Source organism: Scyliorhinus canicula, chromosome 14 (genome assembly GCF_902713615.1).
Source record: "Scyliorhinus canicula chromosome 14, sScyCan1.1, whole genome shotgun sequence".
NCBI classification, from domain to species: Eukaryota; Metazoa; Chordata; class Chondrichthyes; order Carcharhiniformes; family Scyliorhinidae; genus Scyliorhinus; species Scyliorhinus canicula.
Genome location: NC_052159.1, coordinates 94,569,940 through 94,858,297, shown reverse-complemented (window position 1 = coordinate 94,858,297; position 288,358 = coordinate 94,569,940). Strand labels below are relative to the sequence as shown.

General features: G+C 49.1%; 1 protein-coding gene across 2 annotated transcripts; it reads left to right on the top strand.

Moving 5' to 3' along the window:
- Positions 1-108,418: 108,418 nt before the first annotated feature.
- LOC119977843 (sestrin-3-like) lies at positions 108,419-238,084 on the top strand. Of its 2 annotated transcripts, XM_038819082.1 has the most exons (10): positions 108,420-108,746; positions 198,583-198,648; positions 204,385-204,585; positions 207,395-207,577; positions 209,372-209,593; positions 215,096-215,243; positions 224,480-224,598; positions 226,538-226,728; positions 227,354-227,498; positions 237,452-238,084. In XM_038819082.1, the coding sequence occupies exons 1-10, from the start codon at positions 108,642-108,644 to the stop codon at positions 237,536-237,538; spliced, it is 1,467 nt and encodes a 488-aa protein (XP_038675010.1). In that variant the 5' UTR covers positions 108,420-108,641; the 3' UTR covers positions 237,539-238,084. The 2 variants fall into 2 exon arrangements, with proteins under 2 accessions (XP_038675011.1, XP_038675010.1); XM_038819083.1 differs by lacking the exon at positions 198,583-198,648 and having other exon boundaries at positions 108,419-108,746.
- The last annotated feature ends 50,274 nt before the right edge of the window (positions 238,085-288,358 follow it).

Here is a 288,358-nt window from a genome sequence, read left to right as displayed (position 1 = left end):
CCTGTTGCCTAAGATGCCCTTGGTGGGTGTCCTCTAGAGTACTAGGACCGAGGCCTACTCTCGGGTGGTGATGTGTTATGTCCTCTGAGATAGCTCAGGCTGCAACTAGATGCAGCTTTAACCAAAAGATACTCCGGACCTTGAAGTTAGTTCAATCTGATTTATTGAACCAGTAGCACAGTTAGCACCGTTCTCTATGAGTTTGACTCTTTGCTAACCTAAGTTTGGTTACTCTGTCTGACTGAACCAAACTAGCTCTTAGCCACGTGCTGGAGGTGTGATACTGTACATGCACCCTGACTCACTCTGTAGATGTTCATCAATGGAAAGAGGCAGAGTGTGCGTGCCTCGTGCCTTTTATAGTGAGATACCACCCCTGAGTGTCCTGTCTGCTCATTGGTCATGTCCTGTTCTCTGTGTTCAATAGCTGCCTATCTGTATATCATTATCTGCATGTCTGCATATCATGACATCATCCTTTTTTAATGATTTGTTGGCATATGGGAACGTACTTATATATGGTGGCATATATTAACATATTTACAAGCGTTGCCATACGTGAACATATTTACATGTGAAGACAGCTGTCTAATGTGAGAAAACAGAACATATCAAACAAAACAAATATTCATAAGTCTAGTCTCTGAGGCTTGCGTCTGATCCTTGTCGACCGCCGGAGAGGTGGTGGTGGGGGCGACGGCGCCTTGACAGGCGGGATGGAAGCCTGACTGGTGGCCTCGTAGTTCGAGGTATCAGGAGGTGGCGAAACAACAGATGGAAACGGAGAAGAAGGCGGTTGAGGGCAGGCAACTTTGCGCAGTGCCCGTCTGTTTCGTCGTACACCAGAACTATCAGCCATACGTACAACATACGAGCGGGGTGCAGCCTGTCAAACAACGACAGCTGGAGCAGACCAGCCACCATCCGGTATCTTGATCCTGACAGTATCTGCCGGGGATAACACGGGCAAATCAGTGGCAAGAGCATCATAGCCCTGCTTTTGCTGGTTTTGAGCTGCTGCACCTTCTGCAGCACCAACCGGTGCTGCAGGTTGGGCAAGTGTATGGCTAGAAGGGTCGTCCGTAGGTCCCTGTTCATCAGGAGTTGAGCCGGCGACATGCCAGTGGACAGTGGGGTCGCCCTGTACGTAAGCAGCATGAGGTAGATGTCAGAAGCAGAATCCGCGGTCTTGCAGATGAGCTGTTTCACAATGTGCACCCCTTTTTCAACCTTCCTATTGGACTGTGGATAGTGTGGGCTGGAAGTGACATGTTTGAAAGGCGGAGTGTGAGTGCCTCGTGCCTTTTATAGTGAGATACCACCACTGAGTGTCCTGCCTGTTCATTGGTCAAGTCCTGTTCTCTGTGTGCATTAGCTGCCTGTCTGTATATCATTATCTGCATCTCTGCGTATCATTATCTGCATGTCTGCATATCATGACAGGTGGCACTGGTGTTGCCGCCTCACCCCCTTCTGCCCAATGCACCTGAATTGCATCAGTACAAGAAGGGGGATTCTGATGTGCTGGTCACTCTCAGGCTCTCCTCGGTGGAAGGCCCTGGAATGTGCTTCAGTCATTCCCCCTCCCTTGAGGGCAGCACGGTAGCATAGTGTGGTGAATCCCATTCCGCGTAATTCACACTGTTGTTATATGATGTGCTGTATCCATGTTAGCTCGGTATATGAGCAGTTGCGCGGCTCTGCCCATAGGGGGAGATGAGGAGTTTGTACTGGGCTCCACCCTTCGCTCCGCCCATGGCTCCGCCCATGGCTCCTCCCACTAACCAGAAGTATAAAGCTTTGCAGTCGTGAGCCTGCCTGCCAGTTCATCACGTCGCAGGCAGGCTCTGTCGTAAGACTATTAAAACCACTGTTCACTTCCAACCACGTGTCTTGTGAATTGATGGTCACATCAATTTAATAGTCTTAGGAAACTAGAAGAAAATGACTAAGGAAACGACTATGGAATCAGCCCTCAAACCTGACCGACTCGAACTCGACTCGGAGGCTGCAGAGGCAAGAGAAATCTTTCAACACTGGCTCAGATGTTTTAAGGTCTACCTGGCTGAATCAAGTACTCGAGTCACTACAGAGGAGCAGAAACTCAGTCTACTGCACGCAAGGGTGAGCCACCGTATATCTACTCAACTCAATAGTACTAACTCGTATATGGGGGCCCTAGCCATGCTAGATCGAATGTACGTGAGGCCCATCAATGAGGTCTACGTGCGCCATATTTTTACGACCCACCGCCAGGGCCCCGCGGAGTCGTTGGAAGAATTCCTGCGGGACTTAAAGACTTTAGCTCGGGACTGTAATTACCAGGCTGTATCAGCCGAACAGCACATGGAGCTCGCCGTCAGGGATGTGTACGTGGCAGGCCACAGATCAAACTATGTACGCCAGCGGTTGCTTGAAAAAGGGGCCCAGAATCTAGAGGACACGGTAGAATTGGCTACTACCATGGAGGTCTCGTTCCGCAGCCTCACCTCGTTCCCCGCGGACCAAGCGACCCCATCCTGGGCCCCCGACCAGCGACTTCCCCAGGCCTGCGCCGCGCGGCCACCCAGCCACCACGCAGCTCCAGGGTGCCATTTTTGCGGGCAGCCCCAGCACCCACGGCAGTATTGCCCGGCTCATAATGCGACCTGCAGCAGCTGCGGTCGCAAGGGACACTATGCCCGGGTCTGCCTGGCAAAGCAGGCCCCATCTGCTAACTCTCGCGCAGCCTCCCAGAGCACTCATTTTCAAACTCCACAGGCCCGCAGGCCCCGAAATGCTGCGGCCTGTACTCCGACTCTGCCCCCAAATGGCACGTGCGACTCATGGAGACCGCCATCTTGGGCGCCATCTTCCTCGCCGCCCGCCATGTGCGATCCACGGGGCGGCCATCTTGGGATCCTTCCTCTCCTCACTCAGAAAATCGCCCCGAAGGCTACGAATTCAGAGGGCAGTCATCACGGGGCCACTCCAGCACAGCTGATCAAGCCGTAGACTACCCGCAACTCAGCGCGGTGACGTTGGACCAGTCGCTTCCGAAACATCTCCGCAACTCCATGATGACCATTGAAATCAACGGGTACAGGACACCGTGCCTCTTCGACTCCGGGAGCACCGAGAGCTTCGTACACCCAGATCTGGTAAGACGCTGTTCGCTCCCTATTTTCCCTGCATGGCAAACCATCTCCCTCGCTTTGGGCTCTCACTCTGTTCACCTCCAAGGGCGCACCGTCGCGACCCTAATGATCCAGGGCACCAGCTACTCAAACTTCCAGCCGTACGTGCTCCCTGAACTCTGCGCCCCACTCCTACTGGGACTCGACTTCCAGTGTAACCTGAAAAGCCTCACACTCAGCTTCGGCGGGCTCTTGCCCCCACTCACTATTTGCAGCCTCGCTACGCTAGAAATTGACCCCCCTCCACTCTTTGCCAATCTCACGCTGGACTGCAAACCCGTAGCCACTCGCAGCAGGCGGTACAGCCTGCAGGACAGGGTGTTTATCAGAACCAAGGTCCATAGGCTCCTACGTGAGGGGATCATAGAGGCCCCTGGAGAGCTTATGTGGTGGTCGTCAAGACCGGGGAAAAATTCCGAATGGTAGTGGACTATAGCCAAACCATTAATCGGTTCATGCTCCTCGATGCGTACCCCCTCCCCAGGATTGCAGACATGGTGAATCAGATCGCCCACTATCGCGTCTTCTCCATGGTGGATCTGAAGTCTGCAAACCACCAGCTCCCAATTGCCTGGAGGATCGCCACTTCACGGCATTTGAGGCCGATGGCCGCCTCTTCCACTTCCTCTGGGTTCCCTTTGGCATCACGAATGGGGTCTCGGTGTTCCAACGAGCAATGGACCGAATGGTGGACCAGTACAGGCTGTGGGCCACGTTTCCGTACTTGGACAACGTCACCATCTGCGGCCATGATCAGCAGGACCACGGCGCTAACCTCCATCGATTTCTCCAAACTGCCCAGAAACTTAATCTTACTTACAACATGGAGAAATGCGTTTTCCGCACGACCAGGCTAGCCATCCTCGGCTATGTCATGGCAAACGGAGTCCTGGGCCCCGACCCGGACCGTATGCGCCCCCTTTTACAACTCCCTCTCCCTCATTGTCCCAGGGCCCTCAAAAGGTGCCTGGGATTTTTCTCCTATTATGCCCAGTGGGTCCCTCAGTATGCGGACTAACCCCGCCCACTATTTAAGGCCACACTCTTTCCTCTGTCGGATGAGGCTTAGAACATAGAACATAGAACATAGAACAGTACAGCACAGAACAGGCCCTTCAGCCCTCGATGTTGTGCCGAGCAATGATCACCCCACTTAAACCCACGTAACCCGTATACCCGTAACCCAACAATCCCCCCATTAACCTTACACTACGGGCAATTTAGCATGGCCAATCCACCTAACCTGCACATCTTTGGACTGTGGGAGGAAACCGGAGCACCCGGAGGAAACCCACGCACACACGGGGAGGACGTGCAGACTCCACACAGACAGTGACCCAGCTGGGAATCGAACCTGGGACCCTGGAGCTGTGAAGCATTGATGCTAACCACCATGCTACCGTGAGGCCCCTTGCTTGTCAGGCCTTCACTCGTATCAAGGAGGACATCGCCAAAGCGGCCATGCGGGCGGTGGATGAATCCATCCCTTTCCAGGTAGAGAGCGATGCCTCAGAGGTCGCTCTCGTAGCTACACTAAATCAGGCAGGGAGACCAGTCGCCTTTTTCTCCCGAACCCTCTCCGCTTCGGAACTTCGACACGCCTCGGTCGAAAAGGAAGCACAAGCCATCGTGGAAGCTTTACGTCACTGGAGGCACTACCTCGCAGGTAGGAGGTTCATCCTCATCACCAACCAAAGATCGGTTGCCTTTATGTTTGACAACTCACAAAGGGGCAAAATTAAAAATGATAAGATCTTACGGTGGAGGATCGAACTCTCCACCTACAAGTACGATATCATGTACCGACCGGGGAAGCTCAACGAGCCCCCAGATGCCCTGTCCCGCGGCACATGTGCCAGCGCGCAAGACGACCGCCTCAAAGCTATCCACAATGACCTCTGCCACCCGGGGTCACCCGGCTCGCCCACTACATCAAAGCCCGAAACCTGCCTTTCTCCACCGAGGAGGTAAAAGCCATCACCAGGGATTGCCCGATCTGTGCGGAGTGCAAACCGCACTTCTATAGACCAGACAGGGCCCACCTGGTCAAAGCCTCCCGGCCCTTTGAACGTCTGAGCATCGATTTCAAAGGGCCACTCCCCTCGACCAATAGGAATGTGTACTTCCTGAACGTAATAGACGAATTCTCCCACTTCCCCTTTGCTATCCCGTGCCCCGATATGACCTCCCATACAGTCATTAGGGCCCTGCACAGCACCTTCACCCTGTTTGGTTTCCCCAGCTATGTACACAGCGACGGGCGTTCGTCCTTTATGAGTGACGAGCTGCGTCAGTACCTGCTCGAAAAGGGCATCGCCTTGAGCAGGGCTACCAGCTATAACCCCAGGGGAAACGGGCAGGTGGAAAGGGAGAACGCGACGGTCTGGAAGACCGTCCTATTGACCCTCCGGTCCAGGAATCTCCCGACCTCCCATGTGCTGGCACATCCAGATGGAAATGCAGAGCCGGGAATACCAGAAAACCACTGTTCACTTCCAACCACGTGTCTTGTGAATTGATGGTCACATCACATAGTGGTTAGCACTATGGCTTCAAAGCGCCAGGGTCCCAGGTTTGATTCCCTGCTGGGTCACTGTCTGTGCGAAGTCTGCACATTCTCCCCGTGTCTGAACGGGTTTCCTCCAGGTGCTCCGGTTTCCTCCCAAAGACATGCATGATAGATGGATTGGCCATGATAAATTGCCCTTAGTGTCCAAAAAAAGGTTAGAAGGGGTTATTGGGTTAGGGGGATAGGGTGGAAGTGAGAGCTTAAGTGGGTCGGTGCAAACTCGATGGGCCGAATGGCCTCCTTCTGCACTGTATATTCTATGTTCCCTCCAGGTGCTCGTGGCCCCCTGGGTTACTCTATGGGACCGTGTTTGGGGGGTTGGGGAGGGGGAGCAGCTGGGAGCAGCTGGACTGAGCTCCAGAAGCCTCAGCATCATCTGGTGCTGCCAGTCCTGCAGGCCCGCTATTGTCAGAACCATGGTGTTGAACCTCTCAGCAATAAGCCTGAGGGACTGAGCCATGTTTCGGAGCTCTCCAGTCTTTGATCTGACTTCTTGCCTCAGGCTTTCTGGTATTCCCGGCTCTGCATTTCCATCTGGATGTGCCAGCACTGGAAAGGCTGCAGAGCAGATTTACAGGATGTTGCCTGGGCTGGAGAGTGTTAGTTATAAAGAGAGATTGGAGAGATATGGATTGTTTTCCTTGGAGTAGAGAAGACTGAGGGGGGTATGATTGAGATGTATAAAATTATGAGAGAAACAGATAGGAGTAGACAGGAAGAAACTTTTCCCCTTGATGGAGGAGTTAATGATCAGGAGCATAGATTTAAGGCAAGGGACAGGAGGTTTACAGGGGATGTGAGGAAAAACCTTTTTATCCAGTGGGTGGTGGGAGTTTGGAATTCCCTGCCTGAAAAAGTAGTGGAGACGGAGACCTTCATAATATTTAAGACGTATTTAGATGTGCACTTAAGATCCCAGGGCATACAAGGCCAAATGCTGGAAAATGGGATTAGAATGGTTAGATGTTTTTTTTTTGACACGATGGGCTGAAGGACCTTTTCTGTGCTGTATGATTCTATGACTCTTTGACTCTATCTCAAGCAGCTGAGGGACAAACATGTACAGAGGCACAGCAAACGGCTGGGACAGAGCTGGGTCCTGGGACCGAGCAAACCTCTGAATGTCCGATCCCTGGGACGCTACTGCCTCCACCTGGTGTGCACTGAGTTGCATGTCTCTGCAATGGTGGATGGTGTGGATGAATGCTGTGGCGCTTCATCTGGTTCCTGCACCGAGATCTTCTCCGAGTGTTGTGGAGGGTGGGCAGTAGAACACGTCTGTTAGATGGACCAGGTTCTTCGGCTAATATTCCTGCAAGACAAGTGACAAGGTTTTAGTACATGGCCTCCTCAAGGGTTTGGATAACAAAGCACTCACTTGAGACATGCTGTCAGATGAAGATGCAGTAGCTCCTCACTTTTCTCTTGCAGGCCACCTCACACTCAGCACATGCCTACTCCTGCTCCTCCCCTGCGAGCTCCATGGCTCTCTCTTCGTATGAGTCAAGATCCTCAGCTAGGGCCATCCTACCCATTTTCTCTCTTTTGCCGGTGGATGGCGATCTTTTCCTGCAGGAACACAAATGGAGATTATGTGAGCTGGTCACCTGGTGGATCAGTGGTCGATGATAACGGGCATATGTGGGCACTGCAGGGAGGGGTTATGAAAAGGAATGCCGGGTGGGGAAGGGGGTTTGAGGATCCTGGTAGGGGGTTAGGGTCTGGGGACCTGCAAGGTGGTGATATGGGTTTCCGGTGACATTCCGGAAGGCGATGGAAGAGTGAGGTGCCAAGAGGAGACCAGGAGCACCTACCCTTGCTGATCGTAGTAGGTCATTCATCTTTTTCCTACGTTACACACCCGTCCTCTTGGTCAGGTCGGGATTTGTGACCTTCCTGGAGGGCCTCCTGCCAGCCCGAGGGTATATTGTGGCCCGCCTCTCCTCCATGGTGTTTTTCACATAGAGAAATTTATTTTCAAGATGCCTGAGGATTGCAATCTAGATCACGTCACTGGGGGCGGTCGGAATCGCATCGATTTCCTCACCGAAAATTACGCGTTATCATTTTTTAACAAAATTCCAACCAATGACTTAATTTACATTTCAGTCCTATTGTCGGACATTGAGTACTGACTTGTTCAGAATGACTGTCAGGATTAGTACTGTAATTCAAATATTGACATAGATTGATGTGCCAAAATGACATCTTATGACAGGTGTTTGTTTTTAGGTCCCAACCTCCTGCATTCTGTACTCCTGGCATTTCCAAAATGAAATGAAAATTGTACTGTGTAATCTTCTCATAAGAAGTGAAAAGTAAAACTGAAGTAACCAAATTAATGCTTTCTGTGTTAATTGATAATTGCTGGCTAACTGTTTTGTGAACAGATGTAGCAGCATTAATGTTTCCATAACAACCAAAGTGTATTTGCTAACTACTGAGAACAGTAACAGAACTGGAAAGGGTTAATGTAGAAATTTTCCAGCACCACATTACCATAGTAAATATTGATTTGCAGCAGTGATGCTGAGCTCTTCTTGGAGAAGTAAAGTAAGGAGGTTTTAATGTGTCCTTGTCAGGGCTTGGCAGCATTTGCTGCCTAACATCATATTTGGCTTGCTTCCCCGTGACATGGTGCCAAAAGGAGTTTTATAAACATTAATGTGTTTATGCACTGCAATAAGTGTATCAATTCCATTTGGTCAGAATTTAGAAAATACACTAAATAGGATTTGGTTGTCTTCTGGAACAGAATCTTCCTCTCCAATTTCAGTGGTGCTATTATTACATATGACATGAGTCGGCTAAGATTCAACAATGTGTAAATATAGAATTTTTCATTGCTAATTATAGACAATCATCTCAAAGATTCCCCTGTATCTTTAGAGTTGAGAAGTGTCAGCTTGTATTTGACACGGGAGGTTTAGAGAAAGTCACAGTAATGTTGGCCTGGGATGACCGGCCTGTGCAGTTTGATAGGAGAATTTAGCTTTAACTTTGGGACAGAAGATATGGGCGGCATGCTGGCACAATGGTTAGCACTGCTGCCTCACAGTGCCAGAGACCCGGGTTCAATTCCCACCTTGGGTGACTGTCTGTGTGGAGTTCTCACATCCTCCGGATTCCTCCCACAGTCCAAAGAAGTGCAGGTTAGGTGGATTGGCCATGCTAAATTGCCCCTTAGTGTCCACAGATGTGTAGGTTAGGTGGGGTTTGGGCTTACAGGGATAGGGCAGGGGAGTAGGCCTAGGTAGGGTGCTCTTTCAGACGGTCAGTGCAGATTTGATGGGCCGAATGGCCTCCTTCTGCACGGCAGGAATTCTAACGTTCTATAAGCCTTAATTCAGGTAAGGCTGAAGTGATTACATTTCAGGTTCCTCAGTCTTTTAGCTGCTTAGGCCCTATGTGGCGTACTTTAAACAAGTTCAACTCAGTCCCTTGAGGATGTAGATGCATAATTTTAAACTGATATTCAGTAATAATTTAGCATTAAAATGTAATATGAGGCAGGGTGTTCTTGTCACTAACATAGAGGACAGATTTTTTCCAGGCTGTCTGAGGCGGATGGGTGGATTCGGGGCTAAACAGGATAGGAAAGTCTCAGAACTTGACAACCTTTATTTTACTTTATTTTCTCTACGTTTATGTGTTAAACTATACTAAAACTGACACCAAGCTGAAAGCTCTGGCACAATCAGCTTAACAGACATTTAACCAGCAGAATTCATGGGCTGAGGATCAATTGGGCTGTGATGTGACTAATTTCTGTCTGAAATGGAAGGTTCATGCAGAAGCCATAAATCCTGACTCATTAATGACAATCTGAAGCTCTTAGTAGAAGGCGTGCAGTCATTGAAATGTACTTACCATGGTAAGAAGGAGCAACCCATCAATACTCATCGGTGAGAGCAAACACAGAAGGCCTTTGCTCTGATGGTCAATGTGTGATTCTGTTTTTGGAAAATCTGGAGCGATAGCTGCAAAAAGGTAGTACATTCAACCTACTAAGAACAAGAATTAGGAGCAAGCGTAGGCAATCTGACCTCTCAACTCTGCTCCACCATTCAATAAAACCATGGCTAATTTTCTGCTTCAATTCTACTTTTTCACACCATCTCCATATCCAAAAGTCCAGCAATCTCTGCCTGAAAGTTATTCAGCAATGGAGCATCCACAACCTTCTGGGGTAGAGAATTCCAAAGATTCACAACCTTCTGATTGACCAAATTTCTTCTCGTATCTGTGTTAAACGAGCTATTTCCTACCCTGAGGCTGTTTCCCCTGAGTACAACATTCCCCAGCAGTTCCCCATCTACCAAAAATACCGGCAGAGACCCGAATCCTAAAATTCCTGCCCCAAAACCCACCCTCTCTCAGTTTTGTGGGGGCACGGTGATGATGAATGGGGGTGGTTTATAAATTACACATCTGGGGTTCCCACAAGCATTAGTCCATATAAATCAACAGCTGTCTCGATTCATGTGCCACTTCAGTGAGGTAGTTGTCAGAAAAAAGAGTGCAGATTAGACCTGGTAGGAGCAGTTCCGGACCTTATGGATTTGTTTGCATACCCTTTTAGAAAGGCAAGATAACTCTTTGGATATCATCTCGGAACACCTTTTGGTGAGGTAAGGCACACTTTGGGGTATATCAAGTGCCCATTGAGATTATTAAAACTGGACATCATTGTGCATAAAAGTGCATAAACGCATTGTAACTGTCAAGCTATCAAAGAGCTGTCAAATTGTCAAACTGTCAAAGCTCATTGTCACTCTCAAGCTGCCACAGTACTGTCAAACAGTCAAAGAACTGCCAAAACTGTCAAGGGACTTAACCTGACAGGATTTTTAAAAAAAAATTAGTGTCTGTTATTTTACTCTTTCTGTTGACATAAGCTTGAGGGTTATCATTATTGGATTTATGTTGCATGACTAATTTTACAGTGTAATACTATCACAGTGGAGTTCTTGTTAGCAGTTTCAGTGACAGCTACAAGTGGTCATAGAATAGAAATGTTTTTTTCATAAGGTATTAGTTGAAAGAATTTCAATATATTAAGTGTTTTTTTAATCAGAGTATATTTTTAAATAGTGATGTAATTTATAGATGCCTAACTTTATTTTATCTCAGCATGGCTTCTGAGGTTTGCCCATGGTGGATATTAGATGAATGCACATGGAGGGGGTAAGGGCAAACAGTGGTGGTTGAGGGGCATGCCCCACCATAGGAGTTACAAAGGGTCATAGGAATGGGTGGGGAGCATAAGTTGACATAGGTGGTATGAGGGACTATGGGGGGTGGGTAGAAGGAAAAAGGGTGCAATAAGGGGTATAAGAGGGCCAAGAGGGCTGGGTGGAGGGGCATAGGATAGTGTAGGGTGTATGAAGGGCCATATCGGGTGCTGGAGCAGCATGGTCAGTATACAAATATGTGAATAAGGAACAGGAGTAGGCCACTCAGCCCTTCAAGCCTGCTCCACCATTCAATATGATAATGGTGGATCTGATCGTAAACTCAATTCCACACTCCCACCTACCTCCAATAACATTTCACCCCCTTGTTTATCAAGGATCTGTCTACCTCTGCCTTAAAAATACTTTGCTTCCACTGCCTTTTGAGGAAGAGTTACAAAGATTCATGACACTCAGAGAAAAAAACCTCCTCTTCTCTGTCTTAAATGGGTGACCCCTTATTTTAAAACTGTGACCCCTCGTTCTTAATTCTCCCACAAGAGAAAATGTCCTTGCCACATCCACCTTCTCTTAAATAAGTACACAATACTCCAGATGTGGGCATAGTAGCACAGTGGATAGCACTGTTGCTTCACAGCTCCAGGGTCCCAGGTCCGATTCCTGACTTGGGTCACTGTCTGTGCAAAGTCTGCACGTTCTCACTGTGCCGGCGTGGATTTCCTCCAGGTGCTCCGGTTTCCTCCCACAAGTTCCGAAAGATGTGCTGTTAGGTGAATTGGACATTCTGAATTCTTCCTCAGTGTACCTGAACAGGCGCCAGAATGTGGCGGCTAGGGGCTTTTCACAATAACTTTATTGCAGTGTTAATGTAAGCCTACTTGTGACAATAAAGATTATTATTATTACCGATGCTCTGTATAAATGAAGCATAACCTCCCTACGTTTGTATTCATTCCTATTGCAATAAACAATAACAAGTCCAAATTACTTGCTGTATCTGCTTACTAACCTTTTGTGATTCATGCACTTGGACACCCAGATCCCTCTACATCTCAGAGATCTGCAATCTCTCATCATTTAGATAATATGCTTCTTTTTTATTCTCTGTCAATTTGGACAAATTAACATTTTTCCACAATGTACTCCATTTTCCAGATCTTTGCCAACTCACTTAACCTATCCCTCTCTCTTATGACCTCTTCACAATTTACTTTCCTACCCATCTTTGTAGCATCAGCAAATTTAGCAACCATACCTTTAGTCTCTTTATCCAAGTCATTTATATAAGTTGTAAAAAGTTACGCCCCCAGTACTGATTCCCGTGAAACACCACTTGTTACATCTTTTTACAAATTAGCCGTTTTTGCCTATTCTCTGTTTCCTGTTAGTGAGTCAATCTTCTGTGCCCATGCCAATACGTTACTGAAAAAATGTGTACTATCAATCAACAGCTTTTGAAAAAAGGAAATAGAGTAGGAATGTTACCCCCTTCACCATACGTTTTTATTTTCTGCATTAACTTTAGATGTAGCACCATATAAAATACGTTCTGGCAATCTCAGTACAGTACATCTACCAATTCCCCTTTATCCACAACACATGTTACTTCTTCAAAGATCCCGAATAGATTGGATAAATATAAATTCCCTTTCACAAAACTATGTTGACTCTACCTGATTACCGTCAATTTTTCTAATTGCCGTGCTATGATGTCTTTGGTAATAGATGCTAATATTTCCCTTATGACAGATGTTAAGCTAACTGGCCTGCAGTTTCTTGCTTTCTCTGTCCCTTCTTTTTTGAATAAAGGAGCTACATTCACTATTTTCCAATCTAACAGAACCTTATGAAGTATGAGGGGCCTTGGGAATGGGTAGAGGGGCATAGGGGTTTCAGGGATCATGGGCTGTGTACAGGCATAGGGTGCCATTGAGTGTATAGGGGTCATAGGATTAGGGCGGTAAGCATGATATGGCATAGGTCGGCATGGTTGGGTCTCTGAAGGGTGAGGGTAAGGGTTGGAGGATTTTTGTTTTGTTTAAATAATATTTTAAATAACTTCAGCACAGAGCATAGAGGCTGGACCTCTGTCCAGACGGCCTCTGCAACCAGCAGCTTCTGTGAGTGGTGGGCCCAATTATTAAGCTCGACTCCCTCAGAACGAAAATCTGACCTTCAGAGCCTCTTTTATCCAGATCGAGTCTGCAGAGCCAGGAAATAACCCATCTTTGTGCTCCCAATTCTGGAACAAAAGCCTCAGTGTCTACAAAAGTAAAATGTAGCAGGTGCTTGAAATCTGAAATAAAAGCAGAATATGCTAGAAGTACTCGTCAGGTCATACAGCATCTATAGGAGAAACAGAGTTAATGTTTCAGACCGTGATGATATTTCACAGAACTGAGGAAAGTAGAAATGTATTATATTTTGAGCGAGACAATCCTCACAAATCCTCAGAAGACTTATTTTTTTAATTTTTTTTATTTTAGAGTACCCAATTCATTTTTTCCAATTAAGGGGCAATTCCTGGGATGCTGTGGGACCGACCGTGGAGCGAACAACCTGGTGACCCGGGGAAAGTTGATTGCCGAGCCGTTATTGGACCTTAAAAAAGCCGTGGAGATCTCCCTTTCATGGGAAAGCGCAGGGGAGGGAGTCCAGGAACTCCAGGGGACATTGAGAATGGAGGTAAACAGCACGTAAAACACACCATCCCGGTGTACGGAGCCCCCCGGGACTACAGCCTGGCCCAAGCACTGCCGAGGCCAGGTCTGCAGCTCTAGGGCCATGAAAGCCAGGAAGTATTCCTCTCTGAATCGGTAGAGGGTGACCCCAGATGGTGTGGCACTTGTGCCAGAGCAGACACAAGGAAAGAAAACCACAGGGCTGCCAGTCGCCACACCGCCCTACCCAAGGCAGATGCCAGCCCAGTGCCCAGGCTTTCCACATGGACCAACCCGAGGATGAAGATTGTATGCAATTGAACTTCATCAAGGCGCCAAGAGTTGTGCCCATTCAAATCATTATTCAGGTGAACGGGCACCCCCTAGAGATGGAGTTGGACACAGGAGCTGCAGTCAAACATTTGAAAAAATTAGGACCAGGTTGCAAAGGTTGTGTGTGCAGAAGTGAGACCTGCGACCAATACAGCGGAACCCCTTGTAGCAGGGACAACGATTACCCCAGTGACCCATGGGCAGTAATCCATTTGACTTCCGTTGATTATAATGAAGGACCCTGGACCGAGTCTACTTGGTCTGGATTGGCTGTAACGCCTCTGTTTGGATTGGCAACGGATCTTTTGGATGGGCATCGGAGGACTATACAAAGTGTTGGGAAAGTACCCTGAGGTTTTTCAAGCAGGCTTAGATAGGATCAAGGGAGCCATGGCCAAAATATAAGTGGACCGTGAAGCAGAGCCAAAGTATTTCCGGGCCCACCCGGTCCCTATGCAGGGGAACTCAGCCGACTAGAAGGCCTTGCAATCATCCGGCTGATACGGTTCGCCGATTGTGCAGCGCCGGTAGTCCCCATACTTAAGCCAGAATAAAACAGTTCGACTGTGCGGTGACCATAAGTTAACCGTGAATAAGGCCTCTGGTTTGGAACAATACCATATGCCACAAATTGAAGATTTGTACGTGAATTGGCTGGGGGTCATTCATCTACCAAGATCCACATGAGCCACGCATATCTCCAGCTGGAGCTGTACCCAGAGCCCAGGCGCTGTGTGACTATTAATACACTCAGGGGGCTTTACGACTATACAAAGCTGCCATTTGGAGTGTTGTCAGCTTGTACCAATTTTCAACGTGTCATGAAACATCCTGCGAGGGCTGCTGTGTGTGGCGGTTTATTTAGATGGCACCTTGGTGATCAGAGCCATGGAGCGAGAACATCTGAGCAACTCAGAGGAGGTCCACCGGTCATTTTCTGAAATGGGTGCCCGCCTCAAGAGGGAGAAGTATGGGGCAGCACTGCTGCCTCCCGGGGCCGAGATCCCAGGTTTGATCCCAGCTCTGGGTCACTGTCTGTGCGGAGTTTGCACATTCGCCCCGTGTTTGCGTGGGTTTCACCCCAACAACCCAAAGATGTGCAGGGTATGTAGATCGGCCACCACGCTGTTCTGACAGACCACAAGTGGTTCCTCTTTAAGGAAAACAAGGCTATTCCATTGATAGCGTCCACCGAGGGCCCTATTATTAGCGGTGTACGAATGTACATTCGAGCGTCGGCCAGAGACGCAGATTGCGAAAGCAGATGCATTGAACAGGCTCCATCTGCTGATGCATCATACAGCGCCGCCCCCCCCCCCCATATATAAGTATGAAAGTTTAGCTCTGACTGTACATGAGTGAGATCATGTACTGCATACAGTTTTAGTCTCCTTATTTAAGGAAGGGGTACTTGCATTGGAGGCAGGTCATAGAAGGTTCACTAGGCTGATTCCTGCGATGATTGTGTTATGAGCCTCTTTGTCCTCCTCACAGCTTACATTCTTAGCTAACTATGTATTGTTGAAACCTTTGATACTTTACACTTGCTCCCTTCTGAGACATTCATATAGATTCATATAGGTGTGAAATAGCTGAGGCCACGGTACTACTTCCCACCTTCCATCACATGGTCCCATTGAATCCCTGATGTGGCAGTGGTGGGGATGGTCGGGGGGAGGGTTAGAAGTCAAGCCCATCCACCCATTACCTACCACACTCCACGACCCACACCCCCTCTCTGGCCAGTCCATAACTGCCCAGCCATCACACCAATCTGACAGAGCACCGAGGCCGGTTGTAACAGTATGAACAGGTGTTTAATGTGAACAAGTAACTACATATACGTGCCTTGCCCCTATCACTAAACTATGCTCTGTACCCATGCCAACTTAACTGGTGTCTAACCTTCTGGCCTTACGGGTGCTAACACTACGTCTTGGTGGATCCCCAGATGGTACAGAAGGAGTGGAGGCAGCCTGGTGTGATTCCTGCCCTGTGACCTGGGTCCCCGTTGGTGGCTGTCTTCTGGGGCAACCAGGCCTGTATGGACCCATCTGCTGCTCGGGTCTCCTAGGTGCTGCCCTGTTCTGCCTGCTGCCCACCAGATGTGCCAAGGACAGGGGGGAGTTTGAGGTGCTGCGGTGCTCCGGCACCTCCCCTGCCAGAGTCGGCGGCATGGGTCCCATCACCTCCTCCTCCCTCGGAGTGCCCAGTGGCCACCGGGCTACTCCATGGCACAGGGTTGCGAGCAGAGCTATCACTTGAGGTTCTCCCGCCACCTGACGCTGCCAGTCCTGGAAACCCGCTCTGGTCTCAACCAGGGTTTGCATGCTCACGGCCATGGAGCACAGGGAGTGGACCACCTCCGTCTGGGACAGTGCCACATGATGCTGTGACTGTGCCACCACCTTCTGGGTCTGTGCCACATCAGCCAGTGACTGCGCCATCTCCCTCTGGGACTGGGCCATCTCCCTCTGCGTCTGTGCCACGTTTGCGAGCGCTTGGGCAATGCCGCTGATGTTCCCAGTCATGGCCTGGATTATGAGCGGTAAAATTACTTCTCAAGTCCAACCAGGTTTATCTGCTGCCCTCCATAATATTGAAATACTCCATTCTGTACACATTTTCGCCATTTCCTCGCCTTTTCTTTAAAAGGATTTTTTATTCCAAGCGTAAACAATAACAACAACCCCACATTCCAACACAACATAGGAAACAGTTTGTACATTTTTCCCCTTTTAATCCCCCCCCCCCATGAAAAACAGCTCCTCAAATATTGTCATGAACGGCCTCCACTGTACCTCAAAGTGCTCTGCTGACCCCTTCAAGGCAAACTTAATCTTTTCCAACTAGAGAAACCCGTACAGATCCCCCAGCCAAGCCGGAACCTCCATATCTGACCTCCAATTCAAAAGAATTAGTCGCCGGGCAATCAGAGAGGCGAAGGCAGCTGCATCGACCCCCTTCCCCTCCAGCAACTCCAGCACCTCCGAAACCCCAACGATCGCCACTATGGAGGTCGGGCTTCACCGCAACTCCCACTATCCTCGATTAGGTCCCAAACAATGCCGACCAGAAGCTCGTTAACTTCTTGCAAACCCAAAACACGCGAACATGATTCGTCAGCCCCCGAACGCATTTCTCACATCAATCCGTTAGCCCCTGGAAGGGCCCACTCATACCAGCCACAACGCTGTTGTGCCGACCATTTATCCTAATCTAAAATCAACCTAACCTATACCCCTTCAATTTACTGCTGTCCATGTGCCTGTCTAAGAGTCGCTTAAATGTCCCTAATGACTCTGACTCCACACTCCACCACCTCTGCTGGCAGTGCATTCCACACACCCACCACTCTCTGTGTAAAGAACCTACCTCTGACATCTCCCCTATATCTTCCTCTAATCACCTTAAAATTATATCCCCTCGTGACAGCCATTTCCACCCTGGGGAAAAGTCTCTGGTGATCCACTCTATCCATGCCTCTCACAACCTTGTATACCTCTATCAAATCACCTCTCTGCCTTCTTCATTCCAGTGAGAAAAGCCCTAGCTCCCTCAACCTTTCTTCATAAGACATGCCCTCCAGTCCAGGCAGTATCCTGGTAAATCTCCTCTGTAGCCTCTCCATAGCATCCACATCCTTCCTATAATGAGGCAACCAGAACTGGACATAATATTCCAAGTGTGGTATAACTAGAGTTTTATAAAGCTGCAACAAAACCTTGCGGCTCTTAAACTCAATCCCCATTTAATGAAAGCCAACACATCATACTCCTTCTTAACAACCCTGTCAACCTGGATGGCAATTTTGAGGGATCTATGTACGTGGATCCCAAAATCCCTCTGTTCCTCCACACTTCCAAGAATCCTGCCTTTAACCCTATATTCATCATTCAAATTCGACTTTCCAAAATGAATCACTTCACATTTATCTAGGTTAAACTCCATCTGCCACTTCTCGGCCCAGCTCTGCATCCTGTCAATGTCCTGTTGTAATCTGCAACAACACTATCTACAACTCCCCCAACCTTTGTGTCATCGGCAAACTTACTAACCCACCCTTCCACTTCCTCATCCAAGTCATTTATAAAAACCACAAAGAGCAAAGGTCCCAGAACAGATCCTTGCGGGACACCACTGGTCACCAACCTCCAGGCGGAATACTTTCCATCCACTACTACTTGTTGTCTTCTTTCGGCCAGCCAATTCTGTATCCAGACAGCCACATTTCCCTGTATCCCATACCCTCTAACTTTCTGAATGAGCCTACCAAGGGGAACCTTATCAAATGCCTTACTGAAATCCATATACACCACATCTACTGCCCGACCTTCATCAATGTGTCCCGTTACATCCTCAAAGAATTCAATGAGGCTTGTGAGGCATGACCTGCCTCTCACAAAGCCATGCTACTATCTTTAATCAAACTATGTTTTTCTAAATAATCATAATCTCTCAGAATTCTTTCCAATATTTTGCTCACCACAGACATAATACTGATCGGTCTGTAATTCCCAGGGATTTCCCTATTCCCTTTCTTGAACAGGGGAACAACATTCACCTCCCTCTAAACATCCGGTACTACTCCAGTGGAGAGTGAGGATGCAAAGATGATCGCCAACGGTGCAGCAATCTCCTCCTTCGCTTCCCATATTAACCTTGGGTATATCCCGTCAGGACCAGGGGCCTTATCTATCCTGATGCTTTTCAAAATTTCCAGCGCATCCTCCTTCTTAATATCAACCTGTCTATTAACCTGGTTCACACTGTTCTCATGGGCAACAAGGTCCTCTTCTGAATACTGAAGCAAAGTATTCACTTAGGGCCTTCCCATCTCCTCAGACTCTAGGCACAAGTTCACTCCACTATCCCTGATCGGCCCTACTCTCACTCTGATCGTCCTCTTATTTCTCACATAAGTGTAGATCGTCTTGGTGTTTTCCCTAATCCTTCCCACCAGGGCTTTTTCATGCCCCCTTCTAGCTCTCCTAAATCCATTTTGAGTTCCTTCCTGGCTACCTTGTAACCCTCTAGAGCCGAGTCAGATCCTTGCTTTCTCAACCTTACGTAAGCTTCCTTCCTCTTGACTAGAAGCTCCACTTCACTTGTCATCCAAGGCTCCTTCACCTTACCATTCCTTCCTCGTCTCAGTGGGACAGAACTATTCAGCACTCGCAGCATGTGCTCCTTAAACATTACTGTTACTTAAACATCCCCCACATTACTGTTGTGCATTTCCCCCAAGAACAATTGTTCCCACTTTATGCTCCTCAGCTCCTGTCTAAAAGCAGTATAATTTTTCCTGGCCCAATTAAATACCTTCCCATACTGTATGTTCCTATCCCTCTCCATGACTATGGTAAAGGTCAAGGAGTTGTGGTCACTGTCACCGAAATGCTTTCCCACCGAGACATGTGTATCCTATGCACCACTTTAAACTGAATCAAACTCATTCTTGCACAGGAGGAAGGTGAGTTCACACAACGCCTCACAACAGAGTCCCCATCCTATCTCCCTCCCAAACACCCCCTCCCGCTTAATCCTTTCCACCAGCACCTTACCCTGCTCTCCCAACCATCTGTATATGTGCCCGATCCTGCCCTCCACCACCTCATCTGGACGCAGCAACATCTCCAGCTCCAGTTGGGTAACATCGGCAGCTCCTTTCGCTCATAGTCTCGCAAGTGCCAGTACCTAAACTCACTCCACCTCGGTAACTCAAATCTGTCCCGCAGCTCATCCAACCCTGCGAATTTCCCCTCCGCGAATATGTCCCTGGCCTGCTCCAGCCTCACCTGCCTCCACTGCCTATACATCCCATCCATCCCCCCTGGCTTAAAGCTGTGGTTTACATACAGTGGTGTCAGCACCAACAATTGGCCCAATTTAAAGTGCCTCCTCAACTGATTTAAGGTCTTAATGGTTGACTCCACCACCGGACTCCCTGTATGTTTCCCCGGAGCCAGAATTTAGTGTACCCAATTAATGTTTTCCAATTAAGGGGCAATTTTGCGTGGCCAATCCACTTACCTTGCACATCTTTGGGTTGTGGGGGCGAAACCCATGCAAACACGGGGAGAATGTGCAAACTCCACACGGACAGTGACCCAGAGCTGGGATCGAACCTGGGACCTGGGCGCCGTGAGGCAGCAATGCTAACCACTGAGCCACCGTGCTGCCCCCACCTGTTATTCCTATCACACAAATGAGTAATGTGAAATATATTGTTTCATTCCCCATGACAATGCGTTGACCCATCAGAGTTGGCCTGCTTGGTTTGAATTTAAACAAAAAGTTGGTAGTTAACTGTTCCTTGGTGCATTCTCCATCGCAAAACCTCTGGCAATCAGAATCTACTTGCCAGCCAACTATTACTCCTCTCATGCAGTATAAATTGTTTTGTGACCTCTTCATGCTTGTTCCCCTCGGGGCAGGTAGCAAGTACATTTCAAGTTGCCTCCTCATTTCCATGATTTCTTTGCATTCAGCAAGACCCATGCTGTTAGATTGGTGAATTCGCAATAGGGGCCTCCAACTCTTAAAGAGAATGTGCACTGGATCACTGGAGGCAGCTGTTCCATACCATTGCTCAAAGTCTACACAAGGGACATAAAATTCAAGGACAGGGGTCAGGCTTCCCGATTTACCAATGTGCTACTGGAAACCACAATCATAAAGGTGGACAGAAGGAGAAAACACAATGGACTGGATTCTCCGCTGTCGGGATTCTCTATTGAGCCGGCAGCCCGGGGATAGCCTGACGACGTGGGGCTGCCCACAATGGGCCCTCAGCTGGTGAGATGGAGGATCCCAGGGGCACGCTGCACCAGAACTCTGGTGCGTCGGGACGGAGAATCCTACCCAATGTTTCTGCAGGGGACCAGGAGGTCCTTAAGACAAACTCTTGACACAGAATAGGAGCAGATGCTCAGGGAGATCAATGGCCAGAACCTGACCCCGAGGACCTGGCAACAGATGAGACTTGGGTGGTCAAGGTCAGTGAATGCAACTTGACAAGATATTTCCTACCCACCAACCAACAGCCACTTATACTGCTCAATGTACTACAGCCTGTCACTCACCCATCAGCTATCCCTAACACACAGGACCCATCTCAAGCATTCACGTCGTCTACCTCACCTTTATACATTTTCCAATGAAACCGGCCTCAACCCTTTAGTATACAACCAGCTATTCAGCTATGAAACATTTTAGGATCTGCTTTTAGTTTAATACAACTAATTTTCAGCAAAACTGATCCCACCAAAATAATACCACACACAGGAAGCATTATTTAAGACATAGATGCATTTGTTTAATTTTCCATTGTTTTGTGGGGGTTGGTTCGCTCAGTTGGTTAGATGTCTCAAGTGTAGAGCAGAATAATGTTTGCAGTACAGATTCAATTCCGGTTCTGGCTGTGGTAATTCATGGAGGCTTGCCTCCTCACCTATTCCCATACTTGATGTGGTGTGGTGTTTCTCAAGATATATAACCAATTATCTCTCTCTAATGGGGAGAGATCTCTATTTTCCTTAATGGACTACTAATAATTATCATTATTTTCCTTCTGTATTTGCTGCCTCTTTCAGAAACACTTATTTCTGAAACGTGTCACCCTGCAGAAATTTGATTGGTCTACACTCCCACGGATATGTGGCCAAAAGAACTAAAAAGAATTTTTCCTGCTGTGGGAGAGTTCATTCTAACATCTGGATCATCCAGTTTCCCTTCAAAACCCCTAACAACTGGCACCACTTTAGTCTTCTGAGTTTCATATGAGAGACTTCATTAATACAAATCACTTAGGTGACAATACCTTTATCGAGTGCCTCAGAATAAATTCCACACCATCTCCAACTATCCAATTCCCTTTTCTTTGCCTCTCTTATTTGTTCATCCTCAAGTTTACTGTCAGCCACCTAAATTGATGCTCATGAGGACGTCTGCTTCTCGTTTTGTTCTGAGAATATTTTGTGGTCTTTATCGCATTATGTAACATTTTCAAGCTGCTGCCTCTATTTGTATTTTCATGCCTGTTGGGACAACTATTTTGACATTTCCCTCTTGCACAATCGGTGGGTCTTTCTTCAACACATGATCATTTTTTGATGCACGAGTCATTTCCAGACCCATTATTATTACTTCATAGAATTCCTATAGTGCAGTGGGAGACCATTAGGCCCATCAAGTCTGCGCTGATCCTCTGAAAGAGCACCCTCCCTCGATCTAGTACCCAGACTATCCCTGTAACCCCACCTAACCTACACTTTCTTGGACACTGAGGGACAATTTAGCATGGCCAATCCACTTAGCCTGCACATCTTTGAATATTTGGATTCCATGAAAATTCTAGAATTAACCACCTTAGTATCAAATATAGCTTTACAATTATCAGTTACACAGTTCTTAAACACAAGGAAAAACTTAAACTTTCTATCTATACCCTGCTACTAACTCAAATTAAGTGACCCAATACAGTTCAAATACCACTTATAAATAAAGTTAGCACAAAAGGCTTATTGTTTAGCTTTTCTGCCCTTTGGAGAGAGTTCCTTTCCAGAGCAGATTCAGTACATTTCTGCTCAACCTAACATAATTTGGCAAAACAGCAGTTCAACTTAAAATCCTTCTCGCTTGTTAGACTCAAATTCAATGGCAAACTGCAAAATACAGACTGAATTGGTCGAATCTTCTTCCACCGAAAATGTGTTCAAAGCTTCTCTTTACAGCTGAGTGTAATTCATTTCTGTGCTAATAGGAGTGCATGAAGGAAATGTCATCGGTCATTCCTCTCCTGAAGGCATAATGTGTGAGGTGACTGCACCAACCCCATAGAGTGAGGCATCACAAGTTCACTGCAAATTAACTTTTGGATAATGGACCAACCGCTCTGACTTCTGTAAACCTTCTTTCACTTCATTGTATGCATTTTCACATTGTTCTCAGCAGTGCCATGCCTGTTTGACACATAGCAACGTATGTAAAGGCTTCAATCGTGTCGCTAAATTCGGCATGTATTTCCTTTATAATTGATTAATTGTAAAAACAACCTTAATTGTGTCACATTTTGAGGACATGGTGCTTCTAAGATTACTGACATTTTCTTTGGTTATTTATGTAAACCATCTTTGTCGATGATATGACCCAGGTAATTTATGGGTACCTTGAAAAAGTCACATTTTTTCTTCTTAATTTAGTTGTGACTCTATAACCACTTCAGGGTAGCTTCCAAATTCATAAACTGTTCCTGTTTAGCTGACTCGGTGATGAGTATTTTATTCAAATAACATTCCATTCCATTCAACACATTAAGAGGCGGTGCAGATGTTATTCCAAAGGGAGGTCTCCTGTAACAAGTCAGGCCTTTTACCCACCAGTGTTTTTCATGTCTCCTCTTTGCTCTCCTGATTGTTGTGAGTTCTCCCCTGCACTTTCTACAATTCACGAGGGCCTCGATAGATTTGCTCCCTTTGCACCTTTTAAAATCCTCACTTTTCCTTCCTATCCAATCTGAATATTCTTAGCTATCCAGGATTTTCTGGCCTTGTTGCTCCTACATTTTACCCTGGAGGGAATATATTGGACCTATACTCTTGCCAATTCCGTTTTGAAAGCCCCCCCGCCCCCACCTCCGCACTGTTCTGCTGTAGATTTACCCAGAAGTAGCTTTTCTCAGTATACATTGGTCAGATCCTGCCTTATTTTATCAAAATTAGCCTTCCCTCAATCCAAACCCCTTTTTTGCAGACTATCTTTTTACTTTTTCATGAACAATTTAAAATGTACAGTGTTGTGGTCAAAGTATAAAGAAATACAGTCTCTCAGCAAGGTAGCAGCTTGGTTGCAGAGGTAGAAGGTCATGTTGGTCAAAGTATTTGGATGGAACACAGTATGGGGCTGGAATAGGAACAGAGATCTGTGGGATAGTTTGGTTGTGTTAAGCAGATTAAGAAGAACAGTGACAGTGATGCCTGCAGCAGTGGATGCTCTCAAAATTATTTGCGAGCATGTGCAAATCAGAAGTATTCAGGGCAAATGTGGTGTAGAATAGTTATGCAGCTAACATTAGCTTATTTTTAGTGGGATGGGAAAGCCAACCAAAGCTGGAGAACTGGGAGGCTCTCATGGGAGTGTAAGGGAGCAGAGGAGAGGGAGATGGAGCAGTTGGAGTGATCTGGAAGAATACCAAACAGACGCTAAATCTGAATACAGGAGTAAACAGACATAGAAGTTGATCAAAGTCAGTCGGGGTGAATTAAATGCTGAATAATAGAATCACAGAATTGTTACAGCGCAGAAGGAGACCATTTGGCCCATTCTGTTTACACCAGCTCTCCAAACGAGCATCATGGTTTAATGCCATTCCCCTGCCTTTGCCTGCAGTTCTGCACATCTGGGAATTATCCCGCTCGCTGAAAGCTGGTTGAATTTTGTTCTATAGTGGTCTGATTGGCTCATAGTACTATAACATTGACATGGGCCAATGTTGGAATGTTAGAAACTGCTTTAATAATTCATTCATACAATATTGAGAGATAAAGTTTAAATTCTGTCGAAGTTTGGAACACTCCCTTGTAGTTGAGATGATGGATTTTCTAGCGTTAGGGACTTGCCACCTGAAGTGTATATCAGAAATTTGGGTGAGTGCTTCATTTGATTTTCCAAAAATTTAAATAGTGTTTTTCCTTCCCAATAGCATGATGTCAGAAATTATCTTTTATTAACTCCATGAGGTAGTTCCTGTCTTTATTACAGCCATATCTAACATTTTGGGCAGCACGGTAGCATGGTGGCTAGCATAAATGCTTCACAGCTCCAGGGTCCCAGGTTCGATTCCCGGCTGTGTGGAGTCTGCACGTCCTCCCCGTGTGTGCGTGGGTTTCCTCCGGGTGCTCCGGTTTCCTCCCACAGTCCAAAGATGTGCGGGTTAGGTGGATTGGCCATGTTAAATTGCCCATAGTGTCCTAAAAAGTAAGGTTTGAGGGGGTGGGGGGGGGGGGGGGGGTGGGTTGTTGGGTTACGGGTATAGGGTGGATAAGTGGGTTTGAGTAGGGTGATCATTGCTCGGCACAACATCGAGGGCCGAAGGGCCTGTTCTGTGCTGTACTGTTCTAAGTTCTATGTTCTATTATTTCATTTTAAAAGTGTTATCTCCTCATAAAGCAACACAGTTAATGTTACGTTTAGGTAAAGTTTCATTTACAGTTAATTTCAAACACCTTTAAAGTGCATTTTACATTAACTGTCATAAAATGGAAGCAACTTTGCTGGGTTGCAATGGTTTATCGTGCAGGCTGATAACATTTTTCCTGCTCATGCTGAAGCCTATCTGTTTATGAATTTGTTAGGATTTAATGACAACTAAATGTTGCTCTGTGATTGGTGAAAAGAGAGGCGTAGCTGTTTTAAAGTTTGCTTGAGTTGCGAGAGTAAAGGTCACAGTTATAAGCTCTCACATTATTAGCCAAAGTGAACAGCTGACTGATTTCAACAGAGCAACTTAGACATTCATTAACATTGTCCCAAAATGTGAAGACAATTAACTGTGAAATCTGTTTGCAGCTTCCTGATCTCTGTTATGGCTTCGGAAGTGACGGAAATCAAATGATTTTGCTTTGGTCTATCTGTGCGAATGGAATACACTGTAGAGTATAACTGTATTATAAAGTAACTTAATACAGTAACTAAATACATTTAAGTGTTTAACAATTTGGTGCTTAAAGATCAATGTAGGAAGAATATTTAGCATTATATATCAACTGGTGGGTTATAACTTTCTCTGTTAATGTTAATGAAAAATAATTGATGTGAGTATCAAGCACGTTCACTTCTTCATTCCCATACCAACACTTTTTTGCTGGGATTTGTCGTGATATGCATCACTGTATACACACAAGGGGTTAATGTAAACACATTACAACTAAGTAACCACTAGAGGGAGCACCAGTGATGTATATATACATAGACAAACAGGAAGGAAATCAGGAGACTCTTCACAGGAATGGCAGGACACAGACAGGCAGCTCAGATGTAACATAGTATAAGTGCTGGAGAGAGAACAAACTCATAGAAATAAAGCATCTACTTTAACTGTAAGACTACGAGCTTTATTCAGACACAAGGAATAATATATGGTACCAGGCGTCATCAGAACGCTTACTAGAAAAGTTACACAAGATGCAAACAAAAAACAAAGAAAAGTACAGCACAGGAACAGGCCCTTTGGCCCTCCAAGCCTGTGCCGACCATGTTGCCCGTCTAAACTAAAATCTTCCACACTTCATGGGCCCATATCCCTCTATTCCCATCCTATTCATGTATTTGTCAAGATGCCCCTTAAATGTCACTATCGTTCCTGCTTCCACCACCTCCTCCGGCAGCAAGTTCCAGGCACCCACTACCCTCTTCATAAAAAACTTGCCTTGTACATCTCCTCTAAACCTTGCCCCTCGCACCTTAAAGCTATGCCCCCGAGTAATTCACCCCTCTATCCTGGGAAAAAGCCTCTGACTATCCATTCTGTCTATGCCCCTCATAATTTTGTAGACCTCTATCAGGTCGCCCCTCAACCTCCGTCGTTCCAGTGAGAACAAACCGAGTTTATTCAACCGCTCCTCATAGCTAATGCCCTCCTTACCAGGCAACATCCTGGTAAATCTCTTCTGCACCCTCTCTAAAGCCTCCACATCCTTCTGGTAGTGTGGCGACTAGAATTGAACACTATACTCCAAGTGTGGCCTAACTAAGGTTCTGTACAGCTGCAATATGACTTTCCAATTCTTATACTCAATGCCCCGGCCAATGAAGGAAACCATGACATGCCTTCTTGACTACCTTCTCCACCTGTTTCTCCCCTTTCAGTGACCTGTGGACTTGTACACCTAGATGTCTCTGACTGTCAATACTCTTGAGGGTTCTACCATTCACTGTATATTCCCTACCTGCGTTAGACCTTCCAAAATGCATTACCTCACATTTGTCCAGATTAAAATCCATCTGCCATCTCTCCGCCCAAGTCTCCAAACGATCTAAATCCTGCTGTATCCTCTGACAGTCCTCATCGCTATCCACAATTCCACCAACCTTTGTGTCGTCTGCAAACGTACTAATCAGACCAGTTACATTTTCCTCCAAATCATTTATATATACTACGAACAGCAAAGGCCCCAGCACCGATCCCTGCGGAACACCACTAGTTACAGCCCTCCAATTAGAAAAGCACCCTTCCATTGCTACTCTCTGCCTTCTATGACTTAGCCAGTTCTGTATCCACCTTGCCAACTCACCCCTGATCCTGTGTGACTTCACCTTTTGTACCAGTCTGCCTTGAGGGACCTTGTCAAAGGCTTTACTGTAGTCCATAAAGACAACATCCACTGCCCTACCTGCATCAATTATCTTTGTGACCTCTTCGAAAAACTCTATCAAGTTAGTTAGACACGACCTCCGTTTCACAAAACCGTGCTGCCTCTCACTAATACGCCCATTTGCTTCCAAATGGGAGTAGATCCTGTCTCGAAGAAGTCTCTCCAGTAGTTTCCCTACCACTGACGTAAGACTCACCGGCCTGTAGTTCCCTAGATTATCCTTGCTACCCTGCTTAAACAAAGGAACAACATTGGCTATTCTCCAGTACTCCAGGACATCACCTGAAGACAGTAGGATCCAAAGATTTTTGTCAAGGCCTCAGCAATTTTCTCTCTCACCTCCTTCAGTATTCTGCGGTAGATCCTGTTGGGCCCTGGGGACTTATCTACCTTAATATTTTTCAAGACGCCCAACACCTCGTCTTTTTGGATCTCAATGTGACCCAGGCTATCTACACACCCTTCTCCAGACTCAACATCCACCAATTCCTTCTCTTTGGTGAATACTGATGCAAAGTATTCATTTAGTACCTCACCCATTTCCTCTGGCTCACACATAGATTCCCTTGCCTATCCTTCAGTGCACCAACCCTTTCCCTGGCTACCCTCTTGCTTTTTATGTTTGTGTAAACAAAGCAAGATCGAAAACAAAAGAAAACCCATACGTGGGGAGACTTCGCTGAGTCGATGAAACTCGTTGGAACTCCACCGCAGCTGAAAACAACTGGTAATTTAAGTCATAGATGGAAAATCTTTAAGCAAATGTTTGAACTATATATTGTAGCTAATGAGCTGAGCATGGCCTCAGAAGATATGAAAATAGCACTTCTACTAGCTGGACATCAAGCTAGATAAATCCATAACTGCTCTAATTACTTGAAAGGTGAAGACTACACCAAATTAGAAGTAATACTTTAAAAATGTGAAGATCACTGTAAAACCAGTAACAATGCTGCTTAAGACATATAATGCTCAGAGACCAAATTGCACAGGGATCGAGTGTTGTGGATCTCAAACAACCATCAGAACAGAAAGGTTAATGCTGGAAATCGTGATTGGCAAGTGCAGATTGCAAGAAAAAAAAAACTACGTTTTTGACCAGAAAAAAGGGCAAAAAAGTTCTTTTCCATGGGCCTGAAGAATTAAAATGGCGTCTGAGCACATTTTAAACTGCCCGGAGAACAAAAGGTGCTTTTCTGGGTCTGCAGATGCGCAGGCAACCGCAACCGCGCATGCGCAATTGAAAAAAGACATTTTGGGCGCAGACCGTTCTTCACATGCGTGGCTCAACCACTAATGAGTCTAGTGAAACCACATCAATTAAAACCTCAACTACTCTTGACAACCTACAAGAAAATGAAATCTTGACGACGTTGACTCCAGAAAAGGAGCACCAAGAGATCAAAGATGAAGCAGATCAACCACAAATGACTCCAGAAGAGGAGCATCAAGGAAACAAAAAAGAGGAATCAAATCCACCACAGATGACCGATGTCGCCAAGATCAATGCAACATAAGATCATTCTCACAATCCTCAAGAAGAAACGCTCAATGAAACAATAGATACCATAAAGGACACTGAAACCAATAAATTTGAAAATGACTCAAATTATCCACACAGAACAATCATTGAGCGCAACAAGAACAACAAAAACAACAAGAAGCAACAACAACATCAAAAACTATAAGAACAACAACAAAAACTACAAGAACAACAACAATAACAAGCATAAGGAAGACAACAACAGCAACAACAATGAAAACACCAAAAGCAGAAACAACAAGCATGACAAAAACAACAACAAGTACAACGAAAAAAAACAAATCAGAAATGACAGGATCAGCAACAATGAAACAACGACTTGTACAACATGGTACAACTCTGCACATGAAGTACAATGCAACAGCACACTCCAAAACAATGACAAGACTACAAACACACCATGGCATGACAACGAACCTGACAAATTCATATTTGCTCCGGAACAAACAAGCACACCAGCTTTCAAGGCAGATGACACATTAAATCGATACCACAAGCACAGAAAAAAGTCCACGTCAGTCAACATCAGTGGTTCGATCATTCGAACACCTTGTGATGATTTGTTGCTAACTTAAAAACAAAAACACGGATGACATTCACAAAGAAGTTACAATATCAATATCACCACATCAACAACAGAAAAAAAAACTCAACCGAACAAATTCATCAAGTTTGGACTGATAATATTTTTAAATTAAGATTGGACTCATAAATATTAATTGGCTTTGTATAATCAACAATATCATCACAAGTTGTACATATCATCATTTATCTACCTGTTTTGTACAATTTTCTTTAACAAAATACAGAAAATATATAAAAAGAGAAAGGGGGATGTAGTGATATGCATCACTGTATATACACAAGGGGTTAATGTAAATACACTACAATGAAGCAACCACTAGAGGGAGCACAAGTGATGTATATATACATAGACAAACAGGAAGTCAGGAGACTTTCACAGGAAAGGCAGCTAGTGAGCAGGACACAGACAGGCAGCTCAGATGTAACATAGTATAAGCGCTGGAGAGAGAACAAACTCATAGAAATAAAGCATCTACTTCAACTTTAAGACTATGAGCTTTATTCAGACACAAGGAATAATACAGGATTGTCAAAAGAGGAAAGTAGAGGTCTGTATCTTAGAATATCTTACCGCTGGGACTTCCGGTGTGCACCATGGAGTGAGTGCTCACACACACGGCAGCTCCTGCTAAGATCACAGAAAATAGCTCTTTTTTAAGCAACATGGAGTGGAATTTTAATGAAAAAGTATAGGTGAATGTTGGAGGAGTATTTTCCCCCAGGAATGATATGTTTCTTGGTTTCCAGTCCCGCAGAAACAGTGTAGGATTTGGCTGGGGCTGCAGCAGAGAGACAAAAGCCTATTCAGCATGCAGGCAGGGGAAGGGCTGTGTTAGAGGCTTCAAGCTGACCTGAGGGCCCTTATGAAAGCTGGATTCTAGCAGCAGAGAGAACAACTGGAAAATATTTCACCAAGAGCTCTTTTAAGGGCCCGAAACGGCGCTGATTTGATTTTTCCCCAGGTGGGAACGCAGCCTCGGCGCTTGGTGGCCGGTGGATGGGCTGGACTAGAAGTGGAGCGACCACAAAATCAACTTTGCAGCAGAAGAAGGTGCGAGGCAAAAGGGACAAGATGGTGATGGGCAGGGAACCGGCAGCGTGGCAGCAGTGGGCGAGGGAGCAGCAGGAGATGCTGCTGCGCTCCTTCCAGGAACTAAAAGCTGAGATCCTGGAGCCGTTGAGGGCATCGCTGGGCAGGCTCGGGGCGACTCAGACGGCTCAGGCTGCGCAGATTCGGGAGCTGCAGCAAAAGGCTTCGGAGAACGAGGACGAACTCCTCGACCTGGCGGTGAAGGTGTAGTCGCACGAGGCGCTTCACAAGAAATGGTTGGCAAGGATGGAGGAGTTGGAGAACCGCTCCCGCCAGAAGAATCTGGGGATTTTGGGCCTCCCAGAGGGACTGGAAGGTTTGGATTTGGGGGCCTACGTGGTCCTGATGCTGAACTCGCTGATGGGTGCGGGGTCGTTCCGGGGACCCCTGGAGCTGGAGAGTGCCCATCGGGTGCTGCTGCAGAAGCCCGGGCCGAACGAGCCACCTAGGGCGGTGCTGGTCCGATTTCAACGCTTGGTCGACCATGAGTGTGTGCTTCGTTGGGCGAAGAGGGAGAGGAGTAGTAAGTGGGAGAATACAGAGATCAGGATTTACCAGGACTGGAGTGCGGAGGTGGCGAAGAGAAGGGCTGGGTTTAACCGGGCGAAGGCAGTGCTCCACAAGAAGGGGGTCAAGTTTGGCCTGTTACAGCCGGCATGCCTGTGGGTCACTTATAAAGACCGCCAACTTTATTTTGACTCCCCGGAGGAGGCCTGGACTTTTGTCCAGGCAGAGAAGCTGGACTTGAACTGAGGACTGGGGGCTGGGGAACGTTGTACGCAGCACGGAGGCTTTGTCCTCCTTGATATCCTTTCGCTCTTTTTGGTTCTATTGGACAACGTTTTTTTTTTTGCTGGCTTGCCTTTTCTACTTTTCGGGACTGTTATCTGTTTACTTGGGTGTTTTATCATATCATGTTGGGCGAGGGAGCAGCAGGAGATGCTGGTTACGGGTTTGAGTGTGGTTCGCGGCCCTGTTGGGCCATGTGCCTGTCTTCCCGCGTTTTGGGTCGGGGTGCGGGGCTTGCGATGGGGGCGCGGGCCTCTCTCCCGCGCTGGAGAAGCAGGGGGCGGGGTCGGCATTGGGGGAATGGTTGGGGGACACTGGGGAGGGTAATTGGGGTGGCGGGAGCAGCCGGGGTCAGCAGGAGTCGGCTGACTTACGGAAGTACAATGACCGGAGTTACGCAGCTAGGGGGGCCCTAGCTTGGGGGAGTGGGGGGATACCGGGTTGCTGCTGGAAGGGCCAAGAAGGAGCTGGAGCGTGCAGAGGGGACCAGGATGGCGGTCTGTCGCTGTGGGGAACGGGCTGAGCGGGGGGCGCGGGCACGTGGCGGACTACAGAAGGGTGATGACTAGTCGACGGGGGAGGGGGGCAGGTGGCCCTCCAATCCGGCTGATCACCTGGAATGTGAGGGGACTGAATGGGCCGGTCAAACAGTCCCGCGTGTTCGCGCACCTGAGGGGGCTGAAGGCGGACGTGGCTATGCTTCAGGAGACGCATCTGAAGGTGGCGGATCAGGTCAGGTTGAGGAAGGGGTGGGTGGGCCAAGTGTTTCATTTGGGGCTGGATGCAAAAAACCTGGGGGTGGCGATCCTGGTGGAGAAGAGGGTGCCGTTTGAGGCGTCGAGTGTGGTGGCAGACAGCGGCAGGAGGTACGTGATGGTGAGCGGCAAGCTGCAAGGGGAGCGGGTGGTGCTGGTCAATGTATATGCCCCGAATTGGGATGATGCGGGTTTCATGCGGCGCATGTTGGGCTGGATTCCAGATTTGGAGGTGGGGGGCCTGATAATGGGGGGGATTTCAACACGGTGCTGGATCCGCCACTGGATCGATCCAGTTCCAGGGCGGGTAGGAGGCCTGCGGCGGCTAAGGTGCTGAGGGGGTTTATGGACCAGATGGGAGGGGTGGATCCTTGGAGGTTCGCGAGGCCGAGGGCCAGGGAATTTTCATACTTCTCCCATGTACATAAGGCCTACTCCTGGATCGACTTCTTTGTTTTGAGTAGGGTGCTGATTGCGGGGGTAGTAGACGCTGAGTACTCGGCAATAGCCATTTCTGACCATGCCCCGCATTGGGTGGACTTCGAGCTGGGGGAGGAGAGGGACCAGCGCCTGTTATGGCGCTTGGAGGTGGGGATGCTGGCAGACGAGGATGTGAGGGGGCGGGTTCAAGGATGCATCGAGAGGTACCTGGAGGCCAACGATAATGGGGAGGTCCGAGTGGGGACGGTCTGGGAGGCGCTGAAGGTGATGGTTCAGGGGGAGTTGATCTCCATTCGAGCCCACAGGGAGAGAGGGGAGCTGAGGGAAATGGAGAGATTGGTGGGGGAGATGGTGAGCGTGGACAGGAGGTACGCGGAGGTCCCGGAGGAGGGATTTCTGAGGGAGCGGCGCAGCCTTCGTGCTGAGTTCGACTTGTTGACCACCAGAAAGGCGGAGGCTCAATGGAGAAAGGCTCAGGGTGCGGTGTACGAGTATGGGGAGAAGGCGAGTAGGATGCTGGCACGCCAGCTCCGTAAGCGGGATGCGGCTAGGGAGATTGGTGGAGTTAAGGACCAGGGAGGAAATGTGGTGCGGAGCGGGGTAGATATTAATGGGGTCTTCAGGGACTTTTATGAGAGACTATATCGGTCCGAACCTCCGGCGGAGAAGGGGGGGATGGGGTGCTTTTTGGACCCGCTGAGATTCCCGAGGGTGGAGGTGGGACGGGTGGAGGGTCTGGGGGCGTCAGTTGAGCTTGAGGAGCTGGTTAAAGGGATAGGGAACATGCAGTCGGGGAAGGCGCCGGGGCCAGATGGGTTCCCGGTTGAATTTCACAAGGCGTATGCAGACCTGCTGGACTCCCTGTTGGTTAGGACCTTCAACGAGGCGAGGGAGGGGGGTCTTTGCCCCTGACGATGTCTCGGGCGTGATCTCCTTGATCCTTAAGCGAGACAGGGATCCCTGCAGTGTGGGTCATACAGGCCGATCTCACTCCTGAATGTGGATGCCAAGTTGTTGGCAAAGATCTTAGCCACGAGGATAGAAGATTGTGTGCCGCAGGTTATCCACGAGGATCAAATGGGGTTTGTGAAGGGGAGGCAGCTGAACGTTATTATGATGCCGGCGGTGGAAGGGGAGGTGGAGATAGTGGTGACGCTAGATGCGGAGAAGGCCTTTGATAAGGTCGAGTGGGGATACGTGTGGGAGGTGCTGGAAAGGTTTGGGTTTGGAGAGGGGTTTGTCAGTTGGGTGAGGCTGTTGTATGAGGCCCCGATGGCGAGTGTGGCCACGAATAAGAGGAGGTCGGAGTATTTTCGACTATACCGAGGGACGAGGCAGGGGTGTCCCCTGACCCCCCTACTTTTTGCGCTGGCAATTGAACCCCTGGCTATGGCGCTGAGGGAGTCGGGGGATTGGAGGGGGCTGGTCCGGGCTGGGGAGGAGCACCGAGTGTCGCTCTATGTGGATGACCTATTGTTGTATGTGGCGGACCCGGTGGGGGGAATGCTGGTGGTGATGGGGATTCTCCGGAAATTTGGGGATTTCTCAGGATATAAGCTTAACTTTGGGAAAAGCGAGCTGTTTGTGGTACACCCGGGGGACCAGGAGGGGGGGATTGGGAGGCTCCCACTGAAATTGGCGGAGAGGAGCTTCAGGTACTTGGGGGTTCAGGTGGCCAGGAGCTGGGGGCCTTGCATAAGCTTAACCTCACAAGGCTGGTGGAGCAAATGGAGGAGGAGTTTAAGAGGTGGGACATGCTGCCACTGTCTTTGGCGGGTAGGGTGCAGTCAGTCAAGGTGACGGTGCTCCCGAGGTTTCTGTTCCTGTTCCAGTACCTCCCCATCCTTATCCCGAAGGCCTTTTTTAGGTGGGTTAACAGGAGCATTACGCGGTTTGTGTGGGCACACGGGACTCCAAGGGTGAGACGGGTGTTCTTGGAGGGGGCAGGGATGGGGTGGGGGGGGGGGGTTGGCGTTGCCCAACCTCTGTGGGTATTATTGGGCTGCCAACGCAGCTATGGTGCGTAAGTGGCTAATGGACGGGGAGGGGGCGGCATGGAAGAGGCTGGAGATGGCATCCTGTGTGGGTACGAGCCTGGAAGCGCTTGCAACGGCGCCGCTGCCACTCCCTCCGATGAGGTATACCACGAGCCCGGTGCTGGCAGCTACCCTCAAGATTTGGGGGCAATGGAGGCAGCACAGGGAGGAGGTAGGGGCCTCGATGGGGTCCCCGATACGGGGGAACCACCGGTTTGTTCCGGGGAGAATTGATGGCGGGTGACCAGAACAGTTTGTGGTATTTTGCTGTGGCCTAGCTGGTGCATTATACAGATCTACCATAACCTCCTGTCTCATGTATTAAATCCTCAGCCAATAAATGCAAATATAATTTCTGCATTTGTGACCTAGCCAGCTACTGTCAGGAATCTCTCTCCCCCTGGATACGTTTCAATGTCCCTCTGTATCTCTACGCTTTTCAGAACTCTGACAGTTATTGTCTATTCCTTTGCCTTGTTTGTCATCCTCTGATGCATTGCCTCAAACCTCTTCAGACTGAATTCCATTTATCACTTTTCAACTCACTTGACTAGTCTATTGGTACCTTCCTGCAGTCTACAGCTTTCTTCCTTACTATCATTGGTGGTGATCTTCCAGGGATCACTGGAGACAGGGAGGGTGCCAGAGGATTGGAAAATGGCTAATGTAACATCTTTGTTCAAGAAGGAAGGGAGGCAGAAGACAGGAAATTATAAGCTGGTTAGCCTGACTTTAGCTGTTTGTACAATTTTAGGCCAGGATTCTCTAAAAAAAGCAGCTAAGTGTTGACGCCGCCTCTTGGCCCAGCAATTCTGTTGCCCACAGGAGGCCAGCATGGTGCCAGAGTGCTCTGCGCTGCTCCAGCTGCCGTACGCGGCCCTGCACTGCTCGCCACGGGTCCGTGCATGCGCGTTGCGACCGCTTCTGTGCCGGCGCCGCGCAACATGGCGGAGCCACACAGCAGGCCTGGCACGGAAGAAGGTAGGTCCCCCACCCCAGATCGCGCGTGCCCGCTGATCGGTGGTCCCCGATCGCGGGCCAGACCGTTCTGGAGGGCCCCCCGGAGACTGATCCTCCCACGAGGACGGCCACCGCAGCCACGATGCCGAGCTCCCGCCAGGTGGAACCATACGTAAACCACGCCGACGGGCACTCGGCCAGTCGGCCGTGGAGAATTGCCACGGGGGGCCTCTTTCAACAGTTCCCGACATGGGCCACGTCGACTGTGCGTGCGCGACTGCCGCCAATTCTCCGGTCGCCGGAGAATTGTGTCCCGCCATGGTACACAATCGCAGATCTGAGGCACCATTCTCGCCCCCGCGCCAGCGCCATTTCGCGTGGAGGCTCGGAGAATCCCGACCTTAGAGTCTATTATTAAGGATGAGATTGTGGAGTTCTTAGAAGTGCATGGTAAAATAGGACTGAGTCAGCACAGATTCGTCACTGGCAAGTCATGCCTGACAAATCTGTTAGAATTCTTTGTGCTGGTAACAAGGAAGTTAGAAAATGGAGAACCAGTGGACCTGATCTATTTGGATTTCCAGAAGGCCTTTGACAAGGTACTGTACTGGAAACTACTAAATAAGATAAGAGCCCATGGTCGTAGGGGCAAGGTACTGCCATGGATAGAGATTGGCTGACTGGCAGAAGGCAAAGAGTGGGGATAATGGGGTCCTTTTCAGGATGGCAGCTGGTGACTAGTGGTGTTCCACGGGATTCAGTGTTGGGACCACAGCTATCCACGATATACAAAAGGCTTCATAAATCAGAAAAGCAAAGAGACTTAGGAGTCCTGGTTCAGGATTCTTTTACGGTTAACATGCAGGTTTAGTTGGCATCTAGGAAGGCAAATGCAATGTTAGCATTCATGCCGAGAAGGCTAGAATAGAAGACCAGGAATATACTTCTGAGGCTGTATAGGGCTCTGGTCAGACCCCATTTGGAGTATTGTGAGCAGTTTTGGGCCCCCTATCTAAGGAAGGATGTTCTGGCCTCCAGAGGAGGTTCACAAGAATGACCTCCAGAATGAAGAGCTTGTCATATGAAGAAGGGTGAGGACTCTGGGTCTGTACTCAATGGAGTTTAGAAGGATGAGGGAGGATCTTATTGAAACTTACAGAATACTGAGAGGTCTAGATAGGGTGGATGTGGAGAAGATGTTTCCACTAGTAGGAGAAATTAAAACATGAGGGCACATCAACAGACTGTAGGGGCAATCCTTTAAAACAGAGATGAGGAATTTCTTCAGCCAGAGGGTGGTGAATCTGTGGGAATCTTGGCCGCCGAAGGCCGTGGAGGTCAAGTCTTGGAGTGTCTTTTAGACAGAGATGGATAGGTTCTTAATTAATAAAGGGATCCGGGGTTATGCGGAGAAGGCAGGAGAATAGGGATGAGAAACATATCAACCATGATTGAATGGCGGAGCAGACTCGATGGATCGAGTGGTCTAATTCTACTCCTAACGCTTATGGTCTTATTAACTATACAAACAGTTTTCATATCATCTGCAAGCCTTTTAATAACCTCTATGTTTAAATCTAAATCACTGATATATACCATGAACAATAAGGCACCCTGTACTGAACCCTACTGAACCCCACCAGAAACAGCACTCCAGTCACAAAGACACTTGTCAACCATAACCTTTCGTTTCTTGCCACTGGGATAATTTTGGATCAAACTTGCCTTTTTCTTTGGATTCCATGGGCTAGATTTTTCTGGCATTGATGAGATTCCGTGGCTTATCCCAAATGGCACTGGGAACCCAGATCCGTTTCAGACCAATCTTATTTTGGCTAGTATGGAAACAGGGATGGAATGTAACTCGTGAATGGGGGAACCCGAACTCAGCAAAGCCATTTGAACTGATTGCTGAGTTGAAATTGACTCCATTTTCGCTGAAGAGGGCCTTAGCTCAGTGTGTGAATAACAATTTTTTAGAGTAGACATTTAAGCTCGTAAAGGGTGGATAAGGCCTCTGGAACCGACAAGCTGTCAAGTTTATTAATGGCCTGGCCTTTCAATTTTGAGAAAAGGCATCTGTCTGTGGCTGTGAATATAAACAAAATCTGTACTTGCAGTTTCAATAAACGATAATTGACATAACCCAAAGTGCTATCATTATGAACCTGTCATTATCACACTGGGGGACTGTAATTTCACAATTTGACTGATAGCTCCAAGACGTCATTAAAGGGTTGGCTGACTTTGATGTGGGATTAAGAGTACAAACATTTGTTTGTATAAGGAATTAATGGGCTTTTATGAATGAGAATGTTTTAGTATAATGAAGTCTTGAACATATATAGGTACTTCAAATTTTATTTTATCTCAACATGATTCCTGTGGTCTTCTCATGGTAGATACTGGGCGAGTTTGCATTGAGGGTGGTGGGGGGGGCATGTGTTGGCATGAGTTCACACCAAGTGGGCATTGGGATTTAAGGGCCCATGGAAATGCCTGTGGGGAGGGGGGGGGGCATTGAGTTGGCATGGAAAGCATGTTTGGACATTGGGCATGGAGAATGGGTGAGGGGGTGATATTGGGTGGGACTAGAGGGCTTAATATTAACAACATAGCTGGGATGAAATCCCAGAGACCAGTCCACCTTGGTGCTTGGCGGCCCACTGACTGCCACTGATCTGCGCCCGGAAGGGTTGGCACACCCAACTTACCCGCACCCTCACTGGAATAACGATCCTGTCGTTCAGGGCACTTCAAGGTTGGTTCAGTGAACGGGAGAATTTCCTAAGTAAACCTGCCTGTGACTTTGTGATTTCCTGACCAATCTACCCCATGGAATCTTGTCAAAAGCTTGCTAAAATCCTTGTAGACTACAACAAACGCACTACCCTCATTAACCTTCCTTGTTACCTCCTCAAAAAATTAAACCAAGTCAGTCAGACACGAACTTCCCGTAACAATTCCACATGATTAATCCATGCCCCTGTAAATGAAAATTTGTACTGTCTCAGATTTTTTTTCAGCAATTGGCCCACCACAGCAGCAGCTGGGCTCAATGCCTCTAATTACCCAGAACTTATTTGTCTCTTTTTAAATAATGATAACCAGAGAGAATTGGAAAATGATAGTCTGGGCCTTTGCTTGTTTCTCCCTTGCTTTGCTTAGCAACCTGAGATACTTCATATGGAACTGGTCACTTATCCACTTTCAGGGATGCTAAACCCCTAATATTTCCTCCCTCACTATGTTTATCCCATTTGCTATTTCAGCCACCTCCTCCTTAACTACAATGTCTGTTTTGTCCTTCTCTTTTGTTATTGTCTGGTAATGATTATATAAATGATCATGTGCAGAATGAAAACCAAGCTTTTGTCAACACGCTTGTTTGCTTTACCAAAGTTGGCAGGCTTTTGAAATTTGAGTAATAATTAAAGATCAATCAGTGTGGGCCATTCGTTTCCAGTGTTTTGTTTCATTGTCAGAGTTTGGATCAAAGTTGCTTGGGTGTCGGTTTCCAGCAAATTCCTGCTTTAATGGTGATCCATTACAGAGCTTCAAAAGGTAGATGTACAAGAGATTTTGCATTCATAGTTTTTGTGTCCCAAATTGAGTAGAGGTCAATTCAGAAATGGCCAGGACTGAATAGGAAGTATAACTTGACCAGTGGGATATGTCCTCCCAAACAGTTGGCTATTAAAGTGGTCCAGAAGAGTGCTACAGACATGGATGTGAGTGTTGGAACCTCATCACTATAGTCCAAGGATTTTGGCTCTGAGACACCCATTGAATTAATTAGCTGTAAACTGCCCTCCCAGAGATCTCTTGGGATTGCTGGAGAGCTTGAAAGCTATGACCCTGCAACCACAAAAAGATAGGCATGCAGGAATTCTCAGGATACCTGGGGAAAGGGTATGATAAATTTTCCCTCTAGAAGTACAAACACCAAAATATCATAAAGGGTGGTTGTTAAGAGATAAGGAATACCCATTTCAAACTTGACTGGTGACACTCATCAAAAACCTGACCAATGCAGTCCAACAATGGGTGCCATATGGCCACCAGATATATGATTAACAGGCCATTGGCTTGCTGAGCAGGTGCTTCAGGTGCCTGCACAAATCTGGAGGTATCCTTCGTTATGTACAAACCAGGGTATCCAGACTGGTCATGGTGTGCAGTACTTTGCATATCATTGAGCAGCAGCAAAGTTTGGAACTGCAGTAGGAACATTTTGCAGAGCTGAGTTCCTTGTTGCAGCCTGGCCCCCATTGTACAAGCACTTACAAAGTGTGGTGTGGTTGCAGAGTGGAACCATCCACCACGTGTAGTGGGTATAGCCCTTGTCTCTGTGCAGTCACCTCTCTGATTTGATGTAGCAGATTGCTGGAACTGTGGACTGGCGTAGGATGAAAGCTGCTGCCAGAATAGTGGCCTTTAACTGGCATGATATTCTGGATGTGACTGCAAACCAATTGACTGTGTAGTAGGTGGCATCCTCCATGGTTTCACTACGTTTTCCCATTGAGATGTGGCACCTGCAAGGCCACATGTGAGCTGCTGATGGCTCCCTACAACCCACAGGGAATCTTGCAAATGCCTGCTTATCCTGCTTCTCTCTTTGTTGAAAGAAAACATTGAAGTTCCCTTTCCTGGTGCACAGAACATACGAGACCTTCCGGATACAACAATGGATCATGAACTATTTCAACCTGGAAGGACCTGCTGGCTTAAAAATGGTGGGACGCTGTCACTATAATGGCCATTGGAAGTGCCATCCTCGCACTGAGTTGAGACTGAAAGTCTGTTTACAAGAGGAAGCACGTTTCAGTGACCACAGGAAAGTTTCTGGAAGCGGGAAGAGGAGAAGGGTTCACACGAGGAGGCCATATCTTCCTAAGGTGTTCGGGAAGCACTCTACCTGCCTGAACTTCAGGGTAGAGCAGTATGTTTGATGTAGACACTTTAAGGAGGTGATCACCAAAATCTGCCACCTGCTGCAGCCAGAGCAGGTGAGGCCAAGATTGCTGTTGGCAGTTAAGATGACTGTGGTCATGAATCTTGGTGTGACTGGCTCCTTCCAGGCTGGAGCAGGTGATATTTTCTACATCTCTCAGTTTGCTGTTCACTGTTGCATTAGGGAGAGAACTGAGATTCTGTCTTCCAAGGGAGGTGAATACATTTATTCTTTCTTAACAGAGAGCGAAGCAGATGGAGTGAACATATGGCTTTGTGAGGTTTGGAGGATTCCCCACGGTGCCAGTTATCAGTGACTGCATGTATGTTGTTTTGCAGGTGCCTCTGTCGCCTGTAAGGTGCACTGCAACCAGAAAGGATACCACACCCTCAACCTTGGGCTGGTGAGTGACCCTTTGTGACATATGAAGCAAACCAATGCCCTGTAACCTTGCATCTTAAACTAATTTTGTAAGTCAAACCATGCCACATTATACACAAAAGTTAATTCACATTTCAATGTGCATTCTCTGGATTCATCCTCTTGGCCAAAACCCTGAAATAAGAGCCACCACCATTAAGATGAGCAACATAAAGACCATGATTGAAAGGCTGAATGGCCTTATTCTGCTCCTTTATCTTTAGGTCTTATGGCCTAAACCTTTCCAAACAATTTTTCCAACAACACTTCCAATGAAACATAATCAATCTAATCATCCTCGTGCATTGCCTTAGTGCCTGTCCTACATGAAAAAAATGAAATGAAATAAAAATCGCTTATTGTTACAAGTAGGCTTCAAATTAACTTACTGTGAAAAGCCCTGAGTCAAAACATTCCGCGCCTGTTCGGGGAGGCTGATACGGGAATTGAACCATGCTGCTGGCCTGCCTTGGTCTTAAAAGCCAGCTCTTTAGCCCTGTGCTAAACCAGCTCCTACATACACCTTTACCTGCTAGTGCTCCTCTGCAGTTCTGTCCCAGTGGCTGTGCAGTATGACTAGTGGAAGACTTTCACTGGGGGGAGATTTTAGCTGACCTTACAGAATCATTACTGCACAGAAAGAGACCATTCAGCCCATTGTGTCTGCACCAGCTCTCCAGATGAGCAATTCACTTGGTTCCACGCTCCTGCCTTTTCCCCTGAAACCTGCACATTCTTCCTGTTCAGATAATTATGAAATTTCCCTTTGAATACTTGAGTTGAATCTGCCTCCAACATATTCTCTGTCAGTGCATTCCAGACCTTAACCACTTGCTGCGCGAGAAGGTTTTTCCTCATGTCACTTTTATAAAAACATTCAGTAGGCATGGTTCTAGAAGGTTCAGTATTGGACTCCAGAAGTGAGAACAAATCCGGGCTGGATGGCTGACAGGCATCAGCAAGGGCACTGCCAGCTTGGCAAAAGTGGCAAGAAGTATGCTGTACCCTCAGAGAAAACAACAGGTTCATGCTCCAAAGACTCCACAGAACCACTGCCATTCCTCCAGGGCAGTGTCTTAGCAATCCTAGTAATCTGTTGGGTGGATTGCTGTGAGCGTCTACTTGTCTTTTCAAATACTGGTATCGACAGTCGTGTTGTCAGCGATGTGAGACTACATGGTGCCAAGCTAGGTTTGCATGGCAACAAGTAAACATTACATGATCACAGTCTGAGCTTCCTCTGCAAGCATTGGGATGTTGGATGACTTTTATCTGTGCCTGCAATGAAAGCTGAGATATTAATCATCAGATGCTGCATCATGGTTGGATCTGTTAGTGTTGTTTGGCCATCACTTCTGAAGTGGAAAGGATTAGTTCCAAGCCCTAGGCCACGTTAGAGCCCAATGCCCCCCATGCTCTTTGACAGGGAGAGCAGGCTGTCTGCTCAATCTGCCAATGCACCAAGTGTTTTGGGTTGCTGCCTCATCAGAATCCTCAGCTGAATCTTCTACCGCAGAACTTGCCTCAAATCTTCCTTTCCAGTGGGCTGGCACATAATGATGTGACCATCAATTCACTCGGAATACGATTGGAAGTAAACTGTGGTTTTAATAGTCTTACAACTGAGCCTGCCTGCGACCAGAGGAACTGAGAGCAGGCTTAAGGTTGCAGCACTTTATACTTCCGGTAGTGGGAGGCGCCATGGGCGGAGCCAAGAGTGGAGCCCTGTACAAGCTCCTCATCTCCCCCTATGGGCAGAGCCGCGCAACGACTCACATACAGAGCCCACAGGGACATAATACAATGCAATGCAATACAGTGTGAATTACAATACAGTATGAATTCACCACACATATGTTATCCTTCCCACCAGCCGGGCTGCAGCCCACTTGTGTTCAGTGTGTCATCACTTGTAAATTCTGCCTCCAGAATACGTTCCAAGAATTCTGCAGCCCCCATAACTGAGTTGTGTCAGATCAAGTGGTGGTATTACTTCCTCAGAGGACTGCTCTTCCTCTGGGCCTTTAGCTTCAGGTACTATTGGCTAATTAGGTAGTAGTTCTTTGGTATCAGAAAGCATTAATTCACAAGGGGAAAGTAGAACTAAGTGAAGTGGGCTGTGGGGGTGGGGGGGGGAGTGGGTGATAAGAGGTGAATTCTCACACCAATTGAAACGGTAAACCATACCAGATTGTGTGAAAATATATATGTTGCGCAACGTGCCATCCTAGGTGACTTCAGTGATGTTGCTGACCACAGCCTTAGTTACAAACCCTCCAATTATTCCCACCATGAGTCATGGTTGATATACATTGTGGTTAGGTGAGTGAAAGGATGATTGGAGTACTGTGTGAGGCTAGTGTATCATTTGGTAGAAATTGTCATGTAAGGTTTTGACCACTCATGTGAGCTCATTAAACTTCATGCAGCACTGCATCCATGTTCTCAGTCATGCCGACTGTTGGCATTATCTGTGATGTTCACTTGCTTCCAGTCCTTCTAAGCAATTGGTTGCAGAACATTCTGGTCCCCAGGGGGGAAGTGAACCTCTCTCCTCAGGTTCACGTCTTCGACCAGTGACTCCAGCATGGATTCCGGGGCCACCTCCCCATGTCTGTGGTGCCATTTTGTGTCCTTTCTCAAGCTCTTCCAACATTGTCCAGTCACTTGCAGCATCTACTACAGTCTGGATAACTCTCAACTTCAAAAGGGACAAGCTGGCCTTAATTAGTACTAGCCTTGCACAAACTTGGCCTCCTGTTGAAGTGTGCAGCCAATCATCAGGGTGCTTAGCATGCCACAATCATGGCAATGAGCAGGCAGCTCTGACATGGGAAAACCGCACATCATGATCCCCTGTCCGATTTTGGGGGCTATCCGATTTAACACGCAGGCTTCATCACAGCAAGCCAGCCTATAAGAGAAGGGAATATGAAAAGGCAATAGGTTGCTCTAGAGCATGGTTTGTACAACAAAGCTATAGCTCAGGAAAAGCAATGATATGAACTAACGGTATTGTAGGAAAATAAATGAAGAGACACACCTCTATCGAGCAAACAATGCAAAGGGCTAAAGGTCAATAATCTCATGTGCGGCATCCAGAAGTGGACTGTTGCAAAAAATGGTATTAAAAGAGATGCACTGTTTTAGTTTGCTTTGCAAAGATTGGGGACGAGATTCTCTGTCGGCCGATGCCAAAGTCTGGAAAGGCGATTGGGCGGAGAATCGGTTGTAAGGCCAACGTTGTGGCCACACTGGATGCCTGCCAGGATGCCATGCTCCAGTGCCTCGACAGAGGCGTCAGTACTTTCTACTCTGTACATACAGTAAACGGCGTTGGAGTATAATTAGGTATTCCCCGGGGCCTCCGCGATACTCCGCCTTGGACAGGAGGAATTACCGACGGCGCGGTTCACTTGTGGCTTCATAAATCGGGAAACAGGCACTGTGCCTGCTGAGGGAAAGAAAGGGGATATAGAAAGTGTCCAACACCGCCATTGTGTGCTGACAGTTGTGCTACTGGTCGGGGTTGGGGGGGGGTGGGGGGGGGGGGACTTCTGCCAGGGCTTGGGGAGGCCAGGAGGTGCGCTGTGAATGGGCACAAAACACCATTGCCACAGCCTGCAAGGCAGCCATGTGGCTTCACATGCCGCTGACTTCCCACTGTGAACTTAGTGCCAAGGGTCGTATGGGTGACCCCTCAGGTATTCAGGCCCCAGTTGGCCCATCAACGGAATGGGCACGCTCCAGCGCAACCAGTGCCATCTTTTTTGCTGGGATGAGTGTGTGTGGGGAGTGAAGTGCAGCTTGTCAGCCCCTCAAGTACCAATCCCGAGCCCAGTGACTCTAACACTGATTTTCATTGGAATCAATTGTGCTCCATGTTGCCCTGGTGCGAGCACATTAACGGTTAATTAATTGCTCTGGGAACGGCACCACTTTTGCTGTAGTAGAACACCACTGATTCAGTCCCGGCGTCAACACTTAGTTTCTGAAATGGAGAGATCCACCGCCGATAACTTCATTGCAGTGTTAATGTAGGCCTACTGTCGACAATAAAGATTATTATTACTAAGATGCGTGAATAGGTTTGGATAAGCTATTCTCACAAGTAACGTCTGGACGTTCCTGCATAGATGATTCCAGATGCGATGCTAAATGTATTATTTTAAATACAAGGTTTAAGATGAATAGTTTGAAGCAAGAATAAATTATGCGAATTCTCAAAGATAATACTGTAACTAGCTTTACAAATCTGTTAAAAATATGAGTGATGAATAATCCAACAATTGCATCTCAGGCTGTTGGGTGAACTTTGGTTGAAGAGCATCAGACCACAGATTTGAGACCACACTTTGAGTTGAAGGATGCCTGTGATGTATTGAATCCATACATAAATACTATGAAATTTCTTGCCAGTTATGCTTCACTGTCTGCTGGAGCAGTCCGTCTCCAGCATATGAAAAATCATTGGAGAGAATTTGCTGTTCTTCCCAGCAAAGGGTGTAAACTCCTGGAGCACCTACAGAGGGCGCCCCATGAATGAAGCCTCTCAAACAATGTCTGTTTTCCGCAAGGTGTCCTGAACTTCTACAATGAGTGCATTGGGCACCCACATTGAAGACCTTAGACACGGGTGTTTTCAGCTCAGATTGAGATCATTTGTTTCATCTTCCCACCATTCACTGGTCCATCAGAGAATATTCTCAACAAAAAGTGGCGTGTCTAACTGACCTTCATAGGTTTTGTGAGGGCCACGAAGAATCCAGCACGATTTTTCAGGATACAAAGAAATAACATTTATTTACAATAACATATATATACACAGCAGCAGTAACTTCCTTTGCTGCTCACTCCTCTCTCTCTGCTGGTTCCAAACTGGCCAGCTTTATTTATGCAGGGAGTCTGCTAATGATTTCTCCGCCCCCTCATTGGGGAAGCTCATACTCCCAAAGGATTGTGGGATTGTCATTAGTCCCCAGCCAATGGTAAGCAGGCAGGTTATAACATCCCTCCCCCCCCCAAATTCAAAGAATCCATTGAAGATCCTGGCGAAGGAGGGCGTCAGACTCGTTTTGCCGCAGGCCGGACACCATTTGCATGAGGCGCTGGATCGGGAGGCGTGTAATGAGATGGAGACTGGCGCTTCCGTGATGAACGGCGTAACGGTTGTACATCCACGGCCCGTGGGCCCGAGGATTCCCCCTCTGAGGTGTCTTGTGTCTCCATCTCGGAGTCAGAGTCTGCTGCCTCCGTCATCTCGGCGTCTTTATCTCCACGTAGTTTTGTCACGACCAGCGCAGGTTTTGAGTGAGGCACCAGAGGAAGATTGTGAGGAATACTTTCCATTGTGTCTGGTCTCTGTGGCTGTAGAAATGAGCTCCTGGGGCGGGGAATCTTTGGAAGGAATAGTCTTCTGGACCGAACGTGGTCTACATGCTTGCGCTGGAGACAACCCTGGGCTTGCACCTGGTAAGAGATAGGGCCCATTGGGCGAAAGATTATGGCAGGGACCCACTCGGCACCACCAGCAAAATTCCGAACGAACACTGGGTCACCGGGCGTAAACTGCCGAATCGGCCGATGCCGAGAAAAACCATGTCCCTGCCGTTCTTGTGTGCGGCGTACTTTTGCGCCAATGTCTGGGAAAACCATGCTAAGGTGGGTGCGAAGTCTCCGGCCCATTAGTAGTTCTGAGGGAGCTACCCCAGTCGCTGCATGGGGGGTGGGGGGGGGGGGGGGGGGGGGGGGGGTGGTCCTATATGAAAACAAAAAATGAGCCAGTCTCGTGTCCATCGACCCGGAAGACTGCTTCTTTAGGCCTCGTTTGAATGTCTGCACTGCGCGCTCCGCCAACCCATTTGAAGCCGGGTAGTAAGGGGCAGTGCGGATATGGTGTATGCTGTTCATCTTCATGAACCTCGCAAACTCCTCACTTGTGAACGGACTGCCGTTGTCTGTGACCAGCACCTTGGGGAGGCCATGCGTACCGAAAGACAAATGCATCTTCTTGATTGTTGCGCAGGGTGTTGTGCCTACCGTCTTATGCACCTCTAGCCATTTAGACTGGGCGTCGATTAATAGAAGGAACATGGATCCTTGAAAAGGGCCGGCAAAATCCGCATGCAAGCGCGCCCAAGGCCGCCCTGGCCATTCCCAGTGATGGAGGGGCCCGGCCGGCGGAAGCCTCTGATGCTCCTGGCAAATGGAGCAGTTTTGGGCCACCTTCTCAATGTCGGTGTCGAGGCCTGGCCACCAGACATAACTCTGGGCCAACATTTTCATTTTGGTCACACCCGGATGCCCATTGTGCAAGTCTCTCAGTATCAGCTCCTGTCCTTTTTCCGGGACAATCACACGCGTCCTCCACAAAAGGATGCCGTCTTCCACGCTATATTCTGGCAGCTTGGAGGAAAATGCCCGCAACTCGCCTGGGAGCTGTCTATGCTGCCCACCATACAGGATTATGTGCCGAACCTTTGACAGGACTGGCTCCGTCTGGGTCCACTCACGGATCTGTGATGCCTGACAGGCAAGGAGTCCATTAAATTTAGGGTTGTAACCACCTCACCGGTCATGGGGGTCGACATGGGGCCGGTCGATAAAGGCAATCGGCTCAGTGCGTCGGCATTCCCTATCTGGGTTCCTGGTTTGTGTTCCAGAGAATACTCGTAGGCAGCGAGCAACAAAGCCCAGCGATGGATCCGTGCGGAAGCGATGGGCAGTATTGGGTTATGCTCTCGGAAAAGTCCCAGCAGAGGCTTATGATCAGTCACGATAGTGAAGTGGTGGCCATACACGTACTAGTGGAAGCGTTTCACCGCAATGACCATCGCCAGGCCCTCCTTCTGGATCTGCGCATACTTCTTTTCTGCTGCAATCAATGTGCAGGAGGCGAAAGCTATCGGCCGCTCGGCCCCGTTCTCCATCTTGTGAGACAGGACGGCCCCAATACCATACGGGGATGGATCACACATGATGAGGAAAGGCTTTCCAGGATCATAGTGGGTTAGTAACCCAGACAACGACAATTGTTGTTTTACCCGCTGGAAAGCGATTTCTTGCGGCTGACCCCAAACCCAGATGTGATTCTTCTTTTGCAGAAGGTGCAACGGGGCCAGCGTAGTTGCCAAATTGGGGAGGAACGTCCCGTAATAGTTTTCGAGGCTGAGAAAAGAACAAAGATGCGAAGTGTCAGTCGGGGCGGGGGCCTGTTGAATTGCACGCACCTTCTCTGCGATGGGGTGCAAACCTTCACGGTCCACCCGATAACCCAGGCAGACTACTTCCTTCGCCTGAAAAACGCACTTTGTGCGACGGAAACGGACTCCAGCCTCCGAAAAGCGTCTAAGGACAGCTTCCAAATTTTCCAAATGTTCCTACGTCCCTATAATCAAACCGTTGTCTAAGCAGACAGCGACACACGGTAAACCTCTCAAGATGCCCTCCATGACGCGTTGAAAAATAGTGCAGGCAGAGGATACCCCAAAGGGCAACCGTGTATATTCATACAGGCCCCGGTGTGTATTAATTGTTACATATGGCCGGGAGGCAGGGTCCAGCTCCAACTGTAGGTGGCTTGACTCAGATCTAATTTTGTGAACGAGAGTCTGCCTGCAAGCTTCGCGTCAAGATCTTCTATGCGAGGCATTGGGTATCGGTCGAGCCGGGAAGCCGTATTCACTGTAAGTTTATAGTCGCTACACAAGCGAACGGTGGCATCTGGCTTCATTACAGGTACAATTGGTGCTGCCCAGTCAGCGAAACAGACGGGCCTGATAATACCCAAGGACTCCAAACGAGTGAGCTTCCCTTCTACCTTCTCGAGCAAGGTGTAAGGCACCGGGCATGGCCAGAAATATTGCGGCGTGGCTCCTGGTTCGACTTGGATACGGGCTACGACCCTTTTTATATTCCCCAAACCAGGCTAGAATACATCTGGGTACCGTCCCAGTACCTCCATCAAACCTCCAGAACCTCCAGAAACTGTTTGGAGGATGTGCTGCCACTGCAGCCGCAAATGGCGCAACCAGTCCCGACCCAACAGACTGGGCCCGTGGCCACGCACCACGATAAGTGGGAAATGCCCCTCCTGGAGTCCATAAACAACAGGAGTCATCGTAGTTCCTGCAATGTCCAATGGTTCCCCCATGTAGGTGGCCATGCACCTCCATTCCCTGTAGCTCCTGCACTCCCCGTTCTGCGCTCTCTCGGGACAATACTATTTGAATGTCCAGTTGAAAAGTCAACGTTGGCTCGGCTAACAACTTTCTTTGTGTGGCCGCATTGTTAATACCACAAACCAAATGGTCGCGTAACATTCCTGAAAAGGTCTCACCATAGTCACAGTACTCCGCAATCCTGCGTAGCCTGGATAGAAACTCGGCAAGGGATTCTCCTGGGGTCCTCTCAGCGGTATTAAACCAGTAACGCTGGACTATCGTCGACGGAGTTGGGTTAAAATGTTGCCCCACTAAAGTCACAAGTTCATCAAACGTTTTGCTGTCCGGCGCAGCTGGGTACGTAAGGCTCCTAATCACCCCAAACGTATGCGGGCCGCAGGCGGTGAGCAAAATGACCACCTGGTGCTCGTTTTCGGTGATGCTGTTTGCCCGGAAATAGTAACACATCCGTTGTGCGTACTGGTTCCAACTTTCCAGCGCAGCATCAAAAACATCCAAATGTCCATACAGAGGCATGGTGTAATAGAAAAAAAACCTCCAACCTGTCTCCAACAAAATTCCAGAGAGGTGGCTGTGGTGAATTATAAATACTAATAATCCACACTGTATTGTACAACATGTGTTGAGCCTGTACCTCATATTAGATAACGTGTAGTTGTGTGGCTCTACCCATAGGGGGAGATGAGGAGCTTGTACTGGGCTCCACCCTTGGCTCCGCCCATGGCTCCACCCATGGCTCCTTCCCTTAACCGGAAGTATAAAGGTTGATGTTGTGAGCCTGCCTGCTAGTTCATCTGGAGTTCATCTAGTCACAGGCAGCCTCTGTTGTAAGACGATTAAAACCACTGTTCACTTCTAACCACGTGTCACGTGAATTTTTTAAAAAATAAATTTAGATTACCCAATTATTTTTTCCAATTAAGGAGCAATTTAACGTGGCCAATCCACCTACTCTGCACATTTTTGGGTTGTGGGGGCGAAACCCACGCAGACACGGGGAGAATGTGCAAACTCCACACGGACAGTGACCCAGAGCCGGGATCGAACCTGGGACCTCAGCGCCATGAGGCGGTTGTGCTAACCACTAGGCCACCGTGCTGCCCACGTGTCGCGTGAATTGATGGTCTCATCAATTTAATCGTCTTAAGAAACAGTAAGGAACGGCTATGGAATCAGCCCTCAAACCTGATCGACTGGAACTCGACCCACAGGGTACAGAGGTGAAAGAAATCTTTTCACACTGGCTCCGATGTTTTAAGGCCTACCTGGCTGAAGCAAGCACCACGGAAACTACGGAGGAGCAGAAACTCAGCCTACTGCACGCAAGGGTGAGCCATCGTATATCTACTCAGCTTAATTGTACCGGCTCATATACAGAGGCCCTGGCCCTACTCAACAGAATGTACGTGAGGCCCGTCAATGAGGTCTATGCGCGCCATGTTTTTACTACTCGCCGCCAGCGCCCCACAGAATCGCTAGGAGAATTTCTATGAGACTTACAAGCTTCATCCCGGGACTGTAATTACCAAGCTGTAAATGCTGCAGAACATAGGGAACTTGTTGTCCGCGATGTCTTTGTTGCAGGCCTCAGATCTAATTACGTGCGCCAGAGATTGCTTGAGAAGGGGGCCCAAAATTTAGAAGACACTATTGAACTCGTTACTACTATGGAGGTCTCGTCGATGACGTTCAGGAAGTACACATTCTGGTTAGTCGAGGGGAGTGGCCCTTTGAAATCGATAGCAAGGCGTTCAAAGGGCCCTTTGAATGCCTCGCTATCGATATCAAAGGGCCGGGAAGCTTTACCAGGTGGGCCCTGTCTGGTCTATAGAAGTGCGGTTTGCACTCCGCGCAGATCGGGCAATCCCTGGTGATTGCTTTTACCTCCTCAGTGGAGAAAGGTAGATTTTGGGCTTTAACGTAGTGGGCGAGCCGGGTGACCCCTGGGTGGCAGAGGTCATTGTGGATGGCTTTCAGGCGGTCGCTCTGCGTGCTGGCACACGTGCCGTGGGACAGGGCATCTCGGGGCTCGTTGAGCTTTACCGGTCGATAAATAACGTTGTATTTGTAGGTGGAGAGCTCGATCATCCACCTCAGGATTTTATCATTTTTAATTTTGCCCCTTTGCGAGTTGTCAAACATGAAGGCAACCGATCTTTAGTCGGTGATGAGGGTGAACCTTCTACCTGCGAGGTAGTGCCTCCAGTGACGTATAGCCTCCACAATGGCTTGTGCTTCCTTTTCGACCGAGGTGTGTCGAAGTTCCGAAGCGGAGAGGATTCGGGAGAAAAATGCGACTGGTCTCCCTGCCTGATTTAATGTGGCTGCAAGAGCTACCTCTGAGGCATCGCTCTCAACCTGAAGGGGAATGGTCTCATCCGTGGCTTCAGCAGCATAGACAGCTATCCACTTTAACCCTCGTCGCCAGTTTTGTGAGGGCCATGAAGAATCCAGCACGAGTTGAAATATAGAAAGAAATATCATTTATTTACAATAACATGTATATACAACAGAAGCAGTAACTCACTTGCTGCTCAGTCTCCTCTAGCCGGTTCCAAACTGGCCAGCTCTAATTATGCAGGGAACCCGCTAATGATTTCTCCGCCCCCCGCAATTGAGGCATCTCATACTCCCAAAGGACTGTGGGATTGCCATTAATCCCCAGCAGCGGGGAGAGAGGAGCAGCAGTGGGGGGAGAGGAGCAGCAGCGGGGAGAGAGGAGCAGCAGCAGGGAGAGAGGAGCAGCAGCGGGGGGAGAGGAGCAGCAGCGGGGGGAGAGGAGCAGCAGCGGGGGGAGAGGAGCAGCAGCGGGGAGAGAGGAGCAGCAGCGGGGAGAGAGGAGCAGCAGCGGGGAGCGAGGAACAGCAGCGGGGAGTACTTAAGTACTGTTTCCCAGGGGGCGTAGCCAGAGGCGGAGTCCCCCAGGGTTCCAAGCCTCTTAAAGGGGCAATGTATTCCGATCATCACAAGCCTCTTAAAGGGGCAAGGTATTCCGATCATCACAAGCGGGGAGAGGGGAGGAGCAGCGGAGAGAGGAGCAGCAGCGGTGAGAGAGGAGCAGCAGCGGGGGGAGAGGAGCAGCAGCGAGGAGGAGAGGAGAAGCAGCGGGGAGAGGAGCAGCAGCGGGGGGAGAGGAGCAGCAGCGCGGGGGAGAGGAGCAGCAGCGGGGGGAGAGGAGCAGCAGCGGGGGGGAGGGACGCAGCAGCGGGCAGAAGAGCAGCATCGGGGGGAGAGGAGCAGCAGTGGGCGGAGAGGAGCAGCAGCGGGGGAGAGGAGCAGCAGCGGGGGGAGAAGAGCAGCAGCGGGGGGAGGGACGCAGCAGCGGGGATAAGAGCAGCAGCGGGGTGAGAGGAGCAGCACTGGGGGGAGAGGAGCAGCAGCGTGGAGAGAGGAGCAGCAGCGGGGAGAGAGGAGCAGCAGCGGGGAGAGGAGCAGCAGCCGGCGGAGAGAGGAGCAGCAGCAGGGGGAGAGGAGCAGCAGCGGGGGGAGAGGAGCAGCAGCGGGGAGAGGAGCAGCAGCGAGGGGAGAGGAGCAGCAGTGGGCGGAGAGGAGCAGCAGCGGGGGGAGAGGAGCAGCAGCGGGGAGAGGAGCAGCAGCGGAGGGAGAGGAGCAGCAGCGGGGAGAGAGGTGCAGCAGCGGGGGGAGAGGAGCAGCAGTGGGGGAGAGGAGCAGCAGCGGAGGGAGAGGAGCAGCAGCGGGGGGAGAGGAGCAGCAGCGGGGGGAGAGGAGCAGCAGCGGGGAGAGAGGAGCAGCAGCGGGGGGAGAGGAGCAGCAGCGGGGGGAGAGGAGCAGCAGCGGGAAGAGAGGAGCAGCAGCGGGGAAAGAGGAGCAGCAGCGGGGAGAGAGGAGCAGCAGCGGGGAGAGAGGAGCCGCAGCAGGGGGGAAGGGAGCAGCAGCGGGGAGAGGAGCAGCAGCAGGGGGAGAGGAGCAGCAGCGGGGAGAGAGGAGCAGCAGAGGAGGGAGAGGAGCAGCAGCGGGGGGAGAGGAGCAGCAGCGGGGGCAGAGGAGCAGCAGCGGGGGGAGAGGAGCAGCAGCGGGGGGAGAGGAGCAGCAGTGGGGGGAGAGGAGCAGCAGCGGGGAGAGAGGAGAAGCAGCGGAGAGAGGGGTGCAGGAGCGGGGAGAGAGGAGAAGCAGCGGGGAGAGAGGAGCAGCAGCGGGGAGAGAGGAGCAGCAGCGGGGGGAGAGGAGCAGCAACGGGGAGAGAGGAGCAGTAGCGGGGAGAGAGGAGCAGCAGCGGGGAGAGAGGAGAAGCAGCGGGGAGAGAGGAGCAGCAGCGGGGAGAGAGGAGCAGCAGCGGAGGGAGAGGAGCAGCAGCGGGGAGAGAGGTGCAGCAGCGGGGGGGGAGGAGCAGCAGCGGAGGGAGAGGAGCAGCAGCGGGGAGAGAGGAGCAGCTGCGGGGGGAGAGGAGCAGCAGCGGGGGAGAGGAGCAGCAGCGGGGGGGAGAGGAGCAGCAGCGGGGGGAGAGGAGCAGCAGCGGGGGGAGGGACGCAGCAGCGGGCAGAAGAGCAGCATCGAGGGGAGAGGAGCAGCAGTGGGGGGAGAGGAGCAGCAGCGGGGGAGAGGAGCAGCAGCGGGGGGAGAAGAGCAGCAGCGGGGGGAAGAGGAGCAGCAGCGGGGGGAGAGGAGCAGCAGCGGGGGGGAGAGGAGCAGCAGCGGGGGGAGAGGAGCAGCAGCGGGAGGAGGGACGCAGCAGCGGGCAGAAGAGCAGCATCGAGGGGAGAGGAGCAGCAGTGGGGGGAGAGGAGCAGCAGCGGGGGAGAGGAGCAGCAGCGGGGGGAGAAGAGCAGCAGCGGGGGGAGGGACGCAGCAGCGGGGATAAGAGCAGCAGCGGGGTGAGAGGAGCAGCACTGGGGGGAGAGGAGCAGCAGCGTGTGTGATGATATGATCTGCATACTCGTCTGCCATTGGGCCAGAACGTCGACTTACCATTGGCCCTGGTCGGTCATGTGCCTCTCGACCGATTGGCCGAGAGGCTGAGTTAACCACGCCTCTATCAACGAGGTATAAATGCTCAGAAGCCTGACGATCGTCCATTTCCACTGTAGACGATCGCCAGGCTGTGTTCTAGTTAATTAAAGCCTGACATTGGTAAATCACTCGCCTCGCGTGCAATCGATGGTGCATCAATTTAATTAACTACAACTTTGAAGATGGAGTTCCGCATCAAGCCCGAATGCCTCCGCATCAGCCCGCAAACTCCGAACTCTACAGAACTTTTCAAACTCTGGCTGACTTGCCTCGAAGGGTTCCTGGCATCTACAACCACCCCCCCCCCACCGGGGCACAGAAGCTGCACGTCCTCCACTCCAGCGTGGGTATTGCCGCTTACTCAATAATCGAAGACGAAACAGATTATGATGACGCTATAAGGAAGCTAAAAGGACAATTCCTCAAACCGATCAACAGGGTATTCGCTCGACATCTGCTGGCCACCAGAAAGCAGGTCCCCGGTGAGTCTCTAGACCAATACGCCCGGGCCCTCTGTGCCCTGGGGAGAGGTTGCGCCTGTGAAGCGGTGTCCGCTACAGAGCACATGGAGCTACTCGTCAGAGACGCTTACGTGGCTGGGATGCTGTCTCCCGTGATCCGCCAGCGGATGCTGGAAAGAGACGAACTCAGTTTAACGGAGACACTGACTCTCTCCGCCTCCCTGGAGGTCGCAGATCAAAGCGCGCGCACCTATGACCCTGGCCAGGCCGCCTCCTGGCACGCTTCCCACCAGCTACCCACCGCTCCCGGCCTCCCTCAGGCTTGTGCCGCAGGGCGCCCCGATAAATCCGCGGGGCCCCGCTGCTACTTTTGTGGGTACGCTAAGCACCCTCGCTCGCGCTGCCCAGCCCGCTCCGCCCTCTGTAAGAGCTGCGGGAAGAAGGGCCACTACTCCACGGGCTGCCAGGCCAAATCGCTGGCTGCAGCGCTTCTGGAAGCTGCACAGCACTCTCCCCCCCTCCCCCAGGCCTCTGCAAATGGCCTGTGTGCCTCCCTCTCTCCCCCAGGGCCCCTCCAGCCGCTCCCGACTCGCGCCCCGCCGGCCGACATGCGCACCTCCCCGGCCCCTCCAGGCCTCTGCCTGCCCGCCGCGCACGTTTCTCCCCCCCGCCCCCGGGCCCCGGCGCCCGACCGGCTCGCCTCTCCGGGCCCCCCCGGTCCCTGCCTGCCCGCAGCGCGACTCGGCTCCCCCGGCCCCCCGCAGCTGATGCACCTAGCCGGCGTCCTGGAGCCGGCTTCCGCATCCCCACAGCTGATGCACCTAGCCGGCGTCCTGGAGCCGGCTTGTGCATCCCCGCAGCTGATGCCGGTCACTCACCTCCTGGAGCCGGCCTGCGCGCCTCTCCGCTCACAGCGCCGGCAACGCTAGCTCCGCCTCCAGCGGCCACGAGGGCTTCCTGGGCGCCGCCATCTTGGGGTGCCGACCCCACGTGCGGGTCCTGGGCGCCGCCATCTTGGGGAACAGACCTCACCTGGGGATCCTGGCCACCGGCTTCCACATCTGCCACGCAAGGTCCCTCCAGCATGGAATCGGACAGCGACGACGGATTTTCTCCACGGCTCGCGGCCGTTCACCCCACATATGGATCCTGGCCACCGACTTCCACATCTGCCACGCAAGGTCCCTCCAGCATGGAATCGGACAGCGACGACGGATTTTCTCCACGGCTCGCGGCCGTTCAACTCGACCAGTCTCATCCACGCACGCTCGCCAAAACGACTACGCTGATCCACCTCAACGGCCACAAGACGGACTGCCTGCTGGACTCCGGGAGCACGGAAAGCTTCGTTCACCCTGACACGGTAAGACGCTGCGCGCTCCCTGTCCATCCCGTAACACGCAAAATCGGTTTAGCCTCAGGTTCGCACTCCGTCCACATCACCGGGTGCTGCATCGCGGACCTCACGGTCCAAGGGAAGGTTTTTAAAAATGATAAATTCCTTGTCCTCCCTGACCTTTGCGCACCGGCACTCCTAGGACTGGACTTCCAGTGCAACCTGCAGAGCTTGACTTTTCAATTCGGCGGCCCTATACCCCCCCTCACTGTCTGCAGCCTCGCGTCCCTCAAAGTAGACCCTCCCTCCCTGTTTGCTAACCTCACCCCCGATTGCAAACCCGTCGCCACACGGAGCAGACGGTACAGCGCCCAGGACCGATCCTTCATCAGGTCCGAGGTCCAGAGGTTGCTGACGGAAGGGGTCATCGAGGCCAGCAACAGTCCCTGGCGAGCCCAAGTGCTGGTGGTCCGGACGGGGGAGAAAAACCGGATGGTCATCGATTATAGCCAAACCATCAATCGGTTTACGCAACTGGACGCGTATCCTCTCCCCCGTATCTCTACCATGGTAAACGAGATCGCAAGATACAAGGTCTTCTCAACTGTGGACCTTAAGTTCGCTTACCACCAGCTCACCATCCGCGCGAGTGACCGACTGTACACCGCGTTCGAGGCTGACGGGCGCCTCTACCACTTCCTTAGGGTTCCGTTTGGCGTCACGAATGGGGTCTCGGTCTTCCAAAGGGAGATGGACCGAATGGTCGACAAGTACGGATTACAGGCTACCTTCCCGTACCTTGATAATGTCACCATCTGCGGCCACGACCAGCAGGACCATGACGCCAACCTCCAGAAATTCCTCCAAACCGCAAAACTTCTTAACCTCACGTACAATAAGGATAAATGCGTGTTCAGCACCGACCGCCTAGCCATCCTCGGCTACGTAGTGCGTAACGGAGTGATAGGCCCCGATCCCGAACGCATGCGCCCCCTGATGGAACTCCCTCTCCCCAATACCCCCAAATCTCTCAAACGCTGCCTGGGGTTTTTCGCATACTACGCCCAATGGGTTCCCAACTATGCGGACAAGGCCCGTCCCCTCATGCAAACCACGACCTTCCCGCCGTCGACGGAGGCCTGTCAGGCCTTTAGCCGCATCAAAGCGGACATCGCAAAGGCCACGATGCGCGCCATCGACGAGGCCCTACCCTTCCAAGTCGAGAGCGACGCATCTGAAGTAGCTCTGGCGGCCACCCTGAACCAAGCGGGCAGACCCGTGGCCTTCTTCTCTAGAACCCTCCAGGCTTCCGAACTCCGCCACCCCGCTGTGGAAAAGGAAGCCCAGGCCATAGTCGAAGCCGTGCGACATTGGAGGCACTATTTGGCCGGCAGGAGGTTTACCCTCCTCACAGACCAACGGTCAGTAGCCTTCATGTTTGATAATGCACAAAGGGGCAAGATCAAAAATGACAAGATTTTACGGTGGCGGATCGAGTTGTCCACGTACAACTATGATATCTTGTATCGTCCTGGGAAGCTCAATGAGCCTCCTGATGCCCTGTCCCGCGGTACCTGCGCCAGCGCGCAGATAGACCGCCTCCGCTCCCTCCACGCGGACCTCTGCCATCCAGGGGTGACCCGCCTATACCACTTCATTAAGGCCCGCAACCTGCCCTACTCTATCGAGGAAGTCAGGACAGTAACCCGTGACTGCCACATCTGCGCCGAGTGCAACCCGCACTTCTACCGCCCCGAGCGCGCACACCTGATCAAAGCATCCCGCCCCTTTGAACGTCTCAGCATTGACTTCAAGGGGCCCCTTCCCTCTAACAACCGCAACATTTACTTCCTGGCGGTTGTCGACGAACACTCCCGCTTCCCCTTTGCCATTCCCTGTCCCGACATGACCACATCGACCGTCACTAAGGCCCTACTCTCCATCTTCTCGCTGTTTGGCTACCCCGAGTACATTCACAGCGACCGGGGGTCCTCATTTATGAGCGACGAGCTGCGTCAATTCCTGCTCGACAGGGGCATCGCCTCTAGCAAGACGACCAGCTATAACCCTCGGGGTAACGGACAGGTCGAGCGGGAGAATGGTACCATCTGGAAGACCATACTACTGGCCCTCCGGTCTAGAAATCTCCCTATTTACCGATGGCAAGAGGTGCTCCCCGATGCGCTGCACTCTATCCGCTCACTGCTCTGTACTGCTACTAATCAGACACCTCATGAACGACTTCTTGTCTTCCCCAGGAAGTCGTCCTCCGGATCCCCTCTCCCGACGTGGCTGGTCACCCCCGGACCCATCTTGCTCCGGAAGCATGTGCGGGTGCACAAGTCCGACCCGTTGGTGGAGCATGTCCAGTTACTCCACGCTAACCCGCAGTACGCGTATGTGGAGTACCCCGACGGTCGGCAGGACACGGTCTCCCTCCGGGACCTGGCACCCGCCGGCGTGCAGCCCCCCCCCACCACAGACCCCCCCTCCCCTTTTTCACCCCAGCACCCCACTCAGCTTCCCCATCCCTCATCCATGGCGTCTCCGCGGCCAGCTCAGGTGACGGAGACTACTCGAGGTCTATCGCTCCCGGACTCCAGGACATCAGCAGGACCATCAGCCGATCCGACGACACCTCCTCCACTACGGCGCTCGGCCAGGACGTCAAGGACCACCAAACGACTGATCGAATCCTTCTAGAGTTCTACGGTCCCATGGACTTCCTTTTGTAAATATTGTTATGTCTGGGCCAGTGGCAAGCCCCCAAATTCGACAAGGGTACGGAGAGAAAATTATTCTCCCGACGGCTACTCATATCATCAGTTCTTCCCCCCCCCCCCCCCCACCCCGGGTCTCGTTCACACCCCCCCCCCCCCTTCCTTCTCCGTAAGGGGTGAATGTGATGATATGATCTGCATACTCGTCTGCCATTGGGCCAGAACGTCGGCTTACCATTGGCCCTGGTCGGTCATGTGCCTCTCGACCGATTGGCCGAGAGGCTGAGTTAACCACGCCTCTATCAACGAGGTATAAATGCTCAGAAGCCTGACGATCGTCCCTTTCCACTGTAGACGATCGCCAGGCTGTGTTCTAGTTAATTAAAGCCTGACATTGGTAAATCACTCGCCTCGCGTGCAATCGATGGTGCAGCAGTGTGGAGAGAGGAGCAGCAGCGGGGAGAGAGGAGCAGCAGCGGGGGGAGAGGAGCAGCAGCCGGCGGAGAGAGGAGCAGCAGCAGGGGGAGAGGAGCAGCAGCGGGGGGAGAGGAGCAGCAGCGGGGAGAGGAGCAGCAGCGAGGGGAGAGGAACAGCAGCGGGCGGAGAGGAGCAGCAGCGGGGGGAGAGGAGCAGCAGCGGAGGGAGAGGAGCAGCAGCGGGGAGAGAGGTGCAGCAGCGGGGGGAGAGGAGCAGCAGTGGGGGAGAGGAGCAGCAGCGGAGGGAGAGGAGCAGCAGCGGGGTGGGAGGAGCAGCAGCGGGGGGAGAGGAGCAGCAGCGGGGAGAGAGGAGCAGCAGCGGGGGGAGAGGAGCAGCAGCGGGGGGAGAGGAGCAGCAGCGGGAAGAGAGGAGCAGCAGCGGGGGTAGAGGAGCAGCAGCGGGGAGAGAGGAGCAGCAGCGGGGAGAGAGGAGCCGCAGCGGGGGGGGAGGGGAGCAGCAGCGGGGAGAGGAGCAGCAGCAGGGGGAGAGGAGCAGCAGCGGGGAGAGAGGAGCAGCAGAAGAGGGAGAGGAGCAGCAGCGGGGGAGAGGAGCAGCAGCGGGGAGAGAGGAGCAGCAGCGGGGAGAGAGGAGCCGCAGCGGGGGGGGAGGGGAGCAGCAGCGGGGAGAGGAGCAGCAGCAGGGGGAGAGGAGCAGCAGCGGGGAGAGAGGAGCAGCAGAAGAGGGAGAGGAGCAGCAGCGGGGGGAGAGGAGCAGCAGCGGGGGGAGAGGAGCAGCAGCGGGGGGAGAGGAGCAGCAGCGGGGGGAGAGGAGCAGCAGTGGGGGGAGAAGAGCAGCAGCGGGGAGAGAGGAGAAGCAGCGGAGAGAGGGGAGCAGCAGCGGGGAGAGAGGAGAAGCAGCGGGGAGAGAGGAGCAGCAGCGGGGAGAGAGGAGCAGCAGCGGGGGGAGAGGAGCAGCAACGGGGAGAGAGGAGCAGCAGCGGGGAGAGAGGAGCAGCAGCGGGGAGAGAGGAGAAGCAGCGGGGAGAGAGGAGAAGCAGCGGGGAGAGAGGAGCAGCAGCGGGGAGAGAGGAGCAGCAGCGGAGGGAGAGGAGCAGCAGCGGGGAGAGAGGTGCAGCAGCGGGGGGAGAGGAGCAGCAGCGGAGGGAGAGGAGCAGCAGCGGGGAGAGAGGAGCAGCAGCGGGGGGAGAAGAGCAGCAGCGGGGAGAGAGGAGAAGCAGCGGGGAGAGGAGCAGCAGCGGGGGGAGAGGAGCAGCAGCGGGGGAGAGGAGCAGCAGCGAGGGGAGAGGAGCAGCAGCGGGGGGGGAGAGGAGCAGCAGCGGGGGGAAGAGGAGCAGCAGCGGGGGGAGAGGAGCAGCAGCAGGGAGAGAGGAGCAGCAGTGGGGGGAGAGGAGCAGCAGCCAGCGGAGAGAGGAGCAGCAGCGGGGGGGAGGGGAGCAGCAGCGGGGGGAGAGGAGCAGCAGCGCGGGGCGAGAGGAGCAGCAGCGGGGGGAGAGGAGCAGCAGCCGGGGGAGAGGAGCAGCAGCGGGGGGAGAGGAGCAGCAGCGGAGGGAGAGGAGCAGCAGTGGGGTGGGAGGAGCAGCAGCGGGGGGAGAGGAGCAGCAGCGGGGAGAGAGGAACAGCAGCGGGGAGACAGGAGCAGCAGCGGGGGGAGAAGAGCAGCAGCGGGGAGAGAGGAGAAGCAGCGGGGGAGAGGAGCAGCAGCGGGGGTAGAGGAGCAGCAGCGAGGGGAGAGGAGCAGCAGCGGGGGGAAGAGGAGCAGCAGCGGGGGGAGAGGAGCAGCAGCAGGGAGAGAGGAGCAGCAGCAGGGAGAGAGGAGCAGCAGTGGGGGGAGAGGAGCAGCAGCCAGCGGAGAGAGGAGCAGCAGCGGGGGGAAGAGGAGCAGCAGCGGGGGGAGAGGAGCAGCAACCAGCGGAGAGAGGAGCAGCAGCGGGGGGGAGGGGAGCAGCAGCGGGGGGAGAGGAGCAGCAGCGCGGGGCGAGAGGAGCAGCAGCGGGGGGAGAGGAGCAGCAGCCGGGGGAGAGGAGCAGCAGCGGGGGGAGAGGAGCAGCAGCGGAGGGAGAGGAGCAGCAGTGGGGTGGGAGGAGCAGCAGCGGGGGGAGAGGAGCAGCAGCGGGGAGAGAGGAACAGCAGCGGGGGGGAGAGGAGCAGCAGCGGGGAGAGAGGAGCAGCAGCGGGGAGACAGGAGCAGCAGCGGGGGGGGAGGGGAGCAGCAGCGGGGGGAGAAGAGCAGCAGTGGGGTGAGAGGAGCAGCAGCGGGGAGAGGAGCAGCAGCCGGGGAAGAGGAGCAGCAGCCGGGGGAGAGGAGCAGCAGCGGGGGGAGAGGAGCAGCAGTGGGGAGAGAGGAGCAGCAGTGGGGTGAGATGAGCAGCAGCGGGGGAGAGGAGCAGCAGTGGGGGGAAAGGAGCAGCAGCGTGGGGAGAGGAGCAGCAGCGGGGTGGGAGGAGCAGCAGCGGGGGGCGGGGAGCAGCAACGGGGAGAGGAGCAGCAGCGGGGAGAGAGGAGCAGCAGCGGGGAGAGAGGAGCAGCAGCGGGGAGAGGAGCAGCAGCGGGTAGAGAGGAGCAGCAGCGGGGGAGAGGAGCAGCAGCGGGGAGAGAGGAGCAGCAGCGGGGTGAGAGGAGCAGCAGCGGGGGGAGAGGAGCAGCAGCAGGGGGAGGAGCAGCAGCGGAGGGAGAGGAGCAGAAGCGGGAAGAGAGGAGCAGCAGCGGAGGGAGAGGAGCAGCAGCGGGGGGGAGAGGAGCAGCAGCTGAGGGAGAGGAGCAGCAGCTGAGGGAGAGGAGCAGCAGTGGGGAGAGAGGAGCAGCAGCGGGGAAAGAGGAGCAGCAGCGGGGAGAGAACCCCAGGCAGCGTTTGAGGGCCTTGTGGCAGTGGGGAAGGGAGAGCTCCATGAGGGGGCGCACTCCGTTCTGGACCACATAGCCGAGGATGGCTACGCGGGTCGTGCTGAACACACACTTATTCTTATTGTAGGTGAGGTTGAGGAGAGTGGCGGTGCGGAGGAATTTAGCAAGGTTGGCATTGTGGTCCTGCTGATCATGGCTGCAGATGGTGACATTGTCTAGGTACGGAAAAGTGGCCCGCAAACCGTACCATTCGGTCCATCTCCCTTTGGAAGACCAAGACCCCGTTAGTGATGCCGAAGGGAACCCTGAGGAAGTGATTGAGACGACCGTCCGCCTCGACGGCAGTGTATGGACTGTCCGATTTACGGATGGGGAGCTGGTGGTCGACGGATTTTAGGTCAATCATCAAGAAGACCCGGTACTGCGCAATCCGATTGACCATATCAGATATGCGTGGGAGGGGGTACGCGTCGAGCTGCGTGTACCGATTGATGGTCTGGCTGTAGTCCACGACCATTCTATACTTCTCCCCAGTTTTAACAACTACCACTTGAGCTCTCCAGGGGTTGTTGCTGGCCTCGATAATACCCTCCCGAAGCAGCCGCTGGACCTCGGACCTAGAACATAGAACAGTACAGCACAGAACAGGCCCTTCGGCCCTCAATGTTGTGCCGAGCCATGATCACCCTACTCAAACCCACGTATCCACCCTATACCCGTAACCCAACAACCCCCCCTTTAACCTTACTTTTATTAGGACACTACGGGCAATTTAGTATGGCCAATCCACCTAACCCGCACATCTTTGGACTGTGGGAGGAAACCGGAGCACCCGGAGGAAACCCACGCACACAGGGGGAGGACGTGCAGACTCCACACAGACAGTGACCCAGCCGGGAATCGAACCTGGGACCCTGGAGCTGTGAAGCATTTATGCTAACCACCATGCTACCCTGCTACCCTGCTGGACCTGGTGAAGGTCTAGTCCTGGGTGCTGTACCGTCTGCTCCTGGTGGCAATGGGTTTGCAGTCCGAAGTTAGATTGGCCAACAGGGAGGGGGGGGGGCCGATTTTTAGGGTTGCAAGGCCGCAAAAGTGAGGGGTGGTAGGGGCCCGCCAAATTTGAGGGTGAGGCTCTGGAGGTCGCACTGGAAATCCAGGCCTAGTAATAGTGCAGCACAGAGATTAGGCAGGACGTAGAGGCGGAAGCCGCTGAATTCTACGCCCTGGACCATGAGAGTGACCGTGCAGAACCCCCGGATCGGGACAGAATGGGATCCGGAGTCCAGGGAGATTCTTTGGTTGGCGGGGTGGACTGCGAGGGAGCAGCGCCTTACCGTATCCGGGTGGATGAAACTTTCGGTGCTCCCAGAGTCCAGCAGGCAAGAGGTCACGTGGCCGTTGATTTTCACCGTATTCGAAGCGGTGGCCAGGTTGTGTGGCCGAGACTGGTCGAGCGTCATCGAGGCGAGCTGCGGTTGATCGTCACTGTGTCAGAAGACGGAGAGCGTGGGGGCCCCGGTTGTGGAATGTCGTCGGCGTCCATGCCCCATGGGGAAGACAAGATGGCGGCGACTGAAGATCCTGCGGGGGACAAAATGGCGGCGCCCATGGGCTGCACGTGGACTGAGGGGGGGAAGGTGGCGGCACCCACTGGCTGCGCGTGGCCCCGGGGGGTGAAGATGGCAGCGCCCACTGGCCGTGCGTGGTCCCGGACGAATTGTGCGTGTGTCAGGGGTGATGGGGCGATCGCGGCGACTGCGCGGGCCTGGCACACTGCGGCGAAGTGGCCCTTTTAGCTGCAAGCCTTGCAAATGGCGGTGCGAGCCGGGTAGCGTTGGCGAGGGTGCTTCTGCTGGCCGCAGAAGTAACATTGGGGACCCCCGGGGTGCACAGCTTGGCGTGTGGCGCAGGCGTATTGGCTGGGTCAGGCCTCGTCTGGGGCAGCCGTTTGCGGGGTCCACAAGGGATAGGAGAGGTGGGACGCGCGGCCGGAGGGGTCGGCCTGAGCATTACGTGAGGTGACCGTCATGGAGAGTGCTAGCTTTTTAGTCTCCGCTAGTTTGAGCGTGGCCCCTTCGAGCAGTCTTTGGCGGATGAGGTCCGACCCAATCCCCATTACAAAAGCATCGCGCATGAGGAGATTAGAATGTTCGGTGGCCGTGACGGCCTGACAGTCACAGTCCTGGACGAGTGGGATTAGGGCCGGCCAGAAGTCTTCAATGGACTCACCAGGGAGATGAGAGCGAGTGGCGAGTACGTGCCTGGCGAAGACTGAGTTTGCTTTCTGCGCGTAGTTCTTTTTGAGGAGCGCCATCCCGTCCGCGTAAGTCGGGGCGTCCTGGATCAGCGGAAACACGCTGGAATTCAATCTTGAGTACAAGATCTGTATTTTCTGAGCCTCCGTCGGTGTGTTGGTCGCTGAGTTTATGTAAGCCTCGAAGCAAGCTAGCCAGTGATTAAAGTCTCTTCTGGCGTCGGCCGATTGCGGATCCAGCTGCAGGCGATCTGGTTTGATTCGGAGGTCCACCTTGTCGAAAATCTTTCTGCAATAAATTGATGCACGATCAATTGCACAAAGACGCAGATTGGGTACAACTGTGGCTTTATTGCAGTAAGATGTGTGGCCTCCCACAGCAGCTGGTGAAATGGCTGCTGAATAGAGGACACGCATTTTTATACTCCTCTTCCTGGGCGGAGCCAGCAGGCAGGGGCTACCGGCAAACCTGTAATACAGGTCCTACCTTACATCACCTAATACAGGTGCAACAGTGGTTTACCACAACTACATCATTGTTCAATCAAAGGACCGCAAAGACATCCACGTCACCTGTGCCACGACCAGAGCCAACAACTGCTGTGGCCTGGGGGGACACCTATACTACCCGTGGCACTAAGTTCACAGTGGGCAGTCAGCAGCATGCGCAGCTCCGTGGCTGCCTTGCCGGCTGTGGTAATGGTGTTTCTGTGTCCGCACACCCCGACCCCACAGCCCACCTTATGGCCACCCCCCCGCTACAATCCCCCGGCCCTGCCGGAAGCCTCCCGGCGAGCGGCAAAACTGCATCTAACTATGGCGATATTGGACACTTTCCATGCCCTCTCTCTCTCCCTCAGCAGCCACCACGCTGGTTTCACTATTTTTTAAAGCACAAGTGAACCGAGCCAACGGGAACTCGGCCCATCCGAAGCGGAGAATCACGGAGGCCCCGGAGAATACCGGGTCGGGCCCCCTAATGATATGCAAACGGTGTTTACTGTACGCGCGTTCGGGTGCACATTGCCACCGCTGCTGAGGTGATGGAGAATAGCGATTTGGCATCAAACCGGTGTCAAACCGGAGCCAACCTGATTTTGGCGTCGGAACCAATTCTCCGCCCAATCCCGTCCCATGGGCAGGATTCTCCCCTATCCGGCGGGGCGGGCCGTGGCGGACCGTTACAGCGGCCAGCGCGGAGAGAAAGAGTGCCCCCCCGGCACAGACCCGCCCGCAGATCGGTGGGCCCTGAACGCGGGCCAGGCCACCGTGGGGGCCACCCCCCCTGGTGTAATATACGCCGGCGGGACCCATCGAAAACGGGCGGCCACTCGGCCCATCGCGGGCCGGAGAATCGCCGGGGGGGCAACTGTCAACGGCCCCCGAACGGCGCGGCGCGATTCCTGCCCCCGACAATAAACCGGCGGGAGATAATCCGGCAGCCGGCGTCGGGGTGGCGGTGTGGGGTTCACGCCGACCCCCGGTGATTCTCCAGCCTGGCTGGGGGGCCGGAATATCACGCTCCATATATTTGCATGAAACTATCTCCTAAAATTATTTCATGTAGTCAAGCACCTCCGAAATAGAAAGGAATAAATTGTGTTCTGTGCTCTGAAATGGTTATTGTTTACCTTTGGTGTGCAAGGTTTATGCTGCCAGTATTATATCAAAATCTTTGCAAGAATTAATTTCCTATACAAAATTGTGCCGTTACTTTAGAGATATGGAGGAGAAATTTTATTCCGTATAAACATCTTTTTAGGCATTACGTAGCCTACAATGCTTGAAAATGGCAACTGAGAGGAGTATGCATACAGAATCATTACAGTGCAGAAGGAGGCCATTCGGTCCTTTGTCTCTGCACCGACCCTCTGAAAGAGCACCCCACCTAGGCCCACACCCCCTGCCATATCCCCGTAACCCCACCTATCCTTTGGACACACTAAGGGGCAATTTAGCATGGCCAATTCACCTACCCTTCATATCTTTGGACTGTGGGAGGAAACCGGAGCACCCGGAAAAAACCCACGCAGGGTTTCCTCCCTGTGGGAGAATGTACAAACTCCACAGTCAGCCAAGGTCAGAATCGAACCCAGGTCCCTATCAGGCAGCAGTGCTAATCACCGTGCCGCCCTATTCCTGATGTTTCTGATAGGCAGGAAATTTGCTGTCCTTGCCTGGTCTGGCGTACACGCGGGTCCAGATCCTCAGCCAAGTGGTGACTCTCAAATGCCCTCTGATATGCTCATGTCCCGTAAAAATTAATTTTTTAAAATTACATGCACCTAATGACTGCTGGCAGCATGTACAGTGGGTGGATCATGATGTCAATTGGTTGGAGCCAGCATTGACATTTTCGATTGCTTACAGTGTGTCTTACCTTTGTACAGCTGAACATGGGTTAAACAAAATGAAGGGGCCCTCCTCACCCTTTCCCTTGGCCATCCCATCCTCTGAAAGGATTGTGAACTGCTAACAGGTTAGTTTGCAGACTTTCTTTCTAGCTGCTGGTTCAGATCGACATGTTTTTGAAGCTTTCTTATAATTGGGTGAAGCTTGAATGGTCCACGGGGGATGGACTTGCTGGTGTTAAGTACTTTCTATTGATTTAAAAGCTTGTGTTGAAATAAGGTACTTCCAGACACGGGTGGTCAGTCTTGCAGTCATGCTGGGTTACAATTTTATAGGAAGGAATCCAATCTTCCCCAATAGAAATCCTGACAGATTTTCCCCACTCCTATCACACCGTTGCTTCATTGGTACAGTAGCATGGCCAACTGTGAGTCACATGGTTACATATTCAAGTCCCAGGCCAAGACTTGAGCATGTGAAATTAAGTTAAGGGCTGCTTTGTACTCCAGATCATTGAATTGATCTCATTTCCTTGTTGCGTAAGTGGATTCTAAAAGTCCCAAGGTCCAATCTACAGAAAAGCTTATATTCAAAATACTTTGATCCTGCCTGTTGCTACTTAGGCTTCAGGAATTCCCTGCTGAAGCCATTCTGCCACCACTCTCCTCCTTCATACCTTCCTTAAAAGGTACCTTTCTTCCCCAATGAAAGAAGATTAACAGGTCATGCAGTTCATTGCCATCTGAAAAATGGCTGTGACTTACGTAGTGATTGCACTTGTATGAAGTCCTTTGGGTATCTTGAGGAAAATGATGGGTCATTTATTTTAGAACTGCAGATTATTTCTCTTTTCTCTCTTATGCTTTCCTTTGTTCCATCTCAGTCTTTCTCCTTTGGGATAAAAATTAGTTTAGGTCTATATTCAGGTGCAGATTTAACAGCATCTTTGGAGTGAGACCAGGAGCTGAAGGCCTAAAACGCAGCTGAAGTTGAATGTCCAATTGTATCAGCATATTTCTGGCCAGCTATGGAGCAGCAAGCAGGCATCCAGAGGGAACAGCAGTTTGAAGAGAACCAAATTTGTTGCCAATGTTCTTGAAGTGGGTATTGGGAGGATGGAGGTGGGTAACGGTGGGTCAGCAGTGGTCTTTAGGATGAGACAAGCAGTCCTGCTTCTCCTGGCCTCTGATGAAGGCAAGATATTGAACTTTAACCATTCGTTAGGCTACAGCAGTTATTCAGCATTGCAGAGGAGTCTTTAAACGGGCTTTAGACACTCATTAGCATGTGTAAGGTGGCTGCCATGGCTATCTGAATATCAATATGATATGAGATATCTTTATTTTTATATTCATTCTTGGTAGTGAGTGTCACTGAACACCTTGAATATTTTCCACTGATCAGAGAGAGCCAACCTGGATTTGTAATGTCTGACAAACCTAATGGAATTTCTGGAACAACTGCTCACATGTATCCAATTTAAAATTCTTATCCTTGTATTTAAATTCCTTTGCCTGTGCCTAATTCTACATAAGTTCCAGGAATTCCCTGATGATGGCACTCTGCCTCCACTCTCCTCTTTCAAGGCCTTCTTTAAGACTTACTCGTTTGGTTGGGTTTTTAGTCACCTTCCCTCTTTGGTTCAGCATCCATTTCTGTATAATAAACCTCTGAAGCACTTTGAAATACTTTTCCACATTAAAGCGTCTATGTAAATGCATGTAGTTGAAAAGTGCAATATGTGTTTGTCCTTTAATTTTATTTTGCCATCACAGTATTTTGTAAACAGAAATCAAGGTACTTGACCTGTGGATGCTGGACTCCTGCAAAATTTTAAGTTTGCTCACAGATTTTGTAATAACCAGCATATTTTTAGCAGTGAGCCAGTGGCATCAGGATTGTTAGCAATGCAGTGCAGTCTGGAACATGTAAGGCTGGATTCTCCGATTTTGAGGCTATGTCTGAAGGAAGTGTCTAGTTCTACAATGAAAAAATCGGCGAGGCCCCAGCACCGACCCTATGACCAGTGAGGGGTTAGCAGCCGCGCCACATAAAACACACAGCGTTTTGTGGTGAATGTATAATATTAATTCACACTGTATATCACTGTGTTCCTGTGGGCTCCATCTGTGAGCCGTTGCGCGGCTCTGCCCACAGGGGGAGATGAGGAGCATGTACAGGGCTCCGCCCTCGGCTCCGCCCACATCCAGAAGTATAAAGTGCTGCGGTCTTGCGAGCCTGCCTTCAGTTCAGCCAAACCATTAATCGGTTCACGCTCCTCGATGCGTACCCCCTCCCCCGGATTGCAGACATGGTCAATCAGATCGCCCAGTACCGCATCTTCTCCACGGCGGATCTGAAGTCTGCATACCACGAGCTCACAATCCGCCCGGAGGACCGCCACTACACGGCATTCAAGGCAGACGGCCGCCTCTTCCATTTCCTCCGGGTTCCCTTTGGCGTCACGAATGGGGTCTCGGTGTTCCAACGAACAATAGACCGAATGGTGGACAGTACGGGCTGCGGGCCACGTTTCCGTACTTGGATAACGTCACCATCTGCGGCCATGACCAGCAGGACCACAACGCCAACCTCCACTGATTTCTCCAAACAGCCCAAAAACTCAATCTCACATACATAAAGGAGAAATGCGTTTTCCGCACAACCAGACTAGCCATCCTTGGCTACGTCGTGGAAAACGGGGTCCTAGGACCCGACCCTGACCGCATGTGCCCCCTCGTACAACTCCCTCTCCCCCACTGTTCCAGGGCCCTCAAGAGGTGCCTCGGAATTTTCTCCTACTACGCCCAGTGGGTCCCCCAGTATGCGGATAAAGCGCGCCCACTATTTAAGACTATACTCTTCCCACTGTCAGCCGAGGCTCGCCAGGCCTTCAACTGCATTAAGGAGGACATCGCCAAAGCCGCCATGCGGGCGGTGGATGAATCCGTCCCATTTCAGATGGAGAGCGACGCCTCAGAGGTCGCTCTCGCTGCCACTCTGAATCAGGCAGGGAGGCCAGTAGCATTCTTCTCCCGAACCCTCTCCGCTTCGAAGCTTCGACACTCCTCAGTCGAAAAGGAAGCCAAACCATTGTGGAAGCCATACGGCACTGGAGGCACTACCTCGCAGGTAGGTTTACACTCATCACCGACCAGAGATCGGTTGCCTTTATGTTCGATAACTCGCAGCGAGGTAAAATTAAAAATGACAAAATCTTGAGGTGGAGGATCGAGCTCTCCACCTATAATTATGATATTGTATACCGTCCGGGGAAGCTCAATGAGTCCCCAGATGCCCTGTCCCGCGGCACATGCGCCAGCGTGCAAGACGACCGATTACAGGCTATCCACAATGACCTCTGCCACCCGGGGGTCACCCGGCTCGCCCACTACATCAAGGCCCGCAATCTGCCTTTCTCCACTGAGGAGGTTAAAGCCATCACCAGGAATTGCCCGATCTGCGCGGAGTGTAAACCGCACTTCTATAGACCAGACAAGGCCCACCTGGTAAAGGCTTCCCGGCCCTTTGAACGACTGAGTATTGATTTCAAAGGGCCTCTCCCCTCGACCAACCGTAATATTTATTTTCTTAACATCATAGATGAATTCTCTCACTTCCTGTTTGCCATCCCATGCCCCGATATGACCTCCCATACAGTCATCAGAGCCCTGCACAGTGTCTTCACCCTGTTCGGTTTCCCCAGCTACGTCCACAGTGACAGGGGTTCGTCCTTCATGAGCGACGAGCTGGGTCAGTACCTGCTCGACAAGGGCATCGCCTTGAGCAGGACTACCAGTTATAACCCCAGGGGGAACGGGCAGGTAGAGAGGGAGAACGCGACGGTCTGGAAGACCGTCCTACTGACCCTACGGTCCAGGAATCTCCCGACCTCCCACTGGCAGGAGGTCCTCCCTGAAGGGCTCCATGCAATTAGGTCCCTCCTGTGTACGGCCACAAATCAGACTCCTCACGATCGATTATTTGTTTTCCCTAGGGGCACTACCACGGGGGCCTCGCTTCCGTCCTGGTTGAGGACACCGGGCCCTGTCCTCCTTCGGAAGCAGGTCCGAAGACACAAAACAGACCCGCTGGTAGAGAGGGTCCTACTCCTGCATTCAAACCCCCACTACGCATTTATCGAGCACCCCGACGGCCGACAGGCCACTGTTTCCCTCCGGGACCTGGCACCTGCAGGATCTACCACTACTACTACCACTACCGCCAAGATACCCCTTACACCACACCCCACCCGACCCCCCACGCCCAGTGCCCCGGCACCTACAGGTTTCCTGCGCCCCCTTTCACCCCTCACACGGTCAGGAACGAAGCTCTGGAAGGACCACCCCCGGAGTCCACCCTCGGATTCACACCGAGCATCTGCACACAGCCATCCAAAGCGGCTGCAACTCCGGTGCTCCGCCGGTCCCAGCGAACGATTCGAGCACCGGACCGACTAAACTTATAGACCCGTCACCCCCGCTGGATTGATTTTTTTTTAACAGGGGGTGAATGTGGTGAATGTATAATATTAATTCACACTGTATATCACTGTGTCCCTGTGGGCTCCACCTGTGAGCCGTTGCGCGTCTCTGCCCACAGGGGAAGATGAGGAGCATGTACAGGGCTCCTCCCTTGGCTCCGCCCATGGCTCCACCCACATCCAGAAGTATAAAGTGCTGCGGTCTTGCGAGCCTGCCTTCAGTTCAGCTAGTCGCAGGCAGGCTCAGTTGGAAGTCGATTAAAGCCACAGTTTACTTCTACTCATGTCTTTGAGTGAATTGATGGTCGCATCACGTTTACAAAATAAACGCCGGAAAATTGGAGGGTACGTGGCCGTGCATGTGCATGGTGACGACCTGCTGCGGTTGCGTCGTCCAACATGGCGCCGGTCACGCGCGGACCCAACTTGCCGAATAGTGCACCCCCCCCCCCCCCCCCCCCCGGCCATCTCCTGGCCAGCCCCGGAGCTCCCCACAGCCTTCGCTGAAGCACGCCTCCCCACCTCCGGGTCAGCAGCACGGCTTCCCCCCCCCCCCCCCCTCGCACCGGACTGTTTCACGAAAACTGAGAACACAAGTGAACCGCACCGTTGTGAACTCGGCCCATTGGGGCCGGAGCACTAGGGAGGGCCGTCTTGAGGCCGTCCCAACGGAGTGCACAGTACTCCCCGATGACGCCATTTTGGAGGGGGCGGAGCATCCAAAAACCATGCACCGCCCCCCGATTCGGTCTTAAAATGGGATTCTCTGCCCAATCACTGATTATGAAATCGGCGTCAGGGAAGGAGAATCCCGCCCATAGTTCTTCCAGTTTAACTTAGGGACAAATCCAGGGCGGGATTCTCTCATCCCGCTGCAGTGTCCACGCCGCCATAAACGCCGTCGCATTTTATGACGACGTGAACAGGCCGCTGCCAGGACTAATTCTGGCCCCGGCAGGGGGCCAGCATGGTGCTGGAGCAGTTCACGCCGCTCCAGCTGCCGATCCCGGTGCGAACTGTGCGCCACGGGATCCGCACATGCGCAGTGGCACCGGTGCCAATGCGCACATGCATAGTGGCCTCCTTCAACACGCCAGCCCCGACGCACCATGGCGCAGGACTACAGGGGCCGGCACGTAGGAAAGAAGGCCCCCAGCCAGAGACGCCGGCCCGCCAATCGGTGGGTCCCGATCGCAGGCCAGGCTGAATCGGAGGCCCCCCCAGGGGTCGGCGCCCCCCCTCCCCCCCCCCCCCCCCCCTCACAGGCCGCCACCCGACCCTTCCACGCTGAGTTCACGCAGGCTGAGAGCAGGTGTGGATGGCGCCGGCGGGACTCAGCGTTTCCACGATCCCGGCCCAAGAATTGGCGGGCCGGCGCGTAGAGCGGCCCCTGACTGGCGCCGCGCCAAACACGCCTGCACCAATGGCACCGATTCTCCGGTCTGCGGAGAATTGCGTGCCGGCGACGGCGCAGTGTGGCCTGTTCGCGGGGATTCTCCGGCCCAGTCCCAGGCTGAGAGAATCCCGCCCCCGGTACTCATTTCCAATTACTTCAATTGGCATTACTCTCAATTTCATCACCCTGGCTTTCTACAATAAGGTCAATCCCTTGCATTCGATTTAGCAATGTGAACCTACCAGCTTTGAAGGATGGTGAGAGATGATAAAATTGCCTGGGTAACTAGGTGCATCATAATACTGTGGTACACTGACAATTATGGCGACCTCAGCATTGTACATTTATTCCAGTATCTAGCTCCTGATATAGTTTCACTGGAATCAAAGACTTATTCATTGGAATAGTATTTGGACTGCTTATGGGACCTTTCTGAATATCTAAGACACCCAGAAACCAAATGGCACTCCATTTAATGAGTTGGCACAAAGTGGGAATGCTGTTATTGATGATCAACAGCAGCACAATAAAATACCGAGATCCGGATAATCAACCTGCTGAGAGCAACACTATGTGGGTCCACAAATAAAAATGAGTTAACCATGACCTCAGCAAATCGATTGCCAAGTGGTGAGCAAACCAACTATAAAAACCGACGGATTATTAATATCAATTGGCTAACTCACTCTGAATTAGAACTGGAGAGCAGAACATTGTTAACAGCTCCACACTGTCTGTAATGGCATCAATTAAAGTTCAATCACCGAGACATAATTGGACTGAGTTGTATAGTTGAAGCATTGTTTAAAGCGTGGCGGCCTAGTTGTTTGTCCATGCGAATGCTGAAGCTGCCGGTGTGTCAATAATTATGTGCAAATTAAAATTAATGAAAGACTTGCATTTACGTAGTGCCTTTCATGATCACAGGAATGTCCCAAAGCATTTTACAGCCAATGAAGTACTTTCAGAAGCTTAGTCACTGTTGCAATATAGGAAATGTGGCAGCTAAATTGTGCACAGTAAACTACTACAAACTGCAATTTGATAATGACCAGATAATCTGTGTTAGTGGGGTTGTAGAATAAATGTTAGTCAAGACATCGAGGTTAATTCCTCTACTTTTGTTTGACATGGTGCCATGGGATCTTTTACATCCACCTGTTTCTGTACGAGTGTTCTGAATTTAGTATGAAAGTAAGATTCTGATTGACAAGCTTCAAGGCACTTTAAGCATTCAAAATGGAATTACAAACTTGCCTGCAGTCTATCCTTCACCATGGACTAAACTCCAGGGGATGTGCTCAATTCTCATTCATTGGTCCAGGGCCGGAAGTGTAAAATTCCCGTGGGCATCTTCTTCAAACATGTTGACTTCCCAGCTATGCTAGTAGCCAGGTTTAATGCTGGATACGTTGGAGTCCAGTTACAGTGACTTTTTTCCTCAAAGGAATTGTTCACATATTCATATTGGCAATGGTGGGACATAAGTCAGAAATGGCCTGGTTATAGACTGGATATCTAAAGCATGAATACATACAAATCAGTCATTTCCAAGCATTATGTGGCGCAATTGTTGGACTAACTGTCCAATTGGATGGGTGAGGTTTCCAAACAGTTGCTGACGTTATCATTGGCAGTTCAAGATACTCAATCAGAAATTAATTGCCATTAGTCTATATGAGGAAAGTTTTTGTCACCCAGAGAGTGGTTGGAGTCGGGAACAAATTTCCAGAGAGGGTAGTGGAGCAGGTTTAATTGAGGTATTCAAAAGGGAATTGGATTGCTAGCTGAAAAGGAAGAATGTACAAGGTTACAGGGTTAAGGCAGAGGTGCGAGTGCAGACTCGATAGGCCAAACAACCTCATTCCGCTCTGTAAAGATTCTGTCATTCTGTACGTGGTCAAATTGTTCTAACCTATATGAGAGCAGAGCTCCCTCATTAGCGGGGAACAAATCTGGACATAAATACTCCAGCCCAGGTGTGGGCCAGTCACTGGAGTCCCTTCGAAGAGTGGTGGTGTATAGAGGTTTGTTCTATATTCAATAAATCTTTGGTTCCTTTACGTTCCTGTGTGGTCGATTCCTTGGATCCAACACCGGCATCGAGGATGGAGTGGAGATGCAGATGGCGCCTTTCCACAGTACTCAGCCACCTCTCCGTAGGCCTATGGAAGTTGCTTCATTGGCCGCCGACATGCCACACTTTGGGAAGCTTGAGGCGTTCGGCACAGGTACTGACGATTGGTCGTAGTATATCGAACGGATGCGCTATTTTTCTCATGCGACTGCCATTGTCAGGGATGAGTGCCAAACCATTATTCTGTTAACGGCCTGTGGTGCCCCCACCTTCAACATCATTAAAAACTTAACGTAACCCGCTGCCCCAGACTAGAAGTAATTCGTGGACTTGGTCTCCTTGGTAGGGCAGCACTTCAACCCTAGACTGTCCGTTATTGTCCAGCGCTACCACTTTAATACGGCTGAGCGAATCCTGGGGATTCCATGTCAGAATTTTTGGCATGCCTCCGGAAGCGAGCAGAGTTTTGCAAATATGGAGTCACCCTTTCAGAGGTGTTACAGGACAGACTGGTCTGGGGTATCCTTAAAGTGGCACCCCAGCGGAAACTGCTTGCTGAGGCCCAACTGGACCAAAAAAGGGCCATAAAGATAGCCCTATCGCTGTAAAACACAGAGCAGGGCATGTAAGACTTGCAGGGGATGGAGGTCCTCAATCTGGGCTGTGCCTCCTCTCGGAGAGCGGTACCCTCTTGACCATTTTATGGATTGTTCACCGGTCACAGTATTGTGCATCCGCAGTTGGACCCAGATGGACCCACAACTGTCCCGCGCCTGCTGTAGTGATCCTCGCCTGAGTGTGTACAGAAGGGGCTGATGGGAAATGGAAGTACCACCAGGGGGCAGCACGGGGACATATAAGAGTGACGCCGAAGGCCCGCCCTCGCTCACTTTGGCTGGAGAGACAGGGGAGCAGGACAGGGACGGAAGTTGAGCTCAGGGCTGCAAGTGTGGTTATGCCTAGTTGCAGAGCATAGAAAAGCAGTATCTTTACAAGTGTCGTTCTGTAAGCAAAAGCTAACGAAGTCATTTATTGTGGAACAGAATAAACCATCCTTCAACTACTGAACGACTTCTAGCATTAATTTAAGAAACATAACACCTGCCACATTATCCAGAATGGGGCCCAGCACCAGGCTTTGCTGCTTTGGTGTTTTGAAGGTATCCAAGGCCAAAATCGAGGAGCTGAGTGTAGAAGACAGCGTATTCCTTTGGGGGACTCAGGTGGTGGTTCTGGACCACGGGCATGGCCCACTCTTGCAGTACCTCCACAACGGACCCCTGGGGTGTCAAAAATGAAGATGTTGGCCATCAGCTACAATGAACATCCCAGGACCGACACCGACATCAAACGGTTGACCAAAAGTTGTGTACCGTGCCAGGAGCACCAGAAGTTGCCGCCAGGGACGTCACTCCACGTCTGCAAACGGCCAGGTCACCCTTGGACCTCCATATAGATTTTACAGGCCCCTTCCAAGGGGTGATGTTCCTCCTCATCGTGAACTCCCACTCCAAATAGCTGGAAGTCCACAGGATGCAGGCGACGGCTGCCATTGACCGGTTGCGCAATACCTTTAGTATGCATGGTATTCTTTCAGAAAATGGGACAGCTTTTTGGAGCACTGAATTTGGCTCTTTTGTGGCTGCAAACAGAATCCGCCCCATACCACCCAGCTCCAACGGTTTGGTCAAGCAGGCGGTCCAGGCGTTTAAGCAGAGGAAACTGACTTCCGGATCCTGGGAAACTCGTTTGGTGCGGTTCCTGTTCAGTTACCACACCGCACCACCTGTAAGGCCGGGGGTTGCGTCAGCTGAACTGTTGATGGGTCATCGCCCCTTCACCCAGCTGAGCTTGACATTCTGGACCTTGCTGGGAAGGTCCGCCGTAGGCAAGATCGGTCTGAGACAGACGCAGGCCGCTGCACCTCATTTTGTTGTTTCGCCCCGGGCGATTCAGAGTACGTCCGAAATTTTGATGAAGGAATCCCGGGTGTCATATTGGCCCAGTTTGGGACAGATTCTTATGCGGTGCACGCACAAGGCCAAAATCCAACCAGCACATGGACGACATCCGCAACCGCGCTCCCAAGACGACGAACCATCCATGATGTCCCAGCCTCCCAGCCCTACAGGTTCCTCCGCCCCGGCTGTCGCTGCAGCCGTCACTGTTGCCTCCGTCAACATCACTCCTGGTTCCAGGTTACATAGTCATCCAGGATGCCGAGATGCCGGATGAAGAAGCATCGGACTCAGACTCTGATTCCAGCATGGAGGTCCAATCGCTGGCGGATGCCGTCGCGCTGATCCCCGATGCAGCGCCAGCCACACACACCCGCCACGCCATTCCACATGGACCGCTCTCAAGTCAGGCATATGCCATCAGGCTCTGTGCGGACGATGCCTGAGCACCTTCCCCAGGCAAAACGGACAAGGGGTCCCTCAGGCTGATCCCCACCAACACGGGCGCCACTTCGGACTTCAGGGGGGAGGGGTGTTATAACCCCCATGGAGACCATGTGGTGTACACCATTAATTTCCCTGTGACATCCAATGAACAGGAACTTCTCCGGTAACGGAGAGGGGCTTCCCTTTTCACGAGCGGAGCCCTCACAGGATAAAAACACCGAACAGGGTGCAGGGTGGGGAGGTAGGCATTTTGGGGAAAGGACATTAGTGTATTGTTCATAAAAGAGTATAGTTTTGCATCCTACTTGCCGTTTCATGCTTGTTCTCTCGGCGTGGATACTAAAAAAGTGATTCATAGAAGGATTAGAGGGGACACGAGGAAAACCTTTTCGCCCAGAGTGTAATAGAGGCCTGCAATTTGCAGCCTGAGGTGTGGTGTTTGTGATAGTCACCACTGATGTATATATTGTATATAGAGGATGTCGATGTAGGTGCTTTATGGTAAGTCCCTGTACTACAGGTACGGGGGCAGTTCCCTGCCTGCTGGCTCCGCCCAGTAGGCGGAGTATAAATATGTGTGCTCCCTGTACAGCAGCCATTTTGCCAGCTGCTGTAGGAGGCCACACATCTTAGTGTAATAAAGCCTCGATTGCATCCAACTCTCGTCTTTGTATAATTGATCGTGCATCAATTTATTACACTAAGTTTTCAGAAGGTGGACCTCCGCATCAAGCCGGATCACCTGCAGCTGTATCCGCAAGCAGACAACGCCTAAAAGGACTTTGAACATTGGCTAGCCTGTTTCTAAGCGTACATCGGGTCTGCACCAGACCCAATCTCAGAAGCACAGAAGATTCAGATCCTTTACAGGCGGCAGAGCTCCAACGTCTTTCCACTTATCCAGGACGGGCCGACCAACACAGAAGCCACAACGCTAGTGAAGGAAAACTATGCTCAGCGGCCTAACACACTCTATGCCAGGCACCTCCTCTCCACTCATCGCCAACTTCCTGGTGAGTCAGTGGAAGATTTCTGGTGTGCCCTGGTTCCCCTGGTTAGAGACTGTGACTGTCAGGCCGTTTCGGCCACGGAACACTCGAATCTGCTCATGAGAGACGCATTTGTTATGGGCACAGGGTACGATTACATCCCCCAGCGCCTCTTAGAAGGGGCCACGCTCACGGAAACCAAAAAGCTAGCGCTCTCACTTACGGTCGCTTCATGCAACATCCCCCCGTGCATCGTGGACTCCGCAGACGGCCGCCCTCAGCCAACCCCACGCCTGTGCCGCGCGGCAGACAACCAACCCCAGGGGACCCAAATGTTACTTCTGTGGGCTGTCCAAACACCCCCGACAGCGCTGCAGGCCCGGAGCGTCCTCTGCAAGGCCTGTGGCAAGAAGGGACACTTCGCTGCGTGTGCCAGGCCTGCTCAGTCGCCGCTATTGTTCCGGCACCTCCCACATGCGGCCAGTGGGCGCCGCCATCTTCCCCTCCTCGGACCACGTGCAGCCAGTGGGCGTCGCCATCTTGCTCGACTCGCAATGCGTGCGACCCGTTGGCGTCGCCAACAGATCCCAACGGACTCGCTATCTTGTTTTCCCCACGACACGTGCTGCCAATGGGCGCCGCCATTTAACCAGACCCAGGACCCATGCCCCCCGGGCACCTCACCTGGCCCCTCGTCGCCTGTAACTGCCGATGACCAGCCGCGTCTCGCCTCGGTCACGATTGACCAGTCTCGTCCACACAACCTTGCAACTGCTTCAACCAAAGTGAAGGTCGATGGGCACGAGACCTCCTGCCTCCTGGACTCCGGGAGCACCGAGAGCTTCATTCACTCCGATACAGTAAGGCGCTGCTCCCTCGCGGTACACCCCGCTTACCAGAGAATCTCCCTGGCGTCCGGGTCCCACTCCGTGGCGATCCGGGGGTATTGCATCGCCACTCTCACTGTCCAAGGCGTGGAGTTCAGCAGCTTCCGCCTCTATGTCCTTCCCAACCTCTGCGCTACCCTGCTACTCGGCCTGGACTTCCAGTGCAACCTCCAGAGCCTAACACTGAAATTCGGCGGGCCCCTACCACCCCTTACTGTGTGCGGCCTCGCGACTCTAAAGGTCAACCCACCTTCCCTATTTGCAAACCTAACCCCGGATTGCAAACCCGTTGCCACCAGGAGCAGACGGTACAGCGCCCAGGACAGGACCATCATCAGGTCCGAAGTCCAGCGGCTGCTTCGGGAAGGCATCTTCGAGGCCAGCAACAACCCCTGGAGAGCCCAAGTGGTAGTTGTGAAAACTGGGGAGAAACGCAGGATGGTCGTTGACTACAGCCAGACCATCAACCGGTACACGCAGCTCGACGCATACCCCCTCCCATGCATATCTGATATGGTCAATCAGATTGCATAGTACCGGGTCTTCTCGACAGTGGACCTGAAATCTGCCTACCATCAGCTCCCCATTCGCAAGGCGGACCGCCCATACACTGCCTTCGAGGCAGATGGCCGCCTCTACCACTTTCTTAGGGTTCCCTTTGGCGTCACCAACTCTGTCTTCCAACGGGAGATGGACAGAATGGTTGACCGGTATGGACTGCGGACCACCTTCCTGTACCTGGACAATGTCACCATCTGCGGCCACGATCAGCAGGACCATGACGCCAATCTTGCCAAATTTCTCCACACCGCCACTCTCCTCAACCTGACCTACAAGGAGAAGTGCGTGTTCAGCATGAACCGCTTAGCCATCCTCGGCTATGTGGTCCAGACCGGAGTTCTGGGGCCATATCCCGACCGCATGCGCCCCCTCATGGAACTCCCCCTTCCCCACAGCTCCAAGGCCCTCAAACGATGCCTGGGGTTCTTTTCTTATTATGCCCAGTAGGTTCCAAACTACGCGGACAAGGCCCGCCCACTCATTCAATCCACTGTTTTTCCCCTGACGGCCGAGGCTCACCAGGCCTTCAACCGTATCAAGGCCGACATCGCCAAGGCCGCGATGCACGCGGTCGACGAGACTTTACCATTCCAAGTCGAGAGCGATGCATCAGACGCCGCTCTGGCCGCCACCCTCAACCAGGCAGGCAGACCCGTGACATTCTTTTCTCGCAATCTACATGCCTCCGAAATTCAGCATTCCTCCGTCGAAAAAGAGGCCCAAGCCATCGTTGAAGCTATGTAGCATTGGAGGCATTACCTGGCCGGCAGGAGATTCACTCTCCTCACTGACCAACGATCGGTTTCCTTCATGTTTAATAACACTCAGCGGGGTAAGATCAAAAACGATAAAATCTTGAGGTGGAGGATCGAGCTCTCCACCTACAACTACGAGATTTTGTACCGCCCGGTAAGCTCAACGACCCCCCCGATGCGCTATCCCGAGGTACATGTGCCAGCACACAGGTGGACTGACTCCGGACTCTGCACGACAACCTCTGTCACCCGGGGGTCACACGTTTTTACCATTTCATCAAGGCCCGCAATCTGCCCACTCCATCGAGGAAGTCAGGGCTGTCACCAGGGACTGCCAGGTCTGTGCGTGGTGTAAGCCACACTTCTACTGGTCAGACCGTGCGCGCCTGGTGAAGGCCTCCCGCCCCTTTGAACGCCTCAGCGTGGATTTCAAAGGGCCCCTCCCCTCCACCAACCGGAAAAGGTACTTTCTCAGTGTGGTCGATGAGTACTCCAGGTTCCCCTTCGCCATCCCATTCCCCGATATGACGTCTGCCACCGTCATCAAAGCCCTCAACACCACCTTTGCTCTGTTCGGATTCCCTGCCTATGTCCACAGCGACAGGGGATCCTCATTCATGAGCGATGAGCTGCATCAGTTCCTGCTCCACAAGGGTATTGCGTCGAGCAGGACGACCAGCTACAACCCCTGGGGAAATGGGTAGGTGGAGCGAGAGAATGGGACGGTCTGGAAGGCCGTCCAACTGGCCCTACGGTCCAGAAATCTCCCGGCCTCCCGCTGGCAGGACGTCCTCCCCGATTAACTGCACAGCATTCGGTCGCTCCTCTGCACTGCGACTAATGAAACACCCCAAGAATGTCTCTTTGCCTTCCCTAGGAAGTCCACCTCCGGGGTTTCGCTCCCGACATGGCTGACAGCTCCAGGACCCGTTCTCCTCCATAGACACATTCGACTCCACAAGGCAGACCCGTTGGTTGAGAGGGTATAGCTACTTCACGTCAACCTGCAGTACGCCTATGTAGCGTACCCCGACGGCTGCCAAGACACAGTCTCCCTGAGGGACCTGGCACCAGCTGGTTCCACACACACACATCCCTGACCCGGCGCCACCGTCCACCCCCCGGCGCACCCCACCGCATCCCCCGCTCCAGGAAAATCCGTCCTCCACCTGCTCACACCCGGGGATGAAGAGGATTTCGACACGCTCCGGGAGTCACCGAAGACCAAACTGACGCCGGAGTCACCGCCAGCGCTGCGGCGCTCTCAACGACAGATCAAGGCTCCGGACCGCCTGAATTTGTAATATTTTCTGTACTCTTAAAACACATCTTTCTGTATATAGTTCTCCACCATCCCCGCCGGACTCAACTTTTTAACAGGGGGTGAATGTGGCAGTCACCACCGATGTATATATTGTATATAGACGATGTCGATGTAGGTGCTTTATGGTAAGGCCCTGTGCTACAGGTATGGGGGTAGTTCCCTGCCTGCTGGCTCCGCCCAGTAGGCAGAGTATAAATATGTGTGCTCCCCATACAGCAGCCATTTTGCCAGCTGCTGTAGGAGGCCACACATCTTAGTGTAATAAAGCCTCGATTGCATCCAACTCTCATCTTTGTGTAATTGATCGTGCATCAGTGATTGAGGCTGAAATGCTCAACTCATTTTAAAAAGGTACCTGGGTTTGTGTCTGAAGTGCTGTAGCCTGCAAGGCTACAGACCCGATGCTGGAAAGTGGTATTAAAATGAGCAGCTAGTTTTAAAAAAAATTTTTTGTGGCTGATGCAGACATGATGGGCTGAATGTCCTCTTTCTGTCCTGTAACTTCTCTAGTTCCAACTCACACCAGGTCCAGTTAATCCATTACCTCTGTGCTCACTAGCTTACATTGGCTCCTGAGGAGCAACATCTTGATTTTCAAATTCTTATCCTTGATTTTAAAATTACTCCATGCTTCTCCCCTCCTTATCTATAATCTCCTAAACTCCACAACGCTCCAGTATGTCTGTGCTCATCCAATTCTTGTCTCTTGCTCATTTAATTTTAGTTGCTCCACCACTGGTGACTTTAACTGCCTAAGCCCCCCCAAGCTCTGGAATACTGTTCCAACACTGCATTGTATCACTTCTCCTTTAAAATACTCAATGTTACCAAGATTTCACCAAGATTTTTTACCAAGATTTTTGTCATCCGATTCAATATCTCCTTTTGTGCCTTGGTGTTATTTACATTATAATGCTGCTGTGAAATACTTTGGGGTGTTTTATTTTGTTCAAGGTGCTATTAGGTTGTTGTTGACATGTACCCCTCAGAAATTGGCAAACTTCAAATTGCAAGCAATATTTGGCCATTCTGGAAGGTAGTCTGGGTTTGAGATACAGCAACTTCATGGTAATCGGTTTCCTGGCATACAGAACAGGAACCAGGAAATAATTACAAAAATATAGACAACCTGAACAACAGGATTTTGCACAACAACCACATCACTGGCATCCTTGCAAGCACAGGAATAGACAGGTTCCATTTCTTTAGCCAGGAATCTTAATGAGTCTTAACAACCGTCTTGATGTAACTTTAAACCAAGTCCACTGATCATTTATCCATATATCTGTAGCGCTAACAATTATACTCAAAGACGAGAGACAAGTACAATAGAGGCTTTATTGCTGTGCGATGCTATTCCTCTATCTGCAACTGTAGACTAGGGTCTGAGTGACTCACTCGCATATTTATACACAAGCTCCCTGTGGGCGGAGCTAGCTGGCAGGGGCTTACCGGAAGAACCTGTATTACAGGTACAGGCATACATCCCCCTACTGCAAGTACACATCACTATCGTGGTTATATCATCACATTGACCCCCTGTAAAAAAAATGAGTCCGGCAGGGGTGACGTGTAACTATAATACAAAGGATGAGCTATTTACAAGAGGGTCCAAACAAAGAAAAGCAAGAGTCCATCCAGTTAGCAGGTTACAGGTTGCGCTGAATCGGCGGTCGAATGTTCCGCTGTGATCGGTGTAGCTGTGGTGGCGACGTCGGCCCAGGCGGTGATGGCAACGATGTTGCAGGTGTTGGCGGTGTTGGTGCTGGCTGCTGGCGGGATGACTCCGAGAGCGAGCCGAAATCTTCCGTGTCCTCCAGTGTGGGCAGGGGGACGAGGGATAGACCTGGTGGGGACAAATAGGGGGGCGCCGGGGAAAAGGACGGTGGCGCGGGGGAAAAAAGGGGCGTGGGCATGGGATTGACACCTGAGGGAGCCAGGTCCTGGAGCGAGACTGTGTCCTGGCGGCCGTCGGGGAACTCCACATAGGCATACTGAGGGTTGGCGTGGAGAAGGCGTACTTTGTCCACCAGGGGTTCCGCCTTGTGGTGCCGGACATGCCTACGGAGAAGGACTGGGCCCGGAGTCGTGAGCCACGTCGGGAGCGACACCCGACGTAGACTTCCGAGGGAAGGCAAAAACGCGTTCATGGGGTGTGTTGTTAGTAGCGGTGCACAATAGTGACCGGATGGAGTGAAGTGCTTCAGGGAGGACCTGCTGCCAGCGAGCGGCTGGGAGGTTCCTGGACCGTAGGGCCAGCTGGACGGCCCTCCATATCGTCCCGTTCTCCCTCTCTACCCCCCCCCCCCCCCCCCCGTTTCCCCGGGGGTTGTAGCTGGTCGTCCTGCTGGAGGCGATACCTCTGCTGAGCAGGAAATGACGCACCTCATCGCTCATGAATGAGGATCCCCTGTCACTGTGGATGTAGTCGGGGAAACCGAACAGGGCGAAAATGGAATCCAGGGCCTTGATGACGGTGGCAGACGTCATATCCGGGCATGGGATGGCAAAGGGGAACCTAGAAAATTCATCGACCACACTAAGGATGTAGGTGTTGCGCTCGGTGGAGGGGAGGGGCCCTTTGAAGTCCACGCTGAGGCGTTCAAAAGGGCGGGACGCGCGATCTGGCCGGTAGAAGTGCGAGTTGCACTCGGCACAGATCTGGCAGTCTCTGGTGACTGTCCGTACTTCCTCGACGGAGTAGGGCAGATTGCGGGCTTTCATTAGATGGTACAAGCGAGTGACCCCCGGATGACAAAGGCTCTCGTGCAAGGCACGGAGCTGGTTCACTTGTGCGCTGGCACATGTACCTCGGGAGAGGGCGTCTGGGGGCTCGTTGAGCTTGCCGGGGTGATACAAGATCTCGTAGTTAAAGGTGGAGAGCTCGATTCTCCACCGCAAGATTTTGTCATTCTTGATGTTGCCCCGCTGCGTGTTGTTGAACATGAAGGCTACCGACCATTGGTCAGTGAGGAGAGTGAATCTCCTGCCGGCCAGGTAATGCCTCCAGTGCCGCACCGCTTCAACGATTGCCTGGGTCTCCTTTTCAACAGAGGAATGCCGAATTTCGGAGGCGTGGAGGGTGCGTGAAAAGAATGCCACGGGTTTGCCTGCCTGATTCAGCGTGGCGGCAAGTGCGACATCTGAAGCGTCGCTTTCTACTTGGAAAGGCAGAGTCTCGTCTACGGCGTGCATCCCCGCCCTGGCTATGTCAGATTGAATGCAGGCGAAGGCCTGTTGTGCCTCGGCCGAGAGGGGAAAATGTGTGGACTGGATAAGTGGGCGGGCCTTGTCCGCATATTGTGGGACCCACTGGGCGTAATAAGAAAAGAACCCAAGGCAGCATTTGAGGGCCTTGGGGCAGTGGGGGAGGGGGTGCTCCACAAGGGGGTGCATGCGGTCGGGGTCGGGCCCCTGTAGTCCGTTTTGGACTACGTAGCCGAGGATGGCTAAGCGGTCTGTGCAGAACACGCACTTCTCCTTGTTGTACGTGAAATTAAGGAGAGATGCGGTGTCGAGGAATTTAGAAAGGTTGGCGTCATGGTCCTGCTGGTCATGGTCACTGATGGTGACATTGTCGAGGTACGGGAAGGTGGCCTGCAGTCTGTACCGGTCAACCATTCAGTCCATTTCTCGTTGAAATACCGAGACTCCATTCGTGACGCCGAAGGGAACCCTAAGAAATTGGTACAGACGACCGTCGGCCTCGAAGGCAGTGTAGGGACGGTCCGATTTACGGATGGGGAGCTGGTGGTAGGCGGATTTCAGGTCAATAGTAGAGAAGACCCGGTACTGTGCAATCTGATTGACCATATCAGAAATGCGGGGAAAGGGTACGCGTCGAGCTGCGTGTACCGGTTGATGGTCTGGCTGTAGTCCACGACCATCCTGTGCTTCTCCCCGGTCTTAACCACTACCACCTGGGCTCTCCAAGGGCTGTTGCTGGCCTCGATGATACCCTCCCGAAGCAGCCGCTGGATTCGGACCTGATGAAGGCCTTGTCCTGGATGCTGTACCGTGTGCTCCTGGTGGTGACGGGCTTGCAATCTGCGGTCAGATTGGCAAAGAGGGAGGGAGGCTTGACCTTGAGGGTCGCGATGCCGCAAACGGTGAGGGGAGGTAGGAGTCCGCCGAATTTGAGGGTGAGGCTCTGGAGATTGCACTGGAAATCCAGGCCTAGTAGGAGTGACGCGCAGAGGTTGGGGAGAATGTACAGACGGAAACGGTCGAATTCCACGCCTTGTAGAGTAAGTTTAACCAGGCAGAAACCCCGGATCGGGACAGAGTGGGACCCGGAGGCGAGAGAGATCTGCCGGTTGGCGGGATGGACCGCAAGGGAATAGCGCCTTACCGTGTCCGGGTGGACAAAGCTCTCGGTGCTCCCAGAGTCGATGAGGCAAGAGGTCACGTGGCCGTTGACCAGCACCGATGTGGAAGAGGGTGCCAGGTTGCGAGGACGCGACTGGTCGAGCATAACGGAGGCGAGTAGCAGGCGATCGGTGGTCAAGTCAGATGAGTCCGATGAGGAACGGTAGCGACCCGTGTCCCGTGGCCCTGTCCCGGGGAGGACAAAATGGCGGCGTCTGTAGTACCTGTGGATAAAATGGCGGCACCCATGGAGCGCACGTTCTGGGGTCGGGACAAAATGGCAGCGCCCATGGAACGCACATGGCGGTGGTGGATGAAGATGGCGGCGCCCATGGAGCGCACGTGGCAGGGGCGGCGAAAGATGGCGGCGCCCACTGATCGCACGTGGGGTCGGGGGAAGCGGACGGCGGGGCCCATTGAGCGAGCGGCTGAGGCGAGGGGACCGGGGGCGCGATAGCGGCAACCATCCGGGACTGACACACCGCTGCAAAGTGGCCTTTCTTGCCACAAGCTTTGCAGGTCGCGGTGCGGGCCGGGCAGCGCTGGCGGGGGTGCTTCTGCTGACCGCAGAAGTAACAGTGGGGACCCCCAGGGAGCGCGATGCAGCGGGCAGCGCGGGCTTAGTGCGCGGGGGCGGCTGCTGGGGGGGGCGTTTGCGGGGTCCACGAGGGGTAGGATGAGTGGGCCTGGAGGGCCGTTAGCGGGGTCCACGAGGGGTAGGACGGGTGGGCCGAGTGGCTAGTGGAGTAAGATCGCGCACTACGGGAGGCGGCCGTCATGGAAAGCGCCAGAGCCTTTGCGGCCGCGAGGTCGGGGGCGGCCCCTTCCAGCAGTCGTTGCCAGATGGGGTCCGATGCAATGCCTGTAACAAAGGCATCGCGCATGAGTAAGTCAGAGTGTTCCATGGCTGTGAGGGCCCGGCAGTCGCAGTCTCGTACCAGAGGTATAAGGGCCCTCCAGAAGTCCTCAATTGACTCACCCGGCTGCTGGACTCGAGTACATAGAACATAGAACATAGAACAGTACAGCACAGAACAGGCCCTTCGGCCCTCAATGTTGTGCCGAGCAATGATCACCCTACTTAAACCCACGTAACCCGTATACCCGTAACCCAACAATCCCCCAATTAACCTTACACTACGGGCAATTTAGCATGGCCAATCCACCTAACCTGCACATCTTTGGACTGTGGGAGGAAACCGGAGCACCCGGAGGAAACCCACGCACACACGGGGAGGACGTGCAGACTCCACACAGACAGTGACCCAGCCGGGAATCGAACCTGGGACCCTGGAGCTGTGAAGCATTGATGCTAACCACCATGCTACCGTGAGGCCCCAAGTAGAGTAGAGAGTTGATGCCTCGCAAACAGGGTATCGCCGACTGTGCATAGTTCTCCTTGAGCAGTTCCATAGCTGTGGTGTAGTCAGTCGCATCTCGAATTAGCGGAAAGACACTGGAGCTAAGTCTGGAGTACAGGAGTTGCTTTTTCTGAGCCTCCGTCGGGGGAGGGTCCGCTGAAGAGATGTAGGCCTCGAAGACTGCCAGCCAGTGAACAAAGTATTTTCTGGCGTGAGGCGACTGCGGATCCAGCTGCAGACGGTCAGGCTTGATTCTGATGTCTATGGTGAACGGAAAATCGCACAGCAATAAATTGTAGCGCTAACAATTATACTCAAAGACGAGAGACATGTACAATAGTGGCTTTATTGCTGTGCGATGCTATTCCTCCATCTGCAATTGTAGACTAGGGTCTGAGTGACTCACACGCATATTTATACACAAGCTCCCTGTGGGCGGAGCTAGCTGGCAGGGGCTTACCAGAGGAACCTGTATTACAGGTACAGGCATACATCCCCCTACTGCAAGTACACATCACCACAATATCTTCACATCCAAAATGGCTGGCAGCAGATTGGGGGTCAGTTCAGGGATCTGTTATTTGAAACACATCTCGTGGAAAGACTCAAAGGAATCACCAAGATTGACTTACGATTTCCAATTTAACATTATTAGAAAAAAGGATAGACTCCGAATCTTCCACCCCACATATCTCATCCCAGCACATTTAACATCAACCTGACCTACTACAAAAGTGTTAGCAGAACTACGAGCACAAGACACATCATCAACTTCTCGAGGACAATAAATGCCAGTGACACTCACATCACAAGATTGAATTAATACTGTGGTAGTCAGTATTAGGGGTATTACGGTACGCAGGTTGAGGCTGTAAGACCATTGGTGTGGGAGGTACCTGAGACAGCAAGATCATTGGTGAAGCCTGCCTGCTGGTTCCACCCAGTAAGGCGAAGTATCAGAGTCTGTGTCTCCCCAGCTGCTGCATTCTGTACCTGCACTGCTGGGGGAAACATCTAGTCCAATAAAGCCTTCAATTGTCATCCAATTTCGCTTCTGGAGTCATTGATCGAGCATTAATTTATTGGACCAGATTTTAAAGAATGGATCTCCGAATCAAGCCGGAGTGTCTGCAACTCAGGCCCCACACGGCAAACTCAGCAACAACCTTCAAACATTGGCTGGCGTGCTTCAGTGGGTACCTCAGGACGGCTACGACTACACCCTCGGAGGACCAGAAGATGCAAGTTCTTCACTCAAGGGTGAGCCCAGAGATATACACCCTCATCGAGAATGCGGAAGATTTCGAGGCCGCAATGGCCCTGTTGAAAGGACATTACATTCACCCAGTAAACCTGGTCTACACCCGACATCTGCTGGCAACGAGTCAACAAATCCCCGGGGAATCGCTGGATGAATTCTACTGTGCGCTCCTGGTGTTAGGTAGGAACTGTGACTGCCTGCAAGTTTCAGCCAGCGACCACACAGAACTTTTAATCCGTGACGCATTTGTTGCAGGTATGCTGTCCTCCCAAATCCGTCAGCGGCTGCTGGAGAAAGAGACACTAGGCCTCAAGGAGGCAAGGGCTCTTGCTAGCTCCCTGGATGTGGCCTCCCAAAACGCCCACGCTTACGTCCTCAACCACGCGGCAGCCCCTTGAACAGCGTGGAACCCCCCCCCCCCCCCCCTGCGGGCCGACTCCGATTCATCGCCCATCCCCCCACAAGCTTGTGCCGCGGGGCTACCGGGCAACACCGGGGGGCCCCGCTGTTATTTTTGCGGGCAAGCCAAGCACCCCCAGCAGCGCTGCCCGGCCCGCTCCTCCACCTGCAAAGGTGCGGCAAAAAGGGCCATTTTGTGGCAGTATGCCAGGCCCGGGCGGTCGCCGCGGTCTCCGGGGGTGAAACGGGGCCGCCATCACAACTCCCTCCACGAGCCACATGCGACCAACGAGCGGCGCCATCTTCCTTTTCCTGAGCCACGTGTGGGCCCCGGGCGCCTCCATCTTGTTCCCCAGAGACCACGTGCGATGGATGGGCGCCGCCATCTTGCACATCCCCAGCCATGTGCGACCAGTGGGCGCCGCCATCTTGGCTGGAGTCTCAGGACCCCGATTCAGATGACCACACACCGCCCAAGGAAAATCTCCAAATTTTACCACGACTCGCCTCGGTGACCCTGGACCCGTCTCGGCCCCGAACGCTCTCGACCGCGACGATGACTGTGCTCATCAAAGGGCGCGAAACGTCCTGCCTGCTCGACTCCGGGAGCACAGAGAGCTTCATACACCCAACACAGTAAGGCGCTGTTCTTACATCCACCCAGTTAACCAAAGAATCACCCTGGCCTCCGGGTCTCACTCTGTAGAGATCAAAGGGTTCTGCGTAATGAACCTCACGGTCCAGGGAAGGGAATTTTAAAACTTCCGGCTCTACGTCCTCCCTCACCTCTGCGCTGCCATGCTCCTAGGGTTAGACTTCCAATGTAACGTCCAGAGTTTAACTTTTAAATTCGGCGGCCCTATACCCCCCCTCACTGTCTGCAGCCTCGCGACCCTCAAGGTCGATCTGCCTTCCCTTTTTGTGAACCTCACCCCGGATTGCAAACCCGTCGCCACCAGGAGCAGACGGTACAGTGCCCAGGACCGGACCTTCATTAGGTCGGAAGTCCAGTGGTTACTGAAGGAAGGTATTATTGAGGCTAGCAACAGTCCCTGGAGAGCTCAAGTAGTGATTGTAAAAACCAGGGAGAAGCACAGGATGGTCATCAATTATAGTCAGACCATCAACAGGTATACGCAGCTCGACGTGTACCCTCTCCCCCACATATCTAATTTGGTCAATCAGATTGCACAATACAAGGTCTTTTCCACGGTGGATCTCAAGTCTGCCTACCACCAGCTCCCCATCCGCCCTAGCGACCACAAATACACTACATTCAAAGCAGATGGGCGGCTCTACCACTTCCTAAACGACTAGGGGCTTTTCACAGTATCTTCATTGAAGCCTACTCGTGACAATAAGCGATTTTCATTTCATTTTCATTTCATTTCAAGGGTTCCCTTCGGTGTCACAAATGGAGTCTCGGTCTTCCAACGGGAGATGGACCGAATGGTTGACCGGTACGGTTTGCGGGCCACGTTTCCGTACCTTGATAACGTCACCATCTTTGGCCACGACCAGCAGGACCACGACACCAACTTCCGAAAATTCCTCCATACCGCAAAAATCCATAATCTAACCGACAACAAGGACAAATACGTGTTTAGCACCGACCGTCTAGCCATCCTTGGCTACGTAGTGCATGATGGAGTTATAGGCCCAGATCCCGAACGCATGCGCCCCCTCATGGAGTTTCCCCTCCCCCACTGCTCCAAAGCCCTGAAACGCTGCCTGGGATTTTTTTCATATTATGCCCAGTGGGTCCCCAACAAGGCCCGCCCACTAATCCAATCCACGGTTTTTCCCCTGTTGGCAGAGGCCAACCAGGCCTTCAACCGCATCAAAGTGGACATTGCAAAGGCCACGATGCACGCAATCGACGAATCCCTCCCATTCCAAGTCGAGAGCGACGCGTCCGACGTAGCTCTGGCGGCCACACTCAATCAAGCGGGCAGACCCGTGGCCTTCTTCTCACTCACCCTCCATGCTTCAGAAATCCGCCATTCCTCTGTTGAAAAGGAGGCCCAGGCCATAGTAGAAGCTGTGCGGCACTGGAGGCATTACCTGGCCGGCAGGAGATTCACTCTCCTCACTGACCAACGGTCGGTTGCTTTCATGTTCGATAATGCACAGTAGTGCAAGATAAAGAACGATAAGATCTTACGGTGGAGGAGCGAGCTCTCCACCTACAACTATGAGGTCTTGTATCGTCCCAGGAAGCTAAACGAGCCTCCTGATGCCCTATCCCGTGGCACATGTGCCAACGCACAAGTGGACCGACTCCGCACCCTCCATGAAGACCTCTGCCACCCGGGGGTCACTCGATTCTTCCATTTCATTAAGACCCGCAACCTGCCCTACTCCATCGAGGAGGTCAGGACCGCCATCAGGAACTGCCAAATCTGCGCGGAGTGCAAGCCGCACTTCTACAGGCCAGAGAAAGTGCACCTGGTAAAGGCTTCCCGTCCCTTTGAACGCCTCAGTATGGACTTCAAAGGGCCCCTCTCGTCCACCGACCGCAACACGTATTTCTGAACGTGATTGACGAGTACTCCCGTTTTCCGTTCGCCATCCCCTGCCCCGACATGACCGCAGCCACCGTCATAAAAGCCCTCCACAGTATCTTTACACTATTCGATTTCCCCGCCTACATACACAGCGATAGGGGATCCTCCTTTATGAGCGACGAACTGCGTCAATTCCTGCTCAGCAAGGGCATTGCCTCGAACAGGACGACCAGTTATAACCCCCGGGGTAACGGGCAGGTCGAGAGGGAGAACGGAACGGTCTGGAAGACCGTCCTACTGGCCCTACGGTCCAGGAACCTCCCAGTCTCCCGCTGGCAGGAAGTCCTTCCTGATGCACTCCGCTCCATCTCATCACTGCTATGTCCCACGACAAATGAAACACTTCATGAACATCTCCTTGTCTTCCCTAGGAAGTCCTCCTCTGGGACCTCGCTCCCAACCTAGCTGGAAGCTCCTGGACCCATCCTGCTCCGCAAACACGTGCGGGCGCACAAGTTGGACTCATTGGTCGAGAGGGTCCACCTCTTTCACGCTAACCCTCAGTATGCCTACGTGGCGTACTCCAATGGCCGGCAGGATACGGTCTCCCTACGGGACCTGGCACCCGCTGGATACCCCCCCCCCCCCCCCCCCCCCCCCCCACCTACCCCAACCTCCCTCCCACCGGCACACCCCACGGCTGCTCCCTTCCCAGGTGGATCGGTCCTCCCACTGGTCCCATCTAGGGGTGTTGAAGCTGCCGAAGAAGCCAAAGCCATGTTCCCGGAGCCACGGATGCCCGAGCCAGTGCCTGCATCACCGCCGAAACTGCGACGATCGCAGAGGACGACCAGGGCTCCCGATCGACTAATTGCTTCATTTTGAATGTAAATAAATACTGTAAATAGTTGCGACATGTAACGAGGCAAAACACTGTGCTAATGTATACCGGGTACCGCCATAACCTCAACCTCTACCACTGTATAACGCGAGACCACCACCCCCGCCAGACTCTTTTTTTCTAACAGGGGGTGAATGTGGTTTTCGGTATTAGGGGTATTACGGTACCCAGGTTGATGCTGTAAGACCACTGGTGTGAGAAATACATGAGACAGCAAGTTCATTGGTGAAGCCTGCCTGCTGGTTCCGCCCAGTATGGCGGAGTATAAGAGCCTGTGTCTCCCTAGCAGCTGCATTCTATACCTGTGCTGCTGGGGGAAACATCTAGTCCAATAAAGCCTTCAATTGTCATTCAATCTCGCTTCTGGGTCATTGATCGAGCATCAAATACATTCTGTTCCTGTCCCCATTCCACCATTTTTGAATAGATATGCTTGAGGTCATTAAAACAATCACAAGTCAGCTGATACACTCTGATGTGTTAGGCGGGTTGGTTCGACGTTGACTGCAACTGGATGCAGGGAAGCTAGAAACAGACGTCTGACACATGAGATAATCCAACATGGTTTTATTTAACTAGTGGACTGCTGTACATGTTCAGCTGTGGGTTGACACTCTACTAATCCAACTGATGACCTCTTACTGGCTTGACCAGACTTACTAGCTACCGCATGGTAATAGTGCTCACTAGCTTGTGCACTCTGACTGTCTCAGTTGCTGGGTCCTGAGAGAGGGAGAGCCTTAATGCCCTGTGGGCTTTATAGTGGTGGTGTCTGGTCTGGTGATTGGTTTTTCTGTGTTGTGTGTTCATTGGTCATCCTGTGTGTCAATCACTGCCTGTCTGAATCTCATTATATACATGAGTGGATATTATGACACACTCAGTCTGCTGCTGGCCAGAAACATGTGGGGCGGGATTCTCCCCTACCCGGCGGGGTGGGCCATACTGGCAGCGAGGAGTGGCGTGAACCACTCTGGCATCTAGCCGCCCGAAAGGTGCGGAATCCTCCGCACTTTCAGGGGCTAGGCCGGCGCCGGAGTGGTTTGCACCGCGCCGGCCAGCGCAGAAGGCGCTTGGCGCCACGCCAACCGGCACCGAAGGGCCTCCGCCGGCCGGTACGAGTTGGCGCATGCGCGGGTGCCAGCGCATGCGTGGGAGGGGGGGGGGCGTTCATCTCCGCACTGGCCATAGTGGACTGTTACACCGGCCGGCGTGCAGGAATAGAGTGCCCCCACAGCACAGGCCCGCCCGCGGATCGGTGGGCTCCTATCGCAGGCTAGGCCACCATGGGGGCACCCCCCGGGGCCAGATCCCCCCGTGCCCCCCTGAGGACCCCGGAGCCAGGTCCTGCCGGTAAATACCTTTCGTAACATACGACGGCGGCCACTGGGCCCATTGCTGGCCAGAGAATCACCGGGGTGGCCGCTGCCAACGGTCACTGACCTGCGCAGTGCGATTTCCGCCCCCGCCAAATTCCTGGCACCGGAGAATTCGGCAGCCGGCGGGGGCGGGATTCATGCCGCCCCGCTGACGATTCTCCGACCCGGTGGGGGGTCAGAGAATCCCGCCTATGGTCTCAGCACTAGTGGTACATCTGTGGTCAGATTGAGAAATATCTGGTTACTGCATGGAGTTTAAGAATTGTTGCGAGATATAGGACCTTTTCCTGTGGATCACTTTCCAATCTACTTCACGAACCTCAACCAGACCAACACCAGGTCTATAAGGTCAGACCTCCCTATTCTGGTAAGAGGATACATATCCTTCGAATGCTTGTGACATTCTCTCGCAAAACACCTGATTAGCGAGGAGGGCTATGTCCAGCTTCCATGGTGGGGCGCTGGGCACTGCCTGTCTCCAACCTCACATCCACATAGTACGGAGCGTGGTCAGAGATTTCTATTGTGGAATATTCCGCTTTACCCAGTAGAAAGAAGATGATATGCGAGTGTACTTTGTGGACTTGGGAAGAAGAAGGAGACTTCTTCTCCCTTGGGTGTGTGAACTCCATGGGTCCACCCCTGCTCCCCCTCCCCCTCCACGTCAGTCCCACGCCTCTGATCTATGGGCACCCTGTGTGGAAATGTAGAAAGGGGAGGGAAAGGTGGAGGACCTTCTCGTGAACCTGCTCCTGGGCCTGGCAAAACTCGCCATTGACAAGTCCAGACAGAGAGCGGCCGAGGGGGTCATCCTGTCGGACTGTCAACATCTCTTCTGCGGCTATGTTCGTGTCCAGGTGTCCCTGGAGAGGGAGCAGGCGGTGTCCATTGGCACCATCGAGGCCTTCCCTGCCCAGTGGGTGCCGCATTTTGATTTGATTTTCACAAGTTTCCATTACCCTTTGTTTTGTTTGGGCAGTGTCCTTACCAGGAGTGGCCCATTTAAGTTGTCCCTGCGTTGTTTCTGTTCGTATATTAAGTTGATCAACCCCAAAAGACTGGCTTCCAGTTGACTTCCTGTTGCCATCTTGATAGGGGAAACTCTGTCAAGAAACTGGAGAGTATTGTGAGAAAAGTACCACCATTCCAGCCCACAGCCCCTGGTGTCACCACTATATATATGTATATTCGTCAGTTATACTTTATTAATTCATTTTTTTATGCTTTTGAAAATGGACAATTGCTGAGCTGACAAGATGTCTCCAGCTGGTCACATGCTGGCGTCCAGCAGTTTCAAAGTTAACAAACATCTGGAATGTAAAAATCCTGGCCTTGCAAAACATCCCAACGCAGAGGCCTTCCGGTTGCGGCATGTAGGTGGAGGTTGCATGTCTTTTTTAGGCCCAATCTTTGGGGAAAATTGGTTTGTGAGAAGCTACGGGAAGGTTTGGGGCATTTATAGAATGTCAAAAACCGGAAAGATAATCCAGGAAAATGGGTAGTCAGCAAACATCGCTGCCGAGCGTGGTGAGGGGTGCAGTGGGAGGAAAGAGCCCGTCGAGTGGGTCACCCTCAACATGGTGGAAAAGATTGCTGTAGTGATGGCTGGAGAGTTTGAGTGGTTGATAGGCATCGGACAGAGATGATGGCCTTGGTTAAGGTGTGGATGGGTGAAACCCTTGCCCAGCGAGAGAGGAGTTTGTGCGAACTTTGATGGCGGTGCAGGGATAGAGAGAGAATATTAAGGAGGTGGAGGAGGCATTGTTGTGGCACAGCAACCAGTTCACCTCGATGGGAAAGGAGCTGCGGAGGGCGGCAGAGATCAGCAGAGGGCTGAAAGCCAAGGTAGAAGACCTTGAGAACAGGTTACAAAGACATAATCTGAGAATCGTGGGTGTGCCTGAGGGGGGTGGAGGGCCGGAGGCCGACAGAATACTTTGTCGATATGCTAGTAAAATTGATCGGGAGGAGAGAATCCCTCCTAGTATGAATTGGACAGGGCCCACCGGTCACTCTGGCCGAAACTGAGGATAAATGAACCACCAAGGGCGGTGATCATCTGTTTTGATAATTTTCAAGTGAAGGAGAAGGTGCTGAGGTGGGCGAGACAGAAGCGGAAGATAGAGTGGGATGGCAAGGGTATACGCATATACCAGGACTTGACGATGAAGCTGGCAAGAAGGCGGGCGGCCTTCGGTCGAGCCAAGGCAGTGTTGTACAAGCACAACGTGCGGTTTGGTGTGGTCTACCTGGCAAAGCTGCGGGTCAAACACAATGGCAGGGATTATTATTTCAAGACCGCGGCGGAGGCGGGGGTCTTTGCGAAGGCAGAAGACCTAGGACTGGACTGAATTTATTTGGACTTTGACGTTTTTTGCTGAGTTTTTACTTGTTTTTTTGTTGTTCTTTCCTTATATGGGTGCTATGGTTAATGTTTTTTGCTTAATCGGGGTTTGGGCCAGGGTGGTTTGGAATTTATAGTTGTTGGAGTTTGTGGGGTTTGTTAGGATGCAGAGTATGGGGAGTTTGGAAGGGGTGGATGTGGGGGTGTTGGAGTTAATGGTTTTTTTGATGTGGGGCCACCGTCTACCAAATGTAATGTTGGCTAGTGAACGGGAGCGAGATATGGGGAGGGGCCGGGGTGGTTGGAACCTGTATGCCAGGTTTTGATGGGCCTGGGAGGTGTGAATGGTGGCAGGATGGGGATGATGCTGGGTGAGGGGTTTTCAAGAAGAAGTGGTAGAGGGGTTGCTGGGAAGGGGTGGGGATGGGTGAGGGGAGGGGGCAGGCTGATGGTGACTAGGGCCGGGGCTGGATCCTGTGGTGATATGCCTATGGCATATAGTTGGAAGGTGTGCGACCTCCAATCAGCAGGTGGCAGTACAGATACACCATGCGGTCTCTAGACCAAGGTTATGTGATCTGTGACTCTGATATAAGTGGGGACACTTCCGGCCATCTGGAGAAGAATATTGAGAGGGCAATAAGACGTTCATGTGAATGGTCAGTGCTGGGGGCAGGTTCCAGAGGAGTAGTTAGCAGACTCCATGACAACGTGCTCTGTATCAGATTGCTATCTTACCACACGAGACTCAATAAAAGATTCTGGTTTGGACAAGTCGAAATGTTTGGTGAGTTCCTTTGTGAAGTACAAAGACCAAACACAACATGTGTTTTTGTTGTTCTTTCCTTGTATGGGTGTTATGGTTAACGTTTTTCATTTAATCGGGGTTTGGGCCAGGATGGTTTGAGATTCATGGTTGGTGTAGTTTGTCGGGGTTTGCTGAGATGCAGGGTATGGGGAGTTTGGAAGGGGTGGCGTTCGACTTGATGTGTTTTTTTTTTGATGTGGGGGAGGGTGCTTTGGTGGGTCTGTTGTTCTTGCAAAGGTAATGTTGGGCTAGTGAATGGGAGCGAGATGGGGGGAGGGGCCGGTGCAAAAGTGTTGGCCGGGTTCATGAAGGAGATGGGAGGGGTGGACCTTTGGAGGTTTCTGCACCGGCGCGATAGGGAATATTCGTTCCTTTCACCAGTGCAGATAGTGTACTCGAGCATGGACTGTTTTATGGTGGGGAAGGTGCTGCTCGCTGGGGCAAAGAAGGTAGAGTATTCGGCAATCGTGATCTCAGACCGTGCTCTGCACTGGTTGGATGTGGTCTTGGAGAAGGGTCAGCCCAGAGAGGCTAGTTTAGAGGCTAGATGTGGGTCTGTTGGCAAACCCGAATCATTGCATTAAGATGGGGAATGTGATGGAGGAGTAGGTGGAGTTTAACCGAAATGGGTAGGTTTCGCCGTTGGGGTTTGGGAGGCATTGAAGTGAGGGTGAGATCATCTCATTCAAGGCGAAGATGGATAGGGAGGCACGGGAGGAGCGCAGTGGCTGATAGAGGAGATTTTGGAGGTAGATGGCAGATATGCAGAGGATCTGGAGCCCGGACTGTTGGTGAGGAGGAAGGAGTTGTAGGCAAATTTTGATCTCCTGTCCACGGGGAGGACAGTTCGGCAGTTGAAGCGAGCGTAGGAGATTGCTTGGTGAGAAGGCCAACCGATTGCTGGCAGACCAGCTCCAGCAGCAGGCAGCAGTGAGGGAGATCATGTAGGGATTGAACGGGTGGATTGGTGGTGGGCCCGCAGCAGGTGAACAAGGTGTTTAAGGATTTTTAGAGGGAGTCAGAGCCGCCAGAGGGTGAGGGAGCTTCTGGAGCGACTGGAGTGGCTGGAGGTGGGAGAGGAGGAGAGGGCCAAGTTGGAGGAGGAGGTGCAGGCAGCGATGGGGAAGTCGGGCTAAACACCAGGGCCGGATAGGCATCCGGAGAAGTTTTATAAGACATTTAAGGATAAGTTGGTGCCGCTAATGGTGGAAATGTTTGAGGATGCAATGGTAAGGGGGGGGGGGGGGGGGGGGGGGGGGGGGGGGGCTGCCGGAGACAATGAGGCAGGCATCCATCTCAATGTTACTTAAAAAGGAGAAGGATCTGGTGGAGTGTGGGTCTTATAGGCCCGTTTTTCTACTGAATGTGGATGTCAAGATACTGACGATGGTGTTGGCGGTGAGGCTGGAGGATTGTCTTCCGAAGGTGGTGGGGGAGGATCAGACGGGGTTCGTTAAGGGCAAGCAGTTATCATGGAACGGGTAGTGGCTGCTGAATGTGGTGCATTCTCCGGCAGAGGAAAGGGAGTTTGAGGTGGTGGTGGCATTAGATGCAGAGAAGATGTTTGACAGAGTGGAGTGGAGTTATTTGTTTGCGATGCTGGACATGTTTGAGATTGGGCCTAAGTTTGTGGCATGGACGAAATTGTTACACAAGGATCTAACAGCATGTGTACGGATGAATGACACGAATTTGGGGTACTTCCCACTATTTTGGGAAGCGAGGCAGGGTTGCCCCATGTTCCCCCTTCTGTTCGCATTTGCGTTTGCGATTGAGCCCTTGACTATTGCGCTGAGGGGGTTCGGACATATGGAGGGGAATCGTGAGGGTTGGGGGGGTGGAGCATAGGGTGTCTGCTGCTGTACATTTCAGACCTGGGCTCATTGATGAGGGATATAATGGGGTTGCTTAGGAAATTTGGGATGTTTTTGGGATATAAATTTAATCTAGGGAAGAGTGAGTATTTTTTTTCTTTATTCGTTCATGGGATGTGGGTGTCGCAGGCTGGACCAACATTTCTTGCCCATTCCTGAGAGCATTTAAGAGTAAACCACATCGCTGTCGATCTGGGGTCACATGTAGGTCTGACCAGGTAAGGATGACAGATTTCCTCCCTAAAGGACATTAGTGAACCAGGTGGGGTTTTACAATAATCTACAATTATTTCATGGTCTTCAATTGACTTTTAATTCCAGATTTGTTTGGGCAGCAGGGTCAAGGGTGATGCTGATAAGAGGGAATCACAGGTTCGAGCCAGGAAGGATGGATCCAAGGTTCTGGGGATTGGAGGAGAAAGGGATAAAAGAGATGAAGGATCTATATCGGGATGGGCAATTCGCAAGTTTGCAGGAGTTGGGGGTAAAATATGGGCTCCAGCGTGAAGAGGGTTTCAGGTATATGCAGATGTGGAATTTTTCAAAAACGATTTTCCTGGGCTTCCAGGTGACACCGTGCTCCTCGTTGTTGGAGGAGGTGCTGTTGGGGGGGGACGGGATTGGAGAATGGGGTCATTTCAGCAATCTACTGCAGGATTGTGGAGGAAAAAAGAGTTCATGGAAGGGATTAGGCCAGATGGGAGAAACGTTAGGGCTGGGGCTGGAAGACAGATTGTAGTGAAGCACTGCGAAGGGTCAATACTTCGATTTGGTGTGCAAGGCTGGGGTTGATTCAGTTTAAATTGGTGTATAGGGTGCACTTAACGAAGGCGAAGATGAGCCGGCTGTTTGAGGGAGTGGAGAATGGTTGCGAGTGGTGTGGGAGGAGCTTAGCCAATCATGTCCATATGTTCTGGTCCTGTCCGATGTTGGAGAAATATTGGGGGTCATTTTTCAGCACCAGTCCGAGGTTATGGGTGTGGAATATGAGCCGGGTTTCCTGGAGGCCATATTCAGGGTGTCAATCCTGCAGGAGCTGCAGATGGGGGAGGAGTAGAGGAGGCAGATGTTTTAGCCTCTGCCTCATTGATAGCTCGCAGGTGGGTTCTGTTGGGATGGAGATCAGCTTCTCCCCCCTGTGCCTCGGTGTGGCTGGGGGACCTAATAGAATTCCTGTACTTGAAGGGGGTGTATGTTGCTCTGAGAGGGGTGGATGGGGGTTCCACCAGCGTTGGGGCTTGTTTGTTTTACATTTTGGAGACCTGTGGTGGGATTCTCTCCGCCCTGCCAATTCTCCAACGAGCGGAGATTTGGCGCCATTGGCGCCGGCGCTGCGCCGCCGCTGCGCCGGTTGGGGGCCGCTTTACGTGGCCCCCCTGGTGATTCTCCGCCCCGGATGGGCCGAGTGGCTGCAAAAAAAATCAAAGTCCCGCCGACGCCGTCCACGTGTGGTCTTACCCGGCGGGACCTCGGCGTGCATCCTTTCCGGGGCGGCCTGTTGGGGGGCAAAGGGGGCATCCGACCCCAGGGGGTCCTCAGCTGTGGCCTGGCGAGCGATCAGGGCTCCAGTGCCATGCTGGCCCCCTGTAGGGGTCGGAATAACTGCTCCTGGGGGCCGTCAATAGCATTTACGACTTAGCCTCAGGATCAGAGAATCCAGTCCTTGGTTGCTGTCATGGGGTGGGGAGGGACATTGGGGGGGGGGGGGGGGGGGGGGGGGGGGAGTGGGGTGGGGGGGGGGGGGGGTTCTGTATTGTAAAAATGATTAAATGTTGAAAATTTGAATAAAAACATTTGCAGGTTAGGAGGATTCACCATGCCAAATTGACCTTAGTGTCCAAAAAGGTTAGCTGGGGTTACAAGGATAGGGTGGAGGGTGCACTTTTCAAGGGCCGGTGCAAACCCGATGGGCTGAATGACCTCCTTCTGCACTGTCAATTCTATGATTCTATGAAAGGAACATTCCAGTTGATTTCTAATTATGGACTCTGGATCCATGCAAAATCACAACATGTATCACAACAGTGGTGCCTTGAACTCTTTTCCTTTTCCCTTATTCTCCATTGAGTGAGTGCAGAAGGGGTGGACATTGTAAAACCCCTCTCGTGCATGTGTGTGTGTAAAAATAAACCCGCCCTTTTTATTTAATCTAACTCCAGGTTGCTGTGCAGGTTATTCATAGAGGATTGGGACATTCAAAATTAAAAGATTGGGGAAAATACGCCACCATTTATAAAGGGGGAAATCAAAATAAAATAAAGAACACCTTTCTGTGCGGGAATCAGGGCAGTTAAAATTGACCCCAAAACACCTCCTGTCCATGTTATCATCTCAATCCAAACACTTCTACATTCTGGTTTCCTGAATTTAGGCTATCCCTCTCATGTGCTAATACCATAATTAATTAACAGAGCCTCCCCTCCCCCTTTTCCTAACTTCCAGGTCTTCCTAAATGACGTGGAGATGCCGGCGTTGGACTGGGGTGAGCACAGTAAGAAGTCTTACAACACCAGGTTAAAGTCCAACAGGTTTGTTTCAAACACTAGCTTTCGGAGCACTGCTCCTTCCTCAGGTGAATGAAGAGGTATGTTCCAGAAACATACATATAGACAAATTCAAAGATGCCAGACAATGCTTAGAATGTGAGCATTTGCAGTGTCCCAAAAACCAGAACCCCCCCCCCCCCTCCCTAAATGACACATACCCTTCAATATTCAATTCCGAGTCTCTGGGTCATCCTGTAGCCATGTCTGTAATGACAATTAGATTTTATTTGTGATGAGACCATCAATTCACAAGACACGTGATTGGAAGTGAACAGTGGTTTTAATAGTCTTACAACTGAGCCTGCCTGCGACGGGATGAACTGGCAGCAGGCTCACGACTGCAGAGCTTTATACTTCCGGTTAGTGGGAGGAGCCATGGGCGGAGCCAAGGGTGGAGCCCAGTACAAACTCCTCATCTCCCCCTATGGGCAGAGCCGCGTAATGGCTCGTATACAGAGCCCACAAGGACACAATACATATAATAGAACACAGTGTGAATTACTAGGTTTATAATTCACCACATTCACCCCCTGTAACAAAAATCAAGTCCGGCGGGGGTGATGGGTCTACAAATTGAGCCGGTCCGGCGGCTGAGTCGTCCTTTGGGATCGGCGAAGCACCGGGGTTGCAGCATCTTCGAGTGGCTGGGTGGTGACGGTTGGTGAGGGTACGATGGTGGACTCCGGGGGTGATTCGGTCCGAGCTTCGTACCCGACTGGTTCGACGGCGACGGGGAGCGCTGGAAACCCATAGGCGCGGGGACGCCGAGCACGGGCAGTGAACCTGTAGGTGCGGGGGAACAGGGCGTGGAGGGTTGTGTGGGGTGTAGTGTGAGGGGTACCTCGGTGGCAGTGGTGTTGGAGTTGGATCCTGCAGGCGCCAGGTCCCGGAGGGAAACAGTGTCCTGACGGCCGTCAGGGTATTCGATGAAAGCGTATTGGGGGTTCGAGTGGAGTAGGAGAACTCTCTCTCCGAGTGGGTCAGTTTTGTGTGCCCGGACGTGCTTCCGGAGGAGAACCAGGCCCGGTGTCTTCAACCATGCTGGGAGCGAAACCCCCGTGGTAGTGCCCCTGGAAAAAACAAATAGCCGCTCGTGAGGGGTCTGGTTGGTGGCCGTACACAGGAGGGACCTAATAGCGTGGAGCATGTCGGGGAGGACCTCCTGCCAATGGGAGACTTGGAGATTCCAGGACCGGAGGGTCAGTAGGACGGTCTTCCAGACTGTCGCGTTCTCCCTCTCCACCTGCCCGTTCCCCCTGGGGTTATAGCTGGTAGTCCTGCTCGAGGCAATGCCCTTGTCGAGCAGGTACTGACGCAGCTCGTCGCTTATAAAGGATGAACCCCTGTCGCTGTGTACGTAGCTGGGGAATCCGAACAGGGTGAAGATACTGTGCAGGGCTCTGATGACTGTGTGGGAGGTCATATCAGGGCACGGGATAGCAAACAGGAAGCGGGAGAACTCGTCAATGACGTTCAGGAAGTACACATTCCGATTGGTCGAGGGGAGTGGCCCTTTGAAATCAATGCTCAGGCGTTCAAAGGGCCGGGATGCCTTTACCAGGTGGGCCTTGTCTGGTCTATAGAAGTGCGGTTTGCACTCCGCGCAGATCGGGCAATCCCTGGTGATGGCTTTTACCTCCTCGGTGGAGAAAGGCAGATTTCGGGCTTTGATGTAGTGGGCGAGCCGGGTGACCCCCGGGTGGCAGAGGTCATTGTGGATAGCTTTCAGGCGGTCGTCTTGTGCGCTGGCGCACGTGCCGCGGGACAGGGCATCTGGGGGCTTGTTGAGCTTCCCCGGTTGATACATAATATCGTACTTGTATGTGGAGATTTTATCATTTTTAATTTTGCCCCTTTGTGAGTTGTCAAACATGAAGGCAACCGATCTTTGGTCGGTGATGAGGGTGAACCTCCTACCTGCGAGGTAGTGCCTCCAGTGTCGTATAGCTTCCACGATGGCTGGTGCTTCCTTTTCGACTGAGGGGTGTCGAAGTTCCGAAGCGGAGAGGGTTCGGGAGAAAAAGGCGACTGGTCTCCCTGCCTGATTTAGAGTGGCTGCGAGAGCGACCTCTGAGGCGTCGCTCTCCACCTGGAAGGGGACGGATTCATCCACCGCCCGCATGGCCACTTTGGCGATGTCCTCCTTGATGCAGGTGGACAGAGGAAAGAGTGTGGCCTTAAGTAGTGGGCGGGCTTTGTCCGCATACTGAGGGACCCACTGGGCATAATATGAGAAAAATCCCAGGCACCTTTTGAGGGCCATGGGACAATGAGGGAGAGGGAGTTGTAAGAGTGGGCGCATATGGTCCGCGTCGGGGCCCAGGACTCCGTTTTCCATGACATAGCCGAGGATGGCTAGCTTGGTCGTGCGGAAAATGCATTTCTCCATGTTGTAGGTAAGGTTGAGTTTTTGGGCAGTTTGGAGAAATCGATGGAGGTTAGTGCTGTGGTCCGGCTGATCATGGCCGCAGATGGTGACGTTGTCCAAGTACGGAAACGTGGCCCGCAGCCCTTACTGGTCCACCATTCGGTCCATTGCTCGTTGGAACACCGAGACCCCATTCGTGACGCCAAAGGGAACCCGGAGGAAATGGAAGAGGCGGCCATCTGCCTCGAATGCCGTGTAGTGGCGGTCCTCCGGGCAAATTGGGAGCTGGTGGTATGCAGACTTCAGATCCACCGTGGAGAAAATGCGGTACTGGGCGATCTGATTCACCATATCTGCAATCCTGGGAAGGGGGTACGCATCGAGGAGCGTGAACCGATTAATGGTTTGGCTATAGTCCATTACCATTCGGAATTTTTCCCCGGTCTTGACGACCACCACCTGAGCTCTCCAGGGACTGTTACTGGCCTCTATGACCCCCTCACGTAGGAGCCTATGGACCTCAGTTCTGATAAACACCCAGTCGTGCAGGCTGTACCGCCTGCTGCGAGTGGCTACGGGTTTACAGTCCGGAGTGAGGTTAGCAAAAGTGGAGGGGGGTCAATTTTTAGCGTTGCTAGACTGCAGATAGTGAGTGGAGGTAGGGTCCCGCCGAAGCTGAGTGTGAGGTTGCACTGAAAGTCGAGTCCCAGTAAGAGTGGGGCGCAGAGTTCGGGGAGCACGTACAGCTGGAAGTTCGAGTAGCTTGAGCCCTGAATCGTTAGGGTCGCGACGGTGCGCCCTTGGACGTGAACAGAGTGGGAGCCCGAAGCGAGGGAGATAGTTTGCCGTGCAGGGAAAATAGGGAGCGAACAGCGTCTTACCAGATATGGGTGTATGAAGCTCTCGGTGCTCCTAGAGTCGAAGAGGCACGGTGTACTGTACCCGTTGATTTTAATGGTCATCATCGAGTTGCGGAGGTGTTTCGGATGCGACTGGTCCAACGTGACCGCGCTGAGTTGCGGGTAGTCGGCGGCTCGATCAGCTGTGCTGGAGTGGTCCCGTGATGACTGTCCGCTGAGGTCGTAGTCTTCGAGGTGAGTTTCAGAGTTTGAAGAGGATGGATCCCAAGATGGCTGCCCCCGTGGATCGCACGTGGCGGGCGGCGAGGAAGATGGCATCCAAGATGGCGGCCCCCATGAGTCACACGTGGCCAGCCGCGTGGAGGAGGGTTGCCAAGATGGCGGCCCCCATGAGTCGCACATGTCAGGTGGGGGCGGAGTCAGCATACAGGCTGCAGCATTTCGGGGTCTGTGGGCCTGCGAGTTTGGGAAGCGAGTGCTCTGGGCTGTGGGAGAGTTTGGAGTGGGAGTTTTTTTCGCCAGGCAGACCTGGGCATAGTGTCCTTTGCGACCGCAACTGCTGCAGGTCGCGTTGCGGGCCGGGCAGTGCTGACGTGGGTGTTGGGGCTGGCCACAAAAATGGCACACTGGAGCTGCATAGGAGCAGCTCCGTGTGGAGCATGCCTGGGGCAGTCGCTGGTCGGGGGCCCAGGATGGGGTCGCTTGGTCTGCGGGGAACGAGGTGAGGCTGCAGAACGAGACCCCCATGGTTGTAGCTAACTCGACAGTGTCCTCCAAGTTCTGGGCCCCTTTTTCAAGCAACCGCTGGCGCACGTAGTTGGACCTGAGCCCTGCCACATATACACCTGGGACAGCGAGCTCCATATGTTGGGCGGCTGATACGGCTTTTAAATCGCGCAGGAATTCGTTCAGCGACTCCGCGGGGCGCTGGTGGCGGGTCTCAAAAATGTGGCGCGCGTAGACCTCATTGATGGGCCTCACGTACATTTGATCAAGTATGGCCAGGGCCTCCGTATACGAGGTAGCACTGTTAAGTTGAGTAGAGATACGGTGGCTCACCCTTGCGTGCAGTAGGCTGAGTTTCTGCTCCTCTGTAGTTTCTGACGTGCTTGATTCAGCCAGGTAGGCCTTGAAACATCTGAGCCAGTGTAGAAAGATTTATTTTGTCTCTGCAGCCTGCGGGTCAAGTTCTAGTCGGTCAGGTTTGAGGGCTGATTCCATAGTAGTTTTCTTCAAGTTTCCTAAGACTATTAAATTGATGAGACCATCAATTCACAAGACACGTGATTGGAAGTAAACATTGGTTTTAATAGTCTTACAACTGAGCCTGCCTGCGACGAGATGAACTGGCAGCAGGCTCACGACTGCAGAGCTTTATACTTCCGGTTAGTGGGAGGAGCCATGGGCAGAGCCAAGGGTGGAGCCCAGTACAAACTCCTCATCTCCCCCTATGGGCAGAGCCCAACGGCTCACATACAGAGCCCACAAGGACATAATACATATGATTCAACACAGTGTGAATTACTAGGTTTATAATACACCACAATTTGTTAATTTCTATTTGTGCTATCAGTTCATCTTTTGTTTTATATGCCAAACGCATTTAGATGCATTTAGATAGTTTTGTCCTTTTATTATTTTTGGAGTGTCTAGTCGTATCTGTATATATAATGTTAGATTTGCACTCTCTGTCCCATCCTGTCACAGTCTGTTTATCATTTCTCATATTACTACCTTTTTCTCTTGCCTTGTCTCTACTCTTTGATTTACCACATCTTCCCAAATTTGATCCCTTGTCTACCCTATTTACTTTAAAACCCACTCTACTTTCCTCGTTATGCAATTCGCTAGAACACCAGCCCCAGCAGGGCTCAAGTGTCGACCGTCCCCGATACTGGTGCCAGTGTCCCGAAAACCAGACCCCCCCCCCCCCCCCCCCATCCCCCCATACCCATCCCCCTCAATATCCCCCCATCCCACCCACACCAGTCTTTTGAGCCATGTAAGCATTTTTCTAATCTTATTTGCCCAATGCCAAATTGCATGCAGCTCAGGTAATAAACCAGAAATTAGGTAAATATAAGGGGGATGAGGGAATGGGGGGGGGGGGGGGGGGGTTACCATATTAGGTTTAGTTGAGGCAATGGGGGAGGAGATTCGTGTGGAACATAAACACTGACATAGACTAGTTTGGCTGCATTGCCTATTTCTGTGACATATATCCCGTTCAGTTCTAAGAGTTAATATTGCAGGTCGACGACTTTTCATCAGAACTGAACTTCAACTTTCCAGCAACCGCAGTATTTTGCTTTTGCTGACTTAAATTACCTGACCGTCACTGAAATGTGACACTTTGTTTTCACAAACATGTCAATTGGGGGGGGGGCTGTTTTTTTTAATGATCATTGTGTTTTTTGTGTAATCAAAGTAAAATAAAATACACATTAACAGTGACAACTGTATTCTAAAATCAATATTCCCTCAACGTTCAAAAATTATAGGACAATTATATCACAGGAAAGCTCTGTTTTAGCTCGTAATTATTGTCTGCTGTTTCCATCGATATGGCGGAGTGGGTTTGTCTAACTCTAATGCTGAGAGGAAATGCTGGGGCTGTTCCTTGACAGCTGATCACACTCAGCTCAAGAGTTCCGACCCCACTCAGCCACATCCGATTGGATATTCGGACCTCAGTGCTGACATCACTCTGTTGCTGGGTGGAAAATTGCTGGGGCAAAACTTGTTTGTTTTGCAGGACTTTGTCGAATTGGAACTGTTCAGTGAAATCTTGGCATCAAATGTCTGGCACTCACTGTGTACATATCTCGTTACTCAATAGTTGCATTTCCGAGATGGAACTTTGACTTAGTTATTCAATTTAAAACCAAATCTTCATGGTCTGTCACTTAACTGCGATAGATAACAAATGATAGTTCAGTGGCTGTTACCGATTTTCACACACACCTATGACCCTAGATAGTGTAGCCAGTTAGAGAGCAGGCACAAGGATAAATTCACAATTAAGGTCGATTACACATGTAAATACGCAGAGGTTTGTTTTGCTTTATAGCAAGGTAAACTTTTTTTTCGGCATGGCAAAACTTTTCGACTGAATTTAGACTGTCAGTTTTGCAATGAAACAAGGTGAACACTTTCTACATTTGTTTAATCAACAGGTTTGATTGGCACTCAAGGTCCCTGGGATAGAGAGAGAGCCAGGAATGGGAAACATTTTATTGTGTCAGAGCGGAAGAAACGACCAAAGTGGGATATCGGCTGCACACTCAATGTGATCATTACTGTCCAACCTCTTTGGAACATTGATTAATTCAGGACCCACGCAGAACCGTTCTGATCATCGAAAGCTGGGCAGAACGTCCTTTTAACATTTCAGACATGCATGAACTGCAAAGACGGTTAAGCAACTCAACAGGGATTTGCAATCAGACAAATCAAACAATCCACAACCAAATGGTGTAACAGAAACAACTTCTTCTCGTCCTGTTTTTATTTCTAATTTTACATGTTGGAATTGCAATAGTGATTTCAAAAGTGCTTCATAAATGTAAGTCTTATTTTTACACTGTTTCATTACAGGCTGATAAATGATTGGACCAAAACAGTGAATACGACAGGATGATTGGCCATTGGAAGCAGCTCAGTGAGTGGTTATCTGGTGTGAGGGGACCAGTCTGGGAAAAGGATTGGTCAGAGGGCGGGCAGGGGGTCAATCTCTGAAAGGTCATTGGTTAGAAAGGATGGACATTCTGTGGTTATTTCAATTTCTGTTACACTGATTGGTCAGGGGGTGGGCATTTCTGTGCAATGATTGGTCTGGGGAGATGGGCGTTTCTCTGCAATGATTGGCCAGGAGTGGGCACTTCTCTGCAATGATTGGTTAAGGAGTGGGCATTTCTGTGCAATGAGTGGCCAGGGGGTGAGCATTTCTCTGTATTGATTGGTCAGGGGGAGGGGATTTCTCTGCAATAATTGGTCAGGGGGTGGGTATTTCTGTGCAATGATTGGTTAGAGGGAGGGCATTTCTCTGCAATGATTGGTCAGGAGGTGGGCATTTCTCTGCAATGATTGGCCAGGAGGGAAGTCAATTGGTTACAGCTGTGAAATTGTTACATTGAACTCCGAGAACAGCTGATGATGGAATTGGTGACGGTTTGGTTGGTGCAGTTATTTAGTTGGAGTTGAGGGGATTGTCTGGGAAAGATCTAGCGAAGTTCAGAAGTCCTGATTTTATGGTCTTTTGAATGCCGGCTTTTCTTTACACTGACTCATGCCCACATGTGATGGTTATTCCAGCGGCTCTGTGAAGAGAGACCCCAAATCCTGAGTAACAATGTTCATATCCACAACTTGCAAAGAGAACAGACACACCAAGAATTCAGAAAAGCTCCCCACCGACTACATGATCTGCACCAACTGTCAGAAAGTCCTTCGAAAGGTAACCTTTTGCAATGCAGGAATAAATAAACCTGGTGCCTGCTTTCTGTCGTCCGGAGAATCAATAGCATGTCCTCAATGTGTTTCAAATGGGGACAACCCGATCACAAATTATTTTATTGGTCTACTATGCGACATCCCGTTTAGAAAAATCACATAGGGTATTTTTGCTGCACAGGCTCGGATTTTGAATATGTAACTTGTCAGGGGTTTGTAAGTTGACTATGCGTGTGAATAGGTTTTAAGTAGAGTTTTGATGTTGTTATTCATTGTTGTGTGCTAATTTTATAAAGAGACCTTGTTCTGTCGAAATCAACCTCTTTGAGTTGGACACTGAGTCTTTCGCCTCTTGCTAGCGGCTGGCCGAGATGTCAATCAAAGTTGTTTTTCCAAGCTCCGTCTGCTGAACTCGATCAATCCGATAGCTTTCGAGTCCTTTTCTAATCGATTACGGTTTTTTTTAAAAAGAGATCATGAATTTCCCTGATAAAGCTAGTAAACGACGAGCCTAATGTTCCTTTTCTCAAAAAATTGCACTGAAATTGCTGCCTTGTTTTGATAAGATGTTCGTCTCTTTTTCTCCCCTCCCCCTAAAATACATCGTGTTGGTCAGAGACTTAAATATTATGGCCGTTAGCTTTTCTCTTGTGCATAGCTTTTTAATTGCCTAATTCTACATCAACCTATCCCGTTGTTCCCTTTTCAGTATTGGCTCATCTCCTCCTCTCTGTCGTCTTGACTGAAGATCAATCCTCTACGTTGAATTGAGTAGCCCCATCTTCCAGCTACAATTCATAAGAAACCTTTTATTCGCAATTACAGAGCCTACTTGGAATTCAATCTATCACTGTCCAATTCAGAATTTTATTCAACTTCAGCTTTCCTACTGCATTATTCTCCCACTAAGATCAGGAGCAAGTCTGCATCGTACAAGTGAGAAAGTGTTGGAAAAACCCAGCAGGTCAGACAGCATCCGTGGAGAGAGAAACAGTGAGTCCCCAGAGTGGGGGTCTCATGGAAACGTATAAAATTCTAACAGGACTAGACAGGGTAAATGCAGGGGAGATGTTACCAATGATGGGTGTGCCCAGAACCAGGGGTCACAGCCTGAGGATTCAGGGTAAACCATTTTGGACAGAGATAAGGAGATATTTCTTCACAGAGTGGTGGGGCTGTGGAATTCATTGCCACGGGAAGTAGTTGATGCTAAAACTTTGAATATATTCAAGAGGCGGCTGGATATAGCACTTTGGGAGAATGGGATCAAAGGCTACGGGGAGAAAGCCGGATTAGGCTATTGAGTTGGATGATCAGCCATGATTGTGATGAGTGGCAGAGCAGGCATGAAGGGCCAAAAGGCCGCCTCCTGTTCCTATCTTCTATGTATCTTTCATATTGGACTCGGATGTTTTTCTCTACAGACCTGCTGAGTTTCCTAGCACTTTGTTTTTATTTCAGATCTCTCCAGCATCTGCAGTATTTTCCTTTTAAGTCAGTTTGTGTCTGGCCAATGGGATTATCATTTGTTCATCCCTCTTTGGGGCCTGTAACACTTTTTGAGAGATAGGATCGGTCTATTTTATTCTCGCTAACATTGATGAAACGGTCATATTTTGATTGTGGCCTTTGTCTCTGATGTGATCTTTGAGGTGGACTGTATTTAGGAGACAGAGCAGGTATTTTTAAATTAGATTTTGTGCTGAAATGCAATGATCTGTTTTCTCCTCTTGGCTTGATATTTCTGAAACGTTTGTTTTTCTGAACGTATATCAGGGTAGTCCGGGTGCAGTGAAATGGTCTACAATTTGGCATTGATGCAACCTAGGGTCACTGGTGACTGGGACTTGTTTTTCCTGATTTCTGTTCACGAGTCGCTAGGCATAAGACTCCCAATTGTTCTCTAGTAATCCTTGCTTTGGTTCATTGCCATATTTTCAGAAGTGCTTAGAGACTTGCTGAGTCAGCAGCAAATTGAACTTCTCGCAAATACTAGTATGTCAGTACTTTTTAAACAGTTATCAGCTTAGTCTGATGGTCTAAAATGAAAAGATTGGAGTGCTCGTTTTAATCCCTGCATTTTTCACTCGTGTCTAAGTTTAAATTGTGTTCTATATGCCTGCTTATCGTTGCAGTAATTGAAGCCTAAGTGTTAATGTGAGCTATGGCTGTTTGTGAAATCTCACTTCATGTGAGAAACTAAATAATTTTGTACAGAATGCACCTATATTTCTTTTACCAACATTTTGAAATGGTTGGAGAAGAAAGTTTTGACTTGATAAATTGGATATTTACATTTCCTGTAAATGAGCTAATAAATGCATGCTAGTTGTGATGGCTTTGGTCAGCAGTTTCTGTATGTATGCAACAGATTAATTGATCAGATTTCTTTGAGATTACAGATAATAAATTAATAAGTATATAAGTATTCGGGGCAGCAGGGTAGCATGGTGGTTAGCATAAATGCTTCACAGCTCCAGGGTCCCAGGTTCGATTCCCGGCTGGGTCACTGTCTGTGTGGAGTCTGCACGTCCTCCCCCTGTGTGCGTGGGTTTCCTCCGGGTGCTCCGGTTTCCTCCCACAATCCAAAGATGTGCGGGTTAGGTGGATTGGCCATGCTAAATTGCCCGTAGTGTCCTAATAAAAGTAAGGTTAAGGGGGGGGGGTTGTTGGGTTACAGGTATAGGGTGGATACGTGGGTTTGAGTAGGGTGATCATGGCTCGGCACAACATTGAGGGCCGAAGGGCCTGTTCTGTGCTGTACTGTTCTATGTTCTATAAAGGAGGCAATGGCAAAGCTTGTTTTACATGATTAGTGTTAAACTTAGTGGCATGCTTTGTTTGCACCTGATGACTTGTTTAGGTAAAACACTTATACCTTGCAGGCATAACCATTTCCCCCTGGAGCAAAAGGCATATATCGACATGCAACAAAGGCTTGATTCGTGTATCAAATTTTATAAGTACTTGATATCATTTTTCAGGAGTTGTAGCAGAAGAAAGAAAAAGAGCAGCTCTTGTTCGTTGACCAACAAGGTCTTTGGAACTCTGCTGGCACTGCCTGCTTTGTACCAGGACGTCGCAAAGTCTGGAACATAGTCACCACGCGCAGTAGCTCTCCACCGTCTGGAGTCATGGCTATCGTTGGGGAACCGCTAGCGGGAATCCGCACCTCCAATATCCTTTCAGGTGGCTGGCGGAGCGTAAGGCTGTGGCTGCCAGTGTGACCAGGATCGGGGACGTGCTGGGTGGCGGAGGAACGGTCTGGATGACACACTGAGCTAGCTGAGCATGGAGCAGTGTCCGTCCAGCTCGTGGCCAAAGCCATTTAAGGCCTAAAAATGGTCATGCTTGGACCCGCGGGCATGTTCGATCTCGACGCGGCGCAAGGGTGATATCTCATCTGAGCGAACCCCTATCCGGATGGAATTCCACATTGGTCCCAAGCCTGGAACCTCCCATAGGCTCTGGTACCCCACAACCCCAGCCACCTCACGGAAATATCCTCCATGCCTTTTCGCACTGTACGGAGGGTTTTTGTATGGTCTGCTGCTGCACCCTTCCACCTCCTTGTCCATGCCTGCGTCCGGACACGCCTTGGCATGCCTCATTGCCAACGGAGGTCCCTGCTGGAAGTCCCTCTGCAGAAGTGTTCTCCCCATAAAACCTGGGTCCTGGGGTGGAGAGTGATGCACGCAGCAGTACCGTGCAACCACCAGTTCATGGATGCCCAAGAGCCTTTGCCACTTTTGTGGCTTATGGAGTCCGTGAGCCATGTCTGTTTGGTGTCCTAGGTTGCCCTCCCCTTTTTAGTTTCTTAACAAGGTTGAAGTTTTGTTTGCACTTCAGCCCCACTCTCCTGATCTATGGGCACCCGGTGCAGAGAGGGACGGGAAGGCAGAGGACTCCTTGTGAACCTGCTCCTGGCGAAACGTGCCAATAACAGGTCCAGGCAGCGGGCGACCGAGGGGGTCATCTGACTGGACTGTCTGCTCCTCTTCGTGGCCGCGTGTCCCTGGAGAGGGAGCATGATGTATTTTGGAGTTCATAACGAAATAGAATAACAGAAATTAACTGAGGGACAAATTAAAAGGGACTTTGCCTAAAAGGAGCTCCCGCCCAAAGAGGAATGGAAATTTAAAACTTTAAATTAAAATGTGAAAACGGGGGTCGATTAAAGCAATTGAACACCTGCGGTGCCCACTGAGGATGAGAGGCCTTGTGTGCATGTGTAATGTTATTGATTTTGTTGATGACCCCAAAATACATCATAATATTTATTTTTCTCTTAGATTTGTACCGTAGTCTTTCAGTGGTTAGTGCTCAGCTCTTCCTCCCTTAATCCAAAACTTTGCTCTATGTATCCTAACTTGCACCAAGTCCTGTTCGTGTATCTCCCCCCCCCCCCCCCCCTGTTATTACTGACCTACGTTGCCTCCTGGTCCAACAATGCCTTTTTAGAGTTCTGATCTGATGTTGTTCTGCTATTAGTGATGGTGCCTTCCGATACCCCGGCCTTCGGCTCCCTAAACATCCCCAGCTCTACTGTCATGCTCTCTAAAACCCACCTCTTTGATCAAGCTTTTGGTCCTAATGCAATAAAGAAAAAAATGCATTTATATAACTCCTTCCATGAACACCAAACATCTCAAAGCATTTAAAACTATTAAGATATGTCTTTTGAAGCACGCTCTCTTGTGTAAGGTAGGAAACACTGTCACCAATTTGGGGACATCAAGTTCTTCCAAACAACAGTGATAATGGCCAGATAATGTTTTTTGTGTGATGTAGATTGAGGAATAAATATTGGCCAGGTGACCAGGAATAACTTCCCTGCTATCACTATGTATTGTGGAATAACATTTGCCTTTGGCACTAGTTACCACATCAAATATTCAAATAGTCTCCTATATTGTCGAATTACACTGGTGTGGCTGGCTTTGTTCTGAGAGCTTATTCACATCCGTAATAATTGTCCTAATTCTCAAAATTTTCAACCTAAGGATACTTTTTTTTACACCTCGCATCTCATCGTTTTGCCATCACATCTCATTCTAACTGGATAAAAATCAAGGCACTGATTAACCAGCCATTGCCATACAATCATAGAATTTACAGTGCAGAGGAGGCCATTCGGCCCATCGAGTCTACACCGGCCCCTGAAAGAGCACTCTACCTAAGCCCACACCTCCACCCACTCCCTGCATCCCAGCAACCCCACCTATCTTTGACACCACAGGGCAATTTAGCATGTCTAATCCATCTAACCTGCGCATCTTTGGACTGTGGGAGGAAATCGCGGAGGAAACCCACACAAACACTGGGAAAACGTGCAGACTCCACACAGGCAGTGACCCAAGCTGGGAATCGAACCTGGGTCCCTGGTACTATGGAGCAACAGTGCTAACCACTGCTACCATGCGGTAATTATAGGTCGGTGAGCGCAAGGGTGATAGGTGCATGGTACTTGGTACTATTAAGGACATGGGCAGCAAAATTTGTAATAACAAGTTTACAGGGGTAGAAAAAGGAGGCCAGGTTTGAATCTGATGACCTAAGGCATAGGCAGAATTTGGCAATGTTATGGAGGTGAAAATAGGTGTTCTTGGTGAAGGCGCAGAGGGTGGTCAGAAGCTTGTTTCGAGTGCTACGGAAAGGGATGAAGTCAGTGATTCAACCCCAAACATTGCTGTAGGAGTTTCTCCTGGTAGAGTCTTGGGTCCAATCATCTTCAGTTGCTTCATCTCTGACCGTAAATCCGTTATATAGCCAGAGGTGGGGGTTTTGCTGATGATTGCAGTGTTCACTGCCATTCACAACTCCTCACACTGAAGGAGACTGTGGCAAAATACAGCAAAACCTGGATAACATTCAGACTCGAGTTGGCAAGTGCAAAGTAACATTTGCACAACGCCAGTGCCAAGCAATAATTTCCCCATTATGTTCAATGACATTACCATTACTGAATCTCCCACCATCAACATCCTGGGGCCGGGGGGGGGGGGGGGGGGGGGAGGTCACTAGGAACTTAATTGGAGAAGCCATATAAACTATGCCTACAAGAGGCGGTCCAAGGCTGGGAATTGTGCAGCGAGTAACTCCCTTCCTGAGTCCCTGAAGCCCCTGCTGTTTATCTACCAGGCATAAGCCAGGAGTGTGATGGAATATTTTCCACTTGTTTGGATGAGTATGGCTTCAACAGCACTTTGGGTGCTCAACACTATCTAAGACAAAGTAGCCTTCTTGATCGGCACCCCATCCACCGACATAAACGTTCAGCCTAGGGCAGCACGGTGGCCTAGTGGTTAGCGCAACCGCCTCACGGCGCTGAGGTCCCAGGTTCGATCCCGGCTCTGGGTCACTCTCTGTGTGGAGTTTGCACATTCTCCCCGTGTCTGCGTGGGTTTCGCCCCCACAACCCAAAAATGTGCAGAGTAGGTGGATTGGCCCCTTAATTGGAAAAAATAATTGGGTAATCTAAATTTATATTAAAAAAAAAATTAAAAAAAATAAACGTTCAGCCTCTCCACCATCATAACATTGCAGTGGCAGTATTTTGTACAATCTACAACTGTGTTTTTCAAGCTTTTTTCCCCTGGGACCTACTTTTGTCTACTGGACCTAAGCCATGTTTGCTTACCTTTTAATGCGAAAGAGAAGCACTCCCTGGTCCTCGTGATCTCACTCCAATCGTGCTCCCAGGAGGAGAGGTGCAGACTTCAGCCAGTTCCTTTGTGTCTTCATCTTTGTTACAATGGAAAATCCAAACTCGCACATGTAGGTCGGCGTGAAGGGCGATAGCATGAAAATACTCTCGGCACTGGATACTCCTCAGGAGATGCTATTCCAGAATACTGACAGCCTCATGGGCTTTTAGCATGTTTTTAATGTGGTATCACAGGTCAATTACAGCAGGGTAATGTTTTCATTTGGAGTCAGCTGCAAGTTAATAATTGACTCTAGGGTCTCGATCTCCAAAGGAATTTTTCACCCACCACTTATCTGAAACTTATCCTTTCATTTCCTAGTACTGCCCTGCATATATCACACATTGCATCCTTATTTGCATTGGCGCAATTGACACAACCATACCTCAATAAATCATCTTTACTGCTTTGTTCCCGTGGAAGTTACTTCTTTGCAGACTGTTAGCCAGAGGTCATGGAGCTATTTACAGAGTTAACACTACCACTGCTCTGTCCTGCCCTGGACTCTGCTGATTGCTCACGCCGGCAGATTCAGATGTGAGATGCTTTAAGAAAATGATTCATCTTCATAATCACTTGCCAGCAGCTAAAAAATGGAAGCGGCTCTCCTCTGTGATTTGGCTCCACAAGTACGTACATACAGAGCGCTTGACGTCATGTGTGCATGCAGAGTGCGTAACCTGACCGCTGTCACTCCTGGCAGGAAGACTGCACACAGTCTCATTTCCTCCTTATTTAAAAGGCGGCAGCAGTCACCATTCTTGATTTAAAATTGGGAGTGGCTGTTGGGCACTTCTCCCGCAATCCGGACTTCTGCCGGTTGCGACCTCATTTTGGAAAAACCCTGATCTACAAGATGCACCGCAACAACTCTCCACGTCTCCTTTGCCTCTACCTCCCAAATCCGCAACCTGTGACACCTAGAAAGGCAAGGGCAGCAGACTCATTGGAACACGGCCACCTGCAAGTTCTCCCCCAAGTCACACAACATCTTCTATTGAAACTATGTTGCCATTCTTTCACTGTTTCAAGGTTCCAAATCCTGAAACTCCCAGCTCCAACACTGGGTGTACCTACACCCGGTGAACTGCTGCGGTTCAAGAAGGTGGCTCATTATCACCACCTCAACTGGGAATGGGCAACAAATACTGGCCTTACCAACGACCTTCATATATCTGTACTTGGTGAAGGTTCAGTTCATTTTAAGGGAGGTGAGTGAGTGGTTCCACATGAGATGGGGCCGTTTATATTACACTTTACTAAAGAGCTGTGTGGTGAATATATTCACCATAATATAAGTTGTCTGTATCGTACTAGGGGCCTCACGGTAGCATGGTGGTTAGCATCAATGCTTCACAGCTCCAGGGTCCCAGGTTCGATTCCCGGCTGGGTCACTGTCTGTGTGGAGTCTGAACGTCCTCCCCGTGTGTGCGTGGGTTTCCTCCGGGTGCTCCGGTTTCCTCCCACAGTCCAAAGATGTGCGGGTTAGGTGGATTGGCCATGCTAAATTGCCCGTAGTGTAAGGTTAATGGGGGGATTGTTGGGTTACGGGTATACGGGTTTCGTGGGTTTAAGTAGGGTGATCATTGCTCGGCACAACATCGAGGGCCGAAGGGCCTGTTCTGTGCTGTTCTATGTTCTATGTACTGGGGCCTATTGCCAGGGAATGGTAATATGGGGTGGGATTCTCCTTTAGCCGGTGGGACGGAGTGACGTGAACCACTCTGGCGTCCGCCCGCCACAAAGCTGCGGAATCCTCCGCACATTCAGGGGCTAAGCCGGCGCTGGAGTGGTTTGTGCCCCGCCAGCTGGCGTGGAAGGCCTGTAGCGCCATGCCAGCTGGGGCTGAAGGGAATCCGGCCGGCGCTAGTCCGTGCATGCGCGGGAGCGTTGGGGGCTGCTGACATCATCACTGTGCAGGCGGAGGGTTCACCTACGCGTCGGCCATCGCGGAGGCTGACACGGCCGACGCGTAGGAAAAGAGAGCCCGCATGGCACAGGCCCGCCCGCGGATCGGTGGCCCGATTGCGGGCCAGGCCACCGTGAAGGCCCCCCCCCCGGAGCCAGATCGCCCGTGCCCCTCCAGGAGCCCGCCAGGTCCCGCCAGTAAGGGACCTAGTCCAATTTACGCAGGACTGGCAAAGAACCAGCTGGACTTCGCCCATTGCGGGTCGGAGAATTGCCGGGGGGCTGCGAGCAGCTGCCGACTGGCGCGGCACGATTCCAGCCCCCGCCAAATCTGCAGTGCCGGAGAATTCGGCGGGGGTGGGATTCACGCTGCCCTCCGGCGATTCTCCAACCCAGCGGGGGGGGGTCGGAGAATCCTGCCCATGATCTCCTCCCATGTACTGTACTGGAACCCTGGTGGGCTCTGCCTCTGGCTCGGGCCCCCCCCCCCCCCCCCCCCCCCCCCGGACAGTATATAGACCGGCCGCCTGGAGGCGGTGCTCATTTGTTGCAGGTGTCACAGGCAGGCAAGTTCTTGGATAATAAAGCCTATGTTCACTCGCTCTCATCGTCTTGTAGTGAATTGATGGTACATCAAGCTGGTTACTGTCAGCTGCTGAGGGGGGTGGGGGGGGGGAAGAGGGGCTGGGGAGTGGGGGAATTTGCTCTGCGTTATGGGGGTGGTGCTTCATTTTTTTTTTTGGCCTTTTACTTTGTGTTGTGCTGTATATTTAAAATGTTAAAAATCGAATAAAAATATTTACATCAAAGGCAGGCAGACTGATCAAGAAGGATGAAGAGGGCTTCTCCCAGGCAACAATCCCAAGTTTCACCATGAACCTAAAGTTTTATTCCTGCTCATCAGATCTCCTCTGCACCCTCTCTCCTGACCAACTGTTAAAGGAGACCCTTTCATTTATTTCTGATATGTGAACATTGATATAAAAATGTTCTTGTTTAACTTTACTGTGACGAACTGTACCTTTCGGATAGGAAACTAATATTTTAAAATATGATCCCATTATACTGCAGCTGCTTTAATCTTTGGATTGTCCAGCTTGGATTTGATTTAACTATTTTAAATCACTCTCTGAAAATAATCTTTCAAATTGATTGATTTTTGTTGCAATAGGAGGCACGGCAGCATAGTGGTCAGACTGTTCCTTCACAGCTCCAGGGTCCCAGGTTCGATTCCCGGCTTGGGTCACTGTCTGTGTGGAGTCTGCACGTTTCTCCAGTGTCTGAGTGGGTTTCCTCCGGGTGCTCCGGTTTCCTCCCACAAGTCCTGAAAGACGTGCTATTAGGTGAATTGGACATTCTGAATTCTCCCTCTGTGTACCCGAACAGGCACCGGAATGTGGCGACCAGCGGCTTTTCACAGTAACGTCATTGCACTGTTAATGTAAGCCTACTTGTGGCAATAATAAAGATTATTATTTACCATAAACTAGTCCTTGTCAGACTTAATGTAGCAAACTTGGTTCATAACTGCAATTATGAAAAACATTTTTTAAATTGGATGGAAGTGAGAAAGGCCTTGTGGTGCAATTTGCTGCATGCATCTTTGCCTCTGAGCCAGAAGCTCTGAGTTCGAGTCCCACTCCAGGACTTGGATTTGGGTGATCATGGAAGGTGCATTCATAACGTGGCCCGACAGGGTGATTATCAATCTGCAAGTCCTTCCAGTGTGCCTTCCAGGCAACAATAGGCCGAAAGTCTCCTAGTTAGCTATGCTTGACGTGGAGTGCACCTGTCCAATCTATAGCATAGCCTCTAGGGACGGGCTAGCAACCTGTTCCAGCTAAACCTATCTGTGGGAAACTGACATGAAAGTTCTGACTCTTGTGTGACACGAGGTGTGGGAAGTAGGAAGTGAGATAGCTGAGTGAATAAAGTTGCATTCAACCACAGGAAGATGTTTTGTACTGCGGAGGCTACGGGAGCAGGTCACTTAAATTTGACCTAGTTTTTCCCTACCCACCGGCTCACCACCCCCACCCCGTGTTTGTTGTTTTTATCACTCAAGCTAGTTTTTGTTTGTGCTGAAATCAGTATGCAGGTACACAAAGTGGTCATAACATAGTTATTGCCTCCTAGTTGGTGTCTTGACAAAAAAGGTAAAATGTATTTGCAAATTCAGCCTCTTTAATTCAACCTGCAGGTCAATTGGCCAGTTAATGGAACTAAAGCTGGGAATGAATTTCACTGTTGCAACGGCATTAAATGGCTCTCTTGTGCTGCAGAAAACATAGGAATTTGTAGTTAAGCACTCATGATCAGGATCTTTGGGGGAGCATTGGAAAAGATGGGGAGAAACGCAAACCTAAGTTGGCTAAGAAGGGTGTTGACTGAATTCTGCGCCCTCTCAGCTCACTGCCTTCAAATGCAGCAAATGTGGAGCTGCTGAGGCACACGAAACAATGTTTGAAAAATGAAGTCGCCATAGTCCCGCGTGTGTGCCAATTGGGTGTAAGCTGATAGGGTGGTGAGGTCACATCAGGTAGGGAGGGGGTGGGTCTCAGTGGGGAGTAATGCACTGTTGTCTAGTGACCCAAGAGTTGGATGTGTTATTTTTCGTGTAACATTTCCTGGGTAGCTATTCTGCAGGTCGATTAGAGCTCTCAAGTCTGGCTCTAATTCAGAGTTGAAGACTTTTTGAGAGGGTTCTTGATGTAAGGGAATCTGGTTTCTCCCCTGGAAGTTAACACTTCCTGGTCAGTTCAAATTATTAAGCAATGTATGAATTTGGTGCAATTACATTGAGTTCAATTGCTTACATGAGGTTAAGGCAAGTTTGTTGTTTCATGAGCCAAACAATTCTGCTCTGCCTGGTGTCTCTCGCTACCCCCCCCCCCCCCCCCCCCCCCCCCCCCCATTCACTTATCTGAATGCTGCACAGCTTTGTGAGCTTTGCCAAGCTCACTTTCCTAATGTTATAGTCATAGAATTTACAGTGCAGAAGGAGGCCATTCGGCCCATCGAGTCTGCACCGGCTCTTGGAAAGAGCACCCTACCCAAGGTCAACACCTCCACCCTATCCCCATAACCCAGTAACCCCACCCAACACTAAGGGCAATTTATCATGGTCAATCCACCTAACCTGCGCATCTTTGGACTGTGGGAGGAAACCGGAGCACCCGGAGGAAACCTATGCGCACACGGGGAGGATCTGCAGACTCCGCACAGACAGTGACCCAAGCAGGAATCTAACCTGGGACCCTGGAGCTGTGAAGCGATTGTGCTATCCACAATGCTACCGTGCTGCCCTAAATATATTAGCATATCAACTACGCCCCAGGTTAAACTGCTCAAACTCACTTCCTTCCAGTTGGCAAAGAATATGTGGTTAGGCATTGGGAGGGTGCTTATCTCTGTGTATATTAAACCTGCTAGTGGAGTACAATTGTGCATTGTGCTGTCCAACCAACACCTAGCAAAATATCTCAAACTCTAGTGATGTTTATGGTTAGAACACAATACTGAGTGACACAATATTGAGTGCAAGATTATCAAGCTTGGGTGTTGCAATGCTGATTTTCCTAACCCAGATGATACAGTAAGATTTTGGTGGCATGATATTTGAACCTTAACATTTTTATAATTATGCTCAGTCCTAATCCAGTTGTAAAAGAAAAGCAACTAAATAAGCTGGCACCAGAGTGACTGTACAGAGGAGGAAAAGGATATCGGTGGTGTATCAAAGAAACCTTGCCATGTGGTGAATAGTTGTGAATAAAGACTTGCCTTTTATATAGTGTTGTTCATAAACATTGGATACCTCAAACAATTTTACACACAATAAAGAATCTTTGACGTGCAGGAGCTCACAAATAGCAAAATGATGAGATGACAATCTTTATTTTTTTTTTAATGATTTTGAGGGAATAAATATTGGCCAGGACCCTGACGATAACTCCTGTCCTTGTTTGAAATAGTGTCACGGGATCATTGGTCACTTGAGAGGGCAAACAAGGCCTTGATTTAATGCCTCACCAAAAGACTGCATCTCTGACAGTGTTGCACTGGAATGTTGGCCTTGATTTTAGTGCATAACTCCTGGAGTGGGACTTAACACACACTTGCGTCAGAAGTTGTGTTCATCAACTGAAGTACAGCTGGCACAAGATAAAAATGGGCAGAGCTATGGAAATTGGAACTGGGCCTCTGAACTGGTGCAGCATCATTTTATAAGAAGCTAAGATGAGACGAGGATGACAGTTTTCACACAACCTGATTATTTTTTTGTTACTCAGTTCAGCATGCTAGTCTCCTGTTATTTCAACTATATTTTAAATATAATTACTGCTGGCAGTCTAATTACAGTGAAATTATTAAACAGGGGTGCTTAAAAGAGGAAACCGGCCTCAAACCTAAACATAACTTTAGACGTTCAATTTTACTTCCTGTTCCTAAGGGAGTAGTGGGGAATATTTTTTTTTTAAATGCAGAAACTTGTTACAGACCAAACAATGCATTACAGTCTTGCCATTTTGTCAGGACTGTAAGCAAATTTTAAATTTGGACTTTAAAACACAGAAAACGAGGGTGTGATGGTAATTAGAAAATGGCAGTCAGACAAAGACCCAGTGGACGTGATCTATTTGGATTTCCAGAAGGTACAATACAGGAGGCTGCTAAATAAGATAAGAGCCCATTGTGTTAGGGGTTTGGTATTGGCAGGGATAGAGGATTGGCTGGCTGACTGAAAGCACAGTGTGGGGATAAAGGGTCTTTTTTTCAAGATGGCAGCCAGTGACTAGCGGTGTTCTGCAGGGGTCAGTGTTGCGGCCACAACTCTTCACCGTATACATTAACAATCTGGAAGAAGGATGAGGGCATTGTTGTTAAGTTAGCAGATGATGCAAAGGTGTGTAGAGGACAGGTTGTGTTGAGGAAGCTGGGAGGCTGCAGAAGGACTTGGACAGGCTAGGAGAATGGGCAAAGAAGTGGCAGATGGAATACAATGTGGAAAAGTGTCAGGTTATGCACTTTGGTAGGAGGAATAGAGGCATGGGGCACAATTCACTGGAAAGATTCTGAAGTGTCGTAGCGTGCGGGAATTGCCGCGAGCTTCCCAGCGCCTAGCTCAGCGAGGCCAGCAACACAATTCGACGTTAATCGGTCCACTTGATGAGGGCTCACGGGCTTCTCGCCGCAAATGAAGGCTCGCCAGCTGATTCGCCAGGACCACGCTTGCTAGGCCCTCGCTAACAAATTCGAGCAGCACTTGCTTGGCCAACCCCAGCCAGCTCGCGTTGAGGAGACCAGTCCCAAGATTTGGGAACGCTGACCTAAGGATGCTGCTACATGCTGTGGAGTCCAGGATGGATGTCCTGTTCTCCGGAGGGTCAACCATGGGGCAGCCAGTGCTGCCTCGGAGTGTAACCAGGAGGACTGGCCTCCAATGCTGAAAAACAGTCAATGACCTACACCGGGCAGCACGAGTGAGTAGACATCAATGCACCCACCCAACCCCACACACAGACCTTTCCGCCCCACGGGAACATCCACCCTTCCCTTCCCACCACTGTGAACCACGCTTGTGGCTAACGATGCCCCCTCTGCATCTCTTCTGGAAAAGCTCTCCCACTATCGCCGGGAGAGGGCCCAGACTGGTGGTGGCATCCCACACATCAGAATCCTTATCACCTTCGAGGAGCCTGCTCTGAAGGTCACCGGTGTGGCCAAGGACAGGGTGGTCACCAATATAGCAGCTGACGGACGCTACAAGGGTAAGAAATCACCCGGAGGACCTGTGATTATTGCCTTACTGACTAAGGTCCGTCAAGCGATGGCGGCAGCCCACCCTGAGTGCCACCCTCTCCATGAGACCACCTCAGATGAGAGCTCAGAGGATGCCACCCTAATAATTGTGGCACAGCTGTCATTCCCACCCTTCACCTCTAGGGTTGCAACTGCAGTGAAGAGCCTGGTGTGCGATGTCAGCATCATTTAGTGACGTTTCCAAGGCATTGCTCAGTCGGTGATTGCCATGGTGAAGGATCTTGACAGAATGTCCACCTCACTAGGGGATGTCACCCAGTACCAGGCTGACCTTGATGACGTTCCACAGTAAATGTCCTGATCTCAGAAGGGAATGGCCAAGGCGCTGCGGAGTTCGTCCCAGTCGCAGGTGGGCATTGCCGAGGTGCTACAGAGCATGGCCCAATCACTGAGGAGCATTGCCGAGGGCATTAACACGATGGTGTGGACCACGGGGAACCGGCAGGGCTGGCGGAGATGATGCTGGGGCTCTAACCAGCTGCCCCTCTGCCCTAAGCTGAACCCCAGGGCGCTATGGGCATGGACCGGCAGGAGGGGACCCTGGGCACCAACCTGGACCCGTCCCATGGGGTGGGGATGGTGGTCATCAACTCCCCAGAGTTCCACCCCTCTGAGGCCACGTCTTGAGTCAGCACAAGGTGATACGGCTGTCCATGTGCCGCCCACAAGTAAGGTGGGGCCCTCTGGCCCCCAGAGGTTGCCTGCTAGGGGCATCGAAAGCCACCAGACGAGCTATGCAGCTGACTGCCTCCACCTCCGATGTGCATCCTGAGGTCACACTGAGACGTAGCAGTAGAGCTAGGAAGGCAAAGCACATCGAGAATCACTAAGGGCACCGACGGGGGTGGGGATGGGGTTCGGGGGGGGCATCACATTCAGGAGAGTGGGGAATTGTAAAACCTAAACACCCTTGAACACAACCGGTATACCGTCTCTGTCACTTTCATCCACGATTTGGGTCGACCTCCCAGCATCCTGACGCATACCCTGGGAGGGTGGGAAATTGGAGTGGGGGTTGACGGACCAGGTCACATCCTCCGTGAATCAGGCGAGTATTTGAGCCTCCCTGACCCTCTCGGCTTGCTGGACCCTAGCTGCTGCCGCCTGTCCTGCAGCCTCCGGCTGGTCCTCTGATTCCTCCCCGGCCTCGTCCTCCAGCCCCGGCTGGTCCAGCGCCACCTCCCCATCCTCCTGCTCGGAGGTGACCGCATGTTCCTCATCACCAACCTCCAGCTTGTCGCCCTGCTGCTGTGAGATTGTAGGAGGGCACAGCAGACCACCACAAAGTGGGCGACCCTCCGAGCACTGTCTGGGGAGTGCACCATCGGAGAGATCGATGGATCGGAACCACACCTTGAGGAGTTTGATGCACTGCTCAATCACAACCCCGGGTGGTTGCATGGGATTCGTTGTACCGGGTCTCCGCTTTGGTCATCAGCCTCCATACTGTCATCATTAGCCAGGTCCTCAGTGGATACCACTAATCTCTCAAGAGCTGGCCGCTCATCCCGGGGTGGTCTTCAAAGAGGCTGGGGATGGCCGACTGCCCCAAGATGTAGCTGCCATGGATACTCTCTGGGAAGCGGGCACATGTGCATTAACTTCATCTAGTGGTTGCACATGAACTGTTTTATTGAGGCACATGAACTGTTTTATTGAGGGAGTGGAACCCCTTTTCGGTTAACGTAGGGCAATCCCAGATGGCCCGGTAAACATGTACGTGGCATCTATTACCCTCTGGACCTGGGGCATCCCAGCAGTAGAGGAGAAACCTGCTGCCCAGGCATCTTGTTGGGCTTGGTCCATGTCAACGACTATGTAGTTTTCCGCCTAGGCATACAGGGCATTCGTGATCTATCGGCTGTGGACCGAGATACCACACCGGTCACCACTCGAACCCTGGAATGGTCCAGAGGTGTCAAGGTTCAGGGTTTGGGTTACCTTAATGGCCAACGGGAGCAGGTGTCCTCCTCCTCCATGTGGTGCCAAATCTGCGAGGACATGGCACAGGTGTCGCACCGTCTCCTTGCTGAGGGCGGAGTCTCTTGTGCCACATGCTATCCGTCATCTGTTTGAATGACTAGCGATGCCTGTATACCCTGTGCTATGCTGCTTCCTCCCTGGCCTGATGGGCAGGTGCCATCCAGTGCACAGGCCGCTGCCTCGAGTTTCTGCAGACGCTGCTGCCTCTGAGTCTGGCCGCCCCGACTACCAGCAGCACCACCACGGCAAGTTCTTGGTCCTGTCGTACCGTTCAATATCTGTGAGGAATTGGAAGAGGGTGTTAGACTGACAAAGAACGGTGGCTCCCACCCTGGGGCTTTTCCATTTTCCCTATTGATACCCCACCTGGATCGCCATTCTCACCTGGCCACAGCGGGCTCCCCTCACCAGAGGATGGCGGTCGGTGGGGCAGATGAGTAGGGACAAGGGTTGCCCCTGGAACGGGTAAACCTCCCCATGGCAGCCGACCCCAACTGGGGCTCTCTCCGCCAAGCACTGGGGTGGCAGGCCCAGCGCCCCGCGCTCTTTGCCTGTGAGCAAAGATGGCTACGCTCCACCTCTGCTCCCCACAGAAGCCCTTCCGCCAGGTTCACGTTTTTCAAAAGGTGTATTAATCGGCAGCAGCTTGACCACTTGCTGGAGGCAGATGAATGACTGGACGCCGTTAGATAAGGGGTGGTTCTCGTTAATAGTATGAAAACGGCTCAAGTGGTGATAATTGGTTTCTTGCCACGCGAGATCGAGGATAACTGTCAAGTTCAGTTACCTGCAGGTTCAGTTGGCAGTTAGGAAGACAAATGCAGTGTGAGTTTTCATTTTGAGAGGGCTAGAATACCAAGAGCAGGGATGTCCTGATGAGGCTGTATGACCTCATTCAGAATATTGTGAGCAGTTTTGGGCCCTGTATCTAAGGAAGGATATGTTGGCCGTTGGAGGGGGTTCAGAGGAGGTTCACAAGAATGATCCCTGGAATGAAGGATTTGTCATATGAGGAGCGGTTGAGAACTCTTGAGTTTTATACCCGATGGAGTTTAGAAGGATGAGGGGGATCTTAACTTCCAGGATACTGAGAGGCCTGAATAGAGTGGATGTGGAGAGGATATTTCCACTAGTAGGAAAGACTAGAACCAGAGGGCATAGCCTTGGACTGAAGGGACGATCATTTGAAACAGATGAGGAGGAATTTCTTCAGCCAAAGGGTGGTGAATCTGTGGAACTCTTTGCAGAAGGCTGTGGAGGCCAAATCACTGAGTGTCTTTAAGACCAAAATAGATAGGTTCTTGATTAAGAAGGTCAGGGGTTACGGGAAGAAGACAGGAGAATGGGGATGAGAAACAAATTAGCCACAATCGAATGGCGGAGCAGAGACGATGGGCCAAATGGCCTAATTCTGCTTTGGGTTTGATTTTAAATTTCCACTCTTCAGCTGTCTCGGCTCTAGTCCTGGAATACCCTCCCCTAACCCACTCCGATTCACCAACTTTCACACCCTGCTTTAAATATATCTTAGTCCACCTGTTGTCTCCTTGTATGATTGTCAAATGTTTGCAATGTTAATTTTTCTGCATGCAGGTTGTTCCTACTGCTGTTTTATATTATTTAATCAGCATCTCTACACTTTACATAATTTGGAGGTCACCAAAATTAAGTGAATTAATTTTTCCTGTCCTTTCACATGTTTCACAGTTCATTCTCTCAGTTGCTACTTTTCCAGCTCCTCTTCTTTCCACTATCTCCATCCATGCCACGGGCATTCAATTGACAGCAACGTGAAATTGCTCCCGAGAGAGAGTGAGTCACCCCCTTGAACTTGCGGCATGTTGTCAAGTGGCATTGGTTTGGATTAGCAAGTTAACATGGAGCAGCATCACTAGGTGCATTGCAAAGCCATAATTCAGGACAATAAATCAATGTAGCTAGGGATGGAGTGGGTTGCTGGGTCTTGGAGCAGCTGGAAGTTGTGGAGGATGGTGAACGAGGAGCTGGTGTGTTAAAAGCATTAGTGAAAGACCAAAGTTTTGTGTTTCACTGATAGAATTAGGAGTTTAGCAGTCGATGAAATTTAGGGTTTAAATTTCAGCGTTGGGGTCAAGTGGCTGCTGGAGTGAAGGGATGGGGTTGATGGCACCCATTGAGAAATTATGATTGTAGTCCAGTGATGGGTGTCCTCGGCTAGTGAGTGGGCTGTATGAGTGCCCCTCATTCGTCTCCGGGGGGGGGGGGGGGGGGGTGCTACAAGATTGCAATCAGGCTTGTTTACTGACCATGACCTCATGAATAAGGTTAAATACATTTAAACACCCAAATATTTCCTAACCAGTTAGAAAATGCTTAATCATTTGTATATTAATAGCAATATCATCAACGTCTTAAGTGGTGAAACAAAATAAATCTACATTTTAGACACCGATGGAATGCATGATTCTCACAGTCAATGTTGTTTGCAACCAGCACTTGCCCTTGGCTTTGCTTCAATCATACCAGTAGGAAAACAACTACGCAGACAGAAATCATCAGAACATGGCCACAGTCAATGTCTCCCGGGCTGCACTCAACCCAGATGCCACATGGGGCTCTCGGGCCGCACACAAGTGCCCACCTCTGATTTAGTCTTGTCTAATCTTCAGTTGGAGAATATTTTTGACTTTTCCTTCCCCCTGATTACGCAACATTGGCAGAAACCATGTTAGAATTGTTTGAAACTATTGCTTGTAACTTGAATCCTTTGCAGAACTATGGAAAGTTGTGTACGTTATGTTTCAAATTAATTGTTGTTTTATTCAAGTGTTTCCTGTCTTCTGCCATTAACATATAAATGGACCACTGGGACATATTTGTAGTAATGTAGTCTTTTTAAGTATCAGAGGGTGGTATGATTGGTGCAAGATTATTATTGTGACTGGACATGGTAAATTATTTAATCCTGAATCCTAATTTTGTGTTTTTGCTAAATATTATCCCTGCTTGCTTCAAACAGTAGGGAAGAAATCTAATCTGTGACCTCTCCAAGATGCACGTTATGTGGGTTGCACCTTATCAAGATTGATCTTAGTGTTTTAATAATTGAATTGGATCTGCTGCCAAAATAATTCCTTTCACAATAAACGCGTGCCATGTGAATGTATTGTGTAACTATCTGTGTGCGTACGTGCCGTAGCTAATGACAATTTCCCCATAGAGCTAAACAAACCTCTTCAGTAGTGGAAAATATAATTTATTCTCACCATCTATGACCCCTCTTCCTTTTTTTTTTCTAACCCCCCCACAACTGTGCACCATTCAGTAGACATTAGTCAAGTAACCTGGTGCCAGTGATCAATCAATGTCAATCTGCAACCAGTAACAATGTGAACCTCCAATGGTTTCACATGCATCAGGTATTCACAATCTTTTTAATGTTTCAAACACTGTCGAGTGGAAGAGCATAAGCTGGGCTCATCCAGCTTTCTTCTCCCACAGAAGGCTGTGGAGTCCAAGTCATTGAATATATTTAAGAAGGAAATGTATTTCTAGACTCAAGGTGTCGAGAGGTATGGGGAAGAGCATTGGTGTATGGCGTTGAGATTGAGGATCAGACATTATTATATTAAATGGCGGAGCAGGTTTGAAGGGCCAAATGGCCTATTCCTGCTCTTCGTTTCCATGTTTGTAAATCGGTGTTATCGTTTGACATCTACTCTTGAGGGAAATGTGATCAACCCTTGAGGGTGTTGCTAGTTGTGTTCTCTCTTTAATTGACTGTTTATGGCGGTTAATATGGTCGCCGTCCTTAATTCTAATTATGTTTGCTCAAGAGTCACCAGGTATCTTTCGATACCGCCACGAGGTTCAAAACCGAATACTGATCAAAGACTCGATACACCAGTTAGTAAGTTCAAAATCAATACTCATTTATTTACACACAGTCAATTAAGTATACTCATGCACAAACTCTACCAACTAAACTATCACTACTACTAAAGCCTATACTTAGCTGGAGGCGGCCACTCAGTCAGAGGAACAATGGCCGTTGTCCGGTTCTGAGGCTGCTGGGGTCGAGCTGGTACGGAATAGTAGCTAGGAGCGTCTATCTCGTAGCGTGTGTTGACTTTGGACTTACTTGTTCTGGTGCAGATGCTAGGCAGGCCTCTCGTCGCTGAGAGCCAAGGCCAAGAAGAACGATTCTCTCTTGGGGGCTTCCTCTTATCCCCAAAGGGGGCTTTCCGTGCTTTTGGGCGGGCCTTGAACTTGGTCCCAATTAATTGGACCATATCCTGATCATTGGTATTGATTTCCTCCAATAAAGGGGTGGCTGCCCTGATTGCTGGGTGGGCCCTAGGTGGCTGTGGGCCTGCTTTATTCTAGTCTCCTCTGACGCCGCCGGGGTGTCTGCTTTAGTATCGTTTACCTAAATGTTTCTCTTTTGTCCCCGGAGATGGCTCATTAGTATGTTAATAGCTTTGCTGTATCGGTCTTGTCTGGGAGCTGCAACTCCAATCAACAGACAAACCGTGCACCTGCTTGCTTTCTCAGCATTGTCCATTTTCCCCTTAATTTTCTGCAGTGTGTCCATTTTGTAATCGGGACGTGGCCACCCCAGGTGGCTACAAGGGAAATGTGATTAAACCATTTTAGTTTCATCTCTCAGGCTTGGTGAAAGGAACTTAGTTAAGATGATATTTTAAAAACACAAAATTGCTGATGAGAGAAATAGAGTTAAGGGCCGAGATTTTGCATTTGCAAATTGAGACCGCTGCCATCCCCTGCATGGGTAGAATGCAGTGTGATGACGTTGCCTTGTGAACCAGGCAGCGACATGCCTGTTTCCCGATACATTGTAGGTGGGAGTGTGCTGAAATCGGCAGCCCCCGCCCCACCCCCAAAACCATTTTAAAAGAAAATCATAAATGGGCTTGTTGGCCTGAATAGTACGCTGCCCAGGCCAAGATGCATTTGACATGGGCAGGCAGGGAAGAGTGGGAACTCTGTTTCTTTTCACCATCTGAGATGAAAAAAGGAGGAAGGGAGGGATTCATTCTTTGGAGGGTGCCTGTGTGCTTCAGGGCAAACTTCCTACCTGTCTCTTCTCTTAGCCCCTCCCTCTGCCCAAGTAATGCCTTCCTGCCTGCCCTCCAACAACCTGTCCCCCATCCGCTCCTGAGGGTTTATGGTCCCTCCATGCACAAAAATCCCAGAATTACCTGAGTCTGGACCTTCTGGGATCCATTGCTCTCTCCATCATGGGATTGCTTGCAGTTCCAGAAGTGCCCACTGCTGGAATTACTAGGGTTGGGCAATCAGACTGGTCAATAACTATCGGGATGGGACATTCTCCCCACAGAGGGGCACAAATCCCACTCTCTGCTTGTTTGCGCCCGCAGCAAAGTGTTATTGCTGTGGGGATTTGAAATATCTGTCATTTCACAATCCACTTTTGTAATGGGTGAGAGTTGGGGAGCAAAATGTGAACAATAGACATGTCTGTGAAAGATGGGATAGATCAACTGACAAGGGGTCGTAATACAAGGAACAAAGTTGTGATGTTAATGGGACAAGAATCAAAAGATTTGAGTCTAAGGAAGATATACCTGGGAATAGTAGAATCATTGCCCTCTTTTACAGCAACTGTAGATAGAGTTTAACACTTTATGTCAAGCCTTTGGTACTATTCCTTGAGCTTGCATTGAAGAGTTGGAAAATTTAAAATTACAAACAACCGAAAGCTTGTGGAATGAACGTTGATGTTCGTGAATTGATCATCCAGTCTGTGTTTGGTCTGGTAAAGTAAATATCGTGATCAATTAATGCAGTAATATTAAAAGAATGCTATGATATTTTGGTGGCGGTGTGGATTATATTGCACACAATGTTGAGGATTGTAGCTGGTACAAGGCCCAGATGGTTGGCTTTGATTTGTGCCAGAAAACCATCTTTACGTACTGAATATTTTGTGCCTTTGATCATATGCCTTCAAAAGGACTAAAACTAGGATTTTTCACTGGTTCCTGTCCCATTAGTGACCATGTACTGCATCTAACATCACAACCAGAAACACCATGGACTTGGAAACAGAATTCGACTGTTTTATCTAAAGCAATAGGCCTTCTGAGAAAATTATCACCTCCTGCAGGCCAATTCCATTTCACGTACACCATCGTAGAATCCCTATAGTGCAAAAGGAGGCCATTCAGCCCAGTGAGTCTGCACCAACTCTGAAGAGCATCACCCAAGCCCACTTACTGCCCTATCCGAATAACCCCTTCCTAAACATACCTGGACACCTACGGGGCAATTTAGCATGGTCAATCCACCTAACCCGCACATCTTTGGACTATGGGAGGAAACTTGAGCACCCAAAGGAAACCCACGCAAACACTGGGAGAAGGTACAAATTCCACAGTTAGCTGAGGCCGGAATTGAACTGGGTCCCTGGTGCCGTGAGGCAGCAGTGCTAACCACTGTGCCACCATGCCGCCCACTTCTTATATTGAAGATCATATGAACATTTGCATTGTTGTACTTGTAAATATGAACAACAGTTTTGTTTCATGGCACGTGGTGTCTAGCATGACGCAATGTGCTGGGTATCTTTTAAATTCTGCAGTAGATGATTTATTTATTAGGCTGGCAGCACTAACCTAAATCCAACACTGAATAAAGGGTGTGGATTTCACCAGAGAATTGGTCTGCTTATGACAACCATCACTGAGCTAATTACATAAGGAAAAACCTGGGGTGAAACTTGTGATCACCAAAGTGCTTTTTTTTCCTGCTGAAAGTTGAACCCAATTTATCCATTGATGTTACATGCATTTCTTTTAAGCATTGTTTATATTTGAATTTATACAACTTTAAACCAGGTTTTTAATGATCCGGCAGTGTATATGGTTTGGTTCGGGTGGAACTAACAGTTGTCCTAATTAGTATACGTTTAGTTTACTGGAATTTAAACAGTATTTCCACTGTCCCCAGTCAATCTGCAAAACTGTCTCAAACTGTTGATCAATTTACACAGGATATTTTTCAGGAGAGGCATGAGATAAATAATAAGCAGTATAATAATTAAAACCTAGAAGCTACCAGTAAAAACATATTGAGGCACTACACTAGCAATAGATTTTGTGGACATGTATTAACAATTTGAATGTCCAATATCAAAGATGTTGCTTTGCTCTATTAAAAGTTGTGCAGGCTCACCTATTCCCTTGACTGTAAAATATAATACTGTAGGCACCCACCTCTACTGTACAATTTATAGTAGATTTGTTGAGACTTTTCAGACTTTCTCAGCATTTCCTATCTCCATTGGAGTCCTTGGCCTCACTAATTCAGTAAGAAGTCTTACAACACCAGGTTAAAGTCCAACAGGTTTGTTTCAAACACGAGCTTTCGGAGCACTGCTCCTTCCTCAGGTGAATGGAGAGGTATGTTCCAGAAACATTTATATAGACAAAGTCAGAGATGCCAGACAATGCTTGGAATGTGAGCATTTGCAGATAATCAAATCATTACAGGTCCAGAGATAGGGGGTAATCCCAGGTGAGGTGTGAATTGTCTCAAGCCAGGACAGTTGGTAGGATTTTGCAAGTCCAGGCCAGATGGTGGGGGGTGAATGTAATGCGACATGAATCCAAGATCCCGGTTGAGGCCGCACTCATGCGTGCGGAACTTAGCTTTTGCTCGGCAATTCTGCGTTGTCGCGTGTCCTGAAGTCCGCCTTGGAGAACGCTTACCCGGAGATCAGAGGCTGAATGCCCTTGACTGCTGAGGTGTTCCCCGACTGGAAGGGAACATTCCTGCCTGGTGATTGTCGCACGATGTCCGTTCATTCGTTGTCGTAGTGTCTGCATGGTCTCGCCAATGTACCACGCTTCGGGACATCCTTTCCTGCAGGGTATGAGGTAGACTACATTGGTCGAGTCGCACAAGTATGTGCCGCGTACCTGGTGGGTGGTGTTTCCACGTGTAATGGTAGTATCCATGTCGATGATCTGGCATGTCTTGCAGAGATTGCCCTGGCAGGGTTGTGTGATGTCGTGGTCGCTGTTCCGAAGGCTGGGTAATTTGCTGCAAACAATGGTTTGTTTTAGGTTGCGTGGTTGTTTGAAGGCAAGTAGTGGGGGTGTGGGGATGACCTTGGCAAGATGTTCATCTTCATCGATGTGTTGAAGGCTGCGAAGAAGATGTCGTAGTTTCTCCTCCCGAGGAAAGTACTGGACGACGAAGGGTACTCTGTCAGTTGTGTCCTGTGTTTGCCTTCTGAGGAGGTCGGTGCAGTTTTTTGCTGTGGCGAGTTGGAACTGTCAATCGATGAGTCGAGCGCCATATCCCGTTCGTACGAGGGCATCTTTCAGCATCTGTAGGTGTCTGTTGCGCTCCTCCTCGTCTGAGCAGATCCTGTGTATATGGAGGGCTTGTCCATAGGGGATGGCTTCATTAATGTGCTCAGGGTGAAAGCTGGAGAAGTGGAGCATCGTGAGGTTATCTGTGGGCTTGCGGTAAAGCAAAGTGCTGAGGTCACTGTCCTTGGGTGAAATTCTCCGCGGACCGACGTGACGCCCATTTCCGGCGGTGAAAAGCGATGCGGATGACTCCGGTGTCCGGGCCTTCTTTTAAGCCGGTAATCTCCGTTCCCGAAAGGGCCAGCAGCGGACTGACGCGATACGCGTCAGTTTCACCAGCTGCGGAAGTGGCGAGTCCCTGCGTTTGTGTGGTGGGGAGAGAGAGACCCAGTGTTGGGGGGGGGGGGGCATTTGTGGCGTTGAGAGGAGAGGGGAGAAGGGGGTTACCTGCGTTGAGGAGAGGGGGGGAGGGGGTTACGGCGTTGAGTGGAGAGGGGGGGGTTACCTGCATTGAGGAGGGGGGTACCGCCGTTGAGAGAGGGGGGGGCGGCGTTGGAGGGGGTAGTGGTGGTAAGGGGGGGTTGGGGTAGGGGGCAGCAGTGTGCAGAGGGGGGGGCGACGGATGGCCGGTGCCAACGCACCGTCTCCCCCTCTGCACGCTGCTGCCCCCTACCCCAACCCCCCCTTCACCACCCCTACCCCCTCCAACGCCCCTCCCTCCTCCCCACCACCCCTACCCCCCTCCAACGCCACCCCCCTCTCTCTCAACGCCGGTACCCCCCCTCTCAAAGCCGCACCCCCCCCCCCCACTAACGAAGGAAGGGGGGGGAGAGGAGGAGAGAGGGGGTGGGTGTGTGGGTACCGGCCTTCAGAGGGAGGGGGGGGGTACCGGTGTTGAGAGAAGGGGGGGGACCCTGCGTTGAGGGGGGGAGACCCTGCATTGAGGGGGGGGGGGAGGGAGACCCTGCATTGAGGGGGGGGGGGAGACCCTGCATTGAGGGGGGGGGAGACCCTGCATTGAGGGGGGGGGGGGGGGAGACCCTGCATTGAGGGGGGGGGGGGGAACCCTGCATTGAGGGGGGACCCTGCATTGAGGGGGGGGGGGAGACCCTGCATTGAGGGGGGGGGGGGGGGAGACCCTGCATTGAGGGGGGGGGGGAGACCCTGCGTTGAGGGGGGGGGGGAGACCCTGCGTTGAGGGGGGGGGGAGACCCTGCATTGAGGGGGGGGGGGGGGAGACCCTGCATTGAGGGGGGGGGGGGGAACCCTGCATTGAGGGGGGACCCTGCATTGAGGGGGGGGGGGAGACCCTGCATTGAGGGGGGGGGGGGAGACCCTGCATTGAGGGGGGGGGGGAGACCCTGCGTTGAGGGGGGGGGGGAGACCCTGCGTTGAGGGGGGGGGGGGGGAGACCCTGCATTGAGGGGGGGGGGGGGAACCCTGCATTGAGGGGGGACCCTGCATTGAGGGGGGGGGGGGGAGACCCTGCATTGAGGGGGGGGGGGAGACCCTGCGTTGAGGGGGGGGGGAGACCCTGCGTTGAGGGGGGGGGGAGACCCTGCATTGAGGGGGGGGGGGAGACCCTGCATTGAGGGGGGGGGGGAACCCTGCATTGAGGGGGGACCCTGCATTGAGGGGGGGGGGGAGACCCTGCATTGAGGGGGGGGGGGGGAGACCCTGCATTGAGGGGGGGGGGGAGACCCTGCGTTGAGGGGGGGGGGAGACCCTGCGTTGAGGGGGGGGGAGACCCTGCGTTGAGGGGGGGGGGAGACCCTGCGTTGAGGGGGGGGGGAGAGACCCTGCGTTGAGGGGGGGGAGACCCTGCGTTGAGGGGGGGGGAGAGACCCTGCGTTGAGGGGGGGGGGAGAGACCCTGCGTTGAGGGGGGGGGGAGAGACCCTGCGTTGAGGGGGGGGGGGGGAGACCCTGCGTTGAGGGGGGGGGGGGAGACCCTGCGTTGAGGGGGGGGGGGGGGAGACCCTGCGTTGAGGGGGGGGGGGGAGACCCTGCGTTGAGGGGGGGGGGGGAGACCCTGCGTTGAGGGGGGGGGGGAGACCCTGCGTTGAGGGGGGGGGGGGGGAGACCCTGCGTTGAGGGGGGGGGGGGAGACCCTGCGTTGAGGGGGGGGGGGGAGACCCTGCGTTGAGGGGGGGGGGGGAGACCCTGCGTTGAGGGGGGGGGAGGAGACCCTGCGTTGAGGGGGGGGGGAGGAGACCCTGCGTTGAGGGGGGGGGGAGGAGACCCTGCGTTGAGGGGGGGAGAGAGACCCTGCGTTGAGGGGGGGAGAGAGACCCTGCGTTGAGGGGGGGAGAGACCCTGCGTTGAGGGGGGGGAGAGAGACCCTGCGTTGAGGGGGGGAGAGAGACCCTGCGTTGAGGGGGGGAGAGAGACCCTGCGTTGAGGGGGGGAGAGAGACCCTGCGTTGAGGGGGGGAGAGAGACCCTGCGTTGAGGGGGGGAGAGAGACCCTGCGTTGAGGGGGGGAGAGAGACCCTGCGTTGAGGGGGGGAGAGAGACCCTGCGTTGAGGGGGGGAGAGAGACCCTGCGTTGAGGGGGGGGAGAGAGACCCTGCGTTGAGGGGGGGGAGAGAGACCTGCGTTGAGGGGGGGGAGAGAGACCCTGCGTTGAGGGGGGGGAGAGAGACCCTGCGTTGAGGGGGGGGAGAGAGACCCTGCGTTGAGGGGGGGGAGAGACCCTGCGTTGAGGGGGGGGAGAGAGACCCTGCGTTGAGAGAGATGGGGGGCACCGGCGTGTGAGGGGGGTAGGGGCGTTGGAGGGAGGTAGGGGTGGTGAGGGGGGGTGGTTGGGGTAGGGGGCAGCGGCGTGCAGGGGGGGGCGACGGTGCGTTGGCCCCGGGCATCCGTCGCCCCCCTGCCCCCCCCCCCCCCCGCCGCCCCCCCCCCCCCCCCCTCCAAGGCCGCAACCCCCCCCCCTCGCCCTCGGACACTGATGATGGTTGACGCCGTTTTAAAGCTACTCTGTTTTTCGCCGACGTGACCCGTGGCCACGTCGGCAGGACTTCGGCCCGTCCGGGCCGGAGATTTGGTGAAAGAAAAATATAATGAAATCCCGCCGGCGCCAGCTGTTTTCAGAGGCTGCCGGCGGGATTTGCACAACGCTGGTTTTTGGCCGGTCGGAGAATAAAAACCCGGCGGGAGTGGGATTAACGCCGCTGCTGGCCGATTCTCCGACCCTGCGTGGGGTCGGAGAATTTCGCCCCTTGATGGAGATGAGTGTGTCCAAGAATGCAACTGAATTGGAGAATAGTCCATGGTGAGTCTGATGGTGAGATGGAACTTATTGATCTCATCGTGTAGTCGTTTCAGTGATTCTTCGCTGTGGGTCCAAAGGAAAAAAATGTCATCGATGTATCTGGTGTATATCGTCGGTTGAAGGTCCTGTGCGGTGAACTAATATAGGAATGTCTTGCTGATTGCACTGTAAATTAATTGGCTTGAGGTAGGGTAGAATTTGTCCCAGGACTTGCAGCAATTAGTGGGCCATAATTTGCTATGGCTGAGCATCCAAAGGTGTCTTTCTTTGCATGTTAAGGTTTAAAAAAAAATGACATGACCAGTTGATGAGAGTGCGAGCTGATGTATCAGAGAGGAACCGAGTGAACAAGCAAGTGGCTGTGTACATCCTTAGTCAATCGAATGATAGATTGGCAGGACAATGAGTAAGAAGGGAACAGTAAGTTAATAGGTAACTTAAGGTAATGAAAGATGGATTGAGGGAGGGGATATAAAGTCAATGATAGCGATTGAACGGCCTCATCGTGCCTGACTCGGTGACATGACAAGACCATTAAATCTTGCGAGAGGCCTACTCGTGAGATTCGAGATGCTCGTTTGTTTGCGCCCATTATCTTTGTCTCTTTCCCCCCCCCCCCCCCGTCTCTTTCAGTGCCTGCTCTTTCAGTGCCTGATTTGACATCAAAGTTACCCATGAACTGAAAACGCCCACACCTTGGAGATCTCACCATGGCGCCATTTAGCACTGGTTCATACAAACATGGACCAGGCATAACGGCACCTGAGGGGGTGGATGGGCTCTGGCTAAGTTGGTGCCTGGGTGACTTGGCTCTGATGCCTGGGTTCTTTGGTTCTGCTACCCTAGGGGATTGGGGGCTGCTGCCTGGGTGCATTGATGCTGCTGCCCAGGGGGTTGGGTGCTGCTACCTGGGGGATCTGGATTGGGACTGCCCTGCCCTTAAGAGGTGGGTGAGGGTGGGCTTGGACCCCTGGAGATGTAGGTTGGAGGGGGGATCGAGAGATTGGGGCGGCATTTCATCGATAAACACCCGAGGGGCTCTGTATTTTGGGCATTAAATTGCAGCCAAAGTTTTAACCTAAATTAAGTGACTTCTTAAAACCTTCAACAATTGAAACTTGAAGAAATTAGACTTTACACTGTGAAATTAATTTTTAAGCAGAGCGGTTTGGCAGCAATGAACACTTTGGATCATTAAAGCCGTATCTGAGACTAAAATGGGCAACACGTGTGCATCAAAAAGACTTGTGCATCAAAAAGTATCTGCAGTACAAATAGAATAACAACCTTTTCTATGGTGCACAAGATGACAGAAGCGTGGCACATCGTGGGCAACAAGTTTGGGATTGCTGTGTTTTACCATACTATCCTCAGTTGAATTTGTAGTCACATTTGCACATTAATAATGGTAAGGGCTTTTTAAAATGATTATTTTGTTGGATGGTTATAGATCTGAAACATTAATGCTATTTTTCTCTCCACAGATGTTGCCAGTATTTTGAGCATTTTGTTTTCATTAAACTATGGAACATTTGATTATTTTTGGGGAGGTACTTTATTTCCCAGTTAGCCAATGGTATTTGGGCAGAACTAGTATTTTCCAATCCCTGAGATCCAGCATGGATTGTGCCTAAAAGTTGAACAAGTTGTGGATGATCTAGAATAAATGTCATTAACTGATGCAATCCATCTGAATTAATGGAAATATTGAGCTTGATTACCAGACCTATTTTTTTTTCTGTACTAATAATGTGCTAAAGAAGGTGGTGGAGTGGGGGCAGTGTGAAAGCGCGAGCTTTTCTCTGGTTTCCCGCGCTGCGGGATGAGGGGGTGGAGCTGGTGGCGAGGGGCATGGCTATTAGACCGGGTTTCCCGCGCTGAAGCGGTGCCCAGGAGCTGATGCAGGGGAGGAGGGGGGAACCTCCTATCGGGAGGGGTCGGAGTTAGAGCGGGAGCTGCCGGGGTCAGCAGAAGTCAGCTGGCTCACGGGAGTACAGTGGAGGGAGAGTCGCGGCTAAGAGGGGTCCTAGCCTTGGGGGGGGGAGGGAATACCGCGTTGCTGCTGGATTGGCCAAGGAGGAGTTCGGGGGGGTCGGGGTGAGGTTCTCTCGCCGTGGGAAACGGGCCGAATGGGTGATGGCCAGGGGCGAGCAGTCGATGGGTTATGGCTAGTCGAGGGGGGTGGGGTGCCCCCTGATCCAGCTGATTATGTGGAATGTGAGGGGGTTGAATGGGCCGGTTAGGCGGGCCCGGGTGTTTTCGCATCTGAAGGGGCTGAAGGTGGACGTGGCCATGCTCCAGGAGACCCACCTGAAGGTGGTGGACCAGGTCCGTCTGAGGAAGGGGTGGGTGGGGCAGGTTTTCCACTCTGGGCTCGACTCGAAGAACCGGGGGGTGGCGATCCTGGTGAGGAAGAGGGTGGCGTTTGAGGCGTCTGAGGTTGTGGCTGATAGTGGCGGCAGATATGTGATGGTGAGCGGTAAGCTGCAGGGGGAGAGGGTGGTGTTGGTTAATGTGTAAGCCCCAAATTGGGATGATGCTGGTTTCATGAGGCGTATGTTGGGCCGCATTCCTGGCCTGGAGGTGGGGGGCTTGATCATGGGGGGGGGGAACTTCAATACGGTGCTGGATCCCCTACTGGATCGTTCTAGTTCAAGGACAGGCAGGAGGCCAGCGGCGGCCAAGGTATTGAGGGGGTTTATGGACCAGATGGGAGGAGTGGATCCCTGGAGGTTCGGGAGGCCGAGGGCGTGGGAGTACTCCTTTTTCTCCCATGTGCACAGGGTTTATTCCCGCATTGATTTCTTAGTTCTGAGCAGGGGACTGGTCTCGAGGGTGGAGGAGGCTGAATATTCGGCTATCGCGATTTTGGACCATGCTCCACATCGGGTGGATCTGGAGATGGGGGAGGTGCGGGATCAGCGCCCGCTTTGGCGTCTGGACGTGGGGTTGTTGGCTGATGAGGAGGTGTGTAGGAGGGTTCGGGGATGTATCGAGAGGTACTTCGAGTCAATGATACTGGGGAGGTCCAGGTGGATGGTGTGGGAGGCTCTGAAGGCAGTGATTAGGGGGGAGCTGATCTCCATCCGAGCCCATAGGGAAAGGGGGGAGAGGAGGGAGAGGGAGAGACTGGTGGAGGAGCTGTTGAGTGTGAATAGAAGGTACGTGGAGGCCCCGGAGGAGGGATTGCTGGGGGAACGGCGTAGCCTGCAGGCCAAGTTTGATTTATTGACCACCAGAAAGGCGGAGACACAGTGGAGGAAGGCGCAGGGAGCAGTCTGAGTATGGAGAGAAGGCGAGCAGGATGCTGGCGCACCAGCTGCGTAAGTGGGACGCGGCTAGAGAGATTGGTGGAGTGAAGGATAGAGATGGGACTGTGGTGCGGCAGGGGGCAGAGGTCAATGAGGCCTTTAGGGACTTCTATAGGGAACTGTACCGGTCGGAGCCGCCGGCGGTGGGAGGGGGAATGGAGAATTTTCTGGACAGGCTGCGATTTCCAAGGGTGCAGGAGGAGCAGGTGGAGGGACTGGGGGCGCCGATTGAGTTGGAGGAGCTGGTCAGTGGAATTGGCCACATGCAGTCGGGGAAGGCGCCGGGACCGGATGGGTTCCCGGTTGAATTTTATAAGAAATATGCGGACCTGTTGGTCAGGACCTTTAACGAGGCATGGGAGGGGGGTGTTCTGCCCACGACGATGTCTCTGGCACTAATCTCCCTGATCCTGAAGCGTGATAAGGACCCCTTGCAGTGCGGTTCATACAGGCCGATTTCACTGCTGAATGTAGATGCCAAGTTGCTGGTGAAGATCTTGGCCACTAGAATAGAGGACTGTGTGCCGGGGGTGATACATGAAGATCAGACGGGTTTTGTGAAGGGGAGGCAGCTGAACACTAACGTGCGAAGGCTGCTAAATGTGATAATGATGTCGGCAGCAGAAGGAGAGGCGGAGATTGTGGTGGCACTGGATGCGGAGAAGGCCTTTGACAGGGTTGAGTGGGGGTACTTGTGGGAGGTGTTGGAGTGGTTCAGGTTTGGGGTGGGGTTTATTAAATGGGTGAGGTTGCTGTACAAGGCCCCGATGGCGAGTGTAGCGACAAATGGGAGGAGGTCCGAGTACTTCAGGCTCCACCGTGAGACGAGGCAGGGGTGCCCCCTGTCCCCCTTGCTTTTTGCGCTGGCAATTGAGCCTCTTGCCATGGCTCTTGGGAGTCGAGGAGGTGGAGGGGTTTGGTGTGAGGTGGGGAGGAGCACCGAGTGTCGCTGTATGCGGACGACTTGCTGTTGTATGTAGCAGACCCGGTGGGGGGGAATGCTGGAGGTGATAGAGATTCTTGCTGAGTTCGGGAGTTTCTCGGGATATAAATTGAACCTGGGTAAGAGTGAGCTGTTTGTTGTACACCCGGGAGATCAGGAGGAGGGGATTGGTAGGCTCCCGCTAAAGAGGGCAGTGAGGAGTTTTAGGCACCTGGGGGTTCAGGTGGCTAGGAGCTGGGGGACTCTGCATAAGCTCAATTTTACTAGGTTGGTGGAGCAGATGGAGGAGGAATTTAAAAGGTGGGACATGCTGCCGTTGTCTTTGGCGGGTAGAGTACAGTCCGTTAAAATGACGGTGCTCCCGAGGTTTTTGTTTCAGTGCCTCCCCATTTTTGTTCCGAGGGCCTTTTTTAGGAGGGTGAACAGCAGCATTCTGGGATTTGTTTGGGCGCACGGGACTCCAAGGGTAAGGAGGGTCTTTTTGGAGCGGGGCAGGGATAGAGGGGGGCTGGCGCTGTCCAACCTCTCTAGGTACTATTGGGCGGTTAATGTCTCGATGGTACGCAAGTGGGTAATGGATGGGGAGGGGGCAGCATGGAAATGGATGGAGATGGCGTCCTGTGGAAGCACGAGTCTGAAGGCACTGGTAACTGTGCCGCTGCCGCTCCCTCCAACGAGGTACACTACAAGCCCGGTGGTGGCGGCTACCCTCAAAATTTGGGGGCAGTGGAGGCGACGCGGGGGGCTCGGTGGAGGCCCCGCTGCGGGGGAACCACCGGTTTGTCTCAGGAAACATGGATGGCGGGTTCGTGAGGTGGCACAGGGCGGGCATTAGGAAGTTGGGAGACCTGTTTATCGACGGGAGGTTTGCGAGCCTTGGTGAACTGGAGGAGAAGTTTGAGCTCCCCACGGGGAATATGTTCAGGTACCTTCAGGTCAAGGCGTTTGCTAGGCGACAGGTGGAGGGGGTTCCCTTCGCTGCCCCCGCGGGGGGTAAGGGATATGGTGCTTTCGGGGGTATGGGTCGGGGATGGGAAGGTGTCTGACATCTACCAGGTAATGCAGGAGGTGGGGGGGGGGGTGTCGGTAGAGGAGCTGAAGGCTAAGTGGAAGGTGGAGCTGGTGGAGCAGATTGAGGAGGGGACATGGGCGGACGCCCTGGAGAGGGTGAACTCCTCCTCTTCATGTGCGAGGCTTAGTCTCATCCAGTTCAAGGTGCTGCACCGGGCCCACGTGTCCGGATCTAGGATGGGTAGGTTCTTTGGGGGCGAAGACAGGTGCGTCAGGTGTTCGGGGAGTCCAGCGAACCATGCCCATATGTTCTGGGCATGCCTGGCACTGGAGGAGTTCTGGAAGGGGGTGGCGGGGACGGTGTCGAGGGTGGTGGGATCCAGGGTCAAGCCAGGTTGGGGACTCGCGATACTTGGGGTTGGGGTCGAGCCGGGAGTGCAGGAGGTGAAAGAGGCCGATGTCTTGGCTTTTGCGTCCCTAGTAGCCCGGCGGAGGATCTTGCCGCAGTGGAAAGATGCGAGACCTCCGAGTGTGGAGACCTGGATTAATGACATGGTGGAATTCATTAAGTTGGAACGGGTCAAGTTTGCTCTGAGGGGGTCGATACAAGGGTTCTTTAGGAGGTGGCAGCCTTTCCTCGACTTTCTGGCTCAACGATAAGGTACTAGGTCAGCAGTAGCAGCAACCCGGGAAGGGAGGGGGTTTAGGGGGATAGTGTTTAAGTTAATTTGCTTATTATTAATTTATTCTGTTTATTGGGGGTGGGGGGTTTGTTATATGCGTTGTTACAGGTGCTGAAAGTTGTTTATTATTATTATTATTATTGTACTGTTTTGTTGATATATAATTTCCAAAAAATTCAATAAAAATTATTTTTAAAAAAAGAATACCTATTGCAGTTGTATACTGAGCTAAAATACTAGGGAAGGAAAGAATTTCTTGATGGTGATAAACAAATTGGCCACAGGTGTGGTAAACATTTTTCCAAGAGTTTGAGAAACTTTAATGAAAATGAAAATTGCTTATTGTCACGAGTAGGCTTCAAATGAAGTTCCTGTGAAAAGCCCCTAGTCGCCACATTCCGGCGCCTGTCCGGGGAGGCTGGCACGGGAATCGAACCGTGCTGCTGGTCTGCTTTAAAAGCCACCGATTTAGCCCAGTGAGCTAAACCAGCCCCGGGGTGTGAGACCTTTATAGCCTGTGCAATTGCTGTGTAAATAATCTGTGTATATAGGTAGATGATTGGCAGTAAGTTGCAAGATGATCTAATTCGGGCAAGCTCCTTACCTCTACTACAAACTGCACAAGAGCAGTGCCACTGGTTTATGAATGTCTGACTTTAAACTTATGGCCAAATATTTGTGATGTTTTCGGGTTTTATGTTTCATTCTTTGTTAAGACAGCCTCAGATGGCTACTTTAATCTTATCTTGGTGGTCATGCAAATGCTGGAGGATGTGATTCTGTGCTGCAATTGTGCAACAATTATTTGTGTTTGCTGGGAGAAAGCACTTTTAACAGAGTAAAACATCCCAAGGTAATTCACAGGAATGTTCATTTTTTGGGGCTGGTTTCTCCTGCCCCGCCCGCCGCAAGAAAGCCACGGGTGAGCCATGTACAATGGAGAACTCCATTGACCTCGGGCGGGATTCCCCAGTTGCTGGGTGGAGGCAGTCAGAGAATCCCGTTCTTCATTTTGAATAGACCATGCTGTCTTGACTTGGAATAGCGTGGACTAATCTTTCCAAAATGTTGACCATTTACTGGACCTTCTTAAGGTAGCTGTTAAAAATGTGGTGCCTTCTTCTTTGTGACTACTAAGAAGTTCACCAGAATGGTTCTGCATTTCACAATATTCCCAATTGATTCTATTGGCTTTCCCTATTTGGTTCGGGTGTAATTTTGACCTATTTTAAAATATCATCTAGTATTACTAGCATAGTGTGGGGTCCTAGGCAGTAACTGGAAGAAAATGTCCATTAGCCTGAACAAGGGACCTAGTGGTTTGTGATGTAGCCTTCTCCCAAAACCAATCGTATAATCTTGTTAGTAGTACCATGTTATCCTTTGCTTTGTCCTTATTGAATTATTGAGAACTTTTTCTGTGTTTGTGTTACAGTGACCCACATCTTCCCAGTATTTATTCTAATTAAATCTTAGTATTTGACAGACTGCAGTGATGGTGAATTTAAGCAATAGGTTCTAGATTTTAAAATTGCTGTGTTTGACTACCTCTCCATTGCCTTATGTTAAAGCTCCACTCTGTTCGACAAAATATTTATGACAGATCCTGTGAGACTGAAAGCTGAAGACTAATCAGCGACGTCCACTTCATAATGTGGGTTGTATTACACTCTTACATTTTATACTGGTCATTCAATTGAGGTTCCATATTAATCACTTCTGTAAGTAGACCAGTGCTTCCATGACTTTTTCCTCACCGTTACCCCTTTCCAAGGCTCCAAAGCTCCGGAGCTGCACTGCAGCCATTGCTGCTGCAGAGTTTGTGATTCCCCTGGTGGCCTACATCTCCAGTTGGGAAGTCCTGAAGTAGACAGTAGATTCCAAGATCTGTGGAATGCATTACTTGCTTGATATCTAGGTTGACACTATGACTCCAGGCTGGAACAAAGAACCCTTGTTGTTGTATGCCAGCTTGTATCGCCTATCACCTTGTAATTCTTCATTCCAGCAGGCAGGTTAAATGTAAATTCTTGTATTATGGTTTTGGCTGTAAAGTAAGATAGGAAAAACAAATAATAGAACAATTGTGTAAATGTAATTTTGAGCTATCGTTCCATTTCTTGCTTGCCATAATTGACATATACACCCAACATTGGAGAGCGGCGAGCAGAATACACTTTAATAAGGTTCTGAATTTTAACAAGCCCTTCGGATATAAACTGGATTTCAGACTGCACAGATTTATGCACTATTTGATGCAAATTTCATGTAACATGAGATGACTGCCTAGAGGGTCTCAACTAGCTGCGATCCAAATGGAGTTATCGAGCTTTTCAATCTTTGAAATGCACTCTAAATTGCTTCATATCAAAGCAAAGATGGCATTTTAAATGTAGCTTTCACCACCGGTGAATGAATATACTAAAGCAATTGCTGTTTTCTGAAAGCTAGCAAGTGCAAATTTGTGGTTTCATTACTTTTATGAATGTAAAGTTGCACTTTGAAACAGCTGAATACTTCAAAACAAACATTTAATTGAGAATTGAAAATGAAAAATATCTCCTGCATAGTCTTCAAAATCTAATGACTACAGGTACGTCATCGCCATTAATGATGTGTGGATGGGATTGGTAATATAGATTACACCAAATCCCAAATTCACTTTCGGGCATTAAGGTAATTTATTGAAATTGTGAACTGGAATTTTGAGATCCAGTCTTTACTATTAACTGGAAAGAAATAAAGATTGTTCCCTTGTCCTCGGCTGCTTAGTTACTCAACTCAAAATAATGTAAATATGAATTAATATTGCAGAGGCAATTGTTGTTGTTAAAACCTTAAGTGATTCTAATCAACCAGTAGGAAGCTGCTGGCTCTTGAGTGTCCCTCTTGTCCTTCACCATCACTCCCATTTGGAGAAACACTACTGAAATTCATTCTCTTAATAGAACAATGAACCACCCTGAAATAGGTCAAGCATTTAATCTCTTTCTGAATTTCAGTTCAACAACATGCAGTAAAACACCCCAAGGTTTGCCACAGGAACATCAAACAAACTGCGTAAAGGGATATATTGGGGGAGATGACTGAAAGCTTGGTCAAAGAGCGGTCTTGAAGACGGATAGAGAAAGAGGAAATTCCAGAACTTACGACTTGGCAGCTGAAAGCGCAGCCAGCAGTGGCAAAGTAATTAAAATGGGGGCAGCACGAGAGGTTAGAATTGTAATGCAGGGAGCTGTTGAGGGCTGGAAGAATTTAATGTTGGAGGAGCTTAGTGATGGGAAGAAGCAAGGCCAATTTAATAGCACCTCCGTGTTGCCATTTGTATATGTATGTGTATATAAGCCAAACCTGGATAAACCATTTTTCACTTGGGTATGGAACTCTATGTTGTATAGTGTTTTTGCCCTGCAAAGATATCTTAGTCTATGGTTGGCTTTGCGGATTTCTTGGTTGAACAAATTTGGGTTTGAGAAGCTTCAATCAAACTGGGGAGGAACATGAATATTTTTTTACCATGAGAAGTAGGCTTATAAATCTGGGCTTCATGAAAAGGCTGCCTGTGCACATTGGACTGATTTTCAGAGATGACTGCATCAACAGGTATCATTCGGTGATTGAGAGAAACAGCAAAGAGTCTTTTGGTGCACATGTGGAGTGGCTAGAGATTTTTTTTTTGGTTGCTAACACCATCCCTGAAGATCCTGACAATCCAGCTGTTCCGTGGGAGAAAAGAAAAGGGAGCTGCTTTTGTTGAAAGCCGGCTCAGATGAGTGTGAAACACTAGAGCCAAAAGGCATACTGCTGTCAGATATTTTGTGAGTTTGAGGAGCATCAGAACCTCAAGCCATTGGAGAATGCAGTAAGCTATCGAGTTGGAAAAAGAAACCAGCTGCCCAGTGAGGACATTGGAGACATTATCATGGCCTTGGAAAAAACCTGTCCATTCATTGTAATTTTGGAGAATTTCGAGAGAGGTTTGCAGGACAATGTGCGCAATTTCCTTTTTTAAAAGTGAATGCATTAGCAACATAAAGCTCTGTCGATAATTTCATGGTTTTGGTTTTTGCATGGTTTGGAGATAATATCTGCTGCTCCAGCACTGGATGTTGGACAGGCAGCCTGACCTTTTCGAGACAGTGGAAGGGTAGAGTGAGGTGGTGGGTGAGGTAGAACTAGGTGTCATCAGTGTACATGTCAAAACTGGCACATGTTGTCAATGGATTTCAGTGAGAAATATAAAAGTGTAGAGGTTTAAGAGTAAATCCTTGGGTACATGACATAACAGTGCAGGACTGAGCAGGGAAGCTATTGCAGGTTATTCTCTGGCTATGATTGGATAGATGAGGGAATTTGGGGAGTGCAGTTCTACCTAGCTAGATGGTGGTGAGGTATTGGAAGAGGAAACTGTAGAAAAAGGAGGGATAAATTACCATTGTCACCATTTAAGTAGATCTAATTTGAGAGTTTGAACACCATTTTGGCACTGCCAGGATGGAAACCTGATTCAAACACCAAGCTCTAGGAATGATCAACATGAATTTGGGAGACAACAGCATAGAGCAAAAAGGCAGGTTGGAGATGAGTAAATAGCAACTGAGGACGAAAGGTTAGTTTATTAAAGTGAGGGGTGATAACAGTACTTGAGGAGACAAAATAGTTTGCCAATGTCAGCTAATATCGAAACTTTAGGTACTGTCTATGTGCAGGCAATTTACAAGATCAGCAAATTGAAACAATATCGTTAACTGTTCTTGATACAGAACATATAGTACAAAATAAGCAACAATTTATAATCGCCATTTTCATATCAAGAATGCGTGAAACAATAAGATACTTTTAACCGCGGAAAATGTCCCAAAGTGCTTAATAATCAATGGAATATTTATACTGGTGCAATAGAAGATTTAAGGTTTAAGACATGGTGAAAATAATTGTGAAACCTGATCTGGAAGCATATCAGACGTCATAAGTGGAAAGGTTTTAAAAAAAAAAAAAAAATCATTTTCCAGAAATAAAATATCCACAGTTATTCTACATCTCTATCTTTCATTGTAATTTAAAAAATATATTCCTTTTTCATGGGCTGAGCATTTGTTGCCCATCCCCAATTGTCCTTGAGAAAGGTGGTGGTGGTGGTGGGCTGCTGCAGTACATCTTGTGTAATGGTACATGTTGCTGCTGCTGTGCATTGGAGGTGAAGAAAATAATAGGTGGTAGATGCTGATCCAAGTGGTCTGCTTTGTCCAGGATGGTATTAAGCGAGTATTGCTGGAGCCGCACTCATCCCGGAAAGTGGAGTTTCCCAGCACATTTCTGATTTGTGCCTCTTGGATGGTGGACGGGCTTTGGGGAGTCAGGAATTTTCTTACGCGCTGCAGAATTTGCAGCCTGAGATCTGCTCTTGTAGCCACATTATTTATAAGTTCAGTTTCTGGTCACTGGTGAACCTCCAGGATGTTGATAGTTGGGGATACATAGAATCATAGAATTTACAGTGCAAAAGGAGGCCATTCGGCCCATCAAGTCTGCACCGGCCCTTGGAAAGAGCACCCCACTTAAGTCCACACCTCTACACCATCCCCGTAACCCTAACTTTTTGGACACTCACTGCAATTTAGCCTGCCCAATTCACCTAACCTGTGCACATCTTTGGACTGTGGGAGGAAACCGGAGCACCCGGAGGAAACGCATGCAGACATAGGGAGAACGTGCAGACTCAGCACAGATAGTGAACGCTTGAGCCAAGTAGCCTTGGTGGAACACAGACTGAGCCTCAGTGAGCAGGTTATGTTTTCTTAGTAGCACCTGATGATGATGATGATGATGATTAAGAGTGAAGTGATGGCAAATGATAATTGGCCAGATCAGTTTTGCCCTGCTTTGTGGATAAGATGTGGGTAATTTTCCACATTGTAAGGCAGATGCCAATGTTCTAGCTGTACTGGAACAGTTGACTAGAGCTGTGACTAATTCTGGAGCACAGATCTTTAGTACTATTGGCAGGATGTTGTCAGACCCATAGCCATCACTGTATCCAGTGCCTTCAACCGTTTATTGACATTGTATGGAGTGAGTTGAATTTGCTGGCATCTGATTAGGAGGAGACCAAGATTGTTCATTTACTATTTGTATAGTTTTTGAAGTTTCTAAGTCTCAAATCTTGTTTTAAATTATTTGTGCATTTGAATAAATGCGTCAAATTCTAGTTTTGTTTGAACATTTTTACCTGTTTTAATGGAGGCGTTTTCCTGCCACATTGGGCGAAATCCCGCCATGTCGGGAGAATTCCGGGAGAGGCCCAAAACGGAATTTGTGCCAAACAATTTCTGATGCTCCTGGCCCACTTGAGCTGACGTGATCTGGTTCACGCCCTTACTGGGCATTTAGTCATTTAAATACGCAGATCTGTTTTAATCCGGATTATCCCGGCTTCAGCAATTCGCCCATCATTGGCGCAATGGGAAGCCAGTGAATCATTACTGTTCTCCGCAAATGGCGCCCAGACATGATGACCACACAGGGCGGCTCAGGGGCCCCTGTAGTGGTTGGGGACATGGTAGTGGCACCCTGGAACTGCCAACTTGGTGTAATTCCTGCCAGGTGTGTCGGCACAATTCAGATCACAATCCATCCACGGGAGCAGGTTTTGCACCGGCACTATGGGACCTAAAACATCAGCAAGCCAGGCTTAAAGGACGCTCCTATCTCAGTGACCGTAAAGGCCACCTCATCCCCTAATCGCTGGCATAGGGGCCCTCCCCATGGGTGTCTCTTCAGGTCTCCCAACCCCCACTCCCAGGTGCATGACACCCCACTATGGCATCGCCAAATGTCCTGCCCCCTTCAAACCCAGCCCTCTTCAGGCGTCACCCTGGTGCTGCCTGGGTACCAGGTAGCACTGCCCTGCCATGTCCCTGACCACTCAGTGACTACAATGGCCTCCGAGCCCCCTGGTGTGATCCTGGTGTAACCCTAATCATCGCATTTGGTCTCCAGTCATGATTCGTGCTGGCTTGACTTTGCGCTGGTGACCGAGTGTATACCAGGAGCCGGTGACGGGCAGTATACCAGATTTCAGCACATTTAAATGAGGATTACTTCAACTGGAGCGGACCGGGAGCATTGCTCACTGTTGGACACCCAGTGCAGATCCCATTTTGGGCCCCTCTCTCATTTCTTCCGACATGGCGTAGCACAATGCAGCTGGAGAATCGCCCCATTGTCTTCATTTTGTCTGGAGAACGGCCAAGGACACACTGAAGATTAACACTTTTGGAATCTCGGATTAGTATGTAACTACTTAAAACTAGGTGTGCAAATTAACTAAAAGGGATCAAAAGTCCAATAGTGAGTGCGTTTAGCCACATGTTTATCGGTGCTCGTAGCATCGAGAAACATATGGCTATAAAACGGCACTCGCGTTCGATAAGGGGCCTCAGCAGGGAACGTGCAGCCGAGACCACTCCATTTCTATTTTCTACGTGAGGAGCTCCGGTTGTCGGAACTGCTCCACACCCCAACACCTGCGCAGTACACTCCTGGTCTGATCACCAGTGTACAAAATGCCAACCTGGCACCCTATTCATTAAATCTATAATAAACATTACAGAACATTTTGAATTGTCTTGACTGTACATTTCCTTCAAAGTTACACACTTCCTTGACTTACTTTCATTCATTTGGGATGACATTACACACCTATCCCTCTTTACGTTACAATTCTTTCTTAAACATTTACATCGTCATGTTTCTTTTATACATTGGAGTGTTAATGACCCAGACCGAGGGGTTTTACACTGTTACCCACCCCTCGGTGTACATTTGTTGGAAGACCTTATACAGTGGCCTTTTCCCATTGCGCCTTGGCGGCAGCTGCCCCAAGCTTGAGTGCGTCCCTCAGCACGTAGTCCTGGACCTTGGAATGTGCCAGTCTGCAACACTCGGTCGAGGACAATTCTTTGCACTGGAAGATCGGCAAGTTTCGGGCAGACCAAAGAGCGTCTTTCACCGGACCTTCCAGCAGCAGTTGATGTTTGTTTCGGTGTGTGTCCCTGGAAACAGTCCGTAGATCAGAGTCCTGTGTCACTGCTCAGGATGAACCTTGACAAATACCTCTGCATCTCTCTCCAGACCTTCTTTGCAAAGGCACATTCCACAAGGAGGTGACAACCATCTCATTTCCCCCACAGCCACTCCGAGGGCAGCATGCAATGGCGCTGAGCCTTCGGGTGTACATGAAGAATCTGATTGGGAGGGCCCTTCTCACCACCAGCCAAGCTAAGTCTTGGTGCTTATTTGTAAGTTCTGGTGTTGAGGCGTTCTGTCAGATGACTGACAGTCTGCTCAGGGAACCATCCAACGTCCTCCACAGTCTCCTTTTCCCTGAGGGCCTCGAGGACATTACGTGCTGACTACTGCTTCATTGCTTTGTGGTCAAAGGTGTTTTTCTTCAAACCTTTTTCCACGAGGGACAGGTGGTACTGCACAGTCCAACTACTTGGAGCATTCCGTGGCAATGAGGCCAGGCCCATCCTTCCTAACACCGGGGACAGGTAGAACCTCAGTATGTAGTGACACTTTGGTGTTTGCATACCTGGGGTCCATGCACAGCTTGATGCAGCTGCACACAAAGGTGGCCATCAGGATGAGTGTGACGTTGGGTACGTTCCTCCCTCCTTTATCCAGAGGTTTGTACATGGTGTCCCTTCGGACACAGTCTATCTTGGATCTCCAGATGGATTTGAAGATGGCCCAGGTGACTGCTGCGGCGTAGGGTCTGGTAATGGGCCAGACCTGCGCTACGTGCAGTAACACCAAGAGTACCTCATACCTGATGACCAGGGTTTTGCCCGCAATGGACAGGGAGCGTTGCCTGCCCAGTTTCTGTCTTCCCTTGGCAATGCGCTCCTCCCAGTTTTTGGTGCACGCCCCAGCCTCTCCGAACCATATCCCCAGCATCTTCAGGTAGTCTGACCTGACAGTGAAGGGGACAAAGGACCGGTCGGCCCAGTTCCCAAAGAGCATGCTCTCGCTCTTGCCACGGTTTACCTTGGCTCCTGAGGCCAGTTCAAACTGGTTGCAGGCATTCGAGAGCTTGCGTACAGACGTGGGATCCGAGCAGAAGACGGCGACGTCGTCCATGTACACGGAGGCCTTGACTTGCACGCCTCCGCTGTCTGGGATCGTCACTCCTCTTATACCCGGATCCTTCCTGATGGACCCGGCAAAAAGTTCTATGCAGCACATAAACAGGGCCGAGGAGAGTGGGCAGCCCTGCCTGACTCCAGATTTGATCTGGAACTTTTCTGATTCCCACCCATTCATTGATTGAGACTGTGCTATAGATGTTTGTGTAGAGCAGTTTGATCCAATTGCGAATTCCCGTCCCAAACCCCATTTTGGAGAGCACATCCATCATGTAGTTGTGCGATATTCTGTCAAAAGCCTTCTGGTCAAGGCTGATGAGGCAGGTGTCCACCCTCTTGTCCTGCATGTAGGCGACCGTATCCCTGAGTAGCGCGAGGCTATCGGCGATCTTCCTGCCGGGTACAGCACAGGTCTGGTCAGGGTGGATCACTGACTCCAGAGCAGACCTGACCTGATTGGCGATGACCTTGGCTAGAATTTTATAATCCACATTCAACCGTGAAATGGGTCGCCAATTTTGAATTTCTTCCCTTTCCCCCTTCTGCTTGTAGATGAGGGTGATGATGCCTTTACTCATGGATTCTGACATGCTGCCATCCCGAAGTATAGTCTTGTATACTTCCAGCAGATCTGGGCCCATCCAGTCCCACAGAGCCGAATTACAAATGTAAGCCATCTCTTCCGGGAGTTTTACTCGTCTCAAAGGACTTGATGGCCTTTGTCAGTTCGTCCAGAGTTAGCAGTTTGTCCAGGTTTTCCCAATCGCTGTCGCCCAAGACCAGTACTGAACCGCACTCGCCTGAGGTCTCTGAGGCGAAGGAGATTGATCCCACGCCTCGGGCAACTCAGAATCTGCACATTAAAGTTAGACTAGCTGTCTCGCTTTAATATGTAGATCTGCTAAAAAAAAAAAGCTGGAGAAAGCTGCCCTCAATGGGCAGGATTTACATAGCAACGTTTCGCAAGATCTTGTTCATTCTCCTGACCTAATCGGCTACAAGCTGCTTTTTGGGTGCAGCATGGCCATTTGACCATGTCTGCGCTCTCTCTCTCTCTCTCTCTCTCTCTCTCTCTCTCTCTCTCTCTCTCTAAGACCTCAGATGCAATTCTCACAAAAGAATTCTAAGTGTGATCTCCGGTGGGAAACGCGGTGGAATTACCGCTGGGTGGGGCCTAAGCAGGTCAGGCTCCTCAGAGTACCAAGGTACCCCACTCTCAGAATATCGGCAACAACCCACCCCCAGGTTGGCACTGCCAGGGGATGGCCCTGCCATGACCCCCAACCACCCCGGGGTCTACAATGGCCTCTGAGCCCCTCAGCGAGGTCATCACCTCTGGTCTCCGTTTTGTGAAGAACAGAAGTGATTCGCGTTGATTTCACATTGCGCCAGGGGGTGGGAAAATTATAGGATCCTGCATATTTAAATATTCCCAACAAGGGCATGAACAGATTACATCTGCTGGAAGGGTCTGGGAGAATTGGAAACTGTTTAGCGTCCGTCTTGGACTTCGCTCAAAATTCTGATGTAGAAAAATTTGCGTCAGGCACAATGTGGCCGGAGTTCTCTTCTCCCCCCCCCCCCCCCCCCCCCCCCCCCCCGGCGCGCCTCATGTATACTTCTCTGATTCCAATGTGCACTGTAAATATTGGCTGCCTTCTGTCCCTTTGCAGAAATTTCTCCTCTCTTTTCCATTGTCTTTCATCCAGCTTCTGTGGAGTTATTATTTGGGACTTGGTCATCACAGTAAAAATAAAAAGAGCTTATTATATCACTAATAGTTGAATCCCTTGCTACTGTAATAATGCTTTTCTTTCTGTGGTCTCCCTTTTACCTCCACTCCCGTTCCCCAAGCTGGGCACCAAGGTGTGTGAAAGTGCATCTATCTTGAGTTTCCCATTTCCGTGAGCACTATTTCAGCTTTTTGAGTGTGCATTGCTGCAGCCAGATCATGGCTTTGAAACACCCAACCTACTTCATTCCATCAAAGCTATCAGTATATTCATAGATCTATAATTGTGCTTCTTGACATATTGATCAACATCTTAAGTCCACGTTTGGTGGCGTGATTCTTGATGGCTGCAGCGCCGAGAATCGGGTGATAATCAATGGTACTTGCTATTTTTTTGGGGCCTGTGGCAGTTTCTCCCTGCTGAGGCCGCACTTTCAACTTACCTGCAGGAAAGACTGTCCGCACGTTGGACCCATTTTGATTGGGGGGAGCCATTTTGATTGGCAGCCCGGTCTTTCTCCCCAACCCACCCTCACTATTTCCGCCTCCTGCTTTTTGGCCTGAACCCTGGCAATGCCACTTGGGGTACCCTGCCCTGTCCCCAATCACTTGGAGGTTTCCAATGGCCCACAAGACACCCCAGCCTCTGTGATGCTGTTACACCTGGTTCATGTTTGTGTGAACCAGTCCTACACAGTGCCCTGACAACGCCTCTCAGGCACAGCCATTGAGGCCAGGGTGCCGGGTGAACCTGGTGTCCGAGAATTTAAAGGAGTCATTTGTCACATGTTTGCATATTTAGCCTATGTCCTCTTGATATCATTATCCTCCAAGAGTTCACTAAACTTTGTGCTCTCTGCAAGTAGTGAAATTGAACACTACTGAACACCGAAGCCTAAGTTGTTAAAGAATATTCGGAAAAGTAATGGTTCTAGTACCAGCCCTGGGGATCCCCACTATGTACCTACCTTCCAGTTTGAGAAAACATTCACCATGACGGCTTCTTGACACTCAATTTTATCCATGCTGGTATTGTCCCTTTCCTTCCATGAGCTTCAAATTTGCTGGCAAGTTTGATATCAAATGCCTTGTGGAATCTGTACATACCACACCCTCAGGATTGCCTTTATTAACCCTTTGTTACCTCATCAAAAAGCTCAACCCATTTCACGAAACAGCTTTGCCTTTAACCACTCCATGCTGACCTTTCCTAATAATCCAAGTGACCATTTTGTTCTGGATTATCATTTCTAAAAGCTTTCCCTTCATCCAGGTTAAACTGGCTAACCTGTAGTTGGTGTGTTTATCCTTCGCCCTCTTTCTGAACAAGGGTGTAACACTTACAATTCTCGTTCCCTGGTATATCACCCCTGTATCCAAAGGAGGATTGGAAGATGACGGCCAGTGCTTCCACAGTTTTCTTCCTTCCCTCTGATTTTTGGCCCTGGTGACTTTGTACGGCTAGCCTGTTCAGTCCCTCCTATTCGTCAATTATGTAGCCTATCCAGTATCTCAACTACTATTGTTTCACTTGGCAGCATCTACTTCCTTGGTAAAGACTAATGCAAAGTAATCATTTGGAACCTCGACCACACCTTCTGTGTCTTGTCTCCTTTTTCATTCGTAATTGCCCCCTCTTTCTTCCCCCCCCCTCCCCCAGCTGCCCCGTCTACCTCTTTGGGATTCTTTATTTTACACTAGGGCTATCAATCTTGCCTCTTATGCTATGCCTTTGCTCCGTTTATTTCCTTTTCCAATTTCCTACTGCCTGGCTCTCACTTGTGGTATCTACTTCATATTTGTCATTCATGCCCTTTTCTTTTCCTGTGACATAGTCTCTCTCTATCATCCTGAAGTGTCTGTATCATGCTGCGTGCTCTGACTTTGGTGGATCTATCATTTTTCCTTTGCAAGAATGTTTAGAACATAGAACAGCACAGAACAGGCCCTTCGGCCCTCAATGTTGTGCCGAGCAATGATCACCCTACTCAAACCCACGTATCCACCCTATACCCGTAATCCAACAACCCCCTTCCCCCCCCCCCCCCCCCCCCCCCTTAATTTTAGGACACTACGGGCAATTTAGCATGGCCAATCCACCTAACCCGCACATCTTTGGACTGTGGGAGGAAACCGGAGCACCCGGAGGAAACCCACGCACACACGGGGAGGACGTGCAGACTCCGCACAGACAGTGACCCAGCCGGGAATCGAACCTGGGACCCTGGAGCTGTGAAGCATTTATGCTAACCACCATGCTACCGTGCTGCCCATGAGTTTGAGTACAGTCCAGGTACAATCTTCTCTTTCAAGGCAGCTTATTATTCGATTTCAGTTTTGCCTGTCAGGACACGATCTAACCAGAGTCCTGTATAGAGTGTGTTTAGCCGGGTGTTTCCCAACGCTCACAATGCCAAGAAACACCCCTCTATCTTTCTGGCAATCTGGGTCCTCGCGGGGAACGCCCCAACGAGGCTGCACTTAGTCCTGTTTCCGTTCACCAGAACTCGGTGCAGGGGGAAATCGGGATGCCATTTTTAAATGGCGTTGGATCTCACGATGAGGTGAGCCGGGTAGATCCTGGAAGAGGGATCTCCCGGCATCGCCCAGTCCCCTTTTCGGATGCAACTGGGCCAGTAGATCACTCCTTCAATCTTTCATTCCAATTCACCCGGGACAGATCTATTCTCAATCTTCAGAAATTGGCTGTCCTCCAATTAAGTATTACTCTAGATTGCTCCTTTTTCATACCTAATCTAAACCTTGTGTTATAATTACTCTACTCTAACACCAGATCCAATTAATCTTTAATTCCCCTGAACCAGATGTAACAATATCTCCTTCTTTGACCCCATAGTGGTCAAGAAAATTCACCTGTCCTCATTTAGAAACTTTCTCTTCCTCCTGTGCTCTTTCCATTACTACTTTTGCAGTCTGTATTTGGATAATTGAAGTCCCTTCTTATAACTACTCTATTGTTTTTGCGTATCTCTGTAATTTCCTTGCAAATTTATACCTCTCTCTGTTTGCCACTAATTGGTGGTCAATAGAACCCGTCCAGTAGTATAATGGTATATCTTATTATTTTTTTCTAGTTTATTGCATTCTGACCTTTGAACTCTCCAGGACATCCTTTCTCAATATTCTACTCATACTGCCATTCCTCCCCCTCCTATGTATCCAGAGATATTTATTACCCAATCCTGTCATTTTTGAGCCAGGAGATTGTGGTCCAAACTGGTACTGATTGTGTTGTTCCTCGTGTCTTAATAAAGCTCGTAGTCTCAAGTGTGGAGAAGATGCTTTATTGTGAGTTCGTTCAGTTTCCAGAGCTCGACCTAGAACTACCTTCCAGTGCTAACTACCAGCTTTGCTTGCTGTGTGTCCTGCTTACCAGCCCGCCTGCTGTGAAGTGTGTCCTCACTTCCTGTCCTGATCTATTTATATGGCTCTCCCGTGCTCCCTCTAGTGGTCGCTCAGTTGTGTTGCATCTGGTTAACTTGTGATCACCACATCCCCCTTTTTCTCTTAACATATTTTCTGAACATCGTTAAAGAAAATTGTACATCCTGTCCCAGTGTATTTATAGCTCTCCCGCTCGTGTTTGCTCTGTTGTTTTTGTATCTAGTCAATCTACGATCACCACATCCCCCTCTTTCTCATTACATAGTTTCTGTACATCATTAAGGAAAATTATACAAAACAGTAACTTATGATATGCGCATCTATACAAGTGATGATGCTATTGCCTTAGTTAACAAAGCCAATGTATTTATTTTTATTTTTTTTTTATTTATTTTTTTTTTGAAGTTTTTTATTTAACACAAATTTGTAACAGTTACAAAGCGAAAAATGGCCCTGTGCAAAGAGCCTTAACATAGTGAAAACGAACAGTGGGAAAGAATAAACATGTTAATAAATGTTGAAACCAAAAATCCTTCCATACGGCACTTTCCCTGCCAGCTCTGTTTACCCATGCCACACGTGTTCCACTACACTAAGCTAACGTGGCCCTAACCCTCTTCTCCCTCCCCGCCCCCCCCCCCCCCCCCCCCGCCTGGTCTCCCCTACTCCCCCAGGCCTGGCCTGCCAGGTCAGCCCTGCGCTTGGCCCTAGCTCGCCCCGCCCCCCCCCTCCGATCTCCCTGGTGCCCCCTGACCTACGCTAGTCACACTGACCCCTGCCCTTGGCGCCTACCTGTCTCCCGTCCCAGCGCTCAGGCCCTCCCCCCACCCACCAGGGACCCATTAACCTAATTGTATCCCACCGAGCCCTTTCAAGTCCCGTGACTAGCCCCTAGCCCCTAACCCCTCCAACCCCCCACTCTCTGTCCAGGCTGAAAACAATCTTAGATAAAACATTACAGTACAGGATAATTTAACAAACCGCCGCCACACAAAATGTCTGAAAGCCCCGAGTCCTTTAGTTCCAGTCCAGCTTCTTTTTCTTAGTTAAAGTCCTAGTCAGAGCAACTTTAAGTTAACAGGCCGCCGCCACTGTACAGCACTGAAAGAACTCAGTGCCCATTAGTTCAAGTCCAGCTTCTTGTCTTTAATAAAGGTCCAAACCTGTTCTGGTGTCTCAAAGTAGTAGTGGAGTTCCTCAAACGTAACCCAAAGCTTTGCAGGATATAGCATTCCAAACCTCACCTCCTTTTTGTAGAGGGCTGCCTTTACCTTGATGAATCCTGCACGCCTCTTGGCCAGCTCCGGTCCCAAGTCCTGGTAAATGCGCACCTCGCAGTTCTCCCATCTGCTGCTCCCCTCCGCCTTGGCCCATCGCAGCACACGTTCCCTGTCAGCAAGCCGGTGAAAGCGGACCACCAAGGCCCTCGGTCGGTCGCCCATCCTGGGCTTCCTTGCGGGGGCTCTATGTGCCCCATCCAACTCCAGGGGTCGAGGGAAGGCCTCCGGTCCCATCAGCGCCTCAAGCATACCCGTCACGTATGCGCCCACATCCGACCCCTCGCAGCCCTCGGGGAGGCCAACGATTCTTAAATTCTGCCTCCTGGCTCTGTTCCCCAGCTCTTCAAGCTGCTCCTGCATCCTTCTCTGACGGGCGTTCAGCTCCTCCACCTCGTGCTCCAGCTCCATTACCGTGCCCTCCTGACTGGAGAGCTTCGCCTCGACCTCCCTGAGCGCCTTCCCTTGGGCCGCCTGTGTCTCGACCATTCGGTCCATCACCGCTCTCATCGGGTCCAGCGTGTCCCTCCTCAGCTCGGCGAAGCAGTTCTTGAAAAACTCCATCTGCTCCTCCCTTGGCCAGTGAGCCTCCGCTCCTCGGTCCCCGCCGTCCGCCATGCTTGGCCGCCCGGCCTGGGTTCCCCGCTGCTCCCGCTTCGATCCTTGCCGCTCCACTCGACCGCTTCTGGTCCAGCCGCCCATACCCCGGGAAGAAAGCCTCTTCCCTGTCGTCTCCTCCACCGATTCAGGCTGCCAGGTACCTAAAAAGTCCGTAAACAAAGGTCCGTTTGCCCATCTCGGGCGGGAGCGATCCGACCTGCGACCTGCCTCCTCGAGGGCGCCACCGGAAGTTCCGCCAATGTATTTATATGTCCAAACTTAATAAACACATTTATGAGTCCAAACTTGATGAATTTGTTCAGAGCTTTTTCTTTTTTCTTTTTGTTGTTGATGACGTGGTGATATTGATATTGCAAGTCCGCTGTGAATGTTGTTGGTGTTCCTTGTTATCTTAAGTACCCAATGCGTCATCCCGAGGTGTTTGCATGGTCACATCACTGATGTTGACTGGCATGGACTTTTTTTTGTGCTTGTGGTGTTGATTTATTGTCTCATCCGCCTTGGATGCTGGTGTGCTTGCTTGTTCTGGAGCAGACGTGAGTTTGTGCGATTCGTTGTCATCCCATGACATGTTTGTAGTCTTGTTATCGTTTTGCAGTGTGCTGTGGCATCGTCCATCATGTGCCAAGTAGTGCCATTGTGTACAAGTCGTTGTTTCATTGCTGTTGTTTCTGTCGTTCCTGTTTTTGTTGTTTCCGTTGCCGTACTTGTCGCTGTTTTTGTCGTTTCCGTCTTTGTTGTTGTCGCTATCTTTGTGCCTGACGTTGTTGTTTGTCTTGTTGCGCTTCATGTTGCTTTTCTTCTTGCTGTTGTCGTTCTCGTTTCTGCTGTGCTTCTTGCTATTGTTGTTGGTCTTGTCGCGCTTCATGTTGTTTTTGTTCTTGCTGTGTTTCTTTTGACTTTTGTTTTTCTTGTTATACTCTATGAGTGTCCCGAGTGGATAATTTGAGTCATTGAGCATTCCGTCTCGCGAGTGGTGCGAATGATCTGATGTTGCATCGGTGCAGGTGACATCAATCAGTTGTGGAGAATTGGATTCCGCATCTTTGCTTTCTTGGTGCTCGTCTTCTCGCGAGTGGTGCGAATGATCTGATGTTGCATCGGTGCAGGTGACATCAATCAGTTGTGGAGAATTGGATTCCGCATCTTTGCTTTCTTGGTGCTCGTCTTCCGGAGTCAAAGTCTTCTCGATTACATTTGACGCGGTGTCTGTGGACTCTCGGCGCTCCTCTTCTGGAGTCCAAATCTGCATGATTTCAGTTGACGTGGTTTCTCTAGACTCTTGGTGCTCCGCTTCTGGAGTTAAAATCTTCATGATTTCTGTTGATGTTATCTCACTGGACTCCAGGTGCTCCTCTTCTGGAGTCAAAATCTGCATGGTTTCTTTTTGTTTGATGTCTCTGGACTCCAGGTGCTCCTCTTCTGGAGTCAGAATCTGCATGGTTTCTTTCGGCATTGTCTCTGTGGACTCCAGGTGCTCCTCTTCTGGAGTCAAAATCTGCATGTTTTCTTTTGACGTTGTCTCTCTGGGCTCCAGGTGCTCCTCTTCTGGAGTCAAAATCTGCATGTTTTCTTTCGGCATCGTCTCTCTGGACTGTTGGGTGGCCCGACTCTGTGCTTCTGTACAGACAAGCTGAGAACTGTCAGTCTCACTGTGATCCTGTACGTCGAGTGCGAGCACCTTGTCACTGTTTTCGCTCTGTGCTTCGGTACAGACAAGCTGAGAACTGTCAGTCTCACTGTGATCCTGTACGTCGAGTGCGAGCACCTTGTCACTGTCTTCGCATGCAGTGGGCAGAGGTGCATTGTCTTCTTGTTCCTGTGAGCGTGTTGGACTTTCATAGTCCGCTCTTTCTTCTTGTTCCTGTGAGCGTGTTGGACTTTCATAGTCCGCTCTTTCTTCTTGTTCCTGTGAGCTTGGTAGACTTTCATAGTCTGCTTGCGGTTGCTCAGGTACAGCGGGTTTACCTTCATGGTCTTGTTCATGCTTGGTGTCCGCCCGGGAGCGTTTGCTTGCATCCCTGTTGGCGTCTTTCATCACTCGCACTGTGGAGCCTGTCATCGCTCGCTCCGTGGAGTCTTCCTGTGCTCTCTGTGTGGCGTCGTCTTCGTCTTGGGTATTGCTGTCATCCAATGTATCGACGAGCTGCCATGGCACCATGGTGTTGGATTCATCCACCATGAGTAGAGTCGTGTTGAGCTTTGCAACGGTGTCGCTGATGCTGTGATCAGCATGTCCAAATAACTCCTCCATGTCTGAGTAGTATTCTTTGAAACCCATTTCATCTTCGTTGGCTTCTTCTTCTACCACGAGTTGATTCGTGTTGAACTTTGCGACCGTGTCGCTGATGCTGTGATAAGCATATCCGACTGACTCAGCCATGTCTGAGTAGTATTCTTTGAAAACCAAATCATCCTGGTTGGATTCATCTACCACGAGTTGGTTCGTGTTGTGCTTTGCGACCGTGTCGCTGATGCTGTGATAAGCATATCCGACTGACTCAGCTATGTCTGAGTAGTATTCTTCGAAAACCAAAGCATTTTGGTTGGATTCATCTACCACGAGTTGGTTCATGTTGTACTTTGCGACCGTGTCGCTGATGCTGTGATAAGCATATCCGACTGACCCAGTCAGGTCTGAGAGGTAATCGTCGAAAAACAAATCATCTTTTGTTGTTTCGGAATTCTTTTTGTTCGCTTCACTGTGTGTGGTGAAGGCAGCTTTTTCCAAGGTTTTGTGCAAGTTGTTTTTCACTGTTGGTTTAAGTTCAGGCGTTTTTCTGTGTTCTGAGGCAAGAAAATTTGGTTTTACCACTTTAAGTGTCTTGTTTTCAATTTTCGGGCATTTCCCTTTTAAGTGGGCGTGGTCAGGATTCTCAGACGTCACGCGTAGGAACGACTTGCACATGCGCAAATCGGCTTTCTTTCCTTGTGCGGTTCGGTGTCCATTGCGCATGCGCGGCTTGCGCATGCGCATAACGATCGGCGCCGCGATCTTTTGTAAACTGCGCATGCGCGACTTCCGGTTCCGGCGCATGCGCGACTTCCGGTTCCGGCGCATGCGCAGACGCGATTTGTAGTTCTTTGCTTACCAGAGACTGCAAAATGTGCTCCGACGCCATTTTATCGCGGATTTCAGTGTTTTTTCTTTCTACAAGTTGTAAGTTACCTTTTCTTTCCGATCTGGACTGGATTTCAGCGTTTTGGCTTTGTGAAAATTCATGTTATTTCTTCTTTTGATCTGTACTGTGCATTCGCGATTTCCTGATCTTTTTGTGATTTTTTAAGTCTTGCATCACTCAGTCTCGGCAGTTTGGACTGTGAGCATGCCTTGCTGTTCAAATTTCTCACAGTACTCTTCAAATTTGTTTAGTAACGTTTGTAAGCTGTTCCTGTCTTCACCTTTTGAGTATTTAAATCCATTATACACTTTCCTATTGACAGGCCCTTCGATGAGAATTGCTATTTTAATTTTGTCTGAGGCTTCTGCTACATCATTAGCTATGAGATAAAAATCGAACATTTGTTTAAACCTTTTCCAGACATTTCTTACATTACCAGTCGTGTCCAGCTGAGGTGGGTATCCATGCCACATCCTCGAATTAGCGATGTCTTCCCCAGTCAAATGTCCAGTAGGAGATTTCCATGCCATTTTGTGCTTTCTGTATCTGCAGCTGAGTTGTCCTGTCGTAAGCGTCCTGAAATCACTGCTGGTACCATGTGTTGTTGCTCGTGTCTTAATAAAGCTCGTAGTCTCAAGTGTGGAGAAGATGCTTTATTGTGAGTTCGTTCAGTTTCCAGAGCTCGACCTAGAACTACCTTCCAGTGCTAACTACCAGCTTTGCTTGCTGTGTGTCCTGCTTACCAGCCCGCCTGCTGTGAAGTGTGTCCTCACTTCCTGTCCTGATCTATTTATATGGCTCTCCCGTGCTCCCTCTAGTGGTCGCTCAGTTGTGTTGCATCTGGTTAACTTGTGATCACCACACTGATGACATTGGTAGAAAGAGTGTGAGGTGGTCTTGTAGGCAGATTTTAGAAAACTACAGGACCTCCAAAAGGTAGTCTCCAGATTATTCCTGGTGCCAATGCATTATAGAGTATAGAAATAGGAGGGTGAACCAATTTTTGGACATTTTTTGGGGGGCATCCTTTTCCCATGTGGTTATTTGCACCTGTAGCTCTCGAATCTTATTTATCATGCATTGTGTATTTGCATACATGCACTGGAAGTCTAATGTAGACCTTTTTGTATTCTCTCTGTCCAAATCCACCTAATAACTTGCTGTTTCTTACAACAGGACTATCTTGCTCCTTGCAATAATTTGTGCCCCTTGTTTCTTCTTTCTACATTCTGGTGGCTGTTGCCCTGTCAAGTTAGCTTAAAACTCGCTCCAGAACTAGTGAATCATCCTGCCAGGACATTGGACCAGCCTGCACAGACACCACCTTGGTCGCAACCAGTCCTAATGTCCCAGAAATCTAAACCCTCCCTTCTGCACTATATCTCCAGCTCCAGGCATGCATTCGTTGGCTTTGTGCACCTATTTTTATATTCTATAGCGCATTATCACATTGAACAATCTGGGAAGTACCTTATCGAGGCCTTGTGTATTAATCCCTTTTGTTATTCCCGCAAGACCTTCTCGTTCTCTACCACTGTCATTAGTAACACAACTTTCTGGTTATTCCCGTACCCACTTCCCTGCCTGCCTGCAGTCACTCGGTGAAATCCTCGACCGTGGGACAGATTACATTCTGCAATCTTGTCTGCAGACAGATTGAAGGAATAATCCAAACCTGAATTTCATAGTAGTAATGATGGTGAAACATATTTTCTTGATATTGCCTTTCTAAAATGAACCAACTTCAAGAGTTTGCCCTATTTATCCACCCCTGGAACGTCCCTGTCTCCACCAACTTGAGTCAGTTGAATCGCTGAAATGAATCTGCCCTCCTATATACTATTAGTATTGTTGCTAGAAAAATGTTTATATCTTGTTGAATGAGATGCAACTGGGTTTTTAATAGTGTACCAAGTTAATAACTACTGCTGGAAAACCAATTTGATATTTGCAGGATGTCTAATTTCTCATTTCTACATTGCACATCCTTTTAAAAATTTTAAACGTTGATTTTTCAACTACCTTAGTCCCATGTGTGTCAAAATGTTCCCTTTGTAAAATTACCCTTCAGCTTTAATAGATGCATTTATTTCACTGCTTGGCTCTTGGAGAATATTTCAGTGTGATAGGCTGCTTAATTTGCTTGCGAATAACACTGTTAGTGGATGGATGGCTGGTGATCCTCTTGGACTTGGCATTGGATTCAAACTAACATCAGGAAAGGAGAAATCCACACCGCGGGATGACTTGCTTTTTTTTAGATCAGTGGTGAGCCACATCAATTTGCTGCTGATTGCGAAGTGCAGCTATCAGAAATGGTTTTGGACAGTATTGTAAACTAATGACCAGTTATCCATTGCAAATCAATTTCCTTTTTCTACTGCACACTGCTGAAATCAAAACTTTTTTTTCTTTGACTGTTAACTTGTTTAATTCTAACTCCTTTTTTTAATCTGAGGAATTTTCGAGTGGAAAATTCCACAGGTGAAAGAAGGCATAGTTTGACTTTTGCCATTAGAGGGAGCTCTCTTCCAGGAGCTCGTAGCAAGATGAACTTTCATTTCAAATGTGTGACAACCTGGAGGAAATTCTATTTTGCAGCACATGCAGGCTGAGTTCCTTTTTGTCTTTTTAACTCCATTCTTGTCATGTTGGTATTTATTGTCGATCTCTCTCTAGCTACCCTCTAGATAGTGAAAGTTTTTTTAACATCTGAGTGAAGGTGGTTGCACACTACTTTTAGATAGAGTTCCAGGACATTGAGGGAACAACCACGTCATTGTAAAAAGGTGCTTTACTGGATTGAGGTGTTAACTTGAGCTTTATCTGGAATGTTGTCGAGCGTTTGAGTGTTGTTGATGACACAGCTTGAAATTATTTTATTTTCGAGAGAAGCTGCACTCATTCAGAAATTTGATGTTTTCTCAAAGTTAGAATATGCTGGGTTTTATAGCTCATTATAAGAAAAGTTGGGTTAAGGAGTCCAATAAGTTGGATGAAGCTGGGAGGAGCAACTTTTCCAGAAGGAATCATTATGTTCATGTTGTGGGGTACAACCTGGTGGTGATGGTCCTGATGAACAATTTGAAAAGACAGTCAGAGGCATATATGTGAAAGAAGTTTTGAGATTTGAAAAAGGTGTCTGAATACTTGGGTAGTTGGCTGAGGGAAGTGACAAAGTATTTTGTCACTATTAGTGGGGCACATACCCAAGTCTAACTGAATCTGTGGGGGAGGTGAAAAAGAAAAGAGATCGGTATGTGCAGTAAAAAAAGGAGACAAATACTGAAATGAGGGGCAAAGACTGTGGAATGTGATGGAAGGGAAAGGTTGAGAGAGGAGAAAGCCAAATAGAAATTCTGAGTAGTGGAAAGGAGAGAGGTCAGCCTTGGGGCCCAAGGTTGAGAATTCGGTACAAATGGGGATTCTGTGCGGGCAAGGTGTCAATTTTCTCATTCCTCCAGTGCATGGAGTGAAAACTTCAGACATTTAAAATTTGTGGCCGCTTGATAAATTAATGTGTAGTAAGGGCGAGATCAATGTACAAACTGAAAATAATGCAAACAATTTACTTTTGACTGATGTGACACAGCAGGTTGTGTGTCTTCACTGCAGTATCTGGGCGTTTGTTGGCAGTGAGACTGTCCAGAGTGAACACATCTGCTGCAATGCCTCCATCTTTAATCTCTTCGGCTGAGTCTTTGAGCTGATGTTCAAGTTGGAGACACTTTGACACGTGAGCGAGAGGAAACAGTGCGTAATGTGGGGAAAATGGGAGGTTATCCACTTTTTGGGAAGGAAAAATGCAAAAGCAGATTATTACGGAGAGAGACTGCATGAATGCTGCTGTACAATGGGATCTGGGTGTCCTTGTATATGAATCACAAAATTTTAGCATGCAGGTACAGCCAGTAATTAGGAAGGCAAATTGAATGTTTGCCTTTATTGTAAGGGGTTTGGAGTATAAAATTAGGGATGTTTTCCAACACCTGTATGGGATGTTGATGTGGCCACATCTGGGATACTGTGTAAAGTTTTGTTCTCTGCCATTTACTTAAGGAGGGATATAATTGGATTTGAGGTAGTTCAGAGGTTTATTAGGCTAATTTCCTGGGATAAAGGGGTTGTCTTATGAAGGTTGTGCAGGTCGTGGAGTTTAGAACGATTCTGAGGGGGTTTGACAGGGTAGTTTTTTTAATGCATTTATGGGATGTGGGTGTTGCTGGTTAGGCCAGCATTTATTGCCCATCCCTAGTTGCCCTTCAGAAGGTGGCAGTGAGCTGCTCTTTAATTGCTGCAGTCCATGAGGTGTAGATACACCTAACAGAGAGTTCCAGGATTTTGACCCAGCAATAGTGAAGGAACGGCAATATGTTTTCATGCAAGGGTGGGGAGTGACTTGGGGAATCTCCAGGTGGTGGGATTCCCAGGGATTTGCTACTCTTGTCTTTCTAGATGGTTGGGTCATGGGTTTGGATGGTGCTGTCTAAGGAACCTTAGCGAGTTACTGCAGTGTTACTGCACTGTATCTTGTAGATGGTACACGTGACTGCTGCTGCTCTGCCACTGCTATCGTGCTGCCCTGGGGAGATTAAGAGGAGGTGTTCAAAATTGTGAAGGGTTTTGTGAAGAAAAACTGTTTCCACTGGCAGGGGGTGGGCAACCAGGTGGCATGGATTTTAAGATAATGGGCAAAAGAGCCAGAGAGGAGATGAGGGGTATTTTTATCACAAAAGAAATGGTTATGAACTGGAATGCACTTCCTGAAAACCTGGTGGAAACAGATTCAATGGCAATATCCAAAAGGGGATCAGAAAAGGAACAGAGGTACAATGTAAGAAAAAGGAAATGGGCTAATTGGCAAGATGTTAAAAACAACCAGCTCACAAATGATAGGCTCATTGGGCCAAAGACCTCTATGATTAATGTTTACTTCAATGCTGCACAGATCAACAAGTGCCATTACACAACATATTTTGGCATTCTGAATTTGGATTTATCATATGAAGGTATGGGCAGCACGGTAGCACAGTTTTCAGCACTGTTGCTTCACAGCGCCTGGGTCCCAAGTTCGTGTCTGCGTGGGTTTCCCCCGGACGCTCTGGCCCCCTCCCACAAGTCTCGAAAGACGCGCTTGCTAGGTCACCTGGACACTCTGAATTCTCCCTTAGCACACCCGAACAGCAGCCGGAATGCGGCGACCAGGGTACCTTCAACTTCACTGAGGTCTCAATGGAAGCCTACTTGTGACAATAATAAAGATTATCATCAAAGTAGGGCAGAAGTAGGCCATTTGGCCCCTCAGGCCTGCTCTGCCATTCAATAAGATCATGTGTGACCTGTCTGTGTATCAAACTCCACATTCCCATCTACCCCCGATAATTTTTGATCTCCTTTCCTAGAATCAATCTGCCTCTGGTTAAAGATATTCAATGACCCCCACCTCCGCCACCTTCTGAGGCAGAGTTCCAAAGTCTCTCAGCCCTCGGAGAAAATAAATTCTCATCTCTGTCTGAAAAGGTCGACCCCTAATTTTTAAACTGCGTCACCCATAAGAGGAAACATCCACCTTGTCAAGATCATTCAGGATCTTACACACTTCAATAAAGTCACCCCTTGTCAGAGCTGCACTCATCCAGGCATGTGAAGAGTATTCCATTACACTCTTGACTTGTGCCTTGTAGATGGTGGACAGACTTTGGGGAGGGGAGGGGGAGGCAGGAGATGAGTTACTCACCATAGGTTTCCTAGCCTTTGACCACGCTCTCCTTACAAATTCTGCCCCATCCAAGCCCCTAGCACTAGGTGAGTCCCAGTCAATATAGGGGGAGTTAAAATCACCCACCACCACAACCCTGTTGCTTTTGCATCTTTCCAAAATCTGTCTACATATCTGATCCTCTATCACCCACTGGCTGTTAGGAGGCTTGTAGTGCACCCCCGACATTGTGACTACACCCTTCCTATTCATGAGAGCACTACCTATATTGTCTCGCTCCCATAAGCTCTCTCGAGTCGTGCTCCCGCAGTACAGCTGTGATATTGTCCTTGACCAGCAATGCGGCTCCCCCACCCCTTTACATCACCCTCTATCCCGCCTGAAGCAGCTAAATCTTGGAACATTTAGTTGCCAATCCTGCCAATTGTGGCCTTTATGTGGACAATTAATGACCAGGGGTCTGCATCGGGGGCACTGATGAGAATTCCCTCTGCTCTTGATGCCAATGCCCAATGGTCCCCCACCTACCCTCTCTTTCTGTTTCTTCTACAGTGCACTCTCAGTGGCTGCTCTTGTAGATTGGTAGGTCTCAACACCATTTTTGATGGTGAATTGCCATTTTGGTCATGTTTAGGCATTGATGTTAGTAGAGCTGACCGTCATGGAGACTGAGATTGTCTTTGAAACATTTCCTTTAGTGCCTGTGCGAATGGGATGCCTGACATTGCTCTTGAGTAGAGCACTTGATTGTGCTATCTAACCAGGAATTTAAAGACATTGATGAATGTGTCCTGCAGTGGAACTTGGGACATGATTTAACGAGGAAAAATCTTCCTTCTAGAGCGGCAAGAACTACCCCGCTGTCAAATGGGACTCTTGTTATTTTTTCAGGCCGCGGTGAGGAAGGCCCTTACCTTCATTTCCTGCACTGAAGACCTCCACTTTCAATTTTTAAATGGTGCCCCAATCTCTCAATTTCCCCAAACGCAACCCCTGGACACCCCCTCCCAATGCTTCAACTTGCCTGTTTGGGGGATGGTTTGAACGCCCCCCCCCCCCCCCCCCCCTCATAAGGGCAGGGCACTCTGGGCCTGATCCCTGATGTAGGCAAAATGTCACCTTGGCACCCAGGTGGTGGGGCTGGGGCACCTGGCTAGGGTCATCTCTGATGGGATTCGATCCCAGGTGCATATTAAAGTGTGGATTAAACATGAAAGTGGGCAGGATCCAGATTGCGACATTCCGTAAGATCCCGTTAGACCCCGCGAGGCATAGTCAGCTGGGTAATTCTTGAGGTCTTTAGCGAGATTTATTGGCCGAATTTGCGTCCCCAGTCAGGCATGACGCAGCCATTAGATTGCGCCCTTGATCTTGCAGCTTTCTAATAACAGATACTTGTAATGTATCTAATAACATAATACTTGTTAAATTGTTAGATCTGGATTATATTTATCATTTTAAATAAAATTCTGAAAACCTTCTGATATTTTCTGAAATTGCAGTTCCACAATTTGTAACGGTAAATTGAGGCCTAGATAAACTACATTGTGAAACATAAAGCATTCTTTTTGGAATATGTGTTCTCCAATAGGTTTGTTACTAGCCATATGTAATTAATAGGGAATCCAGTTGTGGCTAATTCATTTTTGTTTTTTTTAAAAAAAGAAAACTGTTGTCATTACCAGCAAAACTCAACACGCCTATTTATATGGCAGAATGCCAATTGAGCAAAGCATACTGCTCTGTCTGGAATGGTGTCATCCTGTCGACTGGGTACAGCTGCAAATATGTCAGGCCAGTGGATAATATTTCATCACACTGACCTCAGTCTCATGGCACAAAGGCTTTAAGGAATCGAGACATGACTGGCTTGTTCAGAATTTACACCTGATCCCAAGCCTTACCAACACATCCGCAATATAGCTGATCCAGTTAAACTTCTGTTGTCCACCCTGGATGTTGATGGCATTGAAGGTTGGAGGACATGTTGGAAGGAGTTGGCAATTGCTGGCACTTGTCAGCAGAAGCCTAAAAGTTGCCAAATCCAGTTGCGATTGCATTGGCTGCTTCATTATTGTGGTTGTAGGTGAAGCAGAACACCAGATAATTTGGCAAACAGTCCAGCGGCAAATCCTATGAAACAAGGAACATATAAGTAGCTGAAGATGGATAGGTTAGGTTGCCTATCCTATGGTAAACTGATGTTACATAATGTAATATTTGCAAAACATAGGCAACTATATAAATCCAACCCAAGAAAGCTCCCGCTAGAGTTGTTGATTGTTGGCCTTTTTCACTCCGTTTTGGGGGAATTTTTATATGAGCTGTCTTGAGGAGTTTGAGAAGTTGTATAGATCAGATCTGTCGGGAGAGGAGCGAGAGATGAGGGAGTTTCTGGACGAGTTGGAGTACCCACAGTTGGGAAAAAGAAACAACCAGGAGGATGCAGTCAGGGAAGGCGGCGGGACTTGGAGGCACGAAAGAATATGACACAAAGAAGAATGAGCGCTAGTCCGCCTGCGGGCCTGAGTTTGGTGGGGAGTTCTGTGGGGGGGAAAGATGGCTGGTGCAAGCTCACTGGCTGGGGCTGCACCCATTAGGGTGGACGTGCTGGCCAAGGGGACGGCAGTGGAGTTTGAGCGGCAGTTTGCCAAGCATTTTGAGCGGCATGGGAAGGAGATAATGGGAACGCTCAAAACAGCTGATGGATGATACGTTGGCCCCCACAATAAAAGGAGGTTCTTGGAAAAACATTGGAGACAGTGTGGGAGTATGGTGAGGTGTTAAAGGGGGTGGCATTATTATGGATCAGCGACCAGCTCTCCTCGATGGGAGAGGAGCTGCGGAAGGTAGAGGAGAGTAATAAATCGCTGAGAGCCAAAGTGGAGGTCACGGCGGCAGAATTCTCAGATTGTGGGATGCCTTGGGGGCTGGAGGGCCTGAGGCCGACTGGAGTCCCGCCGCTTTGCCTGACTGCATCCTCCTTGTTGTCTCTTTTTCCCAAGCTCGGGTACTCCAATCCGTCCAGAAACTCCCTCATCTCTCGCTCCTCTCCTGACAGCTCTGATCTATATAACTTCTCAAACTCCTAAAAAACTTTATTAATCTGCTCCGGGGCCACCACAACTTTCCCGTCCCATACCTGGACTATCTCTCTCGCTGCCACCTCCTTCCGGAGCTGACCGGCCAGCATCCGCCCCGCCATCTCCCCATATTAGTAGACTGCTCCCTCGCCTGTCTCAATTGGCGCACCGCCATTCCTGTAGATAACCGGTCAAACGTTGCCTAAAGCTCCTTTTCTCCTGTCCAGGAAGGCTAGGTCAGCGTGCCCCACGTACCTCCAACATCTCCTCTTTCAACTTTTGGCTCTCCTCCTTGTCCACTTTAGCCTTAAACGAGATCACCTCCCCCCTCATTACTGCCTTCAGAGCCTCCCACACCGCCTGCGAAACTTCCCATTACAATTGAATCCCAACCATTCCTCAATCACCTTCCCAATCATCACAATCTTGGGTCCCCCAACACCTCAAATCCATTCCACTCCCCGGCCTCTGAGCTACCCCCCCCCTCCTCCAAGACAACATCACCCAATTATGGTGTATGATCTGAGATCGCTATCGCAGAATATTCCAATCCCCTAACTATCTTCCTTCTCGAGTATACGTTCATGTAACAAATGAATACTACCGCTCACTCGGATGCAGGAACCTCCATGGGTCCACTCCTCCCATCTCTCTCGTGAGACCAGTCGGCGCCAGAATGGAACATCTGACACCCAGCCCTTCCTGAACCTCATCTGATCTTTCACCCTCCAATGGATCTACTGCAGCATCACCACTTTAGGCTCTTTAAAATGCTCAAACACCCTCAACCTCTTCACCAATCCCCTCGCGTTCCACTGTACTATTCTCACTAGGGGTCTCTCACCCCGCCCCTCCTATCAGACATCATAATAACCCTGGGCCTGATCTCTCTTTCCCCCCCCCCCCCCACAATCCACTTCCTCATGAAAACACCTTGCCCAGTATAGATCCCATCCCCCCCCCCCCCCCCAAAACCTTTCACACCTCGACCAGGTTCCAATGACTGCTGCTCCTACCCCACCACACTCGTGTTCACTAGACGACCTACGCTTGACAGGGTGGAGGCCCTTGCCCAGACTCTTATCCTCCTAATACCCTCCCCCACACATAGTCCCTGAAAAGAAAAGTCATACACACGACCACAGTGCAAAAAGCAGGCCCCAGAAAACCACCATCACCCCAAGGTTCCCTAATCTCCTACCCACTGTGCCCCATAGAACAGGATACCAACCGAATAAGAAAAAAAACCAACTCCCAACTATACCCATCCTTCATATAAAATAAATTAAGATTGTTAAAACACCAGGGCAGCACAGTGGTGAAATGGTTGGCACTGCTGCCTCACGGCATCGAGAACCCGGGTTCGATCCAGGCACCAGCTCACTGTCCGTGTGGAGTTTTCACATTCTCCCCGAGTCTGTGTGGGTCTCTCCTCCCACAACCCAAAAAGATCTACAGGGTAAGTAGTTTGGCTGCGCTAAATTGTCCCTTTTGGAAAAAAATAATTGGGTACTCTCAAAAAAAAAAAAAAAAAAATCCTTGCACAGCAAACAAGAAATGAAACTATGTACAGCATTTCAGCCCCCCTTCCCTCAGTCCAAATCCAAACCCCAGTTCCCTTATCTCATTTTAATCAGAGTCCTTCAGTCTTCACCGTCTCAAAGTAGACGTCCTTCGAATTGTAGGTCACCCTTGGCTTTGCTGGGTAGACCATGCCAACCTCACACCATTGCTGTAGACCAAACAAAGACCAAAAGCTGCCCATTTTCTCGCCAGCTCCACAGTTAAGTCCTGGTATGTACGAATACCAACTCCTTCTCCTGCACCTCATGCCTCTGCTTCACACAACTCTGACTTTCTTTTTAACGTGGTACTTATGAAAACAAATTATCACTGCCCTTGACGGCTCATTTGTCTCTGCCTTAGGCTTGAGTGGCCGATGAGCCCTATCCAGTTCAGACCAGGAGTGTTCCTCCCCCTCCCTCAGCAGCTCCGCCAGCATCCTCACACAGTACTCAATCGGCCTCGGGGCCCTCTGCTCCCTCGGGCAAGCCCACAATTCTTACATTCTACTACCTGGCCCTGTTCTCCACATCCTCCATCTTGGCTCTCATTCCTTTGTTGGCCTCCACCACTGTCTGCAGCTCCTCATCCATCGAGGTGAACTGGTCACTATGTTGAGACAGAGCTTCCTCCAGCCCCTTCGACTTCTCTCCTTGCTCCTGTACCTCAGCCGATGTCTTCAACACCGCCGCCTTCACCAGGGCTATCGCCTCCTCCCAGCTCCTTCATCACTGCAATCATCTCTTTCCGTATCACCTCCATATGCTTGGCAAACTGCTTTTCAAACTCACCAGCCATCATCTCGGTCATCTTCTCCACTGTGAAGGGCGCAGCCCGACCCAGCCTCCGCCATCTTTCCTGCACCTGGGCTGACCTGTCTGCTTGATGGTGACCCGTCGCACACCCCTTATTCCTACTGGGTTTTTTTCCCAGTTCTTCTACATTCCCTTCCTTCCTTGTGTCTTCCTGCACCAGCTCATCCAAAACCTGCCCAGGACCGGACATTAAATTCCAAAAAAGTGAGCCCCGAGCAGGAGCCCCACAATGTGTGACTTCCCTCTACATGCTGCCACTGGAAGGCACCTGTATATTTTCAGTGGTATCGTCAATGGATGTCTGTTTTGCCTTATAATTGGTTATGTTTCATCCTCTGGTTTAAGATTGTGTTTTCGAGCTGTAATACGGGCACAATTCTAGATTGATGCAAGTTTCAGTACATTTGAGAATAATGTCTGAGATGCTAACTTTACAAAGAGATTATAAGCTAATGTCCTCTTCTGGGGGAAGTTAAAACTGAAGGAAGAAATGAAATGGACTAAATAACATTTTTCTACTGATTTTACCTTGTGTTGATGCAATGCAGTTTCTTTTCTTTTTTTTTGTAAATAATTTTTATTGAAATTTTTTTACAGAAAATATAACAACAAACAATAACAAGCAACAATAAAACACCATAATAAATGTAACACCCCCAAGACCGTAGCAATGCATGTATCACGCCCCCCCCCAAACCCAGTAAACAAGAGAACTTAAAAATAAATTTGAATTAAATAAACATAGCCAACAACCCCCCCCCCCCCCCCCCCCCCCCCCCCCCCCCGGTTGCTGCTGCTGCTGCTGACCCTATCGCTGAGCCAGAAGGTCGAGGAAAGGCTGCCACCGCCTAAAGAACCCTTGTACCGATCCCCTCAGGGCAAATTTGACCTTCTCTAGCGTAATGAAACCTGCCATGTCATTGATCCAGGTCCCCACGCTTGGGGGCCTCGCATCCTTCCATTGTAGCAAGATCCTCCGCCGGGCTACTAGGGACGCAAAGGCCAGAACACCGGCCTCTTTCGCCTCCTGCACTCCCGGCTCCACCCCAACCCAAAAATAGCGAGTCCCCAGCCTGGCTTGACCCTGGATCCCACCACCCTCGACACCATCCTCGCCACCCCCTTCCTCCAGTGCCGGGCATGCCCAGAACATATGGGCATGGTTTGCTGGACTCCCCGAACACCTGACACACCTGTCTTTGCCCCCAAAGAACGTACTCATCCTAGACCCGGACATGTGGGCCCGGTGCAGCACCTTGAATTGGATGAGGCTAAGCCACACACATGAGGGGGAAGAGTTAACCCTCTCCAGGGCATCCGCCCATGTCCCATCTTCGATCTGTTCCCCCAGTTCCCCCTCCCACTTAACCTTTAGCTCCTCTACTGACGCCTCCTCCACCTCCTGCATTACCTTGTAGATATCAGATATCTTCCCATCCCCGACACAGACCCCCGAAAGCAACCTGTCACTCACCCCCCTCGCGGGAAGCAAAGGGAATCCCTCCACCTGCCGCCTAGCAAACGCCTTTACCTGCAGGTACCTGAACATGTTCCCCGGGGGGAGCCCAAATTTCTCCTCCAACTCCCCCAGGCTCGCAAACCTCCCAACAATGAACAGGTCCCTCAGCTGTCTGATGCCCGCTCTGTACCAACCCTGGAACCTCCCATCAATGTTCCCTGGGATGAACTGATGGTTTCCCCCTTAGCGGAGCCTCCATCGAGCCCCCCACTTCCCCCCCTATGTCGTCTCCACTGCCCCCAAATCTTGAGGGTAGCCGCCACCACCGGACTCGTGGTATACCTCCGTAGGAGGGAGCGGCAACTGCGCCGTTACCAGGGCCCCCAGGCTTGTGCCTCCACAAGACGCCATCTCCAACCGTTTCCATGCTGCCCCCTCCACCACCCACTTGCGCACCATCGACACATTGGCTGCCCAATAATACCCCGAGAGATTGGGTAGCGCCAGCCCCCCACCATCTCTACCCCGCTCCAAGAAAACCCTCTTCACCCTCGGGGTCCCATGCGCCCAAACAAAGCTCATGATGTTGCTAGTCACCCTCCTAAAAAAGGCCCTAGGGATACAGATGGGCAAACACTGAAAAAGGAACAAGAACCTCGGGAGAACCGTCATTTTGACGGACTGCACTCTATCCGCCTGCGACAGCGGCACCAGGTCCCACCTTTTGAATTCCTCCTCCATCTGCTCCACAAGCCTGGTAAAATTAAGCTTGTGGAGAGTCCCCCAACTCCTGGCCACCTGCACCCCCAGGTATCTAAAACTCTTCACTGCCCTCTTAAACGGGAGCCTCCCAATTCCCCCCTCCTGATCACCCGGGTGCACTACAAATACCTCGCTCTTGCCCAGATTCAGCTTATAGCCCGAGAAGCTCCCAAACTTAGCCAACAGCTCCATCACCCCCTGCATTCCCCCCTCTGGGTCCGCCACATACAGCAGCAGGTCGTCTGCATACAGCGATACCCTATGTTCCTCCCCACCCCGCACCAGACCTCTCCACCTCCCCGACTCCCTCAGCGCCAAAGCCAGAGGTTCTATCGCCAGTGCAAAAAGCAAGGGGGACAGGGGGCATCCCTGCCTGGTCCCACAGTAGAGCCTGAAGTACTCTGATCTCCTTCCATTAGTAACTACACTCACCGTCGGGGCCTCATAGAGCAGCCTCACCCATTTGATGAACCACTCCCCAAATCCAAACCGCTCCAGCACCTCCCACAGGTACCCCCACTCAACTCTATCAAACGCCTTCTCTGCATCTAGCGCCACCACTATCTCTGCCTCCCCCTCCACCGCCGGCATCATAATACCATTTAACAATCTCCGCACATTCGTGTTAAGCTGTCTTCCCTTGACAAATCCTGTCTGATCCTCGTGTATCACCCCTGGCACACAGTCCTCTATCCTGGTAGCCAGGATCTTCGCCAGCAACTTAGCATCCACATTGAGGAGCGAGATTGGCCTGTATGATCCACACTGCAAGGGGTCCTTATCCTTCTTCAGGATCAAAGAGATCAGCACCCGTGACATCGTCGGGGGCAAAGCCCCCCCCTCCCATGCCTCATTGAAGGCTCGCACCAACAGGGGGCCCACCAGATCCGCATCCTTTTTATAAAATTCCACCGGGAACCCATCCGGCCCCGGCCCCGGCGCCTTACCTGACTGCATTTGACCAATCCCCCGACTAGCTCCTCCAACTCTATCGGCGCCCCCAGCCCCGCCACCAGTTCCTCCTGCACCTTTGGGAAGCGTAGCCTGTTCATGAAGCTCTCCATCCCATCCCCACCCCCACTGGTGGCTCTGACTGGTACAGTTCCTCGTAAAAGTCCCTAAAGACCCCGTTCACCTCTGCCCCCTTCCGCACCACATTCCCACCCTTATCCATCACTCCACCAATTTCCCTAGCCGCATCTCGCCTGTGGAGCTGATGCGCCAGCATCCTGCTCGCCTTCTCCCCATACTCGTATACCGCGCCTTGCGCCCTCCTCCACTGTGTCTCCGCCTTTCTGGTGGTCAGCAAGTCGAACTTGGCCTGCAGGCTACGCTGTTCCCCCAGCAACCCCTCCTCCGGGGCCTCCGCGTACCTCCTATCCACATCCAGGAGCTCCCCCACCAGTCTCTCCCTCTCCCTCCTTTCCCTATGGGCCCGGATGGAAATCAGCTCCCCCCGGATCACTGCCTTCAGAGCCTCCCAAACCATCCCCACCCGGACCTCCCCCGTGTCGTTGGTCTCAAGATACCCCTCGATACTTCCCCGGACCCTCCTACACACCTCATCAGCCAGCAACCCCACATCCAGACGCCACAGCGGGCGTTGGTCCCGCGCCTTCCCCATCTCCAGAACGACCCAGGGCGGAGCATGGTCTGAAATTGCTCTGGCCGAATACTCTGCATCCTGCACCTTTGGGATCAATCCCCTGCTCAGGACGAAAAAATCTATTCGGGAGTAAACCCTATGCACATGGGAGAAAAAGGAATACTCCCTCGGCCTCCCAAACCTACAGGGATCCACTCCTATCATCTGGTCCATAAACCCCCTCAGCACCTTGGCTGCCGCCGGCCTCCTACCCGTCCTTGAACTGGACCGGTCCAGTGGGGGATCTAGCACCGTGTTAAAGTCTCCCCCCATGATCAGGCCCCCTGCCTCCAGGTCCGGAATGCGGCCCAACATACGCCTCATAAAGCCAGCATCATCCCAATTCGGGGCATACACATTACCCAGCACCACCTTCTCTCCCTGCAGCTTACCCTTCACCATGATATATCTGCCCTCCTTGTCCGACACCACCTCAGACGCCTCGAACGCCACCCTCTTCCCCACCAGAATCGCCACCTCCCCGGTTCTTCGCGTCTAATCCTGAGTGGAAAACCTGCCCCACCCAACCTGGTCCGCCACCTTGAAGTGGGTCTCCTGGAGCATAGCCACGTCCGCCTTCAGATGAGAAAATACCCGAGCCTGCTTAACCGGCCCATTAAGCCCCCTCACGTTCCAGGTGATCAGCCGGATCAGAGGGCACCCCGCCCCCCTCCCCCACCGACTAGCCATAGCTCATCGACTGCTCGCCGCAGGCCAGCACACCCCGCCCGACCCATTCCCCATGACTATCCCACCTCTCCTCTAACCCCCCCCCCCCCCCCCCCCCCCCCCCGGCCCACGCCAGCTCCTTCCTGGCCATTCCAGCAGCAACCCGGTATTTCCCCCCGCCCCCAAAGGCCAAGACCCCTCCTAGCCGCGACGCACCCTCCATGGTACTTCCGTGAGTCAGCTGACTTCTGCTGACCCTGGCAACTCCCGCCAAAACCCAGCCCCTCCCGACATGGGGTCATCTCTTTTCTCCCCCCCCCCCCCCCCCCCCCCCATCTGCCACACCTCCTTGGCACCGCTTCAGCGCGGGAAAAACCAGTAGAGGCCACGCCCCCACCGCCAGCTTCCCCCCCCATCTGCCCCGCAGCGCGGGAAACCAGAGGAAAGCCCGCGCTTTCACGCTGCCCCACCCCACCTTTCTGACGCAGCTCCCAAATTCCAGCTTCACCCCATCCCCCAGCCCCGTACAGAAGAAAAAAAAACCCCCCAACATTCCCCACATAACACAAAACCATACCCAACAGAACCACCCGGACACAGAGCAAAAACCAGCATAAAAAACACATGTCAAAATTACAAAAACAGCAACAGCAAAAACAGCAACGACCGTAGTACACAGGACCCCGCAGACCCTAGTTCGAGTCCAGCTTCTCCGCCTGTACAAAGGCCCACGCCTCCTCCGGGGACTCGAAGTAGTGGTGCTGGTCCTTGTATGTTACCCACAGAAGTGCAGGCTGCAGCATTCCAAATTTGACCTGCTTGGCATGCAGCACCGCCTTCGTCCGGTTAATCCCGGCCCGCCGCTTAGCCACCTCCGCACTCCAGTCCTGGTAGATTCGCACTGCCGAATTCTCCCACTTGCTGCTGCTCTCTTTCTTGGCCCAGCGCAACACACACTCCTGATCACTGAACCGATGGAACTGCACCAGCACCGCCCGCGGGGGTTCATTCGTCTTGGGCCTCCTGGCCAGCACTCTGTGGGCTCCCTCAAGCTCCAGGGGCAAATGGAAGGACCCCGCCCCCATCAACGAGTTCAACATCGTGGCCACATAGGACGGAAGATCCGACCCCTCCAGCCCCTCCGCCAGGCCCAGGATCCTCACATTCTTTCGCCTCGTGCGAAGTCCAGCTCCTCCAAGCGGTCTTGCCACTTTTTGTGAAGTGCCTCGTGCATCTCCACCTTCCCCACGAGGACCACGGCCTCCTCCTCCCGATCAGCGGCCTGCCGCTGCAACTCCTGAATGGCTGCTCCCTGGGTTGTCTGGGTCTCAGCTTGTTGGTAGTCACATTCAGGGAGTCCAGCAACTCGGCCTTCAGCTCCGCAAAACAGCGCAGAAGAGCAGCTTGCTGCTCCTGCGCCCACTTCCACCAGTCCTCTGGTGCTCCGCTGGCCGCCATTTTGTCCTCCTTCCCTCGCTTTTTCTGGGGAGCTGCTGCAGCCTTTTCCTTTGCCCCACTCCGGGTGCGCACCATAAATTTCGGGGAATGTTCCTCCAAACACCTTCCCCACTGGGAATTGTCGAAACAGCGCCGTTTGGGGCCCTAAAACTGGACCGAAAGTCCTTTGATAGTGGGAGCTGCCGAACGTGCGGCTTAGCTCCGCATCACCGCAACCGGAAGTCCAATGCAGTTTCTTTTCTGTATACGTGTCTGTTTATATATTTATTATAGCAGCCGTGTATTGATTTTGTAAAGATGCTATAATGAAACACCTGCATCCTCCTGAATGAGGAAAAAGTCTTTTAAAAATTCCATAGGTTTTGTTGGTTCACTTTGACATGTGGTAGCAAGTAGAAGAATGTAATATACAGTAATAAATATAAATTTTCCCAGAATCAATCATTTTCTAGACTCCTTCTCCTGAAGATGGCACACTCCAGTTCTTTGACCAGAAACAGGTGGAATTTGATGCCTCTGTTAGTAGATTACAGTTTTGGAAAAATCTAATTTTGCACTTGTCAACATTTAGCTGTTTTAAGCAAATTAAGTAAGAACTTGAGGGTTAAGAATAAGGAAGTGCTCGTTGGTCATTTCAAATATCCACAGACTCTCCCATTATAATTCTAGTATATTTATAGAAAAGGCATTTGGTACGATGATGGTGAGAGATTAAATTTGTCCCTAGCATTAACCGGGTGAAGGGTATGGGTTCAGCGGCGGTGAGGGTTAAGGGTGGGGTGTGCAGCAGTGAGGGTTCCGGGTCAACAGTGCGTGAAGGTTGAGAATTTGGTGCAAGTGGGAATTCTGTGCCGGTGAAAGGAGGTGGGAAATTTCTCATTCCTCAGTGAAATCTTTGAGTATTTAATTTTTTGCCCACTTAGTAAGTTAGTGTGTAGGAAGATCAAGATAAACTTGCTGCCTCCAGCCTCGGTTCAGCTTGTTCTACTGGCACTTTGTGATTCAGGAGGCTGAGAATTGTGAACAATCCACAAGAAAACCAAAGTGGCGTCTACTCGCATCAAGAGTTGTGGAAGAAATGAAACCTGCCAGGTGCATGCCAATTATATACAGTTGTGAATATGAACGTTCTAATTTCTAACTGGTGGGGAACTTAGTTTGGAAAGGGAACTTGATTCTAGCAAAGTGAATTGTGAATGCAAGCAAAAGGACTCCAATCTTGTTCGTTGGGCAGCTTTATCCACCTTTAATGTCCTGAGAACTTAATTCTTACAATTCATTTTGACATTGGGGAAGCTGATTTTTGGCCTCCTGCCAAATTAAGTTCCCTTGCCCACCGTGCTGCCTGCTGCTGGTGGGACAGTTCCACCCAATATTTCTGAAAATCTGTTTGTTTATGGTGCTCAGAACATTATTCTGTTCCAAAGGTCCAGAAACATCCTCATGATTATTTAGCAATCCGTCTCGGGCACAACTTGTGTATGGAAAAGCGCCATTAGCCAAGGACACAGTAAGCACATCAACGTTGAGCAATTAGACAGCAGTAAAAGATTTAGTTGCTAGGCTGTAAACTTTAAATGTTCCCGTATTTTGTAATCATTAAAAAAAAATATTTGACCTTCTGTTCAAATGATTTGCACTGTCCACCTCTTGATCATCTCGAGCAATACTAGCATACATCCCTCCAGTTAACTTCTCATCTCCACTTAGATGGCTGCTAAATCTTAAGCTTTCCCCCTCTAACTGCTTTATCTCTCGCTCTTATCATCTGCTTTCAAAATGAAAGACTGTCACACCTTTTCAAGATATCAGAATATTGCAAAGCACTTATCCAGAAAAAGCAGGTCAAATCCAACCTGGCCACTTACTGCTCCATCAGTCCACTCTTGATCATTAACCAAATGATGGTTTGCTGGCAGCGGCACTTCTCACTGACACTCAGCTCCTGACCTCATTACGGCCTTGATTCAAGCATGGACAAAATAGCGGAAACTTCAGAGATGATTTCATAGAATTTTACAGTGCGGAAGGAGGGCATTCGGCCCATCGAGTCTGCACTGGCCCTTGAAAAGAGCATCTCACCTACGCCCACTCTTCCACTCCATCCCTGTAACCCCACCTAACCTTTTGGATACTAAGGGACAATTTAGCATGGCCAATCTACCTAACCTGCACATCTTTGGACTGTGGGAGGAAACCGGAGCACCTGGAGGAAACCCACGCAGACACCGGAAGTGCAAATTCCACAGTCACCCGAGGCTGGAATTGAACCCGGGACCTGGAGCTGTGAGGCAGCAGCGCTAACATATGTTGCCAGGTGAGAATGACTGCCTTTGACATTAAGGCAGCATTTGACCAAAATTGGAAGCGGATAGGAATTGGGGAAAACTTTTTTTTTTTAATTGAGTCATACCTGGCACAAAGAAAGGTGATTGTGGTTATTAGAGATCAATTGTCTCACTCTTGGTGCACCACTGCAGGAATTCCTTGGGTTAGGGGGCACAGTCTGACGATACAGGGTGTGATGATATGCATAAAGCAAGTTTGTACATAATGTTATGCATGACCTCCGACCAGTGTAAACCCACCCCATGATCCTGTAGTCTGGGAGTTGGGGAGTAGGCCGTGCTAGAGGATAGATGTATTTTGCAGTAGCTCTACAATAGTTAATTTAGTATTAGTAGTTTATTATTTTGTTTATCCTAGTTATCTTATCACAGTTGTTTCATAATAAATTATTTAAACTAGATGTTCTGTAGTTCATCATTCACTTCGGCCAGTCTATAGAACATGACACTGGGTAGACCATTTAGGACAGAGATAAGGAAAAATATCTTCACTCAAGAGTGGTCAGCCTGTGGAATTAGTTACCACAGGAAGTAGTTGAGGCCAAAACATTGTATGTTTTCAAGAAGCAGTTAGATATAGCACATAGGGTGAAGGCGATCAAGGGATATGGGGGGAAGCGGGGATATTTGTGATGTTCAGTACCAGTCACAAATCTGGAGATACAGATTTCTTGTGCATGTGCATATGTCCTTGTGCATATGCAGCAAGATCTCGAAAATATTCAGGATTGGGCTGATGAGTAGAATATTATTTTCCAAATTAAGTAGTTGATGATCAACAGCATGCCGTCGTTGGAACCACAAAATCAACATCTGGGGATTACCATTGACCAGAATCTGAACTGAACGAGCCATATAAATAATGTGGCTATAAGAGCAGATCAGAGGCTGGAAATTCTGCGGTGTAACTCTCCTCCTGATCCCCAAATTCCTGCCCACCATCGGCAAGGCACAAGTCAGGGGTGTGATGGAATACCCTCTACTTGCCTAGATGAGTGCAAAAATACTCTTAAGCACAACACCATCCAGAGCAAAGTAGTTCACTGGTTAGGCACCCCATCCACCACCTTAAGCATCCACTATCTCCACCACCACAGTGGTAGCAGTGTATAAAAACTGCAGTGAAGCAATTTGTTAAGATTTCTTCAACACCTTCCAGCCACCTAGAAGGGCAAGGGCAACAGATGCATTGGGACACCACTACCTGCAGGTTTCCCTCCAAGGTGCACACCATCCTGACTTGGAACTACATCACCATTTATTCACTGTTGCTGGATCAAAATCCTGGACTCCCTCCCCAACAGCACTGTTGATCCACCTACATTACCTGGCCTTCAGTGGGTAGTGGGTGGCACGGTAGCACAGTGGTTCGCACTGTTGCTCCACCGCTCCAGGGTCCCGGGTTTGATTCCCGCTTGGGTCACTGTCTGTGCGGAGTCTGCACCTTCACTCTGTGTCTGCATGGGTTTCCTCCAGGTGCTCCGGCTTCATCCCACAAGTCCCGAGCTTGTTGGGTTGGACATTCTGAATTCTCCCTCAGTGTACCTGAACAGGCGCTGGAATGTAGCGACTGGGGGATTTTCACAGTAACTTTATTGCTGTGTTAATGTAAGCCTACTTGTGGCAAAGATTATTATTATTATTGAATTAGGCAGCTCACCACCACCTCATTGACAATTATGAATGGATAACAAATATGCCAATGTTCTGTATGAAGCACTTTTGTATATTATTTTTTGCCTTGGGCCTTCTGCTCTCCATGCCCATTTCTATCCTACTTGGGTCTTTTCATTTCTTTCAGTAAAGCATTGTTGTCTCTAGGATCTGCTGTATAAATGCAAACTATTTGCTCAATTCCTTGTTTGGTTTTGGGCATGAACGGTAATGAAACAGCGGCCAGTGTCAGGTGCGTTTAGCCGGGTGTTTCCCAGTGCTTGTAGCAGTCCGAGAAACCCTGCATTTAAATGGGACTCTGCTTCATTTCTGGGCCTCAGCAAGGAACGTCCCGCCGAGGCCATACTAAGTTTCACTTCCTGCACGTAGCATCTCCACTCACCAGTGCAGGAAATGGTGCCCCGATTTTTCGATCATCCCGATCCTCCCAACACCCCAATTTCCCTGTTGGGGGAGTCCTTGACTGACTCCCCGCCTCCCCTGAGTGTACCCCGGGCCAGATCCCCAGGCAATATGGCAATATGCCACCATGCAGTGTTCCTGCAATCCTGGCAGTCCCACTTAGGCACCCTGCCAAGGCCCCTGGGTGGTATTAGTACCAGGGTGTTCCCACCACCCGGGAGCCTCTGATCGCCTGGGCGACCTCCTCCAGTTTGTGGAGACCGGTGTTAAATAGTGCCCAGCTGGGTACTCCTCGGTGAGGGATTCAATCCCAAACACAGGTTAGATCCGGCGAGTGCAGATTCAAATATGCTGAACTGCACGCTTAATTATGCAATTTAGGTCCTGTGGGTGAGATCCAGATCCCAACATCTTACAAGATCCCATTAGATCTTGCAAGGCCTGATGAGCTGGGTAAATCTCGCATGAGGTCTCTTGTGAGATTTGCTGGCCACGTCGTATCACAAGTTGCGTGCGGTGCGGCCATTAGATTTCACTCTTATATTTTCAACCTTGTAATAACCTTTATTGTCACAAGTAGGCTTACATTAATACTGCAATGAAGTTACTGTGAAAAGCCCCTAGTCGCCACACTCCGGCATCTGTTCGGGTACACAGAGGGAGAATTTAGAATGTCCAAATTACCTAACAGCATGTCTTTTGGGACTTGTGGGAGGAAACCGGAGCACCCGGAGGAAACCCACGCAGACACAGGGAGAGCGAGCAGGCTCCACACAGACAGTGACCCAAGCCGGGAATTGAACCTGGGACCCTGGAGTTTTGAAGCAACAATGCTAACCACTGCTACTGTGCCGCCCATCTGTAATGATTTTGTTTACTTTTAATATGAAGTAAGCATAATTTATTCTTGTTCTTTCCAGGGAAATTGGGAAAGCTCTCATGAAATGAAAAACAAGGTTACACAATAGTGCAAATTTGAACAAGCAATATTGCTTTGTGCTTTTACCGCTTGGAGAGATTCCCATCTTATAAACTTTCCACACAAGTTACAAGCAGAGGAAAATCTCTTCCCACTCATCACAAGCTGTGTTCCAAAGAAAACAAATGTAAAGAGAATAGACCAATCATACAGTGCAGCCTTTCCCTTCCATACTTGTCACAGGATAATCAAGGCCCTCTAATCGGGGCCTTTCTGGTTTTATAATTAAGTGAATGAGTCTTTGCTCTTTATGACTGTGTAAGCAAGCTAGATTTTCTGATCAGCAATACTTAACTGCCAAATGTAATAATATTGTAATAATATTGTATTAATGACCGTAAACTACAGTAAAGTCTTAGATTTGTGTTTCAACATCCCACAGTGAGTAGATACGGAGGCCTGCATTCCTACTGATCAAAGTTGCCATGTGCTCCCACATTTGTTTTCAGTATGCAAAATACCAAGTGTACAGTGCAGCGATTGAGTTTTGGCTAAGGCGACCTGCGATTAGAATGGCTCCATTTCATATTCATTGAAGAAATGAGGTCCCCATAGTAGAGAATGCGTTGCAAATACAGCTCTGATTTAACCACTAACTGAGCTTTGTGCCTTTATCACATACACCGTAATATACTTTTTATTTATACTAACTCTCTTAAATCTCATTGTTGCACAGGATAAGAGGGTCAGAACTTCATCTTCGGGATCAAATGGGTTTTATTCATACTGTTTCTAATCCCTTAGCAGGTCTTCATCTTTGGATAATATATCTTTGCAAGATGGCCACTACCTATTTATTTGCTAATTATTATTAAATTATAGAATTTGTGAACTTCCAGTTCCTGTGCAGTACTTTGTTTTAGTATTTGCATCAGAATGATGTCACAATACAAACTTTCCACAGCAGTAATGGGTTCAAAGTGATGCTGCTTATCTGTAATTCTTAGAAATGTCCTAGTAACTCAGATGACTTAAATAAATGTTTTTCAGATTGAAACACTGGTTATTAGCATGGCACTTCTCAAACACTCATGATTAAATGAGAGTACATAGGTGATTTTAATGTGTGAGGGATCTATGAAGAAAACCTATTAAGAGTCGGATGATTTTTAATAACCTTTATTATTGTCACAAGTAGGCTTACATTAACACTGCAATGAAGTTACTGTTAAAAGCCCCCAGTCGCCATACTGTTCGGGTACATAGAGTGGGAATCCAGAATGTCCAAATCACCTAACACATCGTTTGGGACTTGTGGAAACCCTCGGAAGAAACCCACGCAGACACTGGGAGAACGTGCAAACTCCGCACAGACGGTGACCCAAGTGGGATTTGAACCCGGGTCTTGGTGCTGTGAAGCAACAGTGCTAACCACTGTTCTTTGTGCCTCCCCAATCACAATAAGAATGTAGAAGCTCTGACTTTAGAGCAGCAACAGCAGGTTGCAATCATAAATAATTAATTTATTTATGAATCCCAATAAATGTGGTCATTTTGCTGTACAGACGTTCATGCACGTGCAAAGATTCCGTTTAAAATGATCGTGCCGCAGTGAGATGAGGTTGATATTCGGAGGCTTTGCTGCTTGGCAAAAGGAGGCCCAATGTCTTAGGACAGTTTATTACAGGCTATTGATCAGCCTATTGGTGCTTTTCTAATTGGAGGGCTGTGACTAGTGGCGTTCCGCAGGGATCAGTGCTGGGACCTTTGCTGTTCGTAGTATATATAAATGATTTGGAGGAAAATGTAACTGGTCTGATTAAGTTTGCAGACGACACAAATTGCGGATAGCGATGAGGACTGTCAGAGGATACAGCAGGATTTAGATCGTTTGGAGACTTGGGCGGAGAGATGGCAGATGGAGTTTAATCTGGACAAATGGGAGGTAATGCATTTTGGAAGGTCTAATGCAGGTAGGGAATATACAGTGAATGGTAGAACCCTGGGGTACAGGTCTCTGGCACAGAGTCTGTCCCTGTTGCTCAGAAGGGAAGGGGGAGGGGAGAAGAACATTAGTCATTGGAGACTCCATAGTTAGGGGGATAGATAGATTCTGTGGGAACGAGAGAGACTCGCGGTTGGTGTGTTGCCTCCCAGGTGCCAGGGTCCGCGATGTCTTGGATCGTGTTTTCGGAATCCTTAAGGGGGAGGGGGAGCAGCCCCAAGTCGTGGTCCACATAGGTACCAACGACATGGGTAGGAAAAGGAATAGGGATGTAAGGCAGGAATTCAGGGAGCTAGGGTGGAAACTTAGATCCAGGACAAACAGAGTTATTATCTCTGGGTTGTTACCTGTGCCACGTGCTAGCAAGTCAAGGAATAGGGAGAGAGAGCAGTTGAACACGTGGCTGCAGGGATGGTGCAGGAGGGAGTGTTTCAGATTCCTGGACAATTGGGGCTCATTCTGGGGTAGGTGGGACCTCTACAAACGGGATGGTCTACACCTGGACCGGAGGGGTACTAATATCCTGGGGGGGGGGGGGGGGGGGGGGGTTTGCTAATGCTCTTCGGGAGGGTTTAAACTAGTTCAGCAGGGGATTGGGAACCTGAATTGTAGCTCCAGTACACAAGAAGCTAAGAGTAGTGAGGTAATGAGTAAGGTTTCGAAGTTGCAGAAGTGTACCGGCAGGAAGGAAGGTGGTTTAAAGTGCGTCTACTTCAATGCCAGGAGCATCCGGAATAAGGTGGGTAAGCTTGCGGCATGGGTTAGTACCTGGGACTTCGATGTTGTGGCCATTTCGGAGACATGGATAGAGCAGGGCGAGGAATGGTTGTTGCAGGTGCCGGGTTTAGATATTTCAGTAAGCTCAGGGAAGGTGGTAAGAGAGGGGGAGGGGTGGCATTGTTAGTCAAGGACAGTATTACAGTGGCTGAGAGGACATTTGATGAGGACTCGAATACTGAGGTAGTATGGGCTGAGTTAAGAAACAGGAAAGGAGAGGTCACCCTGTTAGGGGTTTTCTATAGGCCTCCGAAAAGTTCCAGAGATGTAGAGGAAAGGATTGCAAAGATGATTCTGGATAGGAGCGAAAGTAACAGGGTAGTTGTTATGGAGGACTTTTAACTTTCCATATATATTCTTGGAACACTATTGGTCAAGTACTTTAGATGGGTCCGTTTTTGTCCAATGTGTGTAGGAGGGTTTCCTGATGCAGTATGTAGATAGGTCAACGAGAGGCGAGGCCGTATTGGATTTGGTACTGGGTAATGAACCAGGACAGTTGTTAGATTTGGAGGTAGGTGAGCACTTTGGTGATAGTGACCACAATTCAGTTATGTTTACTTTAGCGATGGAAAGGGATAGGTATATACCGCAGGGCAAGAGTTATATCTGCGGGTAAGGCAATTATGTTACGATGAGGCAAGACTTGGGATGCATCGGCTGGAGAGGAAAACTGCAGGAGATGGGCACAATGGAAATGTGGAGCATGTTCAAGGAACAGCTACTGTGTGTCCTTGATAAGTATGTACCTGTTAGGCAGGGAGGAAGTGGTCGAGCGAGGGAACCATGGGTGACTAAAGCAGTTGAAACACTTGTCAAGAGGAAGAAGGAGGGACTTCCGGTTGCGGCTATGACCAGCTAAGTCGCACATTTGGCAGCTCCTGCGACAAAGGTGTTTAAGGGCCGATTGGAGGGCCCCGACGGTACTGTAAAGACGAATCCCGGTGGGGGAAGGCTCCCTGAGGAGAGTGAGACCAACTTGATGGTCGGTACTCGGAGAGGGGCGACAAAAAAAGCGGCAGCAGCTCCCCAAAAAAAGCGGGGGAAGAGGACCAAAATGGCGGCCGGTGGCGCACTAGAAGATTGGAGAAAATGGGCGGAGGAGCAGCAGGCCGCTCTCCTCCGGTGTTTTACGGAGCTGAAAGTGGAACTCTTAGAGTCCATGAACGCGACGACCACAAGGCTGATGGGGGCCCAGGCGACCCAAGAGGCGTCGATAAGAGAGCTGCAGCAGGAGATGGCGGTGAGGGAGGAGGAAGCCACGGTCCTCGTGGGAAAGGTGGAGGTGCACGAGGCACTCCACCTGAAATGGCAGAGCCGCTTTGAGGAGCTGGACACGCGAATGAGGCGGAAGAACTTGAGGATCCTGGGCCTAGCAGAAGGCCTGGAGGGGCCTGATCTCCCGAAATATGTAGCGGAGATGTTGAGCTCCCTGATGGGAGAGGGGGCCGGTCCATCGCCCCTGGAGCTGGAAGAAGCATATCGGGTCATGGCTAGGCGGCCTAGGGCAAACGAGCCCCCGAGGGCGGTGCTGGTGCGGTTCCAGCGTTTCTGCGATCGGGAGAAAGTGCTGAGGTGGGCCAAGAGGGAGAAAAGCAGCAAATGGGAGAATTCGACGGTGCGGATATATCAGGACTGGAGTGCGGAGGTGGCAAAGCGGCGGGCCCGGTTTAACCGAACGAAGGCGGTGCTGCACGCAAAAAGGATCAAGTTTGGAATGCTGCAGCCAGCGCGCTTGTGGGTCACCTACAAGGACCAGCACCATTACTTTGAGACCCCAGAGGAGGCATGGACTTTTGTTCGGGAGGAAAAGCTGGACCTGAACTAGAACTTGGGAACGCCGGCGGTTGAGGCCGCCCGAGTACCCTTGACTGATCAAGTGGCCCATGTCTTTCTTAGGCCAGGTCGGAACTTGGTTTAAGTTGATGGATCGTTTGTTTTTTTTTGAAACTTGTGTTATGGGGGGTTTCTTTGTTCCTTTTTATGTGTCTCTTCCCGTTGCCAACTTCCCTTAATTATTGTTGTTGTAGGGGGGGCTTTTTTACTGTTTTTTGATCTGTTCTTTAAGGGTTATGGTTACTGTTGGTTAAGTACGTTATTATTGGGTAGTTATTTAGTTATTTAGTTATGCAGGCATAGTTATGTATTTATGTATTTATTTGCGATTTGTTATTTATATTGTTATATTGTTAAGTTGGGGAGGCGGGACGGGGGGGGAGCAAGTGGGTTATGCGTGTTTTCTTTTTCTCTTTTTTCTTCCTCTCGTTTTAAGGGGGCTTTGTTATCGGTGGGGATGGGGACGGGGGTGGAATTGAAGATGGCGGGGTAGGGTGTGGCCGGGCGAAAGCGCGGGCTTTCCCCTGTTTCCCGCGCGCAGGACGGAGGAGGGGGGAGGAGAGAAGAGTGGGGTGTGGCCAGCAATGGCGGTTTTTCCCGCGCTGAAGCGGGGTCAGGGAGGGATGGCAAGGGGGGGGGGAGGCCCCTCCCCCCCCACATCGGGAGGAGTCGGAGTGTGGCAGGGGCAGCCGGGTCAGCGAAAACCAGCTGACTCTCGGGAGTACGATGGTGGATACACTGCGGCTAGGAGGGGTCCTAGCCGGGGGGGGGGGGAAGGGGGGTTAGGGGGGGATACCGGGTTGCTGCTGGAAAGGCTGAGGACGGGAAGGGAAGAACGGGAGGAGAGAGGGGGGGGGGGGCCATCGCCATGGGGAACGGGTTAGAAGGGGAGGGTCGACCCGGGGCAAACAGGGGACAGAACATGGCTAATAGGCAGGGGAAAGGGACGGGTCGCTCCGCGACCCGGTTGATTACTTGGAATGTGAGGGGGCTGAACGGACCGGTCAAGAGATCAAGGGTTTTTTCACACCTAAAGGGACTGCAAGCGGATGTGGCAATGTTGCAGGAGACTCACTTGAGAGTAGTAGACCAGGTGCGCCTGAGAAGGGGGTGGGTGGGACAGGTGTTCCACTCAGGCTTGGACGCAAAGAACCGGGGGGTGGCGATTTTGGTGGGAAAGAGGGTGTCGTTCGTGGCGGCGCAGGTGGTAGCAGATAAGGAGGGTAGGTACGTGATGGTGAAGGGTAGGCTGCAGGGAGAGAATGTGGTGCTGGTAAATGTATATGCCCCGAATTGGGATGACGCGGGTTTTATGAGGCGCCTGTTGGGCCTCATTCCGGGTCTGGAGGCAGGAGGCCTGATCATGGGGGGGGACTTCAACACAGTGCTCGACCCTGGGCTGGACAGATCGAGTTCCAGGACGAATAGGAGGCCGGCAGCGGCGGAGGTGCTAAGGGGGTTCATGGAGCAGATGGGGGGGGTAGACCCTTGGAGATTTGGCAGGCCAAGGGCGAGGGAGTATTCTTTTTTCTCCCACGTCCACAGGGTGTACTCCAGAATAGACTTTTTTGTACTGAGCAGGGGGCTGATTTCGAGAGTGCAGGACACGGAGTACTCGGCCATTGCGATCTCGGACCATGCACCACACTGGGTAGAGGTAGAACTGGGGGAAGCACGGGACCAGCGCCCGCTGTGGCGCCTGGATGTGGGGCTGCTGGCGGACGATGAGGTGTGCGGAAGGGTCCGGAAGGGCATTGAGAGATATCTGGGCACGAACGACACGGGCGAGGTGAAGGTGGGGGTAGTCTGGGAGGCCCTGAAAGCAGTGATCAGAGGAGAGCTGATCTCCATAAGGGCACACAGAGAAAGGAAGGAGAGGCAGGAAAGGGAGAGACTGGTGGGGGAACTTATAGAAGTGGACAGGAGATATGCGGAGACACCAGAGGAGGGGCTGTTGAGGGAGCGGCGCAGTTTACAGGCCCAGTTTGACCTACTGACCACTAGGAAGGCGGAGACACAATGGAGAAGGGCACAGGGTGCGGTCTATGAGTACGGGGAAAAGGTGAGCAGGATGCTAGCACACCAGCTGCGCAAGCGAGATGCAGCCAGAGAGATTGGGGGAGTGAGAGAGAAGGGAGGGAACGTAGTGCAGAAGGAGCAAGAGGTGAACGGGGTCTTCAGGGATTTCTACAGGGAATTGTACCGGTCTGAGCCGCCCAGGAGGAGGGGGGGAATGGAGAACTTCCTCGATAGATTGAGGTTCCCAAAGGTCCGGGAGGAACGGGTGGAGGGGTTGGGGGCGCCGATAGAGCTGCAGGAACTAGTTAAAGGGATAGGCCAGATGCAGGCGGGGAAGGCGCCGGGGCCGGATGGGTTCCCGGTGGAATTTTATAAGAAGTATGTGGACTTGGTGGGTCCAGTGCTGGTACGAGCCTTCAATGAGGCGCGAGAGGGGGGGGCTCTGCCCCCGACAATGTCACAGGCCCTGATCTCCTTGATCCTGAAGCGGGACAAAGACCCTGTACAGTGCGGGTCCTACAGGCCTATCTCCCTCTTGAATGTAGATGCCAAACTGCTGGCAAAGGTCCTGGCAACCAGAATAGAGGATTGTGTGCCAGGGGTAATCCATGAGGACCAGACGGGTTTCGTAAAGGGACGACAACTTAATACAAATGTCCGGAGGCTGTTGAATGTAATTATGATGCCAGCAGTGGAGGGGGAGGCTGAGATAGTGGTAGCACTGGATGCGGAGAAGGCATTCGATAGGGTGGAGTGGGAATACCTGTGGGAGACGCTGGAACGGTTTGGGTTTGGGGAGGGATTTATCAAGTGGGTGAAGCTGCTGTACTCGGCCCCGATGGCGAGTGTGGTTACAAACGGGAGGAGGTCGGAGTATTTTGGGCTCCATCGAGGTACCAGGCAGGGATGCCCCCTATCCCCCTTACTGTTTGCATTAGCGATCGAACCGTTGGCGATGGCACTGAGGGGTTCAGGGGGTTGGAGAGGACTGACAAGGGGAGGGGAGGAGCATCGGGTATCACTCTATGCGGATGATTTGTTGTTGTATGTGGCGGATCCGGAAGGGGGAATGCCGGAGGTAATGGAAATACTAGCGGAGTTTGGGGACTTTTCGGGATATAAATTAAATGTGGGTAAAAGTGAGGTCTTTGTGATACACCCGGGAGATCAGGGGGAGGGAATTGGGCGGCTCCCCTTTAGGAGAGCAGTAAAGAGCTTCAGGTACTTGGGGGTGCAGGTGGCAAGGAACTGGGGGACCCTCCACAAGCTGAACTTTTCAAGGCTGGTGGAGCAGATGGAGGAGGAGTTCAAGAGGTGGGACATGGTACCGCTGTCGCTAGCAGGGAGGGTGCAGTCAGTCAAAATGACGGTCCTCCCGAGGTTCCTGTTTCTGTTCCAGTGCTTGCCCATCTTCCTCCCCAGGGCCTTCTTCAAGAAGGTAACTAGCAGCATTATGGGCTATGTGTGGGCGCATGGCACCCCTAGAGTGAGAAGGATTTTCTTGGAACGGAGTAGGGACAGTGGAGGATTAGCGCTACCCAATCTTTCCGGATACTACTGGGCGGCGAACGCATCGATGGTGCGCAAGTGGGTGATGGAGGGGGAGGGGGCAGCTTGGAAACGTATGGAGAGGGCGTCCTGCGGCAATACAAGCCTGGGGGCGCTAGTAACGGCACCATGGCCGCTCCCCCCCACAAGGTATACCACGAGTCCGGTAGTGGCAGCCACCCTTAAAATCTGGGGGCAGTGGAGGCGACACAGGGGGGAAGTGGGGGGTCTGATGGCGGCGCCACTGAAAGGGAACCACAGATTTGTCCCGGGGAACACTGGCGGGGGATTCCAGAGCTGGCACAGGGCGGGCATCAGGCAACTGAGGGACATGTTCATAGAGGGGAGGTTTGCGAGCCTGGGAGAGCTGGAGGAGAAATTTGAACTCCCCCCGGGGAACACGTTTAGATACCTGCAGGTGAAGGCATTTGCCAGACGACAGGTGGAAGGATTCCCCATGCTTCCCGATGGAGGGGCGAGTGATAGGGTGCTGTCAGGGGCCTGGGTCGGAGAAGGGAAGGTCTCGGACATCTACAGAATAATGCAGGAGGTGGAGGAGGTACCGATAGAGGAGCTGAAAGACAAGTGGGAAGCGGAGCTGGGAGAGCAGATAGAAGATGGGACATGGGCGGATGCCCTAGAGAGGGTCAATTCGTCGTCGTCGTGCGCAAGGTTGGGCCTCATCCAATTTAAGGTGCTGCACAGAGCCCATATGACGGGGACTAGGATGAGTCGGTTCTTCGGGGGTGAGGACAGGTGTGTCAGGTGTTCGGGAAGCCCTGCGAACCATGCACATATGTTCTGGATGTGTCCGGCACTGGAGGAGTTCTGGGAGGGGGTGGCGGGGACGGTATCGAGAGTGGTGGGAACCAGGGTCAAACCAGGGTGGGGGCTAGCGATTTTTGGGGTTGGGGTGGAGCCAGGAGTACAGGAGGCAAGGGAGGCCGGAATATTGGCCTTCGCGTCCTTGGTAGCTCGGAGAAGGATCTTGATTCAGTGGAGGGACACAAGGCCACCAAGTGTTAACACCTGGTTAAACGACATGGCAAGCTTCATCCAATTGGAAAGAATCAAATTCGCCCTGAGAGGGTCGGTACAGGGGTTCTTCCGGCGGTGGCAGCCCTTCCTTGACTTTCTGGATCAGAGATAGGAACTGGAGGCCGAAACAGCAGCAACCCGGGGAGAAAAGGGGGGGGGGGGGAAGGGAGGGGGGGGGGATAGCAACGAAGGGAGCACGTCAGCGGGGGGTCGCGGGCAATTACTGCCCGAGACCATCGGCAGGAAGGGAAAAACGGTTTGGTTGCTAGACTGATAGCGCGGGGGGGGGGGGGGGGGGAAGGGAGGGAGGGGGGGTGTGCGCGGGGGAGGGCGTGGGGAGGTTTTTCCAGGGGGGACTGGTGGTGTTATAATTTAAAATGTAATAGGGGTAAATGTTTGTATCGAAAAATTTCAATAAAAATTATTTAAAAAAAAAAAAAAAAAAAAAGAGGAAGAAGGAGGCTTAAGTAAAGATGAGACGCGATGGTTCAGTTAGGGCGCTCGAGAGTTACAAGTTAGCTAGGAAGGCTCTAAAGAGAGAGCTAAGAAGAGCCAGGCGAGGACATGAGAAGTCTTTGGCAGGTAGGATCAAGGATAACCCTAAAGCTTTCTATAGATATGTCAGGAATAAAAGAATGACTTAAGGTAAGAGTAGGGCCAGTCGAGGACAGTAGTGGGAAGTTGTGCGTGGAGTCTGAGGACATGGGAGAGGTGCTAAATGAGTATTTTTCGTCTGTATTCACAAGAAAAAGACAAAGTTGTCGAGGAGAATACTGAGATACAGGCTACTAGACTAGAAGGGCTTGAGGTTCATAAGGAGGAGGTGTTAGCGATTCTGGAAAGTGTAAAAATAGACAAGTCCCCTGGGCCGGATGGGATTTATCGTAGGATTCTCTGGGAAGCTAGGGAGGAGATTGCTGAGCCTTCTGGCTTTGATCTTTAAGTCATCTTTGTCTACAGGAATAGTGCCAGAAGACTGGAGGATAGCAAATTTTGTCCCCTTGTTCAAGAAGGGGAGTAGAGATAGCCCCGGTAACTATAGACCAGTGAGCCTTACTTCTGTTGTGGGAAAAGTCTTGGAAAGGTTTATAAGAGATAGGATGTATAATCATCTGGAACAGAATAATTTGATTAGAGATAGTCAACATGGTTTTGTGAAGGGTAGGTCGTGCCTCACAAACTTCATTCTTCGAGAAGGTGACCAAACAGGTGGATGAGGGTAAAGCAGTTGATGTGGTGTATATGGATTTCAGTAAAGCGTTTGATAAGGTTCCCCACGGTAGGCTATTGCAGAAAATACAGAGGCATGGAATTCAGGGTGATTTAGCAGTTTGGATCAGAAATTGGCTAGCTGATAAAGACAAAGGGTGGTGGTTGATGGGAAATGTTCTGACTGGTGTCTAGTTACTAGTGGTGTACCACAAGGATCTGTTTTGGGGCCGCTGCTGTTTGTCATTTTTATAAATGACCTGGAGGAGGGTGTAGAAGTAAATTTGCAGATGACACTAAAGTCAGTGGAGTTGTGGACAGTGCAGAAGGATGTTGCAAGTTACAGCTGCAGAGCTGGGCTGAGAGGTGGCAAATGGAGTTTAATGCAGAAAAGTGTGAGGTGATTCATTTTGGATGGAATAACAGCAAGACAGAGTACTGGGCTAATGGTAAGATTCTTGGTAGTGTGGATGAGCAGAGAGATCTCGGTGTCCATGTCCATAGATCCCTGAAAGTTGCCACCCAGGTTGAGAGGGTTGTTAAGAAGGCGTACGGTGTGTTAGCTTTTATTGGTAGAGGAATTGAGTTTCGGCGCCATGAGGTCATGTTGCAGTTGTACAAAACTCTGGTGCGGCCCCATTTTGAGTATTGCGTGCAGTTCTGGTCGCCGCATTATAGGAAGGATGTGGAAGCATTGGAAAGGGTGCAGAGGAGATTTACAAGGATGTTGCCTGGTATGGAGGGAAGATCTTATGAGGAAAGGCTGAAGGACTTGAGGCTGTTTTCGTTAGAGAGAAGAAGGTTAAGAGGTGACTTAATTGAGGCATACAAGATGATCAGAGGATTAGATAGGGTGGACAGAGAGCCTTTTTCCTCGGATGGTGATGTCCAGCATGAGGGGACATAGCTTTAAATTGAGGGGGGATAGATATAGGACAGATGTCAGAGGTAGGTTCTTTACTCAGAGTAGTAAGGGCGTGGAATGCCCTGCCTACAACAGTAGTGGACTCGCCAACACTAAACGCATTCAAATGGTCATTGGATAGGCATATGGACGATAAGGGAATAGTGTAGAGGGACTTTAGAGGGGTTTCACAGGACGGCGTAACATCGAGGGCCGAAGGGCCTGTACCGCGCTGTAATGTTCTATGTTCTAAAGAGTATTGAAAATCAGAGAGATCTGTGTACAGGTCCACAGGTCACTGAAAGGGCCAACACAGGTGGAGAAGGTAGTCAAGAAGGCATACGACATGCTTGCCTTCATTGGCTGGGGCATTGAGTATAAGAATTGGCAAGTCATGCTGCAGCTGTATAGAACCTTAGTTAGGCCACACTTGAGTATAGTGTTCAATTCTGGTCGCCACACTACCAGAAGGATGTGGAGGCTTTGGAGAGGGTGCAGAAGAGATTTACCAGGATGTTGCCTGGTATAGAGGGCATTAGCTATGAGGAGCGGTTGAATAAACTGTTTGCTCTCACTGGAATGTCGAAGGTTGAGGGGGTGACCTGATAGAGGTCTACAAAATTATGAGGGGCATAGACAGAGTGGATAGTAAGAGGCTTTTCCCCAGGGTAGAGGGGTCAATTACTAGGGGGCATAGGTTTAAGGGGCAAGGTTTAGAGGAGATGTACGAGGCACGTTTTTTACGCAGGGTAGTGGGATTCGCTGCCGGAAGAGGTGGTGGAAGCAGAGACGATAGTGACATTTAAGGGGCATCTTGACAAATACATGAATAGGATTGGAATAGAGGGATACGGACCCAGGAAGTGTAGAAGATTGTAGTTTAGTCGGGCAGCATGGAGGGCCAAAGGGCCTGTTTCTGTGCTGTACTTTTCTTTGTTCTATTGCTCTACTGTTAGACTCTTGCGTTTGAATATAAATCATCAGATGGGATTTATTTCTTAGTTCTCAACCGTGAGTCCTTCCTCCACAATACTTTCATAATGGGATATTGATCTGGTTTTTGTTTGGTGGCTTATAATGACCCTGCCATTAGCCTTTTTGATAGTTATGCATATTGATGACCCTGTTCAGGGTCGCTATAGTCTTGATCGATCCTTGGACTTCAAAGGAAGGGTAACCTTATAAAGATAGAAATGACGTCCATTTACTTTCAATAGTTACTTTTTGAAATTAGCATTCACAGTCCCAGGTGAGATAAGCCATTAAAATGTACAGATTTTAGTTGTTGCTTAGATTATCAAGGCACTGAAGAAATTGTTGAAAAACAAATTTTATCCCTTCTTGCAAATGATGAAGGTTGTTGTTGAAGCTTGCATACGCTGAGGGAGTGCAGTCTAGAGTCGGTGGTTAATGGGTAATACAACTTTAATTTTATATACTAGTCTTTAATGTACAAAATTACTCACGATGTTTTGTAAAGACATGGCAAGAGACGGAAGGGAGGAATTAGAGAGGCAACTATACTAAGGTTTGGTGGATGCATTAAAGTGGATTTTAAAAAGGAGTTCTTGAGTCCAGAAACTTGATGGTTGATCATTTTAGTCGAGCAGAATGAAAAGTTGGTAGATCAGATGGGATGATCTGGAATGTAGGCCTAGAACGGGTTCTATAGTGGAAGACTATATGGACCTGAAAGAAGATTTGGAATCTATACATAATTAATTGAGTACTGAGCGGTGCCTGATGAGAATAAGGCAGTGTTCTTCAAGCTTTTTTTCCGGGGACCCATTTTTACCAACCGGCCAACCTTTGGGACCCAACCTAGCCAACCTGCGCGACCCACGCCAGCCGACCTGCGCGACCCCCCATTTTCTCTTAGCTTGTTTGCTGCTGACAAAATGGAGGAAATGGTTTAGGGCCCGTTTGGCCCTCGTACGCGCTCCTCCAATGGAACCTGTTGGACGAAGGTGAAGCCTTCCGGTGTTAGAAAGTATGGAGTCTCCATCTGTCCAAAGTTCTGAATTTTTTCCTGTAAAATTTTATCAAATAACAGCCCCCCCCCCCCCCCCCCCGAACTTGTAAAATAAATAAAATGAATAAAATAAATAAGTAAATGAATAAAAACCACTGCAGAACTTGTAAAGCAAAAAGCTGCAACTGTTTTTAAAAAACAGTGGCTGCACTGCGCATGCGTGCCCAATTACCGGTGTGCATGCGCGCCGATCATCATGGACATTCCACAAACGTTTTAATTCGGCAGCATTGTGCACGCGCACATGATCGCGCGCATGCACAATGCGGCCAAATTTAAAAAAAAAAAAACATGTTCGTGGCCGCTTGCAGCCGGCGTTATGAAAAGCCGGCTGCTACGTGGGGATTTGCGTGTTCGGGAGCGCCGTGGACAACGGCTCCGTGAACCTCCCAACACCAGCCCACGACCCACCCGCGGGTCGCACCCCCGACTTTGAAGAAGACTGGAATAAGGTCATGGATAAGTGAGGCTTAGTAAAAGATAAGATGTGAATAATAGAGTCTTTGTAGCAATCATTCCTGCAAATAAACCTTCTTTCAGGGAAGAAGAGAAACACTTTATTCTGGAAATTGCCTCCATAAGTGCAAAGCAATTGTAACCACTGCCCACTGTTCAAGCTTTCAAAATATTTCAGCATCTATAAATGGTGACCTCCTTCTCTCATCAGGATAAAGATGTGAGAGTCCCTCAACCTACAACAACTGGACCAACTGCCTTTATACCAGAGAAAGAGGTAATCTTTTTACATATCTAGAAATATTTAAAGGAATAACATTAAGCGAGTTGATATTTTTATGAACGACAAGCAAGACTTTTGAAATGATAAACTTTACATGTATGAGTGGGACAAATTATTTAGTACATGACAGATGTATGAGAGTGGTACAAATAGTTTAGTACGTGACAGATGTATGAGAGGCGACATGTTTTAATTATATAATCAGTAAATAATAACGATGCAAAAAATACCCAAAGAGAATATAACTTGTGGGGTGGGCAAAATGCTTGCATTTGTATATTCTGAAGAATAAAGAAAATGGACATTGAGGAACAGGAGCTATTGGGAATTGACCAGATATTTGGGAGGTGGTGAGCAGAGGGTCACAGACGAATTTTTTTTTTTTTTGGTTTATAAATTTAGAGTACCCAATTCATTTTTTCCAATTAAGGGGCAATTTTAGCGTGGCCAATCCACCTATCCTGCACATCTTTGGCATGAAACCCACGCAAACACTGAGAGAATGTGCAAACTCTACACGGACAGTGGCCTAAAGCCGGGATCGAACCTGGGACCTCAGCGCCGTGAGGCAACAGGGTTAACCCACTGCACCACCGTGCTGCCTACAGAGGAAATTTCAGAATGGGGGTGTAAGGTAGCTGAAGGCATGATTGTATTGATGCCGTAAAAGGGAAGGAAAAACACAATAGGTCAAAGTCCGCGAAATGGTGCTTGAATAGGTGAAGGAGTATGGTGCTTTAAAACTGAAAGAGGTTGCAAATATGATGAGGGTGAGGAGGGTGTGTAAAGGTTTGTACACCCGGAATAGAAATTAAAACATGAGGCATTTGTTGATCAGCAAATAATGGATTTTGAGTGACCAGGAGTTAAGAACGAGATGGCACACAGCTGCAGCATTTTGGATGAGTTGTACTTTATGGAGGATGGTGGTTAGGAGACTGGGTGGGGAAGAATTGTACTATTCAGCCAGTTTGGGTGAGATCTTTGCTTCAAATGTACTGAGTTGGGGGTGGAAGTAGGCAGTGATCTGAAGGTGATCTTTGGATTGGATGAGCAATTAGATACACAACTCTGGGTTGAATAGGACAAAGGTTTGAAACAGTTGTGTTTAGCCTGTGACTATCATCATGGAGGAGGGTGGTGGCACTGACAAGGGCATGGAGTTTGTGGCAATGGCACATGCATTGGGCTCTATTTAACTGGAGAAAATTGCATCTCCTCAAGATTGTATGTTCATTGAAACACTTGGCAGCACTGACGGAGAGAGGACTGAACATCGGAGGTCTATTCTATAGCTACTGATGTTTCCAAGGTGAAGCATGTAGATGAAGAAGAAGAATGCCAGGGAAATATTTTTAGGACATTCTTGGTGTGGGGGCACATTGCTGGAGATGCTCTGGTCATAATTTGATGGGTCAGAGTACAGCCATACTAGGGACGTATGTGAAGAGATGTTGGAGGAAGATAGTGATCAACCACATGAGGCTACAAATAGGATAGAGATAATGGCTCACAACCAAAGAGGATGATGTGGAGATGCCGGCGTTGGACTGGGGTGAGCACAGCAAGAAGTCTTACAACACCAGGTTAAAATCCAACAGGTCTGTTTCAAACACGAGCTTTCAGAGCACTGCTCCTTCCTGAGGAAGGGAGCAGTGCTAGGGAGACCAGCGGATACTGGGTAAGTTCGCCATAGTCTGTTTAAAACCGGCTTTGGCACCCGCCATTTGGTCTGTGTTTCAGATTCTGGGAAGCCCAAGAATGCGCGCTCCTGGCATTCACCGGCCGCACTGTGCTCAAACGAGAGCGCAACATGGCCGGTGGATCACGCCCCTTGTATCACTAATAATTCAGTGCGAAAAGTTGTATTTTTGGTGAGCATGTAATACACTTTCCAAGATCAGTGATGTTAGAGTGCAACCATTTTGATTTTATAATTCATTTACCAAAGGATAAATTCATCATCTTATGATTCTAGGCTAGTATGTTGCCTCCTTGGTGCCAGGGTTTAGGATTATACTGAGCAGCTGCAAGACACGAGTGTGACCAACCAGCTGTAGTAGTAGATATTGGTGCCAACAATTTGGACAAAAAGAGAAATGTGGTCCTACATGCAGCTTTTCGGCTGTTAAGAAAGAGATTGCAAAACAGGCCCACCAGGGTAGCAGTTTCCGGATTAATGTGTCATGTACTAGAGACAGGAGAATAGTGCTGCTGGATATGTGGGTGTAGAGGATCATGCAGGAGGAGAGCTTTAGATTCCTGGGACATTGGACAGGTTTTGGGCAAAGTGGGGCCTATATAGATCAAATGAGTTAGACCTCTGGGTTAAACCTAGGGTCCTCCATTTGCTGGTGCTTCTTGGGATGATTTAAAATAATTTGGCAGGCAGATTCGACGCAAAGGACTGGGAGAGGCGGATAGCACTGGAGTGAGAGACGGATAGCAGGATATTAAGTGGGTTGAGACTAAGAAGGAATGCAGTAATTCTGGTTAACCATGGCCGGGATTCTCTGATCCTGAGGCTGTGTTGACGTCGCGTTTCATGACGGTGTCAAAGGCACTCGGGAGCATCGATTCTGACCCCTACAGTGGGCCAGCACAGCACTGGAGCGACCCACGCTGCTCCAGCTGCCGATGCCGGCGTCAAATGGGTGCCGCGGGTCTGCACATGCGCAGTGCAACCGGCACGAATGCGCAGTGCGACTGGCGTGGTTGCGCACATGCGCGGTGGCTCCCTTCTCCACGCCGGCCCCGATGCAACATGGCGTAGGGCTACAGGGGCAGGCGGGGAGCAAAAGAGGCCCCCAGCCCGAGAGGTCGGCCCACCAATCGGTAGGCCACAGCGGAGGCCCCCCCCCCCACCCCAAGGAGTCGGGGGCCCCCACCCCACCCCACCAGGTCACCCCCGGATGGGTGCAGAGGTCCCACCGGGTAAGCCCACGCACGTAGAGCGGCCCGCGCCGGTTCTCCGCTCTCCGGAGAATCGGCGGACCGGCATTGGGGCGGCGTAGCGCGAGTCACACCCAGCCCAGCGATTCTCTGTCCCGGCGTGGTCTAAGAGCATCTCGCCCCAAGTGTCTAAATGCACAATGCATGGAAAATAAGGTTGGTGATCTGCAATGCCATTGGGCACATGAGAATATGATGATGTGGTGGGAGTGAGAACAATCTCGTACAAGAGTAGGACTGGGTTCTGAATATTCTTGGATACAATGTGTTGAGGCAAGTAATTGAAGGAAAGGGAAAGGAAGGGGAGGCTGGGGGGCTGGCAATATTATTGATGAGAATATTCAAGTGCTGGGGCAAAACGAGACGAGGGCAAAATCTGTTGGGTTAGAGTTGAGAAACAATAGAGGTGCCGTTCCAATGACCACCAAATAGTGGGAAAGATGGAGGAGCAAATTTGCAAGGAAATTGTGCAGGAGCTCAAGGGTAATAATAGGAGACGTTATTCTAACATAGACTGGGGTGATAGTGTATTGAAACAGTATGGGGAGGCGGAGGGGGTGATGGTGGCTGAAGAATTTTTAAAGTGTATTCTGGAGAATATTCTTGATCAGCATGTTCCCAGCCCAGCTGGTTCTTGGAAATGAGGTATGTCAAGTAGATAAAGTATCGTAGGGGAACATTTTGGAAACCATCATCGTCATCATTGTATCATCAGGTTTAGATTGGCTATGGAAAAGAATGAGGAGTAATCTAAAATACTTAATTGGGCAGAGAGACGGTTTCAGTGGATTGAGAATGGACGTGCCCCAGCTAAATTGGAAAGAAAGATTGGCAGGCAAAACTGGAATTGAACAATGAGCTACCTATTAAAGTGGACATGGTTTGGGTAGGGTCGAGATGCATTCCGTGAAGGGGAAAGGTAGGACAAACAAAACCAGATTCCCAAGGTGATGAAACACAGTACGATGAAGCAGATGATTTTGATAGATATTGGGTGGGTAAGACAAATGAGGACCAGAGTGAATATTGGAAGCTCAGAGGGGAAATTAAAAAGGAAATGGCAGGCAAAGAGTATGAGAAGAGACTGGCAGGTAACATATGAGGGAATCCAAAAGTCTTCTAAAGGCATAGAAAAGAAATTGTAAGAGGATGGGTGGGCTGATTAGGATCAGAAGGGGATCTACAATTGAAGGTAGAGAGCATGGCTGAGGTGATGAGTATTTTGTGCCTGCCTTTACTAAGGAAGATGACGCTTCTGGGATCATAGTGAAAGAGGACATAGTTGAGATACAGGATGGGCTGAAAATTGATGGAGGAGATTGCCGAAAGGCTGGTTGCCAGGACCTGATGGGATACCCAAGAATGCTGAAGTAACAGTCACTTGGACAAGTGACATGGACAAGGACATGTACATGGATTACCGTAAGACTTTTGATGAGGTGCCACATAATAGACTTGCCAGCCAAGTTAAATCCATTGAATAAAAGGAGACTAGTGAGGAACAGTTTTGTGGATTGAGGAAAGTATACAGTGAGTTTCTTGGGGTTGGTACTAGGCCTACTGCATCTTTAATGACTTTGGTGTACAGGGCGCAATTTAACATTTTTCAGATGATGCAAAATGTGGGAAAAATTGTGAACTTAAGAGAACGTTGACTGGCTTCAAGGGGACATAGGATGGTGGAATGGATGGACACATGAATACATATTTGTAAAATAAGGAGAGGTAATCTAAACTAAAGGTACAATTCTTAAACGGATACCGAAAGATCAAGGGGTATATGTGCATAAGTCATTGAAGATTGCAGGACAGCTTGAGAAATTGGTTCAAAAGACATATGGAATTCCGGTTTTAACAAATAAAGGCATAGTGTACAAAAGCACTGGTTTGGCCGCGACTGGAGTATTGTGTGAAATTCTGACACTGCAATTCAGGGAGGACATAGAGTGCAAAAAGAATTATGAGAAATAGTTGCAGGGGTGAGGGACTTCAATTTTGTGGATGGATTGAAGAGGTCAGTGTTAATCTCTTGGGAGAAGTGAACAATGAGAGATTTAATGGAGATATTCAAAATCATAAGGGGTCTACAGTGGGCAGCACGGTAGCACACTGGTTAGCACTGTTGCTTCACAGCACCGGGGTCCCAGGTTCAATTCCCGGCTTGGGTCACTGTCTGTGGAGTGTGCACGTTCTCCCCATGTCTGCGTGGATTTGCTCCGGTTTCCTCCTGTAAGTCCTGAAAGACGTGCTGTTAGGTGGATTCAACATTCTGAATTCTCCCTCTGTGTACCCGAACAGGAGTGGGAATGTGGCGAGTCGGAGCTTTTCACAGTAACTTCATTGCATTGTCAATGTAAGCCTACTTGTGACAACAATAAAGATTAAAGAGTAGATGGCGAGAAATCATTTTTATTGGTGGAAAAGAAAATCCGAGAGCACCGATTTTTTTTTTTTCCGGTGGTTGGCGGAAGAATCAATAGAGACATAAGGAAACATTTTCATTTTTGCTCAGCAAGTGGTTATTATTATCTTTATTATTGTTAGGATCTGGAATGCAGTGCCTTAAGAGGTTGATGGCATCAGATTCAATAGTATCTTTCAAAACTGAATTGGTTAAGCACCAAGGTTCGAAGGGGTGGGGGTTGGGGTGCGGGAAGGGTGGAGGAGTGGAACTAGCAAAATTGCTCTTAGAGAGCTGTCATGGACACACTGGGCCCAATGTTCTCCTTCTATGCTGTCATCATTCTATGATTTTGCTACTGTTGCCTTCTTTTATAGATTGCCCAAGATAATCCTGTCGATGGCCATGCCAACTTGCTATTTCTGGAAGAATACTCCACCACAGGACGCCTTGACAACGTCACACGAATCATGGGGTTACACCCTCAATACTTAGAATCGTTTCTCCGGACCCAGTATTACATACTGCGCATGGATGGACCACTCCCCTTTGAATACAGGCATTACTTGGCAATAATGGTAAAGCAAACTGAGTGGAAATGCTAAGAATGTAATCATACATCAAAGTTATGCAGGGGCTTAACTGCTTAATTTCCTGTTATACACAGTTGTATAACGCTGAGGTAACACATTTTCAGATTTTAACTTATTCTGTAAAGTGTTCCTCCTGTCAACAACAGTTCAGTGGTAGCACTCGTACCACATCCAAGTCAGAAGATTGTGAATTCACATCCCATTCCATCAATTTGAGCATATAATCTAGGCTGATACTCAGTCCAGTACAGTACTGAGTGTCTGATGTGGCATCTTTTGAATGAGATGTCTAACTTTGGCACTGTCTTATCTCCTTGAGTGTGTATGTAAAAGATCCCATTATTTAAAAATGTTCTCCCCAGTGTTATGACCAGCACACTTGTCCCTAAACCACCATCGCTAAAACAGATTATCCAGTCCTATCTAATTACCTGCTTGTGCGACCTTGCTATGCAGATTTGTTTTCCCTATGTTGCACCAGCACACTTCAAAAGTACTTAATTAGCTGAAAAGCATTTTGGGACATAATGAGGTAGTAACATATGCTGCCTAAATGTAAACTCTTTCTTTCACATCAGAGTTTTAAAACCAGATTTGATTTATTTTGCAACCCATTTTCGAAAGGGACCATGTATGCCGTAATCATTATAAGGAAAAATGGACCTCAAAAGGCTATACTCTAAAAATAGAGAAACATGTTAATGATCATCATACCTGGGATGAACACATTATATCCTTATTTTCTACTGGTGTTTGGTCTGTTATTGAATAAGTAATCATTAAAAATTGCTTATTTATTTACATTCATTTTTTACCATTAGTTTGCTGAGGTAGGTAGGGGTTAACAAGGGAAAGGGCCTCCACATCTGATTTTGCTAACTTACCCTAAAATCCACTGGCTAAGGAATTGCTGAATACGTGCAATAATTGGAGTTCAGAGTTGTTCAATAATGCTTTTTATATTTAACATTTTAAAAGGAATAGCACAAGTGCAGGATTGACTTAATAACTGAGGATGAAGAAAGGTTTTGATAGTTATTCACTTACAAAATCCTAGATGGCAATTTACATCTATTTAGCAGCCATGGAATTTGAATCAAAGTTTACAGCCTTTCTCAATGCAAAGAATTCCTTTAGATCCCAGTCAGCAAAAAAAAAAGACTTTTTAATCTTTTGAGACATGAAGACTTTGGTCTGCTTCCCTTTTAAAAATGTCTGTTTTGTCAGCCATACTATTTTTATGGAGTCAATCTGCTACAAAGCTGTTGTGCCATTTGAAAGAAATGAAGCTGTTTTAAATCTAGAGCAGCTCCTTCCTTTTATTACAACCCCCTGGGCTAGTGTGCGGTCAATTCCAGCCCCACCTGACCCAGGGTGGCAACACGTTTGAGATTTACGAGTAATTCTTAGAAAATACCCAAAGTCTTTGGCCTCTGTCCAATAACTACAGTTAACAGGTTTGTAAATTTAACCACCGTTTGTTTCTTTTAATAATAACTGAGTAAATAGGCAGCAAATACGACTAGTTAATTATTATATAATTCCTAACCCGCCCCCGCCCTCTACACAAACAAACAAGAGGATGTGTGAAGTAAATAAAAAGGATAAAAGTCTCACTTTCACATGGACGTCTTCCAAAACACCTCTCCTCAGTCTAGGCCTTCAGTTGGAGGTTTTTGAATTTGGACTGCAATTGTGTTCTTATAGATGCATCATGGCCTCAAAAACCTCTGCATGTTCAGAAAACAGCAGGTAGGCAAAATCTTCTGGAGAAAGAGACAGCAGTTCAAAGCTTCTCACAGCGCAGGACCTGACTGTCCTTCCTGGGCCCTCTGAAACCATTCTACACAGGTAGGACCCAATCACCGCCTGACGCCGGGCAGAATACGGTCTTTGCCAATTCTTTGGCCACCGGCCAACCAATCGAACTGAATCCCTCCGATCTCTCGAGAGTTCTGCTGTTTTTATCTTTAAAAAAAGCTAAATCTCCAATAGCACAGTGTACTATTCTGCAATGTAGTTCCTCACTTCCTCTGCTCGACTAGGTATAGAACAAAACAAAGAAAAGTACAGCACAGGAACAGGCCCTTGTATATAGTACGAACAGCAAAGGTCCCAGTACTGATCCCTGCGGAACGCCACTAGTCACAGCCCTCCAATCAGAAAAGCACCCTTCCATTGCTACTCTCTGCCTTCTATGACCTAGCGAGCCGTGTATCCACCTTGCCAGCTCACCCCTGATCCTGTGTGACTTCACCTTTTGTACAAGTCTACCATCAGTAAGGCCTTTGACAAAGTCCCTCAAGTCCATATAGACAACATCCACTGACCTACCTGCATTAATCATCTTTGTATCAATCATCAATTGTATATGTCCATTAAATATCCATGGGTCAAAATGATGGCGACAAAGTGAATGAAATGGGAAATAAGGCAATCAACAGGAAGGGCCCTTACACTTTTGTAACACTAAACAAAAGATTCCCAAAACCTTTGACATGAACATTCTCTCCATTCTGAGGACAAGGTACATGATCGTTTTTGTAGTTTGCTTGATCTCAAAAACATGTCACTTTTTCTGTATTAATTGTTGCAAATTGTGTGAAGAGGAAATCGCAAAGCAGTAAAAATGAAGACTTTCTACTTGTAATCTACTGGTAATGGTGATCTTAGATATAGAGTTGTGGATTGTTGCGCACTGCTAAAAAGAACCTTTCACCGAGTGTTCAAAATTGTTAGAACAGAAGTATTGCTGACTCTGTACCTTCATTTTCTTGTGACCTTTCCTAATAAGGCTGCTGCCAGGCACCAGTGCTCCCATCTGGTAAACACTCACGTAAATGAGTTATTGCAGGTGGGTGGAGATGGGGAGTGGCTAAATGGCTTGGAGTATGTCCCACAGAAACTGAAAAACATCAATGAAGTCAACAAAATCCTTGCACACAGACCCTGGCTGATCACCAAGGAACACATCAAGGTAAACCTTAAACGGATGTTGTGCTTTTGAATGAATGAATGATTGATTATAGGCTCTTAATAAACTTCTATAATATTGTCATTGCTTATCGTCTAACTATATGTCTGCACTGAATGAAAAGCTCATTTAAGTTTTTGGAAAATAAGCACAGAAAATGTTGGCTATCCAAGATGACAACATCTTAGCTGCTAACTTTTTAATGGTATCTATCTGTTTTTCATATGCTTGTTGCCAGATGGAATATAATGTTAGGAAATGTGAAGTTATGTACTTTGGTAGGAAGAGTAAATATTATTTAAATAGAGAAAGACTGCAGAAAGCTGCAGCTGAGATTTGAGGGTCCTCGTGCATAAATCTCACACAACTAGCATGCACGTTCAGCGGGAAATGGGGAAGGCAAATTAAATGTTGGGCCTGAAAGAGAATTTTAATGTTAAAAAAGGGTGGTCTTGCTATAACTAAGGCAGAAGTTAGACCACACCTGGAATGTCCTGTGGACAGTTTTGATTCCAATATCGAAGGAAAAATATGCGGGCACTGGTGGCAGTCCAGAGAAGGTTAACTAGGTTGAGGGTATGGAGGGATTTTCTTATGAGATGAGGTCGAGTAGGTTGGGCCTGTATTCATCGGAGTTTAGAAGAATAAGAGGTGACTTTTCGATTCGCAGGGGGCTTGACAAGGTAGATTCTGAGAGGTGGTTTCCCCTTGTGGGAGAGTCCAGGGCCAGAAGGCATAATCTTGGGGTTGCCCATTTAAGACCAGAGATGTGGAGGAATGTCTCAACCTTGCTCCTCGCCGTGAGGTGTGGTGATCCTGTCAGCTCTCTCCCTAAAAGGGGAAAGCAGCCCATGGTCACCTGGGACTATGGTGACGTTACCTGTTTGTAGTTGGCTGAAGATAAAGGAATTGGTCTAAACATGAAATTCCACAACAAACAATGCCATATTTACTCCTGTTATACAGAATTCCGCAATCACTATGTTGAAATGTAAAATAGCAAATTTCAGGAGCATGCCTCCTAAGTTAAAGGGAAATGTTCTTTTGTGCTGTGCTTTCCAAAATACATGACTTTTGTTCTGAAGAAGGAATCGATTTTATTTTTTCCACCCAGTCTCAACATTGATCATCCTCATACCAAATATTGCACTAAGCCATGCTTCCTTACTAACACTGGCACAACTTCAAAGAATTCAGAATGTCCAAATCACCGAACAGCATGGTAGCACAGTGGGTAGCACTGTTGCTTCACAGCTCCAGGGTGTTCTGCCTGTGTCTGCGTGGATTTCCTCCAGGGTGCTTCGGTTTCCTCCCACAAATCCCGAAAGACGTGCTATTAGGTGAATTATTCTGAATTCTCCCTGTGTACCTGAACAGGTGCCGGAATGTGGTGACTAGGGGTTTTTCACAGTAACTTCATTGCAGTGTTGATGTAAGCCTACTTGTGACAATAAAGATAATTTCATTACATTACAGATCATTCTTTCCCCAAGCCACCTCTTAATATTTTTAAGATGTAATTTTTGTGTCTGAAACCATTGTGTATTTTGAATGGAATGTACTTTCTGACTGCTTCAGTCTTGTTGTCCAAAATCTGATTTATGAATTTGTGGATAAAAATAATGCTGTTTCAATTAATTTAAGTATTTCATCTTAATGTTCAAATAATAAAGAGCGTAAACAAATTTAGTCTATCTTTGCAATGATGTGGAAGAATGCATTGCTGAAGTAGTCCAATTGTATAGTTTGAACATTTAGAAACATTGTACTCGTTACTGTCTTGTGTTTTCATTTTAGAAATTGCTTAAAACTGGGGAGAACAGCTGGTCCCTCGCAGAGTTGGTACATGCAGTGGTCCTGTTGGCACATTATCATGCATTGGCAAGCTTTGTCTTTGGAAGTGGCATTAATCCAGAGATGGACCAAGACCGAACAGCAGCCATCAGCAATTTCTGTCTTTGCGATGCCAGTAACGAGAGAAACGTGGAAGACGTCATATTTATGTGCAGCAGTCCTGGGGTTAGTGTCGGCAAACGGAGTTATTCACTAATATGAAATAGACTAATTAAAATTGTTAATTCATTTTTAAATCGTCTTCTCCATCTTTTTAAAAGAGATTATTTTATTGAATGAAAAAAATGATAAATTGACCTTTATAAGTTGCAGACTTCTTGAGATAGATACATTTTTTTATTTTATCCTTGGGGAATTGTAATTTTCAAAACCAGTTACACAGTAAATTTGAGTGTTCAGTTTCATTCCACTTTATGTCTATTCTTCTAACAATCTCCATTTTATGCTTGAGATTTTCTCCGCACCCCGTGGTGTGTTTTGCAGCAGCTGAGATGGCCTTTGGCCGGTCGCAGGAGCTTCTGGTCCTGCCATTATCAATAGGTTTTTTGTTCACCTGATGATCCCACCGGCAGGAGCAGCTACAAAATTTTAGCCATTAACACCGATCATTATCTTTCCGTTTTGTTACTGATTTGAGCCTCTGCACATTCCTTCCACGAGAAAGAATAACTGTACAATGAATGGAATGGGATTAAATTTAAACCACAAAATTCTAGATAAGTTGGGGGGGAAAAAAGAGTTGGATCACTTTATGATCTAGACCAATAGGACTGAGAATTTTGTATAAGGCAATAGTTAGTCCACATTTAAACATATTCTAACCTGTCCGGATCCTATTTATAGGATTTACAGTGCAGAAGGAGGCCATTCGGCCCTTCAAGTCTGCACCGGCTCTTGGAAAGAATACCCTACCCAAGCCCACGCCCCCACTCTGTCCCCATAACCCAGTAACTCCATCCAACACGAAGGGCAATTTAGCATGGCCAATCCACCTAATCAGTACATCTTTGGACTGTGGGAGGAAACCGGAGGAAACCCACGCATACACTGGGAGAAGGTGCAGACTCCTCACAGACAGTGACCCAAGCCGGGAATCAAACCTGGGACCCTGGAGCTGTGAAGCAATTGTGCTAACCACTACGCTATTGTGCTGCCCCATGGGGACAATTGGTTATCCCATGACTTGTTAAAGAATATTTCCCCCAATGAGGGGGGCCAGGCAATCATTAAATAGAGCTGGCCAGTGTGGTACCAGCTAGCGAGAGAACCAGTAGTGAACTGCTGGTTGCTGTGTAAATATTGTTGTAAATAAAAGTTACTTTCTGGTTGATTCTAAATTTGTGCTGGGCTCATCGTGGCTGTCAAAACTGGTGACGGAGGTTGTAATTGGATTGCTGTCTATGCTGCTGAAGCCACCTCCGTGGACTTCTGTTGGATACAGGTTGGGAGTTTTTTTCCACTATTGCATCATGCCTCTTTTCAGACTTTTGGATGTATTTGATGCTGTGCTCGAAGTTTGGAACCAGTACGCACAAAGTGTGTGTTACTTCTGGGAAAACATTGCTGAGTTATCCAGGCTATGCAGGATTACAGAGTACTGTGAATATGACGCCGCCTTGTCAGAGATGTTACGAGACCGGTTGGTTTGTGCCATCAACAACACGACCTCCCAGAGGAAACTATTAGCCGAGCCCACATTGACTTTTCAACAGGCAATCTAGGTAGCATTTTCCTGAGAGAGCACTGAATGGGGAGTGCAGGAGTTACAGAGAATGCCCAGGAGCGTGCCATCTCCCATCCGGAAGCACCTCCCTGGATCCCTGCAGTGCCTTGGACAGGGTGCCGGAAAGGCCCATGGCAGTGGCTGTTGGAAGTTCCTTCCCAAAGAGACCTTCTCTAGATCCCATGGATGAGGAGACAGGGAAATATAGGACCTGTAGTCGCCGGTCGTTGCTGCATCAGAGGGCCAGACACTCTGGCAGAAGCAGGGGCTAGCCTGGGGCCCATACTTTCCATTTCGATGAACCCGAGGATGACTGCCTGCAGCTGAATTTCGTGGGAGCCCCCATTAAGGTGACTATATGGGTGAATGGACACCCTGCTTGAGTTGGACACTGGCGCAGCGGACTCCGTGGTTAAGACGTTTGACTGTATCAAGCGGGATATTTAAGCCCTTGCTTTGACTTGTACGTAGTCCAGGTTGGCCACCTATACTGATGAACATTTTTGACATTCCTGCGACTACGTTGACCCCTGTGGTTTACTGATGCCAGTCGGGAGATCTCCCACTCATCGTGGTGCGAGGCCACGGACCCAGCCTGTTGGGTTGGGACTAGTTGCACCATTTATGCCTGCAATGGCAGCCCATCCTCCAAATGGGTTCTGGTGGTTTAGCTGAAGTACTAGGAAGATTTCCAGCCTGGTTTGGGCAAGATAAAAGCAGCCATAGATCACATTGAAGTTGGCCTGGAAACCACGCCACAACACTATATATTTCCGGGCAAGCTCAGTTCATCATGCCTTGCTAGAGAAAGTGTAAGCAGAACTCGCTCATCTGGAGTCCCTGGCTGTGGTCAGGCCCATCCGTTTTGCCGACTGGGCATCACCGGGTAATGAAGCCAGGTAACACGCTCCACTTATGCGGCATTGGCACGATGGTACGCCACAATCTGGAACAGGAGGGGCATTGCCCTTCTCTATATCTGCCTGTCCGGCAGTTTGTGCCCAGAGACTTTGGTGTTATTCTCCATTTTCCACCGCTGCTCTGGGTCTTTGGCTTTATCCTTCAACAAACGGGGCTGCATTCAACATGGCATCTAAACCACATATGGCCCAGGAGGCTGCTGCTTCGACAGATTTCTCATCCCCAGAAATCACAACAGCTACCCGATATAGTACATGCTCATCCTCTAAGATCGGCCTTTGGCAATGTGTTTATGGCCTGCTGAGGTTGCTATAGAGCCCCACGAAAATGGAGAATTGGTTATGGAGTTTTTTTGACACTACTTCACAAATTAGCCAAGCGTTCTGACTTTGGCCCATTCCTCCCTGAGAGGTTGAGAGATCGGTTGGTGTGTGCCATAAAAAATATGGCAACCCAAAGGAAACAGTTAATGCAGCCAACTTTCGATCTAAAAAGGGCCATAGAGTTGTCGCTCTCCTGCAAGAATGTGGAACAGGAAGTTCAGGAACACAATGGTTCCATCGACTATGATGTGCACCGCATCGGCCAACCTCCATTTCAACGAACAATGCCCAAAGATAGGACTTGCACAACCCAGTCCCCTCCAACAGCGCCATGATCAGACCCACTAGCCAGGGATCGCCACAGCCCGATGGCACATCTCCCAAAGGATAGTGAGTGCCCACATCTGTGTTGTGCTTGCGATCGCAGGAAGAGTGGTCGGCAAAAGCACCAGAATCGCCAGCGAGCACGTTGCCCTGGCCAGGTGACAGAAGCACTCCAAGCCTGGGCTTTGTACATTGCCCCACCCAAAGAAGATGACAGTTAAACTGAAAGAAGCCCAAATAAGAATGACGTCCAAGTTAGTGGTCACCCCTTTGGTATGGAAATTGACACACGGACTGCTGCTTCAGTTATTGGGCAGCAAACGTGTCATAAGCTTGAGGGAAACCAAGGCCTCCTGGCTTGCAGTATACACCGGAGAACTGTTGATCCATCATTTGGACCAGGGTGGACCCTGTTAGCCATGGACTGCAGTTGTTCCTGCTACCACTGGTAATATTGCAGGGACCTGGACCTCCTTGGGTGTGACTGGTCACAATGACACCGCTTGGACTGGCAAATCTTCCAGATGGGTATGAAGTCTTCTGAAAGTATCCAGATGTTTTCCAGGATGGCTTGGGGAAGATGTCTGAAGCTAAAATCTCGGCCTAGTCCAGTCCCATACGTCCTGTTGTTGAAGGTGACTGACTAGCTGAGCCACCTGGAGACCCTGGACATCATCGGCCTGGTCCAGTTCACAGAGTGGGCAGTGCCACTGGTCCCGATGCTGAAGTCAGACAAATCCATTTGCCTGTGTGGCGACTATAAAATGAAGCTGGAGCAAGACTTTCAACACCCATAGGGGGCTGTTCGAGTGGAGTTAGAACCTTAACACCCATAGGGGGCTGTACAAGTGCACCCAGCTTCCATTCAGGGTGTCATTAGCATATGCAATTTTCCATTGGATGATGGAAAACATCCTCCAAGGACACCCTAGGAGGACTGTCTACCTGGATGATGTACTTATTTCAGGAGCTAGCAAGAAGAGGTCCTTCAGGTTGCACCCAATGGAGGAAAAAGTCTGGGCCATCGAGCGAGCCTTGACATCCAAGAATACGACAGAACTGAGGTCGTTCCTGGGGTTGCTAGAAGTTTATCCTGAACCTGGCTACTTTGTTGGCCCCACTTTTTAACCTTGTAGCAGGGTCAGTTGAGTAGTTTGGCTTCTTCCAGGTTGTAGAGTTATAGGCCATGTTTCGAAACGATGTCCCTCTGTGATCTTTCATTACTTTATTGATTTTCTGTAGAAAACTAAGGGTGGGATTCTCCAGCGGTGGGATGCTCCGTTTTGCCGACAGCTCGGGGATTTCCCGACGGCGTGGGGCTGCCCCACAATGGGAAACCCCATTGACCGACCGGCATAATGGAGCATCCCACTGGCGTGGTGAGGCAGAAATGCATCCCGCCCCCAGTCTCAAGCATTTTCCCTACTTGCAGATAAATTTGCAGAAGGTTACTGACCTGGTGCTTTGTCCTTTCTCTTGTAAGCGCAAAGCTGTTCAGTACCTTTTCAAACTGATGCTTCCAGAGCTCCCATCCTTGTCCTTTCCTCAGACTCCCCTGTATTTTGAAGGGCAGTGGAAGGGGCTGTTCAATGATGTAGACATCTTTACCAGTTCTATTAATGCCTACTACCCAAGATAAATGTTCATTTCGTCTTTGCAAAGTAGAATTTCTCTTTTCAAACGTTTCTAGGTTTTTTTTCTATAATTTCCATAGTACTAGTTATTTTAAACTGCTGCCTCCAACACTGCCAGTGTGGTTTGGATTGTTATTCTAAGCTCTGTGTTGGCTTCGGGGTGAATAAGGTTCCTCTACACGGTGAGTGACTTGGACATGGCCTGTGTTGCAGTTTTTCTTCAAACATATTTATTTACATTTACAACCAAGACCCTATGGAATGAACCATTACTGTCTCTCCACAGAGTCCCATGGTCACCTGATCTGATGTCATGCTTACATCATCATTAACATCACTGTCTAATTAACATAAAACATTCTACAGAAGATAACACCTGATTTTCTGGATTGAAATTCTACACTAATCCTCTGATCTGTGCCTGATCTCTTGGTCGTGTGTTTGTTCTTTTCAGTATAATTTCAAAAGACATTTCCTTTAACAAGTACTTTGCGAACTTATTTCAAGGCCATATTTCTGAAGATTATTATTCCCCCTTTTGTGCATTTTTCATTTTTAGAATATTGCATTAGGTTCATAACACTCCATACAGCGGATATAGTGTGCCTAGAATTCTGTAGCTTCTAATTGAGCAAAAACATTTGGTGAAGTAATTCAAAGCATTTGCTTTCTTAATCTTGGCTAGAATGCTATTGTCCTGTAATCCAGAATAGTTCTAAAGTATTTATTTATTGTTTTGTAGACTTCAGATTCGGTCAGTGAGTTGGAGGCTCTTATGGAGAGAATGAAAAGACTTCAAGAGGAGAATGAAGAGGCAGAAGCGTCACAAGAAGAGATGGCAACTCGTTTTGAAAAAGAGAAGAAAGAAAGCCTTTTGGTAGCCACTGGAGGTAATCTCACCATTATTTGCAATCTCAAGCTTATCGATCTTTTATTTTTTGAAAAGTTGGCAATTCTGCTTCATAATGGTCTTGCCAAATTGATCAAGGTTGTGTTCTCAGTCAGAGAAACATAGAACGATCATGCATGTTTGCACCTTGCAACTCGAGTCAATCTGACTTTGATCCCTTATTAAAAAGGTTTGCACAGCGACTAGTTAACTGCCTGTCATTAGGAGACAGGAATGTATTGATGAAAAAAAGCCTTCAAATTTTGTGTAATGGGGAGTTTCAAATTTTATTTCTACAGCTGTGCAGGATTATAGTTGCATAGATTGTGTAGTTGCGAATAGCGTGCACAGCTTTGGGCAGTGAAACATTAGTCTGAGCACTTTAATGTAAGTTTGGGAAAAGATGCACTGTATACTTTTGCACTTCTCTTGTTCTTTCCCCATGGTCCTGCGAATGTTTCTCTTTTTGAAGTATTTACCTAATTCTCTTTTAGTAATTATGATTGAACTTGCTTCCACTGCCTTTACAGGCAATATATTCCAGATCATGTTAAACTGCAAAAAAAATTATTCCCCTTTCCCGATTGATTTTTTTTTGTTGCTAATTTTCTTAAAACCATGTCCTCTGGTTACTGATCCTTCTGGCAGTAGATACCAGCCTAAAATTGCATGCAGATAAAACAGCAGGAGTCCACCAGGTAATGTGGTTGTAATTGTTTAATAATGAAAACAAAGTGATGACAGCCAAGTGTCTTTAAGCCATGACATTAGGTCAATTACAGTCAGCAGCAAAGTAATCCTTTATTTGAGGTTGCACACAACCGAGCTACTTGTCAGCTTAGTGGGAATCAGCAAATTCCAAATTAATATTTGCTTAGTAACACTGCTTGGTTACAACAATCTTCAATCATTATTTCAAATTGCTTTGTGGATGTGGTGTTCTTCATATTGACTCTCGTAGGAACAGTTTAATCATTCTAGTTAAAACAAATGCACAGTGTGCGCTGAGGTTGACTCTTGTTTAAAGCCAGACCAGTATATTAATGGCTAACTGACTGAGCTCCTGAATCTTGAGATAAATACAAAACTATGACCTTCAGTGAGCCAAATAAACCACAGCATTCCTAGATTTACTCTCCCAATTTATCTCGATCTCTGGGGACTAAATTTTGTCTTCGTTCCTAGGGTTAAGGGGAAGAAATATCAACCAGTTGCTGGAATGGCATGCTTCTTGATGTCAATTGGTGACAGAATGAGGGTCAATTGTATCATCTTTAATGCCAAATAGCACTTGTTTTGGCTAATAGCTAATAATCACGTGGGTAAGATCTCAGACACTGACATTGCCCTTGTACAAAAAAGCCTGGATAATTGTCAGTGCCTTCAGGAGAGGGAAGAAAATAAAATATATTGTGCTCTTGCCTTAGAAACCAGGATTGTTTTTCATTCTATTTGTCTCTAGCATCTTTTCATCATTATGCTAACTGGCAAATCAAAGCTAGTCATATGTCTTTTGCTTGAAACCTCTGGTAAAGCTGAACCAATCTAAAACATTTTGTTTTCATTGAGAGTCTTCTGGGTTTCATTTAAAATAAAGTATGTGGTTCACTGAACAATTGGCCAGTTAGCTCAGTTGGTTGGACGGCTGGTTCATGATGTGGAGTGATGCCAACAGTGCAGGTTCAATTCCCATACAGGCTGAAGTTATCCATCTTGCCCCTCGTCTGAAGTGTGATGAGCTTCTGGTTGAATCACCACCAGTAAGCTCTCAAAAGGGAAGAGCAGCCTACGGTTGCCAGGGACTATGGCAACTTTCGAAGAACAAATTGAGGCTTGTTTCATTCATACAATTTCAGGCTTGCCCTGAAGGTTTGTCTTTACACTGCTGACTGAAGCCCTAGGGTGCTGCTCGTTGCAATAGGGCCTACATTCAGATGAAAAGGTGCATCTTGGTGTCTTGGAGCACAGCAACCTTTTTTTGCTTTAGCATTTAATCCAATGGTAGAAGTTTTGGGGACATTAGATATAAGTAGCTCTGAGGCATGGTTCTGTTCTGAATCGGGGCCAGTAGAATGGAACAGAGTATGAATGGAACTATCCAATGAAAACACAATATTTTGAAAAAAAAACAAAAAATGCTGGACAATCTCAGCAGGTCTGACAGCATCTGTGGAGAGAGAAGGGAGCTAATGTTTTGAGTCTGAATGACTTTTTGTCAAAGCTGGAGAGAACTTGAAATAAGATGAGATTTATACTGTCGTAGGAGGGAGTGCACAGAGCAGTGGGGCTGGACAGAGGGCCAGCGATAGCGAAGAGAGCTGATAGTTGCACATTAAGAGATCAGAATGCATTAATGGCAGTGGCATAGTGGTATTGTCACTGGATTAGTAAACCAGAGACCGAGTAATTCCCTGGGGATCTGGGCTCGAATCCCACCACTGCAGATGGTGAAATTTGAATTCAATGAAAATCTAAAATTAAAGTCGTAAAACCCCATCTGGTTCACTTCCTTCCTTTTTAGGGAAGGAAATCTGCAGTCCTTTCATGGTCTGGCCTATATATGACTCCAGAAGCATAGCAATGTGGTTGACATTGCCCTCGAGGGCAATTAGGAATGGGCAATAAATGCTGGCACAGCCTGCAACACCCACATCCCATGATCAAATTTTTACAAGTACAAATGTAAGCAAAGGACAAATAGGAACAGGGAACAACCCTGGTGGGGTGGGGAAGGGGATTCTGGGAACAGCCTCTGTGGGGGGAGGGGAAGCAATGGTGAGGGAAAAACTGAGAAATTAAAATAAACTACTAGTAATAAAACAGGGGTGAAGGTGGAGGAGAGAGTTATCTAAAGTTGGCCGGACAGCTTGCCTAATGTGAGGTGCTGTTCCTCCAGTTTGTATTGGGCCTCACAACATTGCAGCAGGCCAAGGATGGACATGTGGACATTAGAGCAGGATGGTGATTTTAAATGGTGAATGACGTGGAGGTCTGGGTCTTGCTTGTGGAAGGACCGAAGATGTTCTGCAAACTGGTCACCCAGTCTGCATTTAGTCTTTCCAATATAAATTAGACTGCATTCGGAGCAGCAAATGCAGATTGAAAGAGGTACAAGTGAAGCACTGCCTCACCTGAAAGGAGTATTTAGGCCTTTGATGTTGAAGGCCCTTGATGTTGAACAGGGAGGTGGTAAAGAGGCGGGGGTTGCACTTTCTATGATTTGGATGGTAAGGTGCTGTGGGAAGAGGGTGAGGTGTTAGAAATTGGGAGTGATGGAGGAGCGGACCTTGGGAGGAATTGTGAATGTAGGTGGGAAGGGATTGGACAGGAGGAAGGAGTATGGAATCAAGATGGGAAGAAATTAGTTCAGTGGGGCAGGCACAGGCTGACACGATAGTACTACTGAGAGAGTCTTGTTTGTTTGTGGCTTTTGGGGAGGAGGTAGAATCGGGCTGTCTGGGGTTTGGAGACTTCAGGTTGTAAACTGTGGAGGGAAGATCTCCAGAGAGGATCAGGTCAGTGACAGTCTTGGAAGCAATGGCTTGATGCTCAGTGATGGAGTCATGGTTCAGGTGGAAGTAGGATGAAGTGCCTGAGAGTTGGTGCTCAGCCTCTTGAGGTAGAGGTCAGTACGCCAGACAACAACAGCCCCACCCTTGTCGGCGGGTTTGATAAGGTCCGGTTAGACTTAAGCGAGTAGTGCAGCAAATTTAGAAGTTTTAGATAGGATTAGTTTGTAAGGCTGTATTTTGTGAAGAACACTTATAACGGGAACACATGTCTCTACAAGTACAGCTGGTTTCCCACCTTCTCATCTGGGATAGTAATGTAAAGGCCAGGGATGAGCAAGAATACCTAGAGTGTCCAGGAGAACTTCTACTGCAATGGCTCCAGTCCAAAAAGAAAGGAGGCACTGCTGGACCTAGTAGTTGAGTTGAGCCAAGTGGATCAAGTGTCAGTAGGGAAACATTGAGGGGACACTTAGGTTGGCTAGAAAAGGACAAAAAGCTTCCAGAGTAAGAATTATTAATTGGGGGGAAAGCTACCTTCAACTGGGTAAAAATGGATCTGGTCCTGTTTAATTGGAATCCAAGATGAGCAGCAAAACTAACTGAACAATGGGTTGTCTTTTTTAAAAACAAAAGTAGTTCAAGTATAGTTGAGGTATAGGGAGAGTTGGGGCAAACAAATCCAGAGCTCCCCTGATGACAAAAGAGATGAATATGAAGCAGAAAGGGTGTGCTCTTAACCAATGTCAGGTGGATAATATAACTACCTAGAAGGTTCAGAGGAATTGAAAAAGCAAATAAGAGAGGCACAGATAGCTTATGAGAAGAAGCTCGAATCCAAAAATCTTCCATACACATGTAAATAGTAAAAGGAGGGCTTGGGCAGTAAAAGAGAAGACTGGAACTGATTAAGGACCAACAAGGAGATTTGCGTGCTGGACTTATTAGAGAATAAGATTTAAGTGATTCTCAATTGTGATCAAATAGAAGACAATAAACGATTCTTATTTGCACCTGAAGTGTCAACACAAATTTCTACTGAGTATTAGTGTTCGCAAGTTACATGACTGCAGTATTAGCTCAGGAACATGGTGGTCTGATAAGACTGGTTGGATAATATTCCCTTAAACTTGACAATGTTGTGCTAGCATTTGGCAGCTGTTTATGAGCCATGGAAACCACATGTCGAGCTGTAATGGCAACACCAGGGCTTGGCTTTTCCTAGACCAAAAGTTAACCATTAAATCTCCACACTCAGTCCATTCTCTCCTATCCATGAACAGAGTGTAACAAGTTACATCAGCTAGATCGACAGCGGTTTTGGAAGCTCCCAACCTATATTTTCACATAGCAGTCCTGTAAACCCATTTTGCTCCCACTTCCCGAGGAACAAAAGGGAGGAGAGGGAGAAGGGCATGACTGTGAAAATAATAGAGGAAATGGAAGTAGTATGCTTGGTAGAAGAAGAGCCACTATAGAACCCAGATTTAGTCCTGTTCACTGATGGTTCCTCTTTTATTGACCAAGCTGGGTGGGCAGTTACAGCCCATACGAAGTATTAGCTGAAGGAAGTTTTCCCCCAGGTACATCAGCAGGTACATGCAGGCTGACTTAAAAGCATGAACAGAAGCTGCAAGAAAGGATGTCTCGAGGCGTGATACATTGGTGCCAACGGATGAATGGACATCGTGTGACAATCACCAGGCAGGAATGTTCCCTTCCAGTCGGGGAACACTTCAGCAGTCAAGGGCATTCAGCCTCTGATCTTCTGGTAAGCGTTCTCCAAGGCGGCCTTCAGGATGCGCGACGATGCAGAATCGCTGAGCAGAAACTGATAGCCAAATTCCGCACACGAGTACGGCCTCTACTGGGACCTTGGATTCATGTCGCATTACATTCACCCCCCACCATCTGGCCTGGGCTTGTGAAATCCTACCAACGGTCCTGTCTTGAGACAATTCACACTACTTTAACTGTGTTTATCCCTCTCTCCAGTCGCTCCATCTGGTCCTGTAAAGACTTAATTACCTGCACAGACTCAAATTTGAAGTATCGTCTTGCATCGTTGACTTTGTCTATATATGTGTTTCTGGAACCCACCTCTTCTTTCACCTGAGGAAGAAGCTGTGCTCCGAAAGCTAGTGTTTCGAAACAAACCTGTTGGACTTTCTAACCTGGTGTTGTCAGACTTCTTACTGTCTTCAAGTGAATGGAAGCTGTCTTCAAGTGATAGGAAGCTCCCAAAGAATCCTGGCCACCAAATAGATACAAGGGCTTCATTTCATAGAAACATAGAAAATAGAAGCAGGAGGAGGCCATTCGGCCCTTCGAGCCTGCTCCACCATTCATTATGATCATGGCTGAGCATCCAACTCAATAGCCTCATCTCACCATTACCACATATGCTTTGATCCTCTTCACTACAAGTGATATATCTAACTTTCTTTGCTTCCTGAAAACATACAATGTTTTGACTTTCTGTGGAAGCGAATTCCACAGGCTCACCATTTTCTGGGTGAAGAAGTTTCTCCTCGTCTCTGTCCTAAATGGACTATCCTGTATCCTCAGACTGTGACCCCTGGTTCTAGACACTCTCACCATTGAGAACATCTTTCATGCATCTATCCTATCTAATCCCGTTATAATTGTATATTACTCTTGAGATCCCCCCCCCCCCCCCCCCCCCCCCCCAATTCTTCTGAACTCCAGCGAATATAATCATAACCGACTCCATCTCTTCCTCGTATGTTCATCCTGCCATCCCAGGAATCAATCTGGTAAACCTTCGCTCCATTCCCTCTAGAGCAAGAACATCCTCTGATAAGGAGACCAAAACTGCGCACACTATTCCAGGTGTGGCCTCACCAAGGCCCTGTTTAATTGTACCACGATATCCCTATTCCAGTACTTTAATCCTCTCGCTATATAGGTCAACAGACCATTTGCTGCCTTGACCTCCGACATGCTTGCCTTTGCAAGGAGATCCAGTTCTCGTTGCACATTCCCCATGGCCATTCAGATAATAGTCTGCCTTCTTGGTCATTTGGTTGTGGTATTGTTTGGGGGCAGGGAGGTGGGGGGTAGGGGATGGGCAGGAATAATTTGCTGACTGACTATAGACTTTTCTTTGTTTCGTCTTGTTGGTGGGTTTGGTGGCCATCTTGGTGAACCTGGTGCCATAGGTGTTGGGCGACCCCTCTTGGTGGAAATGGCTTACTTGAGGAGAGGGTCACCTGGAATGTAAAGCTGCTCCCGCGGGTCCTCCCCAGGCTCTACCTCCAGCCCTTCCTGGTCTAGCTCCTCCTCTGATGAGGCCACATGTTCCTCCTCTTCCACTTGCAGCACACCTCCCTGCTGCTGTGCCAAGTTGTGGAGGGTACAGCAATGCACCACCAGAGCAGTCGAGGCATCGGAATTGCATTTTAAGCAATCCAGTGCACCTCCTAACGACAGCCCGGGAGGCCACATGGGCCTTGTTATATTGGATCTCTGCATCGCTCCCTGACCTCTCTACTGGCATCATTACCCAGGGCCTAAGCGGATACCCCTTATTCCCAAGAACCAACCGGTCACCCTGGGGTGTTCCTCGAAGACTGTGGGGATCTCCAACTGCCCCAGGATGTAGCTGTTGTGCACACATGGCTCGAGTACCCATGGAAGCCACTTGGGAGCAATGAAGTGCTCATATTACTAATATTGCTAATTCCCTATTAGATTTGGCCTTCAGCTGGTCAGTAGGAGTTAGTGACCTTCAAATTACCACGGCAGAGCTCTGTCCTGGGGGCATTCGGTGGGACGGACATGCAGCAGCTGAAGTTGCCCCTGTTATGGGTATACACGATCTGGGGGGTGGCCATTGGGGACTATGGGCGGAGAGCCCTTTTCCCCCCCTTCCAGACTGGGCCCGCTCCCCCGGGTCTCTCCCATCTGCCCAAGCACCAGGGCAGCAGCCCTGATGCTCCCGGGTTGATTGCCTGATTTTCAAGATGATAACTCACCACCTCTGATTTGCACAGCAGCCATTGACCTAGCTTCAAGTTTTTAAATGGGTGTGCTGAAGGGCACCCGCTCACTAGGGAGCCGATTTGATCATGGGAGGATGTCGGATAGGCGCTCCTTGATTGGCCCTAATTGGTGACTATCGTTTTTTGCCACATTCTGGTGGGTCTCACCAACGGGATCAGCCCGTGTCTAAGGAAGGATATGCTGGTCTTGGGCATGATCCTGAGGTTCACAATGTTCCCGGAATGATTGAATGGTGGAGCAAACTCGATGAGAACTCTGCACATGTTGTACGCATCACTTGTATGTAGTATATGGAAACTTCCCGTCAAATATCTCGGTGCTGATATTTCCTTGGAACAAACAACAGCAATTCTCACCAATGTGGAAAGGTGGCATTGCAAATACAAAATGTTCCAGAGTAGGAGAAATTAATCACCTCTGTTGCATTATGGATTTTTGACATTAACATGGTGTGATTTTAGTAAATTCGGTAAAGGTTATTTCCTTGTCCTTGGGCTTAAAACCGTGTCTGATTTTAAAAATGGTTTGGAAGATTCAACCGGATTAAGTGAGCTGTTAAATTGCCACAGTGACAAAATATTATTATATATTTTTTTAATTCAAGAGTACCCAATTCATTTTCTTTTCCAATTAAGGGGCAATCCCATACCAGCCTCCCCAAACGGGCGCTGGAATGTGGCGACTAGGGGCTTTTCATGGTAACTTCATTTGAAGCCTACTTAGTGTTGCCAATCCACCTACCCTGCACATCTCTGGGTTGTGGGAGTGAGACCCATGAAGACATTGGGAGAATGTGCAAACTCCACACTGACAGTAACCCAGGGCCAGGATCGAACTCAGCTCCTCGGTGCCATGAGACAACGGTGCTAACCACTGCACCACCATGCTGCCCTAACTTGTCTAAATATTATGACATGGCATCAAAGTGAATAGGATGCTGGCTGGTATAGCTAAATCAGTTGCGTTCATTCCTCCAGAAATTATATTTATTGTTGCGCAGTGTGCTGGTCAGGGTTCCATTTCTGTACCTGTATACAGTTGTTGTCATGTCATAAGGACCTTTTTAAAACTGAGGTAATGCAGATGAAGGTCAATCCATGGTATCAAGTGGTAAAAAAGGGAAATAACTACACCAGGTCTCTTCAACCTCAAATATGTTTAACCAAATAAATTGTTCATGCACTATAAAGCAAGAGTCTAACTTAGTGCGGCACAAGACAAATGTAGGTCTGGTATCAGGAAGTATTTCTATAGGGAACAAGACTTTTCTAGAAAGGGTAGCAGAATAGAAAGGGTAGCAGAGGCCCAGGCACTGAGTTAATTTAGAAATGCTCTAATTGGAAACGTATACACAATGAACATTGTGGAATGAGCAGATAGAATGCAAAATGAAGAAATATTTTGTGATTACAATTCTGGACCTATAGCATTACCATTAAAGTTGGTTGAATTTTTTAAATGATTACTTCTGATTTTGTAAATTGGTGCAAGTGATGTACTTTGGCACATGAATTATTAATGACTTCATAATGCCCAATTGCTGACGGTCAGGAAGTCTGCCTTTATTTTGCCCTTCCATCCTAAATATTCAACAAAACCTTCCACTTCTTCTGGTATTGTCTTGTTTTCTTTACCATAGGAAGAGGCTGAATTTGTCCTTCATGCTTACATTACTTATGCATTGAACTTAATGACCCAACAGCTTATGAAGATGAGTTGATCCCAACCTCTTACACCTCACGATATGTAGACGACCCAAGCTTTGGGTATAAGGATTTTGCCAGACGAGGAGATGATCACCTTCCTACATTCAGAGCACAGGTAATTTGTCTCCCATTTGTGAAGGGTGAGATTTGAGAGCAATGGAAATAGAACTCTTGCTTTCATTTCATCTTTCAATCATAATAGCCAAATATAAATAGGAATGGAGTTGTCAGGATTGCTCTTTCCTTGCACGTGAATGGGTGCTCCACATTTAGATCTAGTTTCCTTTTATAATCCATGTCCTCTGGGGAAAAATAAGCTTTTATAAATTTAAGATTTTCAAATGCGTGAGAACAACATTTCATAAACCCGAACAATTAATGATTTTTAATGTTAAATGTTTACACCATCCTGGAACACATATTGACATTCTCAGTTGTTCAAGAATGATCAGAAATCAAAGAATTTATCAAGTATGGCAATTCTTCCCCTCTATCGCAAATCAAGAATAGAATATGACCAATCGGAGCTAAAGTGAAAGCAATTGTAAATGTATGTGAACAATACTAATAATGGGCAAAGTATTTCAAGTGTAACTACAAACATTTGGTTTTGGGCTGCAATTGCCCCATCAGGAAGCCAGAGAATGACCACGATTTGTGCAATGAATGGTGAACCATTGCAAAATCTGGAAGAGAGAGCATAGCTTGCTAGATGCTGAACGTAGGGTTTTGCACTGTCATGTGTTGTTAGTGAGGGAATGGCACCAGGACAATTGCTTTTGCAGGGAGCGGGCATGAACATGACTGGCCGTAGGGCCGCCTTCTGCTATGTAGAAAAACTATATAGTTGTGGATATTCTGTTGTCCACTACTAACCATATTGGTATTGTCAATATCCTGATTCAATAAAGGGAAATCTGACCAATTTGCCATCCACAGTACAGGAATGGAGATCAGTGGTTTTCCTACTACAATAAGTGAGAGAACATTGCTTCTGCAACATTTGTATCCAAGTTCAAGCATGATAATTCCATCTTCTGCCACATTTGTGTGTCAGCAATGGCCCCTTTGATAGCACGATTACCTTGGAATCACAAAGGTTCTAGGTTCAAGTTCCAACACAATGCTCAAATCAGGGCTGCCATCCCATCTGACTACTGGGTTGGATGGAAAATACCCCATGGTGCTATTTATCCCTGGAGTCCTGGCCAACATTTAACCCTCAATCAACATCACTATAAACAGGATTATTGTTAATAACAAATTGCTGCTCGTGGGATTTTATTAAGTGAATATTGGCTGCCGCATTTCCTGCGATACAACAATGATTATATTTCAAGAAGTACTTCATTGGCTGTAAAGTGCTTTGTGATACACTGTTGTGGAATTTGCATTTTTTTCTTGTTTGTACTGGTGTGTAAAGCATAGATAAATGACCAGATGGGATTAACTACATTCTTGCCCAATAAATCATGAGATTAATTAAATATTAACGGTTGAACTCCCAAGTGATAAACCTGCTTAACAAATGTGTCCATCATTCGGAGCTCTACTGGGGCTTAATGAAGGTCAACATGTATGGAAAGGTGAAGCATTTTATTTGCATTGGGTGTCCAGATGACTGTCCAAAACTCCATGTTTTCACATTCACTCCCATTAGAATTCATCAATAGACAGAATAGGTTATATATCAGCAGTTACCTCTGGTGAGTCTAAAGTTGGGAGTACTCTGTTTAGCCATTATACTATGCCTACATTTATATGTTGCCAAGCAGAATCATAATTTTAAAGCAGCGAAACTATGGTGAGTTTCTTCCTTTTTAAAAAATCAAAATTTTTAAAAATGTAGAAGTTTCTAGTGCCAGGAAACAGGAACAAAATTAATATCCAAAATATTTCTCTTGGCTATTGAGCCTCCTGTCTAGCCTTATGTTCTGCTTGGTTTTTTTAAACCCTGTTTACTTGATTAAGGAAAATTGTCTATATTGCTGCCCATCTTTTCTTCATATTCCCCATATCATCCTCTTGGGATTTCAATCTCTTTTTTTCTTCAGGACTACTCCTGGGAGGACCATGGTTTTTCTCTTGTTAACCGGCTTTATTCTGATATTGGCCAACTGCTGGATGAAAAGTTTCGTATGGTCCGCAACCTAACGTACAACACTATGGCTATACATGAAGATGTGGACACAACCATGTTAAGAAGAGCTATATGGAACTATGTTCATTGCATGTTTGGCATAAGGTAAAGCATCATATCTGAAATAAATTAAACGGCAAGACCTGATGTTTAAACAGCCTTTTTGCAGGATGTAAAAAGTTGAAGTGAACTTTGGATAGTACAAAACAAGTGAGACAAAAACTCTTGAATATTTTGAAAGGTAAGTTTGGAAATGGGAAAGAAATCTGTCATTCTTACCAAGTCTGGCCTACATATGACTCCAGATCCAGAGAAATGTTGACTTTTAACTGGCCTCTGAAACAGCCTAGCAAAGCATTCTGTCCCAGGGCAGCCCTGGACAACAAATGCCCACATGCCATGAAAGAATAAAGGGGGAAAACAAACCCTGAACCTTAGGATTAAAATTAACCATTTTCTCCAAATGCAAAACCTTGGACTAATTTGGCCTTCAATTCTTCAAGTTGTGTTGACAAGATGACAACAAACTATTCTAAGAAAAAAACCAAGAGCAATTTCATTTGACTTGTTTTCCACTGTATTTGCAAATGGTGTTCCATGATTTTGTATATCGTTTTGAAAGTCAAATCGTGCACCAAGGAAGTGAAATAAATACGTGCTTTTTTTTGTTGTTGTGGTTGCTGCTTAAAAAGATTTAATATTTGGAATCAATTACTTTATTTTGTTAAAGGTATGATGATTATGATTATGGTGAAGTCAATCAGTTATTAGAACGAAGCCTGAAGGTTTATATCAAGACTGTGACCTGCTACCCTGAAAGAACCACGAAACGCATGTATGATAGCTATTGGCGACAATTCAAACACTCTGAAAAGGTGAGTACATCCAAGTTGAGACATGTTTCTTGCTGAGCCCAATTAGCATGTAGGCAATCCAACCCTCGCTTTCATATTAACAAAAAAGCGAAAGAAATTCTCATTTCTTTTCATTTAAAAAAAATAAAAAATAAAAATAAACAATCTCACTAACTCTGTTTCCCCCCCCCCCCTCATTCTGTTCGAAGGCATTAACTCGTCATTGGGTAACCATTCTATAGCACCAGGTGTCCTATAGTTCCCCATCCAATTAACCATTATTATATTTAAGCCTTGACCAAAAGCACATTGTCCACTGCTTATAGCAGAAGTATTGGTGTTGATGAAAGTTGCATGGTATAAGGGATGGATGGCTGTGGAAGGGAAATTAATGAGTTGTCCACTTAGAAGCATGCTGGGAAATGTTTGACTATCGTTCAACACTGCTTTTGAACGAAAATAAGTAGGTCAGGTAACGTAAACAAAATACTGCTTAGTATATTGGTCTCGGTCTTATTATGATAACACATTGTCCTCAAAAAGATAATAAAATGCGCACTCGAGTTGTTTTTAGCCAAGGGCAAGAACATACGTACTACATATTTCATGCGTACTTTCCAAGGTCTATTTAATATAAACATGGCTGTTTACTTCAAGCAGTTATTTCAGACTATAAAGATATGCTTTCTTTGGTCGAATCTCAGAATGCTGTGGAATGGCTATGCAGCCAGAACACACTCTCTCCGCAAATATTTGTGTGAATAAATTTCCTCGAAGAATTTGTCTTTATTATAATTTCCACGATAATGGTTAAACCATAATTTGTACTGACTCCAGCATTAGACTCTTCATTGTGCTTCTACAACAAATGGATTTGTCAATGCACAGGAGTGTTATGATCCCAGCGGATATCACTGGATATGTCCGGGAGGAACCTGGCTTGATCGATCCTAACTTGAGGGCAGCTGCTAAACTGAGACTCAAGAATCTGCTGATGAACTTTTAATAAAAGAATAAACACTTATTGAACAAGAGAAGAAGAACTATATTATATTACTCCCTCACCTCAAATATGCACCCCAGATTTGTAAGGATAACATAAATTGCAAAATCTATCTTGTGTTCACAGTAAGGATAGTCCATGTAATAGTCCAATAGGTGACCTGTGGTTGAACACACCACGCTCTGAAACCAAGTGACAGATGCCATCCAAAGCAAAGTCTTATGTATTTCTGATCTGACTCCACCCGACACTTATCACATCATGAGCCAACGAGTGTCTCAGAAGTTCTGTCTTTTAACTTGGGTTTTCAATCTCCACTTTCAAATAACTTATTTTGGAATTTCCTCCCAAACTATGCTTTCACTTGGACGTCTTCAACAAAGTTTCACCTCCAGGGTTTCAACCTCTCCTTTTGATGTTCCTTTCCTGGATCCCCTGGATCACCACATGCATTCAAGCTTCTCCTTTCACACACACTCCCAAATACTCAGCTGGTATAATAGAACAACACTATTGCTTCACAGGCCCATAGTAAAGAGTCACCAACTTTTGGCTGTGTCCTCTGATCTTTTGGCTTCTCACAAGCCTACTCTACCTTAATTTTGCTCTCCGCAGTTTCTCTCTTTAGTTCAAAGCTTACCTCTCCTCCTTAATTTCATTGTACAGGACGTTATTCAGATTCCTGTCCTTGTTCCTTAACTTATCTGTCTTCCAGGGTCTTTTTTGTCCTACTCCATAGTTTCTGGAACCCTCTCTGTTCTTTTGGGAATTCTGCTTTCCACAATTCTCCCTCCTATCCAGCTCCCACTAGCACCTGTTTTGTAGCTGAACTAAAACTTTTTCTAAAACCTGTCTGTGTGGGTCGCCTGTTGCTAGACAACAGCCCAGTTTTTTTTCTACTTTGTTTTAATCTCCCTTCAAGAGTCGGGAAACCTTGATGTAATGCAGGTATACAAACAAACCCACAGATATGTAGGCATCACTCAAGTGAATCCAAAACTCCTGTTTCCCTTTTCTGAACACACAAATACAGAAATATAAATTCAACTTGAAACCTGTGGCTTATTCCTATAACATGATATTGAGCTGCTCACAGATAAATACTTTTCACTGTACCTCCTTACACGAGACAATAAACCAAATCAAATTAACTCTCTTCCCTAATAGGAGTGAGTGGCTGCACTTTTTTTCTATCCCCGCAATACATTGTCGCTGTTCAGATAAATCTCCTGACACACTGCTGTCGCTCTAACTAACAAACTAATATTCTGGACAACACCCGCCATGGAATTCTTTCAAGGTTTAAATCCATCAGTAGTCCGGTTCTGTGGTTTAAATGACAGCCTATTTTGATTGTGCCTTTTTCTTGTTTCCTCCCCACTCATTTCACTACTCAATTTTGATGCCCTTTCAATGTGGAGAGAGGCCTTAGTAGAGCTCATTTTTTTTTTGTGGCTTTAATCACATGCAGCAATTGAAGCGGAAACTGTCGTTGCTTTATATTCATAGTACAAGGGATCAAGGAAGATGATCGTTGTGGTTGCAGGTCGATCATCTCAGATCAAGGACATTACTGCAGGAGTTCCTCCGGGTAGTGTGCGGCTCAACCATTGTTCAGCTGCTTCATCAATGATCCTCCTTCCAATGTCAGAAGTGGGATTGTTCACTGATGACTAGATAATGGTCAGAACCATTCATGACTCATATATTAGTATATATGTCCAAGTGCAGGAAGACCTGAACAATATCCAGGCTTTGGCTGTCAAGTGCCAGGATAGGATAGTATAGGAATTGTTTATTGTCACGTGTACCGAGGTACAGTGATAAGTTCTGCATGCAGCTCAAACCAATCATTTAGTACGTGAAAAGAAAATACATAATAGGGCAACACCAGGTACACAATATAAATATGTAGACACCAGCATCGGGTGAAGCATACAGCAGTGTAGTATTAATAAGGTCAGTCCATAAAAGGGTCCTTTAGGAGTCGGTTAACAGCGGGGAAGAAGCTGTTTTTGAATCTTTTCTTGCGGTTGTCCTCAGACTTTTGTATCTCCTGCCCGATGGAAGAAGTTGGAAGAATGAGTAAGCTGGATGGGAGGGGTCCTTGATTATGCTGCCCGCTTTCCCAAGGCAGCGAGTGATATGGATAGAGTCAATGGGGTTGGGAGGTGGGTTTGTGAGATGGACTGGGTGGTGTTCACGATTCTCTGGTTTCTTGGGGTCTTTGGCTGAGCAGTTGCCATACATGGCTGTGATGCAGCCAGATAGGATGCTTTCTATGGTGCATCTGTAAAAGCTGGTAAGAGTTAATGTGGACATGCCAAATTTCCTTAATTTCCTGAGGAAGTATAGACGCTGTTGTGCTTTCTTGGTGGTAGTGTTGACATGGATGGCCCAGGACAGATTTTTGGTGATGTGCACACCTCGGAATTTGAAGCTGCTAACCATCTCCACCTTGGCCCCATTGATGCTGAACCGGGTGGGTACAGTACGTTGCTTCCTGAAGTCAATGACCAGCTCTTGTTTTGTTGACATCGTGGAAGAGATTGTTGTCATCATACCTCTTCATTAGGTTCTCTATTGTCCTCTTGTATTCTAACTTTTCTTTGTTCGAGATCCGACCCAGTATGATTGTGTTGTCAGCAAACTTGTAGATGGGGAACGACCATCTCCAATAAGAATAAATCTAACCATCACCCCTTGACAGACAATGGTGTTACCACTGCTGAATACCCTACTATCAACATTGGGGTTACCTTTGAGCAGAAACTGAACTGGGCCAGCCATGTTAATAATGTGGCTACAAGAGCACATAAGAGGCTAGGAATCCTGTGGCAAGTAACTCCCATCCAGCCACCCCATAGCCTGTCCAGCATCTACAAAGCACAAGTCAGATGTATAATGGAACGTTCTCCACTTGGCCTGGATGAGTGCAGCTTCAACAACACTCTAGAACCTCAATGCCATCCAAGACTGCTTGATGGTACCCGTTCCACAAACAATCACTCCCTCCACCACCGACGAACAGTGGCAGTAGTGTGTGCCATCTACAAGATGCACTCGCCAAGGCTGCTTAAGCAACACCATCCAAACCCATGATCACTACCATCTAGAAGGACAAGGGGCGGAATTCTCCAAAACCCCCTCGCTGGGTCAGAGAATCACCAGGGCTCGGCGTGAATCCCGCCCCCACTGTCTTCCAAATTCTCCTGCCCCCAAAAAATTGCCCCGCCGTGAGTTGCGCTGCCCACCTCGGAGAATGGCGGGGACTGAATTCTCAGGCCCACGATGGGTCGAAGTCCCGCCCGTTCTTTGCCAGTCCCGCCTGCGTAAATTAGGGTAGGTCCCTTACCGGCGGGACCTGGTGGTGCAGGCGGCCTCTGGGGTTCTTGGGGACGCAGGGGGATCTGGCCCCAGGAGGTGCTCCCACGGTGGCCTGGCCTGCAATCGGGGCCCACCGATCCGCAGGCGGGCCTGTGCCCTGGAGGCACTCTATCCTTCCGCACCGGAGGCTGTGGTTCTTCGCCATTCCTTGTGAGGAAGCGAAGCCCTATGCGCATGCGTGGGGTTGACGCAGCACATGCTGGCACTCCCGCGCATGCGCCGACACGTGCCGGCTGGCAGAGGCCCTTCAGCGCCGGTTAGCGTGGCGCCAAGCCCCTTTCCTGGCGGGGCGCAAACCACTCCGAGGCGGGCCTAGCCCCTGAAGGTGCGGAGGATTCCACAGCAGGCCATGGCTTACAGCAACGGTGGCATTGCCCAAGCGCTGGCCGACGCGGTACAGAGCTACGGAGGTGGCCTAAACGGAGATGGTTTCTGTGGCACACACCCAGAAGCTGGTGGCACAGGCGCAGTCCCAGATGGAGGTGGTCCACTCCCTGTGCTCCATGGCCGTGAGCATGCAGACCCTAGTCGAGACAAGAGCGGGCCTCCCAAGACTGGCAGTGCCAAGTGGTGAGGGAGCCTCCGTGGTTAGCCCACTCACCCCAGTCCCATAGAGTAGCCCGGGGGCCACCGGGCATCCCGAGGTAGGAGGTGGTGATGGGGCCCATGTTGGTTACTCCCGCAAGGGATGTGTCAGAACACCACCATGCCTCAGACTCTTCTACCTTCGCATCCCCGCCCCCCCCATTCCTCATCACATGGGCAGCGAGCAGAACATGCGTCACTGCGCCATTTGGGACACCCAAGCAGCAACCGGGCCCCCCGGTACCACCATCCCTACATTATATTATGCCTTCTGGGCATATAGGACCTCCACGATTGCGCGGATGCATCTTGTGCACCGAGCACTGAACTCTGAGATCCCGGACAGGTCACCACTGAACACCTGAAAGGACCCTATGGCGTAGATGTTCAGGGCAGCCTTCACCTTGACTGCCACCGGGAGGTCCTCTCCCATTCCCCCACGGTGCCAGGTGTGCCATGACCCCACAGATATGTCGCACTGTCGGCGTGCTCAGCTGGAGTCTTCGGCATGCCCGGTCTGGCAGATCCTTGAATGACTGGTGCTGTCGGTTCTCATGGGGCCTCATGCGGTGCCTCCTTTGCACCTCCTCCTTGACCTGTTGGGTGGCCGACTCTTCATCCTCAAGCGGCTGCCTCCTATTCGCCTGGGGCACGCTGCGCTGTTACAGCGTCCTCCTTCTCCCGCAGCTTCATCTCGTACAGCAGCAGTGCATCACCCACGGCTGCGGCGACTAGCAAGAAGGCACCCATTGGTGAACCACTCAGCACTAGGGTATACAAGAGTACAGGCACCCTATACAATTCACACTCTCCGCTCTATGGTATATAGAATACACACCCTATGCAATTCACACTCCGCTCCAGGGTATATAGAATACACACGTCCTATGGCGTCCACACTCTTAGCACCGGGGTATATAGAGTACACATACACCCTATACAATCCATACTCTCATTACCGAAGTACAGTATTTGGCGGCACAGCAGCACAGTGGTTAGCACTGTTGCTTCACAGTGCCACAGTCCCATGTTCGATTCCCGGCTTGGGTCACTGCCTGCGAGGAGTCTGCACGTTTACCCTGTGTCTGCGTGGTGTTCCTCCGGGAGCTCCGGTTTCCTCCCACAAGTCCCGAAAGATGTGCTGTTAGGTAATTGGACATCTGAATTCTTCCTCTGTGTACCCGAACAGGCGCCGTAGTGTGGCGACTAGGGGCTTTTCACAGTAGCTTCATTGCAGTGTTAATGTAAGCCTACTTGTGACAATAAAGATTATTAGATTATATTCCAATATCCATTGTTTGCAGTGGGTGAAAGGCTGACATGTTAGCATGGAGCATACCCCCGTGCCCAACAAGATCCAACGGGCTACATGGTGTATCTAGTTAGCACTGCGGACCCTATCCCTGCATGTAGGGGCCTCTGGCCCTGATGCCTGTCCCTGATGCTAGGGGCACTATCGATTGATGCTGCCCTTGCCAATGGTATGCTCCGTGCCCCCCCAATCCGGCACCCTCCCCATAGGGTCTACTGTCTGTTGCCCTTGTGTGGGCCGCATGTTGCCACGCCAGTGGGTGACGGCCGGTTAAGGTGTGTTGTTGAAAATACGAAAAGGTGTGTTATTTGAAACATGGAGGTCTGGCAATATCTGGTCTGAGAGAAACCTGAGAGGATACAGGGAAAGATCCCACGAAAGTGTGAAATTCTACTATCATCAAGTAATTGGAGACAACCTGTCTACGAGAAACATAATTTAAAGTCAAAATCAAAGGCAAAGTTATGAGCTGGGGACACAATTGGAAAATTAAACTATAGAAATCACAGGAATTAAAAGTAACACTTCTATTGAAACCAAAGCATTTTTTGAATATCACAAAGGAACTTTGAACATCACAAAGGACAATGTAATCAGATCTGAGAGGTGAGGTTATGCCCAAAATGAATACTTAGTTGTATTGGAATGTTTAGATCAAAGATACTTTTTAACAATCAAAGTGAAATAAGTTAATTGACAATAAGGTCATAAAAACTGAATAACTGTTAGAAAGAGAATATAAACCCAGGGAGGGGAAGCAGAAGCGGAACTCAAGAGAGAGGCGGGAGGAGAGAAGCATATTCAGCTTAGCCAGCTCGGTCATGGGAAAGATGAGACAAGCAGCCGTGCTTAAACAGCTATACATCTAAGGAAGACTAGAATTTAAGCAGGAGTCAGAGTCAGCTGAGAGATAGCTAGCAGAGCCAGCTCTTATAGCTCAGTACATGGGATCAACAAGACACAACAAATGAGCTAACCAGTGAATACATCTCAAAAAGACCAGACTTTAAAGAAGATTGATTGTCAAGGTGGGCCTGAAGGTCCCTTCAACCAACTGGAAGGATCCAGAAGCAAGATCTTTTTACCTTTCTCATAAAGACAGTAATGGTGGTCCATGCCTAGATACTATCCCAGTCCTGTGGGGGGTCACCCCGACCTATGACCTGTCACCTCCCAGCCAGCACGGTCAATGTCAGGACCGGCAGCCCATGGTCGTGCCCATAACGTTGCAGTTAGGCATCCCACCCCCGGTGAAGGTGGAGGATCACGGAGGCCCTAGAGAATACCACATCAGGCCCACTAATGATAAGCAAATGGCATTTACTGTTAATGCGGAGTGAATGCATTGATGCTGCTGTTGAGGCACCGGAGAATTGTGATTCGGCATGTACCCAGCGTCAGCCACTCGATCGGCGCCAAAACCAACTTTTCCGCCCAGTCACATTTCCAAATTTTGCCGTCAGCCGAAAGAACTTTACAGTCCTCCAATTCTGGCGACTTGTGTTTTAACCCGACTGGAGGACACAGAGTCTGTAACCTCCGAGTCCCTGTGGCCTCACCTGAGTACAATCTCCCTCGATGAGGGGCCTCTGTACTAGAACATCAAGTCAGTTACGCATCAAAGTGATGGGAATAGTTTCAGTGACCCTCGAGGCCTGCAAACCCTCTGCAAACCCTCTGCAAACCCTCTGCAAACCCTCTGCTAACCCTCTGCTAACCCTTGAAACACTGCACAAAAATAAGAAAGTTCTTCATTGCAGATGTGTTAAAACTGGGGTTCGATGTTAAAATTGTTGAATTGAAGAATGTTGAAATTCTCCAGAGTTGCTGTGCATTTTTCACTTTTCCTCAAATTTACAGTGTACAGTTTGATTGTACAGCTGTAAATATTTTTTCAAGCCGTGACCTGATCAGGCATTTCTTCCTTCAGCTTACAAAATATTGCATGTACATGTTGCAAAATATTTTTCCAGTTTTAAACTAACGAAACGCAACACAATACTGCTCACAATTTACATTTCCAGTGCCGCGTGTAGTTTCATTCTGACTACTTGTGGAGTTGTTTATGCTTTGACAAAGAGTCATTGGACTCGAAACGTCAACTCTTTTCTCTCCCTACAGATGCTGCCAGACCTGCTGAGATTTTCCAGCACTTTCTTTTTCGTATTAAATGAACTGCTGGTTGAACTGCTCTAATCCAATTGAATGTTGCACAGTTAGAAATTTAATTCCTTTTTTAAAAATAAATTTAGAGTACCCAATTAATTTTTTCCAATTGAGGGGCAATTTGGCGTGGCCAATCCACCTAACCTGCACATCTTTGGGTTGTGGGGGCGAAGCCCAAGCAAATGCGGGGCGAATGTACAAACTCCACACAAACAGTGACCCAGAGCCGGGATTGAACCTGGCACCTCGGCGCCGTGAGGCAACAGGGCTAACCCACTGTGCCACCATGCTGACCCCTAGAACTTTCAATCATATTGCTCATTACCAGGTGTCTCCAAGTTCTTGTGAAGTATCAGTTGTGGAGTGCAGCAACTATTGTGGCTTGAACTCTCAACCTTGAAATGCTGCACAAAAATAGGAAAGTTCTTCATTGCAGATGTGTTAAAACTGGGGTTAGATGTTAAAATTGTTGACAGGAGTATCATTAACTCAGTCAAGTTAACACTTATTGTAATCGCTGATTACTACAACATCCAGATCAACATTTTCTCATGTGTTTTATGCCATGACGACTGTTCAATATGTGGTGCTTAATAAATGTTTTGACTCCTGGCCACCCCTTGCATATGCATTCTTGGCTGACAGCCCAGATGACCATTACTTTGTTTAAACGGCTACGCCCCAGGCAAACCATTGCCTTATTCATTGCTCTTTCTCTGTGATCTATTGTGGCCATTATGCAATGTTTATTTAGGCAAGATAGAAGTATCATCCGTTTCAGCTATTGGTGTTTTAAAGGAATCTGGATGATTAACACTTTTATAGCGCTGTCGTAAGAGCTATTTTTTAAAAAGAAAGTAGAAAGGAATGAATGATGTTTCAATATATTTCTCACATGCTGTTGCTATAGTGAATGGGCATGGAAGTGCCATAGGTTGGCATGGGGGGGGGGGGGAGGATGGACAAAGCATGGCGTAGAGTATGGGGGATCATGGCGGTAGCTAGAGAACCATAGATGACATGGGGGGGGGGGGCAATGGAAATTGGTCGAGAGGCATAGCAGGTATGAGGAACTATGAGGGGTGGGTGGAGGGGCATACCTTGGTATGGAGGATATGGGGCCATGGAGGGCTGGCTGAAGGGATATCTTTTGGCAAGGGGGCATGGGTAAGATCTTTTGAACTTCTGAGGGGCTGTGAACCATAATCCTTGGCTGGCCTAACTTCACCATTCCAGAGGGTTAGGAGATCCCTGTCCCCGTAATGCAGCAAACCAGAATGAGACTGCAGGGTAGGGCTTGGACCTGCATCAGCCCACACCCTTCTCCCTCACTAGTGAAAATTAGGGATTCCTGGAATCTGGTCCAGGCTGCCATTTTTAAAGTTCCTCCGAGTCTGCCTTGTGTTCACAAAATTGGGTGAGCTAGTTTTCCACCAAATCAGCACCACAAACAAGTGATGCTTTTAAGCCTACTTTTGGTCTGAGTGAACTCTATAGTAAGTGTATTCTCCTTTCTTTCAGATCCATGTTAATTTGCTGTTGATGGAGGCACGTATGCAAGCAGAACTCCTGTATGCTCTGCGTGCTATAACTCAATACATGACTTGAAATTGAAGATGTTTTGTTCAAGAACTTTGCTTACAATGGAAGATGAACGAGTGCTGAATCCGAATTATCAGGATTGTGATAATGAACACGCTCTAGGATTGTCCTAAACCTTAGCTATTATGTGCAATTTATACTGTAGAATAATAGAAATGTTCCTAAGTTTAACACTGAAAAGTACTCGCATAACTGATCACTCACCAAATTCACAGACCCTTGTTAATGGATTTGCCTGTGCTATTGTTCTCAGTTACAGTCAGTTGTAATGTGAAGTGGTTTGTGAGAGATGGTGGTGAAAGAGGACCGTGGTAACTGTCAAAATGTGAATTGAATCATAACACAAACATTTCAAAGGTATTGTTTTAAATCTGGCATGGATGGTTTTTCCCCCTTCCTGGGGAGTTGTTTTCTCATTTGCATTACAGTTGAATTCAATTTGCACATCTGCCTTTATAAGCTAAACTAGAGGATTTCAGTAGACATGTGATGTAAGATCTGGACTCACTAAAGATAGATACAATAAATGTATTGTGTGCGTGTGATCTACAATCTGATTTGAACTTGTTTTACTTGTTGATCATCCTTGGCTGTATTGTAGTTATTACAATCATCTCTTCTGTACATAACTTCCTGCTCTACATAGTCCAGAAATGTAATCTCCAAAATAATTTTTTAATGAAACTATCCACTGGAATGGGAAAGGCAGGGCTGGCTCAATCAAATCAAAAACATATGAGATTTGGTGAGATTGCTGCACAACTTAATTGGGAATAGATGATGGATGGTTTAGTAATTATTGTTGAAAGTTGGATGCAGTAACATCAGATTTTCAGCTGTAAGTGTCATGCACTAATCAGAGGAGTTTGCTGTAAACTATTCATTAAAGTTTACTAGTCTTTCAGTTACTGTTGGAAACCATAAACAAACAATGCTCCATGAATGTGTTGCCACGACCCATGACACTTGAGGAAATTAGTGTTCATATTGGGGAGGGAGTGGTATTGTTTTTTTTGAATTTCCTATTAAGGGGCAATTTAGTGTGGCCAATACATCTACCCTGCACACCTTGTAGGGGTGAGACCCACGCAGACACTGGGAGAATGTGCAAACTCCACACAGACAGTTACCCGAGGCCAGGAACGAACCCGGGTCCTCGGCTGCCGCAAGGTATAGTGGTATTGTCGCTAGTAATCCATGGGTAATGCTCTGGGGACCTGGGTTTGAATCTTGCCATGGCAGAATTAAAAAATCTGGAATTAAAAGTCTAATGATTATGAAACTATTTTAGATTGTTGTAAAAACCCATCTGCTTCACTAATATCCTTTTTAGGAAAGGAAACCTGACATGCTTCCCTGGCCTATGCGATTTCAGATCCACTGCAATTTGGTTGATTCTTAAATGCCCACATCCCATGTACGAATAAAATGTTATCTAGTTTTACTGTGTTTCATTGAATAGAACTTTTGAGCTTTGATATCTGAGTGTTTAAAACTTTGGTTGGAATATGACTTCAGGGGTTGAATTTTATGGGGGTGCGACCTTGTGCAGGTGAGGGTGGGACTTGTGCCCCTCAGTGGGGCAGTGAGGCCTGCTACAAAATGGGGAGCAACAAATATGTTTGAGACAGAGTTGATTATAGTTTGACAAAGATTAGTCCAATGATGGGTAATACTTTTATCTGCTAAAATCAGTTTTTAAAACCTAATTTCAGAAACTAGGGAATGTGCTGTTGAGAGAAGTCTGGTTCCTTTGTATTGATTCTAGAGACAATAATGTCTGTTTCTCCAACATATGATTTATATTTGGCTGGAGAAGCTTGTATATCAAATTAACCCTGAGTGCAAATTTTACTATTGTCACCAAACACACTTAGAAAACGAAGTATTGTATTGCGTTATTTGAGAAATTTAAATTTCTGCTCAACAGTTTTATTGCACACACTTATTTAAGACTAGTTAAAAAGGCTTCGATATTTTTAAGAAATGTTGGGGTCGTAAGTTTTAATGTTTCAAAGGAAAGTTAGAAGTTTTACTTTCTCATCCTTAAGACTGGTTGAAACTGACATTCACCATATGAGTTCTATAATTTTGTGCAAGACAGATTTAGGAGCCCCGCTAACCAGTGTCTCCATAAACTGAATGTATTTGGGTTATTGTGCAAGTAAATCTTGCATGGACATTTTGGACTAATTATCAAAACAAGTTCTAAATGTAGGGATGATGAGTAGTAATGGCTAATTGTTTATTTCCCTATATTGTGTGGTGTCGGATTAAGAGCATCAAGGAGTTCAATTGCTAGGTGTCAAATATTGGTGGATGGCTACAATTGAATGTATATTATCCTCCTTGTCTTTTTCCTCCATGCCTCCACCACTACCACCTCCAATATCTGACCATATTACCGTCTCTGATTCCAGGATTACTTTAAACTATGGAAAACCTAATTCCACACTTGGCATGTAATTTAAAAAGTGGCACTGACATTTGGTTTTGTACAAGTTGATGTTCCTGTTGATTAGGAGGAGACTGCTTTCCTCTTGTTCAATGGGCTGTGGGATCCTTAATGTCGTGATGTGACAAGCACATTTCTGCACAAATATTATGTGAAAGTGACTTGAAGAGTATTGTCTAATGGTATTACACTTAATTCCATTAGTGTACTAACCAAACATTCATGTGAATTATCAATAGAAATTCATAGCACAGATGTTTTTGTGCTCTCTCCATAACCAAGTACTCAAAGCACGAGTTCCTAGTGCCAAAATTGTGTGGAAATTATATAAAAGCCTGCTGGATGCAGTTTAATTGCTAAGAAGTAACACATTGAAAAACAATATTTACAGTTGAATAACCATCACCCAAAGAAATAGGAGTCATCATCTGCAGTCTCATTTTCAGTTGTGTACAACCTTTTTGCCTGAAAATTAGATTTATCCTAATTTTAAAATGGAAATTTGTGGTATGACCTCAGCTATTTTCCAGGCATCAGAAGAGGGCCAAATGGTTCTAAAGATTTTCTAAAATGTAAAAAGATATCTAGTTTGCCTGTATTAACTGACTGGTGTTAATTTGTCATGGTTTGTGCTGTTCAAATGGACTTCCTGGCCAAATCAATATCGCTCAATTGATTTTTTAAGACTTTTAAAATCATAAATGTAGCACTAAATATGCAGTGCAACTCTTGAGGGAGTGAGCTGAGTGTACTGTATTTGCAATGCTAGCCCAGTCTTCGATCAGGCACAAATGGACCAATATTAATTAGGCATTGTGTACAAGGCTGCAAGTTCTTCCCAGTGCTGGAGTGCCCAGTGTGAATCGTCACTATCACCTGGCTGGCAAATTGAAGACTTGGTTCCTATTGTTAAGTGATCCGTGGCAAATTGCCCAGAACAGTGACACTTAACGGATACTAGTGCTGTACAACAGTGAAGGCACGTGAAAGTATTTAATTGGCTGTAAGACGCTTCCTTAAGACTGGTTAAAACTGACATTCACCATATGAGTTCTATAATTTTGTGCAAGACATATTTAGGAGCCCCAATAACCAGTGTCTCCATAAACTGAATGTATTTGGGTTATTGTGCAAGTAAATCTTGCATGGACTTTTTGGACTAATTATCAAAACAAGTTCTAAATGTAGCGGGGGCATCCTGAGGTGGTGAAAGGTTATTTATAAAGGCAAGTCTGTCTTTCTTTTACTTCAGCCACAAAGATGGAGCACAAGAGTAGGATTTAATTTAAAATTCTTGCCCAAAACAATCCAGCCCTCTACCTTGAGATGACAGCAAGATCTATGAGATGAGCCAGTTTTTGATGTTTGCTGGCAAACAAACTAGATTTAAATCAAAAAAAGTAATAGGTTTAAAATTTGAAACTGTCTCGCATGCCTTTATTTTTCTGGACAACTAAACAAAATGAATGTATATTTCAATTTTCAGAAATTAAGCCTTTAGTCATGTGTTTCAAGTAAAATAGTTTGTAGATTTTATTTTTAAAAGAAACAAGTATTTTGTGTTGTATACTGAAATCATTTTGTGATTGATTGTTTCGTGATCCAACCATATTATACTAATCTTGAATGCTTTCTTGCTAATACATGCATTCAATGGTTATAATCAAAAAAGTCTTGACATTAAGCCTTGCTTTGTTGCTGTATGATTCAATGTGTATGCAAAAAATGTTGTATTGCATGAAACAAGTATCACCAGTTTCAATCTGCTCCCTTGTTTTGTGATGTATTTGAAGTGATATTGAAATAAGAGGTTGAAAATGCAACGACAGCTCCTGCCATATTTGACTCAAACTGCTTTATTTGTGAAAGTCAAGTAACTTTTTCCCCCTACGTCTGTTTTGCTAATTCACACATTTAGTGAAAATGATCCCTTGCAGCTGCTAATAAAAATTGGTGAATCTGTGCGCGCCAGCTGTCAAAGGGGATGTTGTAAATTTTACTCACACTCGATTCATTCTTGCAGACTTTAATTCTTGCAGACTTATTTTATCAGGTTTTTTAAAATTGTTTTCTCTAGTTTTCTACTTGTGTAATAATTCAAGGATGGGTGACCATCAAGTTTAGTAACTAAACAAATGATTTATTATAAGGAATAAACTACAGAGTATTAAGAAAAATGCTACCACCTATTTTGACTCCAGTCCCAGACTGGCTGGGGAAACCTGCAGCTTGGCTCCAGCATTCACGTTCTCAGGCCTGATTGGCCGATCAGGTCACATGCCATCCCTGAAACCATGCCCCCATCCTGGGTTTGCACTACATTCCACTCCCTCCCACTCCCTCAAGTTCCTTATTACCATATTCAAACAAAAGTTAAACCATGACGATAACAGTCCATAATAAACTCTGCTTGTCTGGGGACCTTCTCTTCTGCTGGGAGTGACATTGTTCAGCAGGTTGAGTCTCCACAGTAGAAGTAGCTTCATTTTGACTTTTAGAAGTTGGACTCTCAATTTTTAGAGGTGCAACTGTGCTTCTTAGTTCAGTTCCCACAAGAACACTACTTGGCCCTTCCTCAGGTTGACTGACTTTCACTCGCCATTACTGGCAGGTATAATCGGAGCAGACTGCCCCACTGGTTCTCTGTGACTCTCTTCTCATATGGTCAAAATGTTTCTTTAGGATTTTATCTTAAATGTCCAGCTCCTAGGATACCGGGCCCATTCTGGCACAACAACACCTGGGGCTGAACTTTGCCCAATCCCAAATTCTTATACATATACTACATAATTTACATTGAATGTCTTGTTGAATTGTGATTCTTCTTTTGAACACTTTGTTTTGCGTCCACCCTCCCTGCCAACTTGGGAAACATCAGGTCCAACCTAGTCCTCATACGCATACCCCTCAGTAACTTGGCAAGAGTAACACAGTGGTCATGTGTGCCATCATCCTATATTAAATGAAAAAATGTGCCAATATCGGCAGGGATAGTGGTTTTCCTTTTGCATTTCTGCCGTAAAAGTTTGTACAGCCCTCTCAGCGAGTTCTTTCGATTGAGGGGTGGTAATGTGCGATACGTATATGTTTAATACCATTGGATGACATAAAAACTGGCCCCTGAAAAGGGCCTGCTACTACAAAATGTGATTATTGATGTTACATATTTAACAAGTTTATTTCCTGTGGCACTGTAGCATAATGGTTAGCACTGTTGCTTCACAGCTCCAGGGTCCCAGGTTCGATTCTAGGATTGGGTCACTGTCTGTGCGGAGTCTGCACGTTCTCCCTGTGTCTGCGTGGGTTTCCTCCCACAGTCCAAAGGTTAGGTAGATTGGCAATGCTAAATTGCCCTTAGTGTCCAAAAAGGTTAGGTTAGGTTATGGGGATAAAGGGGATAGGGTGGAGGCGGGGGGCTTAAGTCAGGTGCTCTTTCCAAGGGCTGCTGCAGACCTGATGGGCTGAATGGCTTCCTTCTACACTGTAAATTCAGTCCCATAGTGAGCACGTTTAGCCACATGTTTCCAGGCGCTCTCCGCCACGAAGAAACACATGGATATACAAAGCGACCCACATTAAATGAGGGGCCTCCGCAGGAAACGTGCGGCCAAGACTGCATGTAGCCCCTTTTTCTACACTAAGGAGCTCTGTTCGCTGGAACCCTTTTTTCCCCCACCCAACCCTCTCACACTGAGTGACCCAAGTCCCATGGAACCTCCTAATGCTTGTGCAGGGCACCCCGATCTGATTGGCAGCACAAAATGCCAACTTGGCACCTTGGCAGTGCCAATCTGGCACCCTGGCAGTGTCCCTGCCAGTTGGGGTCTCCCGGCTTTTATTAACCATGCTGTGCTACGATGTGCTGCTTTTCAGGTTTATTCCTGAAATTAAAAATGTTTGATTTATAGGTATGAGAAAATGGAGTTTGTAAAGAAACACTTTCCATAATTTATTACTGGTGGGGGGGGGGGGGGGGGGGGGGGGGGGGAAGAGAGGAGAAGAGATGGAGAGAATCCCTTTGTTCATAAAATTGAAAAATAAAACAACTTTTCATTGTTCTTTCTAGAACAACTACTTGCACTGAAAAATATTTTTAACTTCCGAGGGGGAAAAAGGCCGAAAGAAGATTTCAGATGGATAACTAAAAGCTTTGCCAGAGGTGGGTTTTAAGGTGGGCAAAAAGGCACAGGGATTTTGAGAATTTCAGAAAATGAAGTATAGGCACCAGAAGGCATGATCCTGCATAGTGGGACAAAAATGAGGGAAGTTGCATGAGATCGGTCTCCGGAATTAAAAGATCTAAAGTGCGTTGTAGGAGATTTGAATGTGTTGCAGGAGGAGGTTGGGGTGCAATGTCGGGATTTTAAGATGAGATATATTTAATTAAGGTATGTGAATCAAATTTGTTTCATTGGTGCCACAGTGGTTAGCATTGCTGTCTGTGTCGGGGATCCAGGTTCAATTCCAGGCTTGGGTGACTGTGGAGTTTGCATTTCCTTCCCGTGTCTGCATGTGTTTCCTCCGGATGCTCCAGTTCCCTCCCACATTCCAAAAATGTGCAGATGTTAGGTGGAGTGGCCATGACAAAATTGTCCCTTAGTGTCCAGGGATGTGCAGGTTAGATGTGGTTCGTATGGGCTTAGGGTAAGGTGCTCTTTCAGAGGATCAGTGCAGACCCAATAGGACAAATGGCCTCCTTCTGCACTGTAGGGTTTCTATGGCAATGGGTGAGCAGAACTGGGTTTGGATAGGTATAGACAGCATAGTTTTGGATTAACTGAAATTTATGGAAGATTGAAGTCTCTGCCATGAGCACTGGATTAGTTAGGTTCGGACACGATCAGGGCATAAATAAGGGTTTCAGTAGCAGATGATTTAGGGCAAAGCGAATAAAGTGGACAGAGGCCGTTTTTTTGCCTGAGTGGATATTGAGTTAGAAGCTTAGCTCATAGTCAAAAAGGGCTCTGAGATTGCAAACAGTAGAATCTCAAATAGTACCTGCCGAAGATCTTGCATTTGTGGTGAAGGTCAAAGACCTTGGGCACATTTGAACGGCCTCGTTGTGCCCGACTTGATGACACAACAAGACCATTAAATCTTGAGAGGCCACTTGTATGATTTGCGACACTCTGATCGCCTTGCAACCCCTAACAAGATCTCGCAAAATGTCGCAATCTCACCCTTGCTCATCGAGGTCCAGATTTACATATTTAAATGAACCATTACGCTCATTTATATGTCTGCGCCCGATTATCACAAGGCCTGTGATCGAATGCCCATGCCTGGGAGAAGTGGCCATATCATTTAGCACTGGTCCACACACACTTGCTTCAGGCGTAATGGCAGCTGTGGGGCTCCCAGGCTATCTGAGGCCCCTGGGTGGTGGGGCTTTTGTTTGTTAAATTGCGCCCCTTGTCTTTAGTCTTCCCAGCATTTAGCTAGAAGTAATTGTAGCTCATCCAAACAAGATGCAAGATAAGCAGTCAGACAGCTAGGGGAGGCATTGAGAGATGTATGGGTAGAGCAGGTGTCACATGTACATGTGATAGCTGGTTCCATATCTGTGGTTGATATTGCCAATGGATGATATTGAGACAAAAAAAAGAAGGAAAACATCAGATCATTGGAAGGCTCTTGATAGGGTGTGGTGAGTGGTGATCCTGGCTATAATGTAACATTTTGTAGCCAGAATTAAGTTGATATTTCCAAAGATGAGTATTTTAATTTTTTATAAATCCTTTCATGGGATATGAGCATTATTGACCAGACCAACATCATCCCTAATTGCTCTTGCGAAGCCACTGGAGTCATCTGGTGTAGGTACACCCACAATAGTGTTGGGAAGGGAGCTCCAAGAATATGGACCTAGCGAAAGTGAAGGAAAGGCCATATACGCCAAATGTTTCTGGCTGTTCCACCAGCATTTGCTGCCCCCCCCCCCTCAATCCGGCCGGTTTCCTGGTAACGGAGGGTGCAAAGAACAGGGAAAACTCTTGACCGTGATGGGGCCAGAAGATCCTTCCCATTGTTCCAAGTCAGAATGGTGTGTGGCTTGGAGGGGAACTTGCAAGTAGTGGTGCATTTTCTGATGTTTTTCTTCCAGGTGGGTAGAAATCACTGGTTTGAAAAGTGTTGAAAGAGCCTTGGTGAGTTGCTGCTGTGCATCCTCTTTGCCATTGTGCATTAGTGCTGAAGGGAGTGAACATTTTATGGATAGAATTATAAAATTTACAGTGCAGGAGGAGGCCATTCGCCCCATCGAGTCCGCACCATCCCCGGAAAGAGCACCCTGCTTAAGCCTACCGCCTCCACCCCATCCATGTAACCCCACCTAACCGTTGAACACTGGCTATGCTAAATTGCCCCCTAATGTCCTGTTGAGGTGATTAACTGTAAAATTAGGTCCTGAATTTGCAGTAAGCAGCAATGGAATGGTGTTTATTATTTTTTTTTTAAAATAATTTTTATTGAATTTTTCAAAATACAAACATTTTAACCCCCCCTACATTTACATTTCAATTATAACAAAACAAAGTCAAACCCCCCTACTTAACAAGAAAAAGAAAAAAAAAAAATCCCCCCCCCCCCTACCCGCGCGTCCCCCCCCCCCCCCCCCCCCCCGCCGGCGAACCGACAGTCAGACCAACTTATCATTTCTAGCAGCGTCCTCGGGCAGGCCTTGCCCGTGCCACCGCCGCTACCGTACTTCCTTCGTCGTTGTCCCCCCTCCCCCCCCCCCCCCCCCCCCCCTCCCGCCCTCCCCTCCCCTCCCGGGTTGCTGCTGTCATGGCCTCAGTTTCTATCTCTGATCCAAGAGGTCTAGGAAGGGTTGCCATCGCCTGGAAAACCCCTGCACCGACCCTCTCAGGGCGAATTTGATCCTTTCCAGTTGGATGAAGTTTGCCATGTCGTTTAACCAGGTGTTAACACTCGGAGGCCTTTCGTCCCTCCACTGAATCAGGATCCTCCTCCGAGCCACCAAGGACGCAAAGGCTAATATTCCAGCCTCCCTCGCCTCCTGTACCCCCGGTTCCACCCCAACCCCGAAGATCGCAAGTCCCCATCCTGGCTTGACCCTGGACCCCACCACTCTCGACACCGTCCCTGCCACCCCCTTCCAGAACTCCTCCAGTGCCGGACATGCCCAAAACATATGTGCATGATTCGCAGGGCTTCCCGAACATCTAATACACCTGTCTTCACCCCCGAAAAAACCGACTCATCCTTGTCCCCGTCATGTGGGCTCTATGCAGTACCTTAAATTGAATGAGACTTAGTCTCGCACATGACGACGACGAGTTGACCCTCTCCAGGGCGTCTGCCCATGTCCCGTCCTCTATCTGTTCCCCCAGCTCTAACTCCCACTTATCTTTCAGCTCCTCTACTGGTACCTCCTCCACCTCCTGCATAATCTTATAGATGTCCGAGATCTTCCCCTCCCCGACCCAGACCCCTGATAGCACCCTATCACTCACCCCCCTGTCGGGGAGCGCGGGGAACCCCGCTACCTGTCGTCTGGCAAATGCCTTCACTTGGAGGTACCTGAACGTGTTCCCCGGGGGGAGCCCAAATTTCTCCTCCAGCTCTCCCAGGCTCGCAAACCTCCCCTCTATAAACAAGTCCCTCAGTTGTCTAATACCCGCCCTCTGCCAGCTCTGGAATCCCCCTCCTGTGTTTCCCGGCGCAAATCTGTGGTTCCCTCTTAGTGGTGCCCCTATCAGACCTCCCACTTCCCCCCCTGTGTCGCCTCCACTGCCCCCAGATCTTGAGGGTGGCCGCCACCACCGGGCTCGTGGTATACCTCGTGGGAGGGAGCGGCCATGGTGCCGTTACCAGTGCCCCTAAGCTTATGTTGCCGCAGGACGCCCTCTCCATGCGCTTCCAGGCTGCCCCCTCCCCTTCCATCATCCACTTTCGTACCATCGATGTATTTGCCGCCCAGTAATATCCTGAAAGGTTGGGTAACGCCAGCCCTCCACTATCCCTACTCCGCTCCAAAAAGACCCTTCTAACTCTCGGGGTGCCATGTGCCCACACATACCCCATGATACTACTCGTTACCTTCTTGAAAAAGGCCCTGGGGAGGAAGATGGGCAGACACTGGAACAAAAACAAGAACCTCGGGAGGACCGTCATTTTAACTGACTGCACCCTCCCTGCCAGCGACAGCGGCACCATGTCCCACCTCTTAAACTCCTCCTCCATCTGCTCCACCAGTCTGGAAAAGTTCAACTTGTGTAGGGTCCCCCAGTTCTTTGCCACCTGCACCCCCAAATACCTAAAACTTTTAACTGCTCTTTTGAAGGGGAGCCTCCCAATTCCCTCCCCTTGGTCTCCCGGGTGTATTACAAAGACCTCACTTTTCCCCAGATTTAATTTATATCCCGAAAAGTCCCCGAACTCCGCTAGTATCCCCATTACCTCCGGCATTCCCCCCTCCGGGTCTGCCACATACAACAACAAATCATCCGCATAGAGCGAGACCCGATGTTCCTCCCCTCCCCTTGTCAGTCCTCTCCACCCCCCTGAACCCCTCAGTGCCATCGCCAACGGCTCAATCGCTAATGCAAAGAGTAAGGGAGATAGGGGACATCCCTGCCTAGTACCTCGATGGAGCCCAAATATTCTGACCTCCTCCCGTTTGTTACCACACTTGCCATCGGAGCTGAATAGAGCAGTTTTACCCACTTGATAAATCCCTCCCCAAACCCAAACCTTTCCAACGTCTCCCACAAGTATTCCCACTCCACCCTGTCAAATGCCTTCTCCGCGTCCAGCGCTACCACTATCTCCGCCTCCCCTTCCACTGCTGGCATCATAATCACATTTAACAATCTCCGGACATTTGTGTTAAGTTGGCGTCCCTTCACGAACCCCGTCTGGTCTTCATGGACTACCCCTGGCACACAGTCCTCTATCCTGGTTGCCAGGACCTTTGCTAACAGCTTGGCATCTACATTTAAGAGGGAGATAGGCCTGTAGGACCCGCACTGGACCGGGTCCTTGTCCCGCTTCAAAATCAAGGAGATCAGGGCCTGCGACATTGTTGGAGGCAGAACCCCCCCCTCGCGCGCCTCATTGAAGGCTCGCACCAGCACTGGACCCACCAAGTCCACAAATTTCCTGTAAAACTCCACCGGGAACCCATCCGGCCCCGGCGCCTTCCCCGCCTGCATCTGGCCTATCCCTTTAATTAGCTCCTGCAGCTCTATCGGCGCCCCCAACCCTTCCACCAGCTCCTCCTGTACCTTTGGGAACCCCAATTTGTCGAGAAAGTTCTTCATTCCCCCTCTCCTCTTCGGCGGTTCAGACCTATACAATTCCCTATAGAAGTCCCTAAAGACCCTATTCACCTCTTGCCCCTTCTGCACTACATCCCCACCCCTCTCTCTCACTCCCCCAATCTCTCTGGCTGCATCTCGCTTACGAAGCTGGTGCGCCAGCATCCTGCTCGCCTTTTCCCCGTACTCATACGCCGCACCCTGCGCCCTTCTCCACTGCATTTCCGCCTTCCTAGTGGTCAGTAGGTCGAACCTGGCCTGCAAGCTACGCCGCTCCCTTAATAGCCCCTCCTCTGGCGCCGCCGCATATTTCCTATCTACTTCTAGGAGCTCCCCCACCAGCCTCTCCCTTTCCTGCCTCTCCTTCCTCTCTCTGTGTGCCCTTATGGAGATCAGCTCTCCTCTAATCACTGCTTTCAAGGCCTCCCAGACCGTCCCCACCTGCACCTCACCTGTGTCATTCGTACCCAGATAGTTCTCAATGCCCGTTCTCACCCTTCTGCACACCTCTTCGTCCGCCAACAGCCCTACATCCAGGCGCCACAACGGGCGTTGGTCCCGCGCCTCCCCCATGTCCACGTCCACCCAATGTGGTGCATGGTCCGATATCGCAATGGCCGAGTACTCCGTGTCCTGCACTCTCGGTATCAGCCCCCTGTTCAATACGAAAAAATCGATCCTAGAGTACACTCTGTGGACGTGGGAGAAAAAAGAATACCCCCTCGCCCTAGGCCTACCAAATCTCCATGGGTCTACCCCTCCCATCTGCTCCATGAACCCCCTTAACACCTCTGCCGCTGCCGGCCTCCTATTCGTCCTGGAACTCGATCTATCCAGCCCAGGGTCTAACACCGTATTAAAGTCCCCTCCCATGATCAGGCCCCCTGCCTCCAGTCCCGGGATGAGGCCCAGCAGGCGCCTCATAAAACCCGCGTCGTCCCAGTTCGGGGCATACACATTTACCAGTACCACACTCTCTCCCTGCAGCCTACCCCTCACCATCACGTACCTGCCCTCCTTGTCTGCCACCACCTCTGCCGCCACAAACGACACTCTCTTTCCCACCAAAATCGCCACCCCCCGGTTCTTGATATCCAAGCCTGAGTGGAACACCTGTCCCACCCACCCCCTTCTCAGGCGGACCTGATCTGCTACCCTCAAATGAGTCTCCTGCAGCATTGCTACATCAGCCTTCAGTCCCTTCAGGTGTGAGAAGACCCTTGATCTTTTGACCGGCCCATTCAGCCCCCTTACGTTCCACGTGATCAATCGGGTCGCAGAGCGACCCGTCCCTACTCCCTGTCGATTAGCCATGTCTTGTCCCTTGCTCGCCCCGGGTCATCCCTTCTTTTCTGACCCGCTTCCCATAGCGATGGCCCCCCCCCCCACCCCCCCCGGCTCTCCCCTTCTCGTCCTGGTCTTTCTAGCAGCAACCCGGTGTCCCCCCCCAGTCCCCCCCCCCTTCCCCCCCCCCCCCCCCCCTGGCTAGGACCCCTCCTAGCCGCGATGTACCCCACATCGTACTCCCGAGAGTCAGCTGGTCTCCGCTGACCCGGCTGCTCCTGCCACATTCCGACTCCTCCCGGTTCACCCCATCTGCGCCCGTGAAAGATCCCCTTAAAACCCCCGAGAAAGACCCGCATAGTCAACCCGCTCCCCCCCGTCCCGTCTCCCCAACTTAACGATATAAATACAAATACCCAATGGCAACTAAATACATAAATACTTAACTACATACTTAAATAACAAAATAATTAACTAACTATCAACTAACAGTGTGCCCAACCATCACCCTCCATCAAACAGTATAAATAACCGCAGATAACCATAACCCGAAAAGAAAAAAAAGAACAAAAAACCCCCCCAAGCACCCAAAGAAAAAGGGTAAGAGGGGTAAATAACTAAGGGAAATTGGAAACGGGAAAAAACACCCCATAAGAAGCCAACGACCCACAATAGAGATTTCAACAGTACAAATATACAGAAACACCCAACAACTCGAAACCTTCAAAATATTCAGAAAAGTCAACCGTTCGAGAAAAAACACCCCAAACACTCCACGAAACTGTTACCCAGTTCCGACCTGGCCTGAAAAAGAAAAGGGCCACTTGCACAATCCAGAGTCCCCCGGCGGCTACGACCGCCGGTGCTCCCAGGTTTTAGTTCGTGTCCAACTTTTCCTCTTGTACAAAGGTCCAGGCCTCCTCTGGGGACTCGAAATAATGATGTTGGTCCTTGTAGGTGACCCACAAGCGCGCCGGTTGCAACATTCCAAATTTGATCTTTTTCGCGTGTAGCACCGCCTTTGTCCGGTTGTACCGGGCCCGCCGCTTTGCCACCTCCGCACTCCAGTCCTGGTACACCCTTACCGTCGAGTTCTGCCACTTGCTGCTTTTCTCCCTTTTAGCCCACCTCAGGACTTTCTCTCGATCACTTAGCCGCTGGAACCGCACCAGCACCGCCCTCGGGGGCTCGTTTGCCCTAGGCCTCCTGGCCATGACCCGGTATGCCTCTTCCAATTCCAGGGGCGCCGGACCGGCCCCTTCCCCCATCAGGGAGCTCAACATCTCCGCCACATATCCCGGGAGATCCGACCCCTCCAGGCCTTCTTCCAGGCCCAGGATCCTCAAATTTTTCCTCCTCATCCGAGTGTCCAGCTCCTCGAAGCGGCTCTGCCACTTCATGTGGAGTGCCTCGTGCACCTCCACCTTTGCCCCGATGACTGTGGCCTCCTCCTCCCTCGCGGCCATCTCCTGCTGCAGATCTTTAATCGACGCCTCTTGGATCGCCTGGGCTCCCACCAACCTGGTGGCCGTCGCGTTCATGGACTCTAAGAGTTCCACTTTCATCTCCGTGAAAAAACGGAGGAGAGCGGCCTGCTGCTCCTCCGCCCATTTCTTCCACTCCTCCGGTGCACCGCCGGCCGCCATTTTGATTTTCTTCCCCCGCTTTTTTTGGGGAGCTGCTGCCGTTTTTCTTGCCGCTCCACTCCGGGTACCGACCATAAAATCGGTCTAGTTCTCCTCAGGGGACCTTCCCCCACCGGGATTCGTTTTTTCAGCGCCGTTGGGGCCCTCCAATTGGCCCAAAAACACCTTTGTTGCAGAAGCTTCCAAATGTGCGGCTTAGCTAGTCATAGCCGCAACCGGAAGTCCCCAATGGTGTTTATTATTAATCTAGTTGATAGCTGTCCACAAAGCTTCCATGGGCTTTTGCCAGGAGACTTGTTCTAATCCAGTATCTGATTCGGTGCTGCATCCTCTACAGCAGTGTTTTTCAAACTTTTTTGCCTCTGACCCATTTTTACCAACCGGCCATCCTTCGTGACCCATGCTGGCTGACATTCGCAACCCACCATTTTCTTTTACCTTTAATGCAAGAGGAGAACCTGGGTTTATACTCTATAGTTTGAATAGCGAAGAATGAGAAATGGCCTCATTGAAACAGGCTTTATTCTCTCAGGACTCTACAAAGCAAATGCAGAATGTAAGTTTTCCTCAGATGGGTGGTTTACAGCTTGGGGATATAGTCTGTAAATTACAATGTGACGATTTTAGACATAGATGGGGAATTACTTAACTCAAAGTATTGTGAATCTTTTAATCTCTAAAATTCACTATCAAAGAGTTCTGCAGGCTGAGCCATTAAACATATTCATGACAGATGGAGGAAGGCTGAATTGAATTTTTTTTTTTTTAAAAGTCTTCTCCTGGGTCAGCATGCTGATGTCAGGAGGAGGCGGTGTTTCTCTTTGGGCTCTGGGCATGCACATTGGTGATCGAGCACACGTGCACTGCGTCACATTTTTGAAGTCGGTAGCGACTCATTTTTAAAGCCGCTCGCAGCTGGCATCTTTAAAAGCTGGCTGCTGTGGCCATTGCACCTGAATTCCCACAATCAGGATGTCGCAATGGATGGCACCGTGATGCTCCTGACACCCGCCCGCGACCCACCCAAGGGTCTCAACCCCCACTTTGAAAATGCCTGCTGTAGTGGACATTTGAGGCATCTGAACAGGGCAAGAAATGGGGAGGTTAAGTATAACCCAGGAAGCAGAGAGCAGGAAATGTTAGATTTAAATCAGGTACAGAGATTGGGGAAGACAGATGAGGTTGAGAGATGGACAAAGAAGATAACGTTTTAAAGTCTCCAATAAGATTGAACTTGTTGAATGAGTCTCAACAAATCTAGCATTAAATTCTCACAGTCAAAGAGATTTGGCAGTTAATGTCACTTTTTGTAATGCCACTTTTATAATTCTCTTGCTCAAGCCTAACAGTGGGGAACTGACTGGACAAGTACCCCAACTTCACACCTGTACATTGATTCCAGTGACAATCCCAGAGGCCTGTTGCAATACATCTAGGGAGGAGAAGAGTTATTTTGGAGTGCAAATCCAACTTTGCAATGGTGGCTGTTGGGCGTTTCTGGCTGATTTACTCAGTTGTAATGGTAAATTATGACAGTCTCTCCCTTATTCCTGTCACAAAATCCAGACCATTTGAGAGAAAGTCAGCAGCTAATGATAAAAGCATAATTATCCAGGTACTAGAAATATGCAACAGGCAAATTCAACAGCAGATGTTGGAGAGTAGTGAACTTTTGTTTTTAAACTTCAAGTCAGCTTGATTTAGAGGAAACAAATGGTCTTTCGATCCATGTTTCAATTTTACGATCTAATTCAAGCTTTCGAATTTAACTATTTCTAATACTTCTGTTGTATCAGAAGTGTATTAAGTATTAATGATTTCAGTGCTTCTGGCTATAATTAGATGCAACATATTCATGAAGTCACAGTCATGGCATAGAAGGCCATTCATCCCATCAAATCTATGCCAGCTCTCCAAGGAGCAATCCAGCCAGTCCCATTCTCCTGTTCTATTCCTGTAACCCTGCAAATTTATTTCCTTCGAGTGCCCCTCCAATTTCTGTTTGACACTAAGAGATGTGATCATCTCTCCTTCCACCTCGTGGGCAGTGATTTCCAGGAGTTCTGCCAAATATTTAGTAATTATCTGCAAAAGTGATGGCAACAACTCCGTAGCATGCTAACATATGAGAGGGTTTTTTAAGAACAGAGAATAAAAGATCAATTTAATGTTTGGAGTAGTCTATAAAGGGTTTTAACATTTCTCAAAGTGGAGGATATTATATATTGAGTGCCCAAATGTTAATAAAAACATAATATTGCAGCATTAATTTGTTCTGTCTTTAGCCTGGCCTGCAAATGAATGCAAACAGTTTCTGGAAATGCACAGCATATTAATTAGCAGCAGAAAGAAAAATGGGAAAATTAGGTTGTCATCTTTATAGTCCCATTCCTTCAATGAATTTGGAGTTAGATATTCCGTGGTTGTCTTTGATTGGTAATTGGATAAACCATCATTAAAACCACCCCTCATGCCACAATTCGTAGAGATAAATGTTGAACTTTGATGCATATGATTGGTTCAGCAAACTTATGGGACAGCATCTGAATTAAGTTCTCCAACCTATTGAATTTGTGCTTACTTTCATTGATTAATATGGTAGTGCTTTGAAGAATTAAAACAAAACTATAACCAGCAAATAAACTCGTCCTGGATTCAGCCCAACTATTAATTCTACAATCTGGGTGAATGGAAGACAGAAGAAGTAAATAAAGGGTGGGTTTTCAGGAATTAAAATTTCCATAGTGATAGTTCTGGGAGAGAAACATTTGAGCATCCTATTTACCTTCCTGACACCCAAGCTAGCTGTTACTGATTGTACCTGATTCTCTCTCTGGTATTATTTCCCCCTCAAAATTTGCTGTAAGCCTCCTCAAAAAATGATGACCATTTATCGTTCTTTCCTTGCAAACTATTATCCCTTCTCAACCTCCGTTTCCTCTCATCGTTATCACCTTCCAATCTGCCAACCTTTCCCTCCAGTCAGCCTCCTGACTCTACCACATGACTGAAATAGTCCTCATCAAGCTCACAAATTCTAGCCTGCAATTGTAATTGGTGGTGCACTATGCCCCTTCACTCTTCTCAACCTGCCTTCAGCCTTTGACTTTGAAAACAATGTCATCTTGCTCCAATGCCTCTAAATGAAACTGCCTTTGCCTGGTTTAAATTTTGTCTTAGCCAGCGAATCTCCTGCAATGGTTTCTCTTTCTGTTCGTTCATCGTTGTCTGAGGATAGATCCTTGGGGGACTCCAATTTCTCATCTCCTTGTTGCTCTTTGGCAATTAAAGATATGAATTATTCATGTGGGTACCATAATCAAAGGGTTGTTTTGAAGGTAAATTTTATTAGTTTAAATCTTGATCTGGGGAGTCTTGGATGTGCTCTGTTGCCATGGGGATGAATTGCAGAGGAGTTTTGGGTTTGATTTGTGCAATTTCTCACAAACACTTGACAGCTTGGGAATAGTGTTGAGATGAGAGAGAACCTGCCATGAGCTGTAATGGAGATATGAACAATGAGTAAGGGAATATCAGAAACCAAAGATGCTTTCTGATTTTGAGTCACTAAGCAAGTATGTAGTGAGGTCCATGCTTGAGCTGGCAATTGAAGAGTTCACCCAGCTGGATGCTAGTGGAAGGACCCCAAAGAAACTCGTACCACAGAGAAAGTGGTACACGGAGGATAATTTGAGTGAATTCCTGAGACCTTTGGCGCACTTTGGTTTAGTCTCAGAAGTGAAAGAACCCTCATGACCCCATAACGTATAAGGGAACTTTTGATGGAATTAAAAGTAGAATGGGAAATATCCCATGAGATTTAAAGTATAAGCACTTAAAAATTTGTTAAATAGTGAAGGTTTTTCTTCTGCTTTAAAATGTGAAATCTTGTGGCACAACTCTTCTAAATCAATAACTGGGGGTTCAGATTTCTACGGCTTTATTCTCCAGCAGAAGCGTAACACTTACAACTCAAAAGTTTTTAACTGCTGTTGTAGTTTATAATATCAGGGCTGATCCTTCCTCAAAATTCGGAATCCTCCAGTCATTGTGATTCACTTTTCCTGCCGGCAGCGCTGTCTCACCCATGTGTTTCCCAGCTGCGTGGGGTGACTTCAATGGGAAATCCCATTGACAAGCGGCAGGAAGTTAGAATCCTGCCGCCAGCAATGACACGGGGCCGGGAAACATGCGGCTGAGGGACCAGAGAATTCCGCCTCTTGTCTCAAGTCCCCTGTAATGAGGAATGTGGTAATCATACCGATGTTTTCCTGGAAAATTTCATGATGCTTTTGTCTTGTACCTAACTCCTTTCTCTACATGTTGCCCTTTAAAATCTATTGGAAAGTTGGCTGTTGGGGGCAGTGCTTTCCCTTTCCTGAGTTGGTTCCTACCTCTTGGAAATGCACACTTGCCAGTGAAACGGCACTGTAATTAAATACACGGGTCAGCTGGATTATTTGAATGCTCAAATAAGAACTTTGATGCTTTGACTTGTCTGTTGTGGATGGAGTGCTTCTACCTCCAAAGCAGGGCACTTCCCTAGCAATGTCCCAAGTTCAGTGGTTTTTATTGGGCCTCTATATGGGCTCCAAGCCCATCTTTCTGTACTTAAGGAAATCCAAACTTTCCAGTTGCGTTTCGGATACACCAGGTGGTGCACTGTGCAAACATTGGTCAGACCATTCCTGACTGCTCTTGCTTTGTCCTGTTTTCCATGCAATTACAATAAAAATTTAAAGTGCCAATGGCTTGCATGGGAAACATTCCACAGCAGAGGTTGCTTTTCACCAGCAGCTGATGGTGCAGCCACAAGGGGCTGCAAAAAAAACCTCCCGGTCAACCAAGCTCTGCACCACGGTCAAAACCTTTCTGCCTAAGTCCATTCAATTAACATAACACTTGTTATGATAGAATTTACACTGCAGAAGGAGGCCATTCTGCCCATCGAGTCTGCACCGGCTCTTGGAAAGAGCACCCCACTTAAGCCCACACCTCCACTCCATCCACGTAGCCCAGTAACCCCACTTAAACTAAGGGCAATTTAGCATAGCCAATCCATCTAACCTGCACATCTTTGGACTGTGGGAGGAAACCCACGCACACACTGGGAGAACGTGCAGACTCCACACAGATAGTAACCTGAGTGGGAATCGAACCTGGGACCATGGAGCTGTGAAGCAACTGTACTAACCACTGTGCTACCGTGCCGACTTATTGACAGCGCCAAGGTGGCATGGGTGTTTTCCAAATATAAATTTTACTTGTAAATAACTCCTATACATTGCTTTCACTTTAGTTATGTCTGCATCATTGTACCTTACTGAGTCTAACTTAGTCAGAGATTATGGCACTCCTCATGGGTGGCATGCATTGGTTCTTACAGGGGACTTACGTCATTGGGCATGATTCTCTTGTCCTTTTGCCGCATGTTTCCTGTCCCTGTGTCATTGCTGGCGGCAGGATTATATCTTCCTGCCACTTGTCAATGGGATTTCCCATTGAAGTCACCCCACACCGCTGGGAAACACACGGGCGGGACAGTGCTGCCGGCAGGAAAAGTGAATCACAACGACTGGAGAATTCCGACCATTGTTATAGCCCCACAATTTATTTTTTTTGTTCACTCTTTATTGAATGTTCATCTTGGTGTCCTCGCCACTCTATTGGACATAGCTGAACTTGTAGGATGAGCTGGCCCTTTCTTCTTTGCATATTTCAGAGGGCCGGTGCAGAATTGATGGGCTGAACAGCCTCCTTCTGCACTGTAGGGGATCCTATGATAAGTAAAGGACATCGTCAGATCATTCTCGGTGGGGATAATTAAAATGTTGTTAGTGAACTCAAAGCTGTGTCATGACTTTGTCACCCCTGAGATGGGCCCACAATTAGACAGCACTGACGCTGCTCTTTAGGCCCCTACTTTCATAGAATTTACAGTGCAGAAGGAGGCTATTTGGCCCATCGAGTCTGCACTGGCCCTTGGAAAGAGAACCCAACTTAAGCCCACACCTTCATCCTATCCTTGTAACCCAGCAACCCCACCTAACCTTTTCTGTGGACACTAAGGGGCAATTTAGCATAGCCAATCTACCTAACCTGCACATCTTTGGACTGTGGAAGGAAACCGGAGCACCCGGAGGAAATCCACACAGACACGGGGAGAACATACAGACTCTGCACAGACAGTGACCGAAGCCGGGAATCAATCCTGTGACCCTGGAACTGTGAAGCATAAATGCTAACCACTGTACTACCGTGCCGCCCACCTTGGCTGTTACCTTGACTCACTGCCGCCACCCGACTCGGGGTACCAGGCCCTTGCCTCCTCCGTGCCGCAAAGCCCACTCCACACTTCCCCTCACCATTGATTCGCTCTTGTTGGTTCTGACCCTCATGCAAGCTGACATTCCGCTGCTCCCCTCCCTTGTGCTGCAGAGGTCAATATGAAAAACCGCTGACCTCCGACACCCTTGCACAAAGCCGACTGGTGCACGGCACCTTTGAACAAATTTAAACCAGGTGTGACAAGATTCTCATGCACTGTTGACTTTATTTTGAAGGTAGGATTTTATTTTTTAAATGTTATGCTCATGAGTATCAGGAATTCTAGATCCAGATGTATTACAAGTATGAACCCACCACAGGCTGGTGTAATGCTGAACACAGCACTGACTTTATCTCTGTACCTCAATCCATCTTTATGAAATTGAAACTTTGCATTCTGCCTAATCCAGTCACCCCACATGACACATTTCCCACTATTGCACACTCCATAAAATCTCCATTGCTCCTCTGCAGATACAGCACAGGAAAATTGCTCCCTCTAATCTTGGGCTTGTACAACCTAGTATGGTCTGACTGTGGCTCTAGGAGAAAATTAAATGTACCTTCACCTTGCTACTTGTTGTGGAAACCAAACTGGAGAAACAACCACTTCTCTCAATTTAGCAGCAATTTGTTACCGTGTAATATATGCCATTTACTAGCATCTACAAATCTGAAATGATTACTGGTTAATTAAATATAGAAACAGCTGCTGAGATTAGTTGACCTTTTTACTTGTGTCGAATTAAATTGCTTATTGTTTTGTAACTGCACTTTTGAAAATGGTCCGCAAGGGATTCAATGCCTCTTCTAACATCATTAACCTTGTTTCAACAATAGATACACCGCAAATTTAGTAGATTTACAACTATCCAGACGATTGACAGCAAAAGTATCTGCATTAAAGTATGATCCCAGGATATAACTAGAGCACTCTGGAAATTAGTTTTTTTTTAACCTTATGCTTTCTTAACACTTTTACAATGAAACCAGATTACTGAACTATGTTTTTCTGAATACTATTTAGAACTTATGATTGCTCATATTAGCACTTGGCTAATTAGTTCATTTATACGCTATTCCTGTCTGCAGTTTTATTCCATGTCAAATAAATGGATTGACACCAGCTTTAAATTAATCAACAGGAGTGTCATATTGGGCAGGATATTTCAATGGCGAGGTTTCCGGCCCCTTCACACAAGGAGTTGGTAAGGATTGCATCCCAGTCCCACAACCGGTTAACACCCAGGAGCATTAATTAAGCAGGTGGCGAGATTCTGGCTCTCACTTAGACAAAGGTCCTGCCTCTGAGAACTGTTGGCCAATCTGTAGTTGCCAGTCTTGGATCTCACAGTGTGGAGGACAGGTTAGAGTTGGGTTGGTGGGGGCTTGATGAGAAGGTTGGGGGTGGAGGGAGCAAAGCAGTGTCCTAGGCCTCGCCTTCCCTATGTAAAATTATGGACAGGTTAGGGCAGCGGGAAGACGACTCGGGCAACTTTGCAGCCTGTACACTCACCAGTGGGGAACCATAAGATTCTTCTCACTAATTGTTCACTTGGTAACATCGACAGTAATTTAGATTGTTAATTTCAAAATGAATGCTCTTCCAAAAATAATTTGAATTTAAAAATACAATTTCAGTATTTTGGAAATGATTTCACATAAACACAGTTCCAGATCTTGCCTGAGTTTCCAAATGAGGTGCAGAATGAGAGGCAGTTGTTAGAAGCCCTGCACTTGGGGATGACATCTTGGCTGTGGATAATTGGCGCTAGAGGGTTAGAAAAAATGAAACGATTGCGGAGTAAATTTTCTCACATTTAATATTCTGCTTGTCAAGCTCAGTTTATCAATGCTGGTGAATGAATTGTTTTGACACCCAATGCTAGCATCAAGCATTGAAACTTTGGGCATCTCATGCACCAGTGAATGAGTAAAGCTCACTTAATTCTGCCCCAACAGCGGGTTAATATTTACTTTGCATATAGCATGCAGAGGAAATGTATCCACTGTGTATAAATCCTAACATGTGGGCAGCATGAGCTCTCGTGGTAAAACAACATCTCAAACTGATCTCACTAACAACTTTTCATAGCAACAAAGGAGGCAAACTCGAGTGTGAACTTTAATCAAGCTCAAGTCCCAGAAGTGAAAGAACAGTGTGTCTCTATTATCCATTAATTGTTATTAAGTCAAATTACTGCACACTGATGTTTATTGCTAAAGTCCCAGCCTGTTGACTTTTGCTCTTTCCCATTTAAAATGTGTTGAAATAGTGAACCATTTATTTTGAAAGTATGGCATTAAGCCCAGCAAGAAGAATTATATTGCTATACCAAAATAGTACGAAGTGAACCATATTGTCTCTTTTTCTTTAAATGTATGTTTTTAATTAACCCTATGTGTATATATATACCACTGCTATTTTTATTCTGAAAAAAACCCTCTTTTTTTTTTCAGGGATTTCTTTCTGTTTCGACAGGGATTGTTAGCGGATAAAATTTTAACACATTTATTACTCAAAACAGTTGGTGTATAACCTTGCTCTAAGATGTTATCCAGGCAAATAACAAATACTTTGTACAACTAAAAATGGAAAAGTTTGAGTTTCGACCTTTTCAGGTTTATTGACTCTTTAAGAACTGATCCATGTCATTTCTGTTGCCCTAATATTTTTTATAGCAAATTGGTAACACATATATAGAGGTCAAAATTCCTACAAAACAAGTAGATCAGAGAGTGAATGTAAAAATATATTTCAAACCATGCATGGGAATTAACATTAAGGCAGGAATGAGGTCAAAGAGATGGGGGAGAAGATATTTTTCTGTGCAGTACCAGAGGAAGAAAATCAGTTTTGACAAAGCAATGTTTAGAATATCTGTGAATTGAAGTTGGAAAGATAAAGAGCTAAGCACAGAACAGCTGAATATGTTCAGTGAAAAAGCACAGGAAGGCCATCTTAATCAGTGCATTTCTGGAAGCATAAACTCATTCACTTGATAGATTAACTATCAGTCATGATTGATGATGAAAATGTACTTGTCCTTGAATCTAAATTCTGCCATTTCCAAAAGCTGTGGGGTCAACATTTAATATTACTGTTTACACTGGAGTAAACCTGACAAAACAGAACATCTGCTCCCTGGTGCATTTTGGGTCAACTCAGTCCCATCATTCAATTTTTACACATGAACACAACTGCTGTATAATATGACATAAATTGCAGAGTGAGAAGATAATTGTTGTGTCTAGGATTTAAAATCCTGCAGCAACTTAAAGTAGAAGCCCTTTCCTGGATGCACGGGTCTGTTTTTACTTTTGAGAAGGTTTCTTACCAAATGATTCCTTTGTGATTGCTCACGGTTTTGTCACCAGAAGCACAGTCTGCCGTTCTGGAGGTAATGGGAAGCTGGATTGAGAGTGAACTGCATTCTGCCTTTCACAGTCATGGGGCCAGGTTGCAGGCAACAATTTCTCACTAACTTCATTATCTAGTGGGAACCATCTTGCTAGTTGGATTGTTTCTCTGCTTTGTTGATGAACCTGATGCGAGCCAAGGACCAGGGGCACAATTGGAGTAAACTGACATGGTGCTTCTACTTTTCTAGATAACAGCACATGTGCTCAGAGGATTACTGAAAGAGTGCATCGGTTGCAGAAATGGCTGTCCAAGTAAATGCTCGAGGTGCAGCCGTGATTGCTCTAGTCAGCTATAAAGAGACTAGAGTCACATTAGTGCTAAGAGTCTCTTGTCCAACAGGAGCAGCTAGCCATCGATCATGGTCCTCTGTTATCACCGAGATGCAACACCAGGAAAAGTTTTCAAAAAACCCATCTGGACATTCCATGGAACCATGAAGATGAAACATACCTGATTACTAGCTGTGAAACTAAGCCGATGGTCAATATTTATACCTACATGTCAGCTTGTCAGCATTCTACAAGAAAAGTATATTTTTTATATCAGCTTTGGGATTTCCATACTAATGTGTGTGTGGTCAGTTTCAGGCGGATAATGACAGAGAACGCTGTCAGCTCGCCATCCTTTCTCCTTCTACTCCCAACTAAAAAGTAAAATCCTGGTCGTGGCTTTGAGGTGTTGACCAATCACTGAGACAGGCTTGCAGCTTGCTTATTGTTTGTTTATAGTATTTGAGGGGGGAAGAAAATCTAAGCTCACTTCATTAGTTTCAAATGCCTTTATAAAAATCTGTTTGAATATACAATCCTTAAATGTTCAATGTAATTCCTATTAAAAAAATACTCAAATCCCCAAATTTAAGCACAATGTTAAAATTAAAAAACTGTTGAATGAACTACCATTCAATGATGTTCATAAAGATGTTGTCAAGAAACTGATGAGAAGGACCAATACTCAGGATAGCTTCTGTGGTTAAAGACAATGTGAGAGGAGGGATTTCTGGTGGCATGTAGGGAGAGGTCACGCATGAGAGAACTCCCAACAAAGTTCTTAATTTTATGGGATATTTTTCAATAAATCCCACAAAGTAGATAAGGTGCCCACATTAAATATATGCCAAGAAAGGCCAGAAGGTTGGTATCATGACTGGTACAGGCTTGGAGGGCCGAAGAGCCTGTTTCTGTGCTGTATTATTCTTTTGTTCCCCACCAAGTTTGCAGTATCAAAATATGGTTTGTTGGATAGTGGAATTCAAGGTGATTGGAAGCATCAATCAGTTAGGCATTAATGCATACAAACTCAAGGCAGAAACCTTTTCAGATGGTTTCTGAGCATTACAATAATAGTTGTATTTAGTGTTTGTACCTAACATGGAAGCTGCTAAAATATAGCATTCAGTTTTCCACAAAAATGCTTTCTGCAGCATGACAGAGTATGGGCTGGATTTTCCATAGGCTGACGGCGGAATTGCAAACCGCGATTGGGCGAGAATCACACATGAGCTGGAAATAGAGGCCGGCACTAGGAACCCAACGGAATGCCATACTCCGGTGCTTTGACAGCGGTGTGAATGTGTTCTTTGCCGCATGCTGGCATGGACATGCATAGTGTATCGTAAAGGCCGCCGGCATATCATTAACTGATCTGGCATAGTCTGGGTCTCCCGCGATGCTTCATCCCGGCCAGGCGGAAGTACCAATGTCATGGTTCACTGGTATTTAAAATCAGGAAACAGGCGCTGTGGCTGATGAGGGTGAGAGAGGAGTATTCCCAAAGGTGAAGCTGTGGGCTGCCATCCTGCCGCTGGTTGGGGGGAGGCGGGGGGGTGGACATTATTTGGAAAGGCCTACGTGCCTGGAACAATGATAGCTAGGCCCCACCCAGCCACCGAGGTATCTGCCCCTCAATTGGCCAGGATCAATGAGGGTGATCGAAACCCTATCGGTCCATTGGATCTGGAGTTAGGACCGCCCAAAAGGGCGCGAAAGAGAAGAAGGATAAAAAGCCCTGCACACTAGGGATCAGCCTCTTTTGGACCGGCATGTGTATGACCAATTGCAGCATATCAACCAGCCAGGTACAAGGACCCGCGATCGCTACCTGAAGGACGAGCCCAGCCGAGACGAACCTGAAGACTTCCAACCGACCCACGTGGACACAGATAAAGGCCTTATCTCCCGCACAGAGCCAGTCACCCCAAAGTTATGTAAAGGTCATGTTAGTTATTAGGTTTAGTTTAGCGTGTAGTCGCGTGAATCATTGCATATAAAACAAGTGTGTTTGTTAATAAACTATCTTTTGGGCTAATATACTGGTTGTGTGGTCATTCGAATATAAGAAACAGCTTGTGGTTCACATAGAAATAAAGAAGTCAACATTTATTGGCGACTCCGCTGGGACCTCGATTAGAAGTGACTTTGTTACTCAGAGAGTAAGCCCTGAATTGAATTGGGAAAAGAAAAAACGAACCACAAAGTAAGTTTCATATCGACCAAATAACCAAATTTCGGAAGTGTGCACTAACCACATGCATAACTAACAGGGAAGGGTAAGGCAAACTCGTCAGACTTGCATGCAAATCTAGAGGGATTGTGAACCGGAATATAGCCATAAGCCAATAATGTCACCACCACTTCATTCAGCACTGTTCTTTTTTTAAATGTTTTTATTCTCCATTTTCAAATTTTCCTTCAAAATTTATACCCCACCCACAGACAATAAACGGTAACAAATACAAAATCAATCCCCTTAACAATAACAACGATCCCATCCTCCCACCACCCCAAACAACGGCCCACCTGTCAATATATGCATCCAATAAAACAAACCCTCCCACGGTGGAAACAATAAACAAAGGAGAAAAAGAAAAAAGGAGTCCGGGACCGCCCATGGTCACCATAGAGTCCACTCCCCACCCACCCCCCCCACACTTAACGCCATCCAACCTCTGAAAGAGTACCGTACATGATACCCAAGAGTTGTAAACCCCCCCCCCTCCAACGCCACTTGTAAAACTCCTCCCCCCCAACCTCGGTTCCTTCCTCCCCAACTTTCCACCCCAGCTAGACCCCTCGGACCCTGTTCTGCCAGGCTCTGATGGCCGCAGCCCCTCCCCCCACCTCACTCCCGTTCACTGGCTGGCTTAAACCGGCCAAGGTGGAGGCCCCCGTCCGTGTCCCTTTCCCCCTTGCCCCGGCCCTAGGAAAGCCCAGAAATCCCCTTTTTGCACACAAACCCCTCATATCCACCTATACCCCAAAGAGCCCTCACTTCGAGTGAAAGTCCCATCACTTCCCTTGTCCAAATATATACAACATTGGCTCCTTTAGCCCATACACCCGCACGCAGTGAAACAAAAAAGAAGAAAATACAGTCATGAGGTTACACCGGCACATGGCCATTTCTCAATTTCTCAGTTCTGCTACAGTCCTTCTGCCTTCGCAAACTCCTCCGCTGCTTCCTCCGTTCCAAAATAAAAGTCCTTGAGCTTGTAAGTCACCCTCAGCTTCGCTGGTTATACAATGCCGATCTGCACCTTGCTAATGTACAGTGCCCTCTTCACCCGGTTGAAAGCAGCCCGCCTCCTCGCCAGCTCCACTGTAAAGTCCTGGTATACACGTATACCAGCTCCAACCCACTGCACCATCCGCTTCTGCTTGGCCCAGCATAGGACCTTCTCCTTCACACTGTACCTACGGAAGCACAGAGTCACTACCCTTGACAGCTCACTCTCCTTTGGTACAGGCCTCCATGACCGATGAGCCCGATCCAGTTCATATCGGGAGGGATCCTCCCCCTCCCCCAATAGTTTTGCCAGCATCGTGGCAAAATACTCACTCGGCCTCGCCTTCAACTCCTTCGGGCAGCCCCACAATGCTCAAATTCTGTCGCCTGGATCTGTTTTCCAGGTCTTCCATTTTTCCTAGCAGATCCTTGTTAATCTCCATCACCATCCGCATCTCCTTCCCCATCGAGGTAAGTTGATCACCGTGCTGCAATAATGTCTCCACCACTTCATTCAGCACCTCCCCTTGCTCCCGCACCTCCGCCACTGCGCTCGACACCGCCGTCGTCACCGGGGAAATCGCCTCCTCCACCAGCACACTCAAAACCTCCCTCATCTCCTCCCTCATTGTCTCCATATATTTTGTAAACTGTCTTTCGAATACCGCAGCCATCACCTTAGTTATTTCTTCAGCCATAAGCAATGTGGCCTCCCTGGTGCTCCAGCCTCCATTTTCTTTACTGACCCCGTGGTGATCTTTCTACTCCCCGATGGACTTTCAGCTGTTTTCATGGCCGTTTTGTTTACTGATCCTCGACTTATCCCTTCCCTGTGCTTTCTCCTGGCTTTTATTGCCTTCGCTGCCCCTAGGACCGGGCATTAACACCCGACAATGCCGTTCCCGAACGGGAGCCCTCCAACGTGCGGCTGCCTCCCGCCCACCGTCACTGGAAGTCCAGCCATACCCACTGTTTGATCGACTCCTTATTCACCCTGTTCCAAATTATAAGTAGAGGAGAGAAGGCAGCGCAGATTTTAGAAAAAATTATGAATTTACACCAGCAACCTGAGGTTGCAGCTTGTGGTTCACATAGATATAAAGAAGTCAACAATTCTCAGAGCCTCTGCGTTGAAATCGGCGCAAGGGCGGAGAATGGGTGTTTACTTCGAAATCCGGTCTGACGCCACTCCTGCATTTCTCCAGTCCCCAGAGAATTACTTGCGCATGCGCATGCCCAAACTATGTGGCGCTGGTAGGGGGCCATTGACAGAGCCCCACCCCGCAATTCGCCGAGGAAAACTGGCCAAGTTCCCGATGGCATGGTTCTAACCACTTATCGACCGTCGGGAACGGCCGGTGGCAGATGCGGACTCAGTCCGCGGCCGCCCTGGTGGGGGGTGGGGGATCGTTCACCGGGGGGGGGGGGGGGGGGGGGGGGGGGTGGGGAGTGGGACCTCATGGACGGCCAGTCAAGCAATCGGGTGGGACTGATCCGCAGGTGTGCGCAATCTCGAGGGCGGGCCTACATTTCTGCTGCCGCCCCGTGGGCTGAGTCCGCCATGTCGCACGGGGCGGCTTCTGCCGTGCGCATGCGCGGATCCCGACCAGAAGTGCAGGGCCCCATATCCGCAGCAAGAGCTGCGAGAAGCACCCCAGGGCACTGCTAGCCCCCTGCAGGTAAGATAATCACTCCGGACTTTCTTCAGGAAAATCCAGAGTGATTCATCAGTGTTTTTACGCTGGCGTGGGGACATAGTCCCATTATTGGAGAATCCAGCCCAAGATGTTTGTAGTACAATATTCCCTGGGCATTCGGGGTGGGAAGGAATTGAGCATCCTAAGGAGGGAGAGGGCAGGTTTTGGAGACCACAACCGGGGAGCAGCAAATGGGGATAACTTCTCTGGGGGAGTGCTCTGATACATAGTGTCATGTTATGTGTTTGCATGGCATTGTAATGTAAACAGCTCACCAGAGCAAGGGTTAACATGGTACTAGAGAATAAACTGCCCACGGTGTGATATATGAAGTCACATGGGAAATGACTCTGGCAGAGAACTGTCTGGAGAACACTCTGTAGGTAAGCAGCCTGCCTGCATGGAGACAGCACCATGCATCACCATGTGCATAGTTTAAGACTACTAATAAATGGTTCATGTTTAATTATACAAGTCTCAGGATCTCATCATTGAGACATCACTGTGCAACATAATAGAAAACAGCCCCAAAACAAATCCAGCTACAAGTGATAATGGCTAAGGGAGGAAACTTGACACAATCTGGAGCAGAATCCCATTCGGCAATTGACGATTCGCTCGAGTTAGCATCTTCCAGCTACTCCTGCAGCTGACTAGCCCCTTTATTCCTCTCTATGGATACCAGCCTATGAAGCCGAGAGGTGGATACAGTTGCAAGGCAAGTCTGCACATCCTAAAGTCATGCCGAGGTTACACAGAAAACAAAGAAAGGTAAGAAAGGTTTACCAGACTGATTCCTGGGATGGCAAGACGGACATATGAGGAGAGATTGAGTCGGTTAAGATTGTATTCGCTGGAGTTCAGAAGACTGAGGGGGTCTCATAGATATCTGTAAAATTGGAACTTGACCAGACACATTAGATGCAAAATGCTAAAATACAAAATATCCTCAGTCTGAGGATACGAGTGAGACCATTTAGGATAGATGAGGAGAAATCTCTTCACCACCCAGAGAATGCTGAGACTGTGGAATTTGTTACCACAGGAAGTATTTGGGGCCAACAGATTATATGTTTTCAAGAAGCAGTTAGACATGGCACTTGGGGCGAAGGGGATCAAAGGGTATGGGGGAAGGCGGGATTAGGCTAATGAGTTGGATGATCAGCCATGATCATACTGAATGGCGGAGAAGACTCGAAGGGTCAAATGGCCTCCTCCTGCTCCTATTTTCTATGTCTATATTTGTATGTAACCTTTTAGCTTTGAAACTGGAATGTCAGGAAAGCATGCTCTGCATGAACACTAGCCACGTTCCACAGCAAGTATATGCAAGATGGCCCTGATTGACCATGAGCTGCACAAGATTGATGTCAACATTGCTGCTCTAGGGAAACAAGATTAGCTGATGCAGGCTCTATTTATGAGGATAATTATACTTTTTACTGGCATGGAAAGAACACTGAAGACCGCTGTGACCATGGTGTGCACTTTGCAGTAAGTAACCAGCTGAAATAGCCAATTGAATCATGAGTAGCAACTTGAGTGCATCATCTCCAATGGGGCATCTCATCTGATGCAGGTGTAGTTAACATCATATGATGTCTATGCACCAACTCTGTATGCCAGCATCTCAGACAAAGGACATTTTTACAATTCCCTAGATGACATTCTCAGGAACATTTCAAATGGCAAGGGGCTATTTATTCTGGGTCACTTCGGTGCATGTGTTGGGTAAGACCAGGATTTGGCGCCGAGGACCCAGGTTTGATTGTCCGAGTCATTGTCCGTGTGGAGTTTGCACTTCTTCCTGTGTCTGCTTAAGCCTCATCCCCACAACACAAAAAGGTGTGCAGGGTAGTTGGTGGTTTGGGCATGCATAAATTGCCCCTTAATTGGGGGGGGGTTTGTTTTATTAATCACTGCAGTCAGCCAACCGAGGCAATCTCAAAGAGCCAGCACATCCTAATGCATTTATTTACAATTCTGCCACCTTGTGGTCAATGTCATTTGTTGTATTATATCATGATCTCGTCTGTAACTAGCTTATTGGAGGTGATATTTCATCAATCCCTCTTGAAGCAATTCAGGATAATCTGCTGTAAGGGATCACACAAGATTAATAGGGAAGTTCAGGTATTAGTCTAAAGCTAATTCCGGCATTGAGCTTTTCAGCAATGCACCACAATAAATTAATTGTTTGTTAGGAAAAGGTTATCATTGTATTTTGAGCATTTCTATTTTAATTAATCATACATTGTACACCATTCATTTGTTATTTTCATTCGTGTTATTTTTTTATAAATTTAGATTACCCAATTATTTTTTTCCAATTAAGGGGCAATTTAGTGTGGCCAATCCACCTACTCTGCACATTTTTGGGTTGTGGGGGCGAAACCCACGCAGACACGGGGAGAATGTGCAAACTCCACACGGACTGTGACCCAGAGCCGGGATCGAACCTGGGACCTCAGCGCCGTGAGGCAGCTGTGCTAATCGCTAGGCCACCGTGCTGCCCTGTTCATTCGTGTTATGATCCCAGCTGATGTTACTACTGGACAATTCGGATCCTAGAGTGAAACCTGGCTTGATAGATCCTAACTTTTATTTTCTTTTAGAAATTATGGAGGTAAATTACTGAACAAATTCACAGGGATCTGCTGATTAAATTTTAACAAAAATAATAAAAATTAGATAAACAAGAAAAATGAACTATATTACACCAGATAAAAAGATCACAATAAAAACACAGAAAGTGATTTAAAATCTTCATGAGTCCTTCACCCCAGCTATATCTTTACAAAATTCAGAAAGATAAAACAATTTACCATATCTGACTTATACTCTAATATTCCAGGGAAGTATATGTGGGAACCAACTGATCAACTGTGGTCAGACATGCCACACTCCAAAGTAAATGACAAATGCGATCAAAACAGATATTATGGATTTCTCAACACCCCACAGATGCTTGTCAAACTGTGAGCCAACCATCTCACTGAAACTCTGTCTTTCTCATGAGAGTTTCCAATCTCCACATTTGAAGAACGTGCCTTGGAATTCTCTCTCAAAATGCTCCTCAGACAGCTTCAACAGGGATCTACTTCCAGGGTTTCAATCTCACCTTTTGAGATTCCATTCCTCTGGATCTTCGTGTGCACTCCAGCTACAGCATCCAAGCACAATTTCAAATCTTTGGCCATGCCATGCAGAACAACACTGCTCCAAAGCAGCATGGAGTCACCAACATTCATATGCTCTCTCGGAGCTTCAGGGCTTCTCTCAAGCTAACTTAGCTTCACATCGGCTCCCCATAGCTCTCTTTCTTTAATTTAGAGCCTAATGAAAATAACTTATCTTTTTATCCAGAAGGGGCTGTGTTCCCACGGAGGCCAAAGATTGCAATTCCTGGCAGACTATGACTTTTAATGCATGCACGGTGTGTGGCAGTGAGTCTGGCTGCGCATGCTTTGCTCTGGATTTGTCCCCCTGCAATTAAAGGGCTTGGCCATCTTGACAGCTGCGCATCTGGGTGAAAATATTACATGCAAATTTGAACATGGGACCCAGTTTGCTCCCGTAAAGGAGGGAGTCCTGAGGATGTGGAGAGGAACCGGCAAAGGGGCAGGGTGAGGTCCCAAAGAAGAGTTTTAGACAGAGAACAGGGCGAGTTCCCAGTTAAGAAGAAAGAGAGAGGAGCTGCGAACGATGCTCCAAGCAGAAAATGGACTGTAATTAGTAGACTTGCATGATAATAATATGAGCTTTGGAGAAGCCCTGAAGATCCAAGAAGGCAACAGAAGGTTGATAAAATGTGTTGTGAGCTGCTGGAGTAAAGTCAAACTTTTGGGGCAGTAATGTTCTGCTTGGTGCAACCAAAGAGCTGAAGTTGTGCTTGTGAGTTGGTGCTGGTGTACAGACTAGAGCATCCAAGGGAATGGAGTCTTGGAAAACTTACTATGTTCTAGCGTTTACACAAATGCACCCAATATTCTTGTTTTAGGAACAATCACAGTTCCCATACATTACAAAAATGTCACCCTGTCTATGTAGCCAAAGGCAGAAGTATTTTGGAGGTAACCCTTTTCTGCGATTAAAACTGAAGACCCTACCGGAGCACACAACAGCTTGATCAATGACACAGACCATACACGCTGGCATCCTTCCTTATTTACCAGGTTTAAAAAAAAAATATTTTCAATAAGGTATTTGAAAATTTTTATAAAAATAACAATGACATCAACATGGTATAATAAACATTTCCCCCCCATCTCAATCTTCACACACCCCAACCATACAACAACAATCCTCCCCCGCCCCCCCCCCCCCCCCCCCAAGAATACTGCATCTGCTGACATTTTAATTTTCCCCGAGAAAGTCGACGAATGGCTGCCACCTCCGGGTGAACCCGACCATTGATCCTCTTAAGATGAACTTTATTTTCTCGAGACTGAGAAACCCAGACATGTCACTAACCCAGGTCTCTACACCCGGGGGCTTCGAGTCCCTGCACGTTAACAAGATCTGTCTCTGGGCTACCAGGGAGGCAAAGGCCAAGACGTCAGCCTCTTTCGCTCCGTGAACTCCCGGCTCTTCCGACACTCCAAAGATCGCTACCTCCGGACTCGGCACCACCCATATTTTTAGCACTGTGGACATTGTCTTAGCAAAACCCTGCCAAAACCCTCTAAGCTTCGGGCATGCCCAAAACATGTAGACATGATTTGCTGGGCTTCCCGAGCACCTCGCACACCTGCCCTCAACCCTGAAAAACCTGCTCATCCTAGCCACTGTCATGTGTGCCCGGTGGACTGCCTTAAATTGTATCAGGCTGAGTCTGGCGCACGATGAGGAGGTATTAATCCTGCTGAGGGCATCCGCCCATAGACCCGCCTCTATCTTTCCTCCTAGCTTGTCCTCCCACTTGCCGTTAAGCTCCTCCACCGGAGTTTCCTCCGCCTCCGAAAGCTCCTGGTAATTATCCGATACTTTCCCCTCTCCCACCCAGGCACTGGAAACTACTCTATCCTGTATCCCCTGTGGCGGCAGCAGCGGAAAGGCCAGAACCTGTTTTCTCAGGAAGTCTCACATCTGCAAATACCTAAAACCATTCCCTGCTGGCAATTTAAATGTATCCTCCAAAGCTTTCAAGCTGGGAAAGCTCCCTTCTGTAAATAGATCCCCCATCCTTCTAATTCCTGCCCTTTGCCATCTCCGGAACCCACCATCTAGCCTACCCGGTACAAACCTATGATTATTATAAATCGGGGTCTAAACCGATGCTCCCTCCACTCTCTTATATCTCCTCCATTGCCCCCAGATTCTCAGAGCCGCCACCACCACCGGACATATGGAGTATCGGGCTGGCGAGAACGGAAGAGGTGCTGTTATCAGTGCTCCCAAACTGGTGTCTTTACATGACGCTGCCTCCATCCGCTCCCATGCTGACCCCTTCCCCACTACCCACTTCCTAATCATGGCTATATTAGCCGCCCTGTAGTAATTGCAGAAGTTCGGCAGCGCCAACCCCCCCCCCCCCCCCCCCCCCCAGCGACTGCGCTCCAGCAAAACTTTCTTCACTCGCGGGATTTTACCTGCCCACACAAAGCCTGAAATAATCTTATTCACCCGCTTGAAAAAGGCCTTTGGGGAGGACCGTCATTTTCACAGTCTGTACCCTCCCCACCAGTGATAGTCGGAGCATGTCCCATCTCTTAAAGTCCCCTTCCATTTGTTCTACCAACCGGGATAGGTTTAACTTGTGCAGTGCCTCCCATTTCCGGGCCACCTGGATTCCCAGATACCGAAAGTTGTTCCCTACCATTCTAAGCGGCAGCTCTCCCAGTCTCTTCCCCTGTCCTCTTGCCTGGATCGCGAACATCTCGCTTTTCCCCATGTTCAATTTATACCCCGAAAAATTGCCAAATTTCCCCAAGATTCGCATTACTCCCCCCATCCCCTCCAACGACTCTGAAATATACAAGAGCAGGTCATCTGCGTAGAGTGAGACCCCGTGCTCCACCCCCCGCGAACTAGCCCTTTGGCAGTTCCTAGAGGCTCTTAACGCCATAACCAATGGCTCTATGGCCAGAGCAAATGGTAACGGGGAGAGGGGAAACCCTCGCCTCGTCCCTCAGTGTAGGTAAAGTATTCCGAGCTCAGCCGGTTTGTACGCACACTCCATACTGGTGCCTGATAGAGCAACCACATCCAGTCAATAAAGCCCTCACCAAACCCAAACCTTCCCAGCACCTCCCACAGGTAATTCCATTCCACCCGGTCATAAGCCTTCTCCGCATCCATCGCTACAACCACCTCCACCTCCTCACCTTCTGAGGGCATCATAATAACATTTAAAAGCCTTCGAGCATTGGCCTTGAGTTGCCTGCCTTTAACAAATCCCGTCTGGTCTTCCCCTATCACCCCCAAGCACAGTCCTCTATCCTTATGGCCATTATCTTTGCCTGCAGTTTGGCGTCCACATTCAGTAGAGAAATCGGCCTGTATGACCCGCATTGCTCCGGATCCTTCTCCCGTTTCAGGATCAATGAAATCGAGGCCTGCAACATTGTTGGGGGGAGGAATCCCTGCTCCCTTGCTTCGTTAAATGTCCTCACCAGCAGTGGGCTCAATATCTCTGAAAACTTCTTATAGAATTCCACCGGGTAGCCGTCTGGCACCGGGGCCTTGCCCGACTGCATGCCCGCCAGCCCCTTGATTATTTCCTCAATCTCAAATGGGACTCCTAGCCCTTCCACCAGGTCCTCCTCTACCCTCGGGAACCTCAACTGATCCAAAAACTGCCTCATCCTGTCCACCCCAGCTCATAAATCGCCCTCCTTGCCTTCCTCAACTGTTCCACTGCTTTCCCTGTGGTCAACAGCCCAAACTCTGCCTGTAACATCCGCCGCTCCCTCAGTAGCCTCGCGTCCGGGGCCTCCAAGTATCGCCTGTCCACCTGGAGTATCTCAAAGAACAAAGAAAAGTACAACACAGGAACAGGCCCTTTGGCCCTCCAAGCCCGTGCCAACCATGCTGCCTGTCTAAACTAAAATCTTCTACACTTCCTGGGTCCATATCCCTCTATTCCAATCCTATTCATGTATTTGTCAAGATGCCACTTAAATGTCACTATCGTTCCTGCTTTCACCACCTCCTCCGGCAGCAAGTTCCAGGCACCCAGTACCCTAAAAAAAACTTGCCTCGTACATCTCCTCTAAACTTTGCCCCTCGCACCTTAAACCTATGCTCCCTAGTAATTGACCCCTCTACCCTGGGGAAGATCCTCTGACTATTCACTCTGTTTATGCCCCTCATAATTTTGTAGACCTCTATCAGGTCGCCCCTCAACCTCCGTCATTCCAGTGAGAATGAACCGAGTTTATTCAACCATTCCTCATAGCTAATGCCCTCCATACCCAGCAACATCCTGGTAAATAGCTTCTGCACCCTCCCTAAAGCCTCCACATCCTTCTGGTAGTGTGGCAACCAGAGTTGAACACTATACTCCAAGTGTGGCCTCACTAAGGTTCTATACAGCTGCCACATGACTTGCCAATTCTTATACTCAATGCCCCGGCCAATGAAGGCAAGCATGCCGTATGCCTTCTTGACTATCTTCTCCACCTGTGTTGCCCCTTTCAGTGACCTGTGGACCTGTACACCTAGATCTCTCTGACTTTCAATACTCTTAAGGGTTCTACCATTCACTGTATATTCCCTACCTGCATTAGACCTACTAAAATGCATTACCTCACATTTATCCAGATTAAACTCCATCTGCCATCTCTCCGCCCAAGTCTCCAAACGATCTAAATCCTGCTGTATCCTCTGACAGTCATCATCGCTATCCGCTATTCCACCTACCTTTGTGTCATCTGCAAATTTTCTAATCTCCTCCACTAATCTATCTCTCTCAGCCCGTTCCGTCTTTTCTCTGTGGGCCCGTATTGAGATTAATTCCCCTCTGACCAATGCCTTCAGAGCTTCTCAACCTGTCGCTTTAGAGACCTCCCCCATATCATTTGTTTCCAGGTACATAGTACATAGAACATAGAACAGTACAGCACAGAACAGGCCCTTCGGCCCTCAATGTTGTGCCGAGCTTTGTCCGAAACCAAGACAAAGCTATCCCACTCCCTGTCATTCTGGTATGCTCCATGTACCTATCCAATAACCACTTGAAAGTCCGACTCCACTATCACAGCAGGCAGTCTATTCCACATTCAAACCACTCTCTGAGTAAAGAACCTACCTCGGATATCCCTCCTATATTTCCCACCACAAACCTTATAGTTATGCCCCCTAGTAACAGCTACATCCACCCGAGGAACTAGTCTCTGAACGTCCACTCTATCTATTCGCCTCAACATCCTATAAACATCTATTAAGTCGCCTCTCATCCTCCTTCGCTCCAATGAGAAAAGCCCAAGCTCCCTCAACCTTTCCTCATAAGACCTACCCTCCAATCCAGGCAGCATCCTGGTAAATCTCCTTTGCACCCTTTCCAATGCTTCCACATTCTTCCTATAATGAGGTGACCAGAACTGCACACAATACGCCAAATGTGGTCCCACCAGGGTCCTGTACAGTTGCAGCATAACCCCACGGCTCTTAAACTCAAGCCCCCTGTTAATAAACACTAACACACTGTAGGCCTTCTTCACGGCTCTATCCACTTGAGTGGCAACCTTCAGAGATCTGTGGATATGAACCCCAAGATCTCTCTGTTCCTCCACATTCCTCAGAACCCTGCTGTTGACCCTGTAATCCGCATTCAAATTTGTCCGACCAAAATGAATCACCTTGCAACTAATCAGGGTTAAACTCCATCTGCCATTTTTCGGTCCAGCTCTGCATCCTATTGATGTCTCTTTGCAGCCTACAACAGCCCTCCACCTCATCCACTACTCCACCAATCTTGGTGTCATCAGCAAATTTACTGACCCACCCTTCAGCCCCCTCCTCCAAGTCATTTATAGTTCTGGATGGACTTGTTAACCCGCCTACAGATTGCTTCGTCTGCTAGCAACCCCACATCCAGTCTCCACAGCGGTTGTTGCCCTCTCTCCACACTAACCTGTAGATCCACCCAGTGCGGGGCCTGATCTGACACTGCGATTGCTGAGTACTCAGTATCCACCACCTCTGGTATTAGCGCCCTGCTCAGAACAAAAAATGTGAGAAAAAGGAAAACTCCTTCGTCCTTGGCCGTGCAAACCTCCATGTGTCTACTCCCCCATCGGTTCCATAAAGCCCTTCAATTCCTTTGCCGCAGCTGGCCTCCTCCCTCTCCTGGATTTTGACCGGTCCAATTCCGGATCAATGACTGTGCAAAGTCACCTCCCATGATCAGGTTATGTGACTCTGGGATCTGACCTAAAACCCGCCTCATAAATTCCACATCGTCCCAATTCAGAGCATATATGTTCACGAGTACCACTCGCACCCCCTCCAGCTTCCCACTCACCATTATGTACCTACCCCCCTTGTCTGATACGATTCTCCCTGCCTCGACTGCCACTCGTTTGCTGATCAAGATCGCTACCCCCTGGTCTTTGAGACCAGCCCTGAGTGGAATACTTGGCTGACCCACCCCTTTCTGAATCTCGTCTGGTCTGTAACCTTTAGGTGTGTCTCTTGTAGCATTGCCACGTCCGCCTTCAGCCCCCTCAAATGCGCAAACACGCGAGCCCTCTTGACTAGCCCATTCAGCCCTCTGACGTTCCATGTTATCAGCCTGGTTGGGGAGCTCCCATGCCCCCCCCCCGCTGAATAGCCATCACCCTTTTTAGGCCAGCCTCTAGCTCGCGCACTCGCCTCCTCAAGCCCCCCTCAGGCAGTCGCCGTTCCCGACCTCCCATTTGTCCCCAAGTAACAGCTCCTCCCCTGTCAGCAAAGCAGCTCCCCCCCCTTCCCTTCTCACCCAGCAACAACACCAGAATCCCAACCCCCCAAGACAAGCTCCAGCTTAGCACCTGCTCACCCCCCAATGCACTTCTGAGAGTCAGCTGACCCTTGCTGACTTGATAGTGTCTGCCCCTGGTACCAAGCAGTCTGTCTCCCCATTGCTCTCTCCCCCCACATGGATAAACATTTTATCCGTAAGAACCATATAAGCATGTCCGTATACATACTGGTGAAATCATTTCACCCCAAAAATCACTGTTAGCCCCTTTTTTTCAAATTGGGTATAATTCCATTCTGCTGCTGCGAGGGTCCTGGAGGCAAAAGCAATGGGATGCTCAGTCCCGTCGACCATTCTGTAGGCCAAAACATTCCCCAGTAAACAAACATCAGAAAAAACAGTGAAGAAACAGCCACTTTAGAAAAATAATCACCCAAAAAGCAGAACAACCCCAAAGCCCATCCCCCCTCTAACCAGCTCTAACTTGAAGTGTGCATCCATGTGAGGATGAAACAACCCTGCTAAATCGACGTGTATTCTCGACCATCGCCTGCCCGGCCACTCCCGGGGATGGAGGGGTGCTGCCAATGGCAGCTTTTGGCACTCTTGGCACTGCACGCTCTGTTTTGCCAGTGTTTCAATGTCTTCATCGATGCCAGGCCACTATATGTGGCTACAGACCAGCATTTTCATCTTTGAGACCCCCGGGTGGCCGTTGTGCAGACCCTTCAGAATGGGTCCGCGGATTTTCTCCACCTGTCTCCAACAATGACTTCCGCCACTTACGTCATGAACGCTCTCATGTTATCTGGCAGTGCGCGATACTGAACCTCATACAGTATGATATGGCGGACTCGGGCCAATACTGGGTCCAGGCCATGAAATGCAAGGCCGCTATCACTTTGTTGGTCCAAGCAGTCGCCGTTGACCTGATTAGCAACGTAAGCTGGCTAAGGACGCCCGTGTGGGGAATCTTCGGCTCTGATCTGTGTTCCCGGGTGTATTCATAGGCCGCCAGTATCAATGCTCAACACTGAATCCACGTTGATGTCACGGGCAGGATTGCCCTATCTTCTTTAAATAACCCCAATAGCGGATTGCTATCCGTAAGAACCATATAAGCATGTCCGTATACATACTGGTGAAATCATTTCACCCCAAAAATCACTGTTAGCCCCTTTTTTTCAAATTGGGTATAATTCCATTCTGCTGCTGCGAGGGTCCTGGAGGCAAAAGCAATGGGTTGCTCAGTCCCGTCGACCATTCTGTAGGCCAAAACTGCCCCAATGCCATAAGGTGAGGAATTGCAAGTTAACTGAAGTGGTTTTGATGGGTTAAAATGTGTCAGTAGGCATGATTACGAAAGCTGCCGCTTTACCTCAGCAAAAGCTGCCTCTTGCGGGTGTTCCCAAACCCATCTCTGCCCCTCTTCAACAGTTGCTGCAATGGGGCCAAAAGCTTCACCAAGTTCAGAATGAACTTCCCAGAATAATTTATTTGCCACAAAAAGGAGCAGAGATCCTTTTTGGTACGGGGCATTGTCTGATCGCCCTCAACTTGTTTTCAACTGGGTGCAATCCGTAACGGTCCACACGATATCCAAGATAAGCCACCCCTGGGCCTGAAACACGCATCTTTCTTTGTGTAATTGGACCCCTCCTGCCTTGAAACATCGGAGCCCGTCTGCCAAGATCTGCAGTACCGCTCCAGTCACAAAATTCAGCAAATTTTCTCAGGCGGAGCAGAAAATCGGTCACCGATTCCCCTCGGTGTTGGGCGGTGGTGTGAAATCAAAACGCCTTACTACAATGGGATGTTTGTAATGGTTTTGGATTAAAATGTTAATCCACCAATGTGAGCAGCTTTGCGAACGACCATGTATCAGGTGCATCTGAGTAAGTTAAGCTCTTTATGATGCTGTATATGGCGACTCCTCAAACCTTGAGGAGGGTAACCATCTGCCTTTCGTTCCGAATGATCAGATTCAAACGGAAAAAATACTGCATCCGCTCTATGTACTGGTTCCAATCCCTGTATCAGTGTCAAAATGCCTCTAACTTCCCTGTGTGGTATACCTATTGCCTAGTCAGAGGCCTCCTGAGGCCTTTATGAAGTGGGTCAAGTTTGGAGAACATGGCAACTCCGGCAGCTCCAATTTGATCCTTGTCGCCAGTGTAGGATCCAGCAAGCGACTACGAGGAAGCAAGGTTGGATATGGAACAAAAAGGTTTAATAGACAATAACAATTTACACTCACTAATCCTCGAAGGGTCTCCCACGCCAACCCATACTTGGGTCGGGATTTTTACGTCCACAGGGCTTCCTGGTTAAGGGTTTAGCCCTGTCCCCTCATTGCGGAAGATCGTATTCAGATTAGACTACTGGGAACCTAATGATCCAGATCCCATGATGTCTGTTCGGGTTATAACAATGGCAGGTGAAGCACCAGAGCTAGAGAAACTGGGCGAATATACAGGAAAAGAAACCAAAACATCCAAACCCTGGAAGATGATAGTTTGTCTGAGAACACCATAGACATAGGAACAAAACAATTGTATGAAATGGCTGGATGCGAGAGAAGAAATTCACATAATCATTCAGATCAGGAAGAGGGTGACAGAAAGGCCAACATGATAAATCTGGAGAAGATTGATCCAGAGTGCAGAGCAGCATCATCCTGCTCAGCTTATAAAATTTGGAAGATGGTTATCCATCAAAGAAATCAAGCAATTTCAAAATAACAGCATATGAAGAATAGAGATTCTATAACTGTTATTATCCCAGTTGACGTTACTACTGGACGGGAAAGTCCCAGAAATGGAATCCTGGCTCAAAAGACCGTAATGTTTCAATGTAAAACAGATATAACAAATAGCAGGAGTCATTACAAACATCCTCAACCTGTTCCCCTCCCGGATACAAGAGCCGTCTGTTCTAAACTAGGATACCGCTTTGATGCACGATCAATTGCACAAAGACTCAGATTGGGTACAACTGTGGCTTTATTGCAGTCAGATGCGTGGCCTCCTATTGCAGCTGGCGAAATTGCAGATCAATGGAGGACACACATATTTATACGGCTCCTTGTGGGTGAAGCTAGCTGGTAGGGACTACCGGCAAACCTGTAGTACAGGTCCTACCTTACATCCCCTAATACAGGTGTACAGTGGTTCACCACATTCACCCCCTGTTAAAAATGAGTCCGGCGGGGGTGGTGTGTACCTATATACAGTGTTGAGAATTATGTACAGTGTCTTAGAAAATAAGTGGGGGGGATGTCCATTTTGGCGGTCCGGTGCCCGTTAGAGTTCAGTCGATCCGGTAGTTTGACGATTCGCTGGGAGCGATGCAACGGTGGCGGCGATGGCGGTGCTGGTGTCACTGACGTCAGTGCTGGCGGTGCTGGTGCTGGCCTGCTGTCAGATGACTCCAGGAGCATGCCAAAATCTTCTTCGTCCTCTTGCGTGTGCAGGGGAAGGAGGGATGGGCCTGGTGGGGTTAATGTTGGGAGCGTCGGGGAAGGGGAAGGTGGCGCCTGGGCGGGGAAGTGTGTTTGGTTGGAACCTGACGGTGCCAGGTCCCTGAGGGAGACAGTATCTTGACGGCCGTCGGAGAACTCCACGTAGGCATACTGGGGGTTGGCGTGGAGCATGTGTACCCTGTCCACCAATGGGTCCGCCTTGTGGAGTCGGACGTGCCTACGGAGCATGACCGGTCCTGGAGCTGCGAGCCAAGTCGGGAGCAACACCCTGGATGTGGACTTCCTGGGGAAGGTAAAAAGACGTTCATGGGTGTATTATTTGTCGCGGTGCACAGTAGCGACCAGATGGTGTGTAGTGCATCAGGGAGGAGCTCCTGCCAGTGGGAGGCTGGGAGGTTCCTGGACTGTAGGGCCAGCTGGACGGCCCTCCAAACCGTCCCGTTCTCCCTCTCGACCTGCCCGTTTCCCTGGGGGTTGTAGCTTGTCTATCTGCTGGAGGCGATACCCCTGCTGAGCGGAACTGACGCAGCTCATCACTCATGGATGAGGATCCCCTGTCACTGTGGATGTAGGCGGGGAAACCAAACAGAGTGAAGATTGTGTTGAGGGCCTTGATGACGGAGGCAGACGTCATGTCGGGGCATGGGATGACGAAGGGGAATCTAGAGTACTCATCGGCCACACTGAGAATATACGTGTTGCGGTCGGTGGAAGGGAGGGACGCTTTGAAATCCAAGCTGAGGCGTTCAAAGGGGCGGGAGGCCTTCACCAGGTGCGCACGGTCCGGCCGGTAGAAGTGCAGCTTGTACTCCGCACAGACCTAGCAGTCCCTGGTGACTGTCCGTACTTCCTCGATGGAGTAGGGCAGGTTGCGAGTCTTGACGAGGTGTACAGTCGTGTGACCCCCGGGTGACAATGGCTGTCGTGCAAGGCACGGAGCTGGTTCACTTCTGCGCTGGCACATGCACCTTGGGAGAGGGCATCTGGGGGCTCGTTGAGCTTGCCGGGGCGATACAAAATCTCGTAATTATAGGTAGAGAACTCAATTCTCCACCGCAAGATTTGATCGTTTTTGATCTTGCCCGGCGGTGTGTTATTGAACATAAAGGCAACCGACCGTTGGTCAGTGAGGAGAGTGAATCTCCTGCCGGCCAGGTAATGCCACCAATGCCGTACAGCTTCAACGATGGCCTGGGCCTCTTTTTCGACGGAGGAGTGCCGAATTTCTGAGGCATGAAGGGTGCGGGAAAAGAATGCCACTGGTCTGCCTGCCTGATTTAGAGTGGCGGCAAGGGCGACATCTGAAGCGTCACTTTCAACTTGGAAGGGCAGTGTCTCGTCTACTGCATGCATCCCGGCCTTGGCTATGTCTGCTCTGATCCGGGCGAAGGCGTGTTGTGCCACGACCGCGAGGGGGAATTGAGTGGACTCTATGAGTGGGCGGGCCCTATCCGCATAGTTTGGGACCCACTGAGCGTAGTACGAAAATAACCCCAGGCAGCGTTTGAGGGCCTTGGGGCTGTGGGGGAGGAGAAACTCCATGAGGGGGCGCATGCGGTCGTGATCAGGCCCCAGAAGTCCGTTCTGGACTACATAGCTGATGTACCATCAATTGAATGTGAGACAAGTTGCTGTACAAAAGTATGGCTTTAATCAGCTAGATGTTAGCCCTGTGGTCGACTACAGTAAATGGACGACCGCCGGGAGTACTGGGTATTTATACCCCGCCCTGGAGGCGGGGTTAACTCAGCCTCTCGACCAATCGGGGAGCCGCCACATGACTGGTCTCAACCAATCGGCCCGAGAGGCACATGATCGACTGATGGTCTGACTGTAGTCAACGACCATCCTGTTTTTCTCCCGAGTTTTTACAACTACCACTTGAGCTCTCCAGGGGCTGTTGCTGGCCTCGATAATACCTTCCAATAGCAGCCGCTGGACCTCAGACCTGATGAAGTTCCTGTCCTGGGCACTGTACCGTCTGCTCCTGGTGGCGACGGGTTTGCAATCCGGGGTGAGGTGCGCAAACAGTGGAAGGCGGGTTGACCTTAAGGGTCATGAGGCCGCAGACAGTAAGGGGTGGTAGGGATCCGCCAAATTTTAGGGTTAGGCTCTGGAGGTTCCACTGGAAGTCCAGGCCGAGTAGCAAGGCAGCGCAGAGATTGGGGAGGACGTAGAGCCGGAAGCCGCTGAACTCTATGCCCTGGATGGTGTGGGTGGGGGTGCACCAGGGAGATTTTCTGGTTAATGGGGTGTACCGTAAGGGAGCAGCGCCTTACCGTAGCGGGGTGGATGAAGCTCTCAGTGCTCCCGGAGTTCGGAATGCATGATGTCTTGTGCCCATCGACTTTCACTGTCGTTGACGCGGTCGCGAGGTTGTGCAGTCGGGACGGGTCGATCGTGATGGAGGTGAGACGAAGCTGGTCGGCGGCGGTTGCAAGCGATGAGCGGCCAGATGAGGTGCCCGATGAGCATGAGTGCTGAGGCGGGGAAGATAGCGGCGCCAATGGGGCGCACGTAGCGGGCGGCGTTATAGATGGCGGCACCCACGGGTCGCACGAGTCCTGAGGGAGGCAAGATGGCGGAGCCCACGGGCCGCACGTGTTGTGAGGCAAGCAAGATGGCGAGCAAGATGGCGGCACCCACAGGCCGCACGTGTTGTGAGGCAAGCAAGATGGCGAGCAAGATGGCGGCACCCACCTGGTCTGAAGCGATGAAGATGGCAGCGCATGTCCTTTCTTCCCGCAGGCCTTGCAGAGCGCGCCCCGTGCCAGGCATCGCTGCCGGGGGTGTTTTCTCTGTCCGCAGAAGTAGCACTTGGGTCCCCCGGGGTTGGTTGGCTGCCGTGCGGCGCAGCTGAGGACGGCCGCTGGTGGGGTCCACGATGGGGTGTTCGCTGGCGGGCTCCACGATGCCCAGGAGGGGTGGGCCGTGCGGTCGGGGTCATACGCCTGTACATTGCAAGTGGCAACCGTGAGTGAGATCGCTAGCTTCTTGGTCGCCGCAAGGTCGAGGGTAGCCCCTTCTAAGAGGCGCTGGTGGATGTAAGCTTACCCTATGCCAGTAACGAACGCGTCTCTAATTAGAAGTTCAGAATGTTCAACGGCCGAAATGGCCTGGCAATTGCAGTCCCTCGCCAGGGCGTGCAGGGCACACCAGAAAACTTCCACAGACTCACAGGGCAGTTGATGCCGCGTGGAGAGGAGGTGCCTAGCATAGAGTTTGTTGGTCTGCTGAGCGTAGTTCTCCTTCAGTAGCGCCATGGCCTCAGCGTATGTCGGCGCGCCCGGATGAGGGGAAAGATATCGGGTCTCAGCCGCATGTAAAGGATCTGGAGCATCTGTGCCTCTGAGGGTGGTTCTGTCGCAGATCAGATGTATGCTTCGAAGCAAGCTAGTCAATGTGCGAAGGCCGATTTGACGTTGTCTGCTTGAGGGTGAAGCTGCAGGCGGTCAGGCTTGATGATCCATCGTTGGAAAATCTCTACGTAATAAATTGATGCACTATCAATTACGACGAGAGTAGAGTGTAATCGAGGCTTTATTATGCAGTGATGTATAGCCTCCCGCAGCTGCTGCCAAAATGGCTGCAGCTCGGTGAGCACACACATTTATACTCCACCTATTGGGCGGAGCCAGCAGGCAGGGATCTACCCCCATACCTGTAGTACAGGGGCCTTATCCTAATACACCTTATATACGATATATACAATACAACAATACAACAGTGGTGACTACCACATTGGGCAAGCCCTTATCTTGTATAAACCATCTGAGGTGGCCTTCTTCACCACTGCATGCGGTTGTGCTTCTGCTAGCGGTAGGTCTGGGCCGTGTAGAGATTCATTGATCACCTTTTCTGAGACAAAAGATGGAGTGACACCAACGAGGTGCCGGCTCCTCCCAGTGTCGTCCGTGAGTGCGGACACTTCAGTATCCATCTCTGAGCCTGAGACGTCATCATCCTGATGGTCCGGACATTGGTCAAGGTGGGTTGTACTCCTTGACTACATTGTGGTGCTATAGGTGGTGGAGGTATCGACTTGCTGGTGCAGCTTTCTCCGACACAAGCTCTATGCCTTTGAGATGGTCTAATGTTTACATAAGGTCTTCCCTTGGGTTCTGACCTTGTAAGAAATGGTCCCTGTTTTCTCCAACATGATACCCGGGAGCTAATGGGTGCCATCTCTGAAATTCCGGACATTTAGAGTGTCCCTGGGTAGGAAATTTCTCTCAGGTAGCATGTGGTAGTGATATTTCTTCTGGCTATCCTCCTGTACCTTGATCTTTCTGCCAAGGCTTTGGAAAGTCAGACTCAAACAAGTTTAAGGTACAGGCCCATCAGCAGCTCTGCCAGTGCACCCCTGTCGTGACATGCGGCAAGGTCCTGTAATGAAAAAGGAACCTTGCCAGTCATGTATCCAGGGAGCCTGTGGTCTGCCCCAGTGCCTTTAAACTGGCAAAAAGTCCCGTCAATGAATAGATCCCCCAGCCTAATTCCCGCCCAGTGCAAGCTTCGGAACCCACCATCTATCCTGCCCGGGGCAAACCTATGGTTATTCCGTATCGGGGACCAAACTGAGGCCCCCGTCTCCCCCATGTGCCGCCTCCATTGCCCCCAAATCTTCAGCATCGCCGTCACCACCGGGCTCGTGGTATACCGCGTCGGCGGAAGCGGCAACGGTGCCGTCACCAGTGCCCCCAGGCTAGTACCCACACAAGACGCCGCCTCTAGCCTTTTCAATGCCGCCCCCTCTCCCTCCATCATCCACTTCCGAATCATCGACACGTTTGCTGCCCAGTAGTAGCTACACAGATTCGGCAGCGCCAACCCCCCCCCCCCCCCCCCCCCCCCCCGACTGCGCTCCAAGAACAGTCTTTTAACCCTCGGGGTCCTATTGGCCCACACAAATCCCATGATCATTCGCTTGAAAAAGGCCTTAGGGATGAGGATGGGCAGGCACTGAAACACGAACAAGAGCCTAGGGAGGACCGTCATCTTGACAGACTGCACCCTATCCGCCAGGGAGAGCGGAAGCATGTCCGACCTCTTAAAGTCCACCAGCCGCGCCAGATTGAGCTTATGCAAGACCCCCCAACTCTTGGCCACATGAATACCCAAATAGCGAAAACTCCTCTCCACCATCTTGAGCAGCAGCTCCTCCAACCTCTTTTCCTGGCCACCACAACGAGCTCGCTCTTCCCAACGTTAAGCTTATACCCTGAGAAGTCTCCAAACTCCCTGAGGGTCTGCATAACCTCCCCCATCCCCTCCACCAGGTCCATAATATACAAAAGCAAATCATCCGCATATAGTGAGACGCGTTGCTCCTCTCCCCCCCGGACCAAACCCCTTCAGCTTCTAGATTCCCTCAGCCCCATGGCCAATGGCTCAATCGCCAAAGCAAACAGCAGGGGGGACAGAGGGCACCCCTGCCTTGTTCCACAATAAGTACTCTGACCTCAACCGATTCGTCGATACACTCGCCACCGGGGCCTTGTATAACAATTTAACCCATCCTATGAACCCCTCCCCAAACCCAAACCTACCCAGCACCTCCCACAGGTACTCCCACTCCACCCGGTCAAAGGCCTTCTCCGCATCCATAGCCGCCACCACCTCTGCATCCCCCCCCCCCCCCCCCCCCCCGATCACATTTAGAAGCCTCCGCACATTTGTATTCAACTGCCTACCCTTCACAAATCCCGTCTGATCCTCATGTATCACTCTTGGGACATAATCCTCAATCCTAGTGGCCAGGACCTTCGCCAACAACTTGGCATCCACATTAAGGAGTGAAATCGGCCTATACGAGCCATACTGCTGCGGGTCTTTGTCCCGCTTAAGAATAAGCGAGATCAGAGCTCTCGACATCGTCGGGGGAAGATTTCCTTTTCTCTCGCCTCGTTAAAAGTTCTTAATAGCAATGGAGCCAACAGTTCCGAAAACTTCCAATAAAATTCAATCGGGAACCCATCCGGTCCCGGGGCCTTGCCCGCCTGCATACTCCCCAACCCCTTAACTAGCTCCTCCATCCCAATCGGGGCCCCAAAGCCCTCTACCTGCTCCTCCTCCACCCTCGGAAACCTCAATTGGTCCAGGAAGCGCCGCATCCCCTCCACCCCTCCGGGGGCTCTGATTTGTACAAGTTCTCATAAAAGTCCCTAAAGACCTCATTTATTCTGACTGGACTCCGCACCATATTCCCTCCCTTGTCCCTGATTCCCCCAATTTCCCTAGCCGCCTCCTTCCTCCGCAGCTGATGCGCTAGCATCGGACTCGCCTTCTCCCCATATTCATACGCTGCTCCTTGTACCTTCCTCCACTGGGCCTCAGCTTTCCCCGTCGTCAACAAGTCAAACTCCGTATGGAGGCTCCGGCGCTCTTTTAACAGCTCCTCCTCGGGGGATTCCACATATCTCCTATCCACCCTAAGTATCTCTCCTACCAATCTATCCCTCTCCCTCCTCTTCCTCTTCTCTCTGTGAGCCCAGATAGAGATCAGCTCCCGTCTAACCACCGCCTTCAGCGCCTCCCAGACCACACTCACCGAGACCTCCCCATTGTCATTGGCCTCCATATACCTCTGTATACACCCCCGGATCCGCCCACAGACCTTGTCATCCGCCAATAATCCCACGTCCAAGCACAACAACGGGCGTTGGCCTCTCTCTTCTCCCAACTCCAGCTCCAGCTCCACCCAATGCGAAATCACGATGGCAGAGTACTCCGTCCCCACTACTCTTGGGATCAGTGCCCTGCTCACCACGAAAAAGTTTATCCGTGAATAGGCCTTGTGCACATGGGAAAAGAAGGAGAACTCCCTCGCCCTTGGCCTAGCAAATCTCCACGGATCCACTCCCCCCATATGATCCATAAACCCCCTCAGGACCTTGGCCGCAGCTGGCCTCTTACCCGACCTGGACCTAGACCGATCCATTGCCGGGTCCAGTACCGTGTTGAAATCCCCCATAATTAGGTTTCCCACCTCCAAATCCGGGATCCGACTTAGCATCCGCTTCATGAACCCTGCGTCATCTCAATTTGCGGCATATACAGTCACCAGAACCACCAGGGCCCCCTGCAGCCTACCACTCACCATCACATACCGGCCCCCTTTATACGCCACAATGCCCACCGCCTTGAACGTCACCCGCTTGCTCACCAAAATTGCTACCGCCCTGTTCTTCGCGTCCAACCCGGAGTGAAAAACCTGCCCTACCCATCCCTTCCTCAGCCTGGTCTGATCCGCAACTTTCAGGTGCGTCTCCTGTAGCATTGTGGTGAACTACTATGTGCACTTGTATTAGGGGATGTAAGGTAGGACCTGCACTACAGGTTCGCCGGTAGCCCCTGCCGGCTAGCTCCGCCCACAAGGAGCCGTATAAATATGCGTGTCCTCCTTCTGATCAGCATTTCGCCAGCTGCAGTAGGAGGCCACGCATCTGACTGTAATAAAGCCACAGTTGTACCAATCTGAGTCTTTCGTGCAATTGATCGTGCATCAATTTATTACAGTCAGATTTACTAAGAGATGGATATCAGAATCAAACCAGATCACCTGCAGCTGGATCCGCACTCGCCCGACACCAGAAAGGACTTTAATCACTGGCTGGCTTGTTTTGAGGCCTACATCAAAGCTGTGAACCCCACGCCGACAGAAGCTTAGAAGATTCAGGTTTTAGGCTCCAGGTTGAGCTCCAACGTGTTCCCGTTGTTCCAAGACGCCCTGAATTATGCGAAAGCGATGGCACTCCTAAAAGAGAACTACGCACAGAAAGCAAACACGCTCTTCGCCAGGCACATACTCGCCAGTCGCGCTC

What these genes read in the sequence shown, in the direction of transcription:
- LOC119977843 (XM_038819082.1), top strand. Translation starts at nt 108,642, where the DNA reads ATGTTCATATCCACAACTTGCAAAGAGAACAGACACACCAAGAATTCA. An exon ending in TTCCTACATTCAGAGCACAG is followed by an intron (nt 224,599 to 226,537) that starts GTAATTTGTCTC and finishes TTTTTTCTTCAG; the next exon opens with GACTACTCCTGGGAGGACCA. An exon ending in AATTCAAACACTCTGAAAAG is followed by an intron (nt 227,499 to 237,451) that starts GTGAGTACATCC and finishes CCTTTCTTTCAG; the next exon opens with ATCCATGTTAATTTGCTGTT.